The 240,040-nt window shown below is 28.9% G+C and overlaps 6 protein-coding genes across 11 annotated transcripts; 4 read left to right on the top strand and 2 right to left on the bottom strand.

Annotated features, from left to right (window-relative positions):
- The first annotated feature begins 27,225 nt into the window (after positions 1 to 27,225).
- On the top strand, positions 27,226 to 107,811 carry LOC113365734 (voltage-gated potassium channel subunit beta-2-like). The gene is given in 19 exon segments (XM_026607267.1): positions 27,226 to 27,340; positions 35,894 to 35,997; positions 36,171 to 36,245; positions 37,597 to 37,776; positions 40,375 to 40,500; positions 42,084 to 42,232; positions 91,559 to 91,629; positions 93,423 to 93,539; positions 94,878 to 94,988; positions 96,693 to 96,780; positions 98,397 to 98,524; positions 100,868 to 100,947; positions 101,031 to 101,120; positions 101,964 to 101,999; positions 102,001 to 102,163; positions 104,172 to 104,258; positions 105,542 to 105,788; positions 105,984 to 106,102; positions 107,676 to 107,811. Coding segments are annotated over 17 exon segments (1,836 nt in total). The 5' UTR covers positions 27,226 to 27,327; the 3' UTR covers positions 105,760 to 105,788; positions 105,984 to 106,102; positions 107,676 to 107,811.
- A 6,851-nt stretch (positions 107,812 to 114,662) lies between these two features.
- LOC113367424 lies at positions 114,663 to 116,291 on the bottom strand. Its single transcript, XM_026609033.1, has 2 exons — positions 116,164 to 116,291; positions 114,663 to 115,396 (listed from the first exon to the last, which is right to left on the bottom strand). Exon 2 carries the CDS (start codon positions 115,368 to 115,370, stop codon positions 114,663 to 114,665), a length of 708 nt encoding a protein of 235 aa, XP_026464818.1. The 5' UTR covers positions 115,371 to 115,396; positions 116,164 to 116,291.
- Positions 116,292 to 118,788: 2,497 nt separating this feature from the next.
- On the top strand, positions 118,789 to 121,403 carry LOC113367423 (NADH dehydrogenase [ubiquinone] 1 alpha subcomplex subunit 10, mitochondrial-like). Its single transcript, XM_026609032.1, has 10 exons — positions 118,789 to 118,831; positions 119,056 to 119,287; positions 119,343 to 119,432; positions 119,511 to 119,671; positions 119,743 to 119,873; positions 120,109 to 120,319; positions 120,843 to 120,922; positions 120,997 to 121,081; positions 121,147 to 121,258; positions 121,329 to 121,403. Exons 2-10 carry the CDS (start codon positions 119,060 to 119,062, stop codon positions 121,401 to 121,403), a joined length of 1,173 nt encoding a protein of 390 aa, XP_026464817.1. The 5' UTR covers positions 118,789 to 118,831; positions 119,056 to 119,059.
- A 4,927-nt stretch (positions 121,404 to 126,330) lies between these two features.
- On the top strand, positions 126,331 to 131,875 carry LOC113366594 (male-specific lethal 1 homolog). Its single transcript, XM_026608227.1, has 6 exons — positions 126,331 to 126,373; positions 126,717 to 126,823; positions 126,890 to 127,014; positions 129,143 to 129,427; positions 131,104 to 131,223; positions 131,735 to 131,875. The coding sequence occupies exons 2-6, from the start codon at positions 126,725 to 126,727 to the stop codon at positions 131,754 to 131,756; spliced, it is 651 nt and encodes a 216-aa protein (XP_026464012.1). The 5' UTR covers positions 126,331 to 126,373; positions 126,717 to 126,724; the 3' UTR covers positions 131,757 to 131,875.
- A 2,661-nt stretch (positions 131,876 to 134,536) lies between these two features.
- LOC113365846 (actin-3-like) lies at positions 134,537 to 137,941 on the bottom strand. Its single transcript, XM_026607391.1, has 4 exons — positions 137,816 to 137,941; positions 136,925 to 137,212; positions 135,092 to 135,418; positions 134,537 to 134,926 (listed from the first exon to the last, which is right to left on the bottom strand). Exons 1-4 carry the CDS (start codon positions 137,939 to 137,941, stop codon positions 134,537 to 134,539), a joined length of 1,131 nt encoding a protein of 376 aa, XP_026463176.1.
- Positions 137,942 to 146,596: 8,655 nt separating this feature from the next.
- Positions 146,597 to 149,837, top strand: LOC113368470 (cyclic AMP response element-binding protein B-like). 6 transcript variants are annotated; one of them, XM_026610018.1, is made up of 6 exons: positions 146,597 to 147,007; positions 147,460 to 147,555; positions 147,893 to 148,021; positions 148,096 to 148,303; positions 148,927 to 149,052; positions 149,158 to 149,837. In XM_026610018.1, the coding sequence occupies exons 2-6, from the start codon at positions 147,466 to 147,468 to the stop codon at positions 149,349 to 149,351; spliced, it is 747 nt and encodes a 248-aa protein (XP_026465803.1). In that variant the 5' UTR covers positions 146,597 to 147,007; positions 147,460 to 147,465; the 3' UTR covers positions 149,352 to 149,837. The 6 variants fall into 6 exon arrangements, with proteins under 6 accessions (XP_026465803.1, XP_026465798.1, XP_026465802.1 ...); XM_026610013.1 differs by having other exon boundaries at positions 149,122 to 149,837; XM_026610017.1 differs by having other exon boundaries at positions 148,096 to 148,279; positions 149,125 to 149,351.
- The last annotated feature ends 90,203 nt before the right edge of the window (positions 149,838 to 240,040 follow it).

The raw sequence follows: 240,040 nt of genomic DNA, 5'->3' as shown, positions 1-240,040 counted from the left end.
TTCTTGTAAGAGAGATAAAATTTATATATAGATACAGCTTTGAGTTTTTTTTTGCTTCAAAATTTATTTTAAAATACTTGCAATATTCGGAAATTATTTTTACTTACTTATTTGTTTGTATAACTTGGTTGAAGAAATGAAAAATGTTTTAGCTTAAAAAATGAATAATTCTCTGTTTAATTAAATAACAATTTTTTCAAGTAGCATATGAACAGATTGAACAAAAAACTAGTTGAAAGTGGCATTTTGTCTTAAAAAATATAATAATTTAAGAGTGATTTATAAGTGAACCGATTTGCTGTTGAGGTCGATAGTGTGACGATAGAAAATTATTACACATTACTGAAAAAAAGAATACGTGCCTAATAGAATCACGGAGTATTTTCTTAAAGCGCGACCGAATACTTTAGTATGTTCGTATGACCACGTACTCTATCACTATAAAAAACTTCATTAAAATCGTGGATATTTTTTTAACAATTAATTAGGAAGAAACGGCCTGGCCGTTTGAAAACTAATAAGTTACTAAGTACTATTCCTAAATAATATATTTCGATATCAAATATATTTCAAATAATATAATATATTTGGCTTGAACGCGGATAAAAATTTTGCACCCTTCTGCTAATTCTAAAAAAACGGTACAGCCGATCGTATTATAAAACTAACCAACGCGAGTGCTTATCAAGTTTTATCAAATAGCTTTTAAATTATTGAGATACGTTCATCTATTTTTGAGAAATCGTCGATGAAAAGTCTAGTTCAGTAACAAGCACCAAAAAGAAATGCTGGTAATTGTCTATGGCTTTGATAAATTTTTTAAAAGTAAACAATTTGTCGTATGGCCTTGATATCTTAGTATGTTCTATAAGACCATCATATCTAACGTTAAAAAGTGTTTAATGAAAATCGTCGAATAAAAACATTTCAACATTTCACTATTAGCCCGGCCGATCTTCACCAAAAACTAATCAGTTTCCCAACCAATATCGTACAGTATTTGAAATTTTGAAATTGATTCAGGTTTGTGGGCTAAATCGAGGATAATTTTTTGTATTTTTCTGCTAATTGCAACAAAACGGCTCGGCCGATCGTCGGGCAAACACAAGCTATTATCTCTTCATCGAGACACATCGAATGGTTTTCAACTTCTTAATCCATTTAGCCGTTTTTAAGAAAACGCCGTGGAAAGGGTGAAAAATTGGCTTACATACACACACGGCCATTCATGCATACATTTTATTTTTACCAAATTTTGTCTTATTGGATTCCGAATAGCTTGAATCGTCGAGAAAACATAAAATTAGCAAGTATGATTTTGTTACGAAGTTTATAACAAAGTTTTGGAGTTTCCAAAAAGTGGGGTACTCTATATACCTCAATAAGTCGACATGAGTCTGTTAAGCTAATTCTATCTATGTCTATATATGTCTAATTTAGCAATTCTAATATAAATTCTAGTTAACTTTATATGTTCAATTTGCATTTTTTTATTCTTGTTTATATTCAAGGCATATAGTCTATGTATTATACATTCGTTTACATAGGTGCTCACAATTTTATATTTATTTTTATAGCTGAAACAAAAAGAGCCCTCATTGCATTGAGTTTTTATACCATCATTTTTTGTTTCTATTCTTGTGAATGCTTTGAGTGAATATATCGCAACGAACGCCGGATGAATTTCTATGTGTATTTACTTCTTTATGTATACTCAGCGAGATATGTATCGTTAGTTCTGAGAAGTGAAATATTTTTCTCAACAACAGTAACAAAATATATTGTAATATAAAAGATATTATTTTTAGAAGATTGCAACATGTACTCTGCATAAAGTATAAGATTAAAATAAAAAAGCTCTACTTGTAGAAGGTAGAATTGAAGAGGCAAGTAGAAACAAGGTAGAATTGAAATTTATAAGCATGACTATAGCGGACTACAATGATATTATTAAAAAATTCAGTTATACAATTTCATATTTTATTAATATGCTTCATGTACCTAATCATATGCATAAAAATAAATGTGGTGTTTGAAATTAAATATCAGCAAATAGACTTTTGAAGTTTCAGTACGGAATGTGTTCTATCTTATGGCTTTCTGCATTTAAAATTACTTTGTATTATTTATCAAATTATTACTTTATTAGCTTTTGTGATTCAAAATTAAAATATTTTTATAACACACACGCGATTTTATTATCGCTGACGGTTTGAAAGTTGTGACGTTTTTGCAGTTCTACTTATTAGACTGTCCAAACTCATATTTTCATAATTCATCTTGGGATAAATGGGATTATTTAGTGGTTCAAGTAATAAATATTATTCAACGTTTTTCTCAACTTCAATCAAAACTCAATAATAAGTAAGTTGAACTATGGACTTCCATTCAGAAGCTCCAGATTCGATACCCGCTTGGGGCAACTTGATGTGAAGCAGCATTGTTATCGGTATTCTCTATCTATGTTTTCAAGTATTAATTGCTTTTCTTTGGCATTGCCGCATCAAACAAATTATTACTATTACAGAAATTGTTATAATAAATTCATCGAATAGAGATGAGGAAATGTTTTGGATTGCCACCAATAAAAATTTATATCCTTTAAAAAATCGCTGTTAAATGTTTATTGATGTTAAATGTATGTAAAAAAATCACTTAAGTTCTGTGAGCTGTTATGGTTGGAAATATTTTTATTGTTAAAATATTTATAATACTGATGATATATTTGGAATTTTATACAGCATTGTCGGGGAAGGGGTATTTTTATTTGTAATCAAATTTTACAGATCTTAAGAACAGAACTTTTTTGTTTCATTATGTAAATAAATACTTTGTTTAATTTATAAATAATTTAGCATATGATAAATTCTGATATAAACTAGTGGTGTATGGCATCGTGCTTTAAGGCAAATTGCCGAAACTTCCCGTACCAAAAATTGATTTTTTGAAAAAGATTTTTTTTTTTAAACTTTGAAAAAATTAGATTTTGAAAAAAAAAATTAAATTATTTAAAAATATTGACTGAAAAAAAAACTTTTTGAAAAAAAAAAAAAAATTCTATTATTTTCTAAAGCAATCGCGCTGCTTCAACTGCAAGGAGGCAAAATATCGAGGCGCGTAAGCTTAAGCCCTACGAGAAGTTAAAAATATAATTTCTGATTATGCACAAGTTGATTTTTTAATGTACTTCGAAAGTAGCAAGATGTTTTTTTTAAAGATGTATTTTGTTTTCACTAAAACAAAAATACTAAATCTGTGGATGGATTCTAATTTTTATGTGAAAACCGTTATCACTACTGCTTGATATCAGGCATATCGAGGTGGGACGAGAAACCTGAGACTTAATGGTTGCAAGGCCGAAGATTTGATCGCCCAGCCACTGAAAGCCAGGCAAACAAATTGCCCAAGAATTTAGTTCGGTAAAAGTTTGTTCCGGGAGCTTTTAAATTGTTAGTGCTTACACTTTTATAAAAGGTGTTATGTGGTGTAACGGTTAAAAGCATTATCTCTTGCTGACGAGGTCAAGAGTTTGAAATCTGCTCTGGACAACCTGATATCGTGCAGCAGCGAAAATATAGAGCAAATATATGTTTCTAATTGAAAATAGACCATTTCGGGCACTGCGGTGTGAAATCTCAATGCAAAATCTCTCACACAATTCTTGCCTGAATCGTGAAATTCAACAAAGCTCACGGGCATGCCTTAGGGCAGTGCTACCATTTATTATTATTTTCTCGCGCTGGTTTTCTCCCGACAATAATCTACAAAATACCACGAAAATTGTTTTACTATTTAGATACCAGCATTATAGTAATTCCTATTAAGATTTACTAACTGTTAATCTTGTTATTTACGCCGATCCAACTATATTGAATGTGCAATTTTAGCTGTTTCAAGGTCTGATTTATTCGCCGCTGTTAACCTACATTAGCGTTCGCTACCAAACTAAAGCCAACGAGCATCAATTTATTCCGAAAGTTGTATTGTTTTCGATAACTATTAAGAAACTCTATATATCTGGATAATTCTGCTTCATTATTCTCTTTCGTGATCTTGTACTTTGAATTCGTTTATCATATATTTAAGACCAGATGTTCAAAGTGATTTGGTTTGAAATCGTTTATAACTTTGAAAAACTTAAAGAACATTATTTGTATTAATTAAGTGCAATTTCGTATTAAAATGTAGACAATTATTAACTTCCTGAGGGAGAAGTTTATGTTTTCATCAAAAAATCCGATTCGCTAATTTTATGTTTTTTCGTCGTTTCAAGCCATTCTGAATCGAATGATACTAAATTTGGAAAAGATATGTGTGTGTATGTGAACAGATTTTTTACCTTAAATCGACAGTTTCTCAAAAACGGCTGAACAGATTTGAAAAATTTAAAAGCCAGTCGATGTATCTCGATAAGGAAGGACTATTGTTTGTCAGTTTTGTGCGACGATTTTTTATAAATTTTTATAAATAGCAGAAGAGCAGAAAAAAATTTCCAGCCCGCAATTCTGAATCGATTTTGAAAATTGAAAAATCGTTCCAAAGATATTGGGTGGGAATCGACCTGATTAGTTTTTAGTAAATATCGGCCGCGCCGTTTTCTTTTATTACTTGTTGAAAAAAAATTTTTTGACGATTTATATGAATTTGTTTTGACGATAGATATCATGGTCTTATAGATCATACTAAAATATTGTGGCCCTATGTCGTTTAATTTGAAAAACTCGTCATAGTTTGCAAAAAATAGTTGCGTTTTAATTTTGTCGTTTATCAAAATTAGACGTTAAATCGACTTTTTCTCGAAAACGCCTAAACCGATTTCAAAAGTTAACACACTATAGGCGGGCCCGTAAAAATACTCGTCAGACCAAACTGATATGTGTAGCGGGCAAATCGCTTGCTCGACACGAGTGTTCTTTCCGTCGCCTCGCATGAACACAAATGGCTGTCACATTGAACATATTTTTTATAACTCTTTTTTTTAAAAAAAAAAAACCGTCTGGTTGTTTTGAACTATAAAAAAATTATTTAATTGATGCATAATTAAACATGAAACTAACAAAAACTAGTGGCGTATGGCATCGTGCCTTAAGGCAAATTGCTGAAACTTCCTGTACCATAACGAAATGTTCGAGGAATATTGAGTATTCAATGAAATATTTTTTTTCTAAAGCAATTGTTATGTCAACACAATCAGAATGTTTTTTGAATCATTCTATTCGGATGCTTATTTCTATCAAAAACTGCCATTTTGTGTACATTTAGCTCCGTATCTTTGAAATTGCTGAACCTGCCTTTGCCAAAAACTAATCAACCCTTCTCCCAGTCATTACTAATTTAATGTTTTTTAGATCATTCAAATCGGATGCTCCGTTCTCTCAAAAACTCGATTTCTATTTTCTGCACTTTTTGCTCTGTATCTCCGTAACGGCTGGACCTGCGATTGCCAAAAACTAATGAGCACATCTCCCTATCAATAGGAATCGAATGTTTTTTGAACCATTCAAATCGGTTGATCCGTGCGCCCGAAAACGAAACCCGTGAACGAAAAAATGCGGCCACCAAAAACACACGCACACACACAGACACATCCATTTCTAATGAGGTATGCCAAAATGTTCAGAAACCCAAAAACCGTAGAAAAATGGAAAAATTTTCATTCTTGATTTTCCGCCCATTACTATATATAGGTTAGTTATAACTAACCTACGGAAAGTTAAAAATTTAACGTACAGTAGATATATAAACCACTTTTTACATACGTGAAATTTATGGAAAAAATCACCCCTTATGAAGAGGTGCTGGGACCAAAATTGCAAAAATAGCTGAACCACTTCAATTAAACTATTTCGTTTCAAAACAACGCAACTTTGACCTAAAAATGATTCAATAATTGGAGGATTGTCAAATTCTGACCACTCCACTTCTTCATCGTCATTATTTCCAGAATCTCTGGAAATAATCGGTAAAACTCTACGTCTTCTAGGATGAAAAAAATCTTCATCCACATACACTACCAAAAACAGTAATATCAAAATCACTTCCAATTTGTGATAAATTATTGGCGCAAACTTTACTATCGCTATCCGATGCCATTATTTCATTATTGCAAATAACAATGTAAGAAAGAGTTGAACTATACAAATCTGACTAATAACTAAAATATTTGATAAAATATATATTGAACAACTTTTTATTGTTGTAAATTCTGCATATTTATCAAACAAAGACAAAACAAATTGCGAGTAGCTTAAATGAAAAGAAACTTGAAGATAAAACATATTGTTTCTTATTCTAAAAGTCTTTCAATACGTAAATCAACTGAATCTAGAGAAAAGTATCAGCTATTCTTTCAATATCATGTACAAACCGATCAGATAAAAGTATTTTGACTCGCTTTTAAAGTTAGTCTGTTCAAAGCGTAATAATACCTTGCCCGCCGATAAGCAACAGTCCTCGCAGAGCGTAATTTTACGGGGCCCGCCTATAGTATAGTATAAAGCAATTCGATGTATTTCGGTAAGAATTATTGTTTTTCAGTTTTGTGCGACGATCGGCCGAGTCCTATCTCAGAATTTTGCAAAAAGTGTAAAACATTTTGTCCACGTTTTATCTCACAATCTTAAATCGATTATAAAAATCAAAAACTGTTCGAAAAATATTGTTTCGAAATGATACTGATTAGTTTTAGGTACAGATCGACGGAGCTGTTGTCTTGTAATTAACTGTAGAAAAAAAATTTTTGCCGATTTTCATGAAACATTTTTTGACGGTAGATATCATGGTTTTAGAGACAATAATAAAATATTATGGCCCTACGACAAGTCGTTCAATTTAAAAAAAAAATCCTCAAAATTTGAAAAAATTATAGCACCGTTTTTTTTAACGCTTGTTTAAATGTCATTTTTAGTGGTATGGCGATATAGTACCTTAATAAGCTTACTAAACCAGTATAATTATACGGAGAGTAGTTCAATTATGAAAATTTATTGAATTTTGAATATTTGCTTTTAGAAAACACTCAGACTTGTATTAGACACGTGTTCAATTCTCATTAGTGTGTCGATCGAATCCACTTAAAAATCCTTAATGCATACTTAAAAATCATTCATAAATTAATTTACCTACTTATTATTCATTAAGTCGATTGTTTATACATATCTGGAAGTTCATGTAACTTGCCTTGAGGCGAACTATCACTTACATTAAAACTAGTTTATTTTCACTTCTGGCACAACATATTTTAAGGTTTTCCAAACATTATCAATACAAATGTATTAAAAAATTAAATCGCAGCAATAGAGTTAATAGTCAAAAATAGAAAACTTGGAAAAAACTGCCTTGGAATAATAGTTTATTAGATTGGTTTGTACAACATTTTTCACTCTGTTTCTATTGCGTTATTCTATTTGCTTCTGTTTTTTATATTACTTGTCATTTTTATATGCATATATAAATTATACATGCATATAAATTAATTTTGATAGCTTATCATTATATATGCATATAACTAATTTTGATAGCTAATCAGTGCTATTATTTGCTGAATATAGCAGAATTGCATTTTACATAAGAACTTAAAAATTTTAAATTTATAAAAATCTTCATGAATTACTAAAAATTCTTTTTTTTTTGAAAAGTGGTGGTAAAAAAAAGTATATTATGCACTGCATTATGTTTTCACGTACAAAAAAGTGTAACACCACATTTATTTCATTTTTCCTTTAATGCTATAATGTTTATGTATATTTAGGAGCAATATATTTATTCCTGATTATATATGAATACCAATTATTAGATTCCATTAATTAAATTCATTTTATTAATTATTTTCGGAAAACATAATACTATTTGTTTGATGCCGCGTAATAAACTTTATTGGTATTTATCACATGAAACCCGTTTAATTTACATAGTTGCTTTGAAAAACCATTTAATTCAAATAGATGCAATAATATGAAGTGCACGTGTAGCGAATCATGAATTTCGTCCATGCTCTATTATATGTCCAATAATCTAAACCGACCAGTATAAACATTTGGCTTTCGAAAGCTCGCCTGTACGATATCAATCAAGCCGAGTGGATGGAGATGCATTCGCAGCAAATGGCAATGACGAAACCCACTGGGCCGTAATTAATAACGATGAATCGAAAGCGGCGATAACCAATATTGCGCAATCGAAAATGAGATTATGAATTAAACCAAAAATCACATATCGCATTTCGTATTCAACACATAAATGATCGTTCATAGAAGCAATCAGCTAATAATGAACTGTTTTGTTTGATATTTTTATGAATTGAAACGGAGATAATGAAATAAGTTAGCTCGTTAAGATATTTAATTAGATAATCTAGGATAAAAAAGTTTAGATTAATTTCACCTTGTAACCGTTCAGATCCAGGATCTATTTTAAATCTAATAATATGTGTTGCAGGCTATTCAAACTTTATCATATTATTTAGTAACTTCTCCTAGGTTATAGTAAGTTATAGTAATCGCAAAACAATCGAAAAAGACGATTTTTATATATTTTTACGTTTCAAACCATTTTGGCAAACCTTAAAAAAATTGGTGTATGTATGTGTGCGTGCGTGTATGTATGTGTGTAGCATGCATGTATGTCAGAATATAATTTTTCGTCCACGATTTCGAGAGCACAGATCACTCGATGATAATAATTTAAAACACATTCGATTAGTATCGATAGAGAGACATGCTGATTAGTTTTTGGCATAGACAGGTCCAGCTGCTTCAAAGATCCGGGACAAAAATTAACAACAACGGCAATTTTGAGAGAACGGAGCATCCGATTTGAATGATTTCAAAAACACTTCATTTGTATTTATATAATGGAAAATTGGTTAAATTTTGGAAAGACCGGTTTAGCGGTTTTGGAGATCCAATAAAAAAAGCTTAAAAAATGCCATTTTACGATCAAAAACTATCATTAGACTTAAGCGCATCAATTATCAGAGATTTTATAGAGATTTTAATAATAAGTACAGATGTTTACATTTCAATCGGTTTCTATACAAATATGTTCGACTGTTATATGCGCTTTGATATTGCGTCTTGCTTTTTGAATCATTCAAATCGGTTGATCCGTGCTCCGGAAAACGTACACACATACACACACAAATACACACATCAATTTTTTTCTAAGGTATGCCAAAATGTTCAGAAACCTATGAAACGTAAAGATATGCAAAAAAATATTTTAGATATTTGGACGATCACTATAACTTACACTACCTGAAGTCAATAATTAGTTTATAAACTATTAGAAAAATTCCCATTTTTGATATTGATATTAACTTCAATTTTCAGGAGAGACAGATAAATTAGATAATCGGCAGAAATTCCTTAAAAACAATGACCAGGAACGTTAAAAAATTGTAAACTATATAGTATTTAATTTAAGGCAAGAGGTCATTTCGGGTCGCAGTGAAAATCAGAAAAATGTCCCCGAAATCTTTTGAGTAGTTTTACTTCAGTAGGACTGCAAAATATTATAATAATAATTTGCAATATATTTTAAACTTAATACTTTGAATAATGAATACATAGTTTTTTTTACCATTATACTACACAAAATGGTTATTTTAAATTACAGAAATTGGTTAACATACCAATAAATTATTAAGCGTAATATGAATTACATATTACATATTTATAATAGTAAATATATTATAATGTAAGTCCTTGTTGCATTTATTAATATGCATTATGAATTACATATTACATATTTATAATAGTAAATATATTATAATGTAAGTCCTTGTTGCATTTATTAATAACATTTGATTTTATCGTCAAAAAACATTATAGTGTTTTCCTCGATTCAGCATTCAATTAATTATAATATATAATAACCATGTGATAAATATTAATAGGTGATAAATGCAAATACCCTGGAGCTTTGCATGCTCGTTAAATTTAATGAAAACGAATAAATAAATTGCCTATATGGGTTTCTATTAGGATTAATTAAAATCAATGATTAAAAGGTGTTAAATGTAATGATAACCTATCATCATCCGATGATAATATGGCAATTTTTTGAGTTAGGTATATAATAAATAGGAGTTTTATTGGTATAGAATAATTCTAAAATTTATTGATATTTTTTATTGAAATAGATTAATATTAGAGCACTAAGCTTGTGTGAATAATAAGATTCTGATTTAGTCCTTAAGAGTTTAACTATTGTGTTACATATATAAATAAACATTTAAAAAATTAAGTATATATATATATATATATATATATATATATGTACGTATATATATAGTTTGTATATGTATTTATATACAACTCACATTTTCTCATAATAGCAGTGCGCAATAACACGTTTCAAAAAGTTTTAGTATTAAGAGTTTCTTAATAATACTTATTTAAAATTCCAGCATCGTTTTAATGCAACTTTCATATTTAATAAAAAGTTAATTCGTAAGTATTCTACTTTAGTTATTGAATACAAAAATTCTCATATTTACAGATACGACGTTTTGAAATATATAAATGCAAAGTAAAACTTTGTCGAAAAAAAATAAGTCAAATTTAGTTTGAATTTATAAATTCTTGTTTCGGTATATTTTTTTATACTTTTTGCTATAATTAAAAGCTTAAACATAAACATAAACATTTCTTTTGTTAAATCTTAGAATAAATAGAAACAAACTTCGTGTTTGATTTACTTTAATAATTTACGTTTTTAGATATAATATTTATTATTGAGGCGCTCGATAGTTACTAACAATGAAGAAGTAAAGTGTGCATTCAATTATATATTGTTTATATTTATAATTATATATCATAAATTATATATGTTTATATATATATATATATATATATATATAAGTTTTTCTCACCTTAGAGACAAATCCGAAATCCAATTTATCAAATAGGATTTCAAAAGTAACTTCACAATGCAGATGTTTTAGCGAAAACATTTTTAGTTGTCGCCGTAAATATTCTTGTTTGCAATAATATGTCATTCTATGTACAATTAAATGCGCCCTGTCGGCCTGAAATTTGAAATAAAGAATTAGTGCAAAATATAATTAAATATATAATACATCGGTAGATTTAATATCAATATATCTAACAAGGTATTGGAAAATTGTTGTTCTTCAAAAGTTAGATTTTGAAATTCTGGTGATAGTATTAATTATAAAATTATTGACAAACTGAAAATTATTTATCGAAGATTTTACGCATTATTAATAATCGTTTTTTTTTACAATTGGCCTGTACATAACAATCAATTTGATCAAATTACAGTACCGTATTTAACATAACTCATATATGTTCAATTAGCTTGTATATTGTAATTTTTACGTAGATTTGTTATTATTCAAATCATTAAACCGTTATGTAGTATATTAAACAACTAAAAATAATGACTGGCCATAGAAAAAATTAAAAAATAATAGATTGTATAAAAGCATTAATTTTACATGTGAATATAACACCAAGATTTAGATACAATAACTTACATCCCTATTGTTGGCCAAAGTTAAATACTCATTGGCCAAAGTTAATTGCTAATATTGGTTAAAACATTAACATACTTTAGCAGTTTTCTTAATGACTTGTTAATCTTACGAAGAGGCTATAAATTCAGCTTATGGCACTATGTTTTAAAAATATAATAAATTTTGAGATGTATAAATTTACAATTCAGATGTATAAATTCACCTTTTAGTATAAAACCTTTGAATAAATCTTCGTGTTTACACAAAAAAAATGAACAAATTGTAACATACAAAGAACATGATGATATTATGTGTCTAATAAATGGCGCTATTTAGCATGCTAATTCTAAACTTCATTATTACTTTATGTTACATATAATACTTTTAATCTCACTTATCGTATAAAAAATATTGTAAAAGTTTCATTTATATTATATATGTCGAGAACAAAGAACATGCCCAAATTAGCTACACAAGCCACCCACAGTAAAGTTGTATTAAAATAGAATTAGACCATAATAGTAGTACTGTGATGGCAAAGGCAGGCAATAACTTAAAATAAATACATAACTTCTTAGTGTCAATATATCCGGGTTTTTTCGTTCTAAAAATATACGTTCCACTTCAAGGGAGACACTTAACAAAATATTTGTGCAGTTCTATATCGAATTAATAGAAAACTTCGTATTGGAAGCTTATAACTTTGATAATATTGACAGTGAAGCATTAAATAGAATCAACGATAATGTGCATTTAAGTCTCACATCACAACTTCTTTAAGCAATGACTTTTTTCATTTATATTTGTTACAAGTTACTGAAACTTTTAATGGTTATTAAGGTTTTATTACATACATGGTTTTCACTGCAGCATAATAATAATTTTGGATTTCCGTTGAAAAAATAAAGATTTTGCAAGATATATTTAAAATGTTTTTATTAAATTTTAATTTTATTTTCAACCATTTTCATATATTTACGATCCATGTGCAAAGATGTAATATTTTGGTAACTGTAATGAATGCAAACTACATTTACCCTAAACAATCTCATTACACTGATTATTTACGTAATTTATCATTGATGAAATAAGTAATTTGTATATTCTTGAATAATTTTATTCTCTACACCTTCCGCAAGCGGCCCGGGGTGTCTACGCAGGATTATACGGGACTACAGCAGGGCGCTTGCCGCCTGCTTAATTACGACCGTGTAAATCTACCCTGCGAAAAATCTAAGAACAAACTTGCGAAAAAATCGCAAAACTCTCCGCTGGATTTAACGGATATGTGTTGAGCGAAATTACTGAACCGACTTCGATAAAACCGGAAAAAGAAGTTATTTTAATCTTGAGTTGTGACTATTATTGATTAATTGAAAACTGGAAAGGATGTGGTCATTATTGTTTTTAAGGCACCCAGAACTACATAGATTACATACTAATACTCAACGTATGTGGTTTCAACCTTTGGCAGTGGTTTCAACCTTTTCTTCCTTGCGCCCCCTTTTGAAAGAAGAAAATAATGCGCCCCCTTAATTTTTTAACAAGTTTTTTTAAATATATTTAACTGAAATTATAATTTATAATGGCGTATCAAATAATGCATAATATTATTAAAAAATATACACACAAATATACACATATAAAACAAATCATAAAATAATAACGAACACAAAAATAAAAAATAAATTAATGCGAAGATGGGACTTGTTTTTAGTACAAATTTTCTCAAACGAGTATATCTCCAGCACAACCAATGAATGAACCAATTCGATTTATAGATAACAGAATAAAAAGGATGCTTTTGTTTATTTACTTAAGTTACTCAAGATTTAAAAATAAGATTTTTGAAATAACTTTGCACCACCCCCAGGGGGCGCGCCCCACAGTTCGGAAATCGCTGGATTAAGATATATTTTATTAAATTAAAATTAAATAACAAACTAATTTAAAACTAGTGGGACGCATGGCATCTAGCTTTAAGGCAAATTGCTGGAACCTCCCGTACCAAAAATATTATTATGTTTTTAAAAACGATTGAAATTAGATTTTTGAGGAACTATGAATTTGACAAAAAATTACTTTTAACATGTTTTTTTTTTATTTTTACATAATTTGGAAATTCTGAACTTTTTTTAAAGCAATCGTACTGCTTTAACTGCATAGAGACAAAATGTCAAAGCGCGTAAGCGCCGCGTCGCCGTCTAACGGATAAAATTGTATACCGTATATTTAATTTAAGCCAAGAAGTCATTTTGGGTCGCAGTGAAAATCAGAAAAAAGTCCCCGAAATCTTTTGAGTAGTTTGACTTCAGTAGGGTTGCAAAATATTCTAATATGTATATGTAAGACTGTATGTGTTTTTTAATAACAAATTATAAACGTATAAAATAAATAAATGGTCAAAAAATTAAGAAAAAACGTAATCACTCATACTTATAGCAATTATAAAATTTCATAATAATTGTTTAAACTGTTTCGGAAGAGTATTGCGACGAAAATCAAACCGTTTCGTGACAAAAATGTTGGAAACTAATATATTTTTGTATTAATATATTAATTTTATCGAATCCTTGCACAAAATATATGTATCAGATAAAGATTCCAGTAATCCCTAAGTTTTTTTCTAACAATAAGAGTTAAATTCATGTGTAGAAGCATGTATAAAGTTGTATTTGTTATCATAGAAAACAGACTATATATAATTTATGAATAAATAGGTGGAAGATGCTTTGTGAGTTTTACCAGAAAGTCCAATTTGCTAATTTGGTTTTCTCGACTTTTCAAGGAATTGTGAATCGTTTGTCAACAGAATAGGAAAATATACAGGTGTGTGTAAACGAAAACCTCAAAATTTCTTTTCGACGCTTTTTCAAAAGCGGCTGCAGTCATTTCAAAAAATAAAAAGTAATGCGACAAGGAAAATTATGTCGACGATTGTTCAGCCGTTTCTTAATAATTAGTAGATAAGTGCAAAATTTTCATCGAAGTTTTTGCTCAAAATTTGAACTGATTTTAAAATTTCAAAAACTTCTTAATAGATATCAGTTGGAAATCTGAGTTCGGAGAATATTGGCCTGTTAAAAAAAATATTTTGCGATTTTATTATAAACCAAATTTAAGTCTTATGATAATATAATTTAAAAAATGTACATAAGAATTACTTGGGAAAATGCGCTTAATGTATCGTATATGTTTTCATGCCGTATAAGTTGACAAAATTTTAAATTCATTTATTAAAAACTGACATGCTTAATGCAACACAGGAATTGATCAGGAAAAGTGCAGTAGAGTAAAACTAAACTCACCTCTTTTTTAGCCATCACTGCAAAAGTGAGCATAAGCAAACAGAATTGTCCGATCAGTATATTCCATATCACCTGCCTTGTGGTTAATTCTCGAACTATCGAAACTTCAGTACCTTCAATGCCCCACAATTTAATAATCATAAATATAGTAAGAAGTCCGTTTACAAATGTGTACCACAGCATTACGAATATCTGCAGTTTGTACACGCGGTTCATGTTATGGACAATGTCGCAGACCTGATTATAAATTGCCAAACTCATTTCGCATTCCTGGAGCGACCGTAAATATTTACGCCACACACTCAACGAGGCACCTGCAGGCGAAATATGGTTATGTGAAGTTTGTTAGAAATTTAGGACTATTTAATTGCTGCAGAATTGAATTTATAAAACTATTTTAAACATTGCTCATAAAAAACGTTTCATATCCTTCTAAAAAGTTGTACTCGTATATATTGTATCTACTAGCTAGTAACCAGGCATACTATCATAGATTTCGGTGTTATAGGTTTTTGTCAAAATTTATTAACACTTTCGGGACATTTCATTGTGTATATTATGCAATTTGTTTGATAAAAATACGTGGTCATTGAAGGACATGCATTTATAATATTTATTTTTGATCATTTTATAAAGAATGGTGACGTTCAAAACAATTTCCAAAATGCATAGCTGGTTGATTTTGACATGTTTTATAATAAAATGTTGTTCGCCGCCTTCCGCCTAGTGCTTTTCTGTCAGAACAGACAATACAATTCCTTTTTCTTTCACTCGCATTTAGAATATGCCACTGATTAGTCAGTATATTTGGTCATTTTTTTGCTGCCATAATTGTTTTTTTGTCTATTATATTGTCTAATAATTTATTTAGAAAATATAAAGTAAAATAATCTATTGGATGCTTTATATTGCTTGGTATTTGTAGTCGGGGTGTTTGTTGATGTATGTCAAACTCGATTATTGAAGGAGAATCGGCACATTCGCTTATGTCTTCCCGCTCTTCATTTATTTTGTCGAACTTCCTCTTCTTTTTGTTGGTTGGATAATATAATCACATTCATCACTATCATCGGTGCGAATAGTAATTTTGTAAAATTTGTCTGTATGAATGTCTATTTGAAACTCATTTTTACTACTGCTTAATTCACAAAATTTACCAGACGTTTTGCCATATTTAAAAGCGCTCGGTCGTTTAAAATATTAAAAAAAAAATACCATATAGCAAAGGAAAAGGCTAAAAATACTACTAAAATAACTTAAAATTATTTTCAAAATAGAATACTGTTTATCACTGCTATTAGTTTATTCAACTTTTCGATGCAAACTGAGTCATTGTTTATAAAATAGCCTGTGCATCACAGAGTATGTTTGTCCACTGAGGAGGACAGCCGTCCCCAAAGTGTTAAATACCTAGCAAAGTTTATATTTATTTCAGAGTGTCCGACTTTATAATTTTATATTCTTGCAGATTCAAGTCTTTGGATTGAATTTTGAATTGTTTGACACCACATTTGGAGAAAGTATGTATATTATGTGTATTTGGGTGGGTAAGAGATTATTTGTGTATGAAACAAAACATGACTTCTCCTCGACGGATTCACTGTTTGCACCAAAGCACGAATTTTGTTAATACTGAATATTTTAAAAACTATTTCATGAAATATGACAAAAACATCATTGCTTTGTTTTGCTTAATGATCGATCGAACCGTTTCTTTATAATTAGCAAATTAGTCAACGTTGTATTCAAAAATCGTGAAAATGCATACACTATTGTACTATCAAACTATTTATACAATTCGTTAAAAAAATGTTGACAATTTCAATGAAACTTTTTATAGTGATACAGTTAATGGGTTAAACGAATATCCTAAAATATTGCAGACCCCAGGAAAAGTAGATTAAATATAAAAAGTTTTAAAACTGCGCCATTTATACACTGTTGGAAACATAATCAGTTGTAAATTTTAATCCAAATAGATGAATATAAGTAACAGTTATTATTAAAAAAAATCGAACAAAAAACTTACTTTCGGCTCTTTAAAAACAATTTGATATTATTGATTATTGTTAATGTAGGGCACACTCACTCAATGTTATTGCATTGAGTGAGTTTATGTTATTATAAACTTGTTTGAACAAACATACTTCATTTTTATACTTTTGGGTCCTATCTTAAAATCAGCTAGTAATAACTTGCTAAATAATAACTTGGCGTAACCATACCCAGTATCCTCTACTCAGTTTTATCAAATATTGCTTTCCACTTTTACTTTTCATCCTATTCAATTTTTAATATTAATCGTAATTTACGTTACCAAGGTTTGAATGTAATATCGATTTAATATTATTTTTAGCGTTCAATTTGATTAAATCAACTGACCTTTCGTCGGTGTACCGAGTTTCATTTCTTCCAAAATACTTTTTAGTTTATTATTTATACTGCTGAATCGGTCTTTAAGTGCCATGGCGAATACCACGTACTCCAAGACAGTTGCGCTACAAACTCGAACAGGAAAGGTAAAAGTCATGCCTGTAAAGGAGATAGTGCATACTATTAGATAAGTAGCATTAAAAAAAATCTTTTATAGTTGACTAGGTTTATGGTAAACCAGTTTTTTTATTTTATTAATAAAAATGTAGTTATTATCACTGCAAGTCTTGTATAGGTCTTTAAATTACATCTGATACTAAAATGATTGGGAACTGAACAACTGTTCGAAAATTGGATATTTTAAATATTAGAGAAAACAATATTTTTAAGCATTTGGGCACTTGGCGATTCTGGTTTTAGGGCTTATTATAAGGAACTTTACCCACATAAACATAGCTCTGAAATGAATTTCGAGCCAGCGCACCTTCTAAAGTTATTTTTTCTCCTACTACTACTTACAAGAAAATCAGGTTTTTTGCCGGAAAAGTTTATGATTTATTACAGGGCTGAGAAGTTTATAGTTGAAACAATTCTTTCATAACCTGGTAGAACTAAGGGAATTGGTTTAAAAAAAAACATGTTGCATCTACAGGTTGCATGAAGTCGAACATGCAAACATGTGCGTAAAGTGTACGAGTCATTTTAACCATAGGAGTATTGATAGAAAACCCTTTTTTCAATTAATGTATTAATTAATTAATTAATTAGCCGACCGTTTTCTCCAATGGATAGAGATGTATGTAGTAAACGTGGGTACTTAAATTTCAATTTTTGATAGAATATGAATTAATGATACGAACTGAAATCAATAGACTATAATTAACTAACACGTCATCATAATTTTGTCATTGATATTCTTGGACTAAAAATATATAAAATTAAAGAGAAAAAAATAGATCAAAAATATATTTTTCGATATTTTGTGTGAAACTATCATGTTGAATATCACTTATAGGATTAAGATGTATTATTTTTAGTGTTTTTATACTAATATTCCATTTAGCATTTCATTCTAATACTTATAACTTTGAGAAAGTTTGAAGACAATATTAATGCCCTTTTCTAAGAGTATTAAAGTTATGTCAACGTAGTTTATTCATCTATATAAGACATTATTATATATTCAGATCATGGGGCCAATTCTCGGATAAAATAGAAATGCTATGCTACGGGTCTATAATCGTGCGAATTCGAAGTTTCTTACTCCTGAAAAACCATTTATTTATTGTGTGATCAGGCGTTTCACACATAAAACCTAACCTCCAAAAGGTACAAATGGCAAGTAATAATTTTATTACCATGACATTTCTATTTTATCCTACAAATATCCCATTTATGTTTTACACTCATTTTGTAATTAATATCAAATAAAATATATTTTTATTGATGAAAAATTTTAATTATAAAATTAAAGTGTAAACATGTATACAATCATTTAATTTAGATTCTTTTAGAAGTGTCTTTTAATTTTTTTTTTACTGCATATAATTCATGTTTAATCAGGTTTTTCATAAAATAGCATCTTCATTGGTTTAACCATCACTCAAAAAATAAATCGACTTCAAATTATGAATCGAATCATATTCTAATATAAAAATAAATATAATACTCACAGTAAAATGTTGCTTCAACGATGCTCATAATATAATTAAGGAGATACGTCGCCCTTACAATCTCATATACAGTTAATACTGCCACAAATATTATAAGAGATGCTTGAATTATAAAAATCCATCGATACTTAAAAGTAAAACCCATAGTTTTCAATCGATTGTCCACTTTCATGACATTGTCATACAATTTAATTTTTCGTTTGTAGTGCAAGTAGTTAAAGAAATATATCGAGTAAATTAGGCCATCGAAACATATAAATCGTATGTGGGAACTGGCATAAACCAGCGGTGTTACAGATAAAATATCCTGTAACTTTTTGTTGTAAATAGCTGTCATGATTGTGCAGAATGTATGGCCGATTGTCTGCAAAAAAAATAAAAATTGTTATAAATAATTGACTTATTGTGATTATATATATGAACTTAATTATTGTGTTCAAATACACAAAATTAATATTTGTGGTATAGGGTAGAGTGGAACTTTAAAGTCCGCGGGTAAAATGGTCTACCATCATTATTTCAAAAACAAGTAAAGTAAGGCTTTTGTAAAGATACTATTTTGAAGTAGAGGATAAATTGTGTCTAGTCATCATGAGATAAACGGCCACATTATCAAATTTTTAACAAAAGTTCCTTTTCCTAGTTGATAGTTTTTTGTTTACGGGAAGTTAAAAAAAATTCCAAGAAATAAATTAAATTAATAGTTTTTGCTACTGTGATGAAGAATTTCTTAACTTTGTTTGAAAAATATATTTTGTTATATTGTGTTATATTATATTTATAAGCTTTATTTCAATAATTATCTCGTGTTATAAACCCTTTTGTTGTTTATAGATATTGTTTTTTAACCTGTTTTTATGCCTGTCTCAACTGTTCCTCAGGTGGGACAGTTATCACACTATTCACACTTGCCCTTTTTTGGTATGATTTGATTTTATGACTAATCCATGATATTTAAAGACAGTTTTTCAGTGTTTTTACAAAGACAAATTTTAAAATTCTATTTCAATTTTTTTTTTCTCCCAGATAACTGGTGAATTAACAAAATTATTACTTCCAAAGCAAGTAGCACCACCGTACCCAGTCACTTATATATAAAGCTAGTGTCTAATTTATATTTCAGTAACAATTGGATGCAATTGAGTTTCAATAATTCAATAAATACTTACGAAGTATATTAGTGCAAGTACTGCTAATGGCGTAATAAAATACTTTCTCTTGACTGTGCTTTTTGACCAGGCTACTACTTGCAAGCCATGAAAAAAGCGAAAAAATAAAGTTAATCTGGCTGCATCAATGAAATCATTTGATTCTAACTTTGGAAGCCGAATGCGTTTGAAACAACTTTTTATGAAATTCAGCATCTGGAAGAATATTATAAAGAATTATTAAATCACAGATGATAAAATTTATATTCTTAAATACCGTTTTGTTTGTACACCTACATATTTAAATTTTATCATAGCATGTATTGCCATTTATTTTTTATTATGGTATCACAATTTATACCATAATAATTTCACAATTTGAAAACTATTTCTCAGAGCTCTCTCATATGTGATTAAAATTTACGTTCAAGTTTAAAATTTATTTCGTATGTTTTATTTAATGAAGTTTCTGATTTTACTGATTGTTTACGCTCAAAATACAACTATTATACAATAAAGAAATTGAAAATGAAGTGAAAAAGGTGAAAAATCTATATCTAATTCCCTTATTGCATATTCAAATATTCATAGAAATGTGTTTGCTCGTCGGTTTGTATATTGTAAAAGCTCTCTGTATTTTTAAAAAGAATATGAATTACAAATTAATTTGCATATTCACTCTACCATCTGATGATTTACTTTGAAGACTTCTTTTGCTCGGAATATTTTATGTTTTGCTGTTACGTAAGCGTCAAGCTCAGTATTTTACGTTTAAATGGAAAAATGTTGGAATCGAATATATATTTATATATAGTCTGTATAAAAGAGTTCTTACTCAAACGGAAACAAAATTAAATATTACATTTTTGTTTGGACATTGTTCTAAAAACTCATGGACATTCCAGGGTCCTTTGTTCACAAATGTTAGTATAATTTCAGTTTTTATTTAGTTCAATAGTTTTAGTCCGCACATTAAATAACAGTAATTATTCTTGTTTTATTTTGATTGATATTTTATTGCACATACGTATATTTTAATTAAACCACAAATTTTACTATAACCCACAAACTAATTAAAATATCAACTCGTTCTAATTATAATTATATTCATTTCAATTCAATATCACATTTTTCATGTATGTTCATATATAAATATATTTCATTTGGAAAATTGTCAAATAAATTTGAACATTGATCAAATATGAACATCATTTTAATAGGCTTTCCAATAAATTAGTTCAAGCAATAGCTATATATATAACTGCTAATACTACTATTTATATATATATATATATATATATATATATATATAACTACTAAATTATATATACATACATATATATATATATATATATATAACTACTAAATTATATATACATATATATATATATATATATATATATGTATATATAAAACGTGAATGTATAAATATTTATACTACTTTTGTGTAGTATTTTCATCATATTTTTATAAATGAAAACGTATTGATATTGTGCTGTTCTCGGAAATTAAAATAGAAAATTCAAGTTAAAATAATTTTTTTATACACTTCTGGGAATTTGCTGCCAAATGTTTCAAAATTTATTATTGCATATATCGAATTATAATTTATCGAAATACAAAACACGAAATAAATCAGTTTATAATATTCCAGATAAATTCGATTATATTACAAGATTGTTTGCATAGTTTATGGTAAAGATTTTTCTTTAATCATCCTCGATCGAACTGGCTAAATTATCTTATCTGGTGCCTTTCCTGATTTCCATGCTGTTGATGGTATTTTTAATGTTCTGTACCAATCATTTACTATATCTCCATAAGCTCTTTCCAGTCGACACAACTTTCCAGTCAAAGTATTTCAAATGATTCTTATGCTATTTCATTTTATTCTTATTTTAGTCACATCCAAATATTAATTCAGGTATTATATCAATTTCTTTAATTCGCCAATTCTCAAATCTAGTTACTTTTTATGCACGGTCGACGTGTCATATCTTTTTCTTCCTGGTTGCATAGTTGTCTAGACTAAACTTAATGTACAGTTTTTTAATGTATGTCTATATGTCTTCTACAATCCAAGCATTTATGTGCGATCAGCCATCATATTGTTCTTGTCATCTTCCATTCCAAATCTGCCTACCTGCTTTTCCTTCCAATCAATTAATTTTTTTCTACCTTTATCACTGGATCATACCTACCTTGTTCCTTTTATTCCATTTAATTTATTAAACTATGTTATATTATTACATTCTTGGTTTTATGATGGGAACCCGAACAGTTCAACAATCTCTCGTAACGAATTTTTTTATTAGGTCAAGTTTGAAAATTCTGATGAATATTTTATTGATGCTTTAAGGTCAGGTGAGGGTTATTCCCACTTAGAAATATATTGCTACCTATATTTTCAAGTAAAAACCGATGCCACTACTGTTTGGCATCAGAGTACCCAAGCGGGTATCAAACCTTGGACCTGTGATTGAAATTCCACGACTTTAACCTAACACTATAGTCTAACTAATCCACGAGAGAGTTCATAACATTTTTGTTATGCTGATATATACAAAAATTTGTTTATTGTTTTACAAATTTAATGACCAAAAATAACAGCACAGTTCCAGTTTCTATTATCTTTTAGAACATAATGGGGAGGCTTAAGTTGTTTGTAAGACATTAGTATAAATTTTTTTTTTATCAAAAACACAATTTTAATTAAAATAGAAAAGCACAAAAAAGTAATTTCCAAACTAGACATTACCTTTTTAATTGAACAGGATCTCACCGTATAAACTATATATTCACCATCAACCGAGTATATTTTCAAGAATCCATTGGCATTTGACTTATTCAGGGCGCGTTCCACTACAATATCCATGAGAGCACTTAATTCCACATCAGCATATCGGAACCGATCGAACCCTGAAATATTTAGATTGCTCATGTAGATACAGAAACAGAACCGTTTCGCTGGCTGCATACAAAAGCAGATCATTTTTTTGCTATGGTATAAAATATCAAATTTAATTTTATGACTTGAATTGATGATCTTCTTGATATATCGAATAAATTGTTCCCAAATCCTTCATGATAGATTTGAAGAAAAACAGAATGTACGTACAGTCTTTCAAACATAATAGCATTTTCATTCATATTTTACATATTCATTTTATATACATGAGCAAATCGACTTGCATGAACAGAATACATAAAAATAAGAGAATATAAATGCTTTTTTAGTTTAATTTTTTCTTTCCCTTACATACTACCTTCTTATGTAATTTTTCGCCTCAATGGAGTGAAAATTCAATTTTTGAGGAATATATTATATTAAATACATTCAGTTCAAAGATATTTTAATCAGATTTAATGAAATTAATTTGAAACTCGCACTTACAGGCTTAAAAATAAAATATTTATTCATAAATATAAATAAAATAAGTAAAAGCTCGTTAATTCGCAAAATTTTATTTTAAATAAAAATATTTTAAAATTAAGATTTTCAAATTATATTCAAAAACTAAATGAATTTAAGTATAAAAGACATCACAATATTGTTAAAATATTTCTATATTATTATCAAAATATATACCTACATATTCTGTTCCAGTACTTTTACCGTGCTTTTCATTTTCATTGAAAGCTTTTATTTAAATTGCTAATATTGAATCAATTATAGTATCGGATTCAGAATTTAGTTTATAATTTACTAACTTAGTTTATAATCCATAACTAATTTTGTATTGATATAGGTAAATAATAGCATGAAATAATGTTCATTAGTATTGATCATGGTTGATTTATCTATATGTAAAAATTAATAGTTGAAATTATTAAATAATCTTTGTGTTTGAAAATTCGTACTCAAGTCAAGATTCAAGAATTTCTATATTTTGCTATATATTTTGATGATTATATTTTGCTATATTCATATTTATGAATATGGTACATAATTTTTAAACAAAACGAAGAAAACAAGTTTATCAATATGTTGAACATTATTATACAAATCAATCATTTATAGAGTTTATGATATGTTACAATGCCCAGATATTAGAAGATTAATGAAATACGCCTACTGGAATTTTGATCTATTTTTTTTTTTTGAAAATTTTGAAAAAACACATTTGAAAATATTGAAATAATGATGATTTTTGACCACTAAATGGTATTTTTTTAAACCTTTTTTATGGATCTTCGAAACCGTCGAATTTGCCTTTGCCAAAATCTAGTAAGCACGCCTCAATAGGATCCAAATTATTTTTGAATTATTCAAATCGGTTGATCCGCGCTCGACGAACTTTTGTCCACCACCGCGATATCTCAAAAACCAGTGAAGTAAAAAGTTTTATAACAACTTTATTTGTAAGTAGAGGGAACAAGAAGTGTAATCAGCCATCACCTTGATTTTTACGATGTTTTTATCGGAGAAAAAATGGCAGTGTTTGAAAGTCCATAACAAAAGTATTTTCTTTTTTTGTTATTTGTTTTTTTTTTCTGAGAGCACCGTTGTTTGGTTCAAGAGACCTTAATATAATTAAGTATACGTTATTTATTGGTTTTATAAGAAATATTGTTGAAAATTAAGTTATATTTAACTGTTTTTTTATATAATCTTTATAAAAGCTCACTCTTGGCTGGGGTAAAAAGGACCCATTGAACCTTTTTCCTAGCAACGGTGTAAAAAATAAAAAAAATAAAAAAAAGTAAATTTAGTCAAAAAATGCAATTTTGCAAAAGATAAATGAAATAAATGGATATTACAACTTTGCCGATGAATATTTCTTATGAAGTACCAGATCAATCTATTTACAGATTTATCTCTGTGAAAAATGAACCCAAGAAATTTATATTTTGCATTGGTAGAATAATGTAGCTATTATTTTGTAAAATTGCTTTCAACTTAAAAAAATACATTAGATCTGTTTGCTTTCGACCGTCTCAATTTACCCCGCTAGTGGGAATGTAAGGTAATATGGATGAATTAGCTGGGATTCATATATATTTCTTTCTTTATTTATACAGTGCATTTCAACGTTATAACTATTTTCCAAATCCAACATGTATTGTCTTCGGGAAATAAAAAGGAGTAAAGCTGTCGCATTACAACTCACACTTCATGAAAAGTGAGCCACCTGACACATATCCGACTACGCTTGTCGCTAGTTTCATTCACCTCACAGACGAGAAACATGGGAATAAACAGTTTAAAATATCATGAAATATTTATTATGATCTAAACTCTCAACCTATGCAAATTTTATATTACTTATGCGTCGTTTTTATTCAATACTTTTATATTTGCAAAAACATTTCCAGTCATCATTGTTAGGCGATGAAAAATACAATTTAATTAATGCAAAGTGGTATGTAGAAATAATAAATTATTTAGATAATTATGAATGAATTATAAACTATATCTCCATTTTTTTATTAAATTTAACTTAGCTAAATTATATTAAGAAAGGGGGTATCTGAAAAATTTAGTGTGCAATAATTCGACTTCAATGAATTATGTTCGCATTATTAAATTAATTTTTTTCATTTTATATCATTATGATACAGAAATCGGAAATGCTATGTATGTATATAAAGAATGTTTATCCGAAAACGGTCTGATAGATTTCGATTGTTAACCGGTTGAGTCGTTGCTTCAAAATTATCAATTGAAAACATAATTTTCTTTCTACTTTTATTTCAAAATTTTACGTTTTTTTCTACGTTTATTCATAATGTGTTATTTAGATTTTGAAAAGTCAGAAAGTCGTAGTTTGGTTTTGTGTTTAGCGTCAACATATATTGAATTTTTTTAATAATAAACAATAAAACTTTCATATTTAGTTCTGAAAATGTATCAATTGGTTAGCTATTCTCCTTAACATTGGCCCATATTAAATTGACTAATTACATAATTAAGTCAGAATGCAACTTACACTAATTCGTTTTGTTATAAAATTTAAAAAAAATGAATATCTGTTTGCAATAATTATTGTAAATTTGTATCCAATTAAAAGTTCAAGACATTCTAAACTTTAGTATATTTTTTATGCTTTTTTATAAAAATTGAATATTGTTTGCAATAAAATTAATAATTATATTTTAATTTAGAGTTTTGACTGATTTGGTAACTATATGGACTATGGACTATAAATATAAAGGACGTTGCCTTAAAATTTGTGTATATTGTAAATAAACTAAGTTGGTCAACTAAATTCAATATCTACATTTTTTAACAATAATAGTCTATATCAGTAATTTATTTTGATGAATATTTATTTGTACAAAACATATTCAATGTATAGTTTTAAAAGTAATTATTGAATTTTATTTTTCGTACGTAAGTGGTTAGAACTAAATCAGAGGTCCTAAGTTTTATCCCGCTTTAAAAGCCTGATGTCAAGCATTAATGATATCAATTTTCATTTCGAAAAATAGATAGCAAAGTGTTCTTGGCCCCATCTGGCATTTCTGCATTAATGAAAAATCATTACTATTACAGAAATTGTAATAAGCAAATTAATCACATAAAGATGAGACAACTGTTTGTGTTGCTGGTTATTCATCACAACAGCTTATAGAACCCTTCAGTTCTGATCAATGCTTAAACATAAAATAAAAATAAAAAAAGTTGGAATGAGTTAAAATATCAAGATATAACAATTGTTATAACTTCAGTTCTGATCAATGCTTAAACAAAAAATACAAATAAAAAAAGTTTAAATGAGTTAAAATATCAAGATATAAAAACTTAAGTTCTTTTGCATTAGCTGCTTAACGTATACATGGCTTCACATTCCCAATATCCCAATTAGTAAGGCTATCATGGGATTGACTTTTGATAATGATTAAAAATATTAACTATAATTAAGTAAGAATAATTGATGGATTTCTTATTAATAGCATTTTTACTAGAAAAAAGTAGCGTTCAAAACACCTCATAAAATAAAGTCTATTATGTCTGATTGCTGTTGAATAAAGCAACATTTGTTAGAAGGCTTTTGTACCAAGTTATCCACCATAAATTCTTAAAATAACTTTACGCTTTATTTATGTCCTTGTAATGTCCTGTATTATGGTGTACACAATATAGTATAAGATTTAATTTTGTCTATAATAACATTCTCATACAAAACGAAGTTACTATAAAATTACTCTGTCACCGCACGCAATCTAATCCTATTATTGGGCTCCTGCTGATTTGTTTTTCTTATCCTTTTCCAGAGGTTGCAGGACGCGTCGACCGCGTCTCCTTCAAGCTGGCCCATCAGTTCTGGTTCTCATATCCGCCGCCAGGAGCCGGAGGCAGTGGCGGTCAGTGCCCCATCGCTGGGCATCAGGCAACGCCCGGCATGCAATGCTCTTGTACGCACCGTGCTTTAAGTAATACACCCAAAAACAATTAGAGAAATAACAAATCAAAACACTTTTTCAATTTCCGCAGAAATGTGACCAAATCGAAATAATGGGAAAAATATTTTTGATGTTGAAACGCATATTGTTTGATTTTGTAGCCATGGTAAAACGGTTTCAAAAACGATGCTCTAAGTTTTATATGCTTACCGTTATGGTGATCATTTTAGTGAAATTATTAGGCTTTTTAGTTAGAGATTATTATAAAGTAGTTGCATATTCATATAACGTCAAAACCCATATACTAAACAATATCACAATTGCCAATATATCAATAATAAGTTAGTTCTTATATATAAAATGCTTTAGAACATAAAATTAGAAGGTAGTAGTTTAAATATGACGTGAAGCATATAAAACTGATCAAAATGAAAACGTATTTTTATGAATCAAGAAATGAATAAATAAATTTTGCCCTAATTGTTAATTAGTATAACAGTATTTTATTTTATGTCAATCAGGTTACGCTTGTTTCGTATCGACAATAAAATGAAATGGGTGTGTAATATAATACAATTTATTCAAATTTGAAATACAAAATATTTATAACTCTTGATTTTAAAAATTTGACTACTCTGATTATACTTAATTATCATAGAACCGGAAGCCTAACTGACATAAATTTTGTGAAATATGAATTACTACGAGAATAATTAAATTCAAAACTCGAACAAATTTTTCGTAGTTGATTAAATCGTGGATTAATAATAAATATTACTAATAAATTTAACCATCACGTTTACAAAAAACAATCATTTAAAAAATCAATCAAAGATTCTTGATATAGTGATTTATACAGGGTGTCCTGGAACTTAACGTGAAGCCGAAATAGGGTGATAGTATTGACCTTAACTGTCCTGAAAAATTTAGAAAAAAAATATATCACGTTGTTTAGAAATTGTGACCCTTTATGTTTCACCTTGAGTTTTGGTAAAGTTATAACAATTTTTCGGTTATTGCGGTTAATTTCTAAAAAAATTTTTTATTTAAACTTTAGAACCGTAACCAAGAATAACATTTATTGGCTAAAAATATCAGAATTACCCCAAATTTTCAAGAGTCAAAACTTTTTGTTGAAGTATAGATTTAAAAATTTTAAAATCAGATTACTTTGAGAGGCCCTTCTTTAAAAAAAGTGTGTTTTATCAAAAGTTGGCGCTTTCCATCAGACTTGCAAAATTGTATAATACTTGAAAATTACTGAAAAATTTTGAATAAAAAAATAAAAACCTAAAAATGGCATGATTTTTGCTTGTGCATTTTACTCACAATCAGTTCAAATGTTGACTATATTATATGTTAAGTTCTGGGACACACTGCATATTTGTTTCTTGTTTTTATATATTCATTACGAATAATATTAATTAATTTTCATTGTACATTTGCTAAAATAATGTTTCATAACTCGCAACTAAAAATAATTAATAATTTTGTGAAATAATCCCCAATAAATATTTTAATTTTTGAATGAAGATTCATGATTTTTAATAATTAATTGCGAAATTGCTTTAATGACGAAATGAAGATGATATAAGGTTTCAAGAGTTATATTTTTCAAAAGTATCTAAAACAAATAATTCGCATTTTTTGTGTCGGTTTCATAGTCAAATATTTATTTACTTGAAAACAATAACTGTATATATACTTATTATTTTCAAGTAAATAAATATTTTATAAATTATTTTTATATTTTATATGTTATAATTTAAATTAAAAAATTGCCTCATATGAAATTCTTATGATAGAAAACATCGATCTCATCATTCGTAAATAAATAAAACAATATTTAAATACATAGAATAAAATGAACAGCTCAATATTGTGAAATTCTTATGATATAAAAAAAAACTTATGACCCTCTATCTATATTTTATCATCACTTAATAATTTTAAGCGTAACTTGATTGATCATACAAAATACAATAAATGACGATTATATCCGTAATTAAGATGGAAATGACGATTATATCCGTGTTACTCGAATACTTAAAGCACAGGTATTATGAATGCTATTCTTATTATAATTATACTAATGATTAGATTTGGCACTCGCAATATACTAATACACTTCATTAACATTCTCATTTTCACGCACATGAGTGACCAAGACCCTCACAAGTGGACTTAGTGATTAAAGTAGAGAATAAAATATAGTTTCAGGTAAAGCTACATCAAATATCAAAATTTTATTGCTTTTGATGTGGAATAACCAAGTGTTTTAGAAAGTACAGTACAGATAACCCTTACTATAAAACTGATTTCAGCTGACGTTGAAACGTACATGAACAATAATATAACATTTGATTTAAAATATTGTTTCATGTTTTGTAACAATAAACCTACCGAATACTTATAAAATAAATTCTTCTGAAATTCTTTGCTATTTTAGTATTTCCTAAATATCCACGGAAAAAACGATTGATCTTTGACTGATCGTTATTGTTCTAAAAAGTAGGGTAGAGCGGGGCTAGTTGAGCATAGGGGCAAGTTGAGCAATCGAAATATCTCGAAAACTATTCATCGTCCGTTTAAGCATTATATGGCGGAAAGATAGAGGTTTGGGAGAAATAAACATCCCGCAATCGCTAGTGGCCGCTGGACAAATGAGTGAGGTTCACGGGCGTTTTGTTTATTTTGAGACCAAAAAGTAAAAAAGTAATTCATCACGAGTTTTCGTCTGGTTTAGTCAAATGTTATTTATTTTTAATCAGGTAAATGTTATTCTTCCATATATTTATAGTACTTTTAATATGCACAGAGATTCTGGGTATAACTCTCACGGTTTTTCTATAAACTCACTTTTATTTTGAAATTCCGAGTTCGGGTTAGTTGAGCATAGTTGCTAAACTTGTTCTGTCACTAAGACAATTACCATTAACTTCCAGAAATTAATTAATATTTTTAAGATTTAAGCTAAGTCTATGAGTAATAATATAAAGAAATAATGATTTAAATCAAAAATACTGAATATAATGTTAAAATAATTCCTAAGATACGATATTGTTTTGTTGATTCTACTTTTGGTTAATTATTCAAAGAAAATTACTATAAGTTTTGTTTTCTCTGTCAATAAAGACTATAAATATAGAACTGGTTATTAAAAACTTATTTTTTTTCATCACTAATCGACATTGAACCTATGATTTGATTATACTTTCTTAGTGCTCAACTTGCCCCACCTATAGGGTACATTGAGCATACTTAACTTCTTGCATTTAAACAAATATAGCTTTTAAATTTTACTTAATACCAAAACATAGTATTAACACTTTTGTTAAGCGATAAACAACAAATCCATTAAGGGGTTAGGGGTACTTGGAATTTTTGAAAAATCGATTTTTATTTTTTTGCATTTTCATTAAGTGTAATATCTTGAAAATGTTCTCTGAAAATTTCAAGTTGATCCGATGATTACTTTTTGAGTTATTGGACCCTTACCAGCGCGTTGATGCAAGTGGAGAGCTCGATACTTATACTCAAGATTATTCTCCCTCACCTCCAGATGTTTTAAAAGCTTTTAAACCGATTTACGATGATCTCAGCAATGATAATTTACTTTCAAGATGTGTAGTTCAAGATTGAATCCATAATCAGGAAAAATTAAAAGCTTCAACCAACTAGTGTAAAAAATATGCCTAAAAACCGTGAATACTAGTTCTACTATCGTACAAATTGTTGAATACATATACATAATCATTACTATTGATTATGGGTACCCTAGGACCTAATTATGGGTATATTCCCATTGGTATGCTGAAAAATTGGATGCTGCACGTGTGAAAGTAGCAGATCAGCGCGCCAACGAGACGACACGGGAGGGCAGAATGCTTCGTAGGCAACACCAAATGAAAATTTTGGAAACTTCCACAATGGCTGAAGATTTGTTATATGGCCCAGGAATAGATGACTCGGTGTAAATGAATTAATAATTCGTATTTCTGTACGTAAATCCAATGTAAAACTTTGAACGCGTTTTTCTCAAAACTATGTTTTTTTAATGAAATTTATACAGCTTTTATAATACATAATAAACTCGTGCCTGATCGAAGGATTTTTATTTTTTCAAAAATTTGAATTTTTTAAGACCAATTAACTGTTGATTTTTTACCCAAAAATCAAGATTTTTTCTTTCTGATACTGCCATTTTGTTAATTTTTGGAAAAAAAGGAAAGCCTTCGATCCGGCCCTATTCATAAAACTATTTTTTTAATTTGATTGATTTTAGATGAATCTCTAAGGAGTTATGATGGTCACCGCCAGGACCGTTTTTCGAAACAGGGGCAACAAAAACAGCTATAACTTTGGGAATATTGATTTTTTTTTTCTGAAATTTTTGTTACATCAAGTCAAAACATTGTATAATAATGCTGTATTAATATTTTTGTAGAAAAACATCGTTTAATAACAAAAAAAATATACTGAAAACACTCATTTTTTCGTGCCTGCAAGTACCCCTAACCCCTTAAGCCATATAGCAATTTATTGAGACTTTTCATTGAGGAGCTACATGCGTTTAAGTAAAAATTTGCTCAACTAGCCCCGCCCTACCCTACTTCATTTTATCAGACCCTTATAGTAATAGGGCCTACATAAATTATAATAATTCAGTAAAAATAGATTTTTTCTTAGCAAATTCTTTTGAAGTAATAAACAGAACTAATGCTAATAAACACTTTTGTACGAGTTGTTACCTAGATACAAACAAATTGATTCTTGTACGGAATCCATATGCCTGCAAACAAAATAAACTTTTACAACAACATTATACTTCATCTAATTAATTTAAATATCTGCAGAGTTTGAATTATCAATTAAGATTTATGAATTCGTAATCTCTTAGTATAACTATAAAACATTCTCAAAATTACAATTTATATTCCATTTGAAATAACTTTTGTGCTACAAGATTTTAAAAATTTATCCAATTTGGATAAGATAATAACGAAATTTTATAAATTCCAGAATATATCTAAATGCTAAAATGTTATAGAATGTAATGTGTTTCAAAACTATGTTAAGAATGAGCTCCTAGCTTTTTACTTTTTATTTCGCATAAAAGTTTAATTCTTGAAGTATTTAAACGACTATAAGGTTTCTAAACTATTTATGAATTAGTATACTATGATTAATGTAAATTTAGTAATTCAAGTGTACTTATAATGGTTAGCATACAAAATGTAAGACTTCTAATGATACGATATAATAAAATATGTGTTTTAATGATATGATAAAACAAAATATGTGTTACATTCACAATTATCTTCAAAAATGTTCATATAAATTCACATCATAAAAGTTTCATTTTAACAACGCGTATGATAGAGGAGGTAGAAACTGGACGTGACATTTTTGTGCAAACTATCATAATTTCTATAAAATTTAATATTTGTAGAGACGACGTAACAAAAATTTGAGAAAGTGATAGAAACTGGTTGTGACATTTTTGTACAAACTTTTGGGAAGTTTAGTATTTGTATATACGGCACGTAGCAAATTATAAATGCGTTATGAAACAGGAGTTTAAACCCGCGTTAGTTATTAGTTTGCTGATTGCAATATAAAAAACAATGTTTAATCAAATTGGAACTAAACAACGACGCATTTCAAATAGTAATAATTCAAATAGTAATAATAGTATCAAAATTTATTGTGCGGCGTGTATATTTTTGTCTTAACCCTGTATGTCTACTGGGGCGCTTTTTGCAGTAGAGATACTGCTGTACGAGCCAACCTGCCGCCTAGTAACGTTACTGAACAGACCTCAAACAACAATAAAATAAAATAATATATACAGTTCTAAATAACTAGAAACTATAATACTTAATAAGAATCTTTGGTAATTCAGAGTGATAAATACTGTTGTAAGGAAGGGTTGACACCTGGATGTCGTCTATGAGCGACATCCGTACACAATGGTAGCCTTTTGGCGATATTCGTACGCACATCATGCGATTGTCGTAACAAAAGAGTTATAATTTACAACATTTTTACATAAATAGTTTATAGACACAATTTTATTCTATCACTAACTGATAATTTCAAGTAGCAACTAACAACATAGTTAGAAGCCAATCATAAATCTTAATTATTTTTGAAAATTGGACATAGCTGTGTGAGGTACACTCTCCTTAATTGATTTTGAATTCACTATGTATTTTATTTTTTTAATTCCAGATTAGTTGATGTAGCTTAAACGTAACAAATATTCTATCATGTTAACCTATTCTTTATGCTAGTTTTAATGATAACAGTATACACAAACCGCTATTGATGATTTTCTTCTCTATTGTTCTAACATCGGTAGGTTTACTGTTAAAAACATATTACCAAAAGTAAACCAGCAAATCGTAAATGCTTATTATTGAGCTGAATTCATTTTTGTTGCAATAGTTTTTCCTTGTGGCAGAACTAGATTAATATTTTTTAAATTCGCAGAATTTTTCTCGATTGGATACAAATTTTTATGTGTAGAGCTCAATAATATACTGTAGCTTGATGAGATGTTTTGAACAACTCTTACCCTTGTTTTATTTTGTCGGTATATTTTCCGATCAGAATTTCCAATGTTTTTACATAAAGCTTTTTATATGTATTTTGCCTAGGTCTGCCACAGAATGCAAATGTGAACTCTTTCTATCATTTCCAATTTTCTTTTTCCACGCATCGCTGACTACGTTTTATTTTTTATGCTTTCTCTCTGCAAATCTCTGAATTTTTATTCGCATTATCGAATGATGAGACATCACAAATATTTACACAGCCTATATCACGCTGAAAAGCTTTTTTGTCTTTCTGCAATATTGAACTTAGTTTATTTGCATGCCAAATTGAGTGATCTTTTTGTTAGATGATTATTTTATGAATAGACATATAAATGTTGACATACAGTTTGTGTTGACATTTGAAAACAAAGTGCATAATAAATGATTTAATGAATTAATGAGATACAAATATTGCGTAAATGTCAGTCAAATATTCTTCTGGGAAATCTCATGCAAAGATATCTCCAATAGATTTTCATGAATTGAAATATGTGAAATATACATGATTTATTATTCCATGAATTATATGTATATATGCTTTCAATTTCAGTAAAAGTTGAAATAAATTACTTTTATTGTAGATTGTCAAAAACTTCTATAAAAACTAGAGAAATTTGGAAAAACTAAAAAACTTTGGTTAAAAATCAAAGAAAAAATTTTGAGGTTAGACAAAAATTATTTTGTCGTGATACGGACTCGAAAACTGTGTATAAATTTTATTAAAATTATCTTACATCATTCATAGTAAATTTTACTAATAATAATCTTGTACAATTTTTAGGACTTAGTCTAAAAAGTCTATTTAATATTGTAATTACCTGTCAATTTGCATTTAGACCATAATTAGCAATAATTATCCGTAGCACTAAACATTCGTCTTGTAACTTAAAGTTCTATTGACGGTGTTCTAGATATTTCTTAATTTTAGTTTAATTTTATTAAATTTAGCTATATAAAAAAGCAGTTTTACTAATTTATGAATACTTGATCAATCATATTTTTATTATTACATACGTGATAACTCAATATTATACAATTTTCTCTTTTACAAAGGACTTTGCATTGAAATAAGGGCATATTGAAATGGCATATAGTTCACTTACCATTTTATAGTAGGTAGTTGTCTAACGATTACATTAAAAGAAACTAAAATTTATTTTTTAAAATTATAAAATTAAAATACAAATTAGTTAGTTTTCATCCAGAATCAATATTGACTTAGATCAATTTTTAGTTTTATTTTCAATCTTCTATAGTAGTTTTTTGTTAGTTTACATTTTACATATCTAGGATTTTGAATGCTTCTTCTTTTTAGTTTAAGACATAAGTGTCTTACCTTTGATCTTGAGTAAAATTTCCAATCTTTATTCAGATGAGCTAGTACGTTAGTACAATACCCAGAGTTTGATCCTTAACCCTTATGCTAGGAGCGTCACCTATAAGCGACATCTGTTTGACGACGCATGTCTACGTTTGTCGTCTATGGACGACAACGTACATCGACTTTGTCTTCAAAATTTATTATCCTGAGTTAAATTATTGAAAGTTCTAATTTGTTATTTTAAAATCTAGTTCTTTAAAAGTGTAATTGTTAATTTTTAACTATATTTTATTTCCAATGTTGTGTAAAAAATATTGTAGACGGCTTCTTGTCTCGTGCAGGAGTGTCACTTCTCCATAAAACACTCTTCTAGCGAAAGGGTTAACTCTGGACTACACATTTCTAAAACTTGCGCATGATCGTAAATTTCAATATAATCGCGCTCTAAATTAATTGTTCGTTTCATAGTTTGATTGATGCTAAATTGATATTGAATGCTCACATCAATTCTATCACATTCTGTATGATATATCTGCAAAGCACCCTCATAATGTAATAGTGGCTCACTCTAATTGCGTATGTATATAATGCATGCGGTCATGGAATGATAGCAGGACGATAATATTAATTTCGATCAATTAGGTGGCAAGGGCACTCAGTCTGATGAAGAGAAGCAGGCAGCCTGCAGGCAGACCAGAACCGAGAGGGACCCCAAGCAGATCGAAATCGAAAATGCCACGCTCAAAGTAAGTGGAAACAAATGATTACTTACCCAACTTATATAGCTAACAACCCAATCAGACTGTATTATTAGAAATTATATATTATTAGTTATAAACTTATTGATAGATACAAATGTTATTTTTATTAGAAGCATGAAATACTATTGAAAATATTTGATTCTAAAAATATTTTTTAGAGAGAAGCAAGAGAAGCCCGCCAACTCGATCAAGATTTACTTAACCAGAGACGAAACCAGGAAAAAGAAAGACAGGTGACTGCATTTATTATATAGATATTTATGCATGTTTTTGAGATCAAATTGCAAGAAATACGTTATTTAAAATCTATAATTTACTAATAATAATAATATTTTAAATTTTAGTTGAAATTAGATGTAAGATAGGTGTAAGTAGTATTTTGTTTTATGGTAAATTGTATAAACTTCTCTAAATATGTGAATATAATGGACTTGAATATTAAACATTAAGATTTATAACAACATTTAAAAAATAACAAATAAATTTTAAATTTTTAATGAGTTGAGCCTATAATATTTTTGGATATTTTTTTGACCTTGAACTTTATTGGCTCACATACATATATGTACTATTTCTAATTTTGCGTATCCAACGATTCAGAATGACTTGAAACATAGAAAAAACATGAAATTAGCAAATCGGATTTTTGGCGAAAACATAAAATTCCACTTCAGAAAAAATGTTACAAAATTCTTAAAGTGATATTCTTATACTTAAATATTGCATAGCATGGTTCGAATTTGAACCATCGAAGAATTAATTCAGTCAGGAATGTCAGAACTACTTACAGAACAACTAGTGTAACCGCCTAAAAAAAGGTGATTTTTGGGAATTTAAATTGAATACTTTATCAATCATTTCAAAATTTTAAGAATATATTTATACATGTTTTAAGAACACATAGTAAAATTTTTGAAGAAAATAATTAAATATTTTTTAAGTTATCGTCGATTTCCAACGGCGCGAAAAAAGGCCCTTCACTGCTGCAGTGATTCTGGAAAAAATCAAACATTTACAAAATGGCGGCATTTAAAAAAAAAGGTCAAATTTTACCCAAAATTTTGGTCATTTTTAGACTGCCAAAATTCGATTTTTGATCCGATCAAAAAATCGATAGTTCATTTTACGGAGAACTATGTATAGAACACGTAAAAAAATTTGATAGTGATCGGATCATTTGTTTTTGAGTAATCGCTGCAGCAAATTCGGAAAATGCTGTTTCGAGAAAAACGCGTTTAAAGATAAAATGATCGTTATACTATATACTATATATATATATATATATATATATATATATATACTCTTCAAATGGCTGTAACTCAAAAACTTTTTAAGATCGATTTAAAATGTTAGTATGTTATTTTTAAAGGTATAACTTATCGAAATATGGAAAAATTAAAAATTCGATTTTTTGAAAATTTCACACTAGATGTGCCCTTTAAGGGGTTAACAAATATCGAACTGTAAGAATGATAAATGGTGCGTCAAATAGATGAAGAAGTAGATAACAAATTCTAAAGCTCTTTTGTGAAGTCTACATATATTCCTTGAACTATGTATTCCTAACAAATATTTCGGTTTTAGGCACAGATGGAACGGGCGACGGAAAGACAAAACAGTATACAATGTTGGGAGCCTCCGGCATGGGATCACCACCATTCCCAGCACAGCGACGAGCATTCCTCCCACACCGACTCGTCGCACAGCGGCATCCACCACCACCATCACTACCACGTCGTCAAAGACACGGGCCAACAGCACCACGTAAGTTAATATCTCGTAACGTAATACAGTTTTGATAATAATCAGGAATAGAACAAGAGGTAAATGGCACTGTGTCTTGAGGCAAATTGATGAAACTTATGAACAATTAGTGGTGTATTGTATTACGCCTTATGAGGCATATTACAGAAACTTCTCGATCTCTAAATAACATTTATAGAAAAAAATAAGTTCTAAGTTCTTCACTAAGTTCTAAGTTCACTAGAATGAGAGCATCGAGTATCTACTGAGTATCTGAGTGTTTTTCGAGATTGTACTCTAGTTTGGTACTATTAACGGGATCGATACTACCAAAAATGTATCGAACATATCGAAAAGATAATTGCCACCTAATTACAGTCAACATTGATACTTAAACAGATTTTTTTGACATTTTTTTTACTTAAATTAGTTCGTTTTAGTTGTATATTATTAGATTGGCAACTAAGTATGTGCGGTTTTCAGCTTGGATGGTTTTAATTGAGTTTTTAGGTTTACTAAAATATCATTTATCAATGGATAGAAGACAATTTATATGTCCATAAGTAAAAAGGAGCTTTTGATCGATTGCGTAGTTGTCTTTTGGCGTTTGATGAAAGATGGAACATCAAATCGATTTTTTTTTTGTTATATTTTGTTTTTTTTTACAAAGATTAAGAAGCAAATTAAGCTCTCAAAAAATTATAAACTAATTAAAATAAAATTTATTGTATTGAAGCCTCAAACACGGCTGTGTTAAATTGGTTTGCTAAGTTTAGTTCTGGTGATTTTTTACTTAAAAATAATAAACTCAAAGGAACTGTATATTCTCGTTCTTACTACCTAACCGAACGATCAATTATGATTTCTACATTGCACAAATAACGAAATTAAACAATGAAGTCAAAGAAAAGCGTCCTAAAATGACAATTCAAAACGGTGATTTATTCCATTATTGATATCGCATATCTTTGGCCACTCGGCAAAAATTATTGGAGCCTGGTTGGGATATATTTCCATATCCACCAAACAAACCTGCAATTGCACCTTTTGATTACTTCTTATTTCGATCTTTACAAAACTTCTTGAATGGTGATAATACAATGATTATGATAGTGTCATATTGTACCTGATACAGATGTTTTGTAATAAAAAAGCCAAAAGTTTTATGTTGCTGCTGCTTGAGAAAGATGATGACAAATAGTCATTGATCGAAATGAGTATAACATTCAAAAATAAAGTAGCTTAGCTCAATGAAAAATGTCATCTAACAAAAATTAACCAGCATATTAAAATTATAAGAAAATTGTTATAATTTATCTATCGAATGGAAAACCAACAATTGAGTTGCTTTCCCAAAATATTATTATTTTAATCCAATTATTGCTGCAATTATTGGCATTGCTGCAATATGTTAATAATTATTATTTTATTACTATCAAAAATGACAACAACATTAAAATCGAGTCTAACATAAAAATAGAGTGGACAACTATTGGGTTGCAATGACATGTATAATCACAACAGCTTATAGAGCTTTAAGTTCAGATTGCTGAAAATAAAATATTAACTTAATTCTTTAATACCACTAGAAATATAGATACTTTGTAATAATACTAATAATACAATTTCTGTCAATTTTGAACGCTCAACGATAACACCCTTTATGTACCATATGTAAAACATGAAAAGTTATCATGAAGCTCATTTCAAAACTGTCGTCTTTTTTTATAAAACATTTCACATACTTACTTTTTTCAAATTCTATATTTTCACTTAACAGAATATGCTCTGAATATTTCATTTCAAACATTTACATTTTTTGTAAAACAGTGATAATTTATAATTGTAGTATTTCCTCGTTTAAGATCTTTTACATAAGATGCATATAATTGGCTGATTAAAATAAGCTCTTAGTAACATTATCACTAATAGCTTTTCTGGGCATTGTATTGAATAAAACTATGAAATATATAATATAACACTTGCAATATGTAGACTTACATTATGAGCTATTCAAGATATTTGAATAGTAGTAGTTCTTGGTAACCAATTAAGCTTGTTGTTTTGAAGGGTATAAAGCTTTCTTTGAAGCTGTACAAGTGAAGTATTTGCACGTTCAGAATATTTCACAGTGAGCATTTTCATGTATAAAGGAAAATTGTAATGCTGTAATTTACAAGTTCTTCCAATCAAGCAGCAATGTACAAGAAAATTTAATTAGTTGTTTGCTATAAATAATACATTAATAGATAGTATTTTATAATATTTTATTGATTTCACATTTAGATGAAAAGTTTTGCATACAACGCTTCTTAACGGTTTTCAATATTACAAATTTTAAAATTGTTAGATACATAGTTTGCTTGTTAGTAAAAATTACATTATCAATTTACTAATACAATCTTGATCAATAAAATTAAATTAATATAAAAACTTTACCATTATTTACCTTCTAAATTTTTAATAGAATGTTGTTCATGCATTTTTAGTACGGTTTTCAAAACCATACTACCGCATAAGTTGGAAAATACTAATAAGATTAAAAGCTATAGTAGTAATATCAAGTTAATAAGTATCAAAAATACTTCATATAATAATAAAAATGCTCATTATTTACAGAAATATCAACCGCAACTCAAACAAACTTCGCAAGAGGAAGGTTCACATCATTCGCAAGACGATGGTGACGACAGCAAACGTGAAAAATCAAAAAGACATAGTGCGGATCTCGGATTAAATTTAAAGGTGAACATTGTATATTCGGATATTTTTTTTATCTGGACTTTTCTGAAACTAGAATCTACCATTCATTTCGGAAATATTTTGACTTAATACTTCTATAGATGATATTTAAATTTTCGAATCAGCTTGTCAATAACCAAGTTGTTAGAACACGATTTTTATCTTAGAAATATAACAGTAATCTGAAGTATATATTTTAATTAACTATAGTTGCAGTTTCAACACGTGGCAAAATATATTAAAAAATCTTATTCGTTTATTATGATTTTTCATATAAAATTAAAAACGGTCGTATTAAATTTTAAGAATGCCGGTTATATACAATAAGAGATGATATCAAATGTAGATGAATTTCATAGTGTTTATGTTTGAAATTGTAAGTTCATTACTCAAGTAATTGGGACGCCTTAATTTACAAGTGCCTATAGTTTGGTGTCATAATAAGTTAGAATGATAAGATATTGGATGAAAAAGATGGTTTTATTCAATAAAATTGAAAATATCATCACTAATATCTACTTATTTTAATAATAAAAGCATATATTGCATAGGTACGTATTAAATTAAAGACGCCAGAAATTCAATTTAATATTACACATATATAAATAAGAACTCAAACACTTTCTGTTGAGTAATATCCAACGCAACTGAGTATTATACTCAAAAGTACTTTACCAATCCAGTTCTCGCAGATTTATTTATACATTCTATAAATATAAATAAATATTTATATAAATCAATTCTTATTCAAACTGGTAAAGTTTTTCTGTCTGTAATTATATGGATTCAAAAAATTATCTCGACTTATTAAGACTTTCTATTTGTTTGTCTTATTCTAGAATGGTCTTAATATATTCTAAACATCTTGAAATTTGAGAATGTATTTTGTTTTTCTCAAAAATTGTATTTTATATAGCCAATGGTTCATGAACTCGGTGAAGAGTACTATTTTCACAATTATAATTAAGTGTACTATATTCACAAGGAGTGAGTATAGTACCATCCAACGTCATGGCTAGAAATGTAGTAAGGTACCATGCCCTCGAACGGATAAAAAAGAACCGACCCCTTTCTGAAATCCTCCACTAACATTTGGATATAAATTATTTTATTTTTCAATTTGTACTTACTAATGTATAATACTACATTTGCCCCCGTTGGTTTTATTTAAATTTTTTGCATCAGTACTGCTATTACTTCTTTAGGCTACATAATCAACTTCAAAACGGATTACTACTGGGTGACCGCTCGACTTTTTTGCCATGACAGATTGTAATTCATAAAAGCAAATAAAAAAACATAGCTAATGGTTACTGATTCATAAGCATGACGAGTATACGCGTCAATACACAAAATTTTGCAACTACTCCAGGACGAGCATATTTGTCAGTCATTATTAACTGGTTATGGCTTTGTTGAAAGAAATTTCATTGTTAGTCAATGCTACTTCACAGCCATATCATATTGCTGTTGTATGAACCTACAATAATTAAACATAAATTAGTGTTTAATAGAATATAAACAATTCAAAATTTCATATACACATATGTCGTTCCGTATCATGCCTCATAACTTTTTATTTGCAGAACACAGCTCGGCCAAATGGTTCTATTCACGGGCCGGCCGTAACGAGCGCGGCATCTGTGAACGCGGCCGGGGCAGTCGTTCCGCCCGTGTGCAGTCCCCCGCAAGATATGGTAACGAGTAAAGCTGGATTGATGGCGCAACGAGCTTTGTGAGTACATTTATATATACTGTTTCTAAACTTACACTAATTTTAAAAGATATATGAATATTTATGAAGTTATACTTTTAATTTAACTTGCAAAACTTAACTTGATAGATATTATATAGAAATATCACATCCGGAAAACAGTCATTTTGGCCATTTAAAAGGAGACCGACTGTTTTATTTGTTGAAGTAAATCTTTTAACAATAAGTTTAACAAGTTTCAGTTAAACAATTAGTGCTGCCACAAAAAAAGCATGAAATTCATAGGAATTGCCTGAAAACGATTTAGTTAGTGTGAAAATGTTTTAGACAGTATGAAAATATTCTAGATAGTCTAAAAATGCTGTAGGTAGACTGAAAACGTTGCAAGTCGTCTGAAAATTTTGGAAATCGTCTGAAATGTTGAGAGTAGTATAAAAACATAGTAAGTTGGCTGGAAATTGTAAATCAAGCTGGAACGGAAGCTAACATTAAGCAGCAGTAGTTTTTTTTTAAATATTGAAAGGGTTAAACTTAAACATTTCGTGCCTTGCTTTAGTTCATCAATATTATATTTTTGGATATTTCTTTGCTAAAAATCGAGAATTAAAAGATGCCATCAACTGCCAATTGCAAATAATTTAAGGTCAATAAAATTAAAGAGCTTGAAAGAAATATTACGAGTAGACTAAACTTTCACCTCCTACTATTTTTATTTTCGCATTAAAATTATAGCTTCTTTTAGGCGGACTAATTCCACACATTATCTTTTTCATATTCCACACAATATATTTTATGAGTTTTGTTAGAGAATATATTAGAGAATAATGAAAATTTGATTGATCTTAGAATTTAAACTTTAATAACTATGCTCTAAGCTTTTCTTTCGAATCTCTCGTATCAATTATATTAGTAGTTTGAGTCTTGCTTCAATGTTCCAATTATTAATTGCTTGGATTTAAGCCTTGTGTTATTGATGAAGTACATTTTTTTACTAAATGATGGCCTCAATGTTTATTCCATTGTATACAGTAATTTAGATAATTATATATATATATATATATATATATATATATATAAATCGATCGAATCGTAAATTATGTTTTCCTTAGGATGAAACACCAAACAGAAATCACAATGAAACAAGTTGAAGCACTAAATATATAATGCAATAATATTAGAAAATCGAATGAATATTATGTGTCATGAGTAGCTTTTCATTTTAAAAACTATGACATTGAAAATTGAAATAATTCTTCCTCATCAAATAGAGTTGAGTTTTCTACGGTTTCGAAAATAGCTTCTATCTGAGCCGTCAACCCTTACAAAGCATATATATAGTGTAGTCCTCTATGATGATAATACTGGAAGATAACATTTTTGAGCGGCACTTTTGTATATTGAAATAACTTTCTAAAACATATTTCTTATTCAGAAATGATTAGTTTTTCATTTACTTGTTGTTGGTAATGTTTCAATTATATTTTGTCACTTTTATTTTGTCAAAATTTCACTTGTTTTTTTTGATTCTACTTTTATTAGTAAGTAGTTTTTTCGTTAAGTAACTAATTAATTGAACAAAGTTGTTGATTAAACTAAATTTATTATAATTTTATTAAAATTTATTATATCGGTTATTATTTTATTGTGTTAAATACTTTTGCCTGATATTAACTGTCAATCACATTCTCAGTAAATCAGAACATTCACAAAATGTTGAGGTATATAGTTATTTATTTTGTAACAGTTAATTACTAATATTGTTTTTCTTTCTTTTTAATTCTGAATATTAAGTATTCTGTTAATCTTCATTGATTAAACAAAACTAATAATCTTGCTATTGCATTTAAATTTGATACATGCATGGTTACAACATATCTAATAGAATAAGAAATATATCTATCTTCCTGGAAAAAACCCACAACTAATTTACTTATCTAGTAGTATAACCTTTAAATTACAATGAAGTACACCAGTCTTACAGTAATAAGCGCATTATATACTATATCTCTAAATATTACCAATAATTGTTGTTCGTATATAAATTAATATAAACAGAACAATCTGTATTAAAAATATTTGTTGGAATGTGTCCACTATTATATTTCTACAGTTGAGATATGGCATAACTTTGCATGATATACAATTCTGTTTCTTGTTATAGAACAAATAACATAATACTCTTTTGATTTGTTCGGTTTATTGTTACATTGATATCTTTGCCAAGAAGATGATCAAGTGAAGTTCTCAGCTTACGTCTATTAAATTAAAACTTGTATAACTTTTGTATTGGAATAACATCTATCGATGGGAAGATAATCAGAAATATTGTATTATACATCTTCAAAATGCTAGATGCATTAGATAATATATATATATATATATATACATATATATGTGTGTGTGTGTATGTATAATATCTGATTGGAAAAGCATTTTAATTAATCGCCTCTCAAAGTATTTTGCTTCTATATGCAGGCGTTGATTTTATTAAGCGAATTTGCGAAAAGGAAGTAAAAACTAATTAGCGTCTCGTGTATTCTCGCTTAAGTCATTTAAAACAACTTCTAATAATTAAGAATCATGAATAATCATTCACGTTTATTTTGGCTCCGACAGATTAATTAACGAATCAGGATATTAATTTAAAAATCCCTTATATTCATACCAGAATATCTGAAGATTTTAAATTAGTAATTATGGACTGAACTTTCACAGAAGATGTTTTGATTAAAGTTTTTCGTCAATCTGATTGTTCCTCAATCTTGAAAAATAAATTGTAAAAAAGTTATATTTGCTGATTTAAATAAAACAAATGTGAATAGTTATCCTAGTTTACGGCTTGGATTTGTTCTTTATTTGATCGGAGTTTTATTTAGGCAAAAAACACTTGACTATTATATTCTTCTATTTTCTTTTATTAGACAAATTTTACCAATTTTTATATAACTTTTGTTTGTAAGATTGCAAGATTAATTGATATCAAATATTTTATTATTATATAGTGATTTATACTATAGTTAGTGTATAATTAATACCCCTGCGCGAATAATCCCAGTTCTAGAAGTCACAAGTATACGGACAGATAATAAATTTCCACAGGTTCATTTTTTGTATCTTGAAATAATAGAGGGTTGTTTAAATAAATATTTTCATTAGGAAATTCATATGAATATTTCATAAGATTTTTCTCAACGTTAAATATTCCGAAGCTTGTGCAAATGGAATAGACTGGAATAACGAACAATTTTACAATACGGGTATATAATTAGAATATAAATGATATAGATTCATTTAACTAAGCTCTGCAACTTCTGTGTAACTACAGTTTTGGAAGAAGTAAATTTTAGTCACATGATCTAGTTTTTGATAAATAATGTATACTTCGACTTGAGCGCTAAGTATTATGTAGAAGCCAATTATTAATATATTCAGATTGCAAAACTTTTGTTAAAGATTTTGTTTTTAAAATATAGTAGTAGCCAAATTTGCAATCTAAATAGTGATATATTTAAACGAATGACGATTTTACTAGTCAATATACAGATTTTGCCAATTTGCCGTGACGTGTATATTGGTCAATTGCAGTTAACTGTTTAAAAATATATTTGCCAAAAATACTTATTACGTTCAGAGCGGATAGTGTTTATTTTTTATATTTTGAAATGGATGGTCGTTAATTACACGTATAGTTCAGGCGCTATGGGGTATCAAATATGCATAATGTGATGACCGCCAATTCTCTTCAAATTCTTTTACCTAAGATACCGAATAAATAGAAAACCCAGCTTCGGTACCATTTTCCTGTACCTGCTTTTTTCCATTACTCATGCGGTTGTCGTAGCCAGTATAAAACTATTTTCGGTGTCTAATCGTTTACTTATTTTCGTATTCACATCAAATAATATAATATTATTTATGTTTATTTGTATTTAAGATGAAATGGCTGGATCTGGCTGAAAAGTAATCAGCACGCCTGTCTATCAATAGGAATCGATTATGTTTTTAATTATTCAAACCGATTCCCGAAATCGTCGACGAAACTTTGTATTCCCACATACATACACATGCACACATACATGTATCTAGTTTTTCTAAGGTATGTCAAAATGTTCCAAAGACTTTGAAACGTAAATTTATATTAAAATTTTCTATATTTCTCTATGATTCCGATAACTTATTCTACGGGAAGTTAAAAATTGATAAAACCAAATTTTTAGAGTTAACTTGATGTTTTTTTGTCAACTGTCTCGCAATGTTGAAAAAATAATTAATAAGAATTTAGAATATTTCTTTCAATTCACTATCGTGTCAAATATTTCATAGTTAAGGCGTTCGCGCGATGACTCGTATTCATCCAACTTATATCAACAATATCGACCGTACGTCACGGTTATGAAGCGGTTGAACAGCCGCACATGACGTGAAACGAGCCCGTCGTCTCTAACACGCCTTGCAAAGTCTTACGAAAACGTGCTACGGACGCGCGGCATCCGGCGAACCTCACCGAGTTCGTGTACTACTACGCTTTTACATCTGCAGTGCGGCACGCGTTCGGTGGGTTGAGCGGGGTGAGATCGCCGACCCATTCCTCCAGGCCGGGGTCCGCCGACCTGCCGGCAAATTCGCGCGCGGCTGCTACCGTTTTGCGGCTTTCGTTATATTTACTCGCCGGTAATGTGTCGATATCACCCTAATAAAACATAAAATAAATGCAACCTTTTTCGCGGTTCGTTTTCGTTATATGGCACACCGTTTGAGCAGATATTCGTCATGTTTGCACATGTCACTGGTTCAAACAGTTATCGAATATCAAATGTGGGTGTGCGGCTCAGCGATATGAGATTTTTGTTTGGATGATATTTACGAAATACAAGTAAATAAATTGATGATGATATAATTTGAAATTGGATTAAGGTAAATAGACTAGAAAAATACGCTTATAGGATAACTTGACATGGGATGAAAGTTAAATATTTGAACAAACTCGGTAGTTGTTGTCCATGGATATCAGATATCGATAATATCATACTAGTAATTCAAGAGCCAAACCCACTTTCTTATTAACATATCAAAGTTACGCATTTCTGTATTATATTTACATAAATGCATCGTAAATAGTTTTTTCATATACAATATATATATATATATATATATATATATATGTAAAAAACTAGCTGTAAGTGGAATTCTGTCTTAAGACAATTAAGGCAACGTGCCTTAAGGCAAATTGCTGGAACTTCCCGTACCAAAAATTATTCTTTTTTTAAAAAACTATTAACATTTTTGAAAAAAATTTACTTCGAAAAAATAAGACTGTTTTTTGAAAAAAAATTAAAAAAAAAAAAAATATTTTTTTTTTTGAAAAAAAATGTTTTCTTTATTTTGACATATTATGGAAGATCTAAACTTTTTTTCAAAGCAATCGTACTGCTTTAACTGCATAAAGACGAAATATAAAAGCGCGTAAGCTCTGCGTCGCCGTCTAACGCGTAAACATTGGTACGGAACCCATAGGAATGTAAACAAAATTTATACTCATTGTTAAAATCTCTATAAAATATTTGATAATTTGATGTGCATATGTCTAATGATCATTTTTGACCGCCAAATGGCATTTTTTTTTACTTTTTTCATTAGATCTCCGAAACCGCTAGACCTGCCTTTATGAAAATTTGATCGGTTCTTCACCTTGTCAATATAAGTAAAATGCTTTTTGAATTATTAAAATCGGACGCTCCGTTCTATTAAAAACTGAGTTACCGTTTTCGGCACTTTTTGCCCCGTATCTTCTGAACGGCTAGACCTGCCTTCGCCAAAAACTAATCAGCACGTCTCCTTATCAATACAAATCGAATGTTTTTTGAATTATTAAAATCGGTTGATCCGTGTTCCCGAAATCGTCGACGAAAATTTGTATCCGCACATACATACACACACGTACATACACACACACACACACACATACATCCATTTTTTCTAAGGTATGCCAAAATGTTCAGAAACCTCTGAAACGTAAAGATATATAAAAATTTTCATTTTCGATTTTTTTGCGATTACTATAACTTGCCCTACGGGAAGTTAAAAATAGCTACTTTTCTTTAGTTTGAATTTTGCGCGTTATAATTGTCATAGATATAGCTCCTATGATATTAGCGAAACAAGTGAAAACCTAAAATACGTCAGGGCGCAATTAATCTTAAATAATCTTTAAAATAGAAATTATTGGTGTAAATGTGTTTAGGAACTGACATTGTGATTGATAACATTAAATGTCGTTTCTTTTCTGACAGGTATGTAAGGTTTTGTATTTAAAACGTTGTCTAATGTAGAACTAACAATAAAATACATCTTTTCTGGCATAGAAACTCAATTGTGTTTGATTGGCTTTGTCATCCTAAGCACGAATATAATCTTATATATATATATATATATATATATATATATATATATATACATATGCGATTACATACATATATACTAGCTGTACTCAGCCACGTTTCGCTGTGGCGCATCATGATTGAATGGCTGAGAGACAAAAAATAAAACAAAGGATAAATTTCATAAAAGCTTAATTTATCTATTTCTGTGTATTTTTGTAATCCATACCTAAATGTAAACCACACTAATCTAAAGGTTGACTTTGAGTTTTATTGATCGTGATTGCAAATTTCAAGCAAACTGGAAATTAGATTTTTTTTTAATTGAAATGAAATATATGTTGAGTATTCGGAGAATGATGACATCTTCATCTTTGAGAGACCCAATTAAAATCATTGCTTCCAAGTCGTTTTTCATTATTTTTTTAAATGCATTTCGCATGCCGTTGCCATTAATATTCCAGTAGAGGATAATTGGTTCACCTATTTTCAATAATAGCATCTTTGGCGGATAAAGTGAGTTTAGAAATATTGTTGAATAATTAACCACTTTATTTTAATAGAAACAAAATTTTTCCAATTTGCATTAACTACTTTTAAAAAGTTTTTAATTATTTATTTAATTTGTATAGTATGAGCCATCTATGAGCTATTATAAGTATAGTAAATAGTCTCAAATCTATAAATTGAAGTTTTTCAATTAATATACAAATTGAATTAAATATACTTCAAATGTTCTGATTGCGGATCTGTCCTAAAGCCAGTGGGCCGCGATCGGACTCGGTGTTATTCTTTGGGCAGGCGAAGGGGTGATTGCCAGCGATAGAACGAGAGTCGGGGGTTGCCCGGAAGCGAGCCAACCGGGTTACCGGGCCAGGGTAGTGAGTCTAGGGGGCGGCGTGTATCGACTGGCGCAGTGACGTCACACCGCGTACTCACGTGACGGCGTGACGGCGGCATGCCGGGTACCTACTGCGATTGCGACTATTGCGAGCGAACTACTTTTCCGTTCATCAATGCGTATGAATGTCACCGTGTGGAATGATGGATTTATTAGGAACGTATTTATTTCTTTTAAGTCATTTGAAAATTTTGTATACCTGAGTGAAAATTTATTTAGAGCAAATTTTCATACGGGTTTCAAAACGTTATTTTCTTATTTTTGGTTACAAAATATTTAATTAGGATATAATATATTCAATAAAAATTTGGGTCACCATACATATTTTTTTCACTGTGTCTTTTTTATGAAAATATGTGTGTGAATATATACAGGGTGTCCCAGAACTCAGTCAAACCGAATCAGGGTGATCATGATTGTCATGAAATAAATTTTAAAAAAATTATGTGTGTTGACAACTATGAGCTTCTAAGTATAATGTAGAGCTTTGGTGAAATTGTGACAATTTTTGGTACGGGAAGTACCAGCAATTTGCTTAAATGCACTATGCACCACTAGTCTTATTATTGGTTACAAAATATTTAAATAGGCTATCATATATTCTAATAATTTTGGGTGACTATAAATGAAATATTTTTTACTAGGGTCTTTTTTATACAAATACTAGCTGACCCGGCAAACGTTGTTTTGCTAAGTAAGGTATATTCTAAACAATTTCTAGAGAATCAAAAATATTAATACTATAAGTGTATAAGGATGTGTTGTTTGAATGCTATATACAATGAGGTATTATAAAAACAATAAACCCCATTAGTTTGTCTATGTTTTGTCAATTCAATCAAACTGGAAGTTTTATACACTTTCTATAGAAATCATGGTATAATCCAATCCAAGTATTTTTTTGGTATTTCGACTTATTGATTACGTTTTAAGCTTTTCAGATTCTTTTGAATTCTGGTTTTTGTGTATAATTGTAAATACTACTACTGAGCTTATACAAATTTTTCAAAATTCTGCGAGGAGAGATAGAAAATAAATTAGATATATCTGCTTTGACCTGCTTTTTGAAAAGTTTCAAGTAACATACCTTGAATTAAATTAAATTTAATAAAAAGTATATACGTAGAGCAGGGCAAGGCTTAAAGGTCCAATTTGAGTTTGAGCAAATATAAATTTTATTATGAAAATGAAACCAACTTCATCACAACAAATGACACATTTCAAACGAACAATTAGCTGACTACGTTCAGTAAAACTACAGACTTCGTCATTTTAAAAATGTGCTTTTTTTGCTGTCTTTCAAAAATTTGTTATCTAGACCTTTTTACCCTATAGGCGGGGTAACTTGGAACGGCCAGATGGCAAACAGGTTTAATGTCTTATTTTAATTTTAAAGGTATTTTACAAAATAATTACATTTTTAACTAATGCTAAAAAGCTACCAACAGAAGAAAATACTTTTACTATGGATTTTCAAAGATGACCGTTTATCTCCCAATATCAAAGTCATAAGAATCAAGGTTATAGCTGGTTATACATCTTTCTCCCTTCACTTTCAAATAATGTTGTTAAACAATGCTTCAGCTTTACTGGATTTTGACACTTTGGTCGTGAAACTTTTAACCCCGTACCTTCATATATTACTAACCATTCTTTGCTAAATTCTGGGAAATTATAACTGGGAATAAGTTATTCGACAAAATGTACATGTAAATGTAAGTAATGCTTTTTTTCAGTCTTGGTCGCGGCATTATTATTAAACTTCACTTCACCTTATATATATATATATATATAGTATCATAGATTGAATAAACTACATGGATAGTTTATAAATAATTAATTCTGAATTAGAATAAAAAACGGGCTCTAAACTACCTCTCTGCCACCAATTACTGAGCCACAGCAACGCGTGGCCGGGCTAGCTAGTATTTTTTTTATATACATAAATATACTATCAATTAAACTGAAAATCGGGATAAAAAGTATCCTAAGTCCTTCTCCTGGCTCTAAACTACCTCCCTGCCAATTTTCATCTAAATCGGTTCAGCCGTTCGTGAGTTATAAGTGTTAGCACATAAAGCGATCCTCTTTTATATATATAGATGCATGTAAATATATACAGAATGATCTAAAACAAAAATAAAACCGAAACAGAGCAATCATAACTGTCATAAAATAAAATCATGTGATTTGAAAACTATGAGCTTTTAAGTGCAACGTAGAGCTTTGGCGTGAAACTGTGACAATTTTTAGGTTGTTGCGGTTCACTTTCATTAATTTTGTTGATTTGTATCTGTAACCATAAGTAACATTTATAGGACCCCAGTCAAAAATAATGGCACAATTGCTCCAATTTTTTCAAGAATTAATACTTTATTTTTACTATACTATAAATTTTAAATTTTCAAAATTCGTCTACTTTGAAGGTGGAAAGCTTCAACATGTTTTGGCAAATTTCACGATTGCAAAATTGTGAAATACGTGATAATTGAAAAACGCATGGCATCGTGCCCTAAAGGAAGTTGCTGGATCTTCCCGTACCAAAAATTTTTTTTAAAAAAAATTAACATTTTTGCAAAAAATTTACTTTGAAAAAATTAGATTTTTGAGAAACTATAAATTTTGAAAAAAAAATATTTTTATGACTTTTTGAAAAACAATGTTTTCTTTATTTTGAAATATTTTCGAAGTTCTGAACTTTTTTCAGAGCAATCGTACTGATTTAACTGCATAGAGACAAAATATCGAAGCGCGTAAGCGCCGCGTCGCCGTCTAACTGAAAAACATTGGTACGGAACCCGTAAGAATGTAAACATATACTTATTGTTAAAATCTCTATAAAATATCTGATAATTTCATGTGCATATGTCTAATAATCATTTTTGACCGCCATTTTTTTTTACTTTTTTCACTAGATTTCCGAAACCGCTAGACCTGCTATCATGAAAATTTAATCACTTATTCATCTTGTCAATAAAAGTAAAATGTTTTTTGAATTATTAATCGGACAGTCCGATCTCTTAAAAACTAAGTTACCGTTTGTGGCACTTTTTGCCCCGTATTTTCAAAACTGCTGGACCTACTTATGCCAAAATCTAATCAGCACGTCTCCTGCACAAACAGCAATCAAATGTTTTTTAAATAATTGAAATCGGTTGAACCGCGTTTCCGAAATCGTCGACGAAAATTTGTATCCGCACACACACCCACACATACATCCATTTTTTCTAAGGTATGTCAAGATGTTCAGAAACCTCTGAAACGTAAAGATATATAAAAAAATTATTTTTGATTTTTTGCGATTACTACTATAACTTACCCTACGGAAAGTTCATAATTTTAAATTATTTGAAAATCCACGATCACACGACGATAAATAAAAAGAATATCTCAGTTCTTATTATTACTTTTATTGTACATAATAAAAAGTCATATTATTGTTTTAAGTGTTTTTTCCTGGCATCTTTATTCTAAATTAGTATGTAATTTTATGTATAAGCAATTTATTACTTGCGCTTAATTATTATTTTCGTAAGTTCTAAAAATTGTGCTAAACCATCAAGAGCAATTTTATACTGACGATCAACTCTTACTTCTCGTTATTTTTGGCAGATCTCGAGTGTCATATTCCCTTGATTTATGATACGATGATGTAACTTCTCCGCGCTTATGATATTTTCTAGTACACGGTGTATTTTAACAGCCTGCAGAAATATTTCATTTTAACGATTATTCGAGCCTAATCTATTTTTAAACATCTTCTGAACCAGATTTTATGTGACAGGAATAAAATAATAATATACTACGTGAACTATAAATGAAATAAATATAATGACTTTGAAAAATTAATTATAAATGAATAAAGAAATAACACATCAGTATTATGAAAGGTTTTAAATCTTATAAGCGTTTTAATATTCTTCTTTCATTGGCGTTGTTTGCCTTGCTGCACGAAGTTTCTATTGTAAGCAATTTTTAAAACACTGCGTCGTCGGTTGACCTTTTTCGAGCTTTTCAACGATGCTATTCATAAAAAAAACATTCTTTTCACATGATTGCTCAACTAGAATCCTCCGCCAAATTAACTCTGGAAAAAAAGGTTAAATAAAGATGATAAAACATTCATACGAAGGTATAAAATATCTGGCACATAGTGAATTACAGGACTTATCACAAAATTGAATATCTTTGGGTCTGTCTGCATGAATGGTAACAAGTCTAATTATGCTTAATAAATCTGATTTCATAATCATCATTCAGTTGTACAAAAGGCAATATTTTTATTTAAAACTAAATATTTTATATTTTTCAAAAAAATCGTCTCAGATGAAACAGGCTTGTTTCTATCAATTATTAAGAAATGCAAAATACTGGTTTGAACTTGGGTTAATTTGAAAAATTTTTATACTGGATAAAATCCAAGGTACTTTCATAAGTATTATTTTTATCAAAAATAATGGCAAAGACTTCATAGACTACACGTCTTTATTGAAAATCATTGATAAATTCAAAGCTTGATCAATTTCTAATTTTGATAATGACTGATTTTTTAAAGCATGTGCAAGTTATTCTTAGATATTTTTTTAATTAATCAGCAATATGATTTCTTAAAATTTTGTTATGAATTACTATTTCATCAAATTATTTTTATTTACCCATACTTTTAACATACATGAATATGCTGATATGTATCAGTATTATACCTAATTTATTATCGTTATTACTCATATAAATTACAATTTTATATCAGAGTAAATAAAGAACAATTGAGTTGATTTATGGCTTTAACATATACAAAATATCATGTGCAAATAATAATTAAAACTATGGTAATTCAAACAAAATTTTCAATTTGAAATTATAATGCAAATAAAATATTATTTATTAGATATATCACTCTGAGTAAAATTATTGAAGATTCTAATTTGTTAGTGATCTTTAAATCTTTAGAAGCGTACTCATTAATTCTTAAATATATTTTAATGCCGAATGATTGAAAAATCTTAAAATATTTTGTGTAACAAAAACTTGGCCAGCTTGATAGCTTGTACACCAATGTCTTTTCTGCAACAAACTATGCCGTAGAGAAAATGTTAAGGATTTTGTTTGAAAAGTCAAATATATAAAATAATTTAATTTTAATATATGAAAATATTTTTCAAAAATTTACATCTTACATTCTAATTATATTAAGCTCATGGTTTTAAACAAGTTTTAAAATGTTTTAATAATAAAATGTAATATTTATTGTGTGTAGTTGTCTAATATAAAGCAGGGTATTATTCTACGTATCTTTTTAAAATAGCCAGTTTACTTTAATGAAATGAAAGTTTTACTTTCAAATGTATGCAATCATTATTATTCACTATTATTTGAGAGAGATCTTTAATAATTGATCTATTCTAATTATTATGATACAATAATTGGAATAGCTAAACAAATAATATATATTAAATATTAATGTCCCAAGCGAGCAAACTTTTAATTATAGCGCTTCAAACACTCAACGCCGTTCATTTCTCAAAGAGGCTGTGTCGTTGATTAATTATTCTGTTGGTAATTAGATGTAAACATCGTACCATCAATTGATGTTGTAATTTGTAATATTAAATGATGATGGGTGGTAGTATATTTCCCAAATCTTGAAGTAACGCTATCACTTCAAATTAGATACAGAGTTTAAAAAAAATATGAGTGAAAAGTTTCTTTTATAAAATAGGGTATAGCGTGACTTAAAGGATCGAGGGTAAAAAGGTCTACAACCAATATCTCAAAACAATTGAAGTTGGAAATTTTTTAACAACAATATTTGAAAGTAGAGGGCAAAAAATGTGTAACCAGCCAACCCTTAATTCTTACGAGTCGTAAGAATTAAGGTGGTTGTAAGTTACGACGTCGCTATCAGAAGTTAAACGGTCATATTTGAAAATCTATAACAAAGGTATTTTCTTTCATTGTTAGTGTTTTTGGTTTGATTAGTTTACCAGACCTTAATGTTATATTTAATATACGTTATTTAATTGTTTTATAATTTATATTGTTATTTTTCAATTAAATTCAATAGATTTTTTATATAAATTCTATAAACGCTCAATTATAATAGGTAAAAAGGACCTACTTAAATTTCACCCTAGCTAGGTGTATACAGATAAAAAAAAAATTATTTGTTTGCATTGGCCAATTTCAAATTAAATAATATATGAAAACATTGATATAAAGAAGTAAAAAGAATAAAAGCAAGCATAAATTTATCAGAACAAAATGGAAAAAGGTATTTTATTCAATATATTTCACATATAAATATATGATTTTGAGAATATTCGCTTATAAGCACAATCGCAGTGCTTTCGATTTTAATATTACTGCGTATGAAAGTTTGAATGGCGTTGGTGATTTTTTTAACTTTAATTGTAATTTTTGCAATATTGCAATAATTTTCCACATAAAATTATTATATTATTATTTTTTAATTATTATTATTTTTCCTATATATTTTAAATTTACATTAATCGGAAAATGTTACACTTACACAAACTACGCTTGAACTAGTTGAAATAAAACAAGATTTGCAATAAATTTAATAGAAAATAGTAGCACTTGCGAAGTAGTTTGTTTCAAAAATAAAACAAGCAATATATCGCAACGCGGTGAGTTATTTTAACGTAATGTATGTCAGCGCAAGCAACTATTCCAGTTACCTGCAAATTTTCAACCACTGACACGTAGCAAACTTTTTGGATTAAAATATTGAGCTTTATAAAAATAGTACAAGTTTATTTAATAATGATGCACTACAGTTAGGTAATCCAAACTTTGTAATTTATTTAATTTATATTATATCTTTTCTTTCCCAATATTTTCAATGTCAAAAAAGTCGGGATTTGCTATACTATAAATTTAAAAGTTTCAAAATTCGTCTACTTTGAGAAGCCTTGCTTTAAAAAATATACTAAATTGTGGTAGAAAGCTTCAACAAGTTTTGGCAAATTTAATCACTATTGCAAAATTGTGAAATACGTGATAATTGAAATGGGGGGCGCATGGCATCGTGCCTTAAGGCAAATTGCTGGAACTTCCCGTACCAAATTTTTTTTTTTTAAATGATTAACATTTTTGAAAAAATTTTACTTTGAAAAAATTAGATTTTTGAGAAACTATAAATTTTTGAAAAAAACAAATTTTGGAAAAAGACTTTTTGAAAAAAAATGTTTTCTTTATTTTGGAAGTTTTGAATTTATTTTCAAAGCAGTCGTACTGCTTTAACTGCATAGAGACGAAATATCGAAGCGCGTAAGCGCCGCGTTGCCTGATAAACATTGGTACGAAACACATAGGAATGTAAACAAAATTTATACTTATTGTTAAAATCTCTATAAAATATTTGATAATTTCATGTGCATATGTCTAATGATCATTTTTGACCGCCAAATAGCATTTATTTTACTTTTTTCACTGGATCTCCGTAGCCGATCAGTTGTTCATCTTGTCAATACAAGTAAAATGTTTTTTTAATTATTTGTTTCATAAAATAAAACAAGCAATATATCGCAACACGGTGAGTTATTTTAACGTAATGTATGTCAGCGCAATCCAAACTTTGTAATTTATTTAGTTAATATTATATCTTTTCTTTCCCAATATTTTCAAAGTCAAAAAAGTCGGGATAAAGGTACTGGTAAATTTCAAATAAGGTTAATTTAAATGATTTTTAGTCATTTTTATTCATGATGATTTACCCATTCAATGCTTGTTAATTATGATAGAGATAAATTTCACTACTTACTTTTTTTAAATTTTACTCTTTTTACCTTCTCATCTCATACATTAAATTCATATTTTATAGAGCCCCTTATTTCTATACAGTACTTCATTTAAAAAAACTATGTTTTGTAACAAAACATATGAAAATTTATTTGGTAGGTAAATAATAATTTAGAATTCTGACTTTTTAGTTAGACTATTTTCATTAACATCAAATATCAAAGACGAATTGATTGACATAAAAAATAATTAATTAACTTTTTACGTATCAAAGTAGAGATTCAGATGAAAAAGGAACTAAATGTTTACTCAGATAACCATTGTTGAAATATATGCTTTCATAACATTCATTTAACATCCAATCAATAATTAACTTTCCGTAGTGTAAGTTGAATGAATTTTTTTGTATATCTGCACGGATCAAAGGTTTCTGAATATTTTGGCATGCTACAGAAACAATTGATGTATGTGTGTGCATGCGTGTGTATGTATGTATGTAAGTGCGGATACAAATTTTTGTCGACGATTTTGAGAGCACGGTTTTGAATGATTCAAAAAACATTCGAATTGCATTGACGGAATGAAGAAGATTCAGAAAAAAAATGCTATTTGGCAGTTAGAAATGATCATTAGACAACTGCACAACTAATGATCACATATTTTATAGAGATTTTAATAATAAGTACCGCATTTATTTTCATTTCTATGGATCCCGTGCCAAAAGTAATGATATTTTGAATTCATTGAAATAGTTCAAACAAAAGTTTCCGAAGAATTCGACAAAAATTTCAAAAATTTCAAGATTTTTCAAAAAAGTTATTTTTTCAAAAATTTCAACATTCTTATTTATTTAAATTGACCAGAATTAATTCAATTGTGAATATGATACAAATTAGTTAGTTTTACTTTATTTCAAATGATCATTTCAAACAATACATAAGATTATTTGCCCAAAAGTATGGAAATAATAAAATGCTATATCGTATAATCCTATCCTAAATAACTAATCTACTATCCTAATATATATTGTGTCGCAATTCAGTGATTAATTTTGACATACTGTATACATTTACTTAACAGTAATTCCAGTTGTCTGGGAAATTTCAAGCCACTGACGCGTACTCGAAACCGGCATTGCCGTCGGGCTAAAATATATGGAGCTTTATAAAAATAGCTGTGCGTTCGAGCATTTTATTAACTGTCAACGTACAACGTCCGCGCCAGCGGAAGCGACTCGTTAGTCGTTAGTCCGGCTTACATTCAGGCAGATGAGCGCTGAATGACATGACGGGCGAAAATATTTGTACGTAACGTACCTTTGTCACGTTGTCGCTAAGATCAGAGTCAGGTACCTAACCGAGTCCCAAGTTGAACGCTCCAGTTAGCTCTCGATTGCCGGTGAGAGGCAGCCTTAGTGATGTGCCGACTCAAAAAATTCCCGATTCGAATGATTCGAGCAGAAAAAAACCTGATTCGAATCATGATTCGAATCAACTCGAATCAAGTATATATATGGACAAAAAAATCATGGATGTATTAATTTAGTAAAAGTGATCCAAATTTATAATCAAAATTGTCAGTTTAACCAATATAACCGACAAAGTAGAAATTGTAAACATAAATTACTATCAAAAAGTATATTCTGAAAATTATTAAAAATGATATAATTTTGAGGACGGCTGAAACATATCTTCAAATTAATTTACAATGATAGATTACCAAACAATTGTACATCACTAAAGCATATAAAATAATATTTGGAATCATGGGTCGATTGTTTATTTTACTATGTAATCAGTAAAGGATCGCATCTAAACTGAGAGCTGAAAGTTAATTTAATTAATGTGAATTCAGAAGTTAACATATTATTTACTGACTTTCTGGTGTTTAGTAATTGTTTCAAAAGAGAATTATATTGAGAGATTCCCGAAACTCCTTTCATAATTTCGAGTGGTTTATTCTGATAACATTTAAAATCTAAAACACTTAATTATTATCAAAATTGGGTATTGATATTTCACGAACAAAATCGCTCTCAGCTCTCCGTAAAATAAATAAACACGCAAGAACGACGACGCATTGTAGCTGTTTCGAAGTCGCTTGATATCGCCCATACGGTTAACTCATATCGCTTGAACTCATATCGCTCGAACGGCTTGAAGTCGGAATGATTCGAATCCGAATTGAAGTCGAAACAACTCATAACGCCGCTTGATTCGGTTTGAGTCATGAAGTCAGAATAACTCATATCGCCGCTTGATTCGGTTTGAGTCATGAAGTCGAAATAACTCATATCGCCGCTTGATTCGGTTTGAATCATATGAAGTCGGATGATATAGTTAGTCGATGAATGCGGTTAAAGTCATATAAAGACGATTGGAGTCGGCTGATACATTTAAGCATATTAAAGTCGGGTGGCTCGCATGATTTAATTGATTATTTATTTTTTATATTCATGATATATATTTTTTATATTATTATAATATTGAATTAAATTAAAACATTTTTTTTATATTTATATTTATGAAAAATTTTATATTTATGAAAAATTTGTGTTAATACATATTTTATCACAGTAAATATTTCGCGGTTTGATACGAGTTGATTCGAATCAAGTAAAATCTGATTCGAATTAAGTCGTTAAAGGCTTGATTCGAATGATTCGAATCACTTGATTCGACTTGGCACATCACTAGGCAGCCTCTCTCTCGGCTGTTACCCGATGCATTTACGTCTTTGAATACGAGCAGCGTGCAAATCAACGTGATGCTCGGATTTCAATTTATATCTATGTGCATTAATACACCTACGTATATGAAATACAATATATGTGTTTTTGGTGCATATCACTATTATATATGAGTTCATTGAGAACTCGGCAACGCAGCAAGGAAAATTGTTTTCGAATTTTACATTTTTCTTTTAGACTACATATTATTTCTATTTGTACTCGAAGCATCATACGATATTTTTCCATTTGCGTTATTTGTCTGAGCGACTGTGTCCCTTTGTAAAATACATGAAAAGTACAAGTTCTTAGTCATGTAAATGTTAGAATATGAGACATTTTTATAATATCTATCTATTTCTAAACATGTATGCTACATAGACTTTAACATCCTATGACATTATTGTCGTGATAGCTATATATATTTCGTAATTTACAAAATCAATATTTAGAGTTATCATTAATTATAAGAAATTATTTAATAAGTAAATAGTTAAAATTATATAATTTCAATAAAATATTGTGAATTTTATATCAAATGGAAAAACAACTACTGAGTTGTTTTTCCCAACATGCCCTTGTAGTATACAATGTCCCTTTTCGGCCGACTATGGTAAATTCATCAAATTTATTGAATGTCCTTTACTGGACAGTTGTAAATAAAAGAGATAATAAAGAAAAAAATAGAGTGACGATATATAGGAATTCATTATATGTTGATCAATGCCACAGAATTATATTTTTTAATACTTTGACTCCCACGCACACAAAAGCATATTTCATTATAATACACAGTTGTATTGCTTATATTAATTTTTATCTTTATTTATGTTAAAGTTTTTTGATTCTTAAAATTACACAAAATTGAGTAATTTTTATATGATCAGCAATTGTTTATGTGTTACACAATTTAACATATTTAGCAATCGAGTAATTTTGTATTTCACAATATTTTTTTCTTTTTTCATATTACGTCTTTTTCACAATTGTTAGAATCATTTGAAGATTTGATTTCGTTTTTAATTTTATGGTAATTGTATATATTTTATCACATTTATTGTTTATAAAATTTTAGTTAATATATAATCTTAATTATAGTCATTGAAATATCTCACATATTGCATATTTGTAACTTCCCGTAGGGTAAGTTATAGTAATAGCAAAAAATAGAAAATGAAAATTTTTGCTTTTTTCTTCTGAACATTTTTGCATATCTTAGAATGCCTTCTGAACATTTTTGCATATCTTAGAAAAAATAAATGTTGTGCGTTTGCAAGCATGTGTATGTATGCATGAATACAATTGTTGGTCCATAATTTCGAGAACACGAATCAACGGATTTGAATGATTCAAAAACTTCTTGGCACAGACAGATCCACCCGTTGTGGAGATACAAAGCAATAAAAGACAGTTTTTGAGAAAACGGAGCATCCGATTTGTATGTTATAAAAATATAAATTATTTATCTAATATTGACGAATAAAAGAAATGATTATATTTTTGCAAAAGCAGGTCTACTAGTTTTGGAGACGCAAAAAAATGTTTACAAAATTTACATTTACTGATCAAATATGTCCTCTTCAAATCATTATTATTGAATCTTATTCATATTGGTAAATAAACAGACGGTTAGGCAGATGGTCAGGTAATCATATTAAATTCAAATTATAATTGATTAAAACGATTACTTATTAACGATATATAACGACATATCGGGAAGTTCATGCAACTTGCCTTGAAGCAAAATGCCACAACAAATTCAAATCACAATGCTATGTATTTCATTATAATAATAATTTCAAATATATATAATATATATATAAATATGTTCATATATATATATATATATATATATATATATATATACAGTGGCGGCGCTAGACCATTCGTGGGCGTCGGCGAAATTCGTTTGCGAGGCCCCCCTTTTTTGCTAGTTGCAAGTTGCTAGTGGTACATGGCATCGTGCCTAAAGGCAAATTGCTGAAACTTTTCGTGCCGTAATTTAAACTTTTGAAAAGCTTTGAAAAAATTTGAAAAGTGAAAGAAATTGACTTTTTTTAATTTGAAATATTTTGTTGAAAATTTCGAACTTTTTTCAAAGCAATCACATTGCGTTAGCTGCTTAGAGACGAAATATCGAAGCGCGTAAACGCCGCGTTGCAGTCTAACTTAACTCACTATTAATTAAAATCTTTATAAAATATCTGAGAATTTGATGTGCATATGCCAAATGGCTTTTGTTGTGCTTTTCTACTGGATTTCCAAAACCGCTGGACCTGCCTTCCTAAAAATTTAATCAGTTTGGCACTTTTTGTCCCGTATCTTCAAAACGGCTTATCCTGCCTTTGTTAAAACCTAATCAGCACGTCTTCTTACTTTAATACATGTCAAATGTTTTCTGAATTTTTCAAATTGGTTGATCCATGGTCGCGAAATCGTCGACGAAAATTTGCCAAAATGTTCAGAAATCTTTGAAGATATATAAAAATTTTTGTTTTAGATTTTTTTGCGATTACTATAACTGTATATGAGATTTATTTTTAATCAGATAAATACACCAATTGAAATAGACAAAAATTACACAAGTTAAAATAAACAAACTCTTCGGCAGAAATGGTTTGTTCTCCAGCACTAAAATTAAATAATTATTATTAGAAAAGCACTAAAATTAAATAATTATCGCGAAAAAGTTTCCTTTTGCCCAACCATTTGACTAGCAAATTTTATGTTTTTTCGATCATTATGAATAAAAAATGGTTGGAAATCACCGACTTAATAACTAATTAGATAAAATTTTGCAATCTGCAAGTGATTAATTAGATTTAAAAAATCTATGTTCATACTAATTTGAGTGCACAAATCCGAACATCACATAGTAGGTAGACATGGTCTAAAAGCTCGTCCCATTATTCTAAAATTTAATGACTTTTTATAATTAATCATTTATCGTAGTTCCATAAAATTTATGTTAGATGACTAACAAGTTTTTTTTGAAAAAATATTTTTATAATAAATTACGAAGAAACTGTGCGGTCGATCTTGACGAAAAACAATTCAGCACGATCGCCAACTGAAAACTTTCGATCAGTTTTTGAATTTTTAAAATTGGTTCAAAAATGTCAAAATGTCGTTTTTTAAGACGCTTTAATTTTTTGTCGACGACATCAGAGCGGATCAACCGATTTAAAGGATTTAAAAAAAACATTCGATTCGTGTTGATAAATTGTCAAAGGCAGATTTAGCGGTTTCGGAGATACAAAAAACGTTTAAAAGGTTATCAATTTTATTTGAAAGAACTGATCATCCCGATAGAATGTTTAAAAAAATATATTGCTTGTGTTGACGGTGTGAAACAATGATTAGTTTCAAATTAACAGTTTTTGTTATTATCTCATTGTTATTTCTCATTGATCAATTTTTATTGATCATTGATTACTTTTATTCCTCGAATATTTAATTACTGTTTCGATACGTTAAGATCCCCACTCGTATGTATTTCCAAAAAGAACGATGATTTACATAGTGCTCACATAAGAAATACACAAATATAAACAACCAGAGAATTAGCTTGCGCGAAGTTATTTAGATTTAATAATTTATAGTGTTGACAGACGATGTTAGATAATGTCCATAAAAGATAAAAGAGTAAAATGATAGTGCCTGTAAACCACTAATCACCTTATTTACTCGCACATCCGTATAAAAATTAACTAAATTTTAAATAATTAAAATTTTTCCGGGGCCTCTTGCGAGGCCCCTCCAGGCGCGAGGCCGTCGGCGGCCGCCGACACCGCCGACGCCTAGCGCCGCTACTGTATATATATATATATATATATATATATATATAATAAGTCGATAGTGGTCATATTTATAGCCGTAGCTAAGGTACGTGCAATCGGTAAATGTCTGATAGCTTTTATTTATCATCTTTAGTTGTACTACATATACACAATATAATATCAATTATATATATATATATATATATATATATATATTGTATCTCTATGTGAATGTATATAATCAGTTCTATATGTCAATTCTAAATTAGATCTGACTGTTTGCTATCTTTCTTCAACTTAAACTCCGTTTGTTTGAACGATGTTTTGGATTGCGCATTGTTCGCGAACAGGAATTAAGTGCACATACGTCAGGAATTCTTATTTTAATCTTACTGCATAACTCATGTTCCTTTTTTTCCTATTTTATAACATAATAAATTATTTTCGTTCACAGAATTGTATTGAGAATCTCAATTTGAAACTAAATTTAAGCATTGGTTATTATGGCATGTTCTGTTCTAATATTTGATATTTTAAATGCATTATAAGCTTTAAACGTATTAATAGTCTTACATTTTAATTTCAGAATAATGCACTTAAAACCAATTAATAAAAGCAAATCAATCAATCGATTTCATTGATCGTATTTTTCATTTTTGCATTCAATAAAAATATGTTCAGGGTTCCACAAACCAATCAAAATAATTGTTTGATTAGATGAGTGATATTAACATACAATAGTTAATTTCTAACTTTCACAATACTCTCACTAATAAAGATTCAAATATATTAATTTCAAATTATTTGTTATTGACTTCATAATTTTCGAGTCCCGTTTTCTATTATAAGTATTGTTACTAGTTCCCGTTTTCCACATATTAAAATTTAATATATACAATATTATATTCTAGATAGATTTGTTATTATGGATTATTATTATATTATTATGTATGATAGATTTCTATATTCCCTATAAAATATATACATAGAATAATAAAATACTCAAATCAGAAATTTGTATTCAAAAGCATTCATTAATTTAATTAATTATTAATGGATGTTCCATGGCGTCACGGTTAAGCGCAGTACTTTGTGTGGGAAGATTCGTAAGTTCAAACCCCTAATCCGAATAACCTAATATCATGCAGCAGTGATATTAATTTTCACTATAAAATTGATCAATAATATATTTTCAATTGAAAATAGCCTATTTTGGGCACTGCTGTGTGAAATGAGAATGGGAAACGAGTTGAAGTTTAACTCAGCTCACAATCCTGCTCTAGGGCAGTACTACCCATTGCCAATATATTAAATAGTATTAGTTGAATGCATAACTTTTACCGATTACAAAACAATTCTGAAATATCAATATTTTATGCATGAATACACATATTAAAATTATTATGAAATATTTTTAAATTGGCATCTATTATATACCATATTATTATATATTAATACATTATCAATAGTGCCAAACCAAGTACCTATATGAAAAACTAACGGCCATAACTGAAGTACTTTCATGGTATTAGTTTAGTTTCATGCTCAAATACATCATTAACTTTCCATATGGTAAGTTATAGTAATCGCAAAAAAATCGAAAACATTTTTGCATACTTTAGAAAAAATGGATGTATGTTTTCAATCATTCAAAAAACATTCGAATCCTACTGATGAGGAGACGTGCTGATTAGTTTTTGGCAGAGGCAGGTCTAGCCGTTTCGAAGATACGGGCAAAATACGTTTTTGAGAGAACGCAACGTCAAATATCAATAATTCCGAAAACATTTTATTTGTATTGACAAAATGAACAATTGGTAAAATTTTTAGAAATGCAAGTCTAGCGTTTCTGGAGATCTAATGAGAAAAATGAAAAACAATGCCATTTGTTGGTCAAAAATGATCATTAGATATTAGTATCTATTATTATAATAGTAAATAATCTATTTTCACAAATTTAAATTATTATATTATTTATAACTCATATTTTTACTCTAATTTCAAAACATTTTAATAGACATCATATGTAATGCATAAAAAATCGTAGTTATTTTATATAATTATACTTAGCTGGAATGTTGTTCATTGTTAGTAGTTCAAATCATAAATTATCTGTGAACTAATTAATTGCGTTAATTTATTTTTACTAATTATATCATATTGTGTGTTTGTTTAAATGCTGTCGCCAAATATTTAACAATAATATATTTCATATTTTGACATGAATACGAACATGAAGCAGAATGTTTAATTATCCTATAAATTTATGAGCTAATTATTAGAAATGGATGTATGTGTGTGTGAATGTATGTGTGGATACAATTTTTCGTCGACGATTTCGGGAACATTGATTAACCGATTTCAATAATTCAAAAAACGTTCGATTCCTACTGGTAAGGAGACGTGCCGATTGGTTTTTGGCAGAGGCAGGTTCAGCCGTTTAGAAGATACGGGACAAAATACGTTCGTGAAAGAACGCAACATCCGATTTCAATAATTCAGAAAACATTTTATTTGTATTGACAAAATCAGCAATTGGTGAAATTTTTAGAAAGGCGAGTTTAGCGTTTCTGGAGATCTAATAAAAAAGTGAAAAACAATGCCATTTGGCGGTCAAAAATGATCATTAGACATGTGCACTTTATATTATTAGATATTTCATAGGGACAGGAAAACAGGACACAAAAAGCATATTTATTTTACAATGTGATATCAGTAGAAACAATTAACCGATTAATAATTCTGCAAATTAGTAAATAACAGCTCTGTTTATTGTTTAATCTATTTATTCAATTTTTCTTTGTTTGAAGTTATCGTGGAATCGAAAAAGAAATTATCTAGTGTTCAATCCCATAAGCGCAATTCTGCGAAAGATTAAATTAATTGTAGGGCATTATTGACGAAAAATTGCGAGCTAATTTAGTTTAATCGGAACTTGTAAAAAATATAAACAAATTATAAAAAATGGGGGGTCATTGCTTAGAAAATAAATGACTTGTTTATATGTTGCAAATGTTTCGCATCTGTTGAAGACATGCGTGGAACAAATATGAAAAATAGAAGCAAAATTTACTTTGGAACGAAAATATTAAGGCTTGTTTTATACCTAGTGGTGTCCATACTCTAAATTTAATAATTATTAACTATACAGAAATAATACATATCAAATATAATAAGTTTTTTTTTCAATATTGTTTAAGAAATGTGTAATTTCTTTGCATTTTTTTATTTTTTAACAATACTTCTGAAATACGTTAAAAATTTAACTTTAAAACAACAAGCTGATACTCTGGATATGACGGCTCTTACGATATCAATAAGGAGAAGTTTACGACGCAATTTTGGATATTGTAAATGATGAAAAATTAAATTAAATTAAGATTTAAAAAATCAACATGCAATACGAGTGTTATGTTTTAAAATTAAATGCTAGTTTTTTTAAATATTAATATTGCACATACGTTAAAAATAATTGAAAATTTCAAAATACTTGATTATAGTCAACCTCAGAATCGCCTCGATTTTCTAAATAAATTTAAAATCAATATATTTTGTACGCTTTTAGATTATATCTAATTTTTTGTGCACTAAATCCAGAATAATTAAAAATTAATTTATTTATTTCACTTCATATTTTTGTTAAATTAAAGTTATAGAATTTAATAAATGCATATCAGAAATAGTATTTATTATTTTGATATCAAGATCTTTATATCAAAATAATAAATACTATTTCTGACATGCATTTCTTAAATTCTATAACTTTAATCTAACAAAAATATTATTTTGCTATGGTAGTCGAACTTACATCCTTAACCAATTTACTACATATTGAATATTACTAAAATGTGAAATTATGACACGGATTATTTTATTTATTGATATCGATAATAATAAATAAATTTAAAATCAATATATTTTATACCCTTCTGGATTATATCTAATTTTTTGTATACTAAATCCAGAATAATTAAAATTAATTTTTAAAAAATATGTAAATATTTATATAATTTTAATGATAAACTGTTAAAACGGTGAAAATTAATAGGGGGGGGGGGCGCTAGAAAAAAAGTTGCATGCGGGCGCTAAGGACCCCAGGACCGGCCCTGCATAGGGATTATAATAATAAGTACAAAATTTTTGAACATCTCTATGGGTTCCGTATCAATAGTTACACGTTAGACAACGACGCGGCGCTTACGCGCTTGGATATTTTGACTCTAAAGCAGCTGTGCATCGCGATTGCTTTAAAAAAAAGTTCAAAATTTTTAAAATATAAAAAAGTCAAATTTTTCAAAAAAGTCATACTTTCTAAATATATTTCAAATTTTTCAAAAATGTAATTTTTTCAAAGTGTTGAAAATAATTACAGTTTTTTTTTAACAAAATAGTTTTTAGTACGGGAAGTTTCAGCCATTTGCCTTAAGACACGATGTCATGCACTACTAGTTGAAATAATTTTATCAACCGTATAAAATTCAGTTCTAATGTTTATAAAATAATTACCCGTTCTCTGAATTTATTATATGGCATATGACTGGTACAATCTCTGTACTAATTAATATGTTATGCAAATCTGACAGACAAACAAATTAATAAAATCATTACGTAAATTTGAAAATAAGCCTTATATCTTTGGAGCGTCGCGCAGTGCATTGTTAAAAAAGTATTAAAATCGAACGATACGCGATTGCCTTTGTTCGCGAGTAACGCATCACGTTGCTAAGCCCGAGCTTTTCCGTCCTGGCGGGGATACGGAGTTAAGTTACGGGGGAACGGCAGCATCGGCGTGTATCATTGGGGGGCGTGCGAGAAAAGCTCGGATGCTGCGGCGTCGAACAGGCGTTGACAGTTTCGCGTCTAGCGTGCTCCAAGACTGATCTCTCCAATAATTAGACTCACACGCTGTGATCTTCTGTAAAATGACACTACTTACTAAATATTGCTCATGCTGTCGGTAGTGAGCGCACGATCTGTGCCCGATCTGTGCACCGCCGAATTTTTTATCTATAACGGTTCTGTTTGCGCCCAGACGGTGTGTTTGAGTAATTATGTTTTTCAAGTTTGTGCTTAGTGATAGGTGCTTTTTGCGATTTGGGAAGTTGTGATTTTTGGTTTCGACAGATCGTTTTAGATATCTAATAGTAATCAGGTTAGTTCATGTATAGAAAAATTGCAAAGTTAAAAATTATGTATATATATATATATATATATATATATATACTAGCTAATCTAACAGATGCTGTTCTGTTCACATGTCTACAAATCAAAAATTTTCAACTCTATTTTTTATATAGCCGTTTTGCTCATAAAAGTCATTAATAATCATTTTTACAATATTTATTGCCATTACACTTTATATATGAGTGATCTAAACGTATAATCTCATTTCACACACTCGGTTCAATTTAGATGTGACCATCTATTTAATAATTACTCCTACGGTATCTATTTGATTTTGAACTTTAGTGTTCTAACTACTAATTATTGGCAACAGCAACATAGTGAAAATGGATTTTTCAAAGATTGATTAATTGCAATTCGAAATGATCATTATTTGCCCTTATACTTATTTTTGGTTATTGCATAGTACAAGTTTCAGGAGCATTTATCGGTGGGGTAAAGTAGGGTCAAAAAATAAACGTGAGCGTGTGTGTATGTATTTGTATAAAATAATATAAATTATAATTTTGTAGAAATTATATATCATTTTTTTTTAAATTTTCTACAACTATAAAAATAATCTATGTTGACATATGTTCTGAACATTATACAAAAATTTGAAATGTTAAGGGCGTTGAAGTTTATGTAAAAATTTTATTCAAATTCTGTTATAAACTATAGACCAAGAATAATATTTATGCATATACATACAAATATATGTCTACATGTGTATGTGTATTTTTATTTTTTTGTATATGCAGTGATATTCGTATTTATACCTGCATATCTCAATTAATATTTGACTTTTCGCATATTGTAGACGCATTCATTCGCATAAATTGAAACTTATACATTTGTGTACCATATGTGTTTGGTTTCCCAATTATAATGATTATGTTTAAACAGGAAATATCTCAAAATAGGTAATACTGAAATATTTTAGTTCAGGTAAAAAGTTACCTGATATTAAAATAATGTATTTTATTTCATTGTAATAGTTGGATGACACTAAATATTTTCAATCAATAAATGAAAGTAAAATTGGCTGCATAAAATATTTTCTACTATAACTTATTATTAAAATGGAAAATAATCTTTTTGCGCAAATTTAATTTATAATCTTATTTACATAATATACATATAAGTAATTTAAATTATGTGTTTCCCGTACAATAAATAATAGCATATTTATTTTATGACATCGTATCGTGTTGTATGTTTGTTTAAACTCCGTTGTTAAATATTTAACAATTATATATCTCATATTTTGACATGAATGAATACGAAGCCTGCATATCAGAATGTTTCAATATCCTATAAGTTTATGAGCTAATTTTGCTTGGCAAAAAACAATAGAATAGGTCCAGATTCGGTTAAAAAGGGACAGGTGACAAATTTTAGAAAATCAGCTATAAAACTTATTTCTAGTAGTAGAAATTAATTGGGAATTTTACTGAATATAGTTAGATAGTTGTGTGTTTGATACGTGATTTTTTTGTAATATAAGTTCATTAGGTTTAAAAAGTAAAATTTCTGAAGGTCTTTTGGACTTGGACCTTTGTTTTCCGCTCTACCCTAATTGAATATAAATTCAAACTAGTGTGATTAGGGGGATTGTAATATGAAAATATATACATTTTTATTATTTTATTAAGAATATTAGTTATAGTCATGTTGATAATACTGATGATCTGAATTGATATCATTTTTTCCAGACAACATCTATGCTTCGTAATTACCTAATATATAAAACTTATTGAAATTGTAGATATTTGTAGAAAGCAACTTTATGGCGGGAGTATTCTTAACGAAAACAATTATATAACTTTAAACTTTCGAGCATAATTCAGAAAATATTGAGACTTTTATTCAACTGCGCAACGAAGCTCAATTTGCACGATGTCCGCCCATTGTAGAATATTCATAATTCTCTATTATAGAGCTGTAGCGTAGGATAAGGATACTCTAGTATATTATTGTCGTAATGAATTTATAGTTCCCGTCTTCTCAAGCACTTAAAGAAATTGTTATGTACCTAAAGTTTTTACATAGTGGAAAATTTATTATGAACTCCAACGTATGTTCGCTCAGATGTATCATATTCCCGAGCTTGTTAAATTTAAGTATAGGTATTGTTCCTGAGAAAAGTTATTTTGCAAACATTGTGAATAATATAATTAATATTACAAAATAGTATTAACAATACTACAGGACTCCTGAGTTCTGCTGTACATAATCAATTTTGCCAATATCAATACAATTTTAATATATATTAGGTGCAGGTAGTAGTTTGTCTTTGGACAAGTTGTATGAACTTCCTGATATGCTTAAACAACTTACTTAATAAGAATTTAGAACATTTAAAACGCGGATGATAAAATTTTCATGCGTGCGTTCATATTTTTTGGCAAAAACATCTACTAAAAATTTGCATTTGTCTGCTAACTATAAAGACAAGGCTTGGCCGATCATCACACAAAACTAAACAACCTGAATTCTTAACAAGTTTCATAAAATGTCTTTTAAATTTTTTTAAATGGTGCAACTGTTTTTGAGGAAAGAAAATTTTGGCTTATACTCATAAATACAAATAAAAACTCCTACTTATTACTTTCAATTTTGTTGTCAAAAAAATTCAAAATGTCTTCCAATATTGACAAAACATCATGTTAGTATATAGAATTATAAATTATAATATTTTTATTATAATATAAATTATAAATCATTATTACAACATTGCAAATATAAAATAAGGAGGAGCACAAAGGTTCAATTAGTTGAACTCGATATGGTATTTTGTCAGAAATATTTATCAGCAACGTTGGAATAAATATTAATTCAATTTATTTTTCATAACAATTTTTTTTTATAAAATTTTACTGAATTTATCTTTACATGATTTATTATTTTTTATTGTTAACGCTTTTGTCTGGGTAAAGGTTCAGTTAGTTCTTTTTACCCCATCCACATGTAAGCTATTAAGAGGTTATATGAAAATATATGTTAAATCTAATTTAAAATTAATAATACATCTTATAAAATAATTAAATAACAATTTAAATAATAAACTAATTAAACAAACAATAGTCGTAACAATGAAATAAACTTACAATGAAAGAAAATCCTTTTGTTATAGATATTGAAACATGGTCGTTTATCTCCGGCGACATTACACATATTCTACTCTTTACTTTCAAATATCGTTTTTAAAAAATTCTAAATTTTGCTTGTTTTTGAGATGTTGATGATGGACCTTTTTACGCGCCGACCCTTAAGCCATCTTATATCTTACACTATGGAAGCACAATCTATGAATGTCATATTTTCATTAAAATTATTACACATAAATATTTATTATGACATTAATTATTTATTTTCATCAGATTATATAGCATTCTATATACGTCAGTAATAAAAATATAATCAGCAGTAAAATACATCCTTTTATCAGTGCATCGGTACATATAAAAGTTTGGGCCCTTCCGCTGAGATAGATATATGTCTACCCTCGTATTTCATATTTTATTTGAAAATTCTAAATACTTGTGTAAGCCATTTTGTGGGTGGCCTTATAGAATCTATTTGGTTTTCGTCCTAGTCCTAGATCTCATCCATATTTCATGGTTAGTGCGAATTCCGTCCACGTCCTTTTTGTTAAATATTCCCTCTGCATTCGCGAAATCTCGTTCTGAATTATTACTTCTGCAGTGATTCCACTTCTGAACTCATAAATTCCGTACTGCATTTTTTGGCAGAGTGCCGATTTCTATATGCAGATACGTAACCGCATTTCTCCAAATATTAGATTTACATTTTAATATGTTGGAGAAATTAAAGTGATGATACATGGCATTTTTAAAATTTTATTTAATAAATAGTTGTAAGTGGCATTTTGTCTAAGGCAAGTTGTATGGAATTCCTGAAAAGTGTAAATGATCAACTCAATAAGAATTCAAATTTAGCTACTTGCAAAATTATAACGAAACAATTTTGAATTTATAAATAAGGTACACTATTCCGAATTGATTCCAATTTAATGAATTTTTATAAATAAACCGCTTTTTGTAAGCCCATAATATTTAAAGAATTTCATTAAAACCATAAACTCTATCATCATACAAAGTTTCATCAAAAAAGTTTTCAACAATAAACTATGAAGAAGCCGTATTTTAGCAAAAGCAAATAAGCACGATATCCAACCGATATTTTCCGAACAGTTTTTGAATTTTAAAATTTGTGGTCCAGAAGTGTTGCATTTGTATGCTATTTTTAAAGAAACGGCCCAACTGATCGTCACTAAAACTAACTACGTTTGAAATTTTGAAATCGGTGCTGATGTTTTTAGGAAACGTCGAGGAAAAGTCAAAAATTGGCTACACACAGATATACTTAAATTATAAAAATTACTAAAAATATAAATTCGTTATTGAATAACAAATGATGTTTTACTTATGACACAAAGTAAAATATTAACATCATAGTTATCAATTATATATTATTATAATATATAATATTATATATGTGTGTATACCTGATACGTATCTACATTTAGCTAAATATTAACTTTTTCTTTTAAATATGTTTTTAAAATTAATGTGATTTAGGTATGTTATATTATCTATCTATAGATACCTTTTTTTAATTCAAAACGATAATTACAATCACTGCAATTAAATTTATATTCCAACTTGTTTATTTAAAAAAAAATCAATTTTTTAAAAATTCAATTATTTTTCATTTTGAATACAAAAGAAAGCAAACTAATAGCAACTCAGATAATTTATCTTATAATCTGATTATTTATTTAAATCTTAATTTATAGCTTTATTCATAATGTTATATTCGATGTGTAAAATTTCAAAAATAATTTACTTTGTTCGCGTTTCTAAAATCTTATGATTTTATATCACAATGTCCGCAAATATAACATATGTAAAACCATTAATTAAAAATTCAATATAAAACTAAATTGTAATTTATTTTTACAAATGCATATTGAGCGCGTATGGGCAACGAGTTCATTTTTAATTTGCTCGTGCGTGAAAAATTTATATATAACGCTGCACAATAATTATAAAATACAAATTGCACAATGTATTCGTTGACAAATTCGTTTAAAGTTTAAATACATAGTCAGGAAGCATTGGAAATTTATTTTGTCTACTATATATAGCTGAACATACAAAATAAAATACATGGATATTCAACAACGTGTATATGATTTATAAAATCTAAAATAAAACAATATTGTATCATAGTATTACTTAATAAAGTAGTGCTAAATAACTAAGGTGTGATAGTATTTAAACAACTGCTAAATTATAGAAAGCACTCGTATAAAACTCTATAAAACATAAAGAATTTATTTGGACTAAATTTTAGATGAACTAATAACTAAATTGCTAATCAAGATGAAATTTCGATACTTATACAACGCTTATTTACGCTTTAAATGTAAATTAGATTGAATCAATATCAATTGCATAAATTTTTGGAATATTATACTTATGACTGTAATATTTTTTCTGCTTTACAAATTTGCTTTTACTATAAAATTGAACAATAAACAATTAATGCAGTGAACTATAAAAAATAGTTTATTTGGTAGTATGTATTTTATGTACATTATTAGTATGAATGTATATGATTTCTATTCAAGTATATAATGGTATAATTTCAAGCATTATTCCATTATCGTGAAAGAGAACTTTCATAAATATATAGTAGCAGATAATAATTGTACAATAAGGACAGAAAATTGCATTGCTATTCACTGCAATTTACATTTTGCAGTCTTATAATGAATTTATAAATTTGCTTTATAGCTTTATATTGCAATGTAAAATAATAATATATTTTTTCAATTGATACGGAAATTATATTAAATGATCATTTTTATATGCAATTGTTCTACAAATAGTTATGACAATCTTTCTAAAGCTTTTTGCCTCAAAATTGTTTCAAATAAACTTAATAGATTAAAACAATGCCATACCAAATGAGTAGATTTGATTACATAAAGTTTTATTCAAGTAAATTGATTTTGATAATTAGGAATTTGTATTTGAAATTCATTCATTCATAACTGAGTTCATTATGGTTCTTTAAAGTCATTAAAAACATATTCAGGACACCATTAAAGTACATATTTATATATTACTAGCCGGCCCGACAGACTTCGTCCTGTCAAAAAAAATTGTAATGTGGCGGTGTTTTGTGCCTACCTTTTCTCTATTCTTTGCAAAAAATTATCCTGGACAGAACCGTCACCCTGGTAATAATTCGGTGTGAATTAAAAATAATTAAATAAAACACTATAAGCATTTAAAAGTAAGTAATTTTAACAATGTAAATCATAATTCAAAAATCAGTTCAATTTTCATTGTAGTGCTTTGCGATAAACGATGTTTTTTGTTTGATTACCTAGCGCATAGACAAATAAATATGATGGTTTTCCAATACGGGAACAAACAACATACAATTTTCCATGTGAGAAGCATGGGTTTTCTAAATTAATACCACAAACACTTAATGATACCATAAACGAACATCTTCTGCTTTATACTATCCTTTGAATATAGTTGGTCGATATTTCGCAACATTATAATTGCCGATCCAACCTTTAATTGAAGATTGTGAGGTGACAATCCTAGCAAATCCAGCGAGTTTAAAAACTCCGGTGGATCGTCTTGGTTAGTTGCCGAATCAACTGATTCGCCCGTAATTTGTTCTTGAATTTTGAAATTTAATTAATTTACATCAATGTTTTTGGCTGCCAAGATAGCTTGAATAATAGAAAGATATTTCTATGTTTATATAAATATATTCAAAATTAGATTATCAAAAACTACACAAAATGTCATGTCATAGATCATTGTTTTTTTTACAAATTGCGTTGTCTACTCGATTAAAGAAGAAAAGGGCTGTTTTTAGGGTTTTCCCGGCAATTATTCGTTTTTTTCTCGCCGTAACAACCATCCTTGGACTTCAACGAACATTTTAAAAAAAGAATTGGCCAAATTGGTCCACGCGTTGTTGAGTTATGCGCTTACCAACACATTTTGCGATCCATTTTTATATATAAGATATATATTTTGTATATATTTAATGCATTTTAGTGAAAGTCTTTATGTATATTACGTCTATTTTATCAAATATTTCAATCAATTTAAAAGATACAGAAGATGATTCATTACCAAATATTTTAAAACTAAACAAAATTTTAAAAAATTTGTTGATATTATCATAAATAATATGATCTTAACCACGTGCTGAACTCATAAAACCTATGAGTTATTTACATATAATGTGTTTATATTTTGATCGACATATTACTAGATATTTCGGCAAATATTACTTGATTGATTTGCAACAGTTTTATTAGACATAAAAATATGTGTTCCGTAAATCTACAACTTAATCTACATTTGCATATTATTTTGATCAAAATGTCGAGGTATTATTGCTTCTATGAATTAGTACAGGTATATTTAAGCCTCAGGAAGCTAAGAGGAAATCGTGATTGTAATATGTTCGGAATTATATTATAATCCTTCATCAATGGTATCAAACCTATAATCTATACTCATTTTCAAATCAAATAAGAAAATATTAGTAGCTATTCATGACGACTATAAGGTTTGAATTGATTTTGGATAGATCACAATTGTTTTTTTAAATTACCAATTGACATCAATGATAAGTTTTTAATGCAAAACAAACAAATTATTTTTGAAATGGAAAGTTAAAAATTTTATCTAAACAGCAAATGACGATTCTTATAAGCCGATTATTTATATATAGCGGGTAGTTAATGCAACGTACCTTAACGCAAAGTGTCATTTACGTGTTAATATTTATAGCTAGTCTCATTCACACTTAGTTCATGTTGTAAGTATTACGATTAGTTTATTTTCGTTTCATCAATGCTCATACTGGATTTTATAAAGCCCTCGAACCGTGCATTTGACGTCTCTATTCACGTGTATATGGCACATATAATACGCCCAAGTACATCAAGAGATCCTAAGCGAAATGTGTTAGCAATATAATTACATTTTCGAGAGTATATATTAGTTCTGGCTACACATGTCGCTGATATGCTCGTCTATGGCATTGATTCAGATTTTAATAGATGTTATCGTCGTGCCAAACTAATTTGCGGTGGAGACGCCATGTACTTTTCGTCAATATGCACTTCGTAAAACTATCCAATTTGAAATAGTTATTTATATTACTATTTACTATTTCATGATATTTTTATTATACAATATTTACAATTATATATTTATAATACTGAAAATCAAATATATAAAAATACTTCCTGCCATATAATAAAGTTTTTATTGCACTACTTTAAAATAACTTATGGAAAATGTCAATAGTAAGTACTTGCATTTGGTAAACTAAACGAATAAATGGGTTCATGAGTAATGAATAGACGCTATTACAGCGTGCAAAAAAATGAGATGCTCATTTTTGCAGAGATTTCGTTTAATATGGTTTCGTATTTTAAACTTGAATTTATATGAATAATTTTTTTTTTAAATAAACTTCACAATAAATTATCTTCATTATTGTGAAATAGTAATTATTACCTTTCACTTTGAATGAAATACAATTTCTGAGCTTTTTGTATAAATAATTATTTTAAAAAATATTGTTTTCATACTATGACATTAGGCTTTAATCAGACGATTAAATACATCATAGTATGAAATACAATTTATTAACTTCTTTATAGGGTGGCATTGTAAATATTCAAGTTAAATGCAATTCTGAATTTATAGTATAGCTAAGCTAATTTTTAATAAAATGTAATCACGATTACCAAATTTGAGAACAGTTTTTGAATTTTCAGTTCAAGATTTTTGGCTAAATATGAAAATGCGCTTATCCGCTAATTATGGTTCAATCGATCGTTGGCTTTGAAAATTTTGAATTCGGTACAAGCTTTTCAATTTCTGTAGGGTAAATTATAATAATTTTCCAAAAATCGAAAATAAAAATTTTTGCATATCTTTCAGATACACTTCAGATGTTTTTGAATTCTGAGTTTTGGCATGCCTTAGAAATAATGAATGTATGTACCGATCAACCAATTTTTGACGAATGTCCACTTAGAAATTCAGTTTTTACGGAAACGGGATTCGTATTTACGGCGAGGTGTTCTGATTAATTTTTTGCAAAGGCCGGTCCAGCAGTTTCGGAGGCAGGAAAAAGCAGTTTTTGAAAAAAGGGTGCATCCGATATGGATGATTCAAACATTATGTTTAGTTTTTATAGAAGGCAGAACTAGCGGTTTCAAAGTTTTCAAAAGTTTTCAAAACTTACAGCAGAAACATGTTTATGAGGCAGTAGTTCTATGTAGCTGCCATTTTTATCTTTGTAACTGTTCTTTGCACAATCAATTTTGTACTTGATTTATAGTGAAATATCAGTATCGAAACTGTCAACAAATTCATCAAGCGTATTTAATGTTCTCGATCGTGTTTAATTACATGGAGAAGTAACAAGATGTCGTATGAAGATTTTATCAAGCGTGTCTTTACACTTATCGAGTTACACGAGCACATCGTCGATATATAAAGTAATATGATTAGTTTGGTTCAGGAGATATCCACCTATATTTATTATCTATAGAGAGGATATTCGCGACATTACAAAGCTTTCGTATATTTTTAGATGAGAGAATGCCGAAGTGCTTATAAATAAGATATGAACTTGATCCGGTAACACTCAGTACTATTCGTGTCTATACATCATGCGCAGAAACCGAATTTTGTTACAGTAGTTTGCCAAAAATAATAAGTTTTTCAAATAATTGTTTTTATGATCGTTGGAGCTTGGGGTCATGTATTTTTTTATTTACATCAAACTTGATAATGCGCTTGTAATTATTTTAACAAAAGTCTACTAACTTTAGTCGCGCGCATAAATTCAGCAAACCTAAAATAATCCAATCAATATTTATTATTAACTTTCCGAAGAAGAAGTTTATGTTTACATAAAAAAATCCGATTCGCTATTTTTATGTTTTCTCGACAATTCAAGCCATTTTGAATCGAATGAGACCAAATTTGGAAAAAGTATGTGTGTGTGTGCGTGAACAGATTTTTTGCCGTAAATCGACGTTTTCTCAAAAACGTCTAGCCGTATTTCAAAAATTTAAAAGCCATTTGAAGTATCTCGATGAGGACTATTGTTTGTCAGTTTTGTGCGACGATCGGCCAAGCCGTTTCTTCATATATAGCAGAAAAATGAAAAAAATTTCGTCCAAGTTTTAGCCCGCAATTCTGAATCGATTCTGAAAATTCAAAAACCGTTCCAAAGATATTGGTTGGGAATCGTGCTGATTAGTTTTTGGTGGAGATTGTCCGGGCTATGTTCTTGTAATAAAGTGTTAAAAAATTTTTGTTCGACGACTTTTATTATTATTTTCTAACTTTACTAAAATATTACTGTCCCACGACAACTCGTTTAGCTTTAAAAATTCGTCAAAGTTTGCAAAAATTGGTATCGTTTTTTTGGCATTTGTCAAAATTAGACTTTTCATCGGCGTTTGCTCAAAAACGCCTGAACCGATTTCAAAATTTTAAAAGCCATTTGATGTATCTCGATGAGGATTATCTTTTCTCAGTTTTGAGCGACGATCGGCCTAACCGTTTCTTTGTAATTTGAAAAAAAGTGTCCACATTTAAGCTGATACTACCAAATCAATTTTAAAAAATCAAAAACTGTTCGAAAGATATTAGTTGGGAAGGATACTGGTAAGTTTTAGGTGAAAATCTACCGAGCCGTTTTGTTGTATTAACTGTTGAAAAAAAAAATTTAAGCTAATTTTTATGAAACTTTTTTGGCGATACATATCATGGTCTTATAGAGCTTACTGAAATATTACGGCCTTGCTACAAGTAGTTTAATTTAGAACAATTTAAACTTGAACTTTAAATTTTTAATTAGGTTAGAAGAATACCTGATAAAACGATTATATAAAGTGAGATCTTTATAAAAAATGCGTTTATGAAATTTATATGTCGTATTGGTTGAATAATATAGCTATTATTGGCAAATAGGGACAAATGACAAATTTTATACAAATAGTAAAAAACGTTTTTTTATTATAAAGAATTAACTGGGAATTTGACACCTGTTATGTGTTGTAATATAGTTTGTTTGGTTTAGACATTATAGTTACTAAAAATGAAATCCGACTTTTGTGTCCCACCCATACTTTATAGTATGTATAACAGTAATCGCGTTTTGAAGTTTATCTGCGAATTTCCTTCGGCAATAAATTTGATAGCTGAAAACATCGAAAGAAGTCGCTTGCAGCTGCAAATCTAATAAAATTTTATATGTAATATAATCCAAAGCTTCCAAAGCCAGTGTCGTTGCAATTCGCTTGCAAATCCAATCACTGCATGAGTTCACTTGCTCGTATGGTTCATGAACTACGACTTCTCTGAATAGAGGTGAAGTTCTATTTGCGCATTTCGAGCTTCTACAAGAATTTCAACTATTTGAGTCAATGTTCGTATGTACTTAAGAAAATTGGTGAACTAATTTCAATTCAAATCATCTTCATTATATATTTATAGGCAAAATATTTTGGGAACATTTCTAATTACTGTATATTACTTTTATTGTTCAGTTCTGATGACTGTGCAGAAAATTATGTGATATTATAAAGTATTAGCCTAAGGTACTAAATGTATATTGCTGTTTATTACTTGTACAATGAATACATAACCGAGAATAACTTGTGTAACCAATTTATTACAATATTTAATATAACGTGTCAATTAATGAGCTCAACTCATGCAAGCACTTTAAACAGAATATTTTTCTAATATTTTTTATGAGCGTTAAATTTTATTTCGTTAGAACCGGGGTGAAATTTTATATTAAGTCAAAATGCCACTCACATCAATTTATATATACTTCTATATACTCATAGCATTCTAAATATTTTTGAATTTGAGAAAATGTTTTGTTTTCCTTATTAAGTTGCAATATAAATTGCCAATGTTCAGAAATTTATATGTATGACAAGTATACTCGTCAATACACAAAATTCTACCACTTCTCTATGACCAGTATATCAATCAACCACAGTTAACTGGTTAACTAACACTAATAACTTAAAAAAAATAATGAAAATAAGACTAAATATCCTGTTTTTTCCCCCGAAAATAGCTAAAATAATTATAAAGAAAAACTACGGAATACTGAAAGGCTATGTGGCAATGCATTAGTAACTACAAATAAATATAGTATTTACAATTTCTGAGAAGCTTATGTTGATAATGACAAAAAATTACACTAAATATTGTCAATTATCAATTATTAAACATTAAATGCTTTTGGTTATTATACAAATGTGATACAAAAATTCTATCTTTATCAAGTGTTTTGTCGATCGATATTTAGAATTCAATCAAAATCACGTATTAGAACATTATAAGAAAAGAAGTATATTTTCTGGATTTTACTATCTTTTTATATCATTTGTAAAATTCAGTCCCATTTCGTAATTTTGTACTTAAAATTTTTATGTTCAATGTGGATTTTTTGCAACTATAATATATAGTATGTTATAGTACTATAGTATATATTAGGTGTCTCATTAGTAATACATTAGGTGCCCCATCTTGACGTCAAGCCGAAACGGGGTGATAGTGTTGACCTTAACTGTTCTGAAAATAATTAGAAAAAAAAATCTCACGTTGTTTGTAAATTAAGAGCTTTTAAGTGCAATCCAGAGCTTTGCTAAAATAATGACAATTTTTTAGTTATTTTTTACTAATTTCGTTTACTTAAATTTTGCAACTCTAATATATAATTATACTAAATCGAGAGGTTTTTTCAGATGGTGAAGCATTATAATAAAGTTGTTCTTGGGCGTTTATCCAATAATTGAAACTATTTTATTGAAGTAAAATGTTTTATTGTCAATCATTTCGGGTCCTGATTTGACCCATTTTCAGTGCATACAAATAATTTAAAGAAAAAATAAAATACACGGAAAATGTAATGCACCAATTACTATAACAAGTTATAAAGCACGACTGTTAATGACTATTGAATTAAAATAAATATTAAATTAAAGTAAAATAAATGAAGAAGTTTTAAAAAGTCTTCTCATCGATACATGTTATATGCTTGGAAAAATTTTAACGAGTCATTATATATTATACTATATATGTATTATATAATATATATATATATATATATATATATATATATATATATATATTATGTGTCCCAGAACTTGACGTTAAGCTGAAACGGGGTGATAGTGTTGACCTTAACCATTCTGAAAAAAAATAGAAAAAAAAATCTCACGTTGTTTGTAAATTATGAGCTTTAAGTGCAGTCGAGAGCTTTCGTGAAATAATGACCGTTTTTTTTGTTATTTTTTACTAATTTTGTTTACAAACTTTGGAACCATAACAGTGAATAAAATTTCTAGGAACGCAATCAAAAATAATAACATAATATCCCCAAGTTTTTAAAAATTACGACTTTTTGTTGAACTATGATTTTAAAATTTAAAAAAATGTTGTCAAGTGTGTCGACACCACACACAAAATGTTACCAAAGGTTGGCGCATTTAATCAGTATTGTAAACTGGTAAAATACTTGATAATACTTGATAAATAAAAACCTGAAAATGTCATGATTTTTAACTTTATTGGTCAAATTTCTAAAGAATTGTAAATGTGTTGTAATTAAATATCTATTTCAAATTATATCAATATTTGTTGTTGGTCTATAATAGATTGTGTTAAGGCCAATTATTAAATTAAGGTTACTTAAGGTGACCATACGTCCCGGATTTCCACCTTGTGTCTCGGGTTTTTCTAAAAGCAATATGTGTCCCTGATTTAGATCATTTGTCACGGATTGTCCCGGTTATTTAATAACTAATAGGTTAACTAACAAAAATTATAAAAATAAATGAACAATTGTTAATTTCTTCAAATTAATTGTGAAGAAAATTGAGTGAAGTTTCATACAAGGCTCAAGAGCGAGAAAACATAGAGATAAAACATATGTAAAAGATATAATTAAATAATAAAGTTATTTCTAAAAGTCCACAATTCCGATTATAAAAATAATTATTCATATAAGAAAGCTGATTTTGTAGTGTATCGTTAAGTAGCATTTGTTATTTTGAAGCAACCTCTTTTCCCCCTCCGCATAACTAAAAATTGTCGTCCCGGTTTTGACCTAAAAAATATGGTCACCTTAAGGTTAATATATATTAATGTGGTTTTATTTTGTATTATAAAAAATCTGGTTTCTAAATTAATAAAACTTTTCTGGACAATTTTAATGATTCAATTACCATTTCTGAACTCTGCATAAAATTGTTTTCCAATTTTTTATCGGATTAAACTTTATTGATTAATTCTCACAATGTGAGCGGGTCGTAGGGATTTATATTGGAATAGCTAATCGCCTTGCGGTTTAAATTGATCAATTACCATTCGGCCTGACGTGAATATTCCAACGTGTCCGCATCGCACACGTTGTCGCACACGCGTTGTTTGTAAATCGATGCGCCGCGCCGCATCCTTCGACCGGGGTTAGCCACTTTGTGTCGACTAATTATATGTATATCTTAAAACTTTACATTGACTAATTATGGTATAATATATAAGAACATAGATTGTCAAATAATGGAATCATTTTGTTGGCTTTGAGCGAAAAGATTATGATCATAACTAAGATATTAAGAAATCTGGTTTTGGGATTGATTGGATGTTTACAATGACAATTGCGGAATACATTTTTGATAAATATATATATATATATATATATATATCAATGTCAATATATAATTCAATCTTAATATACAGGTGTCCCAAAACTCAACGTCTAGCTGAAACGAGGTGACAGTATTGATCGTAACTATCATGAAAAAAAAACTAGAAAAATATATATATAGTTTTGAAAAAAAATAGAAAAAATACAGTGTGAAAGTCAATAGCTTGTAAGTGCCTAGAGCTTTAGTAACACCCTAAAGCTTTAGAAACACTCTAAGGCTTTAGTAAAACTGTAACCATTCTTTGGTTATTCTGGTTAATTTTTAATATTCTAACTTTGAATTTGCAACCGTAAATAAAATTTCTATGGCAACAGTCAAAACCAATTACATAAATTGCCCCAAGTTTTCTAGAATTAGAACTATTTGTTAAGCTATGATTTTAAAATTTTCATAATTTATCTACTTTGAAAGGTCATTCTTCAAAAAAGTTATACTAAAGTGTATTGGCAAGTTACATCAAAAGTTTGCGCATAATCAGGATCGTAAAATGGTAAAATACTAGTTTTATAATAAAAAATCTCGTGAAGTAAAGCCTAAAAATAATTATCTAATAATTGTGGGACACTCAATAATGAAATTTTATGTTATTAACTTCCCGAAGGAGAAGTTTATGTTTTCATTAAAAAATCCGATTCGCTAATTTTATGTTTTCTCGACGTTTCAAGCCATTCTGAATCGAATGAGACCAAATTTGGAAAAAGTATGTGTGTATGTGTGTGTGTGCGTGTATGTGAACAGATTTTTTTGCCGTAAATCGACGTTTTCTCCAAAACGGCTAGACCGATTTCAAAAATTTAAAAGCCATTCGATGTATCCCGATGAGGACTATCGTTTCTGTGCGGCGATCGGCCGGGCCGTTTCTTTGTAAATTGCAGAAAAGTGAAAAATTTTTCGTCGAAGTTTTAGCTCATCGTTTTTTTGACATTTGTCAGAATTAAACCTTTGATCGACGCTTTCTCAAAAACGCCTGAACCGATTTCAGTAATTAAAAAGCCATTTGATGTTAAAAAAAATTACCTAAATTGAAGTTTTAGTAAGAATATTTTTAACTTTCCTGGTAAGTTATATTGTTATATAATCATTTTATTTTGTAACTATAATATAATCGCAAAATATCGAAGATGAAAATTTTTGCATAACTTTACGTTTTAAAGGTTTCTGAACATTTTAGTATACCTTAGAAAAATGAATATATGTGTATGTTAATGTGTGTATAGTAGGTATTCGATTTCGAGAGCTCAACCGATTTGAATGATTCAAAAAACATTCTATTCCTATTTATGAGAAGATGTACTGATTAATTTTAAGAAGGCAATTTCAGCTTTTTGAAGATATGGTGCAAGAACTGTAAAAAACAGTTTTTGGGAGAGTAGAGCGTCTGATTTAAACGATCTAGATAACATTATATTTATTTTGACGGAATGAAAAATTGATCAAATGTTTGGGAAGGTAGGCCGGAGATCCAATAAAAACAATTAAAAAAGAATATTATTTGGCGGTCAAACATGATAATTACACATATGCACATCAAATCATCAGATCTTTTATAGAGATTTTAATAACTCACATGTTTTGTGCACTTTTTTATGGATTCCGTATCAATATTTATAATGTTTAACCATTAGGCTACGACGAAGCGTTTAAAAAATTTTATAATTCTCAAAAAATCTATTTTTACAATATTTAAAAGAAATTATTAAGCTTTTGAAAATTTTAAATTACGGTAAAAAAAGTTTCAGCAATTTGCCGCCACGATGCCAAGGACAACTAGTCGTAAACATTTACACATCATTACATTACATTCGCATTTACATTCACATTTACATCGACATTTGCATTTACATTTGCATTTACATTTACATTTACATTTACATTTGCGTTTACATTTACATTTACATTTAGCATTTACATTTACATTGGCATTTACATTTAAATTTACATTTACATTTACATTTACATTTACATTGGCATTTACATTTAAATTTACATTTACATTTACATTTACATTGGCATTTACAGTTACATTTACATTGACATTCACATTTACATTTTTATTTACATTTATATTTACATTTAGATTTAGATTTAGATTCAGTGTTTCTGATACTATTATGATAATCATATCAATAATTTTGATAACTATATCAATTGTTATAATAATTGACTTTTTGGTATTATTATCTATTTGGAATTTTCAAAAAATAGCAAACACCTGAAATAAAATTATATGTTTTGAAAATTTGAAATATACACTTTTGGAAGTATGTGCTCGAACGTAATTGTTTTGTTAGATCATTGTGTCGACGGTTTTGACGGCAATTCATTAGTCAATCAGTTTCGTCTATAATGCATGAGATGCGAATGCGAATGAATCGATTGAGCGTAGGTGATTGAAACACTAACCTATCCATCGGCAGTCTCGTGCTAAGTGGCACGCGGGTTCAAAGTCACCCCGGACGACCCGAAAAGTAGCGCGGCGTGGCGCGCGCGCACGCCTGCCGCTACGCTTTTTCATCGCTTCTTCCGCATGAATTATACACACTGCGCCTACCGCCGTTCGTGGTTCGACCTATTGCGGCGCCCGATGCACGCCGTCAGTGTTGTGCGATGTGTCACACGGTAATCCGCTGCGACATCTCGCAGTCGCCCTCAGGCCATTCATAACGGACATTCGGGGAGGTTCAAAGAATATCTAGTGTTCAAATGTAAATTCCGATCGCGCACCAAATCAATTCCAATTCGATCATATGTACCTTCGCGCCAGTTCGCACACTCGTGACCTCTCGCAATGTGTCTTGCCGCGTGTATGTGTATCCTAATATGTGTACCCGGATCCGTATATCATGCCACTTTGAGTGCGCGAAGAGATTTATAACCAATAAAATGATATTGAACTTATAGCGAAGGAGTTTCCGGATAAACACGCGCTACATATCTCAGTGCTTGTGAATACGTCGAAACATAGGTGTCCCTAAGTTAAATTGTGTTCTTTGAAAAAGTTATAATGTAAACATTGCCCTTAAATAAATATTACGTATGCAGCCAAACGAAATTTAATTAATTTTAAGTACCTCTCAAACCAACGCTCCCAAATTAGTTCGACACATCAGAAGCTTTCACGCCGCTAAAGTAAATTTAAGTATAATATACTCGAGTGCAATTAAATTAGAATAAATTAGAATATTAATTAAGGTTTCTACAAGATGGCTGTTGTTATGTGTAATACAACTGCAAATGATAATAACAATAATGCAGATAATACAAGTGAGGATTCTAACCCCGTCACAACAATATATCGGTAATTTATTACAAGTATATTTGCATATTGATTTGAGCTATTGTTTTTTGTTAATTTGAGCTATTGTTATTTTGTGTAATTATAGATATGCAAATATCGTAAATATATGGCATAATAATTTATGCTTTATGCTTTATAATTATATAAATCATAAATGTTATTTTGTTACCAATTACACAATTATAGTGAAAATGATTTTGGAAATTCGGTGGTGACAGTTCGTGGTCAAACATCTATGTTCCATATTACATTTTACATAATTAAAAGTATAATTTTAACTTTTTGAATTTATTCCCTTCTATATGATTGCATTTAGTTATATATTTCGCTTTTACTAATATATTAACGTAATATTATATCAGGTATTCGCAAAAAGCTTTAAAGTTTCAAAGCCTCCTGCACATTTTGCCATACCTTAGAAACAATGAATGTATGTGTGTGTATGTCAGTATGTGTATGTGTAGATTCGGATACAAATTTGCGTTTCGAAATCTTGGATTAACCGATTTGAATGATTTTGAAAAGCATTTCTTTATTATTTATGAGGCAAAAAGCGCAGAAAATGCAAAAAAAGATTACTAGATGAGTCTTATAGAAGAGTTTACTGAAAAATACAAATCAATTATTAGTAACACAATATAGTGCAATGCAAAAGCTTGGTGGTTTTGTGTTTTTTTTTTTCAGAAAAGCATTAAGAAAGCATTTTGATTGAATTGTTAGTCAGTGACAAATTAATTTCTAGAGTTTTTGAAATAATTTGTTTAAATAAATCTTAGATAGCTAATAATTAACATCACATTAATTTTTCAGACAATATGTTTTCCAAGAAATTTTAATGTAGATATTTATCCAACTATTTTGAATTGATTTCGGGGTTGGAGTAATAGGATTCGGATTTTATATGATTTTTATCTATGAGAAGTATATAAACAATTATCCAATTTTCAATTTTCGATTCGAGTGAATTAAATAGCTTTCTCATTTCTCATTTTCATTGATCATTTATCATCACTATCAAGAAAATATAATATTTGTTTTTTTTCAGTACATTCGTTCGTAGTACTAGATTTGTAAGTTCATCCATTATATATTATTAGTACAAAAGATATTTTCATCGAATGGCATGTTAAGGTACAAATCGATTCAAAATTATATACACTATTCACTATTGTAGGAATAAAAGATTATGGTTTTGATAAAGCCACTCTATATTGATTACGAACTTTTTTATTCATAGAATATGTTCTGGCGTTTTGTTGTACTTTTGTTTTTATTCAGTTGGTTGTTTCTCATCATAGCAGATACATAAAACATTTGAGTTAAATTTATTTAAGAAAATAGTGCAAAAAGTGTAACTTGCTATTATAAAGTGGATCGTAAAGTTTTGGTTGATAACTCTATTTGCCTATAATTATATAGTAAGTGAAAGCATATGACAAATTATATAAAATCATATGCCAAAGAAATGAATTTATTTATAACCATATTTATTAACGAAGTTTGTTGTGTACCGTTTATTAAATGTGGTTTTTGAAGTCGGAAATAATTTAAATATTTTAAGGTTCAAAATTCAATCAGAATTTCGGTTGAAAGAAAAAAATAAAGACGGTCTTTATCGTAACCTATGAGCATCAAGATGCAAAATATCAAATAAAACCATGTTGGCAAAATTAATATTTTATCAAATTTCTGATACATCCTAAAATAGTGTCAATTGTCAAGATTTAAGCTAGAATGCAAATAAAATAAGATAGAAGCTCGCTGTTAGATGACAAGATTTTAAGTGTTTTAATAAAAACATTTTTGACAATAAATTTTATCTCTTAACAATTGTTAGAAATTCTTCTGTAATATTTTATATCCTATATACACTATTTTGTTATGAGTTTGCAATGTTACTCTTTGCTAATGTTATTCATTGAATCATTGAATTGAATTCTCTTCAGCTTGACAATATAAAGCTGACATTTCTATGTATACAAAATGCGATCAGATTTGCATTCAGAACAGTTGCAACCAATTACTCCATCCTGCAGTTTTCCATTATAGTGGAATATTTCAACTTTAGTATGTTTTCTATTTATAACTCCAACATCTTATTATATTTAATTAAATCAGTATTTTATTCAAACTCTAACCATAACTGGCCTTTTAGAGAAAAATTTAATAGGGCAAAAATATATCATGCATTAATACAATTGATTTGTTTATTCAATGTTAAATTTATTTTATGAATTATAATTTCAAGTTATTTAATATTTATATATCATCTTATACCAACTTCTTTTCATTCTAATTTTCAATAATTTGATTGACAATTTAAAAATTCATTTATAGATTATAGTTTTCAGTTTTATACAATCGTTTGTTACAATGAAGTTCAGTCAATTTAGTACACAAATTCTATATCATTATATTATTTCTATCTTAATTCAATTTTATAAATATTGTATAGTACACCGCGCACCTTTCGGCGCCTTTTTATTGATTCAGTTTGGCTTACCAGTAGTTTACCCAACTGAATAGGGTTTACATAAAGTCGAAATAACAATATATTAAATTTATTTATAAAATTTATAAAATATGTAGAAATAACAATAATATATATGTTTAAAAATTATATACTTCATTAGAAATGATATCATATAAATACAGACTTGCTGATCATTATAATTATCTATCCAGAAAGTTGTTAGAAAGAACTCATAACAGAAGAATTAGAAAAAAATCTAATGACATATTTTGTTTTTTTAACCTTTCGTAGGGTAAGTTACAGTAATCGCAAAAAATCAAAAATTAACATTTTTGTGTATCTTTACGTTTCGAAGCCTTTGAACATTTTGTGTGCGTATATGTATGTATGTACATATGTATATGTGCATATGTGTACGTATGTGCGGATACAATTTTTCGTCCACGGGGTCAAACGATTTGAATGATTCACAAAACATTTGAACCCTATTGATGAAAAGACGTTCTGATTAGTTTCAAAGAAAAATGCCAAAAATGGTAATTTACTTTTTGAGAGAACGCAGCGTCCATTTTACTTGTATTGACGAAAAAAAGAACTAAAAATTATAATGAAAAGAAGTTTGTATAGGATGACATATAAATATTAAATAACCTAACGATATAATTTATTAAAATAAATTTAACATTGAATATTTTCATCCAATAAAAAAAGTAAAAAAAAAAACATTTAAATAGAGAATTGAAAATAATCGATAATTAGGCATACGCGCATCAAAGTATCAGATATTTTATAGAGATTTTGATAATAAATACAAATTTTGTTTACATTTCTATTTATATTAATAATTTTAAATTTTAATTTAAAATATCTTTTTCATTCTTATCCTTTTTTATTCTACCATCCCTGTAAATTGATACCTGGATATAGTTCTTAGATCAATTTTGTTTTATTATGGAATATTTGATTTAATGTCTTATGTTTATATAGATGATCGAAAATAAATAATTTTATAAATGTATGTCAAACATATAATATTATATATCTATATATATATATAATATGGGTGTGAACGAGTCTCTCTATTTTCATAAGTATTAAAAGAAACTGAATTTCTTATCTCAATTTGTATTGAGTATTTTATAGTATTTTATACTATACAAGCTTCACCAACTTCTATGATTTTTATTACTACAAAAATGACTTTAAAAATAAATTTTGATACATTATATGATAATTGTTTCACAAGGGAACACTCAGGTTTACTCTTCTGGGATTTTGATGACACTTTGATTTGGTGATTGAGTTGATTGTCAAATAGAACCCTATAAAATATTATAGGCCTATGAAAAGTGGTTTAATTATGTTAGATTTCGAAATCTATTGCTATAAAAAATATATATTGGATGTTAGCAGAGCCGGATTTAGAAATTTGGCGTCCTGGTGCACTGACGAAAATGCCGCCCCATTTTTTAACTCATTTTTCTAAAAGTGACTCTTTCCACTTGAATGCCACCGCTCCGGCGAGTGGAAAGGGTTAAAATAACTATTTGCTTGCAAAAAATTCATCATGGATTACTACATACTTGTTCTATTATTACATACATATTCTATTTTTTTTACAAATTTTGCCGCCCCAAAAAAATTGCCGCCCTGGGCACTATCCCCGATTGCCGCCCCTATTGTAAATCCAACCTGGATGTTAGTACAGTATGAGAAGCATTCAAAAAAATGTTCATTTATCAAATTTTGACAAAAATCTATTCTAGCATTATACGTTTAAAAGGTTTTATTATGATTACGTTTTTATAAGCAATTTTACATTTATGACTTTTTATTACACTGATGGAAAACATTTAAACAGCACATTGTCACATCAAATAGCGTTTAAGAAATATTCCACGCTTGGCATTTTATATGAAAGTTATATTGCTCAATTTTATGTGTTGTGCGATAATAAAGTCCGACTACATTTATGTGTTATTAAATTGTACAATGTTGAATTTATTATAAAGGATTCTGTTCTTCTTTCAGTTGTCGGGCTCCCATCGCTTCGCTGGACTGCATGGAGGAGTTCAGCGGAACGGGCGCCGCGCTTGAACTGGGTGAGTGAGCGCATCGAACTTTTTAAACTTGGAATACGATACGTTATATATATTTGATGTACCTACTACTAAAACAAACAGTATATTAGTTTCTTCCTTTTTTATGGAAGATCTTATGAACCGTTGTAAAGACTACTATAAGATAATGCATTACTTACTGTGGTTATTTGATGTTCGAAAAATGATAGTTTTATTTATGATTCCACTAGAAAGTTTATAATGCCATATTTGAAGAACAGTATCAAATTATAGTTTTATCAAGCTAATGTTTAATTTTTTTTAAAAAAAGTGTAAATATTATAAAGAAACGCGTATCCCAATATCACTCTTGTGCTAAGTGATTCCCACGGGAGTCCATGACAATTTTCAAGGGGTTCACGTCAACGAAAAGGAATTATGGAAATCCATGATTGTGGATCACAACAAACCTCTTTAATATCTTTTTATTATTATTATGAAGTCAATTAATAAATATCTTAACTTGGATTACCTTTACTTCGAATGTTTAGTACGAAAAGTTAGTACAAATATATTTTTTTTAAAAAATTGGAATCGGCTAAATAGCGGGTTTATGGAAAAGTCTAACGGGTCAACGACACAAACAAGTTTGAGAACCTATGTTCCTAATTTTTTAGACAATTTAAAATACAGATTTAAATGAAGAAAATACAATGAACCTCAACCAGAATTTATTTGTTCGCTTTATGATTACAAAGGTTGTATTGCTCCATTTACAAAAACTGTATCTACAATTTATCAATTCTATATAATAAAAGATCGTTTTAGTACAGTGAACAAGTATAAAAAATGTATATTGGTAGCCGGTAATATTATATAATGTATAATATTAAGTAATAAGTCTTATAATGGCCAAACGAATTCAGCTTCACACCTTTTCTATGTTTTGCTTAATTTTGAAAAGCTGTTAATAGTTCAATTATTGAACAATTTCTCTGGAATCTGAAAAATTATTTTTCAAGACGGTTCTTTGAGTTCAAGAATAATAATCAATTTGTAAAAAAAATAAAATGTCGTTCAACTAATGATTTTCACATGCCAATTTATAGAAATGCATTTTTATTAGCATATTTCTTGTTGTCATTACAAGGTAGTTCAAAATAAAGAATTATAAACTATTCTTGCTTTTAAAGGCTTACCAATACTACTTTGAACAAATAATTCCATCATATTATTTTTATAAATTGTTCAAGTAAATGAAATTAATCTTGCCATTAATAATCATATTTATATGTGTACATATATATTATTTATATCCTATTATACAAATTTTACTCAAATGACTATCCTGTTTATACAATTAACTGCTGTATATTTATCTAATCATTGTCATTTTTATTCATCAGTCTAATACGAAATATTAAGGGGTATTTTACTATTTAGTTTCAATATTAAAAACTATTTACTGATATTAAAATTAAATTTGAATAAAGGTTTTTGAAAATACTGAATTATCGTGATCGCAATAAAATCATTCAAGACGATTTCCAAATTGTTTTTGTGGTGAAAAACGCAATCAAATCAAATAGAAATTGCTGGTTTGAATATTTTGTCTCATTTTTTTAGTTATATTTAATTTTGTATAACTTTTATCAATAAAATGCAATTGAAAAGACTTATGACGGTAACAGTAATTTTTATATTAAATTATATTTGTTAGTAGTTACAAGTACCTACTCTAAATATTCTTTATATCAATTAGTTTAATATATATTCTTTATTAAATTATTTTGTTAATAATATTTTTAATTTTTATATTTTTATGTTTGTTACAGGGCGCTCCATATCCTTGGGTTCAAATACGGGTCCACTTCGACAAGGTGCCTCTACTCCTGGTTTACGATACAAAAATTTAGGAAAATCTGGCCTTAGGGTTTCAAATATAGGACTAGGTATGTATCATTGTGCTATTTATAAATTAAGTGCAGTCCGTTTTACCAAATTTTATTCAATCGTTCATGCAAACATCATACTACAACTTGAAAATTTATACTAGAACTGCGGTGCTCAATATTTTTTTATGCAAAAGCTTCTAATACAAAGTTTTATAATTCAAATTTACAATAATTACAATTTCATCTAACAAACTATAACATTTTAAAATTAATGACAAAAATGAAATACTGTACAAAGTAAATTGATAATATATATAGAGGCATATAAAATTGTTCAATATTACAATTTTTAGATTAAAATTAGGGAGCGTCCGTTAATCACGTGAGGTTTTTAATCACAGTGGAAAAATCACGAGATATCACGTTGGGGAGGGAGGGGTATAGTAAGATATCACGTGTATTTATTTTTTAACTGATTTTTTTGAAAAAAATCTAACATTTTCAAACAAAATTTACTTTATTAAAAAAATTTACAGTTTTTTCACATAAATAAAAACACACGTGATGTTTGGTGGGGGAGGAGAAGATTAATTTTGAATATCAAACATGTATCACCAAGGGGGAGGGGGGTCAAAAATCTTTAAAAACTCGCTTACGTGATTGATGGACTCCCCCATATCTGAATCCTCATGATAACTTTAAACATCGTATGTATTGGATGCTATTGCCGAATGAAAAATTTTGAAAGGTTATATAACTGATACTAACTACAACTCAAACTTACTAATGTTAGAACACAATTGGACATAAATGTTAAATCAATGTTTGATATAATGTTAAATATATCTACTATACTTTAATTTTTTAAATTGTCTTATTGTTCAAATGGCACAAGTTTTAAATTATTATTTATAATTCAAAGCTCGTGCAATTTCAATTCAAATCTAATTAGCCTTTTTAAATTTGAGTTGCATCTGAATCCAATTATATAATCCACTTCGATAAAAGTAATTATAATAAATAATTCTAGGTAAGAAACGTTGCTTGTAGATTAATACATACTTGTTTGCTATCTATTAGTTATGTTCTACATTAACAGACAATCCCTATTAAAATATTTTCAATCAATTCAATTTTAACTGACTTCGATAATTGACATAATTACTAGTCAAAAAGTGGAAATAATAAAGAGTAGTATAATTTATATTATAATTTTGATTCAAAAATATTCGTCATTAGACATAAACGTTATAAAATAGGTGTGATGTAATACAAAACTAAATATATCGTGTTTCGTAATGTAATTGAAAATGCATGTCATTTACCCCCAACATGTGGGCATTAAATTTATTTCGGCAGTAGGTCCTAATACATATGTAAATGATCGAATTACAGGTACATGGCCAACTTTCGCCCCGGGCGTCACCGAGGAACAAGCCGAACAAATTGTGCGGCTTGCGGTGGATAGTGGAATAAATCTATTTGATCTGTCGGAAGCGCACTCAGGTGAGAGACGACCTAAAACCAACAACCAACAAAAACTATAAAGTATAACTGACGACGAGCAAATTAAATCTGTCTATCTGTTAACGAACTAGAGTTTTATGTAATGAAATTTTAATTTGTTCTGCGGTTTACTTTTGCCTTTGGAACTGCGGTGTGAGCGTTATACGATTAATATTTGTGATTAACTGGTTAATATTTTTGTTTCATTAATAACTTTTGTTTAAGCTATGTCAAATGTGACGGTCTAATTTGTATAAGATAAATTGAATTATCTGCACAACAAAATATTCGGATCTCTTCTGTTGTGAAAGGAATTTTTAACTTCAACTGTGAAACAATCAGAGGTTTTAGTTTTAAATAATTTGTATGATTTTTCCACTATGGAAGAGCAAAAGTGGAATATAAAATGTTATTCTATTAAAAATATTTTTAGAAATATAATTTAGTTTTTCTTTCTAATATGGATGGATGTAAAAGATGTACGTCTTGTTAAGAGCTTTTTAGTGCATACATATGTAGATGTACATACGTCTCGTACATGAAAAAATAGTGTTACAAAATATAATATTAATGTGTTGCAATGACCTAGTTTTACTAAAGACGTGGTATATAATGGAATATTAAAATTAATAAACTAATCCCTTAATCTAATCTAACAAAATTTTTTCATTGATATTATAAATATCAATCAAAATAAATACTATTATATACCTATTGTATTAGTACTTAAAGTTACTAAACTATGGATTTACATTTTATTTAAAATTTTATTGTTTTAGAATTTTCTTAAATAAAAATTAGATACAGGGACCAATTATCCAGTAAAATAGTCCGTAACATAGCGTTGTTATGGCAAGACTGTTTAAACTTGTTACTCTGCTTTTTATATAAAATTGTAGTAAAAACTGTCAAAATACTAATTATTTGCAGTGCAGTTAGAAGTTCTAGATATAAAACCTAACCTATAAAACGCACAATCGCCAAAAAAGAATGTTATTATAACTGCTTTTTTCTGATGTGCATTAATAACGCATCTGTGAAGTTAGGTTTTATGTGTAAAGCCGGCCATATACGTTACTGTATATATGTGCAACTGTATAAATACACAACCAGGGGTATTTTCACAGTGCCTACAGACGACTCAAGTGTATGTTCAAGTCAGCAAGCATGTAAACTAAGAAATGTTAAGATAAATATATCTTTGTGTTAATTTTTATGAATTTCTAGAATCAGAAGATAATTCAACGAGTTTATAGGGCTAATTTAAATATCTTCAGAAGTCTGTCATTTTGCGCAAAAAACATCCCACATACACTACATAATACACGTGCAAGTCACAGGTTGCGAAATTATACAACGCATTGTTATGGCAACGCTATGTTACGGACTATTTTACCGGAAAATTGGCCTCACTGTTTGGTCTTACAAGATAATGTATGAAAGATTTAGATATCACTCAAGAGCGAGTAGCCTAGAGTTTGATAAAATTGTATTATTTTAAAAAGTTACCTAACATTGATTTCATTCCGAATTCATTTCTTATTTGTAACTTATTTCTCTTGTTTATTAAGTTATTCTTATACAACTTTAGAAGTATATATACATATACATACATATATATATATATATATATATATACGAGTATATATATATATATATATTGTGCTTAATTTTCATTGAATCGTTCCTTTGCAGGAAGTAGAGCGGAGACAGAGCTCGGGAGAATTCTACAAAGAAGAGGATGGAAGAGATCTAGTTATATTGTAACAACAAAAATATATTGGAGCACGAAGTAAGTTTCAACATTAATTCTTCAGTAAATACGCAATTGAAAACTTTCATTTCCTATATAAATTACATTTATGATATAGAACAGAATTCATTTCATATCTTAATGTGCACTCAAATAATTATATTAATTAATCTATCTTAATCTATTAGTAGGTGTTTATATTATTTTTGTAGAACTTTAGTATTTTTTATTATTAATGTTATCAAAACCCTTTTCACCTTGTTTAATCAATATTTAATTATATAAAAAACTTTTAACATAAAAAAATAAAATGTTCAACAGATGAAGATTTATTGTTTTAAATCCTAAATGTGTAATATAATTTTTTTAATATTTATTTTATTTTTTTTTCTCTATTTAACATTTTATATTTATGATTTAAAGATACTCGTTTTCAATTGTATCCGTAACAATAATACAATATTATACCGTAATCAGTTCAATATTTTATGATATTTTAGTTTGTTTTTAATTATATAATTCTTCTTTAATTTTATTAAATTTTTGTAGGCGTTTTTTTTTTCAAAAATACACTTATCCTCCGTTTTACACTGAAGACTCTATAAAAAACCTTGTACTCAAAATAATTATTTTTATATGGAAAACCGTTCTAAACGAAAATTACTATAAAAAAGCCCTTTTTGTCACTAATTAAAAACAAAGTTTAAAACAAATTATGCTTTTTGTTTTGGTGTTTCAAATAAACTAGGTTATACACACACAAAATTTAATTTTGATCATAAAACGGGAAGTTTCCATCTTATCTACATATTTCCATCATACAACAATAAAAATTTGTATCTATAACATACATTTTGTAGTGTTGTATTTTGACAGTAAAACATTGAAAATGTAATTGTAGATTAGTGTTTATAATATTGTAAATGCAGAATTAATGAATTTTGTTAGAAAAAAATATTTTCAAAACTCGTGTAAGATCGTAAACGTATAAAACGGGGGATAGATGTACCTGCAATGATTTAAAAAAAGTCATTTGAACTGATTTAAAACTTTTCGAATCACATAATTTGGGTTGTTACTTCTTATTTTCGTATTGGGGGGAAAAATCGACGATTTTTATGAAAATTTGTATAATAATGATGATCACCTTATCGAACATCCTAAAATATTAGGGATCTGGGATTCAATTCTAAAATATTGGTTTCAATTAAGTTGGCTTACAATTGGTTTACAATTGGCCATGTAAACATAATTTTTAAAGTTGCTAAATTCTTATTCATTATGTCGAGTATTCCTGCTAGTTTTTGCGAGTTGCATTAACATTTTCAAATAGTTTATGTCATAAAATCATGATAAAAATTATTCAATCAATTTTATACTTATGTTTTAGATAATAGTTATTACAATTATATTAATTGTACTAAAATTAATATAAATTTTGATATTATGAATTAACTTCACATTTTATTTAAAGTAAATTAATATTTAACTTTGTTCAAACATAAAAATATATTATAGATTCAATTTAAATCTTATGTTAAATTGCACGTAGTATATGGAAATGAGCATAATCAACAAATTTGATTCGATCATGCTTTCCACGAATAAATTATAACATGCTAAGCACTATATATTTATATTCATAAAAAATGTAGGTCAGACGAGCGGGGTCTCTCTAGGAAACATATCGTTGAAACAGTCCGAGCCAGTTTAGAGCGCCTTCAACTTCCCTACATTGATGTCGTTATAGTACATAAGGCAGATCCCATGTGTCCCATGGAAGGTCAGTGAATTATTAAGTTAAGCATAAAAACAACTATATTGATATATTCTAGGCACATCTCGGAGCTCTTTCCAGGTATGGTATTACGAATTTTTATAAGGCGATTTATAATACAGAATGTTGTATTTCATAAGCAGATTTAAAACTAAAGCTGATTTATATTCGAGGTAATATTTTGCTATTTGGTTCATATATAATACCTAATTCGATCGCTCGATCAAAAACTTTTGTTACAGTAATCAAGTTAATATTACAAACATTCTGAAAGTTTAGCAATTAGATAAAATTAGTTAAAATAAAAATATTTATTTACTTTAAGTTAATGTCAATTATATTTCAATATTCGTAAATATATATTTGTATACTCACGTTGTCATTACAAAACGTTATTCAGATTTAGCCAAACTCTTTACTGCTTTCTATATAGTTGCAAACGTTTTATATATATATGTATGTCTATTTATTTTATTAGCTTTTAGTAGACGAAAAATCTTACCATTAACACAACGAATAATGTATCATATAATCTAAGCAAATACGAAAATAAATTGAAAACATTCATAAAAATATCTGAACAAAATTGACATCAGTTTCTACGAGTTTTATATATGATAATAACAAATAATTTTCTAAAGAAAAATGGAAAGTATAATAAATAAATATATATATATATATATATACATATATATCATTTTCATTTTCTTACACTCGCTCAAAACTCTTGGTAATATATAAATAATTTTGTTTTGCTTCTTTTAATTGTATTTTAATAATGCAAGATCTAGATTCGACTTCATTTTTCAAGTTATTTATAAATTCGGCTTCATATTTTTCATGAAACATTTATTATTTTTAAGCATATTTTTTATTTGATTTATATCAAGAAAAACAATCTTCAAATTGTTATCAATATTAATGAAAATGAAACATTTATTATTTTTCAATAAAAGCATATTTTATATTTGATTTTTATCAAGAAAAGCAATCATCAAATCGTTATCAATTTTATATTAAAGTCTTCAATCCTTTTGTTAGTTTTAGACAAATTTTATATAATTTTCTATATGTATTAACATATTATAAAATCATATAATCTTTACTTCAAATGTGAAATAAAAGAAAGTTCAAATCACATATAGTGTAGAGCAAAGATTAAAGATTCATGGGTAAAAAAGTCCATCACCATTATCTCAATAACCACAAAGTATAGATTTCTATATTACGTTGTGAGGTAAAAGATGTATAGAAAGAACTCATAAACGATCGATCTTTTTAGATCAAATCTAATAAAAATCATCAGTTTCATTTAAATAATCTCTATAAAAGCAACAGCTTTACACTGGCAAAGATGTGAACAATAAGAAACTTGTACATGTATATTAAGTTAGAAAAAGCAATTTTTCAAGAGATATATCAATGAAATGCTCTGTTATAATTAAGTCAGAAATATTTATCAACTCTGCTGATAAATATTTCTGAGAAAATATCAGATCAAGGTTATATACAATGTAAACTTTGTATAAAATGTGCACATGAATTTAGAATTTTGCATTGGCTAAATAATGTAGCTGTTATTTTGTAAAATCTCTTTACCGTTAAAAATGAGACATTGTCTGCCTCTGGCAGTCGCTTTTTACTCCGACTATGGTATGAAAAGGGACTGATGAAAAATTTTAGGAAAATAGTGAAGCACATTGTTGCAATTAGGATCAACTGGAAATTTCAGTTGAATATGTTTCGATAGTTGTTCATTTGATACGTGTTATGCGTTGTGATGTAGTTCATTTGGTTTTGACAGTGTAATTACTGGAAATTAAATTGGACCTTAATACCTCGCTCTACCCTATATATTAGTTTTCTGCAATACATTCAAGAATCGTCTGTGTTATTTTAAATGTATTATATTTATTTTCTTTATTTTAATTTTATTAATTCAAGGTATCGAAAAAAAACATTCCCGTAAAATTTAAATGTAATGTTAAATATTTTTAATAAAATCATGTGCAATATTTTAATATATTTTATATTTGAACTTATGAAATAAAGAAATCTTCAATTCCTTAATAATATGGTTAAAAAAATTAATATTTATTAAATTGTACTAGTATAATAAATAATTATACATATATATATATATATATATATATATATATATGTATGTGTGTGTGTATGTGTATGTGTATGTGTATATTTTGCAAAGATATATCTTTGTATGTAAGTCAATATACTGTATGTCGCGTGCTATTCAATTTCCCTATGAAACATTATATATGCAAATTTTATAGATAGTCTCGTAAAATTTTTAATAACATTATAAAAATGTACTATATATCTTTGCTTCAGAGGTGGTTCGAGCGATGCACTACGTGATTTCCCAGGGATGGGCGATGTATTGGGGAACGGCGCGATGGACTCCTGTGGAGGTGACTTAGGGTTGTAATAGAAAACAACCTTTGTATTTTATTCTTAAATGACTAATAATCTCTCTTGTGGATTATTTTTGCAGATTATGGAAGCATATACGAATTGTCGGCAATTCAACTGTGTTACGCCGATCGTCGAGCAGACGGAGTACCACATGTTTTGTAGGGAAAAGGTATGATGAAATATTTTTCATATATTATGCAATACAGTAGATACTCGATTATCCGGTATAATGGCATTCGGATAATGAAAAATCCGGATAATCGAATGTATGAAAAAAATGTTGTGCATTTATTAAAATAACAAATACATACATAGATATCAACAAAAATTATTATTAAGAAATTAACACTACTAACAATACTAAACTGCAGCATTAATTATGCAAAAATTCTAATTGTTGGATGTACATACATATACATTGGTCGCGGTTGGTAGTCCGGATAATCGCGAATTTGCATAACTGAGGTCCGAATAAACTGGGTTCTTCTGTATTGTAAACATAATGAAAAAATTTATTGAACACAATTAAGAATATGAATAAAAATGTGCATCATTTATTATTCATAAATAAAATAATTTAAGAGTGATTACGGAATGAAGTTTACTAATAATAAGGCCAATTCTGGGTGTAATAGACGATAACATTCTCACATAGCGTTGTTATGGCAACGGTACTAAAAACTGTGAAATAGCTATATATTTGCTGTGCAATCAGGTATATTTTAGATCTAAAACAACCAAGAATGAACGCATAGCATAACTGCATCTTTGGGATGCGCATTTATAACATACGGTTCTATATGTAGAACGCCTGATCGCACAGCAATTAGATAGATATTTACACAGTTTTTAGTACCAAGAAAGGAGGATAACATAGCGTTACCATAAGAATGTTATGTTATTGTTCAGAATTGGCTCCCTTCATTTCAACTTTGGCTAATTTTTAAATAAAAACTATATGAATTAAAGAAGAATATTGTTGTTCAGAGGTTTATTATTTCATCCTTTTAAGGCTGAACTGTACCTCCCTGAATTATACAATAAAATTGGGCGTAGGCCTTATGGTATGGGGTCCTTTATCTATGGGTCTAGCAGGCGCCACAGGAGAACAACCGCATACCCAAATCTTCACATCAAGAGGCAGTTTTAAAGCAAAATATAATTCATTTAGTTGGACCGAAGATGAAGTCGCTGCTATAAATAAAGAGGTCAGTGAGATACGTTTTATTTATTTATGTAAAATGGTGAATTACAAATAATCTCGAATGTTTTGTTACCTTAAAAATTTACTACAAATTTACATATGATCATCATAATTATATATTGCGTTATAAGTTTTTTATATTTACAGTTATTAAGGGTATCTAAAAAGTAACAGTCTTTTTTTGGATATTATTTTTCATAGGAAATGAGTATCTAAGTTCTAAATACTTTCTTTACACTTTATTGAAATTATGTATAAAATTTGGGGCACCATTAGAATATTTTTCTTATATTTTTCAAGTACCTACGTTTATCAACATTTTAATATTTTTTTATCGAACCTTTTTTTGTTCATATTGTTGATAGTAAATGATTTTTTTTTAATTTTATTAAAATTGAGTCAAAGTTAATATTATATATTTAAGTAATATTTTTCTAATTTGATGATAAAAAGCTTATATTCGTGTGATACATCCCTTTGACATGTTATATGTTGTAAAATCAACAACGGCTTTATTTTTATATAAACTTGCAAATATATATCAAAATTTACGATAAAGTCTGCGTTATCATATTGTATTCAGATACTTTGATTAAACATTGTTATTTAACTATTGTTGCCTAGATTTAATTTAATTATGACTCTAATTAAAATAATGACCTCTCTACTCTCTACTAAACGTGTTGCATAATAATGATAACAAATATTGCGCGCAATAAAATGTCATCAATTATTTAGAGAATCATTTGTGCAATTTCAAGTTTTACAATATTTTAGTGATAATAAAATGAGATTGATTTATCAGCAAACTTTGAATGAATATATTAATGAATATAAAATATATAAACTTTGATTTGTACACTCATTTAGTATATTATTTAAATTTCATATAGTTATTGAAATTATAATTTTTTTTCAATGCATCAGCTTTAAGATCCTGCAATTTATCTGCATATATCTATAAAAATTATATTAAATGTGCTAGATTTAAATGATTCAAACATTGATTTGTATCGGCAATGCACTGAACTTATTGATTCTTTTGAAAGACAGGTCAGCTATTTTGGAAAGCTGTAGAAAGTATTGCCTAAAAGGGTCAGATGATTTTTTGAGAAATTTTATTTTAGAGAAATATGAATGATATGAATAATAAGAATTGGGTAATGGTTATTGTCGATAATTTTCAAAATTTACTTTCTTATTCTAACAAAATAATTCAAACTTGCTACGCGAAGGTGAAGCTACGAAAGGCTTATTCAGAAATTTAGTATACTTCAGTTTAATGGAATATGCAATAGTTTTATGGAATAAGGCTTATGGAATTCAAACATATAAACGTTTTTCAACAAGTTAATCGATGTTTCGGTGATACTCAAATTAGTAATGGCTACAAGAATGTATTTGTAATTTATGTATAATGTGTGTATGCATGTTGATTGTGTATGATGTGCCTATGGATATTTGATGTGTGAATATCCATTTGGTGGCCTGCCCGCATCGCGTAATTGGAATACATGTTGCTGATACAAACAGATCACTTCCGGATTCTAAATTAATCCTTGTTGATTAAACTGAATCTGACAAGATCGAAATTTTGCATGGATTCGGGGATATTTGCACAATTTAACCCCTAGGCAAAATTATTTTAAATTCTAATGCTGCAGCGTTCTCATGTTATTTTATTTAACCTATTATCAATAAAAAAAAATCTTTAGTTGTATCAACAATACATTTATCAGCCAATTTATATTATGCTTGAAAAATGATCATGCAGTTTGTAATATCTCATACTTGCATGGTTAGTTATTTTGCTCTCCGCTACTATATCGATCGGGGCTTCTCGAAGCGATTAAACAAAATTAATATTAGTTTGAGTCACGCAATGTGCAACTTACTATACACTGTTAAATTCAAATTGATGAAGTTTAAATTAAAGTGAACTAACTATTGCATAGTGACTTTCAAAATCTCAACTTATTTCATTTGAATAATATTATTTTTAGGATCATATTCAAGGTTTCGGTTGGACGAAAGAACGAGGCGAAGAAACTAGGAAGCATAGTGATAGATTAAAAGATATTTCGTGTTTAGCTGAAAAACTTGGTAAGTGAATCACTAATCTATTAACAAATAATTTGTGATTTTTTCGTTTCAATTAGTTGTTTTTTGTAAAAAGTTTAGTTTCAAAAATTTAAATAAATTTTTTTTATATTCTGTTTTTCTGTTTTCTAAAATTTCTTTCTACCTTATTGGAAAGATTATAGCAAATTTGATTATAGATTACAAATCAAAGTGTGATACTTATTTTAATAATTGCTTATAATTTAGTTAACTTAAGTTAGCTAATAAGAATGGATATTCATGCATGTATATATGTATATAAATAAAATTTCGAAGGCATAATATCAAGTAAAAATGAATAAGTCTTTAAACTTTAAAGACTTATTAAAACAATTAAATTATTATAAAATTTTACCTATTTACTTAAATATGTTAAATATTTATGACGTTTGTTAACAATTATATCAAAGTTATGTAAACTGGAAGCTAGAAAAATATTGTTTTTTTTTTAAGTTTTTAAAGTTTAACTATTCAAATTTAAAGTTCAAGAATATGTGTACAAGAGTAACTCTAGAAATTTTAATTATTTTCGGAGATAGTTTCCTGTTTGGCCACGATAATCTTCCTCTGTTCCTTTCACCGCGAAACTTTAATCGCGTTTTTCTCGAAATTTTTCGATTTTTCAACTTCAACTGGACCGATTTACTCGAAATTTTTACAGACAACCTCTCAAAAATGAAAACATGAAATCCACCCTTCTTGTCTAGCTAGACTAGAATATCCTCTTGAATAATTAAATTAGTATATCTAATGTAAATATGAATATTTTTCCGTGCATAAATGTGTTTGGCGGGAACATAATTAAGAGAACGAGTATTTAAAACAAGCCTAAAAGCTCTGAAGGACATGTTTTTTTGCAATCGCAGGCCGATTTTTTTCAGGCTAGGGGCCAGATGTGGCCTGCGGGCCTTATGTCTGACCTGTCTGCTTTAAAACAATTTCATATTTTCTTGAGTTTCGATAAATAATTTGATATCATCATTAATATATATGAAGAATTTGAATAACAATCATATTGTATATTAATAATAATATATATTGCAATAATATAATAGTAACATATAGCATTTGCACTAGCACCTAAAACTAAAACTGTCAGTAATTATGAAATTATCAGTAGGTACTAGTGTCTAAAGTTTAATGCACGGTCTGCCTTGTTACTATCATGCTGCTTATTGGCTTGCCTTTCACTAGAGTGCCCCATTATCCATACCTTATTATTAATAAATAAACTGAGAAATAACATGTCTTTCAATCTTGATCAGGTTGCACGCCTACGCAATTATCTGTGGCGTGGAGTTTAAAACATGAGGCAGTCCAGTGCCTGCTCCTCGGAGCGAGTTGCCCGGAGCAATTGCACGAATCGCTCCAAGCACTCCAATTGCTCCCCCGGCTAAGTGGAGCGGTGATGTTGGAATTGGAACGTTTGTTGGACAATAAACCCGTACGACCACCACCCATATCTACTATGGCGTTGCGGTGACAAAGCGCCGGCCCCGCTGGGCCACCCAGGTACGATTAAACTTACTATAAAAAAGATTTTACTTAGCAAAATTAGTTAGTAGTAGTAACTTAGTTTTGAATTTGAATTAGTACTTAAATATACAATGTAATGTTATTCAACTATTTTACTTTCATTATACATCTGTATATTGTGCTCATTTATAAAGATAATTTTTATTTTCGCTTATCAAAATCTATCTACAGTGGCACAGGAGGGGCTGGGGCCGATAGCCCAAAAGATTTAGATGAAGTATGCAGTGAAGATAAAGATAAAGTCGCATTTTGTGAAATTCAGTGACCTGCGGGGCACACGCGTAGGCATAGTATGTAATCCAATGCATATTTTTAACTGATATCTTGAATGTTAGTTGTTAATGAATATGGACAAAGTGACATGGTGTTCTGTTTTGTAATAATATTTATTTATTTAATGATGTTACAGGTAGTCTCTATAGTTTTTGCTCATAATATGCTCATAATAGATTCATTGACTATGACTACTATTAGTATAATTTTTTAATCAATTAGGAACTATAATAACATCTTTATTTAGAAAAATTGCAACTAATTACAAAAATCATTTTGTCTGTAAAGTACGGACAAAATGACATATAAAGTAAGAACCTACTGAGATACTAATTTTTAAGAAGTTAGTTCACAAATAATTCTTTTGGTTCTTCTTGGGACTTCGGCCAACGAAGGTTAACAAGCAACTTTTCTCGAGCTCATGATCTTTTGCAAAAAATGCAAGTCTTTTTTTTACCTGTGGATCTTTTGGTCTATTTTTAGAAGTAGTTAGAGTAGAAATGAAAGGCCAATAACCTTTGACAGATTTTATTTTTCCTTTTTCATGATCTCGAATGAACTATCCTGTAGTGATAACGAACTAGTACTATGTCATTTTGTCCATTGTATAAGTGTTCCATTTTGTTCGAAAGTTAACAAAAATTATTAATTTTCAAAATGCCATTAACGATTGATAAAATTGATCAATATAAAATATATCAATCTTCAGTTTTTTTCGATTTATTCGACAACCGTTGAGAATATTAAAATGCAGTTTTTTCACGTTATTCTAGCCCACGTGGCAATTCACTTGATGTTTAATTGAAGCTTTTACGTGCCCGGGAAGTCTGTGAAAAATTAATAAAACTAACTTTTTTTTGGCCATTTTTGGGCATTTTTTACATATGAAATCTTTAGACGGTTATAACTTGCAAACTATACATGATAGCACTTTGATGTCTTAAGATTCAATACTCTAAATTAAAAGGTCTTTAATCCAGTACAAGAATTTTTATGATATCTTTCACCGTTCCCGAGATATTCGCCACAAACTCTTTCAAATTTTTGAGTTTCTAACGGATAAACGCCTATAACTCGGAAACTTTTCAAGATAGGGTCATGATATATATGAACGAAATATGCGTATTTGAAATATCTATCTGCTGGTGCATGAGCTCATTGATTTTTATAGAAATAATTACAATGAATGATAAGAAAGTCCTCAAAAACATGAGAAGCTAATGTTTGAAACTAACGTTTGAACTCATTACTACGATAGGACTATGACAATAACGGTCAATGTCTGACAGGATTCTAATATGCCTTTTTCATGTTAAACAGTTGCGGAATCATTACTAAAACAAGACTATTTTTTACATACCACTGTGTTATTTTGTCAATTTATACCATTTTGTCCGTATTTCACTTAGTAGTATTAGTAGTTATATATAATTAGTTATTTAGTAGTATTAGTTGTTAATGAAATGAATGATAATGACCTCAAAATTAAATTTGATTTTTAGTAAAAGCATCCAAGCATAATTCATCATAACCAAGTAATTTAAGTCAATATATGAATCTATCCAACTATTAGATATGTCTAACTTTTAGGGAGAAGTCATCAACACCAGAACTCTCAGCCACGCGCCCTTGTTAATATCGATTACACAATGATCAGCGGTTCAGCCAGCTCAACTCCCATCACTGAATCCGAATGTGAAGCAACTCCTTGCGCATCTCCGCCGCCTATTGGTTCAGCATCGCAATCCCGACGTCCTTCTGTGATTTTGAGTCTACGTCGACTTAGTGAAACATTAGTATCACTTGCGTTCGCAAGGACAACGAAACCTACGCCGGCTGCTCCGGATATCGTAATTGTTCCAACACCAGATGCAAATATACGGGATTCGAACACCGCCATTTCGAAGTCGCGTTCAGCCAGCTCTCGTTTAGAAGCAATGGATACGTCTGGTAGTGGTGCTTTGAGCCCGGCGGTCATCCCGAGCCACGCGCGTAGATCGAGCGCCAGCGATGTGCTAAGGCGCATAAGAGAGCGCGAGGTCATAAATAGGTCCGTGTCAAGTGGTGCGATCATGGGTGGTAGAGGCGGCGCCAGGTGTATGCGAAAAGGTAGTATGTTTTAGATGAGTGACGCACTGGAAGTCAAAAATATGTAGGAAGAATGGTGAGCACAATACTTTATATCTAGAACAGAGTCTAGTTTTAAATATATTTATGTCTGGCAGTAGGTTTAATTAAATGGATACAATTATTATAAAATATTTAATATTATTTGTTTTATTTAGTAAAACCTATTGTGATACATGAATCGTACTGATAGTTGTTGATTACCAACAAAAGAGTAACAATTGTTAGCCGATGCAGAATTTAAATAAGTTAGTGAAAATTATGCGTAAAAATACTATAATATTAGGTTGGCAACTAAGTAAGTCCGGATTTTTATGGTAAATCAAAGATATTTTTATCATGGAACTAAATAACTTTATGGTGTATGTAAATGTATTGTCCATTTTGATCACTCACTTTTGGTTATCTTTCAAGTAGCATCATTACACCATTTTCATAAAACTTCTAGTTTTTATTAGCAACTTTAATTAAATCAGGTACAATTTGGCACCATCATAATCACTGAATTGTATACTATTCAAAGAGTGTTGTGAAAATCGAAACAAAAAGTAATCAGAAGGTGCAAAGTCAGGACTGTATGGTGGATATTGCAAAATATTCTAAGAAAGCTCCAATAATTTTTTCCGGGTGGTCAAAGATATGTGATGGATCAATCACTATTTCAATTGGTCATTTTAGGCCGCATTTCTTCGACTGTGTGGTTTGATTTTGTTAGTTGTTCAATGTAGACATCAGAATTGGACTTTCGGTTGAGTGAAAAGTGCGAGAGTAGACAATGTTTTTATAATCAACTCCAACTAGTTACCCAGATCATGTTACATCTTTGAGTGAGAAATCACGAGAACCAAATTTGGCAAATCAATTTTGACACTACTGTTTCTGTAAGGCTTCGTTACCATAAATAGTTCATAACTTTTTATGAGCTTAAGATGCCTTTTTACCTTTGAAGATATAAAAAAAGAAAATATGACAAACATTTTTGAATTTATCGTCCATCTTTCAACGAACGCCAAACGAAAACTATGCAATTGATCAAAAAACTCTTTTATACTGATGGACATCTAAACTGCTTACTAGGTACTAATAATAGACGTAAGCAAACCTTGGTATAGGTATTTGGACCTAAGCAAACCTTAAAATTAAATTGAAACGATTGAAACCATCCAAGCTGTAAGTGCCACTATCTTTGTTGCCAACCTAATACTTTTACATATAGATATGTTAAATTTAATTTTTGATTATTTTATACCTATTTGAATATCATATTTACTTAAAATTAGATAACCTACGAAATGAATATGTTTTTGATTCAATTAAGAGGCCAATTCAGCGGTACAATAGACGATAACAAAGCATTGTTATGACAATCCTAAATTATCCTAAAAAACTGGTGTTCAACAATCTGTGAAATTGCTGTCTATTTGCTGTACGATCAGGCAAATTACACATAAAATCATATGTTATAAATGCACAGCAAATAAGTAGCATTTTCACACATTTTAGTACCAAGAAAGAAGGATGAGATAGCGTTGCCATAACAACGCTATGTTATTGTCCATTTTACCGCAGGATTGGCCCCTAAGTTTAATTAATTCAATCGAACATAAAACTATGATTAATGATCATTTTAACAGCACTTTAAAAAAATAAGCTGTCCATCATTTTGATATATGCATATTTAACTAAATTATACAAATGCAAAATAATATGCCGTTAGTGATAGTGTCGCGCCACTCAATCTAAATACATCATTTCAAGTCATTTGAAGCATAGAAGTTTATTATAGTATTACGCACTACCAGCTTTATATAACAAATAAAAGTAGTAATTTTGAAATCCTTCAAAGCTTATCTATTGTATACATACATTATTATAAATAAATAGAAATATTAATATACAATACAAAATCAAGATCTATCTTTAGATGATTTGAAAATAAATAGGATCCGTTTTTATTGCAACCAGTTACTTATGTATCGTGGGCTTATTAGATTTAATTTTAGATACATAATTTCATAAATTACAATAAGATCTTATAAATAGCTTTTAAGTAATATTATGTCCGTCGTTATATCTTTAAGAATTAATAAGAGCGTATAATTTGTGAGCATAAATAATTGCATATGCAATATGAACGGTGAAAAAAACTCATTTCGCGAGGAAACTGCCCAATTTGAATATTAGTGCGAAGCTATAGATTTTCAGTTTGACGCCTTGTATTCCGTCTGTAGAATATATAATAGAAGGATATTATAAATCATTTATCTGAATTGAAATTCAATATATTTGAATAAATAATAAACACACTATGACCTTTTGTACATAAAAATATATATAGAAAAATAATTTCATGCTATTCAACGCACCGATTTACGTGACAATATATTTTCATAAGTTAGCATGTACGATTAATATTTTCATTAAAATAATTGTATGATAGTATCTGATAATTTGGTATGTGCATTCTTTCTAATCTATGTTTTCGTGTTGACATTAAAATGAACATTTGATATGAATATTTTAATTTCATATCCACGTCTCGACGGATATGAGAACTATAATATTAATTACAGGTAGGTTGCTTATATATACAATTTTTGTATATATGTGTATGATTATTGAATATTGCAGAATATAAAAAATATAATTATTTAATAATTTGAATAGGTTACTCTTAACCAAAATTCAAAGTTGAAGCAAATACATTATTCAGGAATTCAATACTTTTATGGTTTACTTCGCCAAACCCGATCTAAAAAATAATCTGATTAAAATTATCGAATGAATTAAAAGAATTCAATACATTTATATTTCTTACTAATAAAAAATAATGTTGCTTACAGTACTAGAAACATTGATGAAACTAAGGAAATTACTAAATTCATAATTTCAAAAGATAATATAATTTGTGTACAATTATTTTTTTAACTCAATGCTCGAAATGAAGCCAAATTTGACTTATTTAACAATTCTGTTAGTATTTTACAACGTAATTTATAAAGCATAGAATAATGCACAATTTTTCTTAAATATTACAAAGTTACTTAAATTAATTTAAAAATAGTTTAATTGTATGATCGAGACAATTATTAATTAATGTTAAAATTAACTGTATTTTATTTTCAAAAATTTCAATCCAAAATGAATTGCAAAATTGATTTCGGAATTTGTTAAATTGGCAATGCATATTGTATTGCTTATACGTGTAAAGGGTAGACCGGGGCTCAAAAGTCCGCGGGTAAAAAGGTCCATCACCGATATATCAAAAACAAGTAAAGTTAAGAAATTGTTAACAACAATATTTGAAAGTAGAGGGCAAAAGATGAGAACCAGTCATCACCTTGATTCTTACGACTTTGCTATATGGGCGATAAACGGCAACGTTTGAAATTCCATAATAAAAGTATTTATTTTCTAAGTTTGTGAGACCTTAATATAATTTTTTGATATACGTTATTTAATTGTATTGTAAAATGTATTGTTGATTTTAAGTTGGATTTTTTTTATATAACCTTCATAAAAGTTTATACGTGGGTGAGGTAAAAATAACGAACTAAACCTTCACTCTGACAAAGTTGAGCGTTAAAAAAGTAGATTGAGTTAAGGAAAGCAATTATGCAGAAGATAAATTAAATAAATAGTTCTTCCAATTCTGCTGATGAATATTTCTGACAAAATACCAGATCATGGCTCTATACAATGTTATCACTGTGTAGTAATAAAATTTATATTTTTCATTGGTTGAATAATGTAGCTATTGTTTCGTAAAATCTCTTCAACATTAAAAATAAGATATTAGATTTGTTTGCCTCTTGGACGTCCCAATTTACACCGCCTATGAGACAAAAAAATAGGTGACAAATTAAAAAAAAAAACAGCAAAAAATTTTTACATTGATTAATGAATTAGCTGAGAGTTTTACTGAACGCAGTCTGATAGTTGTTTGTTTGATATATTGTTATTTGTTGGTTTGGTTTTCACAGTATAATTGCTCAAAGCCAAATTGGACTTTTGTGCCCCGTCCTACCCTATATATAGAGTACACCAAAATCAATTGTATCTATTCTATATAAACTATTAAACTTAATAAGAAATTGTTTAAAGAAAATGTTAGAGAAAGCTCGCCTCGCAAAATTTAATCATTATAATATATTTGGAGAAAATGTTTTATTAAACCATCTGGTATATTGAATTTGTGTGAATAGTGTTACCTGCATCATTCTCTACAAAGATCTGTTGTACAAAAATGTGTTATTTGTTGTAAATTTAATTCTATTATTTGTGATATAATTATTTCAGAGCTCTAGGGTTGTGTACAAAAATTATATTTAGAATCTAAAAAAAAGAATTTATTGTCTTGTTATGATTAAGTTATTTTATATGTTCGCACGAGTGATCTCTGAGAAACTGCTTTGATTGAATGATGATTATATAGATCTCAAATAATGCATATTCATGTAATCGATTGAAAAAATACTTTGCCACATCGCTCTTGTAGTATCATGCGAATATATCATGAATTTGCTAATTTTTAATATTACGGTTTGACTAAACTAAGCAACGATAAATACAAACTTATATAAAAATAGTGAACAAAATTATATAAAAAGTTATAATTTTTAATGTATGAGTACCTTTTAAAACCTAGTCATTATAAATCATTTTTATCAATTATCGACGTTCTATAAAATGTTTTATTATATAAAATGAGTGCAAAGTTTTTGTGTGATTAGTAAAAAAATCACAACAGTAATTATTATTATAAATTAATTTCAGTAATAAGTGAAACTTTTAACTGACAGTAATACTTTAAACTTGAGCATGGTTATTAATTGCTTCATCTCTTTTAATACAATTGTGATAACTAACAAATGAAGAGAGGTAGCATCATAAGTTGTTATTGATACATTGATTTGGAAAACTAATTAAATAAATTGCTAATACTTACAATTAGTTAATAAATAAGAAATTCGTAAAATATATTAAATTTTTAATAATGCAAATTATTAAAATTACTACTTAGAGAATAAAACTGTTACTTAATTTTATCTAAGAAATATTACAAATATTAATATTTATTAGAATATACGATAAGCATTGTAAATATTTCCGCTACATTTTTTCAAATAACGATAATAATTAAATTATCTCATTGTTCATTCACAAATGATATCAAATCATGCACTCATATTATTCTCATCCATATCTACATTTTCTCTGTTTGTTAAACATGAACCTTAAGTTTGAGAAAATGATGACATGAATGAGCTCGAAACGAAAAGCTTATGATCTTAGTTAATAATAATTCCAGAATTTGGATATTATTACTAGCAATTTTCACAAATTTCATATCTTTATAATTCGTGTCACCCGAATAAAAATTATCAACAAATTTTGTTAGAGTTTCATTTCACTTTATATAAATACAGCCACTTCTCATATAACGCGGTACTATGGTTATCCTACTTCGTATAGCTGGAGTTGCAACTGCAACTGACTCTAGTAACCAAATATTATTAAAGGATCAATCAATCAATCAATAGGATATTATCCTAATGATAGGGAGATGTGCTAATTATTTTTTGGCCAAGGAAGGTCCTGCTGTTACGGAGATACAGAGCAAAGATTTCAGAAAATAGAATTCGAGTTTTTGAGAGAACGGATCCCAATTTGAATGATCTGATAAACATTCTATTCATAATGATGGAAAGAAGTGGTGATTAGTTTTTGGCAAAGGCAAGTCCACTCGTTTCGAAGATGCGGAGCTAAATGTACTAAAAATTGCAGTTTTGGAGAGAACTAAGCATCCGATTCGAATGATTCAAAAAACTTTCTGCTTGTGTTGACAAAACAATTGCAATTTCTTTTGTATATCGAAAATAATTCAGATTTTAATTTTAATTCTTGCTAAAGTTCTAAGGCTCACTTATATACTTTAAATAAATAATTTTAACTTTGCAATTTAGTTTATATAATTCTAATTAATATTAAACAATGATACAGTATTTATAATAATCTATTCCGAAACATTTAATATTTCTCAAACGTTTCGTTACAATTTGCCTTAAGACACGATGCCATACGCCGCTAGTTTATTACTCAGATAATAAAAAACATGACGTATTTTATAATTTTAATTATTATATGATATAAATTATATATAATGATATCGTTTTACAGTATAATAACTGTAACAGTTTAACTATAAATTATTATGGCATTTTATATGAAATTAAATAATTCATTCTAAGCCCATAAGCATTCAAATTTTGATGATGTATAATCTAATTTTATTACTAAAGTAACATTTTTTTAAAAATTTTCATAGTTGTGCTTTTAATCATGGGGAAATAAATTATTTATTACATAAAAATCACTAATTATATTAACTTTTAAAATTTAAGATAAAAAAAATTGAATTTACTATTTTTGCTAATATATTACATTACTTTAATGCGCAGATGTATCGTTAACTGCGTTAGGCGACTTAGATCTTTTGACTTTTATTTCTTTTTTAACTTTTCGTTTTGGTGGATTTTTTTTCTTATTAACCTTCCTTTTAGTAGGAGCTTTTTTCTGCGAGATTTTCTTTCTTTTCTTGAGTTCTGCTGCTCTTGTTGAATTAGTTATAGAATTTTCATCTATTTCTGTGAGGTCATTAACAAAACCCGCCTTATTCTCCTCTGATTCTTGATGTAATGCATTTTCTTTGGTATTATGGGATTTTTTACCATTTTTGCCACGTTCAATTGGTACAATAACCTTTATTGTTTGGTTTGTATCTTCAACTTCAATTTCAGCAACAACTATTCCTTTACTTCGATTTGGATTATTTGTAGAATCCGTAGAATTTATCACGGAAGCCGTCATATTACATTTACCCATTCCTAACGAAGAACAATTACCGACAAATGGTGTAGTAAAATTTTTCTCTAACTTCTTTTCTGCTAAATTTGTGTCGTTACTTTTAGTAATATTAGAAGCAACAGTTGAATTATTTGCGGTCCAAGGTTTTTTGGTTGATATTTCAGGAACAGCTAAAGAAAGTTTTCGAATTGGCGACTCATTGTTTTCACCTGGAAGTTTCTTTATTTGCTCTTCTACTTTACGTTCAGTTGATGGAGCTTTAGTTGTTTTAATTTTTGTCTTTTGAGTCATTTTCACCTTTTTTGTACTTGGTATTTCTATAAAATTATAATTTGGTAATAGTCATTGTCAACACTTTTATGTATGTATATTATAAAGAAATAAAAATAAATTTCTTAAATAAATGGCTTCCTTTTTAATTCAAAAAATATATTTTTAATTTCACGTTTTTGGAGATAGGGATGCCCCCTCCTTCAAGAACTAATGATAAATAAATTTAAAAAATTCTTTACATTTAAACATTTAAAAAATTCAATTTTTACCTTATCGCTGAATATTTTCGTAATCAAAATCTCAATAAACGAAAAGCAACAGAAACTACGCTTGAAAATACGACAAAATACATGTTCACCCTCGTGAGTAGATTCTATTACTAAAATTTACAATTTATTTTCTCAACCGATTCTTTGATTTATATTTACGTCTGTTGATTATCGGAAATTCTATCATTTTATGCCTGATTATCATCTGTAATTCTATATCAATATAATCGTTGATCTTGTTTAATAAAATGAAATAAAAAACTGTAAGAATCATCATGTAATATGTTTTGTCTAATTTTAAATTCAATATATTTAAAATCGTTTGTAAAAAAATTGTTTCCTTTTAAAATGTCCGTGAAATTGGAAGACATAAGCAGAACCATTAAGGTGAAAAATTCCTTTATTATTAAGAACTCTAAAAAAATATTGTTTTCAACAAAAATCATCATAGAATAATAAAATTCACTCTTGAAATTTAAATTATAAATGTATATTAATATATAAAAATAAATCTGCGATTATGTAAAATTCTTATGAATTACCTGTGACTGGTTCTTCGACAGCATTTTCACTTTTTTTAATTTTAATTCGTTTTTCCGACGTGCTATTTTGTTCCACTTCACACACTATAGTGTGAATACATATGAACAGAAATAATAATATGGCTAAAACGTTTTTCATAATTCTTGTCTTAAAGTTAGACTTGCAATCTGATTAGTTTCGAACAACTGATCCTCAATTTGAATGGATTCATGAATTTATACGAATGCACAGTGTTTAATTGAATGAGCTATTTCAATAATATTTGGTGAAATACTGCAGTGCATTAATAACAAATTTCTAAATTTTTAAACTATTTTTAATGCTATGCGGTTTAAATATGTTGTTTACACATTCATATCTTTTGTTGAAATCACGTCTTCCGCTTCGCGAAATGCGAATATTGCTATAGTTGGTTTCAAAAATGTATACATTAAATACTTTAACTTATAATTATACTTCATCATAAAATCTTCGATGACTTTTTCCATCCAATATAGTGCAGTTGATTTATATGTGGAATTTGTAATATTATTTCTGATATAGAAATTTGTATTAAATAAACTAATTACATATTCAATCTCATGAGAAAAATGTGTGTTTACCAAACCAAAAAATCAAATTAATCAAATGTAAATAGCTGTTTTATTGCGAACATTTCACTTCATATATACTAAAGCGATCTCGTAGTCTGTAGCATACATTTTTGGAATATGTTTCAAATTAAAACATATTAAAGTCGATTAGATACTTTGAAAGTGTTCATTATTTCTTTAATTTTATTACTATTATTATTTGTTTTACTATTTGATCTTTAAAGTTCAATGTATTATTCATTCATTCTATAGCAATTTCTTCGATTATTTATATTTTTATTATTATTATTATTATTATTGTTGCTGGTATTATTACTATTATTATCATTATATGGACGGCGTCTCAATAGAAACATTACATTATTTTTTAATGTTTTTCAAGCTAAATTATCGAGTGTTACTTGTAGTTTTATCAACTGTTGCAACTAAAATTGAAATTAAAAAAATAAATTGACTATTATATATTTATGTTAATAATAATTTTCTCCGGATCAAATTCTTTCCTATTATCAATTTCTGTTATAGCTTTTATACCTATTATAATTCATTTAATTTTATTTTTAAATTAAAATCTTACTATTGTAGTGACATTATTAGCTAACATTGACTAATTGGATAAATAGTAAATTCCTCAGTTTTATTGAATATAGTTGAATAGTTAATAATTTGCTGCGGGATTAAATTTATTAAAAAATATTCATTATAGATATTTGGCATTGTTTACTGCACTTACCTGGCTCTTTTATGTGATTATGTTATCATTTGGCCATATCATTTTATCCTATTATGTAGTAGGTACTATTTAAATAAAATTTATTAAAATTATTGACCAGTCTAAAATTTTTGTATATGATTCATACATTCATATAATACTTGACTATCGTTTTAACACTCATTGTTAACTTGGATATATATTATTTAAATTGTAATGTCTAAACTCTTGAATGTTTGATTTATTGCATTATTTTTCAATAATCAAATAAAATAGTATTATTTAAAATAGATTCATAAAAGCTATTTCTATTTATCATTATTCCTATATTTTTATTAAACTAACAATTATATTATAAATTCTCTACTTGGATCATTGGGACAAAAAAAAGAAACTACTAATGAAGTCGACACGATACGAGGTAAATCACCTGCAGAATTACTAAAATTAGACTTACCATTAGATGAAGATGATTAGATGATTATTTGTTGCGAAGCACTCAAACTTTTCGTATTTTTTCATAATTATTTTAAATTTTCACTTATAATCATCAACATTGTGTATCTTTCATCTAACGATATAGTTAATTATTTAATTAGTGTTGCTAGTATATTGAATATGTTTAAAAAAAATAGATGCACCAAGAATACGAAATCTTTAACATGCCCTTTATCATAGATAAGAGATATGATATTTACACTTTAAAATATCTATATGTCAATTATTAAATATTATTTTATTTAATTTACTATTAATTAGTATTTTAAAAGCACAAGTTAAAAGTGTGTATCATCATTTCTCATATTATTGTTTAGGGTTCTCTTATAGTCCTGTTTAAAGACCTCTCGACCGATTATCGTCTAGTGATTGAACAACAGGAAATGAAATGTATTTTGATATTAGTTATTAGTTGTGTATTCTTAAAAAACACTTATATTAGTAATATCTGAGCAAGTACAATTATTTTAATAGTCTTTTGAAAATAGTTTACGTATTTGTTCAAAATATTTAAAGTAGTTTAAATGCGGCCCTGCTGCCGCGTAAAATTTTTCGTGCAAGCCTGTAATTTGACAGCTCCAAAAAATGGCGGACAATTTCTTTTACTATCAATGCATACTCTTCTTTTATCTATGTATCAAAGCATATCATAAAAATGATTTAAAAAATAAGTCATTGTACTAAATATGTTTTAATTATTTGGTTATTTTAATTTTTGCGATAATCAATTTAATTTATATTAATTAACCTTAACGTAAACTTCAAGAACCAGTTGTCAATGAAGTGAACTTCATAGTATATTTTATTTAGGTTTCCTTCACTGTTTTCGAATAATATTTTGACAGATCCTTCTTATGTCATAAGGTAGTCTTTAACCTGAAATGTTCAATATTATTATATTTTAATATTTTCATTTGCAAATTTTAGCTATACATTATTTAATCGTATGTAATATTAACTTTGTATTTAAACATCCCTATATGATAAATTTTTGCAATGTTAATTTACTGACATTTTCTTTTATAAATTATATAACTGTGCTAGGCTTTTCATGGCATTGTTGTGTACTGTAAATATTGTATTTTTAGGAAAATGGCAAACATCTATCAACTTGGATTTTGTCGGTTAATTCCGAAATCGAAAAAGTTTTTAAGTGCAAAACATTTAACTGTGACATCAGTTTGTAATGTATCTGGTAAGGAAATGAGATCTGTAAATCCAATTGAAAGGTTTCCTCCTTATGACTATAAGAAGAAAGGATACGGATTTATCAATGCGTTTTTTGATTACACAACTAAGAGATTCAATGATAACACAAAGGTATAGCCAAAATTGTTCTTTTTTAGTTTGAAAATTTATAATTCATATTTTACAGGTTATTACAGTGGAAGGACCACCAGCTGTTGGCAAAACCGCATTTGCTAAAGCTTTGGCCGAAGATTTAGATATGAAATACTTTCCAGCTGTGAGTTTTTTTCCTCATTTTTATCATTATTTGAATATGTAAATTGCACACTTTTTGTTGAATATTTTTCATGTTTAGGTTACTATGGATCACTACTATATTAATGAATACGGGTATGATCTCAGACAACTTGATGATAAATTACCTGAATCATGTAAAAGCATTGATTTTGATAAATTTCATAAAGATCCGCATAATAGAAATGTAGCAACAATGCAAATTGTGTTATATATGAAAAAGTATGTATTCATATATTTTAATTATATGTGTATATATAATATTCAAATACTATACTAATTTTTTGTTACAGATATGAACAATATCTTGCGGCTCTTGCCCATTTATTAAATACTGGACAAGGAGTTATTTTAGAGAGAACTTGTTACTCTGATTTTGTTTTTCTAGAAACCATGGCTAAGCATGGCTATGTTTCGCCAGGAGGTTAGTCATTTATGTAGTCTTATGTATTTTACTACACCTTATTTTAATGAATCTTTTTAATGCATTGTATCAAACAAGTTTATAAAGCGTTTATACAATTGATTACAGAACTAAGTATATATATTGACAATTACTTTAATATTAAGGTGCCTCTCATATACTTTTTTATGTATATAACTACATCATAGTTGATTTAATGTAATTTATTTTATATACTTTTATTTTTGTTGTGTAGCTCGTTCAGCATATTTTGAAATAAGAGGCAACACAATCACAGAATTGATGCAACCTCACCTTGTTGTGTATTTGGATTGCCCTGTTAAAGATGTTCAAGAAAAAATAAAAGCCAGGAATGATCCAGCAGAATCTACTTCCAAAGTTTATACTGACAAGTATTTGAAAGACCTAGAAACTGCTTATAAACAATCCTTCTTGAAGGAAATAAGGTAAATTTAAAATTCTTTTTACTGTAATAGAAACTTTTTTAAAACACAACCCATGACTAACTCATTAAGATTTGATATATTTTTATGACATCATTGGATATTCACATAATGCTATATAAAGTGCATGAAAAACAACATATATAATATACATAATTGGTAAATAGCAATTAAACTAATCAGTAATTATGAATTAATTGGTAATTGTATATATAATAAGTTATATAATTTTGTTTGGGAATACCGACTTTTCGGCATTGCTCAAGGAAAGACTCACTGCAGATAACATAAAGTTGTATGCAAAAATATAGCTTCTCTAATATCTCTTTCTTTTTTAATTGATGTTATATCTTTTCGAACAATACTCTTTATGTATACATATAATAATTACATGATACAACTGCTTCTTGAGACACCACAAAAGAAATTCTTTTTTTTATTTAATACTTTCAATAAAAACAATTATATTTGTCTTAAGCATAAGCATTTATAAAAATCAATATTGTAAATCAATTAATTTTTTCAGTGTACATGCTGAGCTTTTAGTTTATGATTGGTCAAAATGTGGAGAGGTTGAAGTTGTAGTTGAAGATATTGAAAGAATAGGTAAATATCTCTTTATTAATATATTTTTGCCTTATTTGAATAAATCATTTACAACAAATCTATATTATATTAAGATTTCGACAAGTACACAAAAGAGGATAAAAAGTTAAGAGATTGGGTGAAACCAAAAGAATGGGATTGGAATAATGCACGAATGCTGTAAGTATTAATTTTAAAAATGATAAATGAAAATAACTTGGCTATATTGAAAATCATTTTAACAGGTATACTGATAGAGCCAATTTGATGCCATACTTCAATATACCAATACTTGATGTCCCAGAATTAATCATACCAGCCGAAGATGTAATTGTTATGGATGAAGTTTATGGCGAGGTTTGTGTTATATAATGTTGATAACAGTTATTATATTAGATTGAAATTTAAACCAAAAACTATGTTACAGGCACCTGGAATGAAATATGAAAAAGGATTCAATGCTGATATGGGTGATAGTGGTATATGGACAAAAACATCATAAATTTTATTATATATTTAGATGAAGGTTCTGTTCAGATACCAATCAGATAATGTATAAACCATAAATTAAATATATAAAAAATAATATAAGTAATATTTTTGAATTTTAATTTTGTATGTGTTTTTTAAAAAAAAAACTTGTAGGTGGTTATTTAAAGCTGTTGATGGATGGTCTATTGCAAAAATCAATCACTATGGAATTTTCAATTTGTCTCTTTAAATTATTGCAAAATATAAATCATGGATTTAGGAATACAATTGTATTCAAAAAATATATAAAACTGTAATCTTGAGCTAAATTTATTGGAAACAATTATTGTATGATATATGAGGTATCTTTATCATTTTTAAAGTTTTTATTTCATTCTAATAACATCATTATTAGAATTAACAACCAATATGTTAAAATTGAGATTTTATATTTATTTTTAACCCTTTTCACTCGAATGCCGCCGCTCCGGCGACAAAATTCATATAAATCTCGGAATTCGCGAGTGGAAAGGGTTACATTGTACATTTTGAGAATCATATGAAATATGAAATTCTATATACTAACCAAGAAAAATACTAATATGATTATATTAAAGTATAAACAAGCATTTGAATGTTTTAAAACAGTTTTTGTTTTTTATACTTTATGAGTTAAATCTCAAGACTTATATACATTTAAAGTTATTACAGTAAAAAAAGTAAAGGATAGTATGTAAGTAAGAGTAGTAGATATTTTATAAATATGATAATAATATGAAACAAAACCAAAGAAAAACATAAATGTATAAAAGATTATGAAGAAAACAACTAACAATATATATTATTTTTTAAATTACTAATAGTTATATTGAAATAACACTAATAACAATAATAAAAAGCAATTTTAAAAGTTAAAGGACTTTTTAGAAAAACTTTATAAAAAAACTAAAAGATTATGAAAAAACAACTAACATTATTTAAAAAAATACTAGTAGCTATATTAAAATATCAGTAATACTATTAAAAACAATTTTAAAAGACAAAAGACCTTCTAGAAAAACTTAGTCAACAAAACAGTGAAAAAACATTACAATTTCTTTCACAGTATTTGCTTTTTTTTAAATGTTTGTAAAAAAATTTGAATACTCAAAGAAAATGTATAAATAAAATATATATTTATATAGAAAAATTTTCTTCTAATAAATGTTTACATTTACAAATTTCAAATTGGGGTAACGAGAAAACGGCCTTGAAAAGCGCCATGGCGCGTTATTTTATATGCAGCTAACTTCACGGCTTCATTTGCTTACTTTCATATTGCGTATATTCATATTCGTACTACAAACAGTGTTGCCAGGTCCACCATAGAGAAAAACTGTAGATAGACCAGAAAAAAACTGTAGAAAACTGTAGATTCAAATTGAAAAACTGTAAATCTACAGTTTTATCATTAAATGAGGGTAATATTATATAGTTATAATAGAATATTTATAGCAACTAACAAAATATAACATTAGTGGTATTTTTGAAAAAAAAAAGTTGAAAGCAATAATGATCTCTAACGGTTTTGTTATATTCATTCATCCCAAACATCGTTACCTATCAAAAAGCGATAATTCTTGAATATAAGTTTTCCATCGTAGCTTACACAATATATTGTATACTTCATTAATTATTTATTATTTCATGTTATTATTAATAAAGGTAGATTTGAATCAAACTTAAACTAGTTGAGTATTAAACGAAACAAAATGCAATGAATAATTTTATTTAAAATATTGATTATTAACTTCGTGTAGGGTAAGTTATTGTAATGGGCCAAAAATCGAAATAAAATTTTTTACATTTCTCGACGTTTTGAAGGTTTCTGAACATTTTAGCATACCTCACATAAAATGGTATGTGTGTGTGAGTGTGTATGTATGTATGGATACAATTTTTGTCCTCGTTTTCGGGCGCACGGATCAACCGATTTGAATGGTTCAAAATACATTCGACTCCTATTGATAGGGAGATGTGCTGATTAGTGTTTGGCAAAGGCAGATCCAGCCGATTAGGAGATACGGAGCGAAGAGTGCAGAAAATAGAAATCGAGTTTTTGAGAGATCGAAGCGTCCGATTTGAATGATCCCAAAACCATTCAATTCGTAATGACGGGGAGAAGGGGTGATTAGTTTTTGGCAAAGGCAGGTCTAGCGGTTTCGAAGATACAGAGCTAAATGTGCAAAAAATGGCAGTTTTTGAGAGAACTAAGCGTCCGATTTGGATGATTCCAAAAACTTTTTGCTCGTTTTAACAAAATAATTGATTCTGGCTTCAAAAATTTTTTTAAAATTTTTTTTTTCAAAAAAATTTTTTTTTGTATATCGAAAATAATTCAGATTTTTATTTTAATTCTGTTCTAATATACTTTAAACAAATAATTTCAACTTTCCAATTTAGTTTATATAATTCTTTTAAATATAAATAGACATTGTTACAATATTTATAATAATCTATTCTAAAACATTTAATATTCCTCGATCATTTTGTTACGATACGGGAAGTTCCAGCAATTTGCCTTAAGGCACGATGCCATGTATGCATACACCCCACTAGTTTAGATTATATATTACATTCGTAAATGTTGAAAATATGACTATTTGATAACAATATGTTTCCAACGCATTAACAAACCAGTTGATTTTCAACTTTAATTTTAACAATCTATTTTTTGTGTCGACAAATCGATTTAGATTGACTTACAGATACAAGAAATGACTTACAGAAGGAAAATATTTAACAACAGAAAGGTTGGTTAGTTAAGTTAACGAGAGATAAACGGATAGCATTTCGCTTTTCGCCGCTAGTCACGCCGTTTTTCTTTGCGTTGACAGTCAAGCATGAGCTATAGAGTTTCTCATATTAGCGTATACTATTAAAATAATCGATGACCATTACCTCTAGTTTAACAATAGTAGTTTTGTTGAAGTTGACTCAGTGCAACTGCCACTAAGTTCTGCATAACAAATAAAATAAACGGCGCTAACATCTTCAGCAAAAAAACTGTAGATTTCGAGCCCAAAACTGCAAAACTGAGATCATTCCCAAAAAACTGTAGATCTACAGTTAAAACTGTAGACATGGCAACACTGACTACAAACATGTCGTGCGTAACAAATTTTTGGCATCCATTGAGTTTTTCATTATAATTTATTATTATAGGCTTACAATGATATGTCAGTGCTTTAAAATTATATGAAAGTACTTTGAGATTTGTGATCTTCTAAGGTACATTTTTGCGTTGTGGAAATCCTTTGAGAGTAATACAAAAACACATGCATGGAAAAATTAGGCACCCTAGTTTTGACAGCTCGAATATCGGCATCAATACGGACGCTAACATGAATCACAATACAAGTGTTAAAGTTGGAAGTTTGAAGCAAAACATTGCAAATATTAAGCAATTCGAGAAAAAAGGATAATTTGTTGTCATATGCGTTTGATCATATTTATGCATGTAACGAAGGAAATGTAAAAAACAATACAGAAAATACACACATGAATTCCGATCAGAGCGAAGTTAATAACGCAGTGGAAAATAAAGAACGCTCTAGCGCGTTTTCTCGGCTAAATGATAACTTTAATAATTCGATTAGTGAAGTGAGACATTTAAAGGATTTATTATTGCTGCATTTGGATCTAATTCAGCAGCAAAGTGAACAATTACTGTCAAAAGACAAATTAATATCAACGCTTAAGCAAGAAAACGATTTAGTAAGTTCAGCGACGCCATACATAACCTAAAACTTGTTTAATTCAATTAATTTAATTTTAAATAAACACAAACACCTTTTAAATTCAGAAGGGTTAAGAACGTCATAATAATTATGTCATTTATTATTAACTAAAATATTGTTATTTTGAATTAATAACGTTGATATTGAATTATGTTATTTGTGAAGTAGTAGCAAAATATAATTTAATTCATTTTCAACATATAATAGAAAAATTGTAATGACCCATGAAGCAAAATTTATGTATAAAGTTCATATCAATCTTAACTACATTTAATGAAATTATGACTGAAATTGTGTTTATGAATAACAATGACATTTCTGTTTCTGTTTATAATCAGTGTTTTTGTATTTTGCTTCTTATCAATAGACTTTTCTATACTTTCAAGTATTACATATTTCTTACTCAATGAATAAATATGAATATTATTTTTCTATGCAATTTAATTCAACTATTACATCTTTTATTTATTCAAAAACAAATTTAATTGTAGCTTGAAAAATATATATACATATATTTATCTTATATTGCACAAACCAAAGCGTAGTCAATTTTTTCTACAGATATAAACTGTTTTTTTTTTTGCAGTTAAAGTCTAAATTAAATCGGACAGATAGAAGGGTGTATTCAAAACGAAATAATTTGAATGGGATAAATACTAGATGCCAAAGTCCAGAACAACTGCAAAGTCAATCCCCTGTGGAAGTATTTTTATCTAATGGTTATTGTAATAATTCGCAGGAATCAAATTCATTAGAAAAGTCTCTAACAGTTTTTAGTCCAATAAATTCAGATAATACACATTCAAATAACCAAATTTCTTTAGAAAAAAGTAAAGACAAAACTAATAAATCGAGAGTAATCAAAAGCAATGGAGTGAATGACTCTGTTGAATCCAGTGTAATTGGTGAAAATGGAGGCAATTTGATCAATAAAATAATTTTACATAAAATTAACACAAATTATGAGCTATCACTCAATAATGGTTTAAATTATGAAAGTAATGTAGAACAAACAAATGGTGGACTAGGCTTAGAAAAACGAACGGAAGATTTATTGTCACCTGTTAATGTTAAAACTGAGGATAAAAGTTTTTGTGAAGAAGGAATTTCTCTCGATTCAAGCAGTTCGAAGGCTAAGAAAAGAAATATTGAAAATAATACTATTCTGGGTTCTTTGGATCAGAACTTCTTAACCATCATGAACCTAAAAGAAGAATACGAGGTAATTTCTATGTTTTTTTTTGTGATTAAACTTTGAATGTAATAATTAGTGATTATTAGCTTTTAAGCAAATAAAATAAACAATAAAATCTTGACCAAATTAAATAATTATATTTTGCATATTTGCTAAAAGTGGATAAGAGTAAAAATTTAATTGAATAAATTGCTGGTGCAAACAAAATTTGATTATTGTTTGTAATAATATTATAAATTTTTTTTTTTGTAATGAAATTTTTCTTTTTTATTGTCATATTACTAATTTTATATATATATATATATATATATATATATATATATAATATATATATATATATTATATGACTAAATGAATAATTTTCTTGTAGAACTTCTAATGACGAGTAAAGAATATCATATTGCTATTGGGGATGTTGAGTTTGGTTCAGAAGAACAAGAAGATGTATCAATTAAAGATCAAAGTAGTATCCTAGAGGTAATATGTCAAATTTTATTTTTTATTTTTATAACGTATGCTACTCTAATGTTATAAAATCATTAGGTTCCGCGATGGTGTGGCCAAACATATACAAGTTCAAATTCTGTTGAAGGGATTGAAAACTTAGATGACAGTATTATTGCTAAAAGACATATGAAATGGGAAATCGAAGAAAAGAGAAGGAAACGGTGTGTATCATTTTCATTTAATGCAGTTAAATCATTTTAACTTACATAGGTTCAAATTGAAATTGAACATTTTTGCATATCTTCACGTTTTGAAGTCTTCTGAACATTTTGGCATACCTCAGAAGAAAAGGATGTGTGTGTGTCTATATGCAATGTGTCTGTCCATATACAATTTTTTATCGAAAATTTTGTATCACTTTGCCGATCTGAATGATATATCTGAAATAGCAATCGATTTCTACTAATAAGGATTAGTGCTGATTAGTTTCTGGGAAAGGTTGGTCCAGCGGTTTCCGAGATACAAAGCAATTAGTGCAGAAAATAGAAACTCGATTTTTGCGATAACCGGGCATCCGATTGGAATGATTAAAAAACATTAAATTCGTAATGATGGGGGGAAATTATTTCCCCCCAGTTTTTGGCAAAGGCAGGACCAGCCCTTTTGGAGATACAAAGCTAGATGTGTAAAAAATTGTAGTTTTTGAGAGAACGGAGCGTCCAATTTAAATGATTTCAAATACTTCTTGCTTGTGTTGACGAAAGGACTTTTTGGGAAAAACAAAAAAAAATCTTTTCAATTTTAAAATTTCAGAAAAAAAATTTAATATTCTTAATTCTAGCCAAAACATTTGAAATAAAATTTTAACTTTGCAATTCATTTTATCATTCTTAGAAATATGATACAAGATTTTTCATTCTAACTCCCCTTCAAAGGGGATTATTAAGTTTTCTTTACTTTTCATGTAAACTTATATAAACATCCTTGTTCAATTTATAAGTTTTTATATTTTATCTATAAAAGTCTAATAATAAAAGTTACAGTATTTATAAAAATATATTTAAGTAGATATAGGATGTTTTAGCAATTTGCTTTAACGCATGATGCCATACACTACTAGTTATTTAATTATTTTTAGGTAATATTTATTGATATATTACTATTTTGAAAATTTCATATATATTGGATTATTGTTCTATTATATATAGTTTCTTAAATATCTCGTAGATTTATGTACGAGACGTACCCCAACATACGAGTTTAATTTGTGCCATAACCAAGCTTGTTGTCAAATCGCTTACATCTCGAACAGTTTGTCCCACATAACTAAATTGAAATGCTATTAATTTGTTTTAGCATTGTGTTTTTCTCCAAATTTCCAGTCACGTTTTCGGGCGCACGGATCAACCGATTTGAATGGTTCAAAAAACATTCGATTCCTATTGATAGGGAAAAGAGCTGATTAGTTTTTGGCGAAGGCAGGTCCAGCCGTTTCGGAGATACGAAGCAAAGAGTGCAGAAAATAGAAATCGACTTTTTGAGAGAACGGAGTATCCGATTTGAATGATCTAAAAAACATTCAATTAGTAATGAATGGGAGAAGTGTCTATTAGTTTTTGGCAAAGGCAGGCCCAGCCATTTCGAAGATACGAAGCTAAATATGTAAAAAATGGCAGTTTTTGAGAGAACTAAGCGTCCGATTTAAATGATTCAAAGAACTTTCTGCTTGTTTTAACAAAATAATTGATTTTGGAAAAAAAAATTGTATAATTTTTTTTTTTTTTAGTTTTTTTTGTATATGGAAAATAATTCAGATTTTATTTTTATTCTGACTAAAGTTCTAACCAATCTCCCACAATAACTTAAACAAATAATTTTAAATTTCCAATTCAGTTTATTTACAATGTTACAATATTAATAATAATCTATTTGAAAACATTCAGTATTCCTCGAACATTTCGTTACGTTACGGGAAGTTCCAGCAATTTGCCTTAAGGCACGATGCCATGCGCCCCACTAGTTATTTATTAATTTAACTATTGTTTTTTCTGTCCATTCATGATATTGCAGAAATGAGTTAGACATGTTTTCTGTTACCACTTTTTGCAGAAAGCTGCTTATAAATTATTATGAGGACTTTAGCTTTTAGTTCTACTTTTACTATTTTTTATCAAATTATTTTTACCAAATTTTGAAATTTTATCTGCTACATTATTGATGCTGCCCTTGCTTTTTATACATCTATGGTAATCAAATATAGAAAAAATATATTTATGTAATAAATAGTATTTATCAATAGTTATGAAAATATGCATTATTTATATCATTATTTATTATATATCATTGCAGGTGGGATGTACAAAGGATACGGGAGCAGCGCACTATCGAGCGCCTGAAGTCGCGGCAGAGCCGTTCGGGTAACACTCGACTAAGTGTCGGAGGCGCAATGTCGGGTTCAAGTAGCGGGATTTTTGGTTCGGCGGGGGGTCGACTTTCACCGAATGGAGAAGAGGACGTTGGGTGCCAAGCGCCGGAATCACTATGGCCCGATCCGCATGATGCACGCTTCATAGTGCTAACTGAACAGTTGCCTGTGTGCGCTCTCGGAGCCAATTTACCTCTTCTACAACCTAGGTATAAATTTTGATTCACTTTATTCTATGTCTGAAATTATTTTTATTTGAACATGCAATAGAATACGTTTTTCATGACTCTGCCTATAATGCATAACCGTTTATTATGATTAATTTATGGATAATTTTTTTTTATAAAAACTAGTCAGATATAAAGTTGGCTTATTATGACTCATTTTTTAGTCAAAACAGGCCGATTTATAATAATTTGTTCATTTTTATATTGAATTGAATGTTTGTTATACACAATAGTATTAGAAGCTGTGTTTTCATTAAAAAGGAAAAATCATAATCATAATCATAAAATAAATGCTTATACAATGTACTGATTACATGCTATTTTTTTTTTTAATTTAATATGTTTGTATGCACATTTTGGTTACTATGTTTATTTACTGCAATACTTACATGCATACATACTTATATAAATACTTAACATATATGCATTATATGTTTAAAAAGGTTTATTAACTTCCCGTAGGGTAAGTTATTGTAATGGGCCGAAAATCGGAATTGAACATTTTTACATTTCTCGACGTTTTGAAGGTTTCTGGACATTTTGGCATACCTCAGAAAAAATGGATGTGTGTGTGTATGTATATATGTAGGGATACAAATTTCCAGTCACGTTTTCGGGCGCACGGATCAACCGATTTGAATGCTTCAAAAAACATTTGATCCCTATTGATAGGGAAAAGCGCTGATTAGTTTTTGGTAAAGGCAGGTCCAGCCGTTTCGGAGATACGGAGCTAAATATGTAAAAAATGGCAGTTTTTGAGAGAACTAAGCGTCTGATTTAAATGATTCAAAGAACTTTCTGCTTGTCTTAACAAAATAATTGATTTTGGAAGAAAAATTTTTGTTTCAATTTTTTTTTTTTTTTTTTTAATTATTTGTATATCGAAAATAATTCAGATTTTATTTTTAATTCTGACTATAGTTCTAATATACTTTACAAATAATTTCAACTTAGCAATTCAGTTTATATAGTTCTTATAAATATTAGACAATGTTACAATATTTATAATAATCTGTTTGAAAACATTCAGTATTCTTCGAACATTTTGTTACGGTACGGGAAGTTCCAGCAATTTGCCTTAAGGCACGATGCCATAATTGCCTCAAGACAGAATTCCACTTACAGCTAGTTTTCTTACAAATCGCCTTGTGTATTTTCCGCTTATTATGGCGTGTTTGCCAATTGCCTTCGATGTTATTTTAAACGGATTCTATTTATACCACTTGTGTAAAACAATATTTCAAGAGTTTATAAGCATCTATATAATTGAAGTATGTTATTTTTAATTACACGAATGATGAGGCAAATTTTGGTCTCAAAATTTTTGTAATTTTAACATCACTGAACAAAATTGTGATAAAAAAGTGCAATGGGTCAATATTTTGAAGATACAAATATGTTTGGATTAGTTAATTTTATTAATCGAATAAAAAAAAATATTACTGTGAATTCTTAATTTCTTACTCACTGTTATATATTTTAAGGCATTATTGGTGGATATTGAAACTATTATTTTATTATTATTTTTTTTTTAATTATAATTTATTTAAGTACTGAGTGCATGTAGTGTTGTAGTGTTTGTTCATCTTGTTTATGAGATCATACGTCAAAAATAAATTAAATTATAATTTATTAATATAATTTTTATATACTTGCAGAGAGTTTTCTCTACCTTGGAGTACTCGATCTACAGCAAGATCACCTGGAGGAACAGAATCGAGAAGGTCATCACAAACAGCTAATAGACATCGACGACAAAGAAGGCAACGCATCAAAAGGTAAGATTTTGAATTTTGAATGAATTTTAGATTTTCAATATAAATAATTTGATTAATGATCTATTGGAAACAAGTTTTACTTAAACGTTTTATTTTTATTACTTTATTAATAACAAATGATTTATCAATTAAATAGGAAGAGTTAAATTCTGGGGGTTGTTTTCTATGAAATATTAAAGTTCAACCTCTAATAATCTCATAATTTCAGTAGCTTGCAATTATTGAAATAAATATTCTGAATTTTTGTGCAGGCATTTTAGAGCATTGTGTTTTTTTCTGTAAATTATTCTATATACTATTACACAATAGTATCCTAACAATAACAAGCTCATTTTATTATATCTATTTGTTTATACCGATTATTATATAAATCTATGGAAAAGTATTTTGTAATATTAAGCCAGTTTTTGTTAAATTATTATTTATAATTAATGGCATTGAAATCACATTTGAAACTAAGTATTTATTTTAGAAGAAAATTAATTTTTTTCTTTGTTTATTTTGCCACCAGTCGCACAAAATCATTAGCGTAATGCGGATTCTATATGATCTAGTAAAATGTTTAAAAAACATTGAGATTTTGGAAACCCAATAATTACAAGTAATGCAAGGAATTATCAGTAAGTATAAACCTCTATATTTTTATTTTAAGTGATCGGTATCTTTTATAATGTGAATAGTTAAAATATATTATTAAAATTTGTTAAATATTGTATAATATAAATTTAAAAATATTTTAAGAAAATAACTTTTGATGTATCATATTTCAATCATTTAAAGTAATTTAATAAAATATTGATTGAACAAACTATTTTTTAAAATACTGTATATATCTACAAGAAAATATGTTAAATTGATAATAGAAATACCAGCCAAATTTAAATTTATTTCAAAAGGGTTATTAATGATCACTCCTACATATATAATATTAATTATAATTGATATTTAAATCATAGCATTTAATTTATTAATGAAATATAATGAAATCAAATTTTTATTAAAATTGACATGTTTCTTGTAAGATTTTGTTTTACAATTTCCAAAGATTTCTTTTTGTTGTATAAGTAAATAAAAACTTCAATTCGGTTTGAAAATGGAATTTTCTATGCAATATTCATAGATACAAGCAGATAGTTAATGATTTCCATGGCTTCTTTATTAATTGTTCTAGTGGCATTTTAACATCAGTGTACACGTTTGTCTATAGTCAAGAAATTTAATTATTGTTGTAGAGCATAAATGCAATTTCTAATTGGGCACAATTATAAACTTTTCAAAGCAATATTTTTATATGACAATTTTTAAACTATATGCCCAAAGGTAACATAATAAAATTTAATGTTGGTTATCAGTGATTGCAAAGTGCTGTGTACACTGAAATTTTGTAAACTATGTAGCAATAAGAAGTATGTAAAATGTCCTGCAGAAATCATACGTATTATGAAAATCTAGTTTATACATAAATCTTTATCTCAATCTGTTTTTCTATATTTTATTACAATCTGTTTTTTTTTTAAGAAAAACTTACAAAGTACATTTTTATAAATTTCGATTTTATGTAATGATTATGAATTATAAGAAATGTATAAGATTTAAAATGATCTAATGATGACACATAAGTGCATATGTTGTAACTATTTGTATAGACATATATGTAATATAATGTTGATTATATACATATATACATATCTATATATATATACATATTATATATATATATATATATATATATATAATATTTATATACAAAATAGATTATCAACCAATAATATAACAACTGACCTACAAATTGCACAATTGCATGTTTGTTTAGTTATTAAATAAATCAAATAAAAATAATTAGATACTGTTTATCAAAAATTTTCTGATCAAAAAATATGTATGATTATCTATTGAATTTTTTCATAATTTTAATTATCTTTTATTATGTGTAATGTGAATGTGATATAACAATAATTTAGCACATAAAATTTTTGATTGCAATAGCAAAAGTATATACATAAATTAAATGTATGTAATTAATTATATGAAAATACAAAAGAAGCAAATCTATATAAAAAAATAGTTATGGATATAGCTAACATATAGTTTTGTGATCAATTTAGAAGTTACTTTAGAATATATTCTAAGAATTTATGAACGGTCTCATTTTAAATAAGGCTACTTGTAAAAATAGTTAGATATCCTTACATTTTGCATAGACTGTAAATTAGGAGCCTTCCGTTGAATGTTTCAAAAATTAATCTAGTACAAAAACTTCATACTACTAAATATGTTCTTTTTATTCATGTTTTACATGAGATCTAAAGACTTTTAAAAGATTTATCTTATAATTTATGTTTTGTTAAAATACTTTGTAAATATAGGTATCAAATGATACTTGGAATGTGCTCTTACTATGAATTATCAGTTATATTATCATTTTCCTGAGCTCGGATTTATAAAAGAATGATCTAAATTATATGTAATTAATAAAGAATGATTAATAAGAATTCACTTGTTTTATTTGTATGCGTACTTTTGCATATATGTTTTTTAGTACATATATGTATTTCTACGTGTATGAATACTCGAACATTTTACTGAAAATAGCCAATTAATGTTGAAGAATAAGATTCAAACTGAGAAAATATCAGAATAATTACACATAATTTAGTAAATAAATAATTTATTGTAACAGAAAATAACACACATATTTTATAAATATTATTCACATAACTTTGTAGATTATATTTTATACAATAAGAGCATTTATTAATTGGAAATGCCCTCAAAGATACTGGAGTGGTACTATTAACCTTTTATAAATACTTAAAAGTACTGAAAGGACTTGCCTATAAAGAACACTATAGACAGCAAAGCTTGAAGTAGAAGTATATTTAAACGCACATATTTCTATGTTTATAGTTTGATTAAATTTAATAACGTGTATTTGATGTTTTTAAATTTTCTTTGTGTGTAATGGTTAAGTGCGACTTCAATGCTAGTGCAATTGGCCTTTGAATTAGATCAACATTAGTAGTTTCAGTTTTATAACAGAAACTATAAATGTTCAAAATTAAAATATTAAATTATATAATTATGATAGTTTTAATCCGAAGAATACACGTTTTTATAAAAAAAAGTATGACTAGCTAACTAAATATTTTGTTCTAAAGTATAGTCGGAATTATTATGGAAGTATGAGCTAACCAAAAAGATTTTTGAACTTTTCTAGTAGCCTCATGATTGAAAAACATATCAGAAAATTTAGGCACTCCACAAACTGTTAGTACAACTGCTTTGAATTGCCTAAAGATGACCATCACAGTATTTAGAAACATTTCCTATGGACTATTGCGGGACCTGATTCCTCATATTCTTGTTTTGAAATCCACATCTGCTGGAAGGTCGACAGTGAAGCAAGAATGGAACCACCAATCCATACTGAGTATTTGCGCTCAGGTGGTGCGATTATTTTGATTTTCATTGTAGATGGCGCCAAAGCGGTGATTTCTTTTTGCATCCTATCTGCAATACCTGGGTACATAGTGGTTCCACCAGACAGTACAGTATTTGCATAAAGATCTTTACGGATATCGACGTCGCATCGCATTATGGAATTATATGTAGTTTCATGAACTCCACTAGCTTCCATCCCCAAAAAGGAAGGCTGGAAGAGAGCTTCTGGACAACGGAATCGTTCGTTGCCGATGCTGATCACCTGTAGGAAAAGGTCAGTGAAGTTTGATTTGATTATAACTTATGTCTCATATTTTGAATCAAGTATAAAATGAAATTGATTTACGACCAAAATATGTTTTTAATTAAAAAACGCGCGCTCGTCTAGGACTATGTCCATGTTTTTGTTTCATCTACATATTATTACCTGTCCGTCGGGAAGTTCGTACGATTTCTCCAGCGAGCTGGAATTAGCCGCCGTAGCCATCTCTTGTTCGAAATCGAGGGCGACGTAGCACAATTTTTCTTTAACATCACGCACAATTTCTCTTTCTGCTGTGGTTGTGAATGTGTATCCACGTTCTGTGAGTACCTTCATCAGGTAATCAGTCAGATCACGTCCGGCCAGATCCAATCGGAGAATCGCGTGCGGCAAAGCGTAGCCTTCATATATTGGTACTGTGTGTGATACACCATCTCCTGAATCTAATACGACACCGGTTGTACGACCAGAGGCGTAGAGAGATAAGACAGCCTGTAATAAGAATTATTTTAAAATATTACTTGTGGTTTTACATACTTATACTTATTTGAGTGTTCTGGATTACTTTTTATCTATTGATATTAGTCGCAAGTCTTTTTGTGAAATAGGCTATTCATTTTTGGTTACTACGTTTGATATGAGACGAGGCTTTTCGTGAACAAACTATTAATAGAAAGAGCTTTATTTTTGTCAAATTAAGTCTCTGTGATGCCTTTATTATAAATTAGAAAGTCGTGCACTATGCCAATTTCATAATAAATCTGTTAATAATTTATAATTCAACGGATACTTGAAAGATTATCCAGAAGACCGAAGTGGTAAAATTATCGTTCAGCTAACGAAGGAGATTTTTAGCACTTGTCTTGAAAATGTGTTTATTAAATTCCCGATTTTTTGACGGTAGATGTCATAGTTTTATAGATCATACTAAAATATTACGGCCCTACGACCAGTCGTTTAATTTTAAAAATTCGACAAAGTTTGCAAAAATTAGTATCGTTTTTTTGACGTTTGTTAAAATTAGAACTTTCATCGACGTTTGCTCAAAAAGCCTGAACCGATTTCAAACATTTAAATGCTACTCGATGTATTTCGATGTGGATTATCTTTTCGCATTTTTGCGCATCGATCGGCAGAGCCGTTTCTATGTAATTCGGAAAAAAGTGTTAAACTTTTTGTCCATATTTAAGCTCATACTACCGAATCTATTTTAAAAAATCAAAAACTGTTCGAAAGATATTAGTTGGGAATGATACTGATTAGTTTTAGGTGAAAATCTACCGAGCCGTTTTCTTGTAATTAACTGTTGAAAAAAAAGTTTAAGCCGATTTTAATGGAACTTTTTTTGGCGATATATATCATGGTCTTATAGAACTTACTGAAATATTACGGCCTTACGACAAGTAGTTTATAAAAATTTATCAAAGTTTGAGAAAATGAGTAGTTTTTTGTCCTTTGTTAAAATTAATATTAGACGGTTTACTTGGGTGTAACAATAGAGTACTTGGTCTTAATGAACATACGAAACCATTAAAGTCATACGGAAACTGGTTCAATTATAAAAATTATAGATTTTTGAAAATTTGCTTTTAGAAAATACTCTGAAATAACGTGATCGTTTGTTTTCAATTATGTGTAATAAATTCACTTGGAATACTTTTAACAACTCATAAATTAATTTATTTTTCATTGATTAAGTCAATCATTTACACATATCGGGAAGTTCAAGTAACTTGCCTTAAGGCAAATACCAATACCAACTAGTTTGTTTCTGCTATTTAAGTAATGTGAATAATCATCTTTTCTTTTATTGAATACTACTTAGCGTATATTTAAAAATTTAAATTTGAAAATTATTAATGATTGTTATTTTTTACTAGTAATTAATTTCTAGGTTCTTTATACTGGTAGATTCTTCATATTTGAAATTGGCATTTATATTGATATAAATAAAAACGAGTATGTTTAAAAATAATATTAATTTTTTTTTCTTTTTACCTGTATAGCTACATACATAGCCGGAGTATTGAAAGTTTCGAACATAATTTGTGTCATCTTTTCACGGTTCACTTTTGGATTCAATGGAGCTTCTGTCAACAATACTGGATGCTCTTCAGGTGCAATACGAAGTTCATTGTAGAAGGTATGATGCCAAATTTTTTCCATGTCATCCCAGTTGCTCACAATTCCGTGTTCAATTGGATATTTTACCGTAAGGATACCTCTTTTGCTTTGCGCTTCATCGCCGACGTAGCTGTCTTTTTGGCCCATGCCGACCATGATACCCTAGACAGATAAATTTTATTTTTTATTTTGTGTAATTTGAAAACATTCGATAAAAATATGGTTTAAATTCGGACAAAATTAGAGAAAGTTTGAACTAAAAATTGAAAGAAATAAAACAACCAAAATTTTCAATCGCAATATTAAACCATAATTAATTATTTTTTGCATTTTCACGATTAGTACAAAGTAGTGTAATAGTTAATGCGTCCTGGTTTACTTGAATTCTATTAGTATTATATCAATTATAAACCGTTTTATAATTAAATAACTAGGTAAGAAAATACTTAAGCCCTAGAAAAGAGACGTGCGGATTCCCGTAAATCTAAATATGCGTGATTTATTAATTAGACTGTTTGCGGAAAACCGTCTCGATGGTTAGGCACGCCTTACAGTTTAAAGTGGGTCATAATTGTAGAGCAACGTTCTTTTAAAATAAAAGCAAATAAATAATTCATTAATACATAATATTGAGTAAGAAAAATTCAAAATTATGGAAGGTTCTTAATGATAACAATTAGTTGAACCATAATTTCAGTTGTAGCAACAAAAATTCTTAAAAAAAATATTAAAAGAAAATTATATAATTGGTCAGTAATAGTATACCTGATATCTGGGTCTTCCCACAATCGATGGGAAAACTGCCCTGGGTGCATCATCTCCGGCAAATCCGGCTTTGCACATGCCAGATCCGTTGTCAACGACTAAAGCGGCTACATCATCGTCACACATTTTGAAAATAGGGCTAAAATTATAAGAAAAATCGTTTGGTTGCAGTTAAAGTTTATTTATTCAGATTATTTTCTGACAAAACAACATCAAATATTATATTATTTTTCAAGAATTTCATATTTTAAGCGTAAAATGTACTAGAAGAGCCATAATTTCGGAACTTTTAATTAAACCGGTATTTTTGAAACTCTTCAGTTTGAATTGTAATTGACATTAGGTGATTGATATGAATTCACTATATTCTTTATCCTATTAACTTAATTATTATTAAATCAGCTATTTTGCAAATATAGCATCTTTATACACGATAACTGTAAAGTTTCACAGGAAAAACAAAAAGAGCCATATGTTTATCATATATCGCCTTATTCAAAATGAAAGTGTTTATCTCAAGGAGAGAAAGCTTATCCCGGAATAGTTACATAAATAATCCTTCATATCATGCATTGTTCCTATAAACAAACCTTGGGGTACTCCTGTATAAAACTATCAAAACCACTTTGCACTCTTAACACAATCACTATGTCACTATATTTTCCTGTTAAACCAATTTATCCTAGTATTATAGTATATTATTATTTTTTACACCTATTGCTATGTACTGATGGACTGATGAAATCTGAATGATAAGTACTCGACATTACTTTCGCGTTATATATATGACCAAGGAAGGCAGAATGGCACGTCTTAACGCATCGGAAGATTTGAAGTTCATCGTTGCTAGCAAATAAGTTCATTTACAATTCAAATTTCTCATACATTCTAATAATATTTTAATTAATTAGGACAATTTAATGTATTTTTCGTTATCGATTTTGATAGTTTATGGCTCGGATTTGATGTCTTCGCGTTTAGACCAACGGAAGGAAAAAAACGGTAGTTCAAATATGGTAGTTGTAAATTTTGTACGGAATATTCTGAAATTATTCTGTTTTATTTAAAGTTTACTTTGTTGAGCTAGTTTAATATATTTTCTGCTCTATATTGCAATATTATATGGTTCAGCGTCCTTGTCTTACAACAGCGAAAGATAAAAAGGGTTGTTCAAATATGCTTGAAAGTTGTTGTTCCACTTGATGTGGAATATTATAAAATTATTTTTATTTAATGTATTATTATTATTATTATTAATATTTAATTTTTATTATTAATTGGGATAGTTTAATATTATCTTTGCAATAGAAATTCTGATTTGTTTGATACCAATTTCAAACATTTAAAAGCCTTTCGATGAAACTCAATCATATCTTGCATTTATGCATTTTTCGCAAGGATTGGTCCAGCCGTTTCTTTGAAATACGTAGAAAAGTGCAAATTCGTGTTTTAATCCTGAATCGATTTTGAAAATGCAAAAACAGGTGGAAATTGAGATTCTTTTTCTTCCAAAAATATTATAGGTCTATGAAAAGTGGTTTCAATATAAAAATTCAGCAAAATTTTCAATAATAGCCCGTGTCCAAATTTTAAAATTCTAACATTTATAAAAGTTGCTAATTTCTCATTAGTTAAGTCAATTATATATACACTAATCGGGAAGTTTATACAACTTGCCTAAAGTCTAAACGAATACTTATTAATTAATTTAAAAATTTACACAAGATCTTTCAGGATCAACAATTTCTGTGGATAAAACAATCGCTTTTCATCGTCAATACGTTTCATAATTAAATCATATTGGTATTAATACATAATATAATAAATATAATAAATTAATATAACAATATTCAGTAATTAATATTTACGTTAATTTTCAATTAATTAACCGTCAAAAATCGATAAAAATGCGGATTGTAGATCAATGCTTACTGTTACTATTGCAGAGAAATTTTTTAATATTTTTATACATAATTCATACAATTTTCACTCTAGTTGCAGTTACATGGTCTGTTGATTACATACAATTTTAATTACTTTAAATTATATTTATGATTTTTTGCCATGGTTTCTGGGTTTACTGAATTATTTGATATCTCTATATAAAATATTTAAGTGAAATGGGATTAAGTAGAGCAGCCAAAAATGAACATTCACTACCATTTCAATTTTCTATAGAATAATTCAATAAATTGAAGATTGTTAGATATTTACAAGAGAAATATAGTCATTAAGGAAGGATGTTATTCGGGTTCGGGATTAGAACATCTGTTATTTGTTTTGGTTCGTCCCATATTAAATTTATCGAATGACCATTCGATATCCATTTTGTTTGGAAATCGTTGGATTAGTTTTTGGTATCGGCTGGGTAATTTCATTGTAATTAATTGCTAAAAATTTGTTTTCGTCAATTTTAATAAAACTTCTCATAGTAATGAGTTCATGATCTAAAAATAAACGATTATCTCAAATAGTATAGGCTTTCGCCGAGAAGGGATTTATTTTATTAAAGTTTAGAATAGTGTCCGCATCCCTTGGACATCACCGTATTTTCCAAGCTTACACTTAGCTTCTGTAAATAATTTTAATTTATAGGTATAGGTCGTTCTATTTTTTATTATAACTATCTCCTTACATTCTACTCTCTGCCTAGAAGCTTTACATTATATAAAAAATCTTACTCGAAATAACAATAATGTAGCTAATATATACTCACCACATCCATTTTCTTGGTGTAAGTATAGTTACAGATAATAATACCTGCAGCCTCACCCAAGATAATACTATAAGATTTTTTTTTATTATGTATTCAATATTACCCCACATAGCACAAGTGCGAGTCAGGGGCGACCTGTGGTTCGACTTTTAGGTCGATCGGTTAAACTTTGGTCGCACCACATACGTGTATTTAGGTCAATCTTCGCACAGAAATGAACCTAAAGTCCGAACCCGGTTGCGATATTAGTCAACCTTATTGGCATATATTATGGATTGAGAAAAGTTCCATTGGGGGTCAAAATTTGGCACACACATTGAAAATATTTTGAAAATAGGTCGAAAATTTGGTAAATGGGTTGAACACCGTTCGATCAAATTTGGCAAATGGGTTAAAAATGGAACGTGAATAATTTTTTTTTTAATGAATTAAATCTGAAATGAATATTTAATGAATTAAAAATGCAATTCTAGATTAAAATAATATTTATTTTCATGAAAAAAAAAATCAAAGCATTTTACTGTAATATTTTATCAAAATGATATTATATGAAAATCTTACAATATACAAGTATATAATAAACTTAAACTAATAAAATAATACAATAAACCTAACAAAATCCACTGCAACAACATTCTTCTAACAGCACCTAAACAAATCAAATGCATATAATCAAGTGGTACGTTGCTAACTAAACCAACATGAGGTATTTCAAGCAATCTTGTATAGCCATTATCGTAGTCTTCATCTTGTAAGATTCTAAAATGTTCATCAGTTCTTGCAGGTGATTGCATTTCTGGAAAACAAATTCTACGATTAATATAAGAACCTTGAACAAGGCATTTTGAACAGCTACAATATCCTGTGTGTCCTTTTGTTTTCAGAATAAATGATTTTGCAGGAGTATCACAAACAAAATATTTAATTCGAGTCTCATAATGACTTCCGTTGTGATCAAAACCCTCATTCACTATGCCAATCGCCTCATCAACAAAGTCACCTAAAAATTCATTCGAATCTTTAGGTTTCTCAATCCCGCAGTAGAGTCCTATGATAAAAATATATTTATGTTAATACGTAATATAATTTTTACGTTTATGGCAATACGTATATAATATATTAATACGTAGGAATAATGGTGCACAATATAGGCCATGCAGACATATTCGAGGAACTTGATACAGGCAAACCATCAACATTAATTCCTAATTCAATGATAGAAGAATTTAACTTCAATCTATCAATAGAATCTTTCAAACCAGTTAACAATCCAGAATGAATATATTCTTCTGGGTTCATAACTTTCGATACTGCTATCCTTCTCGTCTTTAAAATTGTCCGGGAGTCTGCTGGTAAATCTTTAAAACAATCATCCTTTTTTAAACCCTTAAGCAGTGCCGATACAGCATTATGAGGAACCTGGTATGTAACAGCCCATTCTGCTAAAAATTGCTCTACATCAAAGACTTCTGGTATAACCTCTCCATTGAGGCTCTCCTCAGAATCAGAGCCTGAAATATATATTAATTTTTAAAACATTATTATTATTAAATAATTATATATAATTAAATTCATAATTACCTTGATTCTCATATTCATGAGAAGATGTCGCACCAAAATCATTCTGATCACATGCTAAAACTAAATTATTTACATATTTTTCTATTATCTTTACTATTAAATAATTAGATAAAATTTAATTTATAATTACCTTGATCGTGATGATCATTAAATTGCATTCCAAAATCACCCTGAGTACTGACACTTGTTGAAATTTCAACTTGATGAACAGCACTATCATTTACACTGGAAAGAGTCAATTCTTTCTTTATTTCCGCGGTTATTCTTTCGAATTCCCACTTCACCCTCCTTCTAAAATGTCGGTCTGTCACAAAGCCAATAGATTTGCGAAACTTTCTAGTCGACATATTTATATGGAGTTTCTTTTAGAAAAATAAATCAACAAAATCACGTATAAATAAACCAAGCCAAGCGCGAATTTAAAATGGCGCTCACCTACCTGGCATCTTGCTCGGTCTACGTATGCGCACTACCTACTGCGCATGCGCAGTATCTATCGCGCATGCGTCATAAGTCTGGACCAAAAATGAACCTATTTGGTTAAACCTGGTTGAACCAGAAAGGTCAAATTTCAGATAAACCCACTGACGGTCAAATAATGTGCCAGTTTTGATCAATGTTAACCTAGAGGGTTCAAAATGGGCTAAAGCGGTGCGACCGCGGTTTGACGCGTGCTATGTGGGACATTATGATTTTTTTTTTCATATTTAATTTGAATCTAGGCACATCACGATCAATGAAAAAACATAATTATTTGCTTTTTTTTTTATTCTTATTGTTTAATCAACTTAAAATCCAATGAAGCTAAACCATCCCATAATTATTTTCTGCAAACATTGCATTTCCAGCATTCAACCAACTATTATCTATTTAAAGATTAGTTTTTTTAATACTCCAGATAGTTGATGTAGAGATCGGAAACTTTATAAATTAAAGTAAACAATTTTAAATCTACATTAGCCCTTGAGTACAGTTGTTGTATAATCTATTTAAACAAAATTTTTGAGCTGATACATTTTTTCTTTACATACATTTTTATCGGCAAGATTTAAATTAGAACTACTAGCCATCGTTCTATAACACCAAAAATTTAGTAATAGACTAAAATTCATATTTATTCACAAACAAAGGTTAATATATATTATAAATTAAAAGTAAAAATTGCAAATTTAAAATATATTGCATAAATTTAATGAAAAATTTATTAGGGTTATTTTCTTCGAACTAGCTAAAAAATTTAACAAGATTTGAATATCGCGATAGTTTGACGGCTCTTAATTCATCACTTTCTGTATTTCATCTTAATTATGATTTCTGTAATACTGATGATTTTTTATTGATGCAGTAATGACGGAAAGGGCTGTTTTTACTTGGAATCATATTGCTATCTATATAAGTTGTCAAGTGAAAACCGATGTCACTGCTGTTTGACATCAAGCTCACAGAAGCGGGAATAAAACCTGAAACCTCTGTTTTGAAGTCTCTAGATCAAGGATGTCAAACTCGAAGGTGCAATCGGGCCGCATTAACAAGGTTTAACTACAAGCGGGCCGCATAAGCAAGGTCTAACTTCAAGCGGGCCGCATATATATATATATATATATATATATATATATATATATATATATGACATTAATATATCTTTTGCTATGAGTCTGTTGATTCGAGCAGTAGCACTAAATAAAAAAAACTAAAGCAATTAGGAAATTCGCTTCATTAATCCATACGTTTCGATCTGCATCGAGCCCGTCATTCAGTGAAACAAAGGCTACGCTAATTCATCCAAAACATAAATATATCTATAATAATAATAATACACCCAATAATAAAACAAATTTAATAAAGAAGCATATTTCTATTGCAGTTAAATATTTTATTTTTTTCCTCATTGAATTGTTATTTATTACATATTATCATTTGTCAACATATGCGGGCAGCCGGGCCGCAAAAGTATCCGCTGCGGGCCGCATGCGGCCCGCGGGCCGCGAGTTTGACACCCATATGATCCAGACTAGAGTCTAGATCAAACAACTAGCGCATTTGAAAGCCCAATTCCATTTATACTTATTATGACAATGCAAGTTTTTGGTATGTATTCAGAATTTTTATAATATTATAAATATGCATATGCTTGCATGAATATTTATATTTAATATTTAAAGCTATAGCTTCATGTTTCTGATGTTATCTTTTTCTAACACATTACCTATGTGCCAGACAAAATAATGTTTATCAAAAAAAATAGGTTAAAAATGGTTTTATCTTATTATCTTATATGTATGAATCTTCTCCTATTTTGATCGTTTCCATGTCGTTTTTCCACATCAGATGATTCTATTTATCATCCTTTAAAATTCGCTTTTGGTTTTCAATGTCACTTTATGCTGATTCTTCTTCGTCCTCCAATCCAGAAATTGCAGTGTCATTGCCGCAACCCTCTCCAGCTTTCAATGCTATTGGTTTGGCTTTGATACGATAAAAGTCTGCTCCTTGCACAAATTTTGTATTAGCCTACGATTTTGCCAATCGATGCCTTCAATGTACCTATAATTTATAGGTATATCGAAGGTAGGTTTTTAGGCTATAAACCTATTCTAGTTGACTGCAAACTATGAAGCAATCGCATATGAGTCATGTTAATATCCAAATCTTCTGCAGCATTATTCTCAATATTACTTTAGTATTTGTTGCGTCTCCCCATTTTGTGAATCGAAATCTTATTCATTTTAGGTTTCTTCTGAGGAGCGATCATCATTGTCACATTTAAAGATCAGCTCGGACATTTAGTTCCATCCATTACTTTCTTTCTCCTCACTTGGTTATTTATCTCTTTACTATATTATTTCTTAATATATTTTTCTAAAACCGGAGAATTTTCTTGTGCCATCGTCCACTTCTGGTTTGTAAGTTTTCCTGTTTTTCCTGTCGGTCCATTATGGCTTCTCAAACATAATTTGTATCTGTTAAATATACGATTATGATGATGTTCCAAAACTCTCTTGTACAATTGGTCCATGAGTTTTGCCTTGGATTTCTCTGTTTCGTTTTTGAGTAATTTAATTTTCGATACCTCCTATTGGTATTTAAAATTTAACTAGTGATGTATATTATTGAATGTTTTCTAATAGATAATTATATTTTGAATCATTCAAATCGGATGCTCCGTACCCTCAAAAGCTCGCATTTTCTGCACTCTTTGGCCATATTTACGAAATAGCTGGACCATGGCTGGACCTGTCTTTGCCAAAAACTAATCAGCACGTCTCCCCAACAATAGAAATCGAATGCTTTTAACTTCCCGTAGGATAAGTTATTGTCATCGTCCAAAAATCGAAATTGAAAATTTTAGCATTTTTTTACACGTTTTAAAGGTTTCTGATCATTTTGCCATACCTAAAAAAAAAAATTATGTGTGTGTGTGTGCGCGCGTGTGTGTTTTTTTGTGTGTCCGCATTTTTATCCAGGTTTTCGGGCGCACAGATTAACCGATTTGAATGTTTCAAAAAATATCCGATTCCTATTGATAGGGAGATGGGCTGATTAGTTTTTTGGCAAAGGCATCTCCAGCCGTTTCGGAGATATCGAGCGAAGAGTGCAGAAAATGAAAATGGAGTTTTTAAGAGAACGGAACAACCTATTCGAATGATCCAAAAAACATTCAATTTGTAATGATGGGGAGAAGTGGCGATAAGTTTTTCCGAAGGACAGGTCTAGCCGTTTCGGAGATACAGTGCTAAATGTGCAAAAAATGGCAGTTTTTGAGCAAACTAAACATCCGATTTGATCGAACATCCGATCTTATCGTGATTCAAAAAAAAATTCTGCTTGTGTTGACGAAACAATTGCTTTTGCAAAAAAATGTATTTAATTTGTTTTCTAATTCCCAATTTTTTTTTAATATAATTCGGATTTAATTTTCAAAAGCTCACTAAAAAAGTTTTAAAGCTCACTTATATAAATAACTGTATTTAAATTTAAACTTAGCAAGTCAGTTTATATAATTCTTATAAATATTAGACAATGTCCTTCATTTTAAATCCGATTCATTAAGTTTTGTTTATTTAGGTACGGGGAGTTCCAGCAATTTGCCTTAAGGCACCACTAGTTGAATTATTCAAATCGGTTAATCGGTGCGCCCGAAAACGTGGAGCAAAAATTGTATTTTTTCATACATACACACATCCATTTTTTCTTCTTTTCTTTTCGAAACGTAAAGATATACAAAAAAAATTCAATTTCTATTCTTGGACGATCACAATAACTTACCATATGGGAAGTTAAAAACATCTAAAAACTCATAATTTAAGGCTATGCCTTATATTTTCTCTTAATCAATCATTGCCAATGCAAATTAGATGTTTATAGAAACATAGCGATGACGTCATTGCATGACGCAAATGCAGATGACGTAATACGTGCGTAGCAGTGAATCATTCTTACTAGTGCATATATGTTACTTGAAGAATTAACTATAAGCTGGCCAGATACATATCAGAAACATGTGCAAAAAATAATTTTAGTAGATATATTTGACAACTCGGTATAATGCGTAGAAAATTATAATAAGGTTCGCACTTGTAAGGAAGAGAATTTTAGATTATGATGCAACAGTGTTTTTGGCAAATATGAATGAAGGAAGTTAATGGATTGTTGAGCTAAAATGTATTTTGTATACGATTGAAATTTGCATGGAAAAGTATTTCCCATTTCCACTAGGGAGGGCGTGCGCGCGCAACACTGTGACTGTGACTGTGACTGTGATCGCCGCCATCTTACCGTGACGCGCAGTTTACAAGTATATTCTCTGTGAGTGACGATTTTGTGAATTTGACGTGGCTCATACGTATTTACCCATTCCGAATATCAAAACGTAGTGACGATAAATACGTAAGTGGGTAAGTACTTATCAAACGAAGACCAACATACAGATTAATAACATCGATTCCGATCCCTTTCAATAGGGTTATACTCGAAATTGAATCATCAATTTACAAACATGTTACATTTGGCAACTGTTATTTGTGTACAAGTGCAGTGGACAATAAATAAATTCTACGAATGGCGTCATCGATAATCATAACAATAATATTCTGGAATCTACAATATTGTTGAAATTAACTCAACATCTTGAAGATGTACCTTTACTGACTGTCAGTTTGCATTTATTTTTGCGTCGTTATAATGTTTGCGTAACATTTTTTTGTTTATTCTTAGTGCAACGTGTAATTAAACAAATTCAGAAGCCATATAATTAAGTTGACTTACAACTATGATAATTTTTCATATTTCATGGAATTAGTGTTCACAAGTTTTAGGTTAGTGTGTTAATGATGAATATGTTTACTAGGGCGAAATGGAGGGACTGGTGGAGGAGAATGGGGCACCACCTTCGCTGGATCCTTTAGGCCCACCACCTGCTCCAGAACAGGTACAGCAGTATTTGGTAAACATCTAAGACTCATAGCATCACAATTTGATTTATAATATCATTAAGTAATGCCTTACAAACACTTAATCATGTATATAAAAATATAAATATATGTATGAATCTATATATGTATAACGATATATACATATCGTTAAGTTTTTCAAATTAAAATTGTTTTCTTGTTTTAATTATATTATTATTATTGTGATTATATTATTATTATTTTAGTATGTTTTACTTGTGAGGCTTTTTATAATGATATAATGAATTTTGGTGTTATGAAACTTCAATTTCGAATATCAATTTCCTTAATTTTTTATAAAATATATTATCAATATCATTCTGCTTGCAGGTGCAATCTGTAATTCAACCCACTCAGCAGTCAGTGATCCAATCTGCTACGAATATTCCAATGCAAATTTCAAAAGGAAATGTTATTCTTCTTAGTAAACCTACAAACTCAGTTATACATACGACACAGGTACTATATTAATAAGATTTTCATTTTTCATACTGCTTGTTTATTTGATTATTAAAATTATTTAATATCTGCAGGGTAGTTTGCAAACTTTACAAATAAAACCAGAGCCTACCACTCTTATGACAACTCCAATGCATATGGCTGAATCTAATAGTGATGATAATAGTGAATTTAGTGATGAAGAAAGTCCCAAAAAACGTCGAGATTTGTTAACCAGAAGGCCAAGTTATCGAAAAATTCTGAATGACTTGGGAGGCGGTGAGATAGCTGGTACATATCGATGTACTACTTTTTATATTGTTTTCAGTGATATAATTTTTGAGTTTGATACGTTCTAAAATGTTTTCTTGATTATAAATCAGGATCTTACAGTGTCTAAGTTATTAACTGATTATATAAATAAATATGCAATTATTATTAAAAAATCAAAAACATTTAATATCATTTATTCAGAAGTTTCTCAAATTTAATACATTATGAACATAGAAAATTGTTTGAAAATAACAAGCGTTTATTTTACTTTACTGATATCACTTTTGCTGCTTAACACTTTAGATATGGCAGTGTATGGTAACATAATTTAAGATTTGCTAATTATTATCAATAAAAAAATACTTAAAAATAAAAATTACACTTTTATAGAACTATAAATAACAATAACAAAGTGGAATTCTCAATATTTTAACCAGTAATAGTAAAATAGTAGAGTAATAAATCTCAGAGTAAGAGTCAACCCGCTGGATGACTATGTGCACACATATTGCCTATAGGCTATGCTCATAGCTAAAGGGTTAAAATTAGAAAGTACTGTATAATATGACAATTGTTCTTTATTTATTATTATTTATTAATTTGTTTAATTTTTAATCTATTATAATTTTCACATATAATTAAATTATTTGCAGTGATACCTGCGGGAGCATTACAAATATCTAGTGGTCAAGATTCACCATTACTCACAATGCAAGGAGGTACTGGAGCAACAATTGTACAATACACATCAGGACAGGATGGTCAATTCTTTGTCCCAGGTGAGTGCTGTTAAAATATGATACATGCATTTTTAATTTTCAGTGTTAAAAGTGCTTGTTATTTTCCAGTAGCACAAAGTGGTACTTTAAGTGGATCTGTTTTAGGAGAGGATCAAAATCGTAAAAGGGAAATGAGATTGCTTAAAAACAGAGAAGCGGCCAGAGAATGTCGAAGGAAAAAGAAGGAATATATAAAATGTCTAGAGAATCGTGTTGCAGTACTTGAGAACCAAAATAAAACTTTAATTGATGAATTAAAATCTCTAAAAGAACTATATTGTCAGCAAAAAGCAGAGTGAATTTAGTATAGCATATGAGAATTAGTACCCTTGAGAACCTTTGCCTTCATAGCATGAAATTGTGCAAGGCTTTGCTGATCATTGCTATATATTTAGACATTTGTGAGCATATTTGGTTGACTCTGTAAAATACTCAGCGAGGAGAGAAGTATCAGGCAAGTAATCAAGTTTTATTACTTAATGCATAACAACACGAATGACAGTTAATTATTAAAGTTTTCCAGATTATATAATTATATTTATAGTATATTTTAAATTATTATTTGAAAATTAAATTGTTGCGACTAATTTTATCCATGCTAATGAGTAAAATGTGATCTGGGTATTGACTATTAGATGTTTCATCAACGAAGAAGTTGTTAATAATGTTTTTAAATTATAAAATGCTAGATATGCAACATAATGAGAATTTGTATATAATGTATATTTATAAAGAAAATTTAAATATCAAATTATTTTTAAGTATGATTTATTAATTTTTATTTAAAGATAATGATTATATTACCATAACAGATATAAATTTTAAGAGAGATATATAAAAAAATAAATATGAGATAATTATATATATATGAGATGTAATAATATATTTTATATCACTATAAAGGCTTGTGATTGTCATGTACAGAGCCAAAGCTTAAAATTGTTAACTTTTTTATAATATGCACCTATCACATTTTAATTCTTTTTCAAATCAAAATTTATTTTATGTAAAATGTTCTGATTTTTGAGGATTGAGGAAATTGATATGAAAAACTTGCATTATTGTTTCAAAAATTTAAAAACATTAGGAGAGAAAAGTATTTTCCTGTTTAGTACGTCCCCAATATTTTATTTTTTTATCACATTTAAAACATTTTAAGAAACTAAACTGATTTTATCACATGATATTAATTTAAAGTGAAAAATGCAAGTTTTTTATTGCCAGACTTTCAAACGTGCAAATAAATTGAATGTGTAAATAATATAAAAATTACAAATTATTGATGCATCCTTACATAGTTTTATGTGTATATAAAAAGATTTCATTTATTAAAAAATACTGTGTATTTGTATTTAAATGAAATCATTAAATTATGACATGTTCTGATGATATATTTATATGTATGAATACATAAGCAGTGCCTTTTATAAGATGGTCCCTACCTTACATTTAACCAAATATCTGTACATTGTGAGAGCTTTTTGCCTAATTTAGTTAATTGTATATTTCACTTTAATTTTAGGTATAGTATATATTAATGTTTATATTAAGACATAGATCTATCTACTCGAGGAATGCCTTTCGTAAAGCATGTTCTAACATATATTTTTTAAAAGATCAGAAAAATGTTTTTCATTATATTAAATTATATGAACAGATTTTATCCAAATCTGACTTATTTATATAGATGACATCTACGTGTCTAAATTGTTATGCCATATTAATATATTTATAAACTCCTGTATTATATATGTTTATTTTGTTTATAATGTGCACATTTATATTATACTTACATTGCTTTCAAGTTTGTAATTGTACTTAAGATTACTGATAATTCTATTCATTTCTGAATTACAGAATGGAAATTTAGCATGTAATAATTGGTGTTTTCTTAAACTTGGAACATGTTTAACGTTGTAAATAATTAAATGAATGTATTTTTACATAAATTCTGTTGTTTTAATAATTGATGTGATACAAATAATTTAATATTTCTCTATGCTCAATTACGATTTTCTTTTCAATATAAGTCTTTAATAGGAAGTTATAATTTTCAATATTTGTTTTATCTATACACTTTTGAGACTAGTCTTTTTTCAATCTTAGCTTTCAAAGTAAAACATATTTATTAATTGATCATTTGCAAAATAAAATTATAAATATGTAACATTATTAATTTGAGCTCTTGTATAATTCAATATTTGAGTAGTAACTAAATGTTCGAAGGCTTCATTTAAGCCTAAATTTTGAATTTCTAATTGTTTATTAATGCTACTAAAAATATATTCATATATAGGTTTAAGAGCCTGATGATACACCAGATGAAAAACATTTTTTTTAAATAATTAGCTGCAATTAATGATGAGATTCTAAGTGGATAATTTACATGTTGTCGAAACTCATTTTATCTAAATCATGAGTTCTGCCTTATTCAGCTTTTTCAATACATTAGTAAGTTGATGATTAGTAAGTTCTTCTTAATAAATGTATGGCAATTTCAAAATTACGTCTTATATGAATCTGATTGAGAATTGCCGCCAAATTTTTATTCGTTCGCGCCATCTATGCATGCTATCTATCACCATGGCAACGGTAGTTCACTTTTCCGCCGCTAGTGTACGTTTGATAGGCCAATGAACAGAGCGACAGCAAACCGTCCGCCATTTTATTTGATGTGTTTATCGAGACTAGTAGTGAGACAAACGTTTGTGCAGTGCTATAAATAACAATAATTTGAAATGGTTTTTTGTTTGATGTTACAGTGTGTTAAAGATTATAACGGTGATGTGCGTTTGAAGTTAATGAACATACAAGTTTAATTAATGTTTTATTTAAAGGAGGAATAATAAATCGGTATGCTATTACTTGTTTTATTTTTAAGTTTAATATGTGTAGTTGTAAGTACTGGAGGTATCAAAGCACTTATTCAAGTCCTCAAATATGTCAACTAATATATTTAATTCATTCATTTATGTTTACATATTTCTGTTAGCACGTAAAGGGTTTACTTTGCGCATTTAAATTATTTACCGGGGATAGTTTTCTGTCAAACCTTATGAATGGAGACTTTAATAATTTTGTACTTACATTATTTTTTTGACATATGCCAAACTGCCACTTACCTATTTATTAGAATAGCATTTCACCCAATTGTCAAAAATGTTAAGGTTATGTTTTTTATTGAAATTATACGATAATTTTAGGGTTCTATTTCAAATAATTTAATTTCCGCGTATTTTTAAATAAAACATTTTATACTCGCGTCATTTAACTAATTTCCATCCGTTCTCAGTAAATACACCTCAAACAACTGATGAGGTATAATTCGAAATATAAACAGTTTATTTACTTAAAACCCTTTTTGCCGAAGGGAACTTTGGTTTTTGGTCAAGGGATAACATTTCACACATATCCTTGCACATATGTGTTTTTGTTTTAAAATGTAAATATTGGGGTTCATACTTTTTTAAGTCACTTTTTTAATTATATGATAATAAAGACTGTTCACCTTTTAATTTTTCATGTTTCTAGTTCAAAAAAGCTCCAATTTATTTTGACGTCAAAATATTGAGATGTTCGTATTTCACTAAAAGCTCCTTTCTGTGATAATCAGTAGAATCGATAATTTTTTAAAAAAAGATATGTACTATATTTGGAATAAAATATGATACAATCGCCAAATATAGATGTTGTGATAAAATGACGAAATTAAATTTTTTTTATTTCGGTTTTTGAAATATACATGTCAATGTTACTGTTATTGTCCTCAGAGTTGCTAATGAATACCAAATCGAATTTGTTGTTTTCATATAACTTTGAATAATATTTATATTGATTTGTGATATATAGCAATTGTTACGGATATTTTATGATGAGTGTACTAATAAAAATGACCTTCGAACAATGTAACATATCACGTATGATAAAAGTGTCTACAGGTTATTGACTAAAAGCAGTTTGTAACTAAAGGCAACCAATGCACTAATAATGCATTCTGTTTTTAACGAACTGATCCATTGAGTTCAATAATGAATTAATATTTTAATTATAATTATTTCCACATACTTAATAAAAAGATTTACAATGTAAGATACATTTTTAACTTCCCGTAGGGTAAGTTATACAAATCGCAAAAAAACGGAAATTAAACATTTTGGCATATCTTAGAAAAATAGATGAATGTATGTGTATGTTCGGATACAAATTTTCGTCCACGATTTCGAGAGCACGGATTAACCGGTTTGAATCACTACTGGTGTATGGCATCGTGCCTTAAGGCAAATTGCTGGAACTTCCCGTACCGTAACAAAATGTTCGAGGAATATTAAATGTTTTGAAGTAGATTATTATTAATATTGTAACATTGTCTAATATTTATAAGAATTATATAAACTGAATTGCAAAGTTGAAATTATTTGTTTAAAGTATATTGGAGATTTAGTCAGAATTAAAATTAAAATCTGAATTATTTTCGATATACAAAATTGAAACAAAATTTTTTTTCACAAAGTAATTATTTTGTTAAAACAGGCTGAAAGTTCTCTGGATCATTCAAATTGGACTCTTAGTTCTCTCAAAAACTGCCATTTTTTGCACATTTAGCTCTGTGTCTCCGAAATCGCTGGGCCTGCCTCTGCCAAAAACTAATAACTTCTCCTCGTTATTACGAATTGAATGTTTTTTTGGATGATTCAAATCGGATCCTCTGTTCTCCCAAAAAGTCGATTTGAATTTTCTGCAATCTTTGCTCCTTATCTTCGTAATGCTGGACCTGCTTGTGTTTTTTTGTGTTAATGTTTAATGTTTTTTAACCATTCAAATCGGTTGATCCGTGCGCTCGAAAACGTGGACGAAAAAATGCGGACACACAATGCACACATTCATTTTTTCTGATGGTATACCAAAATGTTTAGAATCCTTCAAAACGTGAATATATGCAAAAATATTTATTTCTGATTTCCTGCCCATTACTATAACTACCCTACGGGAATTTAAAAGAACATTCGATTCCTATTGATGAGAATTTGTGCCAATTAGTTTTTGGAAGAGGCTGGTCCAGCCGTTTCGAAGATATAGAGCAAAAAGTGCAAAAAATGTCAATTCGGTTTTTAAGAGAACTGGGGCGTCCGTTTTGAAAGATTGAAATTAAATCAAATTTGACTTGTATTTACGGAATGAAGAAATGGTTAAATTTTTTGGAAAGCAGGTTCTAGCGGTTTTGGAGATCTAATGAAAATAGTTTTAAATTTGGCGGTTAAAATGTTGGTTATAAGACATGTGCACAATTATAAGTATAAATTTTGTTTACATTTCTATACCAAGGTTTATATTTTTTAATTATGTTTTAACGCAGCGTGATTGTTTTGCCAAAAAAATTAATTTTCAAAAAAAAAAAATCTTTTCAAAGTTTTAAATTACGGTGCGGAAAGTTTCAACTTAACAGTTTGCCTTAAGGCACGATGCCATGCACCACTAGTTATATTTTTTATAATTAAACCACTTTTCATAGGCCTATAATATATTAAACTTTTCGGTTCGACCCTCAATCTCTTTCAACTTGTAAGGTTTTATCGAAATTCCAGAACAGTAAACATGAGGTTTTTCTTGTTAGTTTCATTAATTCTTCGTTATTTTTTAGCCATTTTGGGCTTAATTTTTTTATTATCATTGGTATTTTTAAACATGCACATAAACCAATGAGTTCATAAATATCACATGATAAAGATTTTATGCTCTGTTTATATACTGTCATACAAATTTTTATTAGAATATACCTCATTGTTAACTACCAAACCAAGAATTATTTAAAAAAAACTGTGGTTTACACTAGAATTATTCATGTTTATCCATTATTGTAAAATTCCACTGTTTTATTGGATTAATTTTTTTTTATCAATCATCGATAACTTTTATCACAAATGGCATACATTGAAAAGTCATACCACTTTATTATTAGAAAATTGATTCATACAAGAAACTTCATTATTATTGGCTGTATTGCAATTGGTCACTTATGGCTTGCGAATTACGCAATAAACTAAAATAATCATTGATTGTGCACATGAATTTTCACTTTCTAAAGATTTAAGTACGGTTATTTCATCTCATCAAGCGCCAATCCTTACTTCCGCATATGACGAATGATGCTGAGGCTTGTGCTCACTAAGTTTTTGCATCGTGTCGTAAAGTCTATTTAAGATATAGAATATATTATTTCAAATTGAAAATGGGAACTTAAACGTATTTTAGTAATAAAATAGAGTTTCAGTTTTTTAATTATAAAAAATAATTATTTATTTTTTAACTTCCTGAAGGAGAAGTTTATGGTTTCATCAAAAAATCCGATTCGCTAATTTTATGTTTTCTCGACGTTTCAAGCTATTCTGAATCGATTGAGACCAAATTTGGAAAAAGTATGTGTGTGTGCGTGTATGTGAACAGATTTTTTGCCGTAAATCGACGTTTCCTAAAAAAACGGCTAGACCGATTTCAAAAATTTAAAAGCCATTTGATGTATCTCGATGAGGACTATTGTTTGTGCGACGATCGGCCGCGCCGTTTTTTTATAAACAGCTGAAAAGTGAAAATTTTTTCGTCCACGTTTTAGCCCGCAATTCTGAATCGATTTTGAAAATTCAAAAACCGCTCGAAAGATATTGGTTGGGAAAGATACTGATTAGTTTTTGGTAGAAATCGGCCAGTCGATTTTCTTATGATACAGTGTTAAAAATTTTTTTTCGTCGATTTTTATTATTATTTTTTTGACGGTAGACACCACAGTCTTCTAGATCATACTAAAATATTACGGCCCTACGACAACTCGTTTAGCTTTAAAAATTCGTCGAAGTTTGCAAAAATTAGTATCGTTTTTTTAGGCTTTTGTCAAAATTTAGACCTTTCATTGACGTTTGCTCAAAAACGCCTGAACCGATTCAGAAATTTAAAAGCCATTTGATGTGTCTCGGTGAGGATTATCGTTTCTCAGTTTTGTGCGACGATCGGCCGAACCGTTTCTTTATAATTTCAAAAAAAAAGTGTTGAACTTTTTGTTCACATTTAAGCTCATACCGAATCAAAATACAATTCAAAATGATTTGGTTATTTATAACCGCATTGTCATTAATAGCTAAAAGTGACGCATTTTTTATCTTTATCGATGTGTAATGATACAATTTGGTGTCCTGCCTTACAGCCACAATGTTCAGGGTTCAAAATACGCGTTGCGGGCAACCTGATGTCATATACAGTAGTGATATTATTTCACTTGAAAATATAGTTTAAAAATAAGTTTCCAATTGGAAATAGTATTCGGCCCATGGTGCAAAAATATTTATTTGAAATTTTAATAGAATAGGATTATAGTAAATAATAAATAATAGTCTGCCCGAAACCAGGTTTATGGTTGAGACCATCACATATTAATGATTCTTTTTTCTTCCCTTAATTATTATTCCCATTATGATTTTATACCACTATTCACTTTTTTTATTTATACACTTTGATGCATTACTCTTTTCACACTTCGGCTTTCATGTTTTTTGGTTCTGTGCTTCCGCTTTCAGTTACCTGTATTTTCTCTTTTTGTGTAAGCCATCAACCATCTGCATTGTTTCTCCATTCCTTACAGTCCTTCTATTTTACCTTCGACGATGTCATATAGACGGCAGAATGGATCCGATCTAGTTTCCTTTTCTTTTAATGATCGTGCTTAGTAGAGTTTTTACTTTGACCACTTTTCTCAAGACTTCTTCAATTTGTTACCTTAACCGTCCACTTTATCTTCTTCATTCGCCTCCAGTATAACAGTTTAAAACTTTCCAGCTCTCAAAAAATAGGATATGAAAATTAAAATAATAAATCAAGAATTAATATTACTTAATATTAAATATGATATATATTTTTCATACTCATTATAATAGCAATCAGAAATTTACATTCTATGAGCTGTTGGTCTGGAACTTCTTCTTACGTCGTATTTTTATCTGGTAATCCAATGGTATAAGGCGATATAAAATGAAAATCATATACGGGGATGATTATCATTACAATCATATTCAACCACGCAATATAATATAACACACATTCGTCAAATTTTGATACTTTCATAAAGGTAATTACTATCAATGTAGGAAGTGAACGTATTATTTTTTGTGATAATCCGAATGGCTTAATTTGTTTCCGCCTCTTTTTTAGTTCTTATTTAAAATTTCTTGAGAGGCCTCGTCCCGATCATCTCATCTTAGCCTGCGTCATATTAATTTTTACCTACTCTCTACATTTTAGTCTATTCAATGTTCTAATAATAAATCATATTTGTTTCTACATACTTCGTCGTTTTCGACATACTTCTTATGTCCTTTATTGATCTAATACCTAATTAAATTAAATTAATTTAATTATATTAGATTTTAACATATATAATATTTGGAATATAACCTATCTCTGATCAAATTATATATACGCTATATTCAGGGCCGGATTTAGAAATTTGGCGCCCCGGGGCACTGACAAAAATGCCGCCCCCTCCCTGAAATTTTACGAACTTTCGAACTTTTTTTTAAAGCAATCGTGCTGCTTCAGCTGCGTAGGGACAAAATATAGAAGCGCGTAAACGCCGCGTCGCAGTCTTACGGATAAACAATGTTACAGAACGCATATAAATGTAAACAAATTTATACTTATTAACATATTTTTAAAATATCTGATAATTTGATGTGCATATGTCTTGTGATCACTTTTGTCCACCAAATGTTTCTTTTACAATTTTTTTTATTGGATTATCGAAACCGCTAAACCTGCCTCCCACAAATTTAAGCAGTTATTTATTCTGTAATTTTTTTGAATGATATTGGACGCTTCTTTTCTCAAAAACTGAATTATCATTTTTGGCATTTTGGCCCGTATCTTCAAAACAGTTGGGCCTGCCTTGGCCAATAACTAATCAGCACGTCTCCTTATCAATAGGAATTGAATCATTTAAATCGGTTGATCCGTGTTCCCGAAATCGACTTAATAATTAAAAAATATTAGATTTGTATTGATGGGGAGACGTGCTGATTAGTTTTTGGCAAAGGCAATTACGAAAAATGGTAATTGAGTTTCGATATTTCTTCTCTGAAACAGCTACGCAGCGCGATTGCTTTGCAAAAAGTTGAAAAGCTTTTTATAAAATGTAATTTTTAGTACGGGATGTTTCAATAATTTGTCTTAAGGCACAATGCCATGAGTCACTAGTTTAAATTTTTTTTCGACGCTATAAGCCTGGAAGTGCACAAATTCGTCATTTTAAGAGGGCTCGAGAACTGAAGTAAATATTTTTCTTAAACTTTCAGCTTGTTTACGGATCTTTATATTAGCCAAATTGCCAAATTTAATAACTTATTAACCAATTTGATAATTTACGTTCGGAGAGGGAGGCAAGGCAAAATAATAAATTTTAATAATCGGTTATTTCAACCCAAATTTTGCAATTATTATGTTTTGTTAATTATATTTCTTGAAATATAAAATGTTGGTAAAAAATTTGATTATATTGTATAGATTTTTTTTCTCACTATCCAAATTTTGCCGCCCCCAAAAATTTGCCGCCCTGGGCAGTAGCCCCGATTGCCCCTACTGTAAATCCAGCACTGGCTATATTCTGTCTACCATCTTCATATTCGGTCTCTAGCAGTTCCGGCAAAAAAAGAATTAAAAAAAGCTACATACAGAAAATGATTTAATAAGTGAATTTTATAAATTATAATTTAACTAATTTTTATTAAACGTTCCTATTATTATAATAAACATACATATATGTGCACAAAATGGGTTTTGTATTGATTTGTTTTTTTCCTTTTCGAACGGAACCGGAACAAACATGAAAACTGTTTTTTGAACCGGTTTTTTAATTTTAGCCTTCCGGCAAAAAAAATATAAGCACAACACCACTGGTACTCTAAGCTTACCCGTTGGACTTGCTACCTCTTTGGAGTTTTGCACAAGTTATCCGAATTAAATTGATTGTACTTATTTGGAAGTGTTCTAATCAACTATTGCACATCCAAAGCAAATTTTTAGTAATTTGACCGTGATAGTATACGTATTATACTATAAGTGCAAATGAGTATGCATTGCCGAGAGTCTGTCGGACAAATCTCCTCGGTTATGCCATAAATGTCCATGATGCAATGAAAGCCGCAGTGCAGACACCAAGCGTCATTGCAGCGTTATACTGCCGGGGACCTCATTTTATTGGAACTTCACTCGGCTCATTGTCGAGCTTATGCACTGGCATCTTTAAATGACGCGGACACCATGCCTATGTTCAGACCCGTACTTTCCCCCCTGGATTAAAAATCAGTTATTATTATTTTTTGCCTTTTACACAATAAAACCATGCTGCGAAGTATCCAACCGTTTTAAAATTTAAAAAAAATCATAACAGAAAAATGAAACTGTTTAGCTTGACCTTGCTTTTGGGTTTAAATACATATGCTAAATAGATTGGCCGATTCTGCCGTAAAATAGACCAATGTTATGGCAATGTATTAAAAACTGTCAAAATCCTATAAGGTTGTAGCGAAACCATGCCTTTTAGATAGGAAACCTAACAGAAAAACGCAGAAATGTAAAAAACAATGTTATCATAACTGGATCTTTGAGATATGGCTTAATAACATATGAGTGAAGTTGCATTTTATGCGTAAAACATCTGATCGTAACATAACCTTATCATAACATTTGCCCATTCTACGACATATCGTCCCATGAAACTAAATCTTTAAATCAAATTATACGATCTTGGACTAAGTAGCTAGTCAACAAATATGTGATCTTATTAACTTCCCGTAGGGTAGTTATAGTAATGGGCCTAAAATCGAAAATGAAAATTTTTGCATTTCTCGACGTTTTGAAGGTTTCTGAACATTTTGGCATACCTCAGAAAAAATGAATGTGTTTGTGTGTGTGTGTGTGTTTTGTATGTCCGCATTTTTTCGTCCACGTTTTCGCACGGATCAACCGATTTGAATGGTTTAAAAAAAAATCGATTTCTATTAATTGGGAGATGTGCTGATTAGTATTTGGCAAAGGCAGGTTCTGCCGTTACGGAGATATGGAGCAAAGAGTGCAGAAAATAGAAATCGAGTTTTTGAGAGAATGGATCATCGGATTTGTATGATCCAAAAAACATTCAGTTCGTAATGACGGGGAAAAGAGGTTATTGGTTTTTGGCAAATGTAGGCCCAGCGGTTTCGGAGATACAGAGCTAAATGTTAAAAAAATGGCAGTTTTTGAGAGAACTAAGCGTCCGATTTAAATGATTCAAAGAACTATCTGCTTGTTTCAACAAAATAATAGCTTTCGGAAAAAAAATTGTTCCTAATTTTTTTTTCAAAAAATATTTTTATAATTTTGAATTAAAAATTCAAAAAATTACCCAGGCTAAGCACAGTCCAAGCGCCACTCTGGTACGAATGTTTACCCAAGTGCGTTTAGACTGTTTATGTACTAGAGCACTTTTCCAATTTTGTGAAAACTATTGAAAAATGTGAAAATGCCGCACAGAATTATTTTGCAAATGCGGGAGCACTTTTCAATTTTGTGTAAATTAGGCAACTATTTTTGAAATTTCGAAATTGAATTCGAAATGAAATGACGATTGTTAATGTTGTGAAGATAAATTGATTTATGATTTGCATTTGATTTACTCAGATATAACATGATAGCAAAAATAATGAAATTTACAGTATTTGTAATAATATATTTGAAAACGTTTAAAATTTCTCGAATATTTCATTAAGGTACGGGAAGTACAAGCAATTTGCCTTAAAGCACGATGTCATACACCACTAGTTTTTTTTTAATTACTGCCTGATGATAGTTTGTAGATATAATGGTGTATTATTTGCACTCGATGGCTTGTTTCATGAACCGAGTAAAGCTCTCGTTTGTATGATCAATTGTCAAAATACGTTTAGAATGTTATATAAATTGATAAATTTTCTAGAGCATTTTTTTTATAAATTTATTTTGAGCATCTATACAAGTTTATACCATGTTCCATTATCTATGGTTTATACAATGTCTGTAAAAAGTTTTGAATAGTGTATCATTGATGTCGGTTATAATTAGTGCAACGTGCTCGTCGCTCGAGACTTCATGGTTATTCCTTTGTTTTAGTGTGCATTGTTGGCTTTGTGCAGTTTATTATTTATGACTCTATACGTATTTAGTTTTTCTCTTTTGGTGTCTTATAGTTTAATTATCTTTAAATATTTGATTTACTTCATTGCATTTGACCTTATAACAAGGACTTAACTTCAATACTGCATCGATATATATATATATATATATATATATATATATATATACATACATACATACATACAGACTAATACAGCATTTACAAACAAATTAACCAAAATCAAAATTATTTTACCAAATAATTTATTTTTAATAAGAATTATGTTAACCACCGACTTAGTTATGACCAACTTTACTCAGCTGGCCGACGAATTAATCGCGCTTTTTTTTGAATACTGAAAAAAATGAAAATGAAAATAAACACAGAGGAACCATAGGAATTCAATCTGGGAGAGAAATAAGAGCCTTTATTTTTTAAAGTTACAATAATATCAAAAAATGTTTTGATTTTGCTACATATCAGTGAAATGCTTGATGTCATGTTTATAGCATTTTCATCTAATTTTAACTTAAAAACTACATAAAATGTTTTTTTTATTGTGTCTTAGAGAGAGAAATGTTTCTCTTTATTGTCTCTTGTAGTTCAATAAAACCAAGTAATTTATAACGAACCAAATATTTTGTATATTACATTTATCTTCGTAATTAATGGTATTCCAGTTTGATATAAATGTCGTTTAAGTTTTATTTTGTTATGTTGTATCGTTATCCAATTTATATGGAAGAGTGATAGTTGTTTTTAAATTTAGTTTTCTTTTTATACGTACATAATTGACTAGTCTAAACTCTAGTTCACACTTCGCACTTTTGTCGTATAAAGGATTTGGGATAAGAATTTTGCAATTATACTACATATTTTAATAATTTGCACCCAATAAGACTCATTAAGAGCTTTATCTGTGAAGTTTTTACTTTAGGATTGCAGAGAAAGAAACTTTAATAAATTATGTATTGACTATTTTGATCGAATATCTTTTGTAATATTTCTGGTATTTACATAATTCTGAGATCATAAATTTTTACTCGTAATTGGCAAAAAACTGATCAAAGTGGTTTTTGACCTTTTGAGGTAAAGGTTTTACCGCCTGAAATTTTTTTTAGTGATCGAAACAAATAATACTCTGATGATGGCAGGATGCAGGACTATACCTTGCTTGTGGGCTAATTCTGACTTTTTCTATTGAAGTACATCATTTAGTTAATCCAGCTGATGGCATAAGGCATTCACATTAACCGTTATGTTATCTTGATAAGGCTGAAAAACGAAAAACTCCTCAAAAAATCTCACCAAACTTTAGAAATATATCTAATATTATCTCATCAGAAAGACAATTGACACCCACTAGATTGCCTTCTAGAAATACTATGTTAAGTATTGAACATCATAACTACTTATAGAACACGTAGTTCTACCAATAGCAACTCGACAAAAGCTTATATAACCCTGATTTCTTTTTTCTCTTGTTTTATTGTTTTGTGCAAAGAATTTGTTTACTTTTAACAATTACAATTTATGATCTTGAGATATTCAACCACTTTTACTTTCGGCCAATTCAATTTACTTTGCAGTTTCTCACTACACCATAAAAGTTATTGTTTTTCTTGTTTCCAAAAGAATTCTCTTGTTTTAGCTGATTCAAGTGTGAACGAGCAACTTTTAAAATTGCTTAAATTGTGCGTTTATTTTTATTATTTATTATGGTTATTTTGTCAAAAAAAATATTTTGCACAATATTATTCTGTTTATTGTATTTAACGAATTTTAATCTTTTATGAATATGCAAAAACTATACACGCAACTATTTGCATTTGCTATATAAATATAAATTTCGTCATTCTATGACAATTACATATAAAAATAAGAGATATTGTATATGGACAGATAATATGAACTAACAAACAGGTGTATCGTTCTGATCTGTGGCGTTGTTTTTGTAATTGAAAACTGTTTTTACACTTTTAGTTATTAATTATGGTTAACTAAGGTTTGAGTTTGTAGAAATATGCAATTTGAGATTTTTATATAAAATACGAAATATGTTAAGAAAGGGACCCTAACATTTTGCAGTATAACTAAAATATAGTAATACTGCGTTATAAAAGTATATTTTAAAAACAAGTATAAAAATTATTTCTTATATAGATTTATATATTGACTATTATAGCGGCAAACCTCCTTAACTTTTTTTTGCAATTCCAATGCGTTTTTTTTAGAGAAGTGTACTGATTTCAGTAGTAATATTTTCATATTTATTTCTGGAGCAAATAAAACACATTCATTTTGCTCGAATATTACCTTTCTCATAAAATATCGATTAATGATAGTAACAGAACACAAATACGTTATCTAATCACTGTTCTATTTCATAGATAAAGCGCTTCAGTTTATAAAAGAAAGGTTTACGTTATCTGACCGTGATAAAGTTTTAGAAAAGGCACCTATCGTTGATGAATGTTGAAGTCATAAAGTTTGTGAAGTTAAATTTGCTGTAAATTTATATTTGAAGTGTCCTCTAGACTTCTTGTTAGCTTATTGACTTGATAATCAATTTTTTTATCTTATCTTTAATCTCAATTTGAAAATGTCTATATTTAGGAACATTTTAATAAATTTACGCTGACTAAACCAAATTACGAAAATCCTTCTTAGACAGGTTGTTATTACACGAAAATAAATAAATTATTTAAAATTAGAAAGCAGTTTATAAATATTATATATATATATATATATATATATATATACATATGTTATATATAAAATTCCATGTCACAATGTTCGTTTCCGTACTCCTCCGAACAGCTTTTTACCAAATTTTATATCCGTATTCAATAGATCTGAGAATCGGCTACTATCTATTTTTTATTTCCCTTAATTTGTTCAAATTTTTTTACCCTTATTTTTTTAATTATTAGACGATTTTTTTTATTTTTTTTAAATGTGGTATCGAAAAATACAAACAGCAAGTTTTTACTTTCTTATCACCGAACCAACTTTTTTTATAGCCATTTTAACACTCCGTTCAGGTTTTATCTCGCTTTTAGTCATTGAATATTTTTGATATAAATATTGAAATAAATTGAAAAATACATACTCTTTTTGCTTTAAAATACTAGTTACTTTTTTATCAAAGCTTGTCCACCCCTAACATTTTTTTTAAATTTTGGGACTAATTTGCTTTCTTTTAATTTTCTATAATTCGAAATTGAAAAATACATGGAACTCTTTATACATAGAAAAACTATTTATTAAATGTGCCAATTCAATTTAAATGGAATCAGTATCAGATTAGGTTGACTCTTGCAAAAACTATTAATATGACGCAGAAACATTTATATGTGGCATACTTTGCTGTGGGTAAACTGAACATAAATTTTTTGTTAGATAATAGCTACAACTTCACCTTATATGTCATATTTGCGATGCAATGCAATTTTTATACTAAACAATTTATACTAGACATATTTTTTTTGGCAAACCAGCGTTTGCCGGGTCAGCTAGTATATGTATATCTGGGTGTGTATGTATGTAGTATGTATGTATGTATGTATGTATGTATGTATGTACGTATGTACATATATATTGAAAAAGCACAGTCCAATAATCTTAATTGATTTAATCGAGGACGAATAGATTTAAAAAAGAATGTCATATGCAACATAGCTGTACTTTACTAAACAGATAAGATATGGTTATAATTCTTGTAGATTATCTTTCTTAGAATTTGTATAGATTGTAGATTATATTTGAGTTTTCATTGCTATTTAATTTTTTTACTAATACTTTTTTTTACTAATTTTACAAATTGCAATAATTTCTAATTTTCTTATTTCACATAGATCCATTCGTGCTTTGATTAAGTTGCTACTAAAACTATAGTTTTAGTATTATTTATATAATACTAAATAATTTAGATAATTTAATCATTTTGTCTTATAGATAATTGTATTTGCGTTACGTAGTTATGGAATTTAGTAAATTTAACTCCTTCGATAACTCAGGTAGTTGTAGGGTTATAATTTAACCCTTGTAGCTGTGGACTGTATAAAACACTGATTTGTTGATATATGATGTATTTGTTGCAGTTCTTATTACACTATTGATTTGTCTCTAAGTTCTAATTGAAGAAGATTTATTTATTTATTGTTTATTATACATGTTGTTTTACGAACTTTACTTTTAGAATTGTACAATTAGTCTCATCAAATTCTCCACTACCCTCTCTAAAAGGGTAGCAACCATCCCGTGTAAAAGCTCAATGCCATGAAGATTGTCACCTTCATAGTCAATGTAATAAAACGAAAATACCTCCGAACAATGATTGTATTAACAACAAATTAGAAATGAAATTTTTGATTTGTGGTGATCTATGAATTTGGCATTCTTTTTTATCTTCGAATTTTATATAAATGAGTTTTTTATATGAATTGGAATTATATTATTTTAACAAAAGTAATGATTTTTGACTTTATTTAATACTTCCAATGTAAATTTATTTTATCGTTATTGAAAGTTGGTGGTGTAATAGAGGCCAACTGAATCTTTCTACAATAATGAATTACCCGAGAGTTTTACTAAACATTTCAGATAGTTGTTTGTTTGATATGTGTTATTTGTTGTGATATAATAGGTTTGATTTTCACAATATAATTGGTCAAAGTCAAATTGGACCTTTGTGCCCCGCCCTACCCTATATTAAATTTATTGAGTTGTTAATTTGCTACACCCATAAGATGCATCTAACGTTCTCAATACTTGCAAATTTATTATAAGTTGACCGATCACGAGTTAGTTGTAATGTTTTATTGAAACTGTGATAAATATCGTCAAATATATAAACTTGAACATGAGCTTTCAACGGCATGGGAGTTTCAAGTGCATTCCTGGATTAAAATACCATCCATTCGACATGTAGAAAAATGGCTTATTTTGCGTTTCTGAACATGCATATAATTATATGATATGTCTTATGATAAAAGTTTATCCGTGAAACGAGTTTCACATTTTATAAATTGATATAAAATTATTTATTTTTCAAATATTAATTAATGGTCAAGATACTAATCTTATTATTTATTCTTATTAAAAAAATGATTTTATTTTTTTTAATTTATTTTCTAATTGTAAGTATTTAATTTGTTTTATTTAATTCAAAATCACAAAGGTACAAACTGGCGAATTAATGCTTCAACAATATTATTATATTTGTATTAAAATTATTAGTATTTTATTAAAGTAAAATTTATTGCCATATAAATAAAAACTCTTAAGTAATTAGTATTCAATTGAAATCAATTTTTACATATGCCTTCTACCATATAACTAATTGTATGATACTAATAGTACTTGTCTCGTTACATTACCAAACTTATTTTTCTAATGTTATATTTAGCATATATACTACATTTATTGTTTTTGGCACAAGTTGCTTTTTCATAATATAATACTTTCATTTTACTATATTTTATTGTTTTTTCTCCTTTTGTTTTTAGTTTTTTTTATAATATTAATTAATTAGCTCTAGTAGTTACGTCACTGCGGGTATCTACTAACTTGTAATAACTATTTTTCCATATACTTATCAGCATTCTCTGCTAAATGTAATAATTTATACAGATTGCAGAATAAAATTCAATAAAAAATTTGCTTTTTGTTCATCTTTTTCTTAATATCTTGTCGTCTTTTATTTTGTATGATTTTACAAGACTATAAAAAAAATAATAGTGAAAAATTTCTTTCCTACTTCAAAAATTGAATAAATAGTTAAATTCCAATAGCTAATTTCAGTAACATCTGATCTTGCATGCATAAGCAAGACTTAATCTGTTTATTGTTTCAAACAATTTGCTCCCATTCCTTAGTTTATATATGTAATTTAGTTTTCCTTTCTCATTGCAGGTGAGTGCTGGTTATTTAGTTATAAGATTGGATATTGAATATGAGGTAACTAACGACAACTTACAAGGTATTTATTAAGAATAATTATTATAATGCTACTACACCTCACATTTTTACATTAAATTATATAACGTATATTTGACATAATTTTTTATTACTGTCTTGTTACATTTTAGTACCTTAATTATATTACAATAACGGTCAACCGGCTTGAGAATCAACTTTTCACAATTCAATCAAATCATTTTAATAGACTAAATCTCGTATAATTTTCGTGTGTTTAGAATTTCTTACAATATTTTTTTTTATTTCACAAAAAAAATGTATTAATTCTCTAATAAAAAAAAGCGAGTAGCGAGTAGGATTCAAATTCAGCCAAGAAAGGTTATTTATTTAAATTATCTGTTTTTGATCTAATTTCGATAGATCACATCTGAAATCTCTGAAGAAGACAATCAAATAAGTTTTTGGTAGTGAACAAACAGTAGTTAAATATGTAATAGTAATAATAGTTTAGACAGACTTTGCATAAAAAATAAAGTGAAAATACTAATTAAGTATGTTATAGATATATCACAGCTAAGAAATGCAACTACGGGGTTGCCTTCTAATAGCCTCTGCTAAATTAACCAGGCAATTACTCTTTTTGTTTGTCATATAATAGTAGACAGATAGTTTCTCAGATAGAGTAGAAACTAATGGTGCATGGTATCGTGTCGTGCCTTAAGGCAAATTGCTGAAACTTCCTACACCGAAAATTAGAAAGTTTAAAAAAGCTTTAAACATGAAAACTGTTAGCGCCACGTCGTAGTCTAACGAATAAACATTGGTACGGAACGTATAGAAAAATATTATAAAATATTTGATAATTTTGATCATTTGATGTGCCTAATGATCATTTTTAACCATCAAATGGCATTTTTTTTACTTTTTTCATTGGATCTCTGAAACCTGGACTTGCTTTCCCAAACATTTAATTCAATTTGAATCATTCAAATTGGACGTTCCGTTAACTCAAAAATTGAAATACCATTTTTGGCATTTTTTGCCCCATGCCTTCGAAATTGCTGGACCTGCCTTTGCCAAAAACTAATCAGCCGCTTTTCACGTCAATACAAACCGAATGTTATCAGAGTTAAATCGTCGATTAAATATCGTATTCGAACACACATATAAATTTATTTTGCATCAATTTTTTCTAAGGTATCCAAAAATGTTCAGAAACCTTCGAAATATAAAGATCTGCAAAAAAAAATATTTTCGATTTTTTTGCGATTACTATAACTTACTTAGTTAATAAACAAAAATATTTTTAATAATAATTATTATCAACTATAATTTAATTAACGTTTTTTTACTTCGAAAATTTACCATTACTACTTTGCCGTATACGTGTCCAACAGAATACATAATATTGTTTATATTTCCGAAGTGTTTTTTTTATTAAATCATTAGCAGCCATAATCTGTGTATCACGATCACGTAGGCCAGTGACTTGAATACTAATATAAAGTTTGTTGAAAAAAGTTTGTTACAAGTCGCACCGTGTTTACTAATTTGTATTCCTGAATTGTCGAAGAAATAAGGATGATTATAGTAATAAAGCTTTTGAAAAGATTTTGTTGCCGATCGGCGATTATATTCTTCAGTAGTAGTTATAATATATTTCGAATATCTATTCAGTTTAAAGAATAGCTAACACCAGAATATTTCAAAAATATTCCGTAACCCATAAGCGCGCAAGTACACTTCTACAATAATGAATAGAATTAAATTAAACCTTAATGATTGACAAGATTCTAATCAAGTGCACATGTTAAAATTTTGATCATTGTGTATCAATAGCCAAATTTAAATCCAGTTTGAACATGAGTTTATCTGAGTTTTTATAATGACCTATATTTTTTTTTATAACGATTATCATCGTATTGAATGATCGATTGATATAGGTACGAGCCATATTAAATAGGAATGTTTTTATATTATGTTATGACATTTGGATTTTCATTTTGATTTATGATTGTTTGATTTTGCTCAATAGCTAATAAGCCAGTCTCAATGATATTAACTCAATATTAATTGCAAACGCATTTGTTCATTTTCCACATAAGGTTGTTTTATAGAATGATCTAATCTAATGGATAATCTTTGCTCAATTCAGTAAATTGAAATTCTCTTTGCTATAATAAAATATTCGCAATTATTTTTTACTTAAAATTTTATTATTGAAAATGTTATTAATAATACTATAAAATAATGATTCATTTTTAACTTTCCGTAATGTAAGTTATAGTAATCGCAAAAAAATCGAAAATGAAAAGTTTTATATATCTTTACGTTTCAGGGGTTTTTGAACATTTTGGCATACCTGAAAAAATGGATCTATGTATATGTGTGTGAATACAAATTTTTGTCGAAGATTTCGGGAACACTGATCCACCGATTTGAATAATTGAAAAAACATCAAATATAAAAAGTTTTTCAAAGTTTTCAAAAATTTCAAATATATAAAAAAAAATATTTTCGGTATGGGAAGTACCATCGATTTGCCTTAAGGCACAGTGCCATGCACCACTAGATCATATTTCGTTTAATGCTTGAAGTTTAAAACATTCTAAAAATCTTATTGTATATACCTTTTATACCATTCATTGGCCACTCTTTCGAGAGTCAACTTTCGAAGTTTTCAAAATTGGCATTCGATTTTTATATCGGGCTTAGTTATTTATCATGTTTTGGTTTATTGTTTTCTTGTTAGGCTACTTCTTGATTATTTAGTAAAAGCTCTTGCAACTCAAAGCTCCATGTTCGATACAAACAGTAGTAAAATCGGTTTTCACTTAAGTTAATTCAATATACACCTAAGTCTGTTTTTACACGGTCTTTTTGTACACGGTTTTGATATAACACGGTTTGAAAATTGAATATTTTTAATTTTTTTACACGAATTTTTTCCATTTAGCACGATTTGAAATTTTATGTACCTAAATTTTTTTTGTCAAATAAATTTTTGCGAAGTATGTTCATATCACAAAAAAGTATTTATGAAATAAAAAAGTCTGAAACCATCGATAGTATCGATAGTTTGCGAACACTAGCTTAAAGATTCAAGTGAATTCCTCTTTAGCGCGTACAAACAATTTTTACTGGTCAAAGCAAATGTGAATAGCACTAATTTAATTCTTGTTCTTAAAAATTCTTGTTTTTCACCAATTTTAATAGGTTTTAGAGATTAGGAACAAATAACCCATTTTTGTATAAGATCAATGTCTTTTTTTACACGTTTTTTTTTACACGGATTCTTCTGGAACCAATCTCCGTGTAAAAACAGACTTAGGTGTATATTAACAAGTAAATAGCAAATTACGTTAACAACTAAAATAGTTCTTCTTTCTTTAAAATTAAAAATATTATCAGTATTACGTGCAAGCCTTGTGAAACCTCAGAAAGGTACGATATCCACTTCAGGACAATCTCCGACTTTGCAGATTGTTTAATACGAGAAAGATTTTTATTTGGAGAATAAATATTTAATTTTGGAGGAAAAAATATATTTTATTAGCCAATAAATGATCATATTTTGCTGTTGAATTGATTATGACAGAATTATAAAAGCTAATTTTCTATCTCCTTGAATAATTTGAATCTTCTATAAGATATAATATAATTATACGTGAAATTTAATTCTAGCGCATAAGGCGATTTTATGTCTTGCCTAAAGTCATTACTTCGACATGTAATTGTCTTAGAATGTTATCAATTATTTCTCAATTGTGATTAAAATTATCATTATAGATATATCTAGATTATATGAACGTTACATAACTGATGCCGCTTTTTCTAATGGCGCATAGTCTAATAACAGTGTTCACAAAAAGTTAATAATTTACAATGAGGTTGCCCGAGGCAATTACCTTTTCATTGCGATCGCGTTGCTGTTTTTAGTCATGTAAGACTATAACTGTTTCAAAAATTATATCGAACACCGAAAACATTTTCGTGTTTAGAAGCTAAATTTTTTTATGGTTGTTTGCAACTTTTATCTGAAACAGTTATTCACGGTTTGGAACATTTTGTTCTTTTTTACAAAAGCAGCATACGTCATATTAAATTTTCCGTATTTTAATTTTATCGTTGAGGTAATGTGGCTTCGAAGTCAATAGGAGTTATTGGCGCTATCAAATTAATCGTGCTGAAGTTATTGTGCTCATTATGACTTGAACTTTCCTATGCTCCTACACATCGGAATAAGTCATGATGTATTTAGACCGATACTGTGCCTATTTTGTAGACACACTCTTCATGTCAATCTTCTAGATCAAGATAAAAGAAGATAAATACTTTGCAAAAAAATCGAAAATGAAAATTTTTGTTTTCACAGCTTTCTGAATATTTTGGCATACCTTAGAAAATATGGATATATGTGTGTGTATGTGTGAGTTCGGATACAAATTTTTGTCGATGATTTCGGGAACACCGATCAACCGATTTGAATCAAAACATTCGATTCGTATTGATGGGGAGACGTGCTGATTAGTTTTTGGCAAAGCCGTTTTGAAAATACGGAGCAACCGATCTGAATGATTCGATTTTGAAATGATAAACTGATTAAATTTTTGAGATGGCAGGTCCAGCGGTTTCGGAGATCCAATGAAAAAAGAAAAAGAATGCTTGATTTTTTGTATCTAAACTAGCTACACAGCGCGATTGTGTAAAAAAATAGAAATTTTCAAAAAATTTCAAAGAATAAATTCAGAAAAAAATCAGAAAAGTACCAGCAATTTGCTTTTAAGGCACGATGCCATGCACCACTAGTGTGTTATTTTTGCGCTGTATCTCGTATTAAAAAAAATGAGTGGAGTGACACTTCGGTTTAATTTATTTCAAATTTTCTAAAAAATATAGACAACTTTTATATTAAAACTGTAAGTTTTAGGCTAAAGTTTGTATTTTTTATTGCTTCTCTTTTATGATATATTCTATTTTATTTTTATTATATAAATCTTAACTTTTTATCAATTCAAAAAATATAAACACGCAAAAGAGTTTCAAAGCATTCTAAAAATAAGATATACGGTTAGAATGTTAATAGTTGAGTAATTTAATTGTTTTTTAAATTATGAAATTAAATTCTTAAATGTTATAGCACTTGTTTAATAAAATATTAAGCCATAAATTATTGATGGATCCATAAATAACATGATCGATGGATAGTGAGTAGTGACACAAATTTTAACCATTTTTAAACAACGCAGGCTATTAATATTATTAATCATCAGTTCAAATGTTTGTCGTATAACTCATAGGATGTAACTAATGTTCTGATTGTTAACAGTAAAAGAAATGAAATAATAATGAAATAACGAATTAAAAAAATGTTTGTCGTAAGAGCAAGCTTTAACGTGCCAGACAGAAACATTTAATTTAGTTTTATGAATTGTGGGCGAAATGCGTTAGCTGCTATCGTGTAATTATTATATAGATTTTTATTGTTTCACTCGATTTTTTTTATTATGAAACTATCAATTATTTTACTATTTTAGAATCTTGATCAGATGCACCAACTTTTGATCAAACATGCTAACACACTTTAGTACTTTCTTTAAAGGCCTTAAACTCTTAAAATAGATTAATTTTGAAAATTTCAATTTCAAAGTTTGACGAAAAGGCTAAAAAACTTGGAGCAATTGTCATTATTTTTGACTGCTGTTATAGAAAGGTTATTTACGCTTACGGATCCTAAGTTTAAATGTACAAAATTAATAAAAATTAACCACAATAATAATGGTCACAATTTATCCATAGCTCTAGGTTTTACATAAAAGCTCATACTTTTCAAACTACATGAAATAAATTTTGTTTCTATTTTCAATATTATGACCTTGTTTTGTGTTGATGTTTAGTTCTGGGACACTCTATCGACTTGAATATTATGTACTAATATTTTGAGGGATTGACAGCTTAAATTTTGATAATATACAGTTTAGATTTCTATGATGAATTTGTGAATATTTAAATGATTATTATAGTAGTTGGTTTTAAGTATTTTAGAAGTTGAATTGATTTTGCAATGTATTTGCTTTCATTCTAATATTTATTATTTTTCATTTACAAGTTTCTAAGACTATTTTACTAATACTATCTCAGACACGAATCCCGTTAAGTTAATGAGCGGCGATTAAGTTAATGATCGAAATCTTTTTAATGCACTTTTTTCGAACAAAGCAACAGAATAAACAGTATCACTTCTAGAAGGACATTAAATTCTATAGATAGTAATTATATAGAAAGGTCAGAAACGTGACTGGGAGAATAGCGAACAAGGCTACCGGATTCTAACCATTTCAATTGAGGAACGAACTTAAACCGGATGAAGATTTCGTGTCTTGTGCAGTCATCCTCTGGCACGTCCTTTAAAATATCCATTTTGGTTCCGTCTTTAAGTTGTCGTAGAAATAATAATAAACCATTTTTGTAGAGTAATGAGCATTTTACCGCCTTTATATCAATAATAACGACCATTTAATTTAATTACTGGGCCATTTTTATATAAACCACTTTTCCCAAATTTTTATTTGTTTATGAAGTATAAAGAGTCGATAAAGACACATGTAAAGTAATAAACAAGTATATCAATTTTAGTTTAGAGCCAGCCGTATGCCTTTACCAAATGGTAAAGTAAGTGAATTAGCAAGCATTAGTTTTGGTTTCGATCCCAAATTAGGCCAGCTTGATATAAAGAAGTGTCATATCAGGTTTTCACTTGAGGTTATAGATTTCTAACATGATTACATGTGATTGCAACATATATATGCTCATCACTGCTTGATACCCAAATTTAATATAATCTTCATATGAGAAGGGGAGTAGTTAATTGTTTGACTTTCTCTCTCGAGAATTACTGAAGGGGGTATTCTAGTGAAGAGGCATGAAATTTAGGTCATTTTTGTAATCATTGTAAAAAAGGCAAGCATTTTTTTACCACTATTTTTTCTATGATTTATTTATTAATTTAACAAGAGTACAGGAAACAGTAAAAACAAAAAAGTTAATAATTTTAAAAATTAGCAGTTGCAAAAAATTGACGCATGATGATGCCCGCGATTGGAGCCCCCCTTGTAATCCAAAATGAAAAAGAAAAAAAATTACTAATCTAGAATTTTGTCGCTATAGGATATACTACGGACTAGTTAAATTTTTTTCATAAAATGGCGACTGTTTGAAAAAAAGACCGTTTTTAACCACTTTTTTCAGTTTTTCGAATTTTTAAATAGTAAATATTGAAATTTGGGGATGAATCAGAGGGGAGTCTATGAAGAAGATTCACTGAAATTTTCAAGTTAATCGGTTCAGTAAAACTCGAGCAATCGTGGGAATCGTATGAAAAAAACGGTGTTGAGATAAACACATTTAAGGTTTCGCAAAAGCAGAAACAGAAGATGATTATCATGGTCAAATAGCTGTATCTCCGAAAATAATTTAAATTTTAATAAATCCTCTCGTACGCATATTCTTAATATTGAAAATATGAAACAAAAGAAAAAACGATTTTTTTGAATTTATACACTAGAATACCCTCTTAATGCCTAGAAAAAGCTTATATAACGCGTCTGATCGCTATTATTTTTTTTAATTCATTTACCAAATTATATTTTTAGATCGGATTTGCATTATATACTTATATTTTTATTTGCGCGGATACACAATAGTGATACCTACAATAATAAAATATGGTAGTATACAATTTTCAATAGATCCTTATTAAAAGTTTTTCTCATCTCAATCTGCAAAAACTCTAAACTAATTTGAATTAGAGCAATCTTATGTGAAAATAGAAAAGTATGTTCAATTTATTTAGTATTATAGTTTAGGGAAAAATGATATTAAAGGGAAGCAATGAAGGTCATGACAAAGGCAATATTAAAAATAATATCTTTAATAAGTTTTATAAAAAAAAGTTTGCCATATCTCTATTACTGTCAATTATTATCAATACGTCATTGCCAACTCCAACAAATTGTTGCAGCAATAATAACTCTTATATATGCATGGATGCTATAAAATATTTCTTATACTTTACTTTAATTAATCACTAATTTCAATAATTATAGCATTTTTGTAATATATCTTCATTTGGGTAATTTATGACGATTTTCCTGTCAGGAAGTGTATCGCTTTCACATAAATAGAGAGAAAATCTGTGAAAGAAATGTTTATTTTATAGCGCCACCCTAATGTGCGAGTACATTAGAATATGTTTACGTATGGAGTTTGTTTTGATTCCTTTATGTGTAAATATACAATGCACGATCCACATATGTAAAAGCTGGTTTATATGTGTATGCACTTGCACATATATGTAGACGTTAATGGTGTATAATATTTAATGTTTTCTGATAATGTGTAATGTGGATTTTTTTAATAATAATTAAATAGCAATCAGAAACTGTCAAAATTCTATGCTGATTTTTAGAACTCCAGTAATAGTCTAGTAACATGATGGAGGCCATCCCAGTGGGATGCTCTATTTTACTGCATTAAATCAAAGAGGTGCTCTTCTTAAATCTTTTAATAGTTGAAGGTTTTAATATGGGAATTAATGTAGGGTTATTGTGGTTAATAATCTTATCGTGATGGATAGATGGATTCCACTTCTGTTTCTCATTACCTCCTGAACAGTATCGATTTTCAGATCATTAGTAATAAACCATGGTGCATTTGCAATACACCTCAGAATTTTTGATTGTTTCCTTTGGATAGATGAAGTACTTGTAATCTACTGAAGCAGCCAAAGTGGAAATTTTGAATTAGAATTATTTCATCCAGTTGTTTCATTCGTATATGGGCAAATTCACATATAGAAAAAACTTATTTTTATGGCGGACATGATTCAGAACTTCAGACAATAGCATTTCTGACTCACAAGCCGGAGATCGTTAGTTCGATTCCTGGCACTTTCTAAAAAAATGAATTGTAATGACGAATTTGTATTTGATAATAAAATTGTAATTCAATACGTTAGTATATAAAGTTTGTAAATATCGAAGAAATATATTAAAAAAACAGTATCAAGTAAAAATTTCGACAGAATTAAAATATGGATTCAGAACAAAGAAGAAATTAGTGAACATAAAGATAAAAGTTTATAACTTAGAACTTTAAATGTTGAGTTAAAATTAATTCGAATTTGTATTGTTAATTTGAAATGGAATAGCAAGATAAGAAGAAGTTAAATTTCAAAAAAATTGTGAAATGTAGGTGGCTAAATACTCCAAGTAAGCCAGGCCAATGAAATTATAAATTGTTTTGTTGTGTATGCCTAGTTTTGTTTGGTATAATCCGAACTTTTAAATTTATTTTCATGCAATGAAAACTATTACATTGTAAATTACATAATCAACATACAATTTATCTTACATGAATAACATATGAATTATTTATATTATTTGTGGACTTCCATGCGAACATAGTCAATGTCAATGCCATACTCAAGTGATTTTTTGATATTTGAATTTTTAAGACCTGGCTATAACTTCTTGAATAGGACTAACCTCCTGTAGATTAGTGGTTAAAGCTGTGGGCTTTTCATGGTTCGAACCTGCCTTGAGCAACTTGATATCAACCAATAGTAACATCTGTTTCACTGAAAATATGGGTAATAGCCAATAACAAAGTTACTAATATTAGAGTTATTCTAATAATAAATACATCAAAATTGGCAAACCAGCCAATAAAACCCATTAGGTTGTCATCTATAAATCCACGTCATTAAGCAGCCATCACAACAAACTTCTAACTGCGGATTGGTATGAATAATATATAAGAAAAGTATTTTTTGAAAAAAAATCTGAAAAATGATTTAGGAAAACTGCACCCACGTCTGCACCAAAACTATATTTTTGGTATTTTACGAAAAGACGGTCTTTTTGGCTAGAGTGGTTTGAATATGGGTTAGAATATATTTTCAAGTGTAAATAGTCATTTACAAACGTTGTTGCATCCGATAACAAAGTCATCAGTATCAAAGTTATTGTAATAATAAATACATCAAAAAGAGGTAGGCCAACTATTGGGTTGCCATCTGAACAAACTTCTAATTGCGGATTTATATTGTTAATGTATAAGAAAAGTATTTTTTGAAAAAAAATCTGAAAAATGATTTAGGAAAACTGCACCCACGTCTGCACCAAAACTATATTTTTGGTATTTTACGAAAAGACGGTCTTTTTGGCTAGAGTGGTTTGAATATGAGTTAGAATATATTTTCAAGTGTAAATAGTCATTTACAAACGTTGTTGCATCCAATAACAAAGTCATCAGTATCAAAGTTATTGTAATAATAAATACATCAAAAAGAGGTAGGCCAACTATTGGGTTGCCATCTGAACAAACTTCTAATTGCGGATTTATATTGTTAATGTATAAGAAAAGTATTTTTTGGAAAAAAATCTGAAAAATGATTTATGAAAACTGCACCCATGTCAGCACCAAAACTATATTTTTTTGGTATTTTAGGAAAAGACGATATTTTGGATAGAGTGGTTTTAATATAGCTTGGAATATATTTTCAAGTGTAAATAGCCATTTACAAACATTGCTGAACACAATAACAAAGTCATCAGTATCAGAGTTATTCTAATACTAAATACATCAAAAAGAGGTAGATCAACTATTTTTTTTTCTTTCTATTTTATATTCTATCCTATTTTCTATGTACTCTTCAACGTAACTTCATTTTTCTTTTTCATTGTATCTTCTACCCTCCTCTTACGTCTTCATTATTTCTATTCTTACTTCCATTCGTTTTAATTCTAATTCTCAAATTTTTTATACACGTTTGAACTATTTTTTAACATTAATTTTAATTTTTGCCGGGAATTCGAACTACGAACCTACGGCTAATCCCGCCACAACTATTAAGTCGTGATCTATCAAAAAAAATCTGAAAAATGATTTGCAAGAACTGCACCAAATCTATGTTTTTTGGTATTTTGCGAAAAGACGGCATTTTGGATAGAGTGCTTTATTCAGACCATCCGATTACGATTCCTAAAGTCGTACTCGATGCAAGTGATGAGGAAACTCTCTGGAGCAAATTACCGTCCATGTACCGTTAGTTCGTCCGAGCAGCACGTTCGGAGTTGCTCTTCCTTCATAGAATATCTGCTATTATTACGTACAACGTGTTAAGTATACACGCCGTAGGCATTAGTTCGCAGCCACAACGAGAAACTATAACATCGAGAATGCGATTTGAGCTACAGTAATAGCAATGATTACATCTTACGGCAACTGCAGACTGATTTGGCCGATGCATTCTGCTCGCTTCTTGGCTCAACTGTATACTTGTCGAAAATTGTCGTTACGATTTTTGTATGAAATCAATCAGTTTCAATTACTGCATAGTAGTAATAAAGATAAGTGTTTTGTGGGTGTCTCCATTTCTCCTCGTGAAGATAATTCAATTTTCTCCTCGCCTCTTGTTTTCAAACTTATCTTCAGTATTCTATCTTAAAATTTATATTTATAAAATGAATTAGTATTTTAAATAAAAAAACCTTCTAGAGCATTTATTTAATTAGGAAAATTATTATAATTTGGGTAGAGTGGACCTTAAAGGTCCGCGGGTAAAATTGTGCATTACCATTATCTCAAAAACAAGTAAAGTTAAGAATTTTTTAACAAAAATATTCAAAAGTAGAAAGCAAAATATGTATAACCAGCTTTAAATCAGCAGACTTTGCTACCACGAGATAAACGGCCTCATTGTCAATTTTGTAGCAAAAATATTTTGTTTCGTTGTTAGTCTTTCTGTTTTTGAGCACGGTTGTTTAGTTTACGTGATTATAATTTTTAAGCGTTCGTTATTTAATTGTTTTATAAGATGAATTGGTATTTTCAAGTTAGGTTCAACAGATTCTTTTGTATAACCTCTGGAATAGCTTACATGCAGTTGGGGTAAAAAGAACCACCTAAACCTTTACACTGACGAGGTGTAAGCAATGAGAAAATAGTAAATAAAGATGTAAAATAAATTTAAAAAAAAAAAACAATTTTACAAGATATAAGTTATACTGATAGTTATTCCAACTCTGATTATTTCTTGTTACGGTTTCATACAAAAGTTGTATGCAGTCTCTATAAAAAAAATATGCACATGAAATACCTATTTCAACAGTTTTTATCTCATTTGTAACAATTAGCAATACCTACCATTGCAAGATTGATGAATTATTAAGAGTTGATATTTTTTTTTCATTATTTCTACTACTACATATCTAGATTATGATTTTAATTTTGTTGTTCATCCTAATAATTGGGAAGGAAGTGGATTGATCTATTTTGTTGTGTCTATGGTTTAAAAGTACCAGGTGACAAATGTTTGAACATTAGTAAAAAAATGTTTCTACAATGATGATAATGGTAATGCAATTAGTTTAGCTTACACAATATAGTTCCTCAAAGTCAAATCGAACCTTTATATCCCGCCCTGCCCTATACTGAAAACTTGAAATAAATATTTAATTCAAAAAGTTCAATATTACCTTAGGAGAAAGTTTGACTGCATACAAGTCGTAAAATATAATTCGAGAAAATTTTCGTTTCTCTACGTTTTACAAATAAATTATCTACTGATTTATTGAGATTAATCTATTCATTGGTTGTATCAAAATAGTTTTCTGTGTCAGATTTATATAGCCATTAATGTCCCACATTATTGATAGATTTCTTAATTTATAAAACTGGTTCTTTTCGTATCACCTGGAATAAATAACTCGGCAATAAGTTAAATCTTACACGAAGGATGGCATTAATTTTTTCTGTTCTCACTATGTAATATAATAGAAAGACATTATTGGCATTATATTTTTTCATAATGCCGTAATGGCCAAAAATGGACATTCAAAAATTTATAACCGTCAGCAAAAATCATATCTTTGTAGTACTAGTAGGAGAAACTGGGTACGGCTGTGCCACGTTTTTTTATAGGCAATATTTTTGTTTACCAATTAACTTGGAGAAAAGTAAATTAAATGGTAATTTGAACATTTGTCAATGTGGAAATACTGAAATACTGTTCATAATTATGGTATTAGTGATAAAATCAATTCATTCTAAAAAGGCAAGTGTGTGTGTCCACACCCCAAGGACGGTTGTGACAGGCACAAAAATTAAATTCATGTTAGAGTACAATAGGTATAAATAACAAATGACTTATAACGACTTTTGTTGTCAAAATTATGTAACTATCACCTTTCTTCCTTTCGACCCAGTACAGTTCAGTTGTTATGGCGACTATAACTACCGTACCCCAGTTTCCCCTATACAAAAAATATAGCGATATTATCATGATGCGATATTTGTCAAGTACGATAAAGTAATAATAGTTATTATTCAAATTTACTATGTTTGTGAATACTCTGAAGCAAAATAGACCTCGTGTCGTGGGAATTTAGAATTTAGAGTTAGAGTATCAGTATCATAGTTTCGTTTATAAATTTTTATCTAGTCTTTCTCTTGTATTCTTCCAAAGTAATTCATTTAATATTAATTGAGAAAATGAGTTCCGTAGTATCAAATTTAATAGTACCTCACTCTGTCGACCTAATTCTCAACAAAACTATTATGTCATTCATGACTGGTGCACTAGTAATTGCATTGGCTACAATAATTAAGCGTTTCAGCGGACATTTCAAACTCCATAACTTTTCCGCGTCAATGAGTCGCTCCATAACTTATTATTACCGCAACTTTGTCGATTCAGTTTTACTTCCTTGACAGCTTTACAAATTGTTAAACTATAATTTCATTTCTATTGTATACATTTACTACATGATTTAATATCTTGCACGTTTTAATTCAGTGTATTACGGAAGTTAGAAATCTTTATTCATATATCATTACTTTCTTAATAGCTTTTATTTACAACTAATTTACATTGCAAAGACAATCTACTTTGTTTATTTGCTTAGTTTATTGCACATTATAAAACTTTATATTGCTTTCATGTTGAGAATGTGGTTTCTATCCTTTTATTATTGTCAGTATCAAACTTGTGATTTTGTGTCATGTATATTATATGGTTTGTAGTGTGAGATCATATTTTACCAAAGTAATGGTAAATTTTATGTTTCAATTAATTTAAGTTTTTCATTTTATACGAATACAAGCAACTACAGTAAATTATTATCAACTTGTATGTAATTAAAATTACTTTTCAATGTATATTTTAACTCCCATTATTTATGGACCGATTTTGCCGCACAACAGACCAATGTTATGGCAAGGCCATGTTACGCTCCAACTTGCATACATTATGCTTCTGAATCATACTGAATTCTGTCAAAATGTCATGTATTTGCTGTGCATTCAGACACATAAACTGCAACGTCACTATTATGTTATGAAGCTGGGTCAGAAAGACTCTGTTATCTAAGATCGTTTTTTTGACATTTGTGTGGTTCTAGGTTAGTTATAGTGCACAGCAACCTATGGCTTTTGTCAATATTTAGAAGGAATTAGTATGGAAAGTTCTTCATAACATAGCCTTGCCATAACATTGGTCTGATATGCGGCAGAATCGGTCCGTTAAATGGACTTCACTTTGTAGGAAGAATTTTTTTAATTTGAATCGAAAATTATAAATTTATTAAATAAATTTATTAAAGAGATTCCTTATATTGAAAGTAACTAAATTGAATAAATTGTAAAAATAGTGCATCCCAAGATTTTCGCTGCATTATCCGCAGAACAGAAATAGATAAATTATAAAAAATGAATAAAATACTTACTACAAATTACTTTTTGATTCAAATAATAATCAGAAGTGTAACTTCTATAACAAATGCATTATGCGTTTCAGTGCAAGATTTTGTATAATTAAATTATTTAATCATTCTCAAATTTCGAGAAGGATAAAAGTTGAAATTGATTCTCTAAATTATATTATTTGTAATATTATAAATTTAACGAATGAAATAATTAGCAAATATTTCTATATCACATAAATTGCAATTATCATCATATCACAAATCACAATATAGTAATTACATTTGAATTTGTGGAAATGGATTGATTTGTAATTAATAATTTCTAACTTTATAAAAATATTTGTTTACAAAAATTATAATATGACATGTCATTCTTATTTGTTCGGATTAATTATAAAAAATCTTGCACTGAAACGCATAATGCATTTACATTTGAAGTAGTACTTCTAGTTATTATTTGAATCTAAATCATAGTTGAATCTTAGAATAATTTGCATTATGTATATTTCATTCAATTTACATAATTTTTCAATTTTTGTACCGCGGATATTGCACTGAAAATCTTATGATGCACTATTTTTCCAATTTATTCAATTTATGTAGCTACTTTCAATATGTGGAAATTACCTTCGTCATCTATAATTCTGTATTTCTCAATTTGAAACATTTTGTAATAAGACTTTCCGATTTCACCTTCTATGAAAACGTCCACGAATCAAATTAGACATTAAAGTTGAGGAAATAATACGTGCAATAAATTTCTGAAATGTTGTGTGGAAATATTGTCAATGTGCATTTTCTATTGATATAAAGATAAAGCATTTGATACATTGGATATCGGAATACTTTTTGAGTTAAACCAGTTTTCAAGCCCAATGATTCAACTAAATTATTTTCTAACGTCTATTTTGAAATTAACTCAGTAGTACAGAAGTTTATGAATAAAAGTTTCATTTTCGATGCTTTTACTCTACTTGAGTTTAATAATTATATTATACATTTTTAGGTAAAAATTTAGGTGAAAATAGTAATAATAGTAAAATCAAATGGAGTTGTATTAACTTTTTTATATTAACTGCAATTTATAATGTTTCCAATTTATTAGAAAAATTAAACCTTTGATTTTCAGTAGGGTATGACGGGGCACGAAGGTCCAATTTGAATTTGAGAAACTATATTGTGAAAACCAAACCAATTATATCACAACAAATAACACATATCAAACAAACAACTATCTGACTAGATTCCAGCTAATGCGTCATTGTATGTTGTGCTTTTTATTGCGGTTTTTTCTTAATTTGTCTTTTTTACCCCATAGGTTGGGTATATAGGGACTTTCAGTAGACAAGCAGTTCTTATTTTAATTAGTTTAATGTCTAATTTTCATTTTAAATGGATTTTACAAATAATAGCTACATTATTCAACCAATGCAAAATGTAAATTTAATGGGTGCATTTTTATAGAGATAACATCGTACATGACCTTGATGTGGTATTTCGTCAGAAATATTCATTAGCAGATCTGTTTGTTTAACTTTTTGCTTTTTTAAACTTAATTTACGCTTCTTGTTTTTCATGCCTTTGCCAGGGTAAATGTTGGGTCTTTTTTACCCCACCCACGTGTAAGCTTTTATAGAGGTTATATAAACAACTGTTGAATCTAACTTAAAATTAACAATACATCTTATGAAACAATTAAATAACATATACTTATAAAATAGTAAACTAAACAAATAGTACTCACAACCAGAATAACTCACAACGAAATAAAATAATTTTGTTATGGATTTTCGTACATTGCCGTTAACTCCTGTGATGACTAGTTATAGATCTTTTGCTGTCTACTTTCAAATATTGTTTTCAAAACATTCCAAATTGTTTCTGAGATATCAGTGGTGGACCATTTTACCCGCGGACCTTTAAGCCCCGCTATACTTTATTCATAGCTATATTCATTTCTAGCCAATAACTAATAAGTTAATCCATAATCAATTTCCTCGTGCATATATTTTATTGTTTTATTGTATCAAAACAAATAGTTTTTAGTTCAAGGCATGGCTGTCGCAGTTTTCATAAACCGTCTGGCTCATATCTCTTTTAATGTGTTTTTTAGTCATAACTTTATCAAAATTTAATATGTTTTTTTCTGCTGATAGTGATATACTGCTGTTTACATAGAAAAGGTGTTATTTACGTCGGTTTCTTATCAAGTCATGACTAGAGCAGCGTTGAAATTTAAGTGATGGTGTAACTATTTATTTATTGAATAGGAGACATAATAAGGCGAGCGCATCTGCATACCATTCGGATAACGCATTGTTGTGCATTGATTGACTGAAAACTCGGTATGTGAACTCGACTGAATGCAATCGTTATATTCTATCTATATTAATCATAAAATTGAGCTATTTGGTGGCTGAGATCGTTTCTTCCTTTGATATCAAATTGGGAATATTTTAACAAACTAGTGGTGCATGGCATCGTGCCTTAAGGCAGATTGCTGAAACTTTCCGTACTGAAAACTACGTTTTTTTAAAAAAGCTTTAAATTTTTTTGACTTTTGAAAAAATTAGATTTTTGAGAATTTTGAAATTTTTGAAAACAAATTACTTTTTTGAATTTTTTTTTTTTTTATATTATGAAATTTTTTGGTCTTTTTTCAAATTCGCAAGTCTATCGTATAAACATTGTTACGGAACCCATAGAAATATATACAAAATATGAATTTACTATTAAAATCTCTATAAAATACTTGATAATTTGTCTGATAATCTGATATGTCTAATGATCATTTTTGACCCACAAATGGCTTTTTTTACGTTTTATTATTGGATCTCCGAAACCGCTGCACCTGCCTTTTAAAAAATTTTATCGGTTCTTATCTTCATCAATACAAATTAAATGTTTTTTGAATCATTTAAATCGGACATTCGGCTCTCTCAAAAAATTGTATCACCATTTTTGGTACTTTTTGTCCCGTATCTTCGAAACGGTTAAACCTGCCTTTGTCAAAAACAAATCAGCATGTCTCCGCATAGATAGTCTCGAATGCTTTTTGAATTATTCAAATCGGTTGATCTATGTTCACGAAATCGTTGACGAAAATTTGTATTTGCACACACAAACACACATACATACATACATCCATTTTTAGTTAGGTATGCCAAAATTTTCAGAAACCTTTGACAGGTAAAGATAAGCAAAACATTTCATTTTCGATTTTTTTATCACTATAATACTTACACTATGGGAAGTTTATAATTTAGAGATATCGAGCATAATTAATCTTGTCTGCTTGATGTATGTGATGTTTATTTATTTGACACGTATACCTAGTTAATATGTGCAAAAGATGTACACTTTTAGTTTTTATGCTTATAATGAAACTTTTAAATATTGAAGTAATTTTATTGTAAGATAATTTTCATCTTTTTTTTGTCTTTGTTGTAGAGTTATTATAATAATCCTGCTCACGAGAAATAGTATTCATATATGATTTTACATAAAGTTGATATAAATAAGTTTAGGAATGAAGAATTTTTCATTATTTAAACATACTTTATTTAAAAATATCATTTTCATAAAGAATTTCAAATGCAGTACTCTTCGAGATACTTCTACGCGTTATCTGTTACCGATAACTTATTGATATTTGTCTATTTATATTGAGAAGTAGACATACGGCGGCTTTGTTTTGGATTCAATTTAAAGAAAAATATATTGAGCCTCTCCTATAAGCTTGTAACGAGTATATATTTTTTGTTAAACGCCCCATGACAAATATCAGATTTTGTTACATTAAAATAACTTCTCAAAATTCATGTATACTTTTGTATAACACAAACCATTCTACTGAAGTTTTATGATGCAATCAATATAATTGCAATTTACGATGGTTTTCAACCTTATATAAAATTGAGGAAGAAGTCGACTACCTAATGTTACTCCAATAAAGATATTTTTGAATAGGTACTACATTCCGTCAATGGTTAACACATTAAGTAGTACATTTAAGATAGTGGGAAGGTAAGCCAGTTTATTTTTCAGATGAGCCAGACATTAACGCTCGTTTCGTCGTTCTTTTGAAATAAGAATTATTAATATCTTTTTCGAATTATTGTTTTACAATTTTATCAATCACTCTGTGATTTTTTTTTGCATTTTCCATCACAATGTAATTTGCACAAATGTAGCAAAATAATTCTTAGAACATTCATGTTCGCCTGATAAATTGTTGCAACTTCTATATTCTACTATCTGTATGAAAGAAGCCAGTCAAATGAGGCTATCAAGAATTTTCTAAGAATACTAATTTTGCTTCAAATACATTAGATTGTAAAATGAAAAGAAACTCCCAGATAGTATTAGGGCTTCGGATATTAATTGGATACCTAATTTGGTTGGTAGTTATAACTATATTAATCGATTTGAGAAGCACCAGGGCAAGGTAAAACTTAAATTTGAAAAACTATCTATATGGAAAAGACAGTTGCTGCAAATGAGGCGATCATGAAAGTTCATTGGAAATGAATCCTAATTTCGCCTGAAAATAATTTTCATTGGAATGAAAAATAAAATGAAACTTGCAGATAGTATTATGGCTTTGTATGAAATGTGTTTCAATACGGAAGTTTCTTTCAAATAATAAAATTACATACTTAATTTTATTTGTGGTTATACCTATATTAATCGATTTGAGAAGCACCAAGACGAAGAGAAACTTCAATTTATAGCTCCATCTACAGAAGAACGCATTTCGTGCAAATGATTTCGTCTTTTTTTTTTAATTTTTCCGTTTTTTGCAGTTTGAGCTTCATTTTGAGTTCATATTAACTAATGGTAAAATACGTTGGAATACATATCACAGTCACACATTGACGCCAACTATTTTTTTATGGGCCTTTATTATCTTACATAAGATAGAGACAAATTTCAACGCATCTGAAATTAAAAACGATATTATGCAGAACTAATGCATAAAAACTTTCTCATGTAAGCTAATATGGCTTTTATTGAATGCACCGCCAGTGGTTTCCTCTGTTGCATTTTTATTATAATCAATTAAACAAGTAGAAGGGAGAAACAGCGCGGGACTTGTAAACTCGAGGACGTCCTCCCTTACTGCCCTGGATAATTTAGTTCTAATTAGCATACATCAGATTCATATAATTAACTAGTGGTGTATTGCATTGTGTCTTAAGGCAAGTTGCTGGAACTTCCCGTACAGTAATGAAATATTCGAAAAATATTAAATGCTATGAATATATTATTATAAGTGATATAATAATAAATCAACTTGATAAAGCTCAGCTATATCAAGAATATAGCTGAGCTTTATAATTTTAGCTAAAAATAAAATCCGAATTATTTTTGATAATCAAAAAAAAAAAATAGAATATAAATTTTAATAATTTTTTTTTGTTTTTCTCAAAAACAATCGTTTTGCCTAATAAGCAAAAGATTTTTTGAATAATTCAAATAGAATTTTTTTTTCTCTCAATAACAGCCATTTTCTGCATATTTTTCTCTGTATCTCCGAAACGGCTGGACCCGTCTTTGCCCAAAACTAATCACCGCTTCTCCCATCATTACAAATTGAATATTTTTTGAATTATTCAAACTCGGATGCTCGGTTCTCTCAAAAATTTGATTTCTATTTTCTGCACTCTTTGCCCCGTATCTTCGAAACGGCTGAACCTGCTTTCTTGAAAACTAATCAGCGCATCTCCCTATCAATAGAAATCGATTGCTTTTTGAATATTTCAAATCGGTTGATCCGTGCTCCCGAAAACGTGGATAATTGTATCCATACATACGCACACACACATCCATTTTTTTCTAAGGTATGCCAAAATGTTCAGAAACCTTCAAAACGTGAAGATATGCAAAAATGTTCAATTTCGATTTCGGACGATTACAATAACTTACCCTACGGGAAGTAATATCTAGACTTGTGTGCATTCAGCGATTTAAACTTTGTCAAAAATATCTTTTAATTTAAAATATATTTCAAAAACTTGTCGGCATATGAAAGTTATATCAAATGAAAAGAGCTTCTACCGTATAATTAATTTTTATGTAATAGTACTTAATTCAATTTCGTTTTATAAAACGCATTTAACAAACTTCTTTGCAAAAGGCTAGCACGTTTTTGTGCATGGTATATTAAAAAATGTTGGAGTGAACGAATCGTATATATTACACAATACAAAGATTGCGTAAAATTCTTGGCTTGTGCTGTTGCTGCAACTTGCAGATTCCATTCAACATCCTAATCATTTTTATTTAAACCTGGAGCAGTAGACCTTATACGTATCGCCCACTCTCATTGCACAAGTTTTTTTTTGCCACATGGTTATCTAAACGAGTCTAAAACTATACTTTGTGGAACGAATGATAAATGTGTCCTCTTGAATCGAAATTATATCATAGTTATTCAACACAGATACCGATCATGGTTTTTATTATTTTGATGAATTTCCTATTTGTTTGGCATAAAAATTTAAATATCTCAACTATGTCGTTAACCGAAAATGAGCAATATGAAGAGTATGCTATTGATTTTGTTTATAATCAATACTAAGAAGTTTATTTAATACTTCTCCTCATATGTAAGAATTGCGTCATATGCAAATAATAGTATGTAATTGAATTTTCTGAAGAAAAATAATTTACATATATAACATTTTGTGTTTAGGCAGGCGTGGCCGAATGGTTAAATAACCAACTCGGGTATAAAAGGTACTCGGATAGTATCCCGAAAAATATGACATATACTTGAAACTAGTGATACTGAAGATTATGATATTAAAATTGTTAATATAAATATATTAAAATTAACATTAGAAATGTGTAAAATAACATAATACCTTTTTTTGGCCTCGCCTTTGAGCATTTAGCCACCTACAACATTTTTATTTATTTACATTCTAATTTTTATATCATTTTCAATCTATATATGCATCCAATTCTATATTCTTCTTATTTCTCTTCTTCTTATTTTCTTCAATTCTTGCTCTTTTTTTCAAATTTCTAATTCTATTTAACTTCTAGCTTCATTTCATTTTTTTCTAAATTCTTCTTTTAATTTCAGCTCAGTTCCAATATTTCTCTTCTTACTCCTAATACAATTCAGCTATTCGAACTCTGTTATTTCTATTTTTCTTAATTTTTATTCAAATTCTACTTAACAACACAATTTTTATTTCATTTCAAATTAACTATACATATTTTTTTTCCTATATTTTAAGTCAATGGCAGGATTTGATCCGAAGATACCTGTCGTGTGAATCGAATACGCTACCAAGTGAGCTATGCTCGCCACAAAATATATTAATATCTATAGAAAATTAAAATTATTGAAAAATGTTGAATTAAGTGGCTAAATAGAAAAAGCAATTTTGTGTTGATATTGTCACACATTTCAAATTTTATCATCTTGTAATAATTGATAATATAATAGTATCAAATGGTGATAGGTTTTTACCCTGTATGTTTTGTATTTATATTGAGCTTTGAGTACCGGTATAATAAGGTGCTTTTTATTTGTTATATTTATAAATATCATTTCCATATACAATTCAAATACATTTATAGTACAGGCCAGTTACCAGCAAAGCCAGATCTAGTTTGTTTGCCATTTTACTTTAAGCTTTTTGTTATTTGATCTCTTTTTTATATTATTTTATATTTTTGTGATTCAAGTTATTATTAAATAAAATACATTTTAAAATAATAATTTTATAAGTAAAATTTTTGAATTGTGGTGAAAAGTGTAAGTAAACGCCCTTATATTTCCTCTACTAATCTTTTTCTTGGTGTAGACAGGGCTTTTTGTTGGGGTGAGATGTGCTTCTTGACTTTATATTTTCTATTATAAACCTTTCTATAGATGGATGAACGTAAAATAGTTTCTACTCAATGCCAACAAAATCAAGGAGGTAATTTGGCTCCTTTTTGATACACTTTTGAAATAAAATGTCACTCTAATTTTTATTTATCATTATTTATCGTCGCGTATCGCCTTTATTAACTGCCAATTTATTTCATATTATTAGTTTACTTAATACATTTATGTATATATCTTATAATAAGGTACATTACAACATAATTGCCACTAACAAGTAACATTAAAACTGCCAGCAAATGTGGATACATTAGTGATTGTAGTCGTGACCATTTTTTAAGAGAAATAACTTATTCGACTTGCCATTCGAGGCAAGGTCAGTGTTTGTGTAATTAGGTTGTGAGGTACATTATATTTATTATTGTCAATGTATATATTTTGTTATGTTTATTCTTTTGTCTGTCTGTATCCACTGATGATGACGAAATCACATGAAAAAATATTCTCATAAAATTTATTATTTTTATTTCATGCCTTCCAACATTTTCGATGTATGTATAGATTATATTATATTAGATGTATTAGATATACAATTCACAATTTTACAATTACATAACAAAACAACCAAATATAAAATACAAATAAAGGAACATCTGTCTTGATTTTATTAAACTTGATATTACGTCTTCGTTTAAAGCATCTTCAAAAGTTGAGGTCTTGTTTATCCATTGATTCACAGAAATTATTAAAAAGTTTAGACGCTTTTCTGAAAAAAAGGGCAGTATCAGAGACAAAGAAAAATATTTCACAGCTAAGTAATACTCAGTTATAGCCAAAAATTGCTGTATTTGTAAGATATCACTTATAATTCATAACAATAGATATTTGTAATATGAAGGGGATGGTACCACTGTATTTCTTGAAGTCAAAATTAATATATTCAAAAATGTCATAAAAACTGTTGGCTTCTAATAAATTGAACAGTTGAATACCAAAACCATCAATTGAATTAAAATTATATGTTGTCATTCAGTTTTAGTTTTTTATTTTTTTCAACTCAAAAATTTTCTATTCTCAAGTATTTTATCATTTTACAATCTTGATTTAATGCGACAACTTTTGGTGAAACTTGCCAACACACTTTAGTACATTTTTTTAAAGGATTTCTCAAAGTCGACCGGTTTTGAAATTTTTCATTTCATTGATCACCAGAAAGTTTTAATTCAAGAAAACTTGGGGTGTTTCTATTTTTTTCACTTAGGACCTGGAAATGTTATTCTCGGTTACTGTTTCAAAGTTTAAATAAACAAAATTAATAAAACTTAACCACAATAACCAAAAAATTGTCATAATTTCACTAGTGCTCTAGGTTGCACTTAAAAGCTCGTGAACGTGAAAAGAACGCGACATTTTTTTCTCTAAATTTTTTCAGTGCGGTTAAGGTCAATAGTATAACCCCGTTTTGACTTGACGTTAAGGTCAGGGATATTACATTTTGCCTTCTGAATAGAGACTATTTATGGAGACATCAAAATTAAATAAGTATTTATAGAGTACATATATAGTATGTATATTAGATTAATTGCTTTATTCTACTTCTGTCAATTTTAGAGAATTTTCAAAAGTAATATTGCTTATTACAATATGTATTAGTTCATGAATGCAATAAATTCAATCATATGTTTATTTGTCTCCATCAAGTTACGTGAGAAACCATGTACAGACCGTGTTTGTCGAACTCAGCCACGTCACGTAAATCTATATGTTTTTTTGCTACTGTAGTGCTGTCTGTCTGTTCGATATGTGAAATACAATATTCATTTTTAATATTTCTCATACAAAGTATTCTCATCTCAAAATTAGTCTCTTAGTAGAGCCTATTTGATTCGTTTAATAAATCTTTCCCAAGAAAGAACTAACAGGGACATGAAAGATTTTATACAAAACTGGTTACAGTTACCACAGTCGTATCAAACAAACTAAATTACGAAGTGGATTGTACCAGGATCATCTGCTGAGTTATCTCGAATCAAGATCTTGCAATCTCACTTTTTTTGCCAAAATGAGCCATTTTGAACTGAAATCATAAGGACTAATTCTCCGGTAAAGTAGACCGTAACATAGCGTTGTTATGACAACGTCATGTTGCGCTTTTTTCTTGGTACTAAAAACTGCCAAAATGCTTCGTGTTTGATATTCTTTATAAAGTTTATTATGTTCAAATAAAAATAACATATTTCTCTGTTGTATAATTATTGAAAAACGTTTTTATCAGTTATGTTCATTAATATTCATTCCCGGGCGGCCAATCACTGGATTGGCATTCGATTTAGAGTATTTAGACTAGTGATGTGCCAAGTCGAATCAAGTGATTCGAATCATTCGAATCAAGCCTTTAACGACTTGATTCGAATCAGATTTTACTTGATTCGAATCAACTCGTATCAAGCCGCGAAATATTTACTGTGATAAAACATGTGTGAACACAAATTTTCATGAATATAAAAAAAATGTTTTAATTTAATTCAATATTATAATAATATAAATAATAATAATAATAAATATAAAAAATAATAATAATAAATATAAAAAATAAATCTTGAATTAAATCATGCGAGTCACCCGCCTTTAATACGCTTAAATGTATCACCCGACTCCAATTTATATGACTTTAACCGCATTCAAGTCGATATGAATTCATCCGAGTTCCTATGACTCAAACCGACTTATCCCGACTTCAAGTCGTTATGAATTGATTCGAGTTCCTAAGACTCAAACCGACTTATCCCGACTTCAAGTCGTTATGAATTGATTCGAGTTCCTAAGACTCAAACCGACTTATCCCGACTTCAAGTCGTTATGAATTGATTCGAGTTCCTATGACTCAAACCGACTTATCCCGACTTCAAGTCGGTATGAATTGATTCGAGTTCCTATGACTCAAACCGACTTATCCCGACTTCAAGTCGGTATGAATTTATCCGAGTTCATATGACTCAAACCGACTTATCCCGACTTGAGTTCGAAACATGTGTCCGTGTTTAGCGTATCGACTTATGGAGATGCAGTGCGTATGGGTCTTGAGTGTTTGTTTATTTTTGACTAAGCGCTGAGAGCAAATTTGTTCATGAAATATCAAAAACTCATTTAGATAATAAATACGCGATTTAGATTTCAATTATTATCAAAATAATCTACACAACGAGTTTTATACACATACAAAATTATTATATTTTAATTATGCAAGTAATGGCAAATTCACACAAATGAAATAATATCAATCTTTACAGTAGTGGATTGAATTTTAAGTCATTCGTAAGACGTTAGATTAGATCTAAACAATCAATAATATACACATGCATTCGTTCAACGTAAGATTAAGAATATTGTTTTATATGCTTTAGTGATAGAGAAGTGTTTGGTTATATTTTACTGTAAATTCACTTGAAAGATTAGTTATATTTGTAGCTAGTTTATTATTATATATATAGTATAAATGTATTCATCTCTGCACTTTTTGGAATTAATTGCTTACTAAATTAATTATTTCACTTATAAAATTATTAAAATGATATTATTTCTTCTCTTAAATTATAATTGTTCATATATGAACTTGATTCGAATTGATTCGAATCATGATTCGAATCAGGTTTTTTTCTGATTCGAATCACTCGAATCAGGAAATTTTCGAGTCGGCACATCACTAATTTAGACATTCTAAGTACTACCAGAAATTTTACTGATTTTCCTTAACGATTGGCGCAGATACTTTTTTTTTTAAATAAGTACATTAACATCGACGATTTAAATCTTGAATTGTTCATATTTCTTTTCGATATCAGGCCCGTCTTAACGAGCTATATAAAAGTTTATATAATTTTGTCTTCTGTTTTATGTGAAACAACATAGAATTGTACAAACAAGTAATTTATTAGTTTACTTAAGATTATTCGTGAATTCCTTATCTTATTTGTTCGTGCAACCGATTTTTTTGTTTGAGTTGCCACTTGAGTGAATATGTCTGCTTTCATTGTTCAACTAGTTATTTGCCTACAAGCATTGTTCAGACGGCATTATACTCCAAAAATAAAATACATATGTTTACATGAGCCAGAGCTATAACAAAAATTTTATCACCTTTTGTAATGGAAATATTATAAGGAGTCCATGATTGATATCATTAGTAATGAATTATTTTTTGATTTAAGTTTTGAATTAATTGTGTATGAGTATTTAGAAAGCGGAATGTATTCTTTTTCCACAACCGTTTTTATCTGAAAGCACGGTAAATAAAATAAATAAAAAGTAGTTATAAATATATACTATGTAAGATGGTGTAAACTTATGACGAATGTTTATTTATTGCAAACCAGTAGCTGTCCTATCCTAGTTGTAATATATAATGACCATAAAATAACAGTATTTTTTTTCCATGCAATGCCCACGAAAAGCCTTTTTATTTAAGATTATTTAAGATCTATAACCTAAACTGAAAATTCGATATCATACTGCTTGATATCAAGTAGGACTAAGTTGAGATCGGACCCGGAAATAGTTAGTGCTAGTCCACATTTTTAATCATCTCACCACAATGATTTGAGGCTTTGTAATAAATGTTTGTATGTTTATTAAATGAAAATACAAAGCTATAATTAAAAAAAAAGAGCTAACATTTTAAGTTGGGTTCAACCCGAATGAAAATTTAAATAGGGCCTAAATTAAGTAGGGCTTCGATCCAGCAGCCGTGCCCTTGTAGTGTGATATGCAAATAACATAAATAATTATTTTATTATTTTTTTGTAAAAAAATGTTCAAAAAAAATCTAGAGATTTTTAATATATTTATCATAATTTAACACTTTTTTTCAAATTTAACCTCAGTTTTAATTATTGAATTATATTATAGATTATACTAATAGTAGTACATGGTGTTAAAAGCTTCCTCAAAAAGCTTTAATGAGTGTATATACACATCTAGTGTTTAAAAAACTTTTAGCGTTCTTTTAGCGTAGTCTATTAGAAACTTGCTTTCTTTAAATTTAAAAATCTTAATCTAGAGCTGCCATCTGGCGATCTAGCCAAAATATCTTATGGGTTCGCTACTTACTTATTGCTAGATAATATTGTATATATTTAGATATATTTAATTTGCTATAATGAGATAATAATTGCTAATATATTTCTTTAAATCATATAAAAATGATATACTTTGTTCTCTATCAAAGTTGATTCTTTGATGTCTTCGATTTGATGACTCTTTGAAGGGATCGTTAGAAAAGTAGAATAAAATTATTTACTAAAGGCAAGTAGCGCTCATTTAACTTATCATTAATTTGTTATGAACTTGTAAATAGTTAAGTATTTTTGTCTTGCTCTCTAGGAAGCAAATTTTTTTTCAGATTAATTTTTCCATTAAAATCACCAAGTATTGTGAGTTATGAGTAAATAGAAAATAATAATAAATCTAAATAAAAGTCTTTCATACACTTTTATGCACATTCGATTTTTTTTTAATTAAAATAATTAACGGCTTATATTACTTATAATATAATATATTACTTATAAAGTCAATATAAATATAAATTATAATAACCTAGAAAAAAATCATTAATATTACCAATGAAATATTTTGTTATATACGAACAAATGCGTGTTCAATGATGTCATTGTTGAGCTCACGTACTGTGGACGGGGTTGTTACTTTGAACCCCCCACTGGGCAACCTGACATCGTGCAGTAGCGATGTTCATTTTAACTTGAAAAAATAGATCAAAAATATGTTTTTAATTGTTGAAACTGCGGTGTGAATGGAAAATTTTTCACACTATTTTTTCCTGAATCGTGTCGGAGTAAAACTCAGCCCGCGTACCTGGCTAGGGAATTACTACCCATAATTATCTAAACTAATAATGATCATTATAAGCACAAATACTGATCAAACAAGCAAAAAAAATTTGTTTATACATTTCAACATGTAATTTCATAACATCAGTGGATATGAACAAATTGGAGAATGTACATTATAAAATACATTATTAATAACAAATATATTGGAACTACCACGTAACACTAAAACTGCTAGTAATTGTGGATTAATTAATGATCGTAGTTGTAATCAATTTTTTGAGAATACAGTCTCATTCGGGACGTCCAATTCAAGGCTAGTGCCTTCATTTATGGTTAATTAAAATATAAATTGACATATTATATTGTGTAACGTCTTTATGAGATGTTTTTAAAAGGCATTTATTGTATTTTAAAGAAGCAAAGCAAACATTCGATAGGGAATAATCATTAACTGATAACACGTGAAGTACTGAGTGCAAACCGGTCGTTTAATGTGAAATATCATTTGTATTCGAAAACGAGTTTATGTCGAGCTGAACGAGTATTGTTCAAACGCAAACGGTCAAATTATGGGGTAAAATATTTTTAACGATTATTGTTATATATTATACAGAGTTCTGCCTCGGCATTATGATAAGTACGTGGTTTAGCAATCTCTGATTCCGGGTGCAATTTCTACCTTGTCTAGCTTGATATCAAGCAGTAGTGCAATCAGATTTTTACCTGACATTATAGATTTCAAATATGATATCCAGTAAAAATTTGACCCTTTTCAGGACATTATATATATTTACATCACACTTAAAAATACTATCTACTATAATCTCAGTAAAATATGATTATCCTCTGGGTTGCCTTCTTGAGACACCAGGTTGAGAAATGTACAACAAAAACAGTTTACAGAACACACATTGCTCTGATTGCTGTTAAAAATATAAAAAATGTATTATTTTCAATACTGAATGAAATACGTATAAACAAGTCGAATATACGTGAATAATTAAACTATATTATAAAACTTATGATAATTGCGAAAACTTAATTAGTTTTCACAAATGAGAAAGGTCGCATGAAATATGATATACCTATATTTAATTATTTCAAATGAAATATACTTGGAAACTCATAGTTAAGATTAGGATGAAAGTATTAATATTTTTTTTAAAACATCCTCACTCAAAGTTTTTGCGTTTTTGTATTTACTTAATCCTAGTTGCTTATTTTGCAAAACCTGTGAGTTTAGGCCTTGGGTAGAAATTTCATGATTTTTTACCTTTTGAATATCATTAACACTAGAAAGACGGACGAATTGAGTATACCTACATTGCCTGAAAACAGTCAAAATGACTGCGTCGTGAAAAAAATAAATAATGCGTTTAGAAATTTGTTTAAAATTAATTTTTAATATTTCATGTACTATTTACATTTATACAAATTATCTATGAGTGCTAAAAATAAAAAAATAGTACATCTGAAAAAAAAGTTCATTATTTTTACAATTCATGCAAATATAATTTGAGATCTTTTTATTATGAGTACATTTTCCGGAAACATGTTTGTTGCAACTTTGACACGTATTATTAGTTTTATTATTATTACAAAGTCTTATTTGGCAAAATTTTCTTTTATTACTACTGGTATTTGCATGATGTCTGTGGGTCATCATTTTTCTTTGATTTTTTTGTGTTGATGTCGTGTAGTCCGCAGAAAGCTGATCTGCCAATTCAAACAAAAACTGTTCTCTAAGGATTTGTTTTCTTTGGATTTTTATTCTTGTCGCTTCTTTGTAAAGAATCCAGGCATTTATCGCAGCCAAATCCAAAATATTGAAAAATATTTGCAGGGGTCATCTACGTGAACTGGATTTCACGGTATATTTTCTTTACCTTTGATCTGTCATGTTTTCTTTGCTGACCATAAATAAGTCAATTTCAAATTTTTTGCCTCATAGGCCCCACGAGCATATAAAATTCCAGTAAAATCACGTATTTTTGGTAACGATGTTGTCCAATCGTACCCCAAAATTTGACTGCCCTCTTCTTCTGTGCACTGTTTTATGTGTTTGATAATATAATTATCTATTATCAATGAAAATGCACTGACAAAATCACCTGTAATAATATTCTTTTTTGCAAAGCTCGTTGGCCCTTTCACACCCTTGAAAACACAGATGATGACCTTCCTGAGGTACCACCTTCGGCAATTTTGGTCCATACAGTACCATCGAGAGAGGTTTTCGTTTCTTGAAATCTTTCATCAGTTCCTGAGCCACTTAGCACCCTCCTGCATACACTGATGGCACTTTCATTTCATCAATAGTGATCACCTTTATCGCTACCCTCAGAATTAGATGATTCACGTGGAATATAATCCGATTCATCTTCTGATGATTGTGCCCAATTTTCTGCATTTGATTCTATGTCGGAACACTCTTCACTTATGTTTGTTAGCTTTTGCAATAATTCACTTCTCTTCGACATTTTATTTATAAGTTCTAAAAAATCATCTGAACAACGCGTTATACTGAAAGTTACTACGTGAAAAAGAACGGTCTAATGTCAATACTTACCAAAATTCGGTTATTCTTATATAACAAATGCATTATCGCATATTGGAGATGAATGCACGCGAGATAACGATTTGCAATACAATAACAAAGCCGTTTGTAATGTAAAATTTCTATAACAGTCAAAATGACTGTTTTCCGTCCATGCAGGCATAACATGTAAGAATATTGAAAATAAAAGTGAGATAAAGCAAATAATACGATTTATCTACGCATTTATATGTTGTATAAAAAGTCAAAAAATTTCACGAAGCTGCGACTTCAAATACATAGTTATTTTTATGTTTGAAAATGGAAAACAGTCAAAATGACTGCGTCCGTCTTTCTAGTGTTAAATAATTCATTTAGTAACATCTCACAGTCAATATCTATTACAGGAGACCGGAAACTTAATTAATTTTCCATAGGGTAAGTTATAGTAATGGGCCAAAAATCGAAAATGAAAATTTTTGTATATCTTCACGTTTCAGAAGTTTCTAAACATTTCAGCAAACCTCAGAAAAAATTGATGTGTGTGTGTTTGTATGTATGTATGTGTGGATACAATTTCTCGACGACGTTTTCGGGAGTATAGCTCAACCGGTTTGAATGATTGAAAAAGCAATCGATTCCTACTAATGGGTGTTAGTGCTGATTAGTTTTTGGGAAATCAAAAAGTAATGTTAAAGCTCTATAATTGTACCCCTTCTGAAGATATTTTAATGACTTTTATTTTATTATATTACAGTTAGTAAAATTTTGACTGCGTTACTTGAACTATGAAAATTTTAAAATGGAAATTTTTTAATTAATTGATGGTGAAATATAACTCGCAAATGATGTATGACAGTTATTAATTTCATTATCATTCTGTTTATTGTTTTCATATTATTTTTAATAATGGTATAGAGATCATGAACAAACTTAACAAATGCATACTCTATGTAAAAATGATTAATTATAATAAGTTATTATATTGGTTAAATGAATTCAAGCTGTATAAATAAATCTCTTTTAATAAATAGTTCAAGGTTTATTCTGCAAAAAAACTTAGTTTTTATCTCTATAATCGCTTATTTCTAACGGCATAACTGCGCCGTGATATATAGATTTAAATAATACAACACTCAACACAACATCTAGGAGGCTACCGATTATCCTCGCATTTGTTGTACATTTTGTTATATTGCTGTAAACTATGAAATTATGATAAAATTGGTATTCATTCTAGTTTATAGTAGCTATGTTATTACGATGCCATAAATCATTCATTACTGTCAGTAACATAATCGTGATCGACTGCGCATAAGTTGCACTCAAGATAATTGAAACTACTTGCAAAGATTTTTTTTACCTCATTTGGACGCTGTATTGTAATTTCCATGATGGAGCAAGATTGTTTTGTCATCTCAATTGAGAAATATAACAAATTATTATCATCCACATTGGGAAATCTTATCTTATATACATTTTATTCAAATAATGAAATCTATTTTATGCATAAATATGTAATAAAATAAGTAGCAAATCTGTATGGATATATATATATCTGACATTCCAGTGAATTGGTGGTTAAGTCCGTTTTCGCTACTTTTCAGGACATGAATTATAAAGTTTGAATAGTTGTGTAAAATCGCCTATTTGAAACTATTTGTTGAAATTTTGTAAAAATATGCTTGAATACTGTTTATTAACTTCCCGTAGGGTAAGTTATAATAATGAGCCGAAAATCAAAAATGAAAATTTTTGCATATCTTCACGTTTTAGAGGTTTCTGAACATTTTGGCATACCTCAGAAAAAATGTGTGAGTGTGTTTTGTGTGTCCGCAATTTTTCGTCCACGTTTTCGGATCAACTGATTTGAATGGTTCAAAAACATTACAAAGTTACAAACAAAACAAACAAAGTTGCAGTATTTATATTAATCTATTTGAAAACATTTAATATTCCTCGAATATTAACGTTACGGTACGGGAAGTTCCAGCAATTTGCCTTAAGACAAGATGCAACACATCATTAGTTTTTTAACCCTAATCGGATATTGCAATTACTCTTATCAGTAATGATATATTAGAGCTGATCAATTATTCACCGACTACTGGATGTAGAGTTATCCACTTGTGCACTAAAATAATAAAATATATATTATAATATTAATTACATAATTTTTACATTTATAATCACACGAAGCACATCATATAGTAAATAATGGTTTAGTTTCAATACCCATGCAAATCATTGGCTCTTGCAAATTAATTACTCATGTATTTTATTCTTAAAGCTCAGGTCTCATTTATCAGCCTTAATAATATACCTACAATTATTACTGTAATAAAAATATACAAATATTTTAATCTGCCCTACATCTCTGAACTGGATGGATCGCCACAATACGTTAATGTCAGATTTCAACACAATTTAAATTCTGCTTGATAATTAAGGACGATTGCCGGCAATTCTTGAGAGGTCGGATAGGTCGTATCAACTTATTATTCGTATTGATTGCAGTTAACATTCCAAGTCTGAAAGTAGTGTGCTGGGTAACTTCGATGTTTCGTCTCGTCTCGTCTCATTGAATTGAAATTGTAATAATTTAGTACATTGATTCATAATCATTTGAAGTAAAGTATAAGTGAACTTGATACATTTTTACTTGAAAATTTGAATTAAAATGTCTCTAAGTAAAATAAATCTGCACTGAATTGCTGCAGTAAGTATGAATATACATCACTATTAGGAAATGGACAAACTTTGGGTTTTCTTCTAATATACATTGCATCAATTATATAGACCATCGTTGGGATGTCTTTAAAAAAGTCAGGCAGCTCACAGAGCTCTTAGGTCTGTTTTAAGTTGTAAATCAAAAAACAAAAAATGTATAAAATCTCACTCACAGAAAATTTAATTTGTTGAGAGATGAAGACAAGAACGTAACTTATATAGTTAACAAGTTAGAATATGAATCTTGTATTTTTAACAATGATTTTGGATAAAAGAAGCGAAAGAATTATTATTGTTTTTGACCATTTTTTACAAATAGTAGATGATGATATTTGATTAATATAAAGAGGATTATTAATTATTCCTCAAGAATTACCTACGTTTTTACTGATATGAGTAATATGGATTAATCTTCACTTTTAGTTCGTCTTCTTTCTAAAATTTTGATTAACAGTAATGTTCTATACGTTTTTTATGGTTTTAATGTTGAGAATTACCATTTTTTTGTGATGACTTGTTTTGATATCTAAAGGATATTTAGTCAATCTATTTAAAATACTGTGAAAGTTTGAAGACAAATAGTAAATTTAACCCCTAAAATACGATTAGTATCTGTAATCAATGCAGTTTATTATAAATATTCATTTTGTTCGTGGCTAACTGCCCTGATGCATTTTATTTCCTTCATGATTAATTTTCCGAAATTTTATATAATATAGGACCTACATTAGATATCTTATTGATGTGTAGTTAGTTCCTGATGAAATGAAATTATGCTGTATGTTGGTTGAATCGGTTGAATCCTTATTAGTTAAAAATTTTATAATCACTATAAAATATCAACATTATCCATGCATTTTACAGTTACGATTGTACCGTTTTCGTTGATTTTCTGATTGATTACGAGATAGATGAACATTTTTTTCATCTCATGTTTTGTGCCGATACACAATTTTTGTCTGCTTGATCCATCATTTATATTCGAGTAACTGTGATAGACAGGTTGCTCAGATAAATCATACAGAATTTTAATATTTTTAAAAGTTTTAGGTAATGTTTTATCATATAACACATTATGAGATGATGGTAATTACTTAAATTTAACACTCATCTGCGATACTTGTTAAGCGATTATAACATATAATGATTTATTATGTATTCTTTACTCTTATAGTTAAATCAAAGCATTTTCATGCTTTCATTATGTGTATTAGAGATATTATATTCTTTTATAATATTTCAAACCTTAGATAATCTTTGTTTTCGTCGGATTAAAGATCCACGGCAATAATTTTTTAGCAACAATATTTGAAAGTAACAATATGTACACCATCACCATAATTGTTAAGACATTGCATTCAGGAGATAAACGGTAGTGTTTGAAAATCCACAACAAAAGTATTTATTGTTAGGTTTCTAGTTGTGAGCACTGTTGTTTAGTTCAAGTGGCCGTAATATAATTAATAAGTTTATGTTATATAATTGTTTTATAAGACGAATTGGTACTTTAAGCTAGATGGATTTTTTATATAACCTCTTTAAAAGCTTACATGTGGTTGGGGTGGAAAGGACCAACTGAACCTTTAACCTGGCAAAGGTGTATGAAATAAAAAATATAAAATAAAAAAAGTAAATTAAGTTAAAACGATTTTGCAGGAGATAAATTAAATAAATAATACTTCCAACTCTGCAGATTAATATTCCTGACGAAATACAAGAAATGAAATTTGTATTTTGCATTGGTTGAATAATGTAGATATTATTTTGGAGAAGCTCTTTAAAATTAAAAATTAGGCATTGGACTTGTTTGTCCCCTGGTCATCCCATTAAATCTCGCCGATGGCCTAAAAAGGACTACAGCAAAAACAAACAGCAAAAAAAACACATTCTACAATGATGGGAGTTTTACTGAACATAGTCAGATATTTATTTGATTGATATGTGTTATTTGTTGTGATATAATTGGTTTAGTTTTCACAATATATATGCTCCAAGTCAAATTGTACTTTTGTGCCATGCTCCATCCTACATACATAAAATAGTAATAAATATTGGACAATGTTCGAAATCTATTGTATGTCAGCACATAGCCCTATAAATTATGTGAATGGACTTATTATAAATTTTTGGTGCCAAATTTATAGTTTTTTTTTATCTATTGGTACGTAACCGTACCCTAGACAACACAAATATTTTAATCTTATGAATTGAGTGGTGAACTCATTTTTAAAATTTTTCTTATATTGTTACGTAAGCCAATACAGAAAATTTGGATCTCACAGTCAGACTTTGTAAAGTTTTACGTTCGGAAATGATATTTGGTTATTATTTCCAGAATTGAGCTTTTGGTCGGGACGTGTGCGTTAGTTGATGTTCGCGCGAGAAAATCGCAAATCATTTCATTCCGTTACGCTTGTTCATTTTCTCACATCATGTCTTGGAGCAAGGAATGCTCTAGGAATACGGAAGTCGAGCAATTTGTACAGAAAGACAGCTTTAGCCTGACGTCTTAATATGTCAGGGATTCTTGAAGAGATGCAATGGATAAAGTCATCGGTACAATGTCTGTGACTGCAGCGTACACCGATAGCGCGCGAGAGATAAACATGATTTTGCGGCAAATTACAAGCGGATTACATATTTTGTCTGGGTTCCAAGCCTAAAGTCTCTATTAAATGATGATGCGCATAGTGGTTTTTGCTTGATGCCTAATACAATATAATTTACAACTGTCCTTTTACTTCTAGAAAATCTGAAGATAATATGTTTAGTTAAATGTCATATGATATGTAAATGACAATAGTAGAAGTAGACAGTGCTACTTCTACTTCAAATACACAGTACATTTCAATAAAGGTTGCCTACAAGTCAAAAGAAAAAAAAGTAAAAAATATAAAAATAGATATGAGTTAAAATTTCATCTACATTGAAGAGTTCTAGCGGGTGTGTTCTATTTAGCCTCCGTGGGATGTTAGTTGCCAAAAGGTTTTTTGCCAGTTGATTGTGATGGGACGTCAATTTCCTTTATGCCTGATTGCAAACCGTAGTATTTCTTCTTGTTTGCTGAACATATTGAAATAACGTACAACATAATGCAATTTTCATTATGAGAAATATTCAATTATAAATATTACTTTTGTTTTATTGAACAGGTTGTTTAAAGTTTCATTCATTAGGTTAGGCTTGCTTTTCTTTGAAGATTGCTAATATACATTCGAGGTCAAATTTAATTAATAATTAATAAAAATCAATCGATGGTTAATAACAAATCCTTTAAATATTTTTAAATAACTATTATTTATAGATCTAAGGGATCGTTCAAGTATTACGTAAGCAGATTTATTACAATTATTTACCCCCCCCCTATCCCCCTTGTCAGCAAAAGTAAGCAAAGCTCTTACCCCCTGCCCCCATGCTTACGTAAACATTTTGCAATTAATGTAAAAAAATAAAAATACTACCTATGACGTAATCATCATCCAGGCTCCCCTGCCCCCCATGTCAACCCAAAATACTCGTAAGCAAATCAACAACTCCCCCGCCCCCCTATAGTGCTTACGTAATACTTGAACGGCCCCTAACATAATATAATATAACTGATAATATGATGTACATATGTCCAATGACTGTTTTTGAATACCAAATGGTATCTGTTTTAACTATTTTTCGAAAATTAAATCTAATCGAATTCTCCGTTCTTTAAAAATCTGCTACATTTTGTACTTTTTGCTCTGTAACTCCAAAATGGCTGGACTGGACTGTCTGTTGTCTTTGACAACAACTAAGTAGTGCGCCTTCCGGACAATACGAATGAAATGTTTTTTTATCATTCCCGAGATCATGGACGAAAAATTGTATCCGAGCATACATACACGCGCATACATACCTCAAATTCTTTCTAAGGAACGCCAGAGTGTTAGAAAACTTTTGAAACTTTTCATTTATAGATTACTATAACTTTAGCCACGGGAAATCAATAAAAATGTATTACAAATGCATAAAAATATTCTAACATTATTTTATATTTGTTTTTTATTGTTGTACGTTTTCCTTGAATTAAATTTTTAGCGTGGCTTGATAAATTTCTTAATGGTAATAATATTCTTTTTGCATATTATTCTCAGCGTTATATTTTAAAGTTAATTTCAATAATGTCCTATTCTTCTAAACTAAACTTCTAATTTACTTTTTCGTATCTAATAATAATTCTTTACAATTTCAGGTGCAATGGGAGAGGACGGATCACGGCAAGGATGGCCGCTCAGCCAGAAAGTTCAGGTGAGAATTTTTCGCTGTTTGCGCTTGTTTAAAGAATAACCCTGAAATATCTATATTTTTTATATCTATAAATTTAAGGTCAAAATTATGCTTTGTCTACTTTCCAAGTAATCATACTCCAATTTGATAATTATAGTATTTCAATTTTATATACTCGTATAACTTTACGTTTATAACTCGGGTTCATAGTACGAATAGCCGCATTTAATTGCGCGAAAGCAAAGTTACAAAAATGAACTATATTGTTTATTTGCAACATCTACTAAAATACATTTATTTAAAAGTTTCTAATTATTAGAGTAATTGATTACATCGATCTATATGAAAGTAATTAAATGATACAGAAATAATACCATGATTCATTGCGTTTATACAACAGGTATGCTATTTTTACACAGTCGGTATATATGTTCTGAGCCTCTATATTTAGATTGCATTTTTTTCATAAGTGTTTGCGTCGGCCGGTTTAACAGAACAGATGTTTTAAAGGCATTCTATTCAACCTGAGTTTTACGATATGTTTATTTATAAGATTTTTTTGATAACTAATTAAAATTGAATTGCATAACATTGAACCGCGCAGAGCCGTTTTTCCAAAAGCTAACTAGAGAAAAGAAATTTGAAAGCGCGTGACAACAGAAAATTCCATTGGCTGATTTTATATTTTCTCAACTTTTCAAGCCTATCGAAAACTGCTACACCGAATGTTAACTTTAAACTATATATATTATATATTGGTTAGTAATTAACATTTCAAATAGATCAAGTTAGGTACCAATTGTTGTTAAATTTCTTTGTTTCAAGTGGAGGTCAGCTGACCCTACTTATTAGTTTTAATTTTTTATATCACAAAATCCTAACTTTTTTTAACAAAACTTAAGGTATCTTTAAAAGACATCAGTTCGAATTCTGTTGATTATTAAAAATTGATCAAGTAAGGTATTTATAATTATAAATAAGGAAAAAAAAAACATTAAAACACAACTAATTACAAGATCATTCCAAGAGTGTTCCATTCTTATGGACCAACTCGATTATGTTTAGTATCTGGAAGTTTATTTTAAGGCAAAGTTCTATTACGCCATGTTTATTCAATCAATATTTCTAAATAGATCGAGATATAAAAACAATCTGATTATTCTGATTGCTTTATTAAAAATTACGTACGTAAGGACGTTATATAAGGCTGTTGCTAGTATATTGTTTTAATTGTCTTTTTAGCTTTTTTATTCAAATATTATTTTAGATATTTTCTCAAAAAATATAACGGAAAATTTTTTCATTCTATTTCAAACCTTGTTGTGGAGATACTTAACCAAGAATAGACCTGGTAACAGGCGAAGATTTTAACTCTCTTTTGTTGCGTTACTGCGTGTTCGCAAATAAATGCGGAGATATATTGATTTCATTGAAACATTGGGTTAAGTCTTGAACAAACAACTTATAGGACAAGTAGTTCTCAATAGTTCTTATTGCTTTTGAAACAAAAACAGGACGAAATTGATTTTAGAAATAAAATATCAACATCATATTATTTGGTTGTTTTATGGGTCATAAATCATTAACAGTAATATTTTAATTTAGATCATTAAGTTTTATTTGTATTGATTATAATTAATTGTAAACTTAATCAATATTTATTTCCTTATTATTCAAAATATTTTATGGCTATGTAGAGTTTGGAGATATACTAAAGAGGGTTTGCGTGGTAGATTTTTTGTCGTTAATCATTTAAATTGCATATTCTCGCAAACTAAATTGCAACTTTTTATACTCAATCAAATCGTTTGATTATGTTCCCAAAATCGTTGACAAAAAATTCATTCGCACATACATACATACACACCCACATACATTAATTCTTTCTAAGGTAGGTATGTCAAAAGTTAGACATCGAGCTAATAAGTTTTTGGTAAAGGCCGGTCAGGCTTTTCTTCGTAATTAAATGAAATTTCATAAAACTTATCTCGACGATGAAATTTATGGTCTAAATCTGAAATATCATAGTACTACAAAATGTGGATTAATTATAAAAATTTATTAGAATTTAGAAAAATTGGTAGCGTCTTTTGGGCATAAATACAACATAAGTCTTTTGGACAGTTAATTAAGATCATATACAAGAAACCCAAGTGTTATTTCATTGGTAACAAATATTTCTTTTAAATCAACGAATATGTTTTCCACAATTATATAATAATTGTTTATTAAAATAACATTAAATCATTAATCATTTGGTACAACCTTTGGATTGCTACGTTATATGAAGTCATGGCAACAAACTATTAAAAGTTCTGATTGCTATAAAAAAAATGTTCATTTTGATCAAATTATTTCTATCTATTAATTCCAGATAATCCTATACTGCGAAAATTTGTACAATGAGAATTATCTCTCTTATCTCTTTTTTAACCTTAATTTACCTATTTTGTCGATTTTCATTATTTCAACCGGAGACGTAAGCAGGTACCAACGCTGGTGCTGCACAGTAAACTTGATGTAAAGAAATTTTTTGTAAACACGATTTAACTAATAACAAATAACGCATGAACGCGCGTCCCAAATGTTTAGCTCGTCCGTCAACGGTTTAGATTCTGGGGCGCCACTAGCCCGCCGTTGGAATCAAAGAAACATCGATAATTAATGATCGAACTCTTTTTTGTAAATATTTGTACGCCCATGACGTGAGCGAATATCAAGTTTCTAAAATGTATTGGGAATTTGATACCTTCGATCCTGGTATTTCAAGTTCAGTTTGATTCTGAGGTAAATTGCGAATTTGGTTCTTTGATTTTTCCTTGGTTTTTAATGTGCGCAAGTCCTCAAATATTCTTTCTATTCATTCATTCTTGTAGTGCTATTTAGTTCACCTGTCAAATTTCTTTGAATGTCAGGTTCCTAATGTTTATGCATCAAGCTGCACCGCGTAGCTTTTCGGACACACGACGCGCCGCAGGCGCACATGTATGCAACTTTATGACTCAATCATTTACTCTAAATTTGTTTGGAAGGAATTGAATTGAAAGCAAATTTCAATACATTCTTTATCGAGTACCCTTAATTATTTATATGGGAGGTAGGGGTTGTATTTAACGGGAGTAACTATTAACAGGCGTGTTTCAAAAGGATCTTAAGATATTAAAAAAAAAATTAGCTGGTTTGGACATAAAAAACCGTCCTGCATAATATTATCATAGCTACTGTCCCGCAGGCCGACGCAGCATGCAGTATTGTGCAGAGGTGTTATTTTTGACAAATCTTATAAAATTGATCTATCTCAAAAATTCGGTTTGAGTTATTATCGACTAATTTTAAATTTTATATATCTCATTTCGTTCCAAATTTATCAATATATAATAATGTGTAACAATTTCTGTGATTGCTAAATTGTTTAAATAGTTATCTTGATTAATTTAAAAAAATCGCACTTGGGGTTAGTTGAAACAAAACCTTAGAGCTAGTTGTAACATACAAAAATTGTATACAGATTCAAGCGAAAAAATTGGGAGGAATTTATAGTTTGTAAGATATGGTCAAATATAAATTATATTACAGTAAGTAGTACAGTAGTACAGATAATAATTGTAGTTTACGTTGTTTTATGATAAAAAATTGTATTATAGGTGTACTTTTGTTACGTAGTTATAGAATTTATTAAAACTGTCCTTCGATAATTCAGGTTGTTGGGTTATGATTTAACCCTTGTAGCTGTGGACTGTATTAAACACTGATTTGTTTGTATATTATGTATTTGTTGCAGTTCTAATTACAATCACTGATTTGTTACTAAGTTATAATGAAAGAAGATATATTTATTTTCATTGGTTATTTACATGTTGTTAAGCGGACTTTACTTTTAGAAGTGAACAACTAGTTCAATTAAAACACTCCGCTACCCCTTCTACCAGGGGTAGCAACCATTCCGTGTAAAGCTTAATGCCCTGAAGTTTTGTCACCTTCATGGCCAATATAATAAAACGAAAAGACGTCCGAACAATAGGAGACATTATTAATTATAGTTTGCGTTGATTTGTGAAAATAATTCATTACAAACAAGTCAATTTTCTCAAATATATGTAAAGAATAAATTATCAGAAATATTATTTTAGTTTTTTTTGTCGTTGCTACTGTCTTTTTTTGTCGTTGCTACTTAGTAGACGCTAGAACTAGCCCAAAACATGGGGTAAGTTGTAACACCGAACTTTTTCTAGAATAGTTAAAGAAACTATCCATCTTTATTACATATAAATATAATCAGTGCAACCAGCTCCTAGTTTCCTTACATCCTTAAATTAACTTAAATGTATACAATTTAATACTCAATTTCAGAATATCTTTATATAATTGTTATCATCTCGATGAAAATAAGATTTTTAAAGAAAGAATTCGTTTTTCATTGTATAGCAGAAATGACAAAAATGTATGAATGACAGAAGCGAACTTATGTGATTATTATTATACACATATTGCCAATTTTTAGACAATTAAATTCATCAGTATTCAATATATTAAATTATTATTTCGAACTCTAATATCTAAGGTATTGACGAAATCATTCGCATAATATATTATATTTACACCTAAATTTTTTTAAATTATTCTGTAATTCAATTAAATGCAGCAATGCTGTTTTTCAACACTCCGCATGCTTCTTTTCTAGCATATATGGACTTGCTCCATATTGCCAGAACCAGTTCAATTTTTTTATTAATACTATCAACATGGTTATTAAAAGAGTTGCGAATATTATATATATATATATATATATATATATATATATATATATATATTTGCAGTTACTCAGGCGGATCGACTTTCCTTTACCTCCGAAGTAATATAACGGTAACGTTATTGTTATATTACCATCGAGCTTCGTAACAGGATCAGCGATGCTCGCAGAGACTGAGTAGATTTTTCAGTTGTTCGGTCTAGACTCGTCAATCCCTCAATTTCAAATCAATCGAAGTGAATCAGATCGAGAAGATGAAAAATTGAACCAGATGCCCAATTTCTTACAATCTATTTTTTTTTACTTACCGCTAAATAAATAGTGCTAGAATGGAATAAATACATTGACAATAATTCATTTAGTTGCAAATCTATTTAAATATCATTTGAATTAAAATTTATAAATTTAAATCACTCGTTTACATTTTTAGTCTTTACTGCACCAGATACAAAGCTCCTCTAAGTCGTCATCCAAACGTATTAGCGTTAGATCTGCTCAAGCCTTTGGCACCAAAGCGTCTCAAAAAAAGAATCTGCAATGATTCACTACAAAATATAACATAACATCTAAGAAGGTGCTATCGCAGGATAGCGATCCTTCTCACGCAGTCAAATAATATATAACTGTAACAATATGTAGCTGAATGTACTTTGTATAGCTTGCTATGAAAAATAAATAAAAAAAAAACTCGTTTACATTCAGATCTTTGGGGTCAGATTCATTGTGATCTAAAGAATTTGGATTGAATGTTAGCCGTATCGGAATACTAACAATTTTCTCGATACTACATTCAGATTTTAATACTAATAATGCTACAAAAGCTCTAGTATTTAGCGAATATTTACTATTAATTTAGCAATACAAATAAAAACACAATTCCGTATATTTTATTGCCTAATCACATTCTCCACTTCCGCACATAAGTGTCTTCTTTGTCATATAAGGAATTATGATTGTCGATCGAGTTAGTCTTCCTGATTCATCCTCCCACCAGTTTAGTTATGGGCACGATCTCCTGCAGGCAGGATCGAATTATTTAATTGATTTTGCAATTATATTTTCTCATCCGCATTTTTAATGTGTCATTATATTTTTCTCACTGAAATTATTTCAAATTTTACATGCACGTGGAGCTTTGGGTGAAAGCACGTAGAAAAACTAATAATTTTTAATTATTATTATTTATTGTTTAATTAATATAGAATTTTAGCATTGGATTACAAATGGTGAAATTATGAATAAGTATTTTGACAAAATATAAAGAACGTTCCAATATAATATGGAATCATCGCTTTTCGGATTAGAATTAAACGTTATCGTTGTCAACAATAATTCAGTATTATAGCTAATATGTTCCAACTTGAAAACAGTTTTTTCCAGCATTGTTGCATCAATAAAAAAATCATCAGTATTACAGAAATACAAATAATAAATTCATCAAATAGATATAGGGATAACCGTTGCGTTCTAAAAGGCGAAGTCAAATTTGCACGACAACTTATAGGGCCCTTAAGTTCAGATAGCTGTTCAAATAAAATAAAAAACTGCTAATGCTACTTATTCAAAATTTGGTACAATTAGGCTAGATGTAATGTAATGTACCAGATAGCGAGGATGTGATATAATTTGTTCTTAAATATAATTCGTCTCCGTTCATAGCAATCGTTATTTTCTGTCATATATATTTGATCACAATGCATTTGTCATCGGATTGGATTGGTGGATGAACTATAAAAATATTATATTTCAATAAACAAACTTTTTTATATATAATTTTTAAACAGCAGTCAGAACTTATTAGTCTTATAATATATTTTGCTAATTTGACTTGATACTAGTCGATTCGACAGATGGTAACTGATGGTACAGAGTTGTCCCATCTCTGTATGATGAATTATTATTACAATTTCTGTAATATGGCGAATATCTTTATTGGTACAGCAATGCTGGACGAGGCCTATATTTACTTGGAAACATATTGCTATCTATATTTCGAAGTGAAAATTGCTAGACAATAGGCTGCTCGAAGTAGAATCGCACCCGGAACCTCTGATTCATTGCCAGTCGTTCTAACCGCTTAGTGCTAAAAATCAGTTTGCACTTGCCTAATTTTATTATGAATATGTTCATGTTTATTCAATTACTTTATTTTCGATTTGAACTTGTTGGTGTTTCCAAATCTGCATACGTGTTTCTACTAATTCTATGCGACTCTGCCTTCCGTCTCGCATGGCTTCGCCGCCGCGGTCGCGTTTGGTTCCACTGCTTGTTTGATCGATGCCCGTCGTCCGGTTGGATTTTATTGCGCGACTTTCTAATTCTTGTTTTGTTTCTTTCGCACTTTTTTATTCTATGCTCACCTCTTGTGTTGCTCATTCGTCCACGGTTTTTCTGTACAAACTTTAGCAATTCCTTTAACTGTTCAAAGCCGTACGTTTCACTCAAAGACGTACGACGATGCAAATTTTTCATTAGCTACGTCATTATTTGTACATATTCTTACTCTATATATTGTAACGAGAAAGGGTTGAATCAACTCTCGCTTTTGGGAGTGATACAAACTATATTTCAGCATCACCTTAACACCATTTACTAAGCCATTCTAATCGCAATATTTGTCTCGAATTTAGATCTTCTGTCCTGGAATGTCCCGGATATTCGAAAAGTACTTGATAATAAAAAAACAAATATTTGAAAATAATATATGTTATGTTACAAGCCAACGAGTATGCTTATATGAATCAATGCATTACAAATGAAAAAAAATTGACAAAAATCAAAATTTTAAAGGAGTGTTAAAGCAGCCTCCTTCATTATTTAATTTAAATTTTTATTTTCAAAAAAATGAACAAAATCAGGGAAACGAACGAACAAGCGCAAATCTTTCAAGTTAATTATGAAGAAAAATGTATGCGGCTCAAAATATATTTATGTAAGGCTCAAAAGCGACAAAAGCATATAGTTAGTTAGAAAAATATAAAATAGTGTCATAGTTAAAAAATGAATATTACATATGGTCGAGTAGTAAAGTTTTACTAAAAGTCTAATTCTGATTAAAAAAAATATGGTCACCATGCATTTACACGTCCTGTAAAATTACCTGTGGGAGTTAGTAGCAATTAGTAGCAAATGAAACACGATTCACTTTGCAGCCTATTTGATAATTACACAGGTCCACAAAAAAGTTGTTTTAGTAATTCTTCTGCATTATAATTAAAATCCTACAATTTCTGTCGTTTCCTTGTCCTTTTTACCTTAAATGACTATTGAGTTTTACTTAAATGTTCTATTAAGTTTTTTATATTCCAACAGCAATAATTTGCAAACAAATTCTCAAGTATTCAATTGCAAATACTCTTGCGGATTACTCAAGAGCAGTGTGGAGTAAATATACTTGCAAATCACTGGTAATTTAAAAAAAAACGTAATAGTGCATTTAGGTGCCTTAATAGTCATTTAAGGCAAAAAGAGCCAGGAATGGACAGAAATTATAAGATTATATTTATTATGCAAAAGGTTTACTAGATCGGAGATTTTCTCGTTTTGTGGCTTTTCTCTATTTTTTGTAGTTCATTCCCAAATTTTGACTTCAGATTATTGTTTAGCGGTAAAAATTACATTGGAAAACATATGTTATTATCACCCAATACAGACAACTTTTTTTGTGGACCTGAGTTATTTTTGTTTTAATTATAGTTTAATTTAGTTATAAATGCTGGAATTCTGGCCTGTACTTAGCCAGTCCTAGATTTCCAGCAGGTTTACTGCCTAATATTGTTAATTTTGAATATACGCGAATATTTTTTCTTCGCAAAGGTATAAAGTACTTTTATAATATGTATGAAGTGAAATAAATGTCTTGGGCTAATAAAGAAAGCTTACTTGTTATGAATTTTATCCAGAATTTTTTTTATCGATTTTTCATGCACTAGGATTGATGAAGATGAAATTTGTATTTGAATTTAGAAGTATAAGATTTTTTATTCAGTTACGTAGAAATTCAATGTATCTAACATTACACATGATGAAAGTGGTGCGCCTTAGCAGCTTTTTTTTGCTTCATTCAGATATTCATTGCTCTGAGAAAGTAAGTTTTTGATTAGGTTGATTTACTTAGCAAAATTCGAAACAATTAATTAGCAAGATTTGTTCAAAATGTATTTCTTGTATATTTTCTGATACATGTTAAGTGTATTCAAAAATGCAAAGATACATCTTGTATGTATAGATATACTTGTGCGCATGTCTTTTTTTAATTGGATTTATAAATTTCATTCATGAAGAAGCAGAATATTTTCTCTCTATCCCTCTGAAAAATGAATCGTTAAATAAAACTACAAGTTTTGCTATACATGACTTAAGCGTTCTAATAAATCATGCAAAACCTGCAGGTTTTTGCCTACTGGCTAGTTAGCGCTATCGATACATCTAGCATTGAAAATTGAAATTCACATATATAGTCGACTTTCAAAGAACCAATTAATTTTATCATCATTTTTTGTCTACACCTTTGACTTTCTTCTTTAATCAATTCAATGAGTCGTGTTATTATGTATGACTTACACATTTATCTTATGACGGCGATTATTAATACGTGTCCATGATCAACTGATAGTTAATAATGAGTGGCATTTGAGGTAGGACAAGATTAGAAACTGTCCAGGTTGCTGTCAGAGCTTCTCAATATTAATATAATTGATAATTAATAATTAAGCTTTTTTAATTGTTTAATTAAATCCTATATTAATTTCAGCAGAGTTTATAATCATGTTTCCAACGAAAATAAATATTGGTTTATAATGACAGTGCTTGAAATTGTACTTGATCATACTAAATTTCTGCTGTTTAAAATTATATTTTCTCAGTATTTTCAGTGATATTTCTTAGGATAGATTTACTTCTTGGGTTGCTTTTAAAATTTTCTACTGTATTTTGCATTTTTCAAAAAATAGTATAAGTTTTACCCATTATAGTGAAAAGGGTAGTACTGATTTTTTTTATTAACTTCCCGTAGGGTAAGTTATTGTAATGGGCCGAAAATCGGAATTGAAAATTTTTACATTTCTCGACGTTTTGAAGGTTTCTGAACGTTTTGGCATACCTCAGAAAAAATGGATGTGTGTGTGTGTGTGTGTGTGTGTGTGTGTGTGTGTGTGTATGTATGTATGGATACACATTTCCAGTCACGTTTTAGGGCGCACGGATCAACCGATTTGAATGGTTCAAAAAACATTCGATTCCTATTGATAGGGAAAAGAGCTGATTAGTTTTTGGCAAAGGCAGGTCCAGCCGTTTCGGAGATACGGAGCAAAGAATGCAGAAAATAGAAATCGAATTTTTGAGAGAACGGAGTATCCGATTTGAATCATCTAAAAAACATTCAATTAGTAATGATTGGGAGAAGTGTTTATTAGTTTTTGGCAAAGGCAGGCCCAGCCATTTTGAAGATACGGAGCTAAATATGTAAAAAATGGCAGTTTTTGAGAGAACTAAGCGTCCGATTTAAATGATTCAAAGAACTTTCTGCTTGTCTTAACAAAATAATTGATTTTGGAAAAAAAATTTTGTTCCAACTTTTTTTTTTTTTTTAGTTTTTTGTATATCGAAAATATTTCAGATTTTATTTTTAATTCTGACTATTAGTTCTAATATACTTTATAAATAATTTCAACTCTGCAATTCAGTTTATATAATTCTTATAAATATTAGACAATGTTACAATATCTATAATAATCTATTTGAAAACATTCAGTATTCCTCGAACATTTCGTTACGGTACGGGAAGTTCCAGCAATTAGCCTTAAGGCACGATGCCATAATTGCCTCAAGACAGAATTCCACTTACAGCTAGTTTATATTTTTTAATTGTATGGATCGTGCAGCTTTAAGATCTTGAGATCTTGAATTTTTCGCATTTCACATGATTCATATTAGCAACATCGTTGTCTAGCTGCTAACTAATTGAGAATTTTCATATAGCGATTCAACTTGTTAACAAGAAGTTGAAGAACCAGACCACAGTTGCTAGAATGGAGTTTAGGAGACATTGTGGTGAGATTAAATATTAATTACTAACGTTCTACAACGTGTAGTGACAGGTTATCGTCGACACTTTTGAAATGTTATTTAAATTAATGACTTCATAAAAAGGTAACAGAAAAATCAAACATAGAAATCAATAAATTTGACTAGACGAAAACATTGTTGATTTATTCATATTTCTTATCTCTTTTTGTTATTTGAAAGTCAGAATTATAATTTTAACTCTGGGAGCATGAAATGGATATCAGAAAATATGATATTTTAAACTATTTTATAAGATCTTATTACTTCAAATTTATTTGGAAAATATCACATATTTGCGTCAGATTATAAATATAAACCTTTTGAAATTTTTAACTATTGTATTGCAGAACTTTTATTACAAGAGTTTCAACATTTCCATTTATACCACTATACATACATATTTTAAAAATGGAAATGGAAATAGAAACCCACGATTTCTATCTTATATGTAACGTCCAAACGTTCAGCAATATAAAGATTTTCAAAAATCATTAAATTTGTGTAAGGCATTTTTAGAATTTAAAGGCGTACTTAAATATCTCATATATAATTGAATTTTGTTTTTTATAAGTTTTTATAATATTGAAATATATATTCTAATTCTTCTAAACGAAGAAATTAGGGGGCGTCCATTAATCACGTGAGCGATTTCTTTGGATTTTTTGACCCCTCCTTCCCTCTTGGTGATACGTGGTGATATTTAAAATTACCTATTCCCCCTCCTTCACACAACATTACGTGTATTTTTAGTACCTAGAAAAAAATTAAAATTGATGAATTTTTTTGAATTTTTTTTTTTAACTTCCCGTAGGGTAAGTTATTGTAATGGGCCGAAAATCGGAATTGAAAATTTTTACATTTCTCGACGTTTTGAAGGTTTCTGAACGTTTTGGCATACCTCAGAAAAAATGGATGTGTTTTTTTTTTTTTTTTTTTTTTTTTTTTTTTTTTTTGTATAGCGAAGGAAATGCTTTTATGCATCCCAGACCGGTCTTCTGTCTGGGTATGTCGGACTCGATACCGCCCTGGTATAATACCGACTAAAACCTCCGCTTTGCCCCTGCCTCTGGTCCCCACGGAAACCGCCGCTAGGCATTACTTCGTGGGGGGAGGATCTAGAATGTTACAATTCTTAACTTGTTATAAACAATGTTATAATTCATAAACATTTTACTTATCTTTTAAATGGGCGAAGTCCCATTCGTCCTTTCTCTCTCTATAGAACGCAGGTCCATTAAAACGTCTCTCGCAAATCTGTCTATGGCGTTCCAAGCAGCTTCACTTGTCAGCATCACTTTAACAACATTACCTGGGGTAATTGTGCGTCTCAATGTCACCTCCACATCATCCCGTAGAGCACCAAATCGCGGGCACACGAAGAACACGTGCTCAGCATCTTCGATTTCGCCCAAACAATATGGGCAATCCGGCGAGCTATCGTGCTTGAATCGGTGTAGGTAGGCTCGAAAACAGCCATGCCCCGATAGCATTTGCGTAGTATAATAGTTTACTTCGCCGTGCTTGCGACTTAGCCAGACTTTGATGTTAGGAATGAGACGATGCGTCCATCTGCCCTTTACAGCGACATCCCACAGTCGCTGCCATCGGTCAATGCTGTTCTGCCGTTCTTCTAATCTTAACTTTTCAGGACACAGTTGTTGATGTCTTCTATGGTAAATTGTCCGTCTTTCCTCTGCTAAAAATGGATGTGTGTGTGTGTGTGTGTGTGTGTGTATGTATGTATGGATACAAATTTTCGTCCACGTTTTCGGGCGTACGGATCAACCGATTTGAATGGTTTAAAAAACATTCGATTCCTATTAATAAGGAGAAGAGCTGATTAGTTTTTGGCAAAGACAGGTCCAGCAGTTACGGAGATAAGGAGCAAAGAGTGCAGAAAATAGAAATCGAGTTTTTGAGAGAACGGAGCATCCGATTTGAATGATCTAAAAAACATTCCATTAGTAATGATTGGGAGAAAGGGTTATTAGTTTTGCGCAAAGGCAGGTCCAGCCATTTCGGAGATACAGAGCTAAATGTACAAAAAATGGCAGTTTTTGAGAGAACTAAACGTCCTATTCAATTGATTCAAAGAACTTTCTGCTTGTCTTAACAAAATAATTGATTTTGGAAAAAAAAATTTGTACCATTTTTTTTTTTTTTTTTTTAAATTTTTTGTATATCGAAAATAATTCAGATTTTATTTTTAATTCTGACTATAGTTCTAATATACTTTAAACAAATAATTTCAACTCTGCAATTCAGTTTATATAATTATTATAAATATTAGACAATAATACAATATTTATAATAATCTATTTGAAAACATTCAATATTCCTCGAACGTTTCGTTACGGTACGGGAAGTTCCAGCAATTTGCCTTAAGGCACGATGCCACCCACCCCACTAGTTTTTAATTGAGATAGAAAATAAATATATGTGATATTTTTCCCTCCCCCCTCTCCTTAGTGATATTTTGTGTTTTTTTTCAACCCCCGCTCCCCTTTTAAGGCTCACGTGATTTATGGACGCTCCCATAATTATGTAAGACATATGTACCCTTAAGCAAATTGTACAAAACTTACTACAATAAATATATTTTGAGAATAAAAGTTTGAAATTAGATTTCAATTTTCAAAATTTGACTTGATTGACTTTCGGTGGACAATGTTTTGCACGTTTACTACAACAAACTAATACTTTCCTTGTTAAAGCCTGGTAAGCTTTTATTATATAGTATATTATATTATATAGTACAATTTTGAGAAGATGTTGTCTGAGCAACATCAAACTAAACCATAGACGTTTCCTTCTGCATTGATATCGCAATTATGATTTTTCTCTCATTTAAACACACTTTTTTGTTTTGTTTATTTTATAAAATACCTTATAGGCTAAAACTGTGTCATGATTGTTATTTAATGAAATGAAAAAATGCAAGCGATGATATACGAGCAAACAAAATTGTCATTGCTTGGAATCCAGTCATAAACGTGTATTACCTGTTTACCTAAATGGTAAATTGTCATCGCGATATTTACAACAATTAACTTACAATTAATCCGTTTCGGTGATTTGCATTGATTTCACACCTAATACGCGCTGATCAAAGGTGAGAATTATACTTCTCAAAATGCATCCGGCATGAATCCCTACATCGAATGCACAAAGCCGTTCAGGATCATTTGTCATCATTATAAATCTGTTATTCCACTATCACGATCTGCCGCAAAATATGATCTGCACGGTGCACGGGTAAATGCAATCATGTAAGTCTGTTGTGCAACTGCTTTTATCGCGACTTCTTACGTGCGTTTTAGCAAATCAGAATTATTGCCTAGAAATAGTTTTATAATCAAATACAGTGCTAGTTATACATGAACTGAAAACTATGAACCTGCAGGATTCTGAATGGTTATTTTTCAATATGTGATCATTTTTCTTTAATTTATTTAACTATATGGTTTAAAGTCCTAAACTTTGGGTCCGATTCTGTCACATAACAGAAAAATGTTATGGCAAGGCCATGTTAGCTCTAACTTCCATACATTAAGCTACTGAATCATACTGAATACTGTCAAAATGTCATGTATTTACTGTGCATTCAGGCGTTTTACACTTGAACTGCAATGTCACTCTTATGTTATGGAGCTGAGTCAGAAAGACACTGTTATCTAAGATAGTTTTTTTTAATATTTGTGCGGTTTCTAGGTCAGGTTTTCTATCTGACAACTTGAAAAATACGCCCGATTGTACACTGACCACATGGCTTTTGTCAATATTTTGTATGAAAAGTTCTTCATAACATGGCCTTGGCATGACATTTTTCTGTTATGCGGCAGAATAGGTCTCTTAGTCTTGTAAACCAGAGCAAATATGTTTTCAAATGAAATTGAATTGAGGGACTTGTGTCGAATAGGTTTTGAACTTTTAGTTAGGGTAGGGCAGAGCACAAAGGTCCAATTTGACTTTGAACAATTATATTGCAAATCCTGACCAAAAATGTGTTTTCCAAAAATTTGTAACCTGGTTTCTTTTACCCTATAGGCAGGGTAATTGGGAGGGCCAGGGGGTATACGGGCTCAATGTATCATTTTAATTTAAAAAAAAATGTTACATTATTCAACCAATGCAAAACATAAATTTCATGGGTGCAATTTTTACCGGGATAACACAGTAAATAACCTTGAGCTGGTATTTTGTAAGATATATTCACTCACAGCCGAAATAATTAACAAGGAAAGAAAATATTTTTGTTATAGATTTTCAAATATTGCATTATCCCCTGATAGCAAAGTTGTAAGAAATTATTATTATAATTCAGATTTTTATTAAGAATCAAGGTGATGCCTAATTACACATCTTATTCCATCTACTTGCAAATATTGTTGTTAAAAAGTTTTTAACCTTACTGGTTTTTCAGATATCGGTGGTGAACCTTTTTACCCGCGTACCTTTAAGCTCCGCTTTACTCTATTTCGCGAATATTTCAATAATTTTCAAGTAAACTAAAAACATGAAAAAATCTTAGTTGATTTCAACAAAAAAAAAGAATTATGGTTGATATATTCGGTTAAGTTAATTCATACATTTATATAGAAAACACATTATTGATTTATAAATTAAGCGCATGGCTGTCTTTCGTGTTTCATTTTATTATTAGAAATTCAAAGAGTAGCTTACCGAAAATTTTCGATAAAATGCATATGGTTCAAATTAAAATTTTGTAAATCTTTCATTTACGATGCAAGTCTATCAATTTTATCTTCATACCTTAAAGCTAAAAGTTTATGTGTATACTTCTACATATATGGCGGTAAAATATAGTACAAATAGACTGCAAAGTTACCGTCAGGATACAATTTGCCTTCAGGCCCGGACATATTACTCAAAAAATGACGATACCTCTGTAAAGCATCATAAGCTTCCATTTACACATTTGAAGCCTCGGGGTAGTAGGATTATGTAAGATATTAATATATATGCGCTTATTTAATTATTTTATCAATGTAAACCTTTGAGCTTTGAACATTTAAAAACGTGTTTATATTGATAATGGATAGTTAGGAGCTTTAATTACATTAAAAAATACAACAAAAAATAATACAAGTTGAATCGAAACTTAGAAGCACGAAATTCTGATATTCTGAATTGCGAAAGTTGGACTTGATGCTATTATTCTAATTAGGGGGCGTTCATAAATTACGTGAGCCTTAAAGAGGAAGGGAGGGGTTTGACAAAAAACCTGTATTTATTTTTTACCTCAATTTAAAAAAATTCCAAAATTTTACGTTTTTTAAATAAAAGTAATTTTAAATATCACCAAAGGGAAGGGGGGGGGGGTATAAAAATCTGACTCACGTGATTAATGGACTTCCCCTTATTGAAACTCAAAATTTTCTCGTATATCTAAAGGAAAAATATATAGGTACGTTTCGATGCGATCTAATCTATTCTACAATTTGGCACATTTTGATGTTTATAATTTTTTACACGAATTATGAGTTTTATATAGTAGTAAATTATATTTTGCCATTTTTAAAATATTTTCTCATTTTATATTCTAACCGTAAATGAATTAAACTTTTACGTTGAGGGACATCAGTAATTCTATATTCTAGATTGAAGCTTCCTTCTTTAAGTTGCATGCATGATGACAGGTAAAAAACTAAATTATAGTTGTAATAATGTTGCTTTTACACTTGGGTAAAATTACAGGCATGTCGAAGAGAAAGTGAGTTTTATTCAAGCGTTTTTCTGGATCTGAAACAATTTCTACATCATTAGTAGCAAAATAACAGTAGTACCTATATATACTACAAGCACACAAGGAAAAAGTAATAAGGATATAGAAAATTTATCAATTGAACGATTTTGTTATGGCTTAATTTTTTAAATTTGTTATTATTATATAATTTTTTTAATTTTTTAATATAAATGCTAAAACTAGCTGTAAGTGGAATTCTGTCTTGAGGCAATTATGGCATCGTGCCTTAAGGCAAATTGCTGGAACTTCCCGTACCGTAACGAAATGTTCGAGGAATACTGAATGTTTTCAAATAGATTATTATAAATATTGTAACATTGTCTAATATTTATAAGAATTATATAAACTGAATTGCAGAGTTGAAATTATTTATAAAGTATATTAGAACTAATAGTCAGAATTAAAAATAAAATCTGAAATATTTTCGATATACAAAAAACTAAAAAAAAAAAAAAAAAGTTGGAAAAAATTTTTTTTTTTCAAAATCAATTATTTTGTTAAGACAAGCAGAAAGTTCTTTGAATCATTTAAATCGGACGCTTAGTTCTCTCAAAAACTGCCATTTTTTACATATTTAGCTCCGTATCTTCAAAATGGCTGGGCCTGCCTTTGCCAAAAACTAATAAACACTTCTCCTAATCATTACTAATTGAATGTTTTTTAGATGATTCAAATCGGATACTCCGTTCTCTCAAAAATTCGATTTCTATTTTCTGCACTCTTTGCTCCGTATCTCCGAAACGGCTGGACCTGCCTTTGCCAAAAACTAATCAGCTCTTTTCCCTATCAATAGGAATCGAATGTTTTTTGAACCATTCAAATCGGTTGATCCGTGCGCCCTAAAACGTGACTGGAAATTTGTATCCATACATACATACACACACACACATACACACACACACACACACACACACATCCATTTTTTCTGAGGTATGCCAAAACGTTCAGAAACCTTCAAAACGTCGAGAAATGTAAAAATTTTCAATTCCGATTTTCGGCCCATTACAATAACTTACCCTACGGGAAGTTAATAAGTGGCAATTCTTGTAATCATTGAGTTTTTTTTTAAGTTAAGGAACAGCTTATCCGTGACATCAGCATTATAGTGACATAGGAAAACAAGATACGATTAGTTTATTATATTTATACACAGTATGTATTTAAAATTAAATGCCAGTGGGGAAAATAATCAACTCAGCTACTGTATGAACTTCATATTTTCAAAAATTATCACCTCTCCGTCAAATATTGCTAGCATGTATTTATACCGTACATAATATTGGGACAAAGACATAATAAAATATAATCAATATATCAATACCCAGACAACGTGCACGTAGAAAGCCATCAACCTACTGGACATCATCCATATAAATAATATTTACTATGACGAACAATGGATTGCGATTTACTGGCCGTGCTGACCGTGTTGCAGAATACAAAACGAGAAATGAGGATGAGACCTTTTTTTTTTTTTTTATTTTGTTTTGAACAGCAATCAGAACTCCTATATGTTCTATAAGCTGTTGGTTAACGACTTAATACTACTTTTATTTCATGAGAGGCAATCCATCGATTAACCATTCTCTTATGTGTGGGATATTTTTGATATTAGCTCTTACGTCTAATAGTTGCATATGATTGGATGTTGCAGCTATGTCCACGAAGGACGATTTCCACTTGGAATTATATTGTGATCTATAATCTCAAGTGGAAATTTGACATCAAAGCTGCCTGATGTCGGGCTACGGCGGTAGCGGGAATCGATCCAGCGAGCCTGGAACTAGTGGCTGCTAGTCCACGCTCTAACCGATATCGCCACCGCCGGCAGGATGAGACCTGACATACAAAAATTGAATTAACTGTTCTGGCTGACGTCACTATGCTTTTTATAAATAAAAATTTTTTTTTTTTTTTTTTTTTTTTTTTTTTTTTTATATTTGACTTCGTTATATAACATTTGGTCATATACAAACATAATGAATATACATTAAGAATAAATACATAACATCTTATTACTAAATTAAAATTATATAACTAATTTAGATTTTACAATAAATTCATATAATATTTTATAATTTCTTTCATTTCTTATTATGCAAATCCATGCAATTGGTTTTATTATACTTTTGTCGTCATAATATTTGTCCAGCATTTCTTCTCGTTGTTTTATATACCTGCTACATTTCATAATAATATGTTCTATATTTCCGTCTTCTTCTCCACATTCACAGATAGCTGAAGACCTAATACCAATTTTATATAAGTGACTTGGAAAATTGCCATGGTTTAATCTGATTCTACTTAACGTAGTTACAAATTTTCTATCTTCATTTTTAAGACTTTTAAACCAAGTTTTTTTTCTAATTTTATTCTCTATAGTCTTATATGTTTTTCCCTTTACCGTGTCATCCCAAATTTTTTGCCATTCCTCTTCCACATTTCTTTTACTTATGTTTTCCACATCACTTTTCAGCATAATGTCCATTTTTTCTCCTTGTTTCGTTGCTAATTTTGCTAATTTATCCACCTTTTCATTTCCCTCTATTCCATTATGTCCTCTGATCCACGTAATTTTTATCTCATTTCCTATCAATTTTATATTTTCTAACTCGCTTCGAATTTCTGTATAAATTGCTTCCTCAAAAAGATTTTTTTTGTTTATGCTTATTAATTTTTCTACACAACTTTTACAATCGGTATATACAATTGCTCTTCTTATGTTCAAGTTTTTAATATATTTTACCGCTTCTCCTATAGCTACTAATTCCGCAGTATATACTGAAACAAAATCTGGTAGTTTTATCAATTTTTGAAATTCTTTCTTCTCATGGATCATGGCACACCCTACTTCATTATTTACTTTAGAGCCATCTGTGTAGATTTCCTCATATCCTCTACTGTTTATAATATTTGTCTCTTCATTATTAATATTGACAAAAAATTGTTTACCTTCATCAAACCATAATTTTTTAAGATTAACGTTGTTTTCATATATCTTATAAACATTAGTTTTCTTCATGAAATTCAAACTGTCTACCATAATATTTTGCTTATTATCCCAAAATTTATTATTCTCCATTAATTTTTCCAATTCTTCTAATCCACTAATAATATTTGGCTCTCTTCTTAATATCTTCTTATAAATATATTTATGGATTAAATATTTCCATCTTAGTTTTAGAGGTAATTCTCCACTTTCAACTAACATTGCATTTATTGGCGTGGATTTCATTGCGCCAATACATATTCTGATACATCTATATTGTACTTTATCCAACACCTTTACATGTGGACTACTGTGATAAGCAATGCTACCATAATCTAAAATTGGTCTAATCAAAGTTTTATATAGCTCTAAACTCGTTTGTGGATGAGCACCCCACCATGTTTTGTTCACCACTCTTAATAGGTTTATCCTTTTTTCTATTTTCTTTTTAATATCTTGTATACATTCTTTAAATTTCAATTTTTGATCCAACTTGACTCCTAAAAATTTATTACTATTTTTAACCGCTATTGAATGCTCTTCCGTACTAATATGAGTTGGTAAATCATTCAACCTATGTCTTGTGAATACCCCTATCGAGCTTTTCTCATCCGACAGTTCCAAGCCTTTATCCCTCAACCATCCATGAAGTTTTTTAATATTTTCCTTCATAATATTAAACGCTAGATTTAAATCCCTTTGTTCTACATAAATGAGTATGTCATCTGCATATTGTATAATATTCGTACCTCTTACCCAAATATTATCTATATCTCTTACATATATAGCATACAATAATGGGCTAAGTATACCTCCTTGTGGTAGTCCTTTATTCACTACTCTTTCACCAATTATTTTGTTATCTTTCTTAACTATTATATTCCTTTCATATATATTAAATGTTAAGGCTGACACCAATCGGAATGGTAATCCTATTTTAATTAATTCTTGGAACATTATACTTGGGACGACATTATCATATGCCCCTTTAATATCGCAAAAGAGTGCCACCACATAATTATTTCTTGAAAATGCCAAATTAATATCAACCATTAATTTACATAAATTATCCTTCGTACTCAGCCCTCTTCTGAATCCGTATTGACTTTTAGATAATATTTTATTTTTCTCTACAAACCACTCCAATCTTCTCTTTATCATTAAATCTTTGGTTTTAGCAACACACGATGCTAGTGATATAGGTCTGTAATTATCTGTATTATCTGCATTTCCATTTGTCTTTTTAAAGAGAATTATATTATATTTATTCCAGTCTCTAACTATTTGTGTATCCAACCAGTACTTATTGATTAATTTTAATAGCACTTCCTTACCTATATTTGGTAATTCAGATAACATAACGTAATGAATATTATCTATTCCTGGTGCAGTGTCTTTTCTCCTATTCATTGCGACGTCCATCTCCCATATATTAAACGGTTTCATGACTTCTTTGATATAGTTTTTATCTTTCAAGTATTGCAATCTCATACAACTATCCTTTACTCCCATTGGGGCTATTTTATTCAATAACATATCTATCCAATTGTTGTCGCATCTTTTATTTTCTTTTTCAGTATCTTCTCCAATATTTTTCAATCTTTTAATCATACTATATATTTGCTTGGTTGGTGTGTTTGGGTTCAGAGTTTTAATGTAGTTATCCCAGCTTTCTTTTTTCTTTTGCTTTAACTTTGCTCTTACCTCATTTTTAACAAGATTACATTGTAAATAGTTTTCTAAGTTCATATTTTTCCTATATTTTTTTTCTGCTTCTCTCCTTTTTTTAATTAAGGTGTTACATTCTTCATCCCACCAAATTTGTTTTATTATCCTTTTTTTTACTATTCCTTCAGTTTTTGGGATACTCTTCATTGCTGCTTCATTAACAATATCCACAAAAGTGTCATAATTTATTTCTTTTTTTGAAATCTTAATTGTTTCAATTTTCTCTTCAATTTCTTTTCTATATTGCTCCCAATTAGCCTTACTACACCTCCATTTTCTATTAGATGTAGTTTCATCAAAGATCTTTTTTTCATTTAATTCCATTATTATTGGATAATGATCTGAGCCTAGATCATCATTATACATATCCCATACTATTTTATGTGCTATGTCTGAAGAGCAGATAGTAATATCAACTATTGATTTACATATTCTATTACTAATTACTTTATTATTATCGTTTAATATAAAAGTTGGTTCTCCTCTATCGCTTCCAGTAGTCTACGTCCTTTTGTATCTTCATAGTCACAACCCCAAGCTTGACTATGGACATTAAAATCTCCTCCAATTATACAGGGTTTTTTAATTCCATTCAGTAAACTATTCCATTGCCCTTCTGAAATATTAGCCTTTGGTGAAACATATAATGATACACATACTATTTTCTTACTTCCTAATAATATTTCTGCAGCACACATTTGACACAAATCCATATTAATGTATTCCCTATTGATTTTATATTCTTTAAACTTCATATTTTTATTAATCAATATAGCAGTTCCTCCTTTTCCATCTAATCTGTCTTCTCTAATTATAATAAAATTTTTAAACTTGTATTCCTGAGTTATTTTAAACCAAGTCTCAGATATCAAAATAACATCAATGTTTTCTTCATAAATAAAATTCTCTAAACTTTCTCTATTTGACGGTAAAGATCTTGCATTCCATTGCATAATTTTAATATTTTTATTTTTAAATTTTTTCATATTTAAAATATTAGTTTTATTTTTTTCCATAATAACTCTACTTGCCATAATTGTTTTGTTGTTGAATTTATTATATTTTAAACTATTATTCCGTACCTGTATCTTCAATAACATTGCCTATTTTATTAGTTTCCATCACTGCTTTTTCAGTACACAATGATTCTATTTCTTCTTCCAGGGCTGTCCATATATTCTCTGTGTTTATCTCTGTTTTATAACTTAATCTGTGCCTTATTTTGTTAAAAATTTCTTTGAATTGTTGCTTCATCTTCTTTTTTTTTTCTTTTTCATCTTCATTTTTATTTGGGTTATTTTCTTCACTATTGTATTTCGTTACTTCCTTTCTCCTTTCCTTGTATTCTTCTGCATTTATTCTTTTTTGTCTTAGGTTTTCTAATTTTCAATATATTTTCTTCATTAATTTCTACTTCTTTTTCTTTAATATGATTTAACATTTCAAACTTGTTATTATTAAATCTTTTTAATTGATTATCTGATTGTTTAATTAATGAAGGAAATACATTTTGATAATCTCTGTTATAAAATTTGGTCTGTACTATATCTGCATATGTTCTCTTACGCAATATTTGCTTAGCTTCACTTATAGAAATATTCTGATATGCTTTCAACTCCTTTAATTTTTTATTATATAAATACGTTTGACAATTTCTATCATTCGCTTGATGATTATTTCGGCATAAAGCACATATTTCTATTTGGCTCACACATTCTTTTACATCATGTTCATCCGAACATTTTCTACATCTTTGCCTGCCCTGGCACTGAAGACGAATATGGCCGAACCTCCAGCATTTGTGGCACTGTATAACATTTTCAATAAAAGGTTGAACCTCGCAAGCTACTGAATGAATAAATACATTTTCTGGAAGATAACTGCCCCTGAACCAAATCTTCACTCTTTGTGTTTTATAGCTGCTATTATATGCCTTTTTATTTTTAATACACTTCACTTTAATAATTTCAACATCCGTTTTAATGCAACTCATGATTTCATCTTCTTCAATCTCTGGGTCTACATTAAATATAATACCTATTCTCGTAGTTTTATGCTTCGGAATATAAGTTTTAATATTATACTCGTCCAGTAATTTCTGTTTTACCACTGTATTAGCACTCTTCCAATCATTAAAACATATTTTTATTTTATTTATACCTATAGCTGCAACATTACTTATCTTATTACTAACACTTGACACTTTTGTATGTAAAATTCTTCCTAACGCCATTGGATGTAGTCTACCCAAATTTTTATCTTTTGATTCTGCATATATAACAAATGGACCTTCGTTCCTTTCATCATAATAGAAAAACTCCTCTTCATAGGTTTTTTTATTTAAATTACTATCCATTTCTTCATTTACTTCACTTGCCCAATCGATATTTACATCGTTTTCATTAATTCCATCATTATTAGTTTTCTCTAAACGTGTTTTGTTAACTTGTACTTTAATGTCACCTTTTTTCCTTATCACACTTAACTTTTCGCGATTCTTATCAAATATTTTATTACTTAACAATCTTCTTTTCTTTCTAAAATCTATTACTCCCTTTTTAATACTTTTCTTATTACCTTTTTTATATTCACAATTTTTAACTAAATTAATTTCACTAACTTTTGTTTCATTAATATTATTATCCAAATCATTTATTTCATAATCACTAATGTCATCCATTTCGTATTCAAACTCTTCTATTGACGTAATTCTGTTATCAACTGGATTCAATTCACAATCCTCAAAATCATGATGACCACTGTCATCGTCGTCACTTTCCTGGCCGTACTGGCCAGATTCCATTGTTCACTTACTGACTCACTCGCTCTTATCAGATTATGTAAATTTATTTACCGATGTGTATCGCACGAATGCTCGATGCAGACTGATAAATAAAAATTGAATTGTGAAATATCCAAAAATTTTAGCTTTGTAAATGACACAGTGATGTGAAATATAAATTATTGAACTTTACCACTCTGAAGGACAGTAATTTATAAGAAATTCATGGAATGTCCGTGTTCACCTGAAATTAAAGATTTGGTACTACAGATTTTAAATCTATGGTTTTGTCAACCTTGTTATTACATAATTAACAAATATAGTAACGGGATGTTACAAATATCAATTACTGTTATAAACGATTGGTTGTTATTCTAAACCTTGTTAACCAAAAAAATCGAAGTTCTAGTGTACTTGTTTCTGGTAGAGATGCCTCTTTTGATTTACTTAAATGCAATCAGATTTAAGGTAAATATTTTCATAATACTGTTTATTCGTTGTTGATTTCATACGTTATTTTCATTCTTTTCAAAATGAAATTCATAAGTTTAATTGGTCATTAATAATTTGGTTAGATATTAATTTAATATATGTTTGTAAAATATCTGCAATTTGCAAAATGAAGAAATTGATTTATTTTAAACTTTTTTAACAAAAAGTTAAAAAAGCGGTGCCCAAATATCTAATTTGACTTTGAGAAATTACATTGTGAAAACCAAAACAATTATATCATAAAAAATAACACATATCAAACAAACAAGTATATGTTCAGTAAAAATCCCAGCTAATTCAATCATTCTAGAAATGTGTTTTTCTTGCCGTTTTTTTTCAAAAAAATTAAGTAGGTCCTTTTCACCCCATAGGCGGGGTAAATTTGGACGACGATTGGGCAAACAGGTTCAATGTTTTATTTTAATGTTAAAGGGTTTTTTCTCAGAAATAATAGCTACTTTATTAAACTAATGCAAAATATAAATTTCATGGGTGCATTCTTTCAGGGATAACACAGCAATTAAACTTGATCTGGTACTTTATCAGAAATATCCATCAGCAGAGTTAGCACAATTACTTATTTGATTTTTCTTTTCTAAGTTTGCTCATTTTAACTTAATTTACGTGTTTATTTGCTATATTTATTTTTTACATCTATGCATCGGGTAAGTTTTATTTGGTCCCTTTTACCTCACCCAGGTGTAAGCATCTATAGAGGTTGTTTGAAAAAACCTGTTGAATCTAATTTAAAATTAAAAATATATCTTACAAAATCAAGAACAACGCAAGAAAATACTTTTGTTTTGGATTTTTAAATATTGCCATTTTTCTCCCGATAGCAAGTAGCAAAGTGGTGTTTGGTTATACAACTTTTTCCATCTACTTTCAAATATTTTGTTGAAAAATTCCTAACTTTACTGGTTTTTGAGATATCAGTGGTGGACCTTTTTTCCCAGGGACCTTTAAGCCCCGCTCAACACTTTTAGTATTAGTAGCAATATGTTATAAATTGATTGTGTCTGAAATTATATTTATGGATTGGCTAGCACAAGATTTTGCAAGAATCTATACATACCGCCAATTAGTTCTAACAAGCTTTTCTCGGACATCGACTTCTTGAACGGATATTCTAATAGGAACCAAACCAAACTATGTACGTCTATTAAGTCATAATAATTGCGAAGGTAATTACGCCCATGGTAGACTGATGTTCATTCCCTTTGTTTTAAATAGGCAAACCAGGTTCCGTTACAATGGCTAGTCTTGCAGACTGACTTCATATACATTTTGACACCCACTTCACGAGTTGTATGCAGTACGTTGTTCTAGACTTGGTCTACTTAAAATTGGATTAATTGTATTGACTTGCTTGCTTCACTTCGGTTGATCTTTAAACGAAATTAAATTCTGTTGAACCTGCCATTTTAAAATCAATGATGATTCTCATAATGTATGCATATAGAGTTATCATGATTCCAAAAATTGTAGAAGTATGAGCAAATAGGTATCAGGATAGTTCCAGTTCATAGAGTTGCAAAAAATACTCAAGCTCTTTTGGAACTATGTCTCTATGTCTCATCAAATCTGATAGTGATATTTAGCATTAAATTTTAATTTTAGTTTTTATTATTATAATATTTAATTTATTCACCATCATTTTTTGCAATTTTCAACTAAACTATAAAATTTATTTTAAAATTGTCCATCATAATATTGTTTTTGACCAAGTTTTGCTAAACAAAATAGATAGGTATATTGCTGTTTCGCATGTACAGTGTGCGCCGAATATATGTGGTCAATGGAAATGTTGAATAACTCGAACAATTTGCAATGAATTTTGATAAAGTTTTTTCTATTATCGAATTCAAAGCTTTACAATTTTTTCCAGCTAGGTTCGAAAAACAACATCAGTTTATCAAAATTCATTGAAAATTGTTCAAGTTATTCAATATTTCCATTGACCACATATAAATGCGCATGCGTACTTTTAAAGTTTCATCAAAAAATGATATAGCATATCTCACAGACCTTTATGCATTGCTCAACAATATGAATCTACAATTTCAAGGCGATAGCTTAAATTTAATAAAAACAAACAATATCATCGCTACTTTTGTAGCCAAACTGTTATAAAAAAAATATTGGAAGACGGGAGTTTCATAATTTTCCAAATTTATCGGTATCGTGCAACGAAGACTTACTCGTATACTACCAACATTTGGAAAATCTTCATGGCAATTTTATTGAAAGATTTCAAGATATTTTAAATTTGGAAATACCAGGCTGGGTATTAGACGCTTTTTCAAATGCAAATGTAGAAACATCAACCCAGCTAGAAGAAGAGCTTATAGAGTTAACAACAAAAGAAGAATTAAAAATCAAATTGAAAGATGGTTATCAACAATTTTGGCTACAGAAGTCAATCCAGCAGTTATACCCTGGCTTGTGGTCGGTTGTTCAAAAAATTTTACTATCATTTCCATCGTCATATTTGTGTGAACGTGGATTTAGCGCTGTGACAATGCTACTTACTAAAAATAGAAATCAATTGCAAATTACCAAACGCGGTGACTTACGACTGTTTTTGAGTCAAATAGAATCTGATATTGACAAACTTGTAAAAAAACATTAAATTCATCCTTCTCACTAGAGTTTGAAAATGAAATTGGATATACTGTTTCTATTAATTTGATTATAATATATAAAATATATGATTAATGTCATAAAGTTGCGTTTTATTTGCTCTCACTGGTAAAAATGTCTAATTTAGAGTGTAAGGTTGCATCAACTAATATATCACACTATAACTGTATTAATAAAAGTAAAAAAAAAACAGTTTTTAGAGATTGTATAAAAAATTTGGTAGGGGGGCGATACAAAAATTTTGATCTTCAAATGGGGCGATGGAAGAAATAAGTTTGAGAAACGCTGTTTTAAACCATCAAGTTAATTTTATAATATTATTTTTGGCAAGGTGTTGCTAAGTAAACGAGAGATATACTTGTGTTCGCAGATACTTTTTCATTATATTTATTTTCTATTGAATAATTCCACGTTCACTATATTACTATATTTCTACTTCACTAAGTCGAAATGTATTTTATTATAGCGTTTGGTTACGTTTTGCTGTGTCTGCTAAATTAAATAAATGCACAGAACTCCAACAATGTGGTGCAATACCACATTTGCAATCTTTTTCCCCTGAGGGGATTGATGGTATGCTGCGCGGCGTGATATCAGTCTACCGCCCTCCGGCCACATACTAATACGTCAACTGCAGATAACGAATAATATTGAATTGATTCTGTTTCGATTCTTTCTGCTATTTCAATAGTATTCATAGTAATTATTATTAAAACATGAAATTGGTTTAAAGAGTTTTGCAGAAATCAATATGATAGTATTGATTTTGAAAGAGAAATAATTAATTTCCATTTCACTTATGCTCCATCTAAATTATGATTTATGATTTTGAAATTATCGAATTGGAAACTCATGAGTTTTTATAAACTCACCTGCATTGCTTCTATATAAATCTTCTGTTATAATGCGCAACCAGTAGCATTTCCTATTTTCCCTAAAATAATGAAAAAAATATTATGTTTTACACGCCTAGCTTGTTTATCAGCTAATTAAATGGGTCCTTTTCATAAGATGGTAGTATTCCCGTATCAAGTTCATTGTATGCGAAGTGTATATTATTATGATCATTTAGCATTTACAATGTAAACATTAATTTGTTGCAATGTATTAAATTTTAAAAAAATCTTCTAAATAAATCGAATAATTTAAAACGTTTTTACCCTATACTCGTTCGTGCTTTATCTGGCGGCGCCGATGTTCTCTTATTTCGAACACACGTCGTCGATTGTAGGGCGGAGGTTAATTAAATGTTAATAACGTAGCTGTTTACATTAATATCGGAAAGTTTAGCAGTTTATAGCAATATAATCATATATCCATCACTTTTCGCGTGGTCAGCACTGATAGATGAGATGTACAAATAAATATGATCATTTTTATGAATTTGAATCTATTTATAGGAATAGGAAATTTGTACTTATTGGTGCATGTTAATAATTTGTATAATTTTAAATGCTATTTAGATTTTTCAATAGCTATTTCAATTTTTATTCAGGTCGAAATTTATCAATCAAGCATAAATTTTCATGAAAATTCAGATTTAAATTGTTAAGGGGTACAACACTGTAATTTAAAAAAAAAATGGCTTAAAAATATTTGATTCTTTCTGAATATGAGGATATTATTTCATACCTATCCTATATATGTTATATTTCATTCTATATCCAAAATTGGTGCGCATAGCAAAAATGACTGTCATGTTTAATTTTCCATGACTAACTAAAAGGTTGATTTTCCAAATTTATTTCAAAAAAATCTATCGTCTGCCTGTGTGGTTTACTTATGGTTGTTAAATTCACATTTAAATTGTTAAGGGGTACACCACTGTATTTTTTTTATTTTTCATACCTATATGTTATATTCCATTCTATATTCAAAATTGGCGCGTATCGCAATGGCTATCATGTTTAATTTTCCATGAGTAAAAGATTTATTTTCCAAATTTATTCCACAAAAATCCATAGTCTGCCTTTGTGGTTTACTTATTATACGTATTAGAAATTTCAGTCTTTTAAACAGTATAACAAATTCAAACAGATTTAATATAGTATGTATGTTTAAAGAATTTAATTTTTCCTCCTAAAATAATTGCTTCAACAATGTTACGCAAAATTTCCATAATCTTGTACCATATCTTAGTTGATTTCTGCAATTCTAATTTCTAAATTACATGTTGGTTACGAATAATTTAATATACTAATTGTAAGTAAAATGTACTAGCAAAAATCATGTCATTTTTAGGTTTTTTTACACACGAAAGTTTTCAATAATAATTTAAAAGCGCCAACTTTTGATAAAATTTGCCAACACACTTTACCACTTTTTTTAAAGAACGGCCTTTCAAAATCACCTGATTACATTTTAAATTCTTAGTTCAATAAACAGTCTTGAAATTAAAGGCAATTATGTCAATGTTTTTGATTGTGGTTCTAGAAATGTCATTCACGGTTACTGTTCTGAAGTTTAAATGACAATAAATAATAAAAGTTTTCACAGTAACCGAAAAATAGTCATAATTTTTCCGAAGCTTTAGGTTGCACCTTTTTTTTTAATTTTAAAAATAGCAATCATAATACATGACAATTCCATGAGCTATTTGGCTTATGTCATTCACTCGCACACATACACAAACACTTTCAAACACACATATAAATTAAACCGATAAATATTACATTGATAGAGAATCACTTCATTAAGTGATTCTAATATTCTGTTCATATAAGGTTGTGGTGGTTCTAAGGTTTCTCCATATTATCTTTGGGAAGCTTCTTCTTCAGTCTTCTTGAAGTTGGTGTCTCAAGAAGCTGAGAGACTATATAATTTGTATGATGTTCTAGTTTATAAAAATGTCACTGTTGATTTGTATAATTCTGTTTATAAATTCAATATGAAGATCGTCGTGTAAGGTTTTAAGGTTGCACTTAAGCTCATAATTTCCAAACAACGTGAGTTCATTTTTTTTCCTAAATTTTTCCAGGATAGTTAAGGTCAATACTATCACCCCGTTTGGGCTTGATTTCAAGGAGTGGGACACCTTGTATAAGAGTCATCAGATTAATATCTTAGTTTTATTAAACTTCCTTCCGCCTCAAAAACATAACAAAAACCACGTTTATTAGGCCGTTATAGTGGTGTTATCCCTTAAATGTTAAGATTTTTAAAATTCCTTAAACAATTGAGGGATGTCGTACGAATATTTCAACGCCGGGACCCGATGTCATCGCAATTATAAGCGTACCAAAGTCCCTGTAATCGCTGTAATTCGCTGCCGGCGAACTGGAATGGACCAAGCATATACGTTTGCATATCCGATGTCGTTCCCTTGACGGAACACGCTTTTAAAATTTAAATGGGATTAATAAACTGACAACCTGAAATGATATGATACATATCTGACATTGAGAATTTATCAGCGCGTGTAATTAAAATGACTGAAATGCTTAAAATTGTATACAAAAAAAAAATTGCAACTTTGGTAACCTAATATTTATATTTTTTTGTTAGTTAGAATTTGTTTGTAAAATATAGGTTGGAATTTTGTATTGAATCTCAGAGTTCAGTCGTTTGGTTCAAAAAAAGGCTGTTGCTGCATAGTAGTCGGATTATTGAAAATTTCCGGCGAGAGCAGCAGTTCTCTAAAAATGTTATTGAATGAATTGTAGGAAGTATTCTCTAGTTTAATTCGTACATAGTTACTTTTATCGCAGAATGATCTAGAAAGGGGATATTGTAAAAAAAACGGTTGTTGACGCCATTTTTTCAATATGGCTGCGCTTTACCGTAAAAATTCAAGCTGGCAAAGTTGAAATTAGTAAAGAGCACCTCATACTCTATAAGATTACCAATTTTCAAAATTTCTGGAGTACTATACCGGCAAAACTTCCAACAGAAGGGAATATTATTCTTATACATATTATTCTTATTCGTAGACCCCCTTGCTGCTGAATGAATTTATTAATTATTAATAGGGGATTCAAATCCATAATCAATATTTAGCATAATAGTCGTTCCAGTATTTAGAGGAAAAAGTTAATAGAAAGTTGACAATATCATTGAATTATATAATTGTAAGAGCCTATCAAGGTAAAGTATCTAAGGGGTATTAAACGTATGGAAGGTTTCATGTATAGTATAATTTGGTTTATTTATTCAGCATCCTATATAAAGTACATGAAGCTATTTTTTTGCAAGGAAGGTGACGTATGAAGTATAACTATCCATTAATAGCTCCTTCTAAGATTTTCGTATTCGTATTTGACATGTATTTAGAGTTTGCTTGATAATTTTGCGTCTGGACAAAATTTACATAAATGTTGAAACTTAATTTCCCTAGTAAGTTCATTTATGTTGATTTGCATATTAATGTTCGCGTAATATTAAATTTCAATCGTTCTACTGGATATTAAAATTTTGATAGAAATACTTTCTAGGTGTTGCATCAAATTTTGTTACCTCATGCTCATGCTATATGTTTTCTTTCCAAGAAAATTTAAATTTCGTATTGCCACTTAATTCAATTATGACCCATAGCGGTCAATAGAACATATAGTCTGAGTTATTCTTCTTTTTTATGTTTTGAGAGAATTGTTGTTACTTTTAATTATTTCTTATTTACAGAGGTGTGTACCTTTTTTGTTCACAAACAAATCTATTGTATATATTATAATCTTATCTATTTCGTATTGCATGTGTGTTAAACAATATTCCTGCAATGATATGCAAGTACATTACTTAAAGAAAAAAATATTTTTCTGTTTTTGCTTCAATTCTTATTATATTTATTAATTAAATAAAATGTGAGCAAATTATAATATTTTTTTAATTAATATACGTAATTGCATACCCAATTTATCATTTATTCTTACTACTTTCTCACAGTGGTTTGTCAAAAATATAATTCAGCCAGAGAAGAATGATTCACACAGATTTTTTGTGCTTATAATATTTTTACGCGTTCCGCTTTGAGCGCGTGAAAGATGTCAGAGTGTCGTGTATTCTCGAACAATATTTTCCGCTAAAAAAATCAAGCAAGAAATGTCAAGTGGCTTTTTTATTTTGGTTATAATTTGACATTTCACCGAGGTCGATGCTAGAATTAAATCCAGCTCGTACTTGGATATTTCGGTGAGCATAGTATAGATGTATTATACAACTTGGCAGAAAATTATAATCATTTTATCGTGAAAATTTATTTCTTTATTTATTTAAGTACTTTTTCTTCATTATATATTATTATTAAGCACTTTAATTTAATTTTTGTGCTGACTATAATATTGCAAAGACATCATATTTTAAAGCAGATATTAATTTCTTTGACATGTGAATAAAATGTATTTATTTAAGAGTAATATTCCAAGAATATTATATTTTTTATAGAAATCATAAATATCATTATTTAATGTGGCTGGCTCATGGGTAAGCGGCTAAGCGACGGGATCTGAGTCAGAGGATCCGGTGTGATACCTGATTCGAGTAGCCTGATGTCAAGCAGTAGTGATATTGGTTTCCACTTAGAAATATAGATAACAACATGTTTTCATCTCAAAATAGCCTTCACCCGGCATTGCTACATTAATAAAAATTTGTCCTACGACAAAAATTATCATAAAAAAAATCATTACATCTGCAAAAACCGACGTGGTATTAAGTCAAATCAGCACATCAGGTTATAACTTAAGTTTTTGTTTGCTGTTCAAATAATCTGAACGTTTTTTTCACTCAACTGCATAATAATTACAAAAGTTTCATCTGAAAACTTGAATTTGGTAATCCAGAAATATAAAGGGTGCTTTCTTACCAAAGGCTATTTTTATCAGGGCTACCCATTTTTTATCTGCAGATATTTTAGGAGTAATGCCATTTTTATGTATCTATCGTACCATCTTAGCAATTTTTATCGATTCCTTTCGAAATATCGCGCAATTTTTTCTTGATTTCTTGCCGATTTATATAATTTATGGAGATTCCAGCAAGTCATAATTATCTTTTTTTTGTGATTTGCGATACATATATTTTATAGTTGCCTGGATACATTTTGCAACATATGAGTTGTAACTCACTGCACTATAAAATTTTAGTACATGTATATTATACCAACAAATAGTTTATGTACCAATCTCTGATATTTTTATACATGCCATATTAAACAGGAGATATTACATCAAAATTGTTAAATATAAAGGTGTTTGGTTAGCATAGAATCTATATAAATACGTTTTCCTTGCAAAGATTTTGGCAAATTGAATCCTTACTATTTATATCCCGGTATGTACATAGATGGATTTGTGACAAATATATTGCAACTCTATGCTGAATGTTGATTTGTGTGTGTCATACGTTACTCAACTTTGACAACATGTTTTTTTAGGTGCGCAATATTATTTGTAAAAATTTTTACATGATTAAATTCATGATAAGATACTGTTATCAGTTAACTTATAATCATGTATGATTATGAAAAAACATACGTTCTGATCAGTATGTAAAAATAGAATAAAATGTTTTCATTAAACAACTGTTGGAAACACAGAAGCAAACCCGTTATGGGAATAATATATATAATAGTCACCTACTGTTTTGTCTATTTGCTCCTTTGCATAACATAAGTGTTCGTCATATCCCAACTGACTATGAGTCCAGTTGACAAGTGACACACGATATCATTTTGACCTCTCTTGCACAGCGTACGTGAAGTGAGTGAAGTACCGTTCCTCTCGACCTCATATGCTAACATTCCATTGCATAAATAATACTTAATGGACGAATAATTTTATGAAATTTTTAATTATAATTGGTTTTACGACTTGTAATTGTTTCCTGCTTCTTAACTATACGTGTTGCTTTTTTCTAATTTTGTCGGTATGTTTATAACTATGAAGCACATCTTCTTAAAACTGATCTTGATCTTGATATTATTAAGAGTAATATTTGAAACACTGAAAATTTTACCATTTTTTGATATGAGATGAATTTCGAGAAATGATTTAAAGAATATTTGACAAAAAATTAATTAAGCAACTGTTCAATTTTGGTCCAATTTGGCATCCGCTTGAATAATTCGATATTGTTCTTAGTTGCCGCATATTATTTCAATGAAACTAGATAATATTTTTATTGCAGTTGATATAATGTAATAATTTTGGTTAATTGAAATGGGATCAAACGAAAAAAAAATGTACATATATGTATATAGCTGTTCGCGCCTAAGCGACGTTAGATGGAACTAGCTAATTGTCTTTTTTTTTCTTTTTTTATCTCTGTTTTATTTAGCAATCAGAAATACATAAAGATTCCTATGAGCTAAATTGACAAGATTTAAGAGCGATGCCTAAGAAGAACTCCAATGAGATCTTCTCAGTTTTACAATTAATATGATAATATTATATTAGACCTAATCTAAGACTAAGTCTAAAGGCCATTGTCGTTTCAATCTCAATATTTGGACAATAGTAAATCTCTGGCATTTCCGAAAAGATGATGTGGCTGTAAGCTTTAATCATTGGACAGGTTAGCCTGTTTTCATTGTGATTCGCGTTGATACGTCCGTTTTTCAGTATTTTTTTTGAGCATAATCTATTTTTATTGGGAATAAATCATTCAATTAATTTCATCCAGTGTGTTCCTATTGTGTTTGAAATTCTTTCCTTTCATCATTTTTCCAAGCAAGCTAATCGTTCCAGACTTCAAGCAACTATCGACTGGGT

Source organism: Ctenocephalides felis, unplaced genomic scaffold (genome assembly GCF_003426905.1).
Source record: "Ctenocephalides felis isolate EL2017-DRISC unplaced genomic scaffold, ASM342690v1 CF-g0.4_SCAFFOLD_01170, whole genome shotgun sequence".
Taxonomy (NCBI): Eukaryota; Metazoa; Arthropoda; class Insecta; order Siphonaptera; family Pulicidae; genus Ctenocephalides; species Ctenocephalides felis.
The sequence above is the reverse complement of the archived record's forward strand: the minus strand, read 5'-3'. Positions and strand labels throughout refer to the sequence as shown.

Excerpts from the sequence above, each read along its gene's own strand:
- LOC113367424 (XM_026609033.1), bottom strand. The coding sequence starts at position 115,370 with ATGACTCAAAAGACAAAAATTAAAACAACTAAAGCTCCATCAACTGAA.
- LOC113367423 (XM_026609032.1), top strand. The coding sequence starts at position 119,060 with ATGGCAAACATCTATCAACTTGGATTTTGTCGGTTAATTCCGAAATCG. Across the intron at positions 119,874-120,108 it reads TGGCTATGTTTCGCCAGGAG|CTCGTTCAGCATATTTTGAA; the intron begins GTTAGTCATTTA and ends TTTGTTGTGTAG. Across the intron at positions 120,320-120,842 it reads TCCTTCTTGAAGGAAATAAG|TGTACATGCTGAGCTTTTAG; the intron begins GTAAATTTAAAA and ends TAATTTTTTCAG.
- LOC113368470 (XM_026610013.1), top strand. The coding sequence starts at position 147,466 with ATGGAGGGACTGGTGGAGGAGAATGGGGCACCACCTTCGCTGGATCCT. Across the intron at positions 148,022-148,095 it reads CAGTTATACATACGACACAG|GGTAGTTTGCAAACTTTACA; the intron begins GTACTATATTAA and ends TAATATCTGCAG. Across the intron at positions 148,304-148,926 it reads GATAGCTGGTACATATCGAT|TGATACCTGCGGGAGCATTA; the intron begins GTACTACTTTTT and ends AATTATTTGCAG.
- LOC113365846 (XM_026607391.1), bottom strand. The coding sequence starts at position 137,941 with ATGTGTGACGATGATGTAGCCGCTTTAGTCGTTGACAACGGATCTGGC. Across the intron at positions 137,213-137,815 it reads TGGGAAGACCCAGATATCAG|GGTATCATGGTCGGCATGGG; the intron begins GTATACTATTAC and ends TTATCTGTCTAG. Across the intron at positions 135,419-136,924 it reads CTATGTATGTAGCTATACAG|GCTGTCTTATCTCTCTACGC; the intron begins GTAAAAAGAAAA and ends TTCTTATTACAG.
- LOC113366594 (XM_026608227.1), top strand. The coding sequence starts at position 126,725 with ATGACGAGTAAAGAATATCATATTGCTATTGGGGATGTTGAGTTTGGT. Across the intron at positions 127,015-129,142 it reads GAAGAAAAGAGAAGGAAACG|GTGGGATGTACAAAGGATAC; the intron begins GTGTGTATCATT and ends ATATCATTGCAG. Across the intron at positions 129,428-131,103 it reads TTACCTCTTCTACAACCTAG|AGAGTTTTCTCTACCTTGGA; the intron begins GTATAAATTTTG and ends ATATACTTGCAG.